Source organism: Ochotona princeps, chromosome 1, assembly GCF_030435755.1.
Source record: "Ochotona princeps isolate mOchPri1 chromosome 1, mOchPri1.hap1, whole genome shotgun sequence".
Classification (NCBI taxonomy): domain Eukaryota; kingdom Metazoa; phylum Chordata; class Mammalia; order Lagomorpha; family Ochotonidae; genus Ochotona; species Ochotona princeps.
In genome coordinates this window covers 33,196,483-33,484,840 of record NC_080832.1, presented here as the reverse complement: position 1 = coordinate 33,484,840, position 288,358 = coordinate 33,196,483, and the positions used below count along the sequence as shown (strand labels likewise).

Below are 288,358 nucleotides of genomic sequence, written 5' to 3'. Positions count from 1 at the left end.
CTGCATTGGTTTTGGTTTTTTCTACCCAGCCTCATTCACCTACTGGAGCCTTAGCACAACTTTTTGGTCTCCTAGAGTGAAATTATTTGCATCATAAACACACTAAAACTCTGTTTTCTTATTAATATGATTGCCTCCCTCAGTACCCTGGGACATCTGAGAGCCCTCTCTCTGATAGGATATGACCCAGCTTCAATTGTATTGCCTTTAACAGCCAAACTACTTCAACAGGCCTTTTACACTTTTCTACATGTAGTAGCTATGGCTGATTACTATGGAGAAATAGGAAACCACTACCCAGCAGGTAAGACGTGGCCATGGGACACCATATCCGCATGAGCTAGATGGATATGTAAGTAAGTGCTCAATAAGTCTGAACTCAGGGAATATTAAAATTCCCCAACAATGGGAAGCAGCTCTTACAGCAGATTCATAGACTGGCAATTTTGAGAAGCACTCAGTGGCCTCAGGATCAGCCTAAGAGATATTCTGGTCTGACAGGAGAGCCGGCAAGAGAGCAAGCATATCAGGTTGGAAAGCCCAGGACACTGCTGTGGAGTGTCCCTCCTTGAAGGACCTCAGTGGTCCACACACCAGTGCAAAGAAGCAGCCATCAAAAGCAGCCTCTATATGTGACACATCTTAGGGGCCACCAAAACATCCCTAGCTTTCTTTCATGAGGAAACTCTATAGCTGATCCATTAGCCCCTCAAAGAGTCCTTATTAATTCATTACAAGATGAGCAAGATCTACATGATCATACCCATGTGAATTGGGAGGCCTCTGTAATCAGTTTCCAAATATGCCAATTAAAGATCTCAAAAGGATTGTCTATACCTGTAAGTCATGCATGTCTTTTATCCAGGTGCTACTCCTACAATCTCCTGGGGTAAACACCCAAGGACTAAGGGCTAATGCCTTGGGGTAGACAGATGTTACTCACTACACACCATTTTGTAGATTAAACTACGTTTTTGTAACTGTAGACACTTATTCTCATGTAGCCTGGGCTACAGCTCATGCTAAAGCATGAGCCAGACATGCTCGAAGTCATTTTTTACAGTGCTTTGCTATCTTAGGCCGGCCACAACAGATTAAGACTGACAGTGGGCCATGCTTTCTTGGTAAAAATTTAACAGAATTTTTCTTCAAATGTTGGAAGATGAGCCATATTAGTGGAGTCCCTTATAACCATCAAGGACAAGCCATATAGAGATTCAATCAAGATCCAAAAGCTCAATTACAAAAACAAAAAGGAAGAGTTAGTCCCCAACAGCATTTAGCCCTGGCATTATTTACATTAAATATATTAAGATTTTTTTTTAAAATAAACTTATAACCCATTTTAAGGGTATTGGTCCAGTCAAGAAGTTAAACCTGAAGTTATGTAAGATGGAAGGACCCAATGACCAGAAAATGCAGAGGCCCAGATCCATTATTACCAATGGGCAGAGGATGTGGGTGTGTCTTCCCAATAGGAGAAAACAACCCATTATGGAAACCAGCTAGAAGCCTCAAATTTTATATAAATAGTCCTAAGAATCCAATGTGTGATGCCTAAGAACCAGAGGTTCCAGAGGCTGATCCCTCTTCAAAGCCATGGGGATTAGGCTGTACAGGAAAGGATATGATTCGGGTGTCATTTTTTTCTCTTCAATTAATCATTGAGAGTTACTCCTTGGCAGTTGGACCCAATAGGATTATAGCAGAAGATCTCTCCAAATCCATACCTGCCCTCCACCAGCTCAACTTCCCCTTCACTCACAAGTCCGACATCTCCTTGGTTGACAACAGGTGAGTTATATAGTTAAGATCCTCTCTGGACCCTAATACAAGCAGCATGGGGGGCCCTAAATATGTCTGGGTTTAATTTCACTCATCCGTGTTGATTATGTTATAGTGCTCGACATCGTTTGTATGAGGGTGTTGCAGTAATGAGTAATTTTTTAAATCAGCCAATGCCTTGTCAGTGCCACTGGCAACAAGTGGGCACAGCAAGACTCACTATTCCATCTGTGTCTGGACATGGACTTTGTGTGTTGGCAAAGTCCCCCCACAATGCTGGCCTTTGCAACCAAATTAGAACGGACACCTCCAACTATCATTATGTGGTCCCTGCCAATGGGACCTGGTGGGCTTGCCAAACCAGACTGACCCCTCGCACCTATGGAAAAGTCTTGAATGGTAGCAGCAATGATTTTTGTATTTTAATCATTGCTTCCAAAAATAATACATTGGGAAGAGATACATCCCCCAGAGCCCAAAGAATCAAGGGAGAACTGGTGACTGCCGTCCTCCTGGTTGCCCTAATGGGCATGAGTCTTGCGGTGGCAGGTACGGGCATCTTCACCTTGGTGTCAGGACCAGGCAGGGGTGGTTCCACCCTTGCTGGACCTTTAATTATCTTATTACTTCTACTAACTCTTGGTCCCTACATTTTTAATAAACTTTTTCAGCTTATTCAGCAGCACTTTAGGACCATGACCCTAATTGGCTGAAGTGGTTGAAGACTTGGCTGCCGATCACTGCCTGCCTGATGCCTGGGTTCATGTGGCCCTTCAAGAAATTGCCAAAATGGCCTAGCACCCCATAAGCCCCTTAAACCCATCGCATCAGCTTGGCTGCCTAGCCAATGACGGGTAAGACTCACAGAGAGGGGCAACCTAAGCCAGGCACAGTCACCCAGGGTCCTGTGATGGCTGGATAGTCAATGATGTGTAAGACCCTCAGAGGAGGGTGACCTAAGACAGGCACAGCAGCTATGGATCCCTGCCCCATTTAACAAAGAAAGGAGGAGATGTGAGGCTCAGGGGCAAAGGGGTCACTAAGTCAACAAGATGGCGACTAACAGTCAAGGTCACTCGGTTACACGTGGCAGGCAAGATGGCGGCCAAGGACAAAGCCCTCGGCGTGAACCAGGATAGGGGTCACGTTGCTTCAAAGAAAGACTGATTAGCCAAGATCATTTCACTCACCTATCCCTGGTCTATGGGAGGTGGCTTCTGCAGTTCAGCTCCTAGTACTTGCTTCCTAGTTTCTCCCTCATGGAATTCCTGAAATTCTTGGCCCTGAGGTTTTCCCTTACCCTGTATAAGAACCTGTACTTCCCAAATAAACCAGAAATGCTTAGCCAGAACCCCTGTCTGTTTCTCGTGGGCCAGGATGCTGGGTGGTGGGCGGCAGGTTCACCCCCTCTGGCAACGGGGGTACTAGAGTAATTTTGAGGGAGACTCGGCAGAATGTATAGAAACAGTTGATGGGTTTGGTTGATAAGCTCAATACTTCCTCCCTTATCCTATATGACCCTCAGTGTATAAAGTCTGATGCCCCTAATAAACTTTGGCTTTCAACCATCAGTCAGAGTCCACGTGTGTTATTTAAAGATTACATCAAGAAGTATAGAAAACATGAGCTGACTCAAAAAATGAGCTTGAAGCAGTAATTCAAATTTTCCCAAGAAAAGAAAGTGAAGGATTTGATGGATTTACTAGTGAATCCTCCAAAACATTAAATAGGAAACACCTCCAATAATTTCCAAGCTGTTGGGCTCAGCATGATAGTGTAGTGGTTAAAGTCCTCACCTTGAATGTGCTTCAGGGATCTCATATGGGTGCTGTTTCTAATTCCAGTGGCCCTGATTTCCATCCAACTACCTGCTTGTGGCCTAGGAAAGCATTGGAGGATGGCCTAGGCTTTGGGACCCTGCACCCATGTGGGAAACCTGGAAGAAGCTCCTGGCTCCTGGCCCCTGGCTTTGAATTGGCTTAGCTCCAGTCATTGAGGCCACTTGGGGAGTGAACCATTGGATGGAAGATCTTCACCTCCTTTCTGTATATCCGCCTTTCCAATAAAAATAACTAAATCTTTAAAAAAATTTTTTCCAAGCTATTCCAGAATATTGAAAAGAACATAACTCTGCCACATTTGTTCTACAAGGCCAGGGTCCTCTGATGTCAATGCCAAACAGACACAACACAGAGAGAAGACTACAGACAGACCAATATCTTTGAAAAGCATAGGTGCAGAAATTTTCAACAAAGTACTAGTTAGCAAACTGATTCCAATACTCATAATGAAGACTGTATATTATAGTCAAAAGGGATTTATCCCAGAATTGGAAGGGTACTTCAACATTTGAAAATCAATAACAATCAAATTACATTGGTAGACTGAAGAAACAAAAACCATGTGGGCATCGCAACAGATGTAGAGACAGCATTTCTTTTTAAGATTTATTTTTATTGGAAAGTCAGATATACGGAGAGGAGAGACAGAGACGAATATCTGTTCAATGATTCACTCTCCAAGTGACCATAACCCCTGGTACCGCACCTATCCAAAGCCAAGAGCCAGGAACTTCTTCCAGCTTTCCCACGCTGGTGCAGGGTCCCAAGGCTTCGGGCCATCCTCAACTGCTTTCCCAGGCCACAAGCAGAGACATTATAATTTATTTTATTTTATTTTATTATAAACACTGTATATAGCAAACACTCAATATTATAGTGAAAGGGAAAAAGCTCAAAGTATTAATCATTAATCTAGAATAAGGCAAGTATGTACACTTTTCACTAATGCTATGTAGTATTGGAAGTAATAGGAAGAGCAACTGGGGAAAATAAAAAAGGGGGCATCAAAATCAAAAGTGAGGAAAATTATCCACATTTGCAGATTACATGGTGTTGTATGTGAAAAACTGCAAAAATTGTGCCAAAATCTAATAAACCAATGCACTGAAGTTGTACAAGACATTATCAACTTTCAAAAACATGACATTTTTATATAGGAGTAATGACCCAAGGGAAAAAGGTATCAGTCAAGGACCTACCATTCTCAAAAGAAGACATGAAATGGTCCACAGATGTATGAAAAATAGTCAACATCACTAGCCCTCAGGAACACGCGATGTAACAACACAATCAGAAAGTCTTACCTCACCCTACCTGAATGTGTATTATCAAAAAAAGACAATAACAAGTGCTGGAGAAGGTATAATGAGAGGGGAGCTCTTTTTAATAATTTATAAATTTTGGGCTCAGCGCCGTGGCCTAGAGACTTAAGTCCTCACCTTGAGTGCACTGGGATCCCATATGGGTGCCAGTTCTAGTCCCGGTAGCTCCACTTCCCATCCAGCTGCCTGCTTGTGGCCTGGGAAAGCAGTTGAGGATGGCCCGAAGCCTTGGGACCCTGCACCCGTGTGGGAGAGTCGAAAGAGCTCCTGGCTCCTGGCTTCAGATCAGCACAGCACCGGCCATTGAGATCATTTGGGGAGTGAATCATCAGACGAAAGATCTTCCTCTCTGTCTCTCCTCCTCTCTGTATATCTGACTTTGTAATGAAAATATAATAAAATGAAAAAATAATAATGTATGAATTTTTTATATTTAATAGTATAGGTTTAGGAGCAGAGTGATCCTTCTCATCTTTCATTTTACTTTTCAATCACAAGCTTAACACTCCATCAGGTATATGTTTCAATACATAACAAGTACAAAAAAAAAAACTACTATTCCTCAAAAGTATAAACAAAGACTAAACAATAATCACATCTCAAAATGTCAATCTTATTCATATAGATTATATGTATTTTGCACTATGTGTATATACACATAAAAGCATATTTGTCTTTGGGTTCTGGCTTATTTTACTAAGCAAAATAGTTTTCAGATGCATCCATTTTTTTTGCCAAGATCAAGCTTTCATTCAGTTTTATGACTGAGTAGTATTCCATGGTATATATGAAAATGTAACATATGTATCATATCTTTACCTATATATGTAATATATATTTTACAGTATTATGCAAAATAAGTATGCAATTGTGTAATTTATTATATAATTATGTATTATGCAAAATATATAATGTAACATATTGCATTATATATTATAAATGTGTATATATATTTAGATTACGTTTTCTTTACTCAGCTATCTGTTGATAGACATCAGGTTTGATTGTGTATCTTGACAATTGTATTTGCACTGCATTAAGCATGAATGTGCGTGTAACTCTCTTGTACGCTTATTTCATTTTGTTTGGGTAAATTTCAGGGGTGAGATACTGAATCATATGGTGTGTCTATTTTCAGATCTCTCAGGAACCTCTAAGCTGTCCTTTAAAATGGTTGTCCTAATTTACATTTCCATCAACAGATTACAATACCTGTCTCCCTACATCCTTACCAGTATTTATTGTTTTTTGATTTTTGGTGATAACCATTCTAATTGGAGTAAGATGAAAGTTCATTATTGTTTTCATTTGCATTTCCCTTTTGGCTAGTGATTCTGTACTTTTAACATGAATTGGATGGACATTTCTATTTCACTCTTTGAAAACTGTATGCTCGTGTCCTTTGCTCATGCCCATTTCTTAACTGGATGGTTTGCTTTGTTATTGAATGTTTGGGTTCTTTACAGAACCTATATATTCATCTTTATCACTTACATAGTTTGTAAACATTTTCTCCCATTGTGTTGGTTGCCTCTTCACTTTGTTGATGGTCTCCTTTGCCATGCAGAAGCTTCCTAACTTGATGAAATCCCATTTGTTTGTTTTTGTTTTAATTGTCAATGCTTCTGATGTCTTTCCAAGAAGTCTTCTCCTACGTCTATGACTTGTAGAGCTTTTCTGGTGGTTTCCTCTAGTCATTTGGTGGTATCAGATAGTATATTTATATTCTTGACCCATTTAAAGTTGACTTTTTATTAGGTATAAGGTAGAGACCTTGTTTGTATGTCTGCACATGATTAAATTATTCAGTGGCTTATAGATCATGCAGTAGCATCATTTTCTTCAAAAAGGTTCTTGATTTTCTTTTTCATTTTTTTAAAAGATTTTATTATTATTGGAAAGCTGGATATACAGAGAGGAGGAGAGACAGAGAGGAATATCTTCCATCCGATGATTCACTCCCCAAGTGAGCCGCAACAGCTGGTGCTGCGCCAATCCGAAGCCAGGAACCTGGAACCTCTTCTGGGTCTCCCATGCAAGTGCAGGGTCCCAAAGCATTGGGCCGTCCTAGACTGCTCTCCCAGGCCACAAGCAGGGAGCTGGATGGGAAGCAGAGCTGCCAGGATTAGAACCGGTGCCCATATGGGATCCCGGGCGTTCAAGGCGAGGATTTTAGCCGCTAGGCAACGCTGCTGGGCCCTTCTTTTTCATTTTTAAGCCTCGCTTTAGTCATTCAGGAGCATGTTATTTAAGTTCATGGTGCTGTTAATTTCTTTTTTTTCCCTGCTGTTTATTTTGTATTGCGGTTTTTCATTTAGAAGAATGTATAGTTTTTGTGTAATGGACATTATCATATCCAGAAGGTTACTGTAGAAGGTTATTGTGATCCTAGAAGGTCAGCAAGCACAGGATTGCAATTGATTGGATGGATGCCATTTGTGTGACTAATTGGATATCCTTTGTATGAGAACTACTGAATGGATACCTTTTGTATCCATTGCTTGGATGGATGCCATTTGTATAACTGATTGGACATCATTTGTATGAGAACAACAGAGTGTGTACCATTCATATAACTAAATGGATATCATTTGTATGAGAACAGCTGAGTGGACAGCATGTGAATGAGAACCCTTGGTGGAGTATACAAGACAAAAGAGTTCCAAACAAAAGCATAGAAACAGATGATGGGTTTTGTTGATAAGCACAATACCCCGTCCCTTATCCTATAGGACTCTCGTTGAATAAGGTCTGGTGCCACTAATAAACTTTGGCTTTCCACCATCAGTCAGAGTCCACGGTTCTGTTCACCTAGTCCATGGCTGCAGGACAGCGACAGGATACAATGTAGTATGCATTTCTATTTCCACACAAAGATGGACCCTCAATGAAACTGTTTACTAGATCTTGACAATAGGATGCCTGACTATGTGCCATTGTCCATGCCAGCAATGACGGATATATGACTGTGTATGAAGTAATACTAAAGTAATGATATAGAATGAAGGCAGAAGAAGAATCTCAAAATTAGAAGATATTTCCTGTCATCAGGGGGAAACAAAAAGCTGAAAGCAGAACTGGATCAGGCCAAAAAAAAAATATTCAAGAATTGAAAGACACTATTAAAAGGCCAGATATAAGAGTTATGAGAGTCCCAGAAGGTGCGGAAACAGAAGTTGGGTTCACAACTGTATTGAATCAAATAATAAAGTAAAAGTTCCCAATACAGAGAAAGAATTATATATAAGAACTATACCATCGCAATGAAGGGGGGGGGATTGGGGAGGGGATAAGGAAATCCCAGGGCTTATGGAACTGTATCATAAAATTATAATAATAAAAAGAAGTAAATTTTTTTAAAGACTATTCCTCCATGAAATGACTGCCCCATCTATCTACTTCCTTTATCTGTCACATGGCCTTGCATCTCTTTTTTGTACTACAGAAAAAATGTCTAGGACTAGTGCCAAAAATAAGGCATAAAGTACAGATTATTTTTACTAAAGAGAAAAGAGGACTAACCCAACAGCCTATAAATAATTCAGAATGGATTTATAAATTATATTTATTACCCAAAGACAGAGAGGAAGGAACAAAACTGTGTACTTTTCCCCCAACTTAATGACTTTAAATCTAAATTGACTAAATAGTATTTTTTATTAGTTTATTCATTAATTACATTGTATTACGTGACACAGTTTCATAGCTACTGGGATTCTCCCTACCCCTCCCCTGCCCCTCCCCCCATGGTGGGTTCCTCCACCTTGTTGCATAACCACAGCTCAAGTTCATTTAGGTTTCCTTCATTGCAAGAATATACCAGAGTCCAGCATCATATTGTCCAGTCAAGTTCAACCGCTTCTTAGGGAGACCCCCTCTGGTCTGAAGGCAGAGCCAGCAGAGTATCATCCTGATCAATTAAAAGCTCCAACATACCATCAGCAACAATCCAGGTACGATGAGACTGGTGCAGAGTCCACTGATTGACATAGTCCATCATAGAGTCTCCCGTTGTCCAGTATTTCGCTGTCAACATATAGTTGAGGTGGTTGGTTGATCTACTCCATCTTCCATCTTTTCTTGGTTAATGTTCTGATTCCTCCATTTTGATTGAAGGGATCCCCAAAGAAACTTGAAGGTGTTCCCAGATCAGGTTCCTATATGTACTAGCAAGCACAGTGCCCACCTCAGTCCATCACCCAGATCAGCTGGTGGTTGCAACCACTGGGTTGGTTCTATTCTCAGCCCCGACCTCCACCGGAACCAATGAGTATTGCAGTCCATCCCGGCTCTGCCCATCACACACTGGACCCTCACCTAAACCAGTGGGAAGTGTGCTGGTTGGGTGCTGCGTTCCTAACAGGCACAGGCAGCCTCGCCTTGGCATTTTGTGTTGTGTACTGTTTTATCACAACCGATCCTGGCCCGCCCCCAACCCAGCTCCAGCGCTCGGACTTGCCAGTGGGTGACGCAAACTGACTCAACCTGGTCCGCCCTCAACCCGAGCCAGAGTATGCCAGTGGGACATTTTCCATAGCCTCTTCTGGGAGGACTAAATAGTATTAATCAAAGTTAAGATTTATAAAAAAAAGAAAGACTCAACTACTTGAGTATGCTTCCTGTAGCAGAAATAGTTTAAACATAGATTGAAAGTGCTTTTGGGACTGAAGTCATGTTGTGGCACAGTAAACTTAAACTGCCAGCTACAATGCTAGCATTCCATCTGGGTACTGGTTTGAGTTCTAACTGCTCTGCCTTAGATTCAGCACTTGCTAATACATCTGGGAAGAGAGCAGAAGACAGCCCGAGTACTTGACCTCTGTTGGCCACATGGGAGACCTTGAAGGAGTTCCAAGGTTCTGACTTCAGTCTGGCTCAGTCTCTGTTGTTTGGGCCAATCGGGGAATGAACCAGTAGATGAAGATCTTTCTCCTATACTCAACTCTTCCAATAAATAAAGAAGCCTTTAAAAAAAAAAGCTTAAAAGTGCTTTCTTGGACCCGGCGCAATCGCATAGTGGTTAAAGTCCTTGCCTTGCACGTACTGGGATCCCATATGGTCACAGTTCTAATCCCGGTGGCCCTGCTTCCCATCCAGCTCCCTGATTGTGGTCTGGGAAAGCAGTCAAGGAAGGCCCAAAGCCTTGGGACCCTGCACCTGCGTGGGAGAGCCGGAACAGCTCCTGCTGGCTCCAGGCTTCAGATTGGCTCAGTTCTAGTGGTTGCGGTCACTTGGGGAGTGGATCATTGGACAGAAGCTCTTCCTCTCCATCTCTGTATTTCTAACTTTGTAATAAAAATAAATCTTTTTTTAAAAGTGCTTTCTTAAGGAAATAAAATAGTCAAATCATTACATAAGAAGAATTCCTGAAACGGCCCAAAACTTTGGGACCCTGCACCCGTGTGGTAGACCTGGAAGAGGTTCCTGGTTCCCGGCTTCGGATTGGCGCGCACCAGCCCGTTGCGGCTCACTTGGGGAGTGAATCATTGGATGGAGGGCTTCCTCTCTGTCTCTCCTCCTCTCTGTATATCTGACTTTGTAATAAAAATAAATAAATCTTAAAAAAAAAAAAGAAGAAGTCCTGGAGAGTTGCTACCTAATTTAAAAGAAGAAGAAATCTTGGGATAGGGCCTTGATACAGAATTGCTGTCCATCTGACTTGACCAGATGAAGCTGTTCCCAGTTAATTTAATATGGTGGTGCACTTAAAAGTAAACATTGTTGACGATAGCCACTGATTTCTTTAAGATTTATTTTATTTTTATTACAGAGTCAGATATACAGAAAGGAGGAGAGATAGAGAGGAAGTGGAGCTGCCGGGATTAGAACCGGTGCCCTTATGGGATCCCGACACGTTCAAGGCGAGGACCTTAGCCACTGGGCCACGCCGCCAGGCCCAATAGCCACTGATTTCTAAGTTAAATACACATTGGCGATCCTGGTGCGATAGCGTTACAGTTAAGGTCCTCGCCCTGAATGCATCAGGATCCCATATGGGTGCCGGTTCTAATCCTGGGAGCTCCACTTCCCACCCAACTCCCTGCTTGTGGCCTGGGAAAGCAGTCGAGGACAGCCCAGAGCATTGGGATCCTGCACCTGCATGGGAGACCCGAATAGAAGTTCCTGGCTCCTGGCTTCGGATCAGCGCAGCACTGGCCATTGTGGTCACCTGGTCATTTCCTCTTTGACTCTCCTCCTCTCTGTATATCTGACTTTCCAATAAAAATAAACAAATCTTAAAAAAAAAATACACATTGGCAATGTAACACTCTTTTTTTCAGCTAAAAATCATAAATATCTTTTAGCCTTCTGAAATGCTTTTAGATAAGTAAACTGTGTGGGGATTTTCTTGTAGGGATATGGGAGTTGAGATCTGAAGTGTTTGGAAAGCAAATGTCAAGTTTTGGGAAGGTATTTTGATGTGAGTAGTCCAGCAAATAAGAAGTAAATGATAAAAATGGTTTGAGTAACAATGTTACAATTTCAGTTAATTAACATTAGAATGAGTAGCTTTTGATATATTTTTATTAGGTGGTTAACATTATAGCCATTGAATATAAAATCATTTCATTTTTGGGAAACCAATATTATTGGTTCTTTATGGAACATTTGTGTACTAAACAAAAAAAAAGTGAGAAAAGTATTGTCTTGCGAATTGTAGGTAAGATGACCAATATTAAGACTGGGGAAGCTCTATGGCCCAGCATGGTAGACTAGTGGCTAGAGTTCTAACCCTGCACGGGCGTACCCTGGCTACTCCATTTCCCTTTCCGCTCCCTGCTCATGGCCTGGGAGAGCAGTCAAGGATGGCCCAAGGCCTTGTGACCTTCTATCCATGAGGAGGACCCAGAGAAAGCTTCTGGCTCCTGGTTTCAGGCCGGCTCAGCTCCATCTGTTATGGTCATTTGGGGAATGAACCAGTGGATGGAAGATCTTTCTCTTTGTCTCTCCTTTTTCTGTAAATCTGCCTTTCCAATCAAAATAAAACTTAAAAAAAAAAAGATTGGGAAAGCTCTAAACATGCTTAATGGGTATTCAAAAAGATTGATCTTGAGAAATATGATGCAATCAAGTGCATGTTAAGATGAATGAAGAACTCTAGCCACTAGTCTACCATGCTGGGCCATAGAGCTTCCCCAGTCTTAATACTGGTCATCTTACCTACAATTCACAAGACAATACTTTCCTCACTTTTTTTGGTTTAGTACACAAATGTTCCATAAGGAACCAATAATATTGGTTTCCCCAAAATGAAAGGTATTTGGACCAGGGTGAAAACAGGGCTCTGGACACCTGAGGAATGCTGTCCATTTGGAAATCCCTTCAGTGCATGGCCTAATATTTTTGTATTGAGTCTAACTTAGACATTGAAAGTTTAATCTTAGTTTTATATTGTAACAAAAATGTAAATTAAAAATTTACAAATCTGTAAAAAAAAGAAAAAACAAAATCAATGAAGTAAAACGTTTTCTCCAAGATGTCACAATTCACAATTCAAAAAGATTGTAGTCACACTGATTTTTTTTAAGAGATATTATTAGTATCTGGAATTTAAAAATCGATGAAATTATGTTTCAGATGATATAAACATCAAGAATGATAAAAGATTTTATGAAAACTTCAGCTATCCAATGCAACAATTTAGATGAATGGATATCTATATTTACTAAAGAGAACAAAGAGTTATCTAGAATCCCATCAAAAAGTTTCCACAAAGGCCTAAAGTGTTTCACTCATGAATTCCATTGGGAATGATAACACTTAAAATAAACTATGCAAGAAAATAGAGGAAGAAGAAATATTTCTCAACTTTATGGGAACATCAAAACATTAATATCAATATCTGATAAAGATATATTTTTTAAAAATTTAAAAAAGAAAAGGCAAAGGGAAGAGGAAAAAAAGAGGTGAAAGGACAGGAAGACAGTCAAGAAAAAGAAAGTACAGATCAATATTCCTTATATGCCCGGGCACAAACTTTGGCAAAATCAAACCCTCGGTGCAGTAGCCAAGCAGCTGAAGTCCTCACCTTGCACACTCCAGGATCCCATAAGGGCACCAGTTCTAATCCCAGTGGTCCCACTTCCCTTTCAGCTCCTGATTGTGGCCTGGTATAACAGCCAAGGACAGCCTTGGGACCCTGTACCCACGTGGAAGACAATACGGATAATGGTCTCATTTTCTTCCTTATTTTAATCCATTGAATCAAGCAGTATTTTTAAAGCAGTTATTAGCTGGTCTTTAATCACTTTAAAATAGTCAGAGATATTACTTAATTAATTGACTTTCAAGTTACTAGAGAAATCTCAGTCAAATTACTGTAATTCATGGGCATAGTCCCTAGTTTCTCTTGAGAAGGACCTGGGAGTATGTTGTTCTTATAAGAGGATCTCAGGCTTAAGGTCTGTCCCTAAAATAACACATTTTAATATGACTTTAGTTCTTTGAATACTAGATCACCCCTAAAATTAATTGAAGCCCTAGGCCTCAAATATAAAGTGGGTGGCATACTCTCATTAAAATACTAAAGCTGAAGTGTTAATGCTGTCTTTGAAATAAACTGTATGAGTGCTATCTCTTTATTTTCATTTTCAATCTTATCTTTTCATTTATTTGTTTGGTACACCTTTGGAAGTTTGTTTAATGGCATTATGCATATGAGATATGCATAACTATTGGCAAAATTCACCTCTCCTGTTTCTGTCCCACAAATTGTAAAGGAAACCCATATTACCTAAACGACAGTACTAGACCATGTCTTTTTAATCCCATTTTTATTTTAGACAATGCTTACGTAATTGACCAGGCTGTCAGGGTGGGAAGGATTGAGGGTCAGGGATAGGTGGGTGTGATCGTTGTTTCCAAGTTTCCCAATTCTTTTTCCTGTTTCTAGGGCTGGGGGGGACCTGGGGAGGAAGCACACCCAGTCTCCTTGCCGTCACAGCACCCAGGGAAGGAGGAATGGCTACCCAGAACAGATCCAGGTCCTGAGGTGGATTCTGTCCAAGAGCTTTCAACAGTTTTGAAATATTGATGCCACCAATCCAAAAATGAGAGAATATTTTCAATGTCCATTGGCTGACACAGTCCACCTTAGAGTCTCCATTTGCCCAGATTTTGCTTCTCGGGGTTTAGGCCTGCCAGCAGGCCCCGAGGTCACTGAGGGTGAGGCAGGCAGTGGCCTTCGGCCACAACAACCACCAGAGAGAAGCTGGTGAGGAATGTCCGTTTTATTATGTACAGATCACAGGTTTTAAAGGGTAAGGAAGGGGAGGGCGAAGGGGTGGGGTGCCTTCCGGCTGATGCCACGCCCACTAAGGATGATGTAATTGGCTGTATGACACATCTATCTCCCTAAACCTTCCGGTCATGTCAGAGGTCATGTTCCAGGTGTATATCCCTTGACCTTTTAGCCATGTTGAAGGTCACACTCCCCATGTAGGCCTGAAGGCTGTATCTCAGGCCATGGGGAAGGTTAGGCTTAAGCAGGCAGGCAGCAGGGCAGGAGCCTGCGTGATCACCCACATCACCCCCCTCTGCTTTTGGAACAAATTATACCACAAAGACTTCTGCCATAAGGATAGTCATAAGGACCTGGCGTGATAGTGTAGTGCTTAAAGTCCTCGCCTTGAACGCCCTGGGATCCCATAGGGGCGCAGGTTCGAATCCCGGCTGCCCTGCTTCCCATCCAGCTCCCTGCTTGTGGCCTGGGAAAGCAGTCGAGGGTATCCCAAAGCCTTGGGACCCTGCACCTGTGAGGGAGACCCGGAAGAGCTCCTGTTGGATTGGCACAGCACTAGCAGTTGCAGCCACTTGGGGAGTGAATCATCGGATGGAAGATCTTCCTCTCTGTCTCTCCTCCTCTCTATATAGCCACCTTTCCAATACAAATAAATGAATCTTTAAAAAACAAGCAAACAAAACATAAGGGCGATCATAATTCCTGTGATTCTAGGATGTTGGTACAGACATCTGAGGGCAAAATTTAACATAAGAACATCATATGTTGTAGCATCACATTGCAGGTAGAATGCCTATCACAGCAATGTTGAATGTCCTTGATATTAAGTCCAATACACGATGGAAGTTAAAAGGCAACTTCACCAAGGACCAGATACCCTAACTGCCTATTACGCATCTCACTCCTCATATCCTCCCAGGAGAATGGACCCTACCTGCTGCCAGGGACATAGGACGACAACCACTCTGGCTTTTTCATGCTGAAAAGGGGGCATTGAAAGGCCAAGGGCAGCAGCAGGGCACTCCCCAGGGGTTCATTTCTAGAGGTCCCCGATAGAAGGTAAAAGTCATCTGGTGTCTGACATATTGATTCGAGCTTGGAGGCTTCTCTTGCTGACTTTTGAGCATTAAGATGTAAGGCCATTTTGCATCTAGGCAGGAAACAGGTAATATTACATCCTCTAAAGTAATTACACTATCCTAGAACAGTACAATAACAAAGCACTTGTTATAAAGACATGTATGAGTCATATAATAGCTTGCAAAGGATCCACACAACAATCCAGCAGTTATTAGTACTCTAGTAAGATTTTGCAGAATTTTATATATGTATGGCAGAGATGAGTGACTAAATGGTTCTAAGAGAATATGACAAGCATATAGAAATCCTCCTTAAGTTAACAGGCGAAGAAGACATGGACGCTACATCAGAACAATAAAGGTATCCTACACCTCCATGGGTCTAGCAAAAAATCTTAAAGGGCGGCTGGCAAATAGCCCTGTAGTTGCCTGGCCAATGGAACAGGCTGAGTAGTAACAGGCTAGCCAACTTTCCTCAATGTTCTAATCTTCTGTATTAGTTTCTATCTCCATTGTAAAATGAGAACAGAGGTCTTTATCTGAACTACTGGGTTCCTGAGAGACCCTCATGCTCTAAGAGGAAAGCTTACCAAGGCTAGAGCTAAGGAAAGAGAGAGCTGCTCCCCTGTGTCCAGATGGAAAACTTTGTTTCCCTTTACCACAAGGACCACCCGGGGCTCCTGGGTGTGGCACCAGAGTCTGTGGAGAATTCTGAGCTGCGTCAGTCTTGTGTGGGAGACTCAATGGGGAGTTGCTGACCCCAAAGTTCTTGCCTTCATGGGCAGTCCAACCTCCATTGATCTCTTTGGCAGTTGGGACACAGTCTTGGGTGTCCTTGCCAGCTCTTGGCGAAGAAGGCTGCTGCTTCTGCAACGAAAGCTCTTGGGAGGTCTCTGAGGGTCTCACTGGGACTGGGATTACAAACCTCCTCTTGTCCTTCTGCTCTGCTAAAGGATTCCTTCCTGGTATATAAGAGACCATGTAACCACCTTCAAGAGGTATTAAGGATGCTCAAAGGTCCCACTGTAAGTCTCTACAGCTTTTCTTAATGTCCAACTCAATTAAGAATCCGTCACTTATAAATCACCCGTTTCTCACAGAGTTAGAATCTAGTTGAGAATTTTTAAACCTTTTAAGTGGGAAGATGTCTCTGTGGCCCTAATCTATTTGGGGCTTGAATAATCATGAGGTCAGGGACAACTATTGTGCTTAATCTGCCAGTCTCTTAAAAATCCCCCATATCACCCAATGTTGAGGGGTCTGGCCTCCTCCTCCATTGTCTCCTCGATGGTGAAGGATCCTTCAGGATGAGGTTGTGAGGTTGTCTTGCTAGAGGGGCATCCTCCAATGGATGGGGTCCAGGGCTTGACATTACAAGCAGGCATCCACACAGGCTGTGGCTCAGTTTCTGGGAAAATACAAGCAAACATCTTCCTACAGTTAGAAAGGGGTCGGGACCTTTCCACTTTTAGGTGGCTGGGTCCCTCCATCAAACCAAATGCATCTGCGTTGGGCCTGCAAGCAGCTTCCAGTAACGTACAACTGGTGGCTCTCCAGACATGAAATATCAAGGATATTTAGGGAGAATAAGGCCAAGTTAAGACATTCACAAGGAGTAGTATATTCTCCCCTTTGCTTTTCAAGCTTGTTCTTGAGTTCTTGGTGTCTTCTAACTATGCCCTTGCCTTGAGGATATTAAGTGGGGGCCTTAGGTCTGAGCTAGTAGGTTGCTAACTCTTGTAAGGAACAGTATAAAGTGAAAAGTGCCAAATAGTAGCTTTACAAAACATGTATCACAAAGATCTATTGCTGTTATAAATGAGACAGGAGTATAGGTTAACAATAAACTTAAATAGTAATGTATCAATGATGTATTTTGAAAACAGCCTATTAGTAATTTAAATTACATAAAGAAATCTGTGTTAACTAGTAATCTTATTGCTGGACAAAGTAAATGAGTTTTTAGCAACAATTTAAAATCATTTAGATACTTTTATAATCCTATCAGAAATCTCTGGGAGTGGCTGCAGAATCCAGGTACTGCCACAGCTCCAAGGCAACCTACTCTTACTGTTGATACACAAATTATGTGCGCTGCATTTGAGCTGAGGATCCAGGTAGCTGATGAGGCAAACAGATGAATAAATTTGCCCGCTTTAAACTTAATTCACAAAAGCTAGAACATTTTCTGACCAATAGACAGTAACACATCACAGCAATGTTAAACAACTTGTACAAAAGACAAACATTAAGACACACATGCGAGCGTGCACACACACACACACACACACACACACACTTTTGGAGATAAAAAATTTATCCTCAGCCAAGCTTAGTAATAGTAGTGTTCACCAGAAACCAATAAGTGAAACACCATCAATTCAACAGTCTTGAACTACGACCCTGAGAGAAAAAAGTCACTGCTATGAAATTCCTCCATCAATGCAAAAATCTGAATTTCAGTCTCCTCAGTAATATAGCTATCCTAGGAATACATAGTGAACAACCAGATACAACTATAGTGCAAAATCAATAAAAGTGCAAACTAAAATTTAAACCCTTACACTCCATGGATGTACACAATATTGACATGACAAAATTGTACTCCATTTGGCAATAATCTTAATATAGTCCAATCAAGCTGATCTACTGTCTCCACAAAATAGGAGATTAATCTGTTGGCATTCTTGAGACCTTATAAGAATACCAAGGGAAGCCCCAGAATTTGAAATTTTTGAATTCTTGGATGCTTTTAAAAAGATGCCTAAAAACATCTGAAATGAGATTTTTTTGTTGTTGAAGTTAGCATAACACATTATAGATTAGACTCAGTTATTGACATGAAATCATCACTCAAATACTTTTAAAACAGATGCAAAACCTTTGCCAATTTAAAGCAGTGAGAAATTTGGTTGAAAGCAGAATTACTTTAATATATGAAAATACTCTTTAGACAATGAATAGCACAGTATTTTAGCTTATACCTTCAAATAATTCAATAATGCGTTAGAGTTGAATTGTATACCAAGTTATTTATGATATAAATTTCACATTTTTGAAAATGTCACAAATGAAACCTTAAGACTTACGAGAGACTAATATCTTCTTTGAATTCCAGATTTCCAAAAGTTGCCATGGATATACAGATGAAGTTAGCTTGCTAAACATTTATTACAACAAAACACCTTCCAAGGTAAAATTTACAGAACAAGTTCTGTAAAATTGTTCTTTTTTCCTTGACTTTTTCTTCTTTATCATTTTATAAAGATGCTTAAAAAGTGGGTGACCAGGCAACAGAAAACTTAGGGTCAGGTAATGAAGCTCTGGATGAATCAAAAGCAGCCAGCTGTCAGTGATAGAAGGCGGGGCTAACAAAATCAGCATCCCAAGAATTGCTATCAGAGCAAAGCATTCAGCCAAGCTACCAATGGGTAGGATCTCACCTTCCTCCCATTCAAATTCAAAATGGGTGGCTTGCCTCTGCACTTCTGATTCTAAGACTCTGGAATTCCTATGCCTCATGGCCACATACAAGCAAACTGTATCCATGCTAGGTGCTCCACAAAAAGGCAAACATGCTGGCCCAGACATCCACTACTCCATATTTTCCACTGGGATTGACCAATTCTCACACGTGAGCCTAAGGACCCAAGCCAGGTCCATGACCCAGGTCACAGACCCAGCACCCACAGTACAGACAGGCCCAAGGACCTAGGCCAAGTGACCCAGACCTCGCTGGACCCCCCAGCCCCAAGGGCTCTCAGACCTGAAACCCACTACTCAGGAGGGTCCAAGGACCCAGGCTAGGTGGCCCATAGACCAATGTCTTTTTTTATCTGTTTATTTCTTCGTTTTTAATATTTTTCCTAGGCACTATTCCATATCAGCTTATAGGGTAGATACTGAATCTTTTTCCATAACATCTGTTGCATGGATAAACCACATTTGATCTAAGTAGCCTCCTCTAAAGTTTCTTTCAGGTTATTTGTCATCACAAACAATGCTACCATGCATAGCCTTCCTATGCTTTTGTGGATATGCTAGAGTATACCTAAAGAATAAACTGTTAATACAAACATCAACTCTAAACTGATTAAGGCTCTAAACTTAAGATCTGAAACCATTAAACTACTAAAGAAGAAGAGGGGAAGTGCTGACCTATGCAAAGATCTCTTGAGTAAGGCACTAAAAGCACAGGCCATAAAAGTAAAAATAGGTAAATAAGATTACATCAAGCTAAGAAGCATCCTGATTGCCAAGGACACACACTACAAAGTGAAGCAGCAACTTAAAGAAATATTTGCAAACCAAACATTTGGTAAAGGATTAATACCCAGAATATACAAGGCACTCAGGAGACTCAACAATAACAAAACAATCAGTTATGAAATGGCTGAAGGTTATGAACAAGTACTTTTCTAGAATGAAATGCAAATGCCCAACAGACACATGAAAAAATATTCAGGATCACCAGCTTTCAGGGAAACACAAACACCACAACCAGATAACATGTCACTTCCAGTTAAAATGGCTATTATCCAAAAACAAAAAAATCAACAAATGCTGGTGAATTTGTGGAGAAAGTAGCCTAATATATAATTGCTAGAAATAAAAATTGGCAAACCACTATGGAAAGCAATATGGAAATGTCTCATAAAAATAAAAATAAATCTATCAAATCACCTAGCTATCCTATTCCTGGGCATATACCCCACCCCCCCAAAAATGTAACCAGTATATGAAAGAGTTATCTCTCATGTTTATAGCACCTCAAATTATGATAGCAAAAATAAGGATTCTAACTAGATGTCCACCAACTATTGCTGGGATAAAGAAAATGTGGTGTATATTGATGATGAAATACTGCTCAACCATAAAAAATAATGAAATCCTGATGTTTGTGATAAAATGGAAAAACTTTGAAATTATGATGTTAAGTGAAATAAATTTGGTATATTTTCTCCCATTTATGATTGTGTAGAATATGGAAATTGTGTGGATATAATGTCACTGGGCATATTGTTATAAATATTGCTTCACTGAATCATGCCATCTTAATGACAATACACTTTTCCCTCATGCCATCATCGGTGTCATGAATCCCTCACTTTGGGATACTAATCTCTCTCTTTGAGGGAAAAGTAACATAATAAAATATACAGAAGAAAAGTAAAAATTCTTGAAAGTGAATCAGGTAGATCAAATGGAATGTATGTGCATTTAATTTGGATAAATATTTTCACATCATCCCATAAGTAGAAATTACATAAATGCAATCTTCCAAAAAATCATCCTAAGTGTTTTCGCCTCTTACCCTTGCACATTGCAACAAAAGAAACTGTTTCTACCCTCCACAAATCTAATCTGTTTCTTTCTTTCAGAAATATTTACAATCCTGAACTTAATAGTTATTATTTTAGGTATCAACTGTACCTTATAATACATGTATGAATTTCCAAATTGCATGTATCTTTATGTATATCATGCATATAATTGGTTTAAGTGCTTTAATCATTAGTGCATTATACATCTATTTACACACAGTATGATTTCTAATTCTTGTATTTATTTGAAAGACACAGGGGCAGATAGGGATCTCCAATCCATTGGCTCATCCCCTTAGATTTGCAACAGCCATGGAAAGACCAGGCTGAATCAGGAGACTGGAACACAACCAGGTATCCCACTTAGGTGGCAGGGTTCCAAACTCAGGATATGACCCGCTACCTTCTAGAGTATGCGTTAACAAGAGGCTGAAATCCAAGGCAGAAGTAGGACTTAAACCCAGATACCCAGGCATGGACTACTGTGTCCAGCACAGTAATTATTCCACCCAAGACACAGCCCTGTAGCATGCTTCTTCCCTACATATTATTCTATCAGATTTCATTCATAATTCTTGCATAGCTCAAAAGTATTCATCTACTGTACTGTTCAGTAACCCATTGAATAAATGTTCAACATTTATCTACTTTATTATTGATGTCCACAAAGATTATTTGCAATCTTTTCTCTCTCAGGGATTGCTACCATGAGTATTGTAAATTTCTCTTCGTTAATCAATACATGAATGAGCTCATACCTTGGAACTGGCCTACTGGGTCTTAGAGTTCCTCAACTCTCTACATATGGCCAAATGGCTTTCAAAAGTATTGGTCCCAATTTCTATTCTCATCAGCATATAGAAGAGTCTTTCCTATTTTCATGTCCTCTCCAATACTTGCCATTAGGACCCATTAATTATGATGAATTTGAGACAAAATTTTATTGTGATTTTAATTTGCATTTCCCCAATTATAGATAGAATCACTACTTTCACACGTGTGCAAAAGCCTTCACATTTCTCTTTTACGTAATCGCCCTGCTTGTGGTCTTGATCCACTTTTCCTATTGGGTTAGTGCTTTTATTTTATTTTTAATTGTTTCATAGGAAAATTTTCTTTATTTAAGATACTGGCTACCAGCTACTTTACTAGTTTTTGGCATTTATATGTATTTCAATTTTTTTGAATTTTGAATTTTATGGTACAAATCCATAGGGGCAGGGATTTCCCTACCCCTTCCTCAAATTCCCAAACTCCAACTGATTTTCCTTATATTATTACAGTAGTATAGTCCTTCATAAACAGTCATAAGTCCATCAATCTGCTATTTAAGTGTTCCCTGACGTCGCTGGTGCAGACAATGTCAGACAGTCCAGCATCCTATTGTCTAGATATGTCCCGCAGCTTCCTTGGGAGTCCATCTTCAATTTGGAAGTAGAGATGTACACCGTGTTGTATCCTCACATCTGAATATGACAGTCTCCATTATGCCATCACTATACTTTCCCTCAAACAAGAAGCCATGAAACTCATTCAACAACATGCATGAAGTAAACAAATTTACAGCACTATGAAGTCAAAAAACGAGCCACTGAGTAACCAATGCATGGGTGAAAAAATGAAAAAGACAAGACAAAAGCCTTTTGGGTAAAATGATGCCACTGTGTGATCCATGAGCCAGCGATGAATTCAACAAGAGAAAAGAAACTATTTGGAAGCAATGAAAACAAAAAGAAAAACTGGGCCCTGCCGCGTGGCCTAGCGGCTAAAGTCCTCGCCTTGAACGTGCCGGGATCCTATATGGGCGCCGGTTCTAATCCAGGAAGCACCACTTCCCATCCAGCTCCCTGCTTGTGGCCTGGGAAAGCAGTGGAGGACGGCCCAATGCTTTGGGACCCTGCACCCGCGTGGGAGACCCGGAAGAGGTTCCAGGTTCCCGGCTTCGGATCGGCGCGCACCGGCCCGTTGCAGCTCACTTGGGGAGTGAATCATCGGACGGAAGATCTTCCTCTCTGTCTCTCCTCCTCTCTGTATATCTGACTTTGTAATAAAAATAAATCTTTCAATAAATAAATAAATAAATAAAAATAAAAACATCAAAACACATGGGATGCAGCAAAAGCAGAGTGGAAGGGCTATTGATGCTACGCTTCGCATGAAGGCTGCCTTACGTCACAGAGAACATGTGGCATTTACTCTTTCGGGACTTTGCTATTTTTGACCACAACTAGTTTCCCAAAGTTTTTATTTTTCCTTTATTCCCATCTATAACGCCTTTGAAACCAAAACATACATAGGTGGGCAGAAATATAGTTTTATAATTTTATGGGCACACAAACATTTCCTGTTTCTGTTCCCCTTTTCCCTTATTCTCTTCTGCCCCTCCCCTCCTCACCTGTCAAGGGGAATAATGTTAAAAACTTGATACAACATCTCAACTAATGGCATTCAAGTATAGATAGATAGCTACTCAAACACACACACACACACACACACGTGCAGTACATGTACTGTACCATATTATGCAGGATATTTTAATATTATCATCATTGAATTAATAAACGTGGCATTATGCTATTATAAGCTTTGTGTTGTTGTTTTCTGTGTTATCACTCAAAAATAAAATAAGTATTGCCCAGAAAACTGACAGGACATACATCTGTTCCTGGCTCAGTAGCAGACCCCTGTGTGTACTAGGGGAATAACTTCACTGTGATTTTCAGTCATCTCATCCATAAAATGGAAAATAGACTCGGAGCACACACTGCATTGCTGGAGGTCAAACAGCTTGTCAGTTCCAGATTTGCATTCACTAGCTGACATGGCGCCACCATGTGGTCCTAGTGGGAATAGGCAAAGATCTATTTGCTCAATCCACTTTCTCACTCTACATTGGGTTTTAATTTGGTTAACATAATTTTTATTTTTTCTTTAATTCATAATTTACTAACATGTTCATTTCTACATATTTTAAAGCATATTTTAAACAATAATATTGCAGCAGCTTTAGAAGCTTTTGGCTAGGAAACACTATGAAAATATCTGAAGTCCCCCAAAGTAGCAGGTGGTAGAGTGAAATAGTGAAGAGGCACAAGGCAGTATGTTAGTATTATTGCTCAGTTTCCAAATATGCTTGAGACAGGTACTAAGCGGAAGTATATCACAATACGGCAGTAAGATGATGACTGCAGAGCGTAATGTCAATTTTTAGCATTCATTACAACATTTACGGATCTGCTCTAGTTTACCGAAAATACTTGAATTGATTCTCACTGGTTTTAGATACTTTTTATTTTAAAATGAATTCCTTAGCATAGTTTCAGCTTCACAGGAAATGTGAAACGGTAGAATTCCCAGATACCCTGTAGCGAGTTTCCTATGTTACCATCCAACACTACGGTGATCCATTTGTCACACCTGAACACAAACAGCAGTACATGATTATTAACTAAATTTCTTCCATTGCTCGTATTTCCTCTGTTTTTACTTAATGTCCTTTTCCTCTTCCAGAACTGCATCCAGGAAACCATATTGCATTTAATCATCTTTCTTGGGTCCTCTTGGCTGGGACAGTTTCTTAGACTTTCCTTAGCTTTGCACACTTTGGCAGTTTCGAAGAGTACTGGCTGGGTATTTTTTCGACTCTTCCTCAATTCGACTTTGATGTTTTTCTCGTGGTTAGTCTCGGTCTCTTGTTGATGTGTGCACCATCCACAAAACCTAGCCCTGCTGATAACCACAATCACTGCCAGCCTCCATCGCCCTCCTGCGGCAAGGCTGGACAACTTCTGCACGGGACAGCCCCTTTCCTATCCCTTTCCATTCAGTTCTCCTGGGAAAGAAGTCACTAGGCAAAACCCACATGGAAGCGCTAAGAAGTTATACTCATCTCTTTGAAAAGAGGTTATGGAATTATGCAAACTATTGGAATTTTTCTTTTTTCCCTATGTGTTCATTTATTCAGTCAGCCTTTGTATCAGAGCGTTTCGTGGATATACATGAATCTTATAACATTGGTTATCACCTCCACAATGTTATTTGGGGGCTCAGATGGTTCTAGCGTGATCATGGGGAGCTCCTTCAGGTTGGCTCCTGGACTCTGAGACATGTGCTCATATTTTTTTGTAATGGGAGCCTCTCTTTGAGTTTCTGACACCGCAACATTCTCCAAGCATATCTTGGATATTTCCTGTCCAGAGGTTAGCATCATTGCATTTTCCCAGGAGCTCTGAATCCTTTTACTGGAGAACCAAAACCAGGATGTCTGCCGTGACTTTTGGTTGCTTCAACTCCTTCCACGCGTATTCACGTAAATATTTTCCTCTTCTGTGTTAATACCTTTCAATGCAGATCTTTTAAAAAGAACTTTGGACATTGAAGAAATAGTTTGATTAACAAGGCTTGTTTCACTCTCATTAAGAGTGAATTATTACGGCTACTGTTAGCACTGCTACAACACTATTTGTAAATTTGTCACACTCGTATATGAATCCAGGATAAAAAGCTTTCTATGTGGAAAATTATAAATTATTTATACATTTTCCTCACTGCATTCCTTTTCACTAAATCAGCAGCCAACAAGCATAGTTCTGTAAGTGAATAAACAGAACTCTGTGTCTATAGGCGTACAGGTGTTTCCCTTTAGGCTTCTTAATGTGCCAAAATTGCTAGACTGTGATTTGCACCTGTGGGTTCTCTTCAACGTCCATTTCCAGGGCTTAGCTCAGTGCTTGATACAACCCAGGGGTTTCCTAAACATTTGCAGAATAAATTGCAGAGCCTCCTGGAACGTGGTCAAACTTGCCATCAATAATTTACATGTGTCTGGGCTTTTTGTCTTCTATGTTTCTGTGTTTGAAGGTGGTTTGTGTTTTGGAGGAAGTCTTTGGTGCCAATCATTGAAAATTAAGTTGTCCCTATTGTAGAATTTTGCTGAAAATCGTGTCTCTGGTAATGTTTTATCATGAACCATCATAAATTAAACATAGTTTTATGCTTTTTTTTTTCCATTGATGAAATAAGGCCCAAACTGTTCATTGAGGAGAAAATACTTGCCCAAAAGAAGCCCATTCAACCAGAATGTGTATTTTTGTTTTTGACTCACAGTAAAATATGAATTCTTTATTGGAACTTTTTATTACCTGGGAATGCATTTCTACATATTGTGTTGAATAAATTCTTCTTCCACTGGATGGTATTGAATTTAGTTAGTGCAACATATCTTCATGAAAATAAGGCTTTAATAATATTGGGCTTCACTTGAAGACCCTAAGTCATCAGATTCTCCAAGTGGTGTGGTGATAATGCTGAAACAAAGCATTCTATAAAGGAAAAGCAATTCATTTGGCAGTTGGACCTGCTGTTAAGAATGCATGCTTTTTGACTCTTTATCTTCCTTATAGTCTTATTTCCAATTGCTCAGGAAAAAGAGGAGTCTGTTATATTCTCTCCTGTAGTTCTAGAGTCACTACAATTTTGGGGAGTGAATCAGTGTACAGAGATCTTTCTCTCTTCTCCTCTCTGTATATCTGACCTTCCAACAAGAAATAGATCTTGAAAACACACACACACACACATACACACACACACACACTTCATGGGGATACTTCAGGAACCTGGACATCTTGGGCTATTTGGAAGGAGGGAGCCTTTGGTAAACCTAGCAAAAGTGTAAGGTTTTGTCCTACATGTTGTTTTGCTTTCCCAAGCAGTACATATGATATTATGAAACCTTTCTCTGCTCCACAGGCACAAAGGTAAGTGATTGATGCTGTCATTTATGATTGGAATGTTTCTGTGTTTGGATGACTAATAGGAACTGAAAAACAAAGTCTCATAATTTCAGGGGTTGGGATAATGTCTAAGGAAATATTAGGTTGTTCTCCAAATCCCAATTTCATTAGTATGATATTCTGCCAGCTCTACTTTCATACCAATGATGGTCTTCCAATGAAACTGTTGAATTTATCTGGAAAATAAGATGCTGGTCTCTCTGCATGGTCCATGTCCTCAATGAAGGAATCATGACTGGACAGGAACTGTATTACTGTAACAATATGGAGGAATCCAATATGAGGCGATAGCTTTTTGGAGGGGTTCAGGGAATCCCAGAGCCTATGAAACTGTGCCATAAAATCAATTTTTTTTAATCCATCAGTAGTAGTAGAGTTTTCAAATAGGACTCTTACTTTGTTAATATTACCAAGCAAAAGAGGTATGTCTGAAATCCAATTGTGTATCATTGTGTGGCTGGACCTAGAACAAGGATCTTGTGTGTGCAGACCCAATATTCTCCTCCCCAGTGTCTTTAACTTTAATAGAAAGATGAGGAAATTGTTTTTGGCTCATTTGAGATGCAAGCAAATCCTCCGAGATGAGCAGATGTATTGCTGGGAATGATTGATGGTCTTTTCCAAGATGAGGGAGTGTGGTGAGCCTCAGAGTCTGCGCCTGAGCTTCTGCCCGAGGCAGCGGCCCAAATCCCCTCGTCGCCCCTGTTCCAGATACACTACTACCAGATCAGTAGAAGCTAAAAAAAAACAAAGGCCATGACTTGTGCTATGGTGGGAGCAGGGAATAAAGTAGCTCACTTTTCCCCATTACCTAATAACACACATTATTTAAAAAGAAAACATTGGATAAGACTTCACCCACATGTCTCCTCGGAAGGTTCCTGTCTTGGAGGGTGCTGGGCCACAGTGACTATCTCAAAGTCTCAGAGATCCAAACAGCCGAGTCCTGTGGCTGCCTCCAAGTGGAGGCAGCAAGATGATCATCAACGAACCCCTGAAAATGTCATGCACCTGCAGTCCATGTGAGACGCTCTTTAGATACTGCCAGGAATAACAGGATCAGGATCTCATCACAGATCCCACTTTGTATCCACAACGGAGACCCTCGAAGCTTAGAAATATCTATATAAAAAAGATCAGACAACTCAAGTGCCAGGCAGAAGGCTGAGACGTTCAGAGGAAGGAAGCTCCTAGAGCCAGAATTTTCCTACGGGGCAAAAATAGTCAAGGGGAATGGAAAAAATGAGTTTCTTGGAGAAAGGAGCAAGGAAGAGAAGGAAGATGTTCCAGGTGTTAAAGAAAATACGAACACAGACACAGGGTTGGGAGACTGAATGGGTGAAGCCGCACCTGGTTCGAGTCCTGGTTATCTCATCAACCTTTAGTGAATACCTGCTCTGGGCTTGGCCACACTTTTTCATCCTTTTAACAACCACAAAATATTCCTGGTCCCTGAATCAATTTCAAAATTCAAGCTTAATTTTAGTACCTTCTGGGCTTTCCTCAAGTATTTTCTTTTTATCTTTAAGTCACCTTGTTCTGAATAATTTGGAGAAGGAATCAATTTTTATATTTGAAATCACCAAATACAGATAATTACATTAAGAATACAAGCACAAAAGAATCGCTGATCAATTAAGTATTAAGCATTCACTTAGTACGCTGTAACTTTCTGAAAAGAAAATATCTGTAATCATTCCATTTAATAATAATACTTTGTGCTCTGTAGAATTGAAAAGTGTTCCAAAGCCTTTGAAATGTTATATGTCAATCTTCTTACAAAATGAATCTTGTGGACAAGTACAGACGATTTTTCTGTAATGTTTCTACTAACCTTTACGTTCCCATGGTAACAAGACATCTAATGGAATTTAAAGCAGATAACTTTCAATATTTAAATTGTAAGTCATAAATAAAAACATATTTATTGTTGCCACATTCATTACACATTCGTTCTACCCATGAGGAATGTGAAATCTGCTTCAAAATCATTTAAAATCTCTTATGCTACTTTTTAGATTTAATATTATAAAACCCATTAAAGAAGCAAAAATAACCTGAGATGATAACCACTAATTTCTGTTTTATTCATTTTTGTCTGTTGCTTTTATTTCCAAGTTCTTTAAAAGCTTGTTTTTACACATTTGTAAACAAAATGACAGAGAGGTAGTGAAGATCAGTCTGCTGGTTCCTTCTCCAGACACCCACGCTGGGCCAGGCTGAGGCAGGTACACGCCAGGACCCGACCAGGAACTCCACCCAGCTCTCATGGGGGCAGCGGGGGGAGGGGAGGGATGTCACCTGTTGCCTGCTGAGGTACACCAAATTGAGTGGGAAGTTGAGGCAGGACTCAATCCCCGGCACTCAGAAGCAAAACACACACATCCCAGATAGGGGTAACTTAATCTATTATGTCACAATATCCACCATGTATATTTTTAAAAATAAACTTTGTGTCAAAATAGAAAGTTGGCTGTGTATACTTTATTTTTTCGCTTTGCACACTATTTTTAAAATGCCTTTTATATGCAGTTTTGAAATGGTATTGAAAATGTAACCACATACTTCCTCTTTAATTCTTTTTCCCTGCCCACATTAAATCTGATACTTACAGTCGTAAAGTTCTACTCCAAGGAGTTAGATTTTGTTATGTCTTTTTTTTTTTTTTTAACTGATTTTATCAAGTTATCTGTATAAAGTCTGCACGGAACTGACTGAGGATGTTGGAGACTAATCAGCCCTTATGAATAATGGCTCTGTATATGTGTCTAAATCAGAGTAATTAAGAACTCTTGTAGAAATGCAATCCTAAAATGTCTAGCTTCTGAAAAAGAACAGGAAGGGAAAGTGCTAGCCTTCTATTTGGGCAAGCATGTAGTGATTTCCGAGGAAGGCCATTGAGTGAAAACATAAATGTCGTTTACTACTTTTACACAAAAGGAAAAAAATTATATTGCTAAAAATAGCCCTACACATGGATTTTTAAATATCTATATATACATTGATTTTTATATCTACATTTGTGTATCTTTACATGGATTTTATATCTATGTTTATATAGATATTTATTATATATCCATATTTATACTAGCTTAAAATAGTGTTACATTATCAGATAGCTGCAGAAAATAAGTATCCTGTTTAATAACATAGTACCCTTAACATCTGATAAATCCAATTTACTGGAATCTACCCTCATGGTCAAACTGGGAGATGCTGATGTTGTCTTTTTTGTTGTCAATTGCAGCAAGAGACATTCACAATGGGTTGGAATAAGTCTCCCCTCAAGGCAAGTATAGTTAGAACCAGAAAGTGGGGGAAGTAGGAAAGGGAAGAATTGGGGGAACAGGAAGTCTTCCATTTGCCAGAAGTCTCCTCCCACTGGTTCCCTACGGCTGGATAGGTGGGTGCTTCTCTGCCTCTAGAGCGATGGCCTCCTCTGCTCACTGCAAAGCCCAGCTCCTTGTAGCCCTGACATGGGAAGATACAACATTGCCCCATCATTATGGAGGATGGGGGCCAGTTGATGATTCGGATTTGGGCTAGTAGGATCGGGTGTCCAAGCAGTATCTTCAGAATTCATATAAAGTATGCTTTTCTTCTTATTATTTTTGTTTTTGCAGTTCTATTGGTTTTATAGGAATACATTTCCATGTGCTCAGTGTGAAAATTTTCAGATCGTTTTCCATGGAGGATCATGCATTGTTCTGCCATTTGGTTTGGTTTTGCAATATAATATATTCATGAGAAAGATAAAGGGCAGGACAGAGAATCTCATTCCACAAATATCACATCAGGAACCAAAGTCAGAAGGCAGTCACCAAATCCAGGTCTCCTATGTGGGTGGCAGGAATCAACTCCCTTGAACCATTATTATTGCTTTCCAGGATCTGCAATACCCAGACACTGGAGCTAGGTGCTAGAGTCAAGAATTGAATCCAATTCAGCCGTGGGGTTGGGGCAAAAGCAGCTCCCTGCAGTATGGCAGTTGTGGGGGGTGCCCCAGCCAGGCTGGACCCAATGCTGGGGATTCAAGCCAACAGGTAGTGATCGAGTCCTAGGCTTTGGGCGGCCAGTGCGCTTGTTAGGCACTAGGCTCTGCCTGCTGCCTCCCCAGCAGTGAGCTCTCGGGTTTTCAGGATACGTAATTGCTGCCTAGGGACTTCCATGGATAAGCTCAGTGTGAGTGTAGGTGAGGGATGAATCCTGGCTGCTTCCCAGAAACAGGGTCATGGAACTTTCTGGCAAGCGTGGAGACTGAGACCTGGCAGTTTAGAGGTGAGAGTTCATAAGATCTATTTGGGCCAACCTGATTCACCAGCCCAAATGGAAATCCTGAGATGGGCTGTTTGTTAGCTTAGAGAATCACTGACTGACACACCAGTCCACATGAAAGCTATGCTGGAGGCCTGTCTGGCAGGGCTAGGTACCAGTACCTGACTGAGTGTTGGAACAGTGGATGTGTCGCACTTGGAAGGGTCAAGATACTAACCAGCACACAAGAGAACCAGGTCCGAGGGTAGATTCTGTGGGGGAAGTGTGGGCCGAACCCTGTGGAAATACAAATCCCATTGGTTAACTTGTAAGCTTTGCCTGTCATGGGCTGAGCTAGGTGTGACCATGGAACTTACCATCTCTTATGGGTAAAGGAACTGACAAGTCTGGGCAGATCAAGGCAGTAGCACCCGAATTTGCATCCTAAAATAGGATGTGGGGTGGGCCCAGCTGCAACTGGAAGGGATGGACTGGGCAGGGCTGAGCTAACCTTAACTCACAAGCAAGAACAGAAATCAGGATGGAGCACAGGTCATGCCAAGCTAGGCTCTTACACCAACTGGTCTGCATGAGCCAGGGATACGGGGCCACAGCATCAAAGGCAAAGGCTGAGACAGGTAAGGGGCTAAGCCAACTGGGTCAGAGCAACCACTGACATGTGAGCAAGTTAGGCCTGGAAATAGGCTCTGTTGGGGAGAGGTGAAAGTACACCCTTGCTTGGTTGGGGTTCCCCCTGGTGAGTGTGGGGACCGGAGTGGGGCTGAGTTCTGGTCTGGATATGGCTACAATCTCCCTTGGCACAAGTGTGAACTGGGGCTGGGTACGCCTAATTGGGCTAAACACCAACACCATCTGGTGCTCTGGAGAACCTGGGTAGATGTAGGACTTAGTAAGCTGGGTCTCTGCCCCTTCTGAGCCATGTGTGAGCAGTGTCTGAGTATGGACGAGCCTTGGCTGGGTTGAAACATCCAACAGTAAGAACTGGAATGGATTGAAGGCCAGCAAGGAAAGGCCACTGTTCCTGTCAGGACAGGAGGTGGACTAAGTAAGGCTGGCCCATGGATCCACTGGTATGCACAAGATCTGGCATAGGGAGAGGTTCTGATGGAGGAGCTTGGGAAACTCCTCTGTCTGGACAGTCCCTGCAGGTGAGCACAAGAACCATGACAGGGAGCAACCCAGACCAGGCCAGAGAAAGATACCCACTGGCATACATTTGGCATAGGTTAGGGGCAGTCCAGTCTGAACCAGTTCACATCACCTACTGGCTAATCCGAGCACCAGAATAGAATGTGGGTTGGACCAAGTTCGATTGCAACACAAACCAGTGCACATTACGGAAAGCCAAGGTGAGGTGAGCCGGACCAGATGTGGTCACAGAGCCCAACTTTCACACATGAGAACCAAGGAAGGAGGGGGCAATTACGGTAGGGGAATGTGGGCTGCCCTGCTGGTCAGCCACTCTCACTGGAGAGCGTGAGTCGGGATGGGGCAGAACAGACCAGGCAGGGCTACAACACCTGTAAGAGGCAGGGCCTCATGTGAGCTAGATCAGGGAAAATCTAGGTTGAGCAAAAATTAGAGTGGGTGAGGGTTGGTTGAGGCTTTGCAGCAGCATCAGCTGGCAGAGGTTGGCACTGGAGGTTAAACCTGCCAAGTTAAACTCCAGAACCACCTGGAGAGTGCATAATCAGGGAGTGGGAGTGGCCTAGTAGGGAAATAGTGGGCACCTCCCTCTTGGATTACCACTCCACTGTAGAGCAGGAAACCAGGACAGGGGCAGGGGTGGCTAGCCAGAAAGGTACACGCCAGTATGTGTGTGGACTAGATACTAGGGCTGGTTGGGTTGAACTAGGCTTCAATGTCCACTGACATGTGTGAGAACTAAATGGGATGTGGGACAGACTGAACCAGTCTGAGGTACATACTGGCAAGCATGGGAACCAAGGTAAGGGACAGGTCTGGTGGGGGTTATGGGGAGTCGCCCCAACTAGACTGCAGCTCCCATTGGTTTGCGTGAGGGACGAGTATGAAGTGGGCAGGATCGTGTTGGACTGCAACAACCATTTGTTCATGTGGAAGACAGGGCTGGAAACAGAACTGACCCATCAATTACAATGACCAGCATGTGCATAAGCTGATTAGGGTGATGGACTTGCCACACCTTGTACAGGCAAGCACACACAAGAATCAAGTCTGGGATCACCTCAGACGAAGTCAATTGGAGATCCCTCCAAATGAACTGCTAATCTCAGAACCCCAAGCATGAAGAGACTATGTCAGCCAGTGGATTCTGAATACATTTCATCATGCTTGGAATGGCGAGAGTGGCAGCAATTCAGAACTGTTGACATATCAAAACTGCTTGAGCAGGACTCTCAGAGCATGCCCCACGTTGGGGAACTGGGGTGGGTGGGAGACTGGGTAGGGCTTCTGCTTTTGTTTCTTCCCTGACCTCAGATACAGAAAAAAAAAAATTAGTGTGGAAACGATGGTCTTACCCACTTTCCTGTAACCCTTGACCCTTTGTACCCTAATCAACTATCTAAGATTATTAATTAATTAAGTAAGTAATTTTAAAAAGAATCAGGACCCAGCGTGATAGCGTAGTGATTAATGTCCTCAGCTTGCACGCGCCAGGATAAAATATGGTTACCGGTTCTAATCCCAGCAGCTCCACTTCCCATCCAGCTCCCTGCTTGTGGCAGTTGAGGATGGCTCAAAGCCTTGGGACTCTGCACCTGTGTGGGAGAACCGGAAGAGCTCCTGGCTCCTGGCTTCGGATTGGCTGAGCTCCAGCCATTGCGTTCACTTGGGGAGTGAACCATCAGACAGAAGATCTTCTTCTCAGTCTCTGCTCCTCTGTATATCTGCCTTTCCAATAAAAATAAATAGATCTTAAAAAAAAAAAGAATCAAATCCAGGTACTTTACCATGAAGGTGTCTCAAACAGCACCTTTGCTACAAGGCCAAATACCTGCTCAAGAGCTAATTATTTTTAGTGAATCTATTTTGAAAGACATAAAAGCAACATTCTAATGCATTTACTGTAAGAAAAATCTAACAATATAGATTATATTGATTTGAAAAGTCAAAGATCAGGTTTACCAAATTTCAAAAATTAATTTTCTTACCCTTCTAGGATCATGGGTTTTTTTTTATATATTGTTCTAGAACTTGAATCAATACATTAACATATATTCAGTTTAAAATGTATTTCTGGGGTCAGGCTATGCTTAGCACATTAAGCTTCCAATGCAGTGCTAGCAACCCACATGGCAGTGAGTTGAAGTCCTTGTTGCTTCAGTTATAATTTACCTAATGCATCTGGATTAGCAGCAGAAGAAATCCCAATTACTTGGGGCACTGCACCCATTTGGAAGACATTGGAGAAGCGGCTGGAATCTGGCTTGTACCTAGCCAAGCCCTGGCAATGGGAGCCATCTGGAGAGTGAACGTAGGATGAAAGGTTCTCTCTTGCTCTCCCACTCTCTCTCCCTTTAAAAAAAATTTAGAAATACTAAGCTCATTGATTTAAGTGTACTAATTCTACAGCGGGTAAGCTTACCAAACTTTCTTATGCATGTCAATATCCCTTACGAGCCATTTGGTTACCCCGTATGAAGAATCATGTCATCTGTAAACACGGAATAATTTGACTTACTCTTTTCCAATCTTTATTGATTTCTTTTTCTTTCCTGATAGCTCTGGTTAGAAATTCCAGTACTACACTGAGTATCAGTGGTGAGAGTGGGATTTCTTGTTTGGTTCCACGTCTGAACAGAAATTCTTCCAACTTGTCCTCATACAATATGATGCTGGCATTGGGTTTTTCATACATTTCCTCGATTGTGTTGAGGAGTGGTCCTTCTATGCCTGTTTTGCTTGAGGTTTTTAGCATGAACTGGTGTTAAATCTTATTGAATGCTTTCTCTGTATCTATTGAGATACTCTTGTGGTTTTTATTCTTAGATTGTTGATGTGGTATATCACACTTATTGATTTGTATAAGTCGAACCATCTCTAAACACGAGGGATAAATAGCTTTCTGATGTGTTGGTGCATTCGATTGGCTAACATTTTGTTGAGGAATTTTTCAGCTGTATTCATCAGGAATATTATTCTGTAGCTCTCTTTCTCTGTTGCATCTTCTCCTGGTTTAGTAATTAAAGTTATGTTGACCTCATAGAAAGAATTTGGGATGATTGCCTCCCTCCCCATTGATTTTAATACTATGTGAAGGATTAGAGATCATTCTTGAAAGATTCGGTAGTATTGAACAGTGAATCTGTCAAGTCCTGGACTTTTCTTTCTTGGGCTTCTTTATTATTGATTCAATTTCTGTCCTAGTTATGGGCCTATTTGGGTTTTTTATGTCCTCATGATTTTGTTTTAGTAAATTAAATGTGCTCAGAAATCTGTACATTTCTTCTAGCTTTTCCAATTATTGGTGTAGAGTTGTTTGTAGTCATTCCTAATGAGTTTTTGTTTCCATGGTATTCACTGTTACATTTCCCTTTCCTCTCTGATTTTATTCCAGGGTTGAGAAAGAACTTACAAGATCAGTGCAATTCACATTGATGCTAAAATTCTCAAAGACTTTGCAATTACCCTAACCAAGGATGTGAGGAATCTCCATGATGAAAATTGATTGCGAAATGTTGGGCTCAGCGGCATGGCCTAGCGGTTAAAGTCCTCTCCTTCAATGCGCTGGAATCCCATATGGACACCAGTTCTAATCCTGGCAGCCCCGTTTTCCATCCAGCTCCCTGCTTGTGGCCTGGGAAAGCAATTGAGGATGGCCCAAAGCCTTGGGACCCTACACCCGCATGGGAGACCTGGAGGAGATTCCTGACTCCTGGCTTCGGAACGGCACAGCACCGGCCGTTGCGGTCACTTGGGGAGTGAATCATCAGACAGAAGATCTTCCTCTCTGTCTCTCCTCTCTGTATATCCACCTTTCCAATAAAAATAAATAAATCTTAAAAAAAAATAAAATTACAAAATGTCAATGAAAGAAATAGGAGAAGACATCAAGGCATGAAAAACATCTGCCATGGTATGGATTGGCAGAATCAATATCAAAATTTCCATATTACTGAAAGTAACTACAAATTCAATGTGATCCCTATTAAAATTCCAACAACATTTGCACAGCTAGAAAAATTGATGGTAAAATTCTTATGGAAACACAAGAGACCATGAATAGCTAATGCAGCCTTAAATAATAACAACAAAGTTGGAGGCAACACAATACCAGATTTCAAGATGTACTATATGGCAGTGATAACTTAAAAAGCCTGGTTCTGATACAAAAACAGACAAAAAGATCAATAGAACAGAACAGATATCCTAGAAGTGAACCCACACAACCATAGTCAACTAATGTTTGAGAAGCAAATCAAGCCAGAGAAATAAAATAGTATCTTTAGCAAATGGTGCTGGAAAAATCAGATCTATGTATGCAGAAATAAGACACAAGACCTCTACCCTTCACTTTATAGAAAAGTCAACTCTATATGGATCGAGGATCTAAACCTATGACTGAAACTGTCAAATTACTAGAAGTAAACACCAGGAAAACACTGCAACACATAGGCATAGGCAAAGGCTTCTTAGAAAAGATTCCAAAAGTACAGACAATTCAAGCAACAATAAAGAAATGGGATTACATCAAGCTAAGAAGCTTCTGTATTGCAAAGGAAATAGTCAATAAAATGAATAGCTCATCAACAGAATGGGAGAAAATATTTACAAACTATACAACAGATAGATGACAAATTTCCAGGATTTACAAAGAACTCCAGAAACTCGAAAGCAAAACAAACAAGCCAGTTAAGAAATGGACAAAGGACTTGAACATGTATTTTTCAAAAGATGAAATTCACAGAGCTAATAAACACATGAAAAAATGCACAGGTTCTCTAGCAATCAGGAAATCCAAATAAGAAACGCAATGAGGTTCGCATACATTCAGTCATCAATGCACAAAAATTTCTAGTGGGCCCAGCGTGATAGCATAGTGGTTAAAGTCCTCAACTTGTATGCACCAGGATCCCATATGGGAGCCAACTCATGTCCCAGATGCTTCATTTCCCATCATGCTCCCTGTTGTGACCTGGGAAAGCAGTCGAGGACAGCCCAAAGTCTTGAGTGCCTGGATCCATGTGGGAGACCCAGAAGCTCCTGGCTCCTGGCTTTGGATTGACTCAACTCTGGTTGTTGTGGTTAATTAGGGAGTGAATCAGCAAACAGAAGATTTTTCTCTCTGTATCTCTTTCCTTTTGTATATCTACCTTTCCAATTAAAAAATAAATAGATCTTTAAAAAAAGTTTAGTGAGGATATTAACTATGCAACAACTATAAAGTCCATAAGGAGATTCCACAGACAAATGAAAATAGATCTGTTATATGACCCAACCATTCCACTGCTGGGTATACATCTCAACAAAAGGAAATCTGAATATGAGAGAGGTACGTGTAACCTCGTGTTTATAGCAGTGCAATTCACAATACCTAAGACACAGAAATAACCCACATTCCTATCAACAATGAATGGATAAAGAAAATGTGGTACATTTACTCCATGGAATACTACTCAGCAAAAAAAAAAATCTTATCGTTTGCAACAAAACGGACCCAGCTTGAAACCATTATGCTTATTGGAATAAGCCAGTCCCAAAAACATAGCTATCATATGTTCTCCCTTATATGTGGCAATTAGTACACAGAAGACAACCAAAGAACATTATAGACTCCACAAGGAAGGTTAGCATACCCGCAGACAATGGAAGTATATAGCATGTGTTCCTACTCCCAAATAATACCAGGATTCTCATTATTATTTTTAATTATACTTTTACGTTATGTTATTTTATTCCTTTTCCTATAATTACCATGCTACGATATGTTTATATATCAGAAATTTAAGCTTATCACAGTGAAATGAGTTGTTCTGTGATTGCAATAACTTTGGCACAAGTAATGGGAGGGGCTCAAGAGAAGGAGGAGGGAGAGAGGAGGGAAGAATCTCTATGTTTATAAATGTGTATCGTGGAATATAAATGCAAATAACTTTTAAAAATTAAAATGTATTCCTAAAAACTGTTTAAAATACATGTCAAGAATACACATGGAATTATTTTTCAACATTCTCTACCTGCAAAAATTCAACTTGCTTTCCCTAGATTAACATCTTGTTTTATATGATTCTGCATTTTTTCTATGTATTTATATAAAGAGTCACCTGTTGTTTTTTTTTTCTGTGAACTTACTTGGGATTAAAGTGTAAACAGTAAACAGAATTTTGCTTTTCAAACATTTACATTTATATGGAGTAGGCATTTATGGTTCAAAGATTAAGCTACCACTTGTGACACCCACATCCAATATTACGGTGTTTCTTTGAGCCCCAACGCATCTGCCAGTGCTTCCCAGGAGGCGGGAAGTGCTGGTTGAGATGTTTTGTGTCCTGTAACCCATGTGAGAGACTAGGATGGGGTTGCCAGCCTGTCTTCTCGCTGGACCAAACCTGTAGACTTGCAGACATACAGACCAGGCTATTGCACCCATTTGAGGAGTAAATCAGTAGATGGAATACCCTCCCTCCTCTCTCTCTCTCTGCCTCCCTTCTCTTACTCAGCCTTTCAAATAAAGAGAAAATAAGTACAGACATGTCTTGTTGATGGTTCCATGTCAATTATTAAATTTTATGTATGTGATTTTTATATCATACATACAGCCTAATTTAACTGTTTATCCATTGGTGGATATTTGCTGCTTCACCTTGAAGTATTAAAACACTTGATAGGGATCTGGTATTTAGCCTAGCAGTTGCGATGCTTCCGTGCCACATCAGAGTGCCTGGATTCAGTACCCAACTCTGGTTCCTGACTGTCCTCCTGCCAACAAAGGCCCTGAGAAGCAGTGAGGATGTCTTAATAGCTGAGTTATCGTCATTTATATGCAAACCTTGACCCTGTACCTGGCTCCTTGTTTCAGCTGGGGCTCCAGCTGGCATTTGGGGAAGGAACCAGATGCTGGAATTACTCTCACACATAACAGTTGCTCCCTCTCTCTCTCTCTCAAACACACACACACACCCTTTCCTTTCTTCTTTCAGTCTCTGTCTTCCTGCCTCTCAAATGAATGATAGATATTCTGAAGAATAATTTGTATATATATATATATATATATATATATATATATACATATGTTCATATGCAAATATTTGTTTATTAAAGAAACACAAATATAATGAAAATTCTGCAGAAAAAGTTGCAATTTTTTTCATTGCTTCCAATAGTGTATAAGAATGCCAATTCCCACAAAACTTCGCCAGTCCTGAACATCAGCATCCTTTATAATTTTTGCCAATTTAAAAGGGAAAAAATTCTCTTCTTATTAAATTTGTGTTGCATGGTCATTGATGACAGCGGGCACCCCGTATATGCTCACTGGTCATATAGATCTCGTCTCATTTGAATTGTCCTTTCCCTTTTTTTTCTTTAACATTTTTTACCCCACTTTTAAGAATCAATTGATAGAAACAATTTGTCAACATATCATTATATATTTTACAAATATTTCCCATTTTTTATTTTGTTGTTTTATTGTAAGAATTTTCAACCAAGCAATATTTTACTGTATCTCTTTTTGTTATATCCATCTTGTGTAATTTTTAGGAACTTTTTTCACTTTTCCAAGATTAGAGATATTTAAGTTGCAAATATGCAGATATATCTTTAAACTTTTAGCTTTTCAAAGAATTTGCAGTTATCTGTGTATGTCTGTGTGGTAAGCAGGGGGCTGTTTTTTTTTTTCTAAATGAATTACCAACTGTCCTATTTACACAATTAACATTTACCCGCCAACTTAAAGTCTACCCTTTTGACAAATCTGTTTCCAGATATTATTTTCTAGCCTTTCTTTTCTACTCTTATAAAAATAATATACTATCTCAGTTACCATAACCATATTATTATGATGCACAGTTGTTCTTCATTTTTTTTTACATTCTTACATGTTTTTGTACAAGAAAAACTTAAAGTTTTCCAATCAAGTTTTGCAGGATAATTGCATTTGGATTCCTTCTTAGTTTTCTTTCAGTTGCAGCAAAAATTTCCCTAGAAGGGTTGGCCAACACATCTTGAACATTACCTGGAACCGGTACCTTTCTTATCCTGTCTTCCATCTATTTTTCTGTCCTCTCATCAGGGGTCTCCTCAGTTTTCAATGTCCTCTTCAATCAAAACAATCATCTGTACGTTCTAGACATCCTTTCATTTAGATGTTCACTCTTCTTTGTATAAAACAGTTTTTATTATGCATGTCTTGGCAACCTCACCTTTTCGCTTTTGCCTTACGTGGACATAATAAAGATTTGTTGGTTTAGAGGCAGCTGGTTGCTTGTGGATTGTTGCTGTTCCTTACCAACCCTTATCCAAAGTGAGACTTCACTGTGTGCTAGGTGAGGGTGCAGGACCTTCAGTCTGCCCTGGTTTTACTTAGGCGGGAGGAAGTTGGGAAAGCTGGTCACCCCACTCAGCCAGTTGCCAAAACCAGCAGGGCAATTCCTTGAGGTAGTTTCCAGGCATATCATTAGCCACATGACCTCCTTATCTCTTCCTGCATCTGTGATGGAGTTCCAGAGGGGTCACCTTCAGTCCACTCTGCTTCTGCAAGCCAGGGTAACTCCCTGAGGAGCCTTTAGCCCCAGGAACAAGTTATTCACCATCCATAGCAAATTTTTCTAACTTTATCCAGTGGCAAACATTGCTAATCCCCACCACTCAGAGTAAGTGGGAAGGGAGAGAGGAATAAGGAGCCCAACTGGCCTAGCTATTTCAAGAATGTGTTGACTCTGAGCTAGGATAATCACCGAAATCCCTTCAACACTGTACAGTTTTTTCTTTCTTTTTTTTTTTTTTAAAGATTTTATTATTATTGGAAAGTCAGATATACAGAGAGGAGGAGAGACAGAGAGGAAGATCATCCATCCGATGTTTCACTCCCCAAGTGAGCCGCAATGGGCCGGTACGTGCCAATCCGATGCCGGGACCTGGAACCTCTTCCGGGTCTCCTACGCAGGTGCAGGGTCCCAAAGCTTTGGGCCGTCCTCGACTGCTTTCCCAGGCCACAAGCAGGGAGCTGTATGGAAAGTGGAGCTGCCGGGACTGGAACTGGTGCCCATATGGGATCCCGGGGCTTTCAAGGCGAGAACTTTAGCCACTAGGCCATGCGGCGGGGCCCTGTATAGTTTTTCTTACTCGTGTTTTAGCCTGAGATTTTCTCTAACCTTGTTTCTTCATCAACCTGATTCCATTTTATTTCCGTTTATCTTCCAAGCAACTTTCATTTTCTGGGCACCCTTTCTCATTTTCTAGCACTGATATAGATTTATTCTTGAGAAACAAATAAACAAAGCTGTTTCTATCATTTCCTTGAGGGACTGAAAGTGAGAAAGAATGTATTTGTGGGCACTGTTATACCATTTTTAGCTCATCTCTTTTTAAAAACCTGTTTACAGTGAACTAAAGGGAAGAGTTGAAATAAGTAAATAACTTGATGAAGAAAATTAAAACTGAGTAAGGAATCCTTAGGCCTGGCACGATGGCCTAATGGCTAAAGTCCTTGTCTTGCATCTGCTGGGACTCCATATGGGTGCCAGTTTGGTCTTTGCTGTTCCACTTCTAATCCAGTTTCTGGCTGTGGCCTGGGTAAGCAGAAGAGGCTGGTCCAAGCTTTGGGACCCTACATCCGCGTAGGAGACCAGGAGGAGGTTTCTGCTTCCTTGCTTCGGACTGGCTAAGCTTCAGCCTTTGCAATCACTTGGGGAGTGAATCAGCAGATGGAAGATCTTTTTATCCATATCTCCTTCTCTCTGTATATCTGCCTTTCCACTAAAAATAAATACACTTTTTAAAAAAGGAATCCTTGCTTTGATCTTATTTCTCTGTATACTTCCTCTATTGTTTCAATACTTAGAACTGTGATTCCAAGGTACTTCAAAAGAGTTTGTGGAATAATGGAATTAAAAACATGAGTTTTAAATTTGTACTATTTGTTTAATCTGAAAAGCAGACACAAAGGGAGACATTTAGTTATATAGACATGCAGATTCTCATCCACTGATTTCTTCCCAAAATGCTCGTGACAGCCCAGGCTGGGATAAGCTAAAACCATCAAGCAGAAACTGCATCCCAGTCTCCCATGTGGGTGACAAGGACCCAATCACTTTTCTCATCACTGCTGCCTCTCTGGGAACAGAAAATCGGCAAGAACCAAGACTAAACCCAGGCACTCCAACATGAAATATGCGCATTTCTGATGGAATGATAACCATGATAACCAGAGTCCAAAAGGATACAGGAAAAGATTTTGAATATCATGAATAGATTTTAAGACTTATATTTTCCGGGTCCAGCACGGTAGCCTATAGACTAAAGTTTGTGCCTTGTATGCACTGGGATCCCATATTGGCACCAGTTCTAATCTCAATGGCAGCCCTGTTTTCCATCCAGCTCCCTGCTTGTGGCCTGGGAAAGCAGTCAAAGGCAGCCCAAAGCCTTGGGTCCCTGCACCCACATGGGAGACCCAGAAGAAGCTCTGGGCTCCTGGCTTTGGATTGGCTCAGCTCTGCCTGTTGCAGCCACGTGGGGAGTAAATAAGTGGATGGAAAATCTTCCTCTCTGTCTCTCCTCCTTTCTGTATGTCTGACCTTCCAGTTAAGAAAAAAAATTAAGTAAATCTTCAAAAAAGATGCATGATTTCCATCTATTATAAAAAATGGCACCAAAATACATTCATAGCTTTAATTCCATTTTTCACTATTTTTTTCCCTTTGCAAGAATATGGACTGTGTCCCTCTTGTGTGCAGTTGTTACTCTGGTATACAACATGACCTCAAACACAGCCAGCATTTTCATACAATGGTTAAGCAGATAACTAATCTATGATTTCATACACAAAGCAACACAGTGGAGAGAAATCATCACAAGATGACACAACTTTATAGAGTTAGTGATACTGCTAGTGGGAGGATTGTGTTTGATTCTGCCTCCTGCTTTTTCAGGCTATTCACTTTGTTAATGCCTTTTACAACATCATTACTTAGACAAAGACATGAGAAAACAAATCTAATCTTAGTTGAGGATGGCAGAAATCATCACCTTGACTAAGCACTAACATAAACATTACACCCTCCATTAGCACCTCGGTACAGCACCTTGGATAGCTCCAGCCCCTCTTCCTCTGCTACTGTGGCCCTGATTAAAGCAATAAACCAGCTCAGATTACCTCACTGACAATTTCACACATTCTGTTAGTATTTCTGATCTTTAGTGTCTTTACAAAGGAAAAAATGGCAGCAAGACCCTGCATGGGTTGGGTGTGTAGAGCTTACTTGTTATTTTAAAATTTAACATTTGTGTTGGGAGAACAGTAAATAGGTGAGCCGTGGGTTTCCTGGAATAAGATGTTCGCTTTCCAGGGAAGAGTTACTGGTCCTTTGCTATTTTGTTCAGGCAACATAATAGCCATGGGTCTTGGAACCTAATAGCTAAATTCTGGTATCAGTCAGGACTTCCTAAAATACATTTTGATGATAACCCATGTATTAGCCATATCTCAGCACAGCTAAATCAATGTTATATTTATTGCAAGTGATTAGAATGCTTATGTCCAAAATGTGTGATAGGCTGGGCTTAAGAAAAATATATTTCTTTGCTTTCATTGTAAGTTTTGTTTCCTGACTTTCATGTAAAATAGGACCATAATTTTATGAGGTAGAATTTTGTGCTAAAATCTGTTTTTGTGTGAAAACCAAGGTGATTAACATTATCGAATTATTTACTAAAACATGCCACATGATGTTGATAAAATCTTCATGAGATTGTCCATGGAAAGGTTATCATCCATTGTAGATTCTGATGAAACTGAATATATCTGCCTTACACTACATTAAGAAAATAATTGACAGTAAAAGATTATTTTAAGGGACCTGGCTCAGTAGCATAGCAGTTAAAGTCCTCACCTTGAACACGTCAGGATCTCATATGGTCACCGGTTCTAATCCTGGCAGCACCACTTCCCATCCAGCTCCCTGCTTGTGCCCTGGGAAAGCAGTTGAGGACGGCTCAAAGCCTTGGGACCCTGTACCCTCATAGGAGACCCAGAAAGAAGCTTCTGGCTCCTGGCTTCAGATCAGCACAGCACCAGCTGCTGTGGTTACATGGGGAGTGAATCATCGGACAGAAGATCTTCCTCTTTGTCTCTTCTCATCTATGTACATCTGCCTTAAAAAAAAAAAAAAAGATTATTTTAAGAACTGTTTTTCAATTGTTTCTATTTTCAATGATGGTTTTGAGTCATATGAAAATTTAGGGCCATATACAGCCCACCTGTATCTGTGAAAGAATGAACAAGCTTTGGTTTTTTTCAAATAGGATACATAATTCCAATTTCATAAGAAAAAAAAAAACGCCAAAAAACAGCACGATCTACCACAATATTTCAAATCAGCCTTATAAGAGCAACACAATTGTACTAATGGAACTTACCTAGCACCATTTCATATGTAAAAGTGTGTGAATTTTCCCTGTGACTCTGAGCATAGGAAAAAAATAATATTTCTTAACCTTTCCAAGCCAAATCCAACCTTGTTAGGGTCACATCTGCTAAGGTTGTTAAAAATCCATTCTTTATCATTTGGAGCAGCAAATGACAAAGACCTATGTAAAAACTCCTTTCCTTGATCTATGTAAAAATTCAGGGTCATACGCAGACCATACTGGGTATGGTCCTCTGGCCTACCATCAAGATTCCTGATATCCTTAATTTAGCACTTTGACTGGGCTAGGCATATATCTGTTCTGCAAAGTATCACTCTGAAAGTTGCTGTGCATCCAGCATTGAGCTATGCCTACCATTTACATCAATAGATTTTAGTTATCGCAGGTGGCACTTTGCAATGTGGGAGACCTTTGTCTAACCACTTGCAGGTCTTAGGAGCAAAGACTAACACTGCCACCTAAAAGAACCAGTTCTGCCTTAGACAGCAATGCACATATCTTGCCTAGATTTCCAGCCTGCTGGGTTTAGACTTGAGATTGCAACAGGACTCTTGTCTGAACTTACGGACTGTTGGCCTGATCTACAAATTTCAGACTCATCAGCCTCCTACAATCACATGAGTTAATTTCTCAAAGTATATTTATATTGGTTCTGTTTCTTTGGAGAACCCTGATTTATGCATTGCCCAGGAGATAAGCACGGCATTTGACAGTTCTCAACACCCCTCTCTAGGGACAGCCCACTTCTTGATGCTCACAAATGGCAGTCACTCTCCCACAACTTCACATGCTAGATTAGGTAGAGGCCCTTCGACCTTATGGAGACCTGTGTGGGTAGATTGTGAGTCTATGTTTCTCCAGGACCTTTCTCCTACCTTCTCAGATTCTGAGCCCAACAGTACCACAGATTGTGTTATCACCTCCCAGCTGCCACCTGCATATATAAACATTCAAACCTATTTCTTCTCTCTTAGTCCAATTTCCACCTTCTGAACAAAACTAGCCATCTAGATATGAGTAGCAAGATACTGGAGAGGCTTTAAAAACAAAGAAAATAAATGGGTAAGTATTGGCCCAAACAGTTAAGATCATATCATGCCCACCAGGAAGTGGCTATGATCGAATCTCAGCTCTGCTCCTGACGCCAGCTTCTGGTAAATGCAGACCCTGGGGAGAAGCAGGTGATGGCTCAAGAAATTGCATTCCTAATACACACACAGGACACCCGGATGAAGTTCCAGGTTCTCTACCTCCATACTGGACATTTGGGAGTGAACCAATCAACACAAGTTCTAACTCTGTCTCTGCATCTCAAGTAAATATCGATTTTAATGTTTTTAAAGATTTATTTACTTTTTTGGAAAGGCAGATGTATAGAAAAAAAGAGAGACAGAGAGAAAGATCTTTCACCTACTGGTTCACTTCCCAAATGCCATAATGGCCTTAGCTAAGCCAATCCAAAGCCAGGAGCCAGGAGCTTCTTCCAGTCTTCCAAATGGGTGCAGGATCCTAAGGCTTTTGGCCATTTTCTTCTGCTTTCTGAGGGTATAATGAGGGAGCTGGATGGCAAATGGAGCAGCTGGGACATTAACCAGTGCCCATATGAGATGTCTGTGTTGCAAGGCAGAGTATTAGCACTGATCCTTTTTACTTGTTTCTTTAATACTTTTTTAAAAAAGAGAGATAAAAGCTATTTCTCATTGGACATTAAACCCAGTATACAAAGCTTAGTGTTAAATACTAAAAAATTACCTCTCCCTTCCTTGATTCCTGCATTAATGAGAATAGGTGTGGAATAATTATGTCCCTTTAAATTATTCTGCAATATATGGAAAAAGACAAAGTTCAGGGAAGTTCATTGCCTTCCTCAATGTTCCCGTAATACTTTGATAAAAAGATTATGATGGCTTCTAATATCATATCCTTGGTGCTCTTCATCCTTCACCTTCCATCTGGCAGCACACTACTGCATATTTGTGTGTGAAGATGTCAGAGCCACAGTGTGGAAACCACTTTGCTACCTCAATATGCAATGGCAGGTTGGAATTTGATGCCTAAATGGATCACAGTCTCTGTGGCTTTTGGCAACTCCAAATTCCTCCAAATAGCTCAGCCACAGGCTTGGGAGGAAAGGGAGTTCTAAGTTAAAAACTCAGTGGGCATTACCTGGCATCAGTGACTAGGAAGTGCTTCAGAGTGCTGCTGTATTTATCTCTCGTCTTGGTTATCAATCTCCATTCAGTGTTTGGTTAAGTTTGGCAGCTCATTGGAAGGTTGATGCACAATGGACTTCTGGCCATTACATTGTAGCTCTAGCTTTTCCTATCGATCTCGTAGGCACATTATATAGTTTATTTCTTCTGCTGACACAGGGACAATAAAAGGTTGACTTGTGACATTTTTTCTGGTTGCACAAAGTTGTCTAAACATACTAACATTCAACAGTACATGAGTGGCCAGCCATTTGTGTTTTGTTTTTGTTCTTTGTTGTTGTTGTTTTCCCAGTCAAGAGGCTGTAGCAAGGGATTGCTTCAAAAAATATCCGCTTTTAATCAAAATAAAATTCAAGCTGTAAGCCAATACAGTTCATCACCTATGGTAAGCTATGCCCCTTAGGGTCACAATAAACCTTTTTGTGTGAGTCTCTAGCTCTTTCCTGCCTGTTTCTGCACCATTTTCACTCTGGCTCGCACTATTTATCTGCTTTTGTAGCTAGTAGCTTCTAGGCTAAAGTTGTTTTCTTTAGGGATCTGCTTTCTATGGAGGTTATCATGTTGCATCCTGGAATTTTATTTTGTTAATATCTAATTCTAAGAAAGAAGCATGTGTGTATAGTTAAGCAGGAGGGTATAGATTTGTTTGAAATCAGAGTATGCCGCACTGGCCTGGAACCACAAAGTGCACCTGCCAAGCCTAGAGAGCTCGATGTTTCTCCAAAATCTATTTCTTCCAGATTACCACCTGTGCCATGGCCTTGGGGCAGCACATAGCAATTACTCTAAGAAGCAGGTTGTGCAGACTCTAAAACCAGGCCACCAATGTTGAAATCCTGGATCTGCTGATTACAATCTGTTTGTAAATCATGCATTAGCCATGTGGAGTCTGTGCCTCAGTTTCCTCACTGTCAATTAGAGATTTAAAATTAGAAAAAAAACCCTGTAACTTAAAGGTTCTGAGAGGTATCAATGGATCAGTACCCATCAAGGCCACAGAAAAACATTAAAAGCACTCATAATTAGTTATTAGTATCCAGAGAGTTGAGAGATTTTTGCTGTTTCATACAAAATTAAAGTAGAAATTAGTTTGTAGAAAACAGAATGAAAACAAAACCTCATATGGATATACACACAAAAAGCCTGAAATCCATTCAAACTTTTTTCACCTTATGCACTCCCATGAAATTCATGAAAACTCCCACTTTATACAGGAAAAAAATACAGTCATTGCTCTGTCTCTTTGGGGTATTGATTCTGGCCACCCCTTCCTGAACCAAAATGTAAGATGCTTGAGTCCTTTAAATAAAATGTCAGGTCTGCACAGAATGTCTGCACACCCTGTCATATATGTTAAGCCACTTCCAGGTTATTTTGCATATCTGATATAATATGCATGCTGTGGAAATAGTTGTTATTCTGTGTTATCTAGGGATTAATGATGAGGAAAAAGGATCTGCACAAGCAATTGTTTTCCAAATATTTTCAATTTGTGATTGATAGAAAATGCACATGTGGAGCCAGCACAATGGAAGGCCCATGGTACACGTTTTATATTCATATCTGTTAGGAACATTCTTGCAGAACACAGTAATATTACTTTGGTTTCCCAGACGCAAACCTGATGCTTGTTCTAAAAAAGCTGCCCCTCCTTTTCATCCACAGTAACCCTAAAGAAGCAGATTTGGGGGTCGCTGTAATTTTAAAAATTGTGTAGAATATCTTGTTAGAAAAAGAAGTGGGTGGGAAGAAGAGGAATTAATTTGCCTTATGTGGTAGAAAGGTAAGTTCTAAGCTTTATTTGTGCAAAAAGACCTCCTCTGACACTCACGTTCCTCATCTGAAAACTGAGGGTGTCAATGCCAATAAGCATTCGGGAATATTTCCACTGGAACCTAATTCATAGCATAGTTAATTGTTACATGAGAGTAAAACGTAAAAACAAAACTATTGGGGGTTCAATCCAAAGCATAGATGAATGTCTGACAGTAGCTATGCGAGATCTTGCCAAAAAACATCTCAGAACAGAAGAAATTAATCAACAAATTATGAAAATGACGTCTATAAAATGACATCTATAAGGGCTGGTACAGTGGCTTGGCTCACTAATCATCCACCTGCAGTACAGTATCTCATATGGTCTCCTGTTCAAGTCCCAGCTACTCCACTTCTGATCCAGCTCCCTGCTTATGCACTGGGAAAGCAGTGGAAGATCACTCAAATCCTTTTACCTCAGCACCCACATGGGAGACCCCGAAGAGACCCCTGGCTTCTGACATAAGCTTGGGTCTGGTCCTTACAGCCTTTTGAGGACTGACCCAGTGGAGGGAAGATCTCATTTTCTCTCCTTCCATCTCTGTAAATCTGCTTCTCCAATAAAAATGAATAAATCTTTTGAAAAGTGACATCTGTATGAATTAAGAAAATGTAAAGGCAAGAAACATATATAAGTATTAAAAATTGTATTTTGACAGTGTAACAGAAAAAATACCTATTTTCTAAGATTTATTTATTTTTATTGGAAAGGCAGATACAGATAGGAGGAGAGACTAAGAGGAGGATCTGCCCTCCAATGATTCACTCCCCAAGTGACGGCAACAGCAGGAGCTGCACCAACCCAAAGCTAGGAGCCCAGAACCTCTTCTGGATCTCTCATAGGGGTACAAAATCCCAAAGCTTTGGACCATTCTTGACAGCTTTCCCAGACCACAAACAGGGAGCTGGATGGGAAGCAGGGCCACTGCAATTAGAACTGGCACCCATATGCGTTGCTGGCGCGTGCAAGGCAAGGACTTTAGTTGCTAGGCCACCACACAGGGTCCAGAAAAAAAAAAAAAAAAAAAAAATATATATATATATATATATATATATACACACATTTTGTAGACAATTCTTTAAAACCAGGAATGAGGACCAACATTATGGCAAAGTGGAAAAAGCCAATGCCTGTGATGGGCTGGCATCCCCAAACGGATGGCAAATCACTCCCTGGCTGTTCTACTCTATCCCAGTACCAGGTAATGTGGTTGAGTAAACAGCAGAAGATGGACCAAGTGCTTTAGCCCATACACTCACATGGGAGACCTGAAAGCAATTACTCTTTCCTGGTTTGGGCTTGGCTTAGCCCTGGCAGTTACGACTATCTGGAGAGTGAATCAATGCATAGACAATATCTCCCTCTGTGGCTATTTCAGAATAAATACATCCTAAAAAATTAAAATATAAAAAGAGGTTAATCTTCTGATTTGTTGCAGTTATCTCCACTTAAAAAAACATATACATCCTGGGTTCAGCAAGGTAGCCTAGTGGCTGAAGTCCTTGCCTTGGATGCACCAGGATCTCATCTGGGCATCGGTTCATATCTTAGTTGCTCCACTTCCCTTCCAGCTCTCTGCTTGTGGCCTGGGAAAGCAGTGGAGGATGGGACGCTGCACCCATTTGGGAGACTTGGAAGAAGCTCCTGGCTCCTGGCTTCAGATCAGCTCAACTCTAGTGTGGCCACTTGGGGAGTAAATCAATACATGGAAAACCTTTCTGTCTCTCCTTCTCTGTATAAATCTGACTTTCCAATAAAAATAAATATTTTTAAAAAAATGTATCCTAAGAAATTTGCATGTTTCAGATGAAAAGATATAAAATTAAATGGTCAAAGTCTGTGATTGTTCTTGGAATAAGGAATAGACTTTGGTATTATAATTGAAAGAAGATTGATTGCCCATGAGTCAATAATTGTTGAAGCTACAGGATGGGCTCATTATGCTGTCAGAGTTATCTTATGCTTGAGATTTTTCCATAGTAAGGATCCATAAGCTGGACTGTTTAGAAGTATAAATACAAAATTAAAAGCAATTTATGCATACAGATATGTATGTGTGTGTGTATAGCACACTTCCTGTGAGGGACAGAAAAAGAATATGACCAGGGAAGATCTGTGATGACATTAATTCTGCTGTAATGTTTTATTTCTTAGCCTGGGTAAACATGAAGCTGTGATTGCTGCATGATCGTTCATTTAATTTTTACATCCTTGTGATTTGTACCTATTAAAAATAACTTGCAAATAGTTCTGTCTCTAATGTCTTGTAAACGAAGTACAAAATATATCGTTATCAACAAAAAAACTAAACATTAGCTGTAAGGAAAAATATTGAAACATGTTCTTTCTAAAAGAAATAGAAATTTAAATAAGACATCATGTCAGTTTGTTTTTTCCCCCAGCAAGTTGGAAAAGATCAAAATATTACAATAATGCAATGGCTAAGCCATAGGGAATTAGACTTGCTTAACCACTGCTAGAAACAAAAATTATTTCAAAGTTTGTAGAAAGCAACTTGATGTACAAATCTAGACAAAGCAATTCCACTCCTAGGCATTTCCTCTGTAAAACAAACAGAAACATACAAGATTTTTATTATTGAAAGATGTTCTTCACAATTTTGTTTTACAGAAAAATTGGAAATTTCCATGTCTAGTTACAGAAATCTAGTTAAGTATATGATGACACACTCATAAGATAGAAGTCTATGTAGTAAGATAAAATCATATTTTCAATTACATGGAAAATATGCATGACACAGCACTGAATTATAAGAAGCAATATAAGGACTCTGCATACAGCATGATCCCACTTTTATAATCCCCAAACATCAATAGAGTGTGGATGTGGGCATCTCAGCTTGCACGTGTGTCACCTGGGACAGCCTTAGGAGCAGGTGGTTAGCCTTCTGGGCTTCTTTCCGTTTGGTTGGGGAAATGAAGGAACCGCCTAGAAAATAACAGACTGAGCAGTCGGAGGATTACGGAAAACAAATCTGACTAAACTAGGGTAAGTAAGGTTGCAATTCTAAGTCAAGGCAGGGGTAGGGTGTCTGAAGTCTACATCTGCCATGGGCTCAAGGAGCTAGAGAGCCGTGTGCTAGGGTGGGGAGAGGTGCTGAACACAGAGCACCATGCTGTGCATAACAGAATGCCACACAACTGTGAAGGGCTGCTTTCTTTGCTGCTTTCCTGTTGGCCCGTGCCCAGCCGAGAGCCTTGAAGGCATCAGTGTGTCAGAGTGCTCCTTGATGGTCGCAAGCAGGCAGGCCATGCAGTCAGCGACTGGTGCCTGGGCACCTGTGTGACACTCTCTAGAAACCACAGAGATGCTAAAAGCAGACTAAGATTTTCCAGGGGACTGAGGTTTTGCATATTAACGAGGCATCAGAACAGAGTCAACACTGTTGAAGTGATCCTATACTTAACTCCAGACTGGGGTGGCTTAAGAAAACTCAGCTTATGTATATACAAATACATGAAGGGTCTTCACAAAGCTCACAGGAAATATATGTAATGAAAAACTTCAGGATTTCTATTTTTTTTTAATACTTAGATCAACATGTCTTTTAATTTCATGAACTTTTGAAGCCCCCTCAGATTTCCTATTATGTGTTCAACACAGGGTAGACATGGTACCAACTCATAAGAAGCTAAGCCAGGGAGAGCTTTGTTAGTCACACAGTGGTCAGAGACATAATCATGATGCTTTCAGAAGTACAAAAGGAAGTAGAGGGGCTTAAAGTCCTGCAACAGGGAGATCTGGTGTAGCCTGGAGGGCAGACCAAGTGGGAGCGAGGGGAGCAGTGGTGGTGAGAATCTCCACTGGTTTTACTGCAAGCTTCAGTTTGATCACTGTTTGTTCACATATATATTTTGGAGAAATTTCCATAAATACAAGGGTACTTCAAGAGGTTCATGTACAATCAAATTAAACAGGTTGTTTATTTTGATGTAGAAAAAGTTTAAGGTGCTGGCATTCTAGTGCTGGGGATTAACACTCCACACAGGGTATGTGCAGCCGAATGAACTTCCACCTGTGCTTTCAAGCAAACTTTCTGCTGATGTATATTCTGGAAGACAATAGGTGATGGCTCAAGTGCCACTCTCTGCCACCCATGTGGGAGATCCAGATGGAGTTGGCTGGTTCCTGGCTTCGGTCTAGAACAGCACTGTCTATTGCTGTCCGTTGGTAGTGTAACAGCACATGGAAAATCAATATCTATCTATCATCATTTTTCACTGCCTCTCCCTCCCTTCCCCCATTTATTATTCGGCTTTTCAAACAAATCCTTAAAATGTGAAATCCATGTGTGTGGTTTCATAAAATGCATTTTCACTCTTTTAGAAAATCCTTGATATGTCTAGAAAAACAGTGATGGATAAAACGAAACAACTTTTCATTCTTTGGGTAATTTCAATCCTCCTCTTTTGTATGTGAATAATGATGGCATTGCTTTAAAATGAATAGTTTTGGCCTGGTGCAATGGCTCAGTGGCTAAATCCTCACCTTACGTGTGTCAATATTTCCATAAAGCCACTGGTTCATGTCCCAGCTGCTCCACTTTCCATCCAGCTCCCTGCTTGTGCCCTGAGAAAGCAGTACAGGATGGTTCAAGGTCTTGGGACCCTGCATCTGTGTGGGAGACCTGGAAGAACTTGCGGGAGATGTGTCTCCTGGTTTTGGATCGGCTCAGCTCCAGCCATTGAGGCCACTTGGGGAGTGAACCAGTGGATGGAAGATTTTTCTCTCTGTGTTTCCTTCTCTCTGTACATCTGCTTTTCCAATTAAAAAAAATGTAAATCTTAAAAAGAAAAAATAAAGTGGCTGAATAGTGTCTACCACTGGGACCTAAGTTTGATTGAACTTGGCTGAAGGACATTGTGGTGAATGTTCTATGGTGACGATGGAGAAAAATGCTGGTTTCTTGAAGGATCTATAAGGGTCTGAGGGTTATGCTAGCAAGTTTCACTCTAAACAGAGAGAAAACATGTTTTGTTTTCCTACTGCTATCATGAAAATATTAAATATTATATCTATTTTTTTCAGATCAAGTGCGCTGTATAATTTTATAAGTCTGTGAAAATTGCTATAGGTCCATAATTAAATACTTTTGACTCATCTAGGAATATGAATATATAATAAAAAAACTTCTGTTGTATAGGTTGTGCTTCACTCACAAAATTTTGTTTTTTTTTTCCTGGTGGAACTTATAAAAATAGCCTTGGAGAGCATTGGTTCAAATGCATTTACATAAGCAATCCAAAAGCTAAAAATGTCTATAGCAATAAAAAACCGTAAGACAGCTTACTTAAATTGTATTTCTATTTTTGTCAATCTTTTCCATTCCTTGTTTATATATAGAAAATTTTCTCCATCTTTAGTTATTTTTTAAAGATTTATTTATTTTCATTGGAAAGTCAGATATACAGAGAGGAGGAGAGACAGAGAAGAAGATCTTCCATCCGATGATTCACTCCCCAAGTGAGCCGCAACGGCCGGTGCTGCACCGATCCAAACCCGGGAACCAGAAACCTCTTCTGGGTCTCCCACCCGGGTGCAGGGTCCCAAGGCTTTGGGCCATCCTCGACTGCTTTCCCAGGCCACAAGCAGGGAGCTGGATGGGAAGTGGAGCCGCCGGGATTAGAACCAGCGCCCATATGGGATCCTGGTGCATTCAAGGCAAGGACTTCAGTCGCTAGGTCACGCCGCCGGGCCCAGTCTTTAGTTATTAATAGATTAAACTGATTTTGATGTTTAAAATCAAACTGAAATATGAAAATGATGAATTTGTATGTATCAGGAACCTTGTTTGATTCAACAAGCAATTTCATGTGATAACATGGTGAATGAATAAATGTCTCAAAGAGTGAAAGATGGACTTGCAAGTTACAAAATTTGACAAACACAATTTGAAACTCATAACATTTGAAAGCTGACAAAGCAATACATCTAGGATATATAAAATACTCATGGGAGAGTCTGCACTAAGAACATTTACTACTGAGATTTTTAACTTCTACTTTACCTATTGATATGAAAGAACTGGCCTGTAACTCAGACCAATTCTCAGGGCTAGTGTTGTGGCACAGCGCTTTGTTAAGCTGCCACCTGCAGTACCAGCATCCCATATGTAGGCCAGTTCAAGTTCTGACAGCTCCATTTCCATCTGACTCCATGCTGACATGCCAAGAACATCAGCAGAAGATGGCTCAAATGCGTAGGTCCCTGCACCTTTGTGGGTGAACAAGGTGGACTTTGGGTTCCTGGCTTCAGCCTGGCCCAGAGCTGGCCACTGCAACCCTCCAGGGAATGAGCCAGTGCATGACAGACCTCTCTGTCTCTTTTACTCTTGCTCTGTAGATCTCCCTCTCTGTAATAAATATTTTTTTAAAAAGTATTATTCTCAACATTTTCAACTGAAACAAATGTTATTAATAACATGACAATCGTGTTTGTTTTGGTAAATAGCCATTATTCTATTTCCTCTGATTTCTATTTTGGATTCAGTATGAGAAGGCTCTTGGTCAACAAGCTTTTACTTTTATGACAGATATTTATAGCTTTTGTCCCTTACCTTATGATATAGTGATGATATTGAAAGGTTTTCTAGTTCTGAATCAATAATGCTTAAAGCTACCAAAATGGGGGCCCAGCGGCGTGGCCTAGTGGCTAAAGTCCTCGCCTTGAATGCCCCAGGATCCCATATGGGCACCGGTTCTAATCCTGGGAGCTCCATTTCCCATCCAGCTCCCTCCTTGTGGCCTGGAAGGCAGTTGAGGATGGCCCAAGGCTTTGGGGACTCTGCACGTGTGTGGGAGACCTAGAACAGGTTCCTGGTTCCTGGCTCCAGATTGGCACAGTACTGGCTGTTGCAGTCACTTAGGGAGTGAATCATTGGACGGAAGATCTTCCTCTCTGTCTCTCCTCTTCCTCTCTGTATATCTGACTTTGTAATAAAAATAAATAAATCTTAAAAAAAACCCTACTAGTAAATAGCATTTCTTTTATTCAATGTGTTTCACTTGTTAATAATTTATCTAGAAAATATTCATCTATATCCTTCGTAAACCTGGCCTACATGAGTTCTTCCAGCTTTAAAATCATTTTAATTATATTTCTATTTTTAATCATGCCTTTGTCATCTTGAATTTTTTGGCCCCAATCTGGCTTACCTATATTCATGTATCAGTTTGATTAAAAGGTAAGATTTTACTTTTCACCTCAATTTTTGTCTTTATTTGAATATCACAAAGTATTGATCATTTTTCTTTTCTTTTCTTTTCTTCCCCCAGATTCATTTTGCACACTGGCAGAGACAGAGGGAGAGAAAACGGATTTCCATTTGCTAGCTCACTCTGCAGATGGCCACCATGGCCTAGCCTGGGGCAGGCCAAACCAGACCAAAGCTAGGTCTTCCACACAGGTGCAATGGCCCTTCCACTTGGGTGAGCGGCTGCTGCTTTCACAGGTTGGGAGCCGGATAGGAAGTGGAGCAGGCAACTTTGGAATCAGCCCTAGGCATAACTCTAAATAAGTGAATACTTGCTGGCAATAAGCACAAAAAAAAAGAAAGAAAAAGGAAAAAAAAATCTGTGCTCCTAGTTTGCAATTCTTTGCCTTTCTTTGCAGCTATTTTTTATTATTATAAATTGAATGGTGTTTTCACTAGCTTAATCTTTTTTTAATACTTGATAAAAGCATCTAAGTTTATAAAATTTCTTCCAGCTTTAATATGTTTCACAGATTTTAATATTTACAGTCTTCATTTTCTTTCTAGATCAGTTTTTCCTCTGGTTTTGATTTCCTCTTTGGCTTAGTGTTTTTTTAAAGTATTTCCTTTTTGATGATCATGCCTTTTTTATTGCTATGTTGAATGATGATCAGAAACTGTGGTCTGTAAGATATATATATATTTAGAGTTCATTATCGTATTCTTTGTGACTAAAAACATAATAGATTTTTTAAAATGTTCCATGGATCAAAGCAGAAAATATATGTTCTCAGATGTAAGACAGTTTTATAGTTTGTTGATTGTATTATTAAACTAATCTATGTCTTTACCTGCTTGAGCTATCAAGTTCTGAAAAAGATATTAAATCCTTCTATAGTTGCTTATAAATTTGTCTGTACTTACAGAACTTCGCAACATTGCTGATGGTAATGGGAGTATGTGCAAAAACTGTCATGTATATATTACAAGAGAAGATTTTCCTGAATGTAATTGAATTGTGTCATTTAGAGCTCAGTAATCTCTCTATACTTCTATTTGATGCTTTTGTGCCTGTTGCTTGAAAGCTGAACACCTAAAATCTATTTGGTTGTATTTACTAATATAGCTTCACTTTTAACATTTTTTAATGATTTCTTTTAGATGAGTTTCATTTTAATTTGATTTTGTAAATGCATTTTATAATCTAAGCAAAATAATTTAGTGAGAACTGTTTTGTTTTTCGTTAAGATTCATTTTGTTTTTTTATTGGAAAGACAGATTTACAGAGATAAGAGGAGAGAAAAAAAGATCTTTCATCGCTGCTTCTCTCCCCAAGTTGCCACAATGGCCTGAGTTGAACTGATCTGAAGCCAGAAGCCAGGACCAAGAGATTCTTCTGGGTCTCCTATATGATTACAGCATCCCAAGGCTTTGGGCCATCCTCTACTGCTTTCCCACGCCATAAGCAGGGAGCTGGATGGGAAGTGGGACCACTAAGATTCAATCCAGCACCCATATGGGATCCCGGCATGTGCAAGGCGAGGACCTTGGCCACTAGGCCATGCCGCCGGGCCTGATATGATACTTTTATCCAGTAGAATTTCTGTTCTACTGATTTACTTCTCAATAGTGAATATGGCCTTAGGTATGTTCCTTGCTTGATAATGATTTTGGTTCCCCTCTTCAGGCTGCAGGTTGGGATGCATTATCTAGGAAGCAATAACAAATCAAATGATGTGAGACAGAGCAAAACACTTCTGCCATGGAGAAGGAGCAAGCAACTCCTTTCCCGACCATGGAAAATAAAGGCAAAGGCTGTATGGCTGTCATTTTGCAGGTGTCAACTGCTTTCTGAAACCCCACGATATACAGGGATGACATTAAATTCCACACATATGACTACCTAGCCTGCTTTTCATTAGATTTACATTCTGCTTCTGAACAATTCAAGATCAGTTTCTCATTCATCAAGTATCCATTGAGTACCTGCTATTTGCCAACTATCATTTCAGTTACAGGGAAACATCAATGAAATCTAAATGGGAGAGACAGAAAAGGAAGACATCAACACATACTTTCAGGTGTTGTAACTTCCAAGAAGACAAATAATGGTAAAGGGAAGGGCTATTACAGATTTACTTGGCTATCTAATTTAGGAAGGTCAATGGAAAGTTTCCTTTAGTAAGGTGCTGAAAGAATGAAAGAAGTGAGGAAGGAGAATCATATGATTATCAGAGTCCGAGGCAGCATCAGATTATATAACAAGCTGGTAGGAACAGGACTGGCAAGGCTGAAAGTGGCAATGGTGACAAAAGAAAAGTATCTTAGGATTGAGAATGCAAGGCAAGCTCAACCCCAGCACAGATTAGATTCATCTTTGGAGCTTTACCCAGAGCATCTGATTTAATTAGTTCAGGCTGGGTCATGGTCATGGATATCTTTTTTTAAATTATTATTTTATCTCTGAAGACTTATCAGGGGCAACGCCATGTTGTTGCAGGTAAAGCTGTTACCTTTGGTGTCAGCATCAATATAAGCGCTGGTCCAAGTCCTGGCTGCTCCTCTTCTAATCCAGCTTTGTGTTCATGCGCCTGTGAAAGCCACAGAGGATGCGAGGATGACCCAAAGTACTTGGCCTCTATGCCACATGAGAGACCCAGAGAAGCTCCTGGCTTCAGACAAGCCCAGTCCCAACCACTGCAACTATGTGGGAAATAAACCCATGAAAGGAAACCCTCTCATTTCTCTCTCCCCCTCATTCTCTGTAAATTTGCTTTTATTTGAAAGGCAGAGGATAGAAAGAGGGAACAAGAGAGAGGTATACATGAAGGGAGAGAGAGAGACTTCTCATCTCCTGATACACATTCCCAATGGCTACAATGGACAGGGTTGGTCCAGGCAGAAGTCAGCAACCCAGAACTCCATCTGGGTGCCCCATGAGTAGCAGCTAACCAAATACTTGGGCCATTCTCCACCACTTTCCCAGGTATTTTGGTAAGGAGCTACATCAGAAGTGGAACAGGTGGGACTTGAACCAGTTCCCCATTGGGGATGCTGACATTGTAGGGAGCAACTGAGCTCACTGTACCACAACGCTGGTTACAAATTGTATATATTTATAAAAGCTGCTGTGTGATGTTTTGTTACATGTATATATTATATTTCTTTACAGAGAAAGCACCTAAAAACCTCTTTTCTTTTATAGAAAAATACACAGAAAATTAACATAATCTAGCTTCTTCCTACTTTTCTTACTCTTATCTAGCTATAATCTAATACTCCCTCCTTCCTCAACTAACTTTCTCTTTTTAACTTTTTAACTTTTTAACTTCTATGAGGTCACCTAGTTTTATAGATTTTACATATGAATGAAACTGTGGGATACTTATCTTTCCTGTGTTTGGATTCTTTCATTTAACACAGTGACCTCCAGCTCCATCTTGGTTATCACAAATATATTGTAAGATTTCATCCTTTTAAGTGACTGAGTAATAGTTTGTTATGCATATGCCACATTTTCTATGTACATTCATCAGTGCTTGGACATTTATTGTTTCCATTTATTGGATATTATAAATAGTGCTACAATAAACATGGAAGTGAAGGTGTCTCTTCAAAAGTTGAGTTTCATTGCTCTTGAATATCTACCCAGAAGTGGGACTGCTGGATCAAATGGCAGTACTACTTTTTTGAGGCATCTCATTCTGTTTTTCACAAAGATGTAGTTAATTGTTTGAAAGACAAAGTGACAGAAACAAGAAAAGACAGAAGCAAAAAACCTTCCATCCTCTGGTTAATTCCCCAAATAACCACAATGGCCAGGGCTGAATCAGGCCAAAGCCAGGAGCCTGAAATTCCAGTGTTGGGTCTCCCACATGGGCAGGGGCCCAAGGACTTGAACAATCTTCTATTATTTTCCCAGGTCCATTAGAAGGGAGTTGGACCAGAAGCAGAGCACCAGGGACTTGAGTTGGTGCTCTGAAAGGTAATGATCAGAGCACAGATGAAGAATTAAACTGTTGCACTACAAAACAACCCCATAAAGAATACAGTTTTAAAAAAAGAAATTAATCTAAACTTCAGATTATTGATGGCAAAAGGCATTCAGAGAATGCCTTACATGGAACAGAAATACATGTAGAAAGAAGCCTGGGATTTCTAAAGTAATTAACTTGGCAGGTGTGAAAAATAAAAACAAAGTATGCAGTTACACATTCAAGGCTATTTGACATTGTTTAGAGAAGATACTATCGGATCTATAAATGAGGAAGGCAAGTGGGATTAGAGCCTGCTTTTTCTTGGCTTACAGAGTTTCTTCTTGAATATTAGGCCTTCATATAATTAAGTCTCACAGTCCCAGGCACTGATGACATTTTTAACATGACTAGCAGCACTCTAGTAGGTGGCAACAGAAAACAGGGTTATCACTCCCAATTTTTAAACAAGTCTTGGTGTTTTGGAAATCCCTTGGCTCACTCCCCAAATACCTGTAACAGCTAAGGTTGGACTAGGCTGAAGCTAGAAGCATCAGAACTCCAAGCAGAGATCCTGATGCTTGAGCCATTACCTGATGCCTCCTGGATGCACATTAATAGGAAGCTGGATCAGAACCAGAGTCCTGACTCCAACCCAGATACAATATGGGAAGCAAGTCCCAAGTGACATCTCAACCACGGAACCAATGGCACACCTCTGACCTTGGCTTTCTCTGTTGCTCAAGTCACATCTAGTTAGCCCACACACATACACACAAATCCTATTAACATACCTCTACCCACTGTTGATAAAACATAATAGCTACATTGTTCTAAAATGATTGACCTGGGTAGTATGTTTTTAAACCATATTAATGTATCATTGATGGTCTCCCCTACTCCCCTCTGTTCTCATAGTCTTTCTGATTTAGTAAATAAATAAAAAAATTATAATAATAAAAAAGGGAATTCTAATTATATGCTGCAAAAAGAGCAAAAACAATAGCCCCTTTCTCTCTAGCTTGACAAATCATTCAAGAACTCTCCCTTTATGTGTAAGAACAAAATGTTGGATTAGTAAATGCAAACCCGGAGCATAATTAAATCTTGCTTAAGTGAAGTATTTTGAGTGAACAACTCCAGCTAAATTGAATTTTCAGGTTAAGCAGCAACCCCTTTATGTTTCAATCTGCATTATTAAATATCTTCCTTCAATTCCTTAGCTGCCTTAAATTCCTTTTGGAATCAGGCAGTATATAAATTAAATAAAATTAAAATATGCCATTTTTCTGCCTCAGTAGGGATTGTAGGAAACTAAGTTTAATATTTGAGAATTACACGTTATTTCAGGTAGCCCATAACCAACTGATTTCTTCCTCTGCTTTATTATTTACCTGTGAACCTGCCTAGGAAAGTGAACAAGACAGAGGGAGACAAGAGGCCTGAGCAAACAGGGGCCAAGTCCAGCGTTCAGCCTCTGCCCAGGTGCATCTTGTACATGGGAGTACGGACAGCCCTATTTTGAACAAGAAACTGGGTCCCACCCTCCTTAGAGACAATTGGACAGGGAAGCTGTGTAGAATATTACACTGCAATTATTTGTTTGTTCTATATTCTTCTCTCGCTAAAGGAAGGACTTAGCAGAAGATTCCAGAAGGCCCCCCCCCCTTTTTTTTTTTTTTTTTTTTGCTAATATCCTTGATAGATTTTTGAGACGACGTCACAGGAGTGAGGATGGTGACTCTGAGACTGACAGGATGGGCAGGAAATCCTATGAATTGAAAAGGAATAAGGAGTTCCAGGGAGTTGAGTGCTTGACGTACGTGGCCACAAGGTTTACTTTTTGAGGAAGGGTTCAAGGCATGGATTCCCCGCTTAGGCAATGATGCTTGCACTCTCTCCAAAATAGAAGTAAGATTCTGAGACAGGAATGATGAGCATCATGAGCACACTCTAATAACTCAAATTGTTTTGTACGCCTTGTATCACTTAAGACCCAAGAGCCATAAAGGTTGATAAGCCTGGTAGAAGAGATGCTTGGAGTAAAAATTAAGTAGATTTTGAGAAGCATAACATATGCTGTACACTGAGTATGGGAGGTAAATTCCTTAATCAATGTCACTATGTTCAAGAAGTTTAAGATCACTGATTGATGACTTTCATTCACCACTGAATCTCCTGGTTCAGGGCTTTACAGCTGGAAGATGCACAGTAAAGCAGAAATGCACAAGATTGGAGTTGTTGTGATGACTCAATTGGTGAGTCCTCTACCTTCAGGTTCCAGTATCCCACATTGGTGCCAGTTCATGTCCCAGCAGTTTCATTTCCCATACAGCTACCTGCTCATGGCCTGGGAAAGCAGTAGAGAATGGCCCAAAGCCTTAGGACCCTGCACCCACATGAGAGATCCGGAAGAAGCTACAGATGGGCTCAGCTCCAGCCGATATGGCCAGTGAATGGAAGGTCTTTCTCTCTATCTCTCCTCTCTGTAAATCTGCCTTTCTTTCTAATAAAAATATTTTTTTAAAAAGAAATACATAAGGTCACCCCTAAAAATCTATTGTTGATTAACACTGAAAAACAGGCTATTTGTTATCTTGATTTCAATTTACCTTAAAATTCCTGTCAACAGTCTAGAATCTCAGAATTCTGAGTATTGCTAAGACTCAAGGAAAGACAAGTATTAAGCAGGCTGGCAAAGTTTCACTGGAAACCTTGAAGGGTTGTGTTTTGTCCATGGTCCCCATGAAAGTACCATGGTTATAACAAAATACCACAAATTTCTGAGAACTGAGTTTTTCTGTCTTTTCCCAGGTTTCCCCCTAAAAGGCATGAGTACTTCAGTCAAGACTAAAGGTGTGTGCAGTAACAAAAATGACCCTTTGCCCATAGTATCAGTCATCATTCTATGAGGTGCCTGCAATAATCTCTCTCACTCCACAGGGGCATCTTATGCTGGAGGGTAACTGGTTTAACTAATCGTACCTTGTGTCTTAAAGAGTTTAAATGCAACATTCTAGTGAGTCAGCAATTAGTATTAGGTATAGGAATTCATCTATCTAGCCAGTTATTTAATAAATGCTTTTGAACTGTTCTTTTTCCAAACGCTCTTCCAGATGATGAAAAACAGCCAATAAACAAAACAAACTAATTTTCTGCCCCCCTACTGCTAACATCCTGGCGAGAGATGCATTTAATAAACCCGCACTATATTTAACTAATCTGAAGACTTTTTTTTGACATTTTTAGATTTTTCAAAAAGGGAATGCATGTTAAAATTACTGGCATCTTCCAAACACATTTGGTCAGGCAGCAGTCATAAAGTACTTCTCCAATGTGAACTTAGTTATAGTTGTTTATGACTAGAAACTCAATCAAATTATGTGCATTGTTGGTATTATACATGTAGAGTAAATATTGCCTAAATGTCTTCAGAAGATGGTATTTTTTATATGGCTAAAAAAGATATTATGTGTCCAGGCTCAGGAATAGAACAATATTATCTAAGTTTGATATTAAGAAAATAAGAATTATGTTGCACTATCAAAACCACTTGAGCAAGACGCTTGGAGCATGCCCCACATCAGGGACCTGGGGTGGGTGAGAGACTGGGTGGGACTTGCTCCAAGGGTGGGAGACTGGGTGGGGCTTCTCCCTTAAAATCCCCCTTTACCTCAGATATATGAAGGAGACAATATGGAAATAATAATCTTTACCATTTTCCTGTATCCCTTGAACCTTTTTACCCTAATTAACTATGTAAAGATTGTCAAAAATATAATTAAAAAAAGAAAATAAGAATTACCATTTGGAAAGAATTCTAACTCCACATTTCTTGTTTTATTTGTCTTTAGAAAGGAGGTCCAACTATGTTGCATTTTACTACTGAAATATTATCTGTAAAATACGGACATTGTCAAGGATAAGTTTTAGAGTGAGACAGAATAAATTCAATGTAAAGATGCTTTTTAGATATAGCTTAGTTGTCTTATTTTTCTTGATTTGCTTTTTGAATGTGGAAGATATATGATTTTCAATCTTTATCTAAATAACTCTAAAAGACCTCTTTCAGCACATATAAAATAAAATTTTAAGCGACAAGAAAGATGATGTCAACTCTATTTGCCAGAGTTTCTTTTTCTTAATGGTTCTAAATAACAATGATTCATGGTCCCAATGATAACATACTAAAGTTGATGAAATTAGATAGCTATGTAACATCAGTGCCAAGTGCATCAAGCAAAATAAAGCAGGTGACAAGATAGACTACTGGGCAGCCTGTGTGATGCCTGAGTATTGTGATCAGGGAAGACTTTCCTACTCAATCAGCTTTTAAAAAAACAGATCTATCTGAAAGGAGAAGTGACAGAGAGAGTGGGAAAGAGTGAGAGAGAAAGGGATATCCTTCATCTACCAGCTCATTCCCCAAATGCCCATAACATATTGGGGTATGACAGGCTGAAGCCAGGACAGGAACTCCATTCTGGTTTCCCACATGGGTGGCAAGAATCCAAGCACTTAGGGCATCATATGCCACTTTCTTGGCACATTAGCTGGGATTCAAATCAGACATTCTAATTTGATGTGCAGGAATCTCAAACAGCAACTTAAGCCAAATCTGTGTACCACTGCAGACACTTCAGCAGAAAAAAGAAACGTGAAAGTGAGGAAGCAGCTACCTATGGAGTGCTCTTTCATGTGGAAGAAATTGTATAAGCAAAGGGTCTGTAGAGAGAACATATATGAAGTGTTTGAGGACTAAACATGGATTTTTATGGCTGGAAGTAAAAAAGGAGTAATGTGGGAACTAACAGCAGAAGCTACAATGGTAAGAGGAGGTAGGGTACTTGATGGAAGACCTTGGATTTTACGCCTTAAAAATAATTTTAATTTTTCATTGATACTAAATTGTACTTGCATACATATATTGGATACAACATGGCGTTTTAATGCTGCGTTGTCAAACTAGGGTAATAGCGTATTCAGCATCTCAAACATTTATCATTTCTTGGTGATGAGACCAGTAAGATTCCTCTTGGGAAGAAGGCATTTGATACAGTAGTTAAGCCACCTCTTAGAATGCCTATATCCTAGACAAGAATGCCTGGGTTTGAGGCAAAATTCCTGTCTTATGTCCAACTTCCTGACAGTGCATTCTGGAGGCAACAGACGATAATTCCAGTAACTGAGCTCTTGACTCGTGGACATTCAGGGAGTAAACCAGCAGTTAAAAGTTATGTCTGTCTTTCAGCCTTTTAAATAAACTGCTTCAAATTTTAAATGTTGATTTTTTTCAAAACTAAAAAGAGTATCTTTCAGCTATTTTGATAGCCAGTAGATAGAAATCTGGCATTTCCTTGAGCAATTAGGAGGCCCATGTCCCACCTCAAGTGCCTAGGTTCAATTCCAAACTCTGGCTTCTGATCCATTTTCTTGTTCATTTACACACAGGTAGATCTCCCTTTGGGTTCCTGCCACCCACGTGGGAGACCTACATTGCATCCCCAGGTCCTGGCTCTGGTGTCAGCCCAGCCCCAGTCACCGTGGTCATTCAGAGAATGTATTACCAGACTGGAGTTTTTCTTTTACCATGGAGAAGATTTTGAAATAAGTTTATCAGACAAAAATAAGGAAAAAATTCTATGCAAAACATGAGATGTAATTAAATGTGCTGTGCCAAAACAGGTTAAATCACTATCTTCAATGTCAGCATCCTACATAGGCACTGGCTCAAGTTCTGGCTACTCACTTAACATCAAGAACCCTACATATGGGTCTGGGAACACAGTCAAGGATGGCTCAGTCTTTGGACCCCTGATTCCATGTGGAAGAACCAGCTAAAGCTCATGGTTTCTGGCTTCGACCTGGTCTGGCCACAGCCACTGTGGTAGTCTAAGGAGTGAACCAGCAGATGCAAGATCTCCCTCTGTAACTCTGCCTTTTAAATAAAAAATGAATAAATAAATAAATAAAAGCAATAAACATCTAGCAAAATTAATCTTTTTAAATGGTCTTGTGAGAAAATGTGAAGGGAATCTTGTATTAGAGGTAACCCAGGAAAACACATGGTATCACCAAATCCACTAAAAAAACAGATAAAGGACATTATATTTTGATAAAAGGTTCAATTCAGCAAGATGATAGAAATCATAAATATATTTGTATTCAACACAACACCACCTTGATATATAGAGCAAATACTATTGTGGATCTTGTGCTAGGCTTCTACCATGGTCTCTACAGCCTCAGCTCCTGGCTGACTACTCTTCACCCACTGGTATCCCACACAGCCTTTCTCCCACTCTACACATACTGTAGTTCATGTATATCATTAATTTTCCTTACAGCTATCCTTTTGGACTCTGACAAATTCATCCTTCTCTACTTCCTTATAGTCTGTGGCTAGAAAGTTACTGTGTTTCTGTGGGTGCATCATGTCATTGTTTTCCCACACTTCTTCCCTTTCCATCTGATAGGGCACCACGCCATTTATTTTTAAGATTTATACATTTTCAATGGAAAAAAGACAGATTCATAGACAGAAAGACAGACAGAAAAATCTTATACCCACTGGTTCCCTCACAAAATAGCTACAATGGCTGGAGTTGAGCCAATCTGAAGGAGCCAGGAACTTTTTCCTGGTCTCCCATGAAGGTACAGGTTTCCAAGGCTTTGGGCCAACCTATGTTGCTTTGCCAGGCCATAAGCAGGGAGCTGGATCAGAAGTAGAGCAACTGGTGCCCATATGAGACACCAGTGCTAGGCAAGTGGAGGACTGTTGAGCCATCACATAGGCCCCAGGGGCAACTGCTGCTACAAATTGTATCACTTTCATAATAAAAGAGTTTATGCTGGTAACATGTCTTAGAATGTTGGGTGGATGCGCTGTGTTAAATTTTTTCACATCGGAGTATAGTGTTTATGTGTAGATCATTCAGTTCTAAATAACATTGGTGAAGTCTACAGGGGATTCCATGGCCAAAGCTGTAGGGATTTTGAAATTATACCAATTGTAATGCAGCTCCCATAGGCAGACTGGCTTCAGAGTCAGCTCTGTGTACACTAAATCTGGGTATAGGTATTGAGCTCACATAAATTTGTGCAGGTTGGGCCTGGCATGGTAGCTTAGCAGCTAAGGATCCCGTATTGGTGCCAGTTCTAATCCCGGTAGCCCCGCTTCCCATCCAGCTCCCTGATTGTGGCCTGGAAAAGCAGTAGAGCATGGCCCAAAGCCTTGGGACACTGCACCTACATAGCAGATCCAGAAGAGGCTCCTGGCTCTTAGCTTCGGATCGGCTCAGCTCCAGCCATTGCGGTCGATTGGAGAGTGAATCAGCAAACTGAAGATCTTCCTGTCTCTCCTCTTCTATGTATATCTGACTTTACAATAAAATAAAATAAATCTTTAAAAAAATATCCTGCAGGTTGTGTAAAGGCTTAAGCTATCCTTATTGGTCCACATGGGTTTTGTGCAGTATGTTAAGCAGGGCAGTGGAGTGACTGTCAGTGGGCGAGAGTCACACAAGGGCCAGGTCACACACATGCCCAGATAAGGGTCCCAACTGTTGCAGTGATCATGTCCCAGGTCCTCCGGCTTGATCTTGGGAGAGTCAGCCCCCCTGCTTCCTGAGGCTAGCAGGAGTTGAGAGAGCTAAGCTTCTGCTCCTCAGGCTGAGAACACGCTGCTCAACGGATTCTTGAAGCCACAGAGGGGGCTGGGTAAGACCATGCCATCACTTCTTAGGGCCCTTTAGTAAGCCACGCCATCCAGAAAAGACTGTTCAGTTGTTCCCCCGGCTGTGGGTCTGTGGAAGTGCTGCTTGTCTGCTTCTGTGGACCTCCACAGGCCGCCCGTCTCGGGGCTGAAGGTGTGAACAGAGGCTTCCAGCTCCTTCTTCAGGCCAAGTCAGCATGTGTACACTCATCAGAATGCTCCCAGGTCACTGGAAGAGTGGGCAATGCCTCCTACTTGGCTCACAGGGCCAGCTCTGTGGAACTGCTTTTGAAGATTCATGCTGTCAGTGTACGCCTGTGTGGGAGCTGGTGCGTTATGTGCTAGGCCCTTTCTCAGGGGCAGTGCAGCCGTGTGGTAACCCATGGCAACCCCAGCCTGGCTCAGGCTCTGCGTGGACTCTGAAGTTCTTCAGGCGTAAATCCTTCAGGTGTCTGTGGTAGAGCAGTAACCACTAAGGGGACTTCCTGTTAACCCTTTCCTGACTAGAGCCAAGTTCTCTTGGTTCAGGGTTGATCTCGAGAGACTAGCAAATGCTGTGTGCCTAGTTCCCATCTTTATAAGCATAACTCTGTGTTTCTCTCTGCATCATGTAGCCCTGTGCCCACATTCCTACCCCATCCACCAGTAGGTGGGATCTTATTCCATGATACACTGCCTTGGTGTTTATAGAGGCACCTGAAGTCTTCCCATGGCTACTTGGTTCATGCCGTCTCAAAGCCTCAAAGGTACCAGCTTGGAGGAAGGGACTGAGGGTTCTGTTTGTCACTGGGATTTGTCACAGCAGGCCTGGTTAAGGCCCAGACTTCATTCCCACTCCCTCCACAAAGCAAGAGGTATCTTTCCCCAGGCTAGACTCTGATAGGACAATTCTTTCTTATCTGCCTCCCAGAATCTCATTATTAACTTCAATGCTAGCACTCAGTCCCTTTCACCTGGCTTCCCTAAATCCTGTCAAAGTAAACTGTCCTTCAATATCTGTTCAAATCACTGTCTTAGAAAATACAGATTTTATTATTAATATGATATAAAGTGATTGAGAAATTTTAATGCTGAATATGGCATGTGGAACAGAACTAGGGGAAAGTTAGGAGACTATTGCAGTGCTCCACAGAACACATGATGGCAGCTTGTGATAGTAGTGATTGGATTTCAAATACATTTTAGAGGAAGAATCCACAGCCTTGCTGTGCTTTGTCCACAGGAGTGTGAGAAGAAGAGCCAGGAAAGGCTCCACGGTTAAACGCTTACAACGTCTACTGAAATTCCTAAGGCTCTGGGAGGACTGTGATCTGCAGGGAGTGTCAGGAAGAAGGCAAGCAGATCAGGTGTTTGATTTTGGACCTGTGATGCGTCAGCATCTGAAAGGAAGCGGTGAATACACAGCTGTGTGTAGGTCTCTGACAAAATGAAGGGTTGAGGTTGCAAACAGCCATGGAAATGTCGTGAATGTCAACCATACTGACTGACTGAGAGCTGCAAGAATGTGAGTGAAGGAAGCTGAGAAGGGGAAGGCAGCCACAGATAGGATGCTGTGTTCTTCCCTAGACCTTATGTCATAAGGTACATGATGTCCATTTACTTCAATGTTGGCTTTGAGCTTAGGGTATATACTGCCAGTTTCTTAAGTTATCATTTCCTCTTTTTGTGATCAATAAAAAGCCTGTGGAACAATACGTAGACAATGTTGTTATCCTGCTCCTCCTCTCCCCCGATATTCTTCCATCTCCTTTCTTCCAAATGAAAATAGTGATTTCCAAAAATATCAACATATTGGCTCATCTGTTCTGTAAACACAGCAATACTGTTTTTAGAATCAACACATTAACAATACCAGTAGCAACTAGCTACTGAGCTAAGTTCAAGAATTGTTTATAGGGGCCAGCACTGCGCCAGGGTAAGCTACCGCTTTTAATATCATCCACCTTCACTGAAGCACCAGGCTCAGCTATTCTGCTTCCTCTTCAGCTCCCTGCTAAGGATGGTGGAAAAGCAGATGATAGCCCAAGTGTTGGGGTCCCTGCCACTCTGCAAAAGACCAAGATGGAGCTCTGGGCTGATGGCTTTGGCCTGGCCCAGCCCCAGGTCCATGTGGAAAGTGAAATATCTCTCTCCTTCTCCCTACCCTTCTACTTCTCTGTCACTCTTTCCAATAAATAAAATATTCAAATTTAAGGGTTTTTTTATTTCTTTTTCCCCTTAGGGCTTATCCTGTTATGACTATAGTTTAATATACATTTAGGTCTAGTTGTTCATTTTATACTGGTTAATGGTTGGCTTTTTTAATCCTTTTAGTATCATATTTTGTATATTTAGAATAGCAAGTTGGTTTTCCTCTTCCCACCAACCTCTAAAGGAAATCAATTTTATAAGTTTGTGTTTATTCTGTGTAATCTGTTAGCAGAAATAAAAAGGCACATGTATATGTTGTTCATAACTTCACATACAAAAGTCAGCAAATGAGGACCATAAAAATGTCATGGAAAATATACTTGAGAGAAACCAATTTTGATGAAAAATTGAAGTCTATATACATAATTATTTCACAAATAAGCATTTTCTGTGAGCTTTTTAAGATAGCTTCATACTATACCAATTCTTTTAGACTGTACATTTTGCTTATCTCAACGTTCATCTTTATAAACATGCATACATTTTTCTCGAACTTTTCTGTCCTTTTCTAGTCCTCCAGAGTGTGGAAGTTGTGTAGTTAACTCAACCTGTTTTCCCATTAATGGTATTAGATTTTTTTTTTTTTTTTGCTTATTTATAATGACAGGCAATGCTAAAATAAGTAATATTGTACAACTGCATTTGATTGAGGTATAACATTAGGATAATTTCCTAGAAGTAGTATTTAAACATGAAAGCATAAAATAGGAAAGTAGTTTTTAGAGGTAGCTGAATTCTCTGCTGTAGAACTTGTTCTATTTTACGTTCCTACAAACGATATCTAACAGTGTCCTAGGGCAATGTTTGAGCAAATACTTTCCCATCATCAAGAAGGCCAAGAAAATAAGAAAGGCAAGTAGAAATGTGATGGTGGTCTTAAGCACTCATATCAGCAGGAAATAATGAGATTTGATCAAAAGAGAGAAAATTGTTATAAACTGTGGAGTAAAACACAAATGTGATATTTTGAAACCTGTGGTGAAAAGATTATATATATATATATATATATATATATATATATATTAATTTGAAAGACACAATTACAAAGAGAAAGAGAAGCAGAGAGGTCTTCCATCAGCTTGCTCACTCCTAAATGGCTGCAACAGCCAGAGCTGAGCTGATCTGAAGCCAGGAGCCAGTGCCCCAAATGGAATGCTCGTATCACATAGTGGCTTTACTCTACACCTTAGCCCCTAGCTCTTCTCTTCTAATCCCACTGACCAGTAATGCTTCTGGAAAGCAATGGATAATGCATGACCCCAGCACTGTTGCCTACACAGGAGAAAGTGATGAAGATCTTGGCTCCTGGCTTTGGTGTAGCCCAGCCCTTGCTATCGCGATGTTTGTGGAGCAAACAAGCAGATGGATGACCTCTGTCTCTTCCCCTTTCTTTGTCTCCTCCTCCCAAATAGATTAAAATATAAGTAATCTCTTTTTAAAAAGAAAATTTAAATAGATAGGCAAATCTCAAAGTTCAAGAAAGTATTTCCAAAACATGTAAAAGATTGGAATTCAGTATCTACAGATAAGAAGATAGTAAAATGGGGCCCGGGGCCTTGTGGCTGAAGTCCTCGCCTTGAATGCCCCAGGATCCCATATGGGTGCTGGTTCTAATCCCCGGCAGCTCCACTTCCCATCCAGCTCCCTGCCTGTGGTCTGAGAAAGCAGTCGAGGATGCCCAAAGTTTTGGGACCCTACACCTGCATGGGAGACCTGGAAGAGGCTCTGGGCTCCTGGCTTCAGATCGGCACAGCAGCAGCTGTTGTGGTCACTTGGGGAGTGAATCATCGGACGGAAGAGCTTCCTCTCTGTCTCTGTCTCTCTATATATCTGACTTTGCAATAAAAATAAATAAATGTTTAAAAAATAAGAAGAAGATAGTAAAACGGACAGGAAGTTTTTGTTTGTTTTGTCTTTTAAGGCAGCTAACAGGACAGAAGACTGATGTATGGCTAACAACTTAGAATTCTTCAGGAAGAAAAAGATACCCATACCAAACACACACACTCATATCTATACAAATAAATGACAAATTACAGAAACAGTAACTGTCAGTATGCATAAAGCTTGTTTTGATTTGTTAAAGCTCTTAAAAAATATGAAGTTAAAGCAAAAATAACAGCAACATAGTACTCCTGCACCCAGGTGGGAGACCCCGAAGAAGTTCCTGGCTCTTGGTTTTGGATCTGCTCAGCTCTGGCTGTTGCGGCCACTCAGGGAGTGAACGGACAGATATTTCTCTTTGTCCTTCTCTCTTCAAATCTGCCTTTCCAATAAAAATAAATAACAAAAAAGTATAAAGAGAATTGTATCTATAAGTCACATTGAATGTACTAAAAATTAAATTAAAATTTAAGAATTAAAAATGTATTCATTTAAAACAAAAAGGGGCCGGCGTTGCGGCATAGTAAATAAGCTTCTGTTTGCAACAATGATATTCCAGAGAGATGCAGGTTCAGTTTCTAGTTGCTCTGCTTCCATCCAGCTCCCTGCGTTGTACCTGTGACAGCAGCTAAGATGACCTAAGGGCTCAAGCCACTGCACCAACATGGAGGCCCAGAAGAAGCTCCTGGCTCCTGGCTTCATCTATGCCAGCCCCAGACTTTGTGGCTACTTTGTGAGTGAACCAGTGGATGGAAGATCTCTTTCTCTGTCTCTCTCCTCTCTCTCTGTAACTCTGTCTTTCGAATAAATAAAATGAAATATTTAAAATAGTTACATGTGAGGCACTATAAAATTATTTGAAAGGAGATTTAAAATATACAGGTGCATATAATCATTTCTAGAATAAGTGCCTAAAAAATAAAGACATGCAGCTAATATGAAAATGTAATAGGGGTGATAAAATTAATTTTGAAAACACACATAAGGCAGGACAAGAAGAAAGAGGTAAATACACAATTGAAACCAAGAAAAATGAAATAGAATTTAACCCAATCACTATGATAGTCATTTTAAATGTCTGTGGCCCAAGACCTCCCACTGAAAAGCAGAAACTGTTTAACTGGACAGACAACAGGACCCAAATTTGTTATATCTGTAGAAGACATATTTAAGTATAAAAACAGGCAAGTGTTTGGCCTGGTGTTGAATTTTGTTTCCCCCACCTTTTTTTTCATGATACAATTTTAAAAGCATGTGAGATCCTTCCTCCTTAAATCTCTCTCTTATTTGTTCCCAAGGTATTGCAATAGTATAGTCATTCATTTAACTAATTTAGACCTATCTTCCTGATATATAAATGTATTGTTACATGGCAAGTACAGAAAAAGGTAGAAAATTCAGTAACATAATTACAATTAAATATAAAAATGACAATCCTGTTACTTGGAAGTAAAGACACATGCTCCATACATTCGGTATTTCCTAGTATGCTAATCCCCCATGAAGTTTATATTGTTTTGTGATCTGTTAGTAGTTATCACATATCAGAAAAAGTATGTAATATTCGTCTTCTTGGGATTAGCTTATTTCACTATCACAATGCTTTCTACATGGGTCCACTGGGTTGCAATTGGTCATGTTTTTGTGATAAATTTGCCACATTTTCATTATCTATTCATCTGATTTTTTTGTACATCTGTGACATCCATTGTTCTCTTTTTTCTCTGATTTCATTAATTTAAGTCTTTCGAAATTAATTAAGTCAATGGCATGTAAATTTTGTGAATTTTTTCAAGGAACAAACTTTGATCTCAAGCATCATCTTTTGGTTCCAATTTTGTGCATTTCTTCTCTAATCTTCAGTATTTGTTTCCTTCTGCTTATTTTGGATTGGTTGCTATTATTTTTCTAGATCCTTCAGATGCTATGATAGCTCATTTATTTAATGCGTTTGCATTTTCTTGATTTAGGCATTGATTGTAATAAACTCCCCTGTTAGCACTGCTCTGGCTATATCCCACAGGTTTGGTATGTTGTGATGACATTTTCTTTTGTTTCCTGGAGTTTTTAGCTCCCTGATTATTCCCTCTGTGACCACTGTTCATTCTGAAGCGTGGTATTCGCTGTCCAAGTATTTGCGTATTTTCAGGATTCTCTTGAGCTTTTGGTTTCCAAATTCATTTCCTGGTTGTATGAAAAGATACATTTACAATTTTCATTCTTTTAAATTTGCTGTGGGTTGTTTTATGGGCTATCATGTGTTTATTTTGTAGAACATTCCATCTTGTATCTGAGGTAAAGGAGGATATTGAGGGAGAAGCCCCACACGGTTTCCCGCCCACTCTGAGTCCCGGATGTGGGGCATGCTCTGAGATATGTGCTCGAGTGGTGTTAATAGTTCTCCAGTTATGAATCGCTGCCAGTTTCGCTCGATGAGGTCGTCCACTGATTGATATGGTCCATCATAAAGTCTCCGTTTGCCCCATTTTTCGCTGCTAACATGTAGATGAGATGAATGATTGATCTGCTCTGTCTTCTGTCTTTTCTTGATTAAAGTTCTGAGTCCAGCAGTTCGATTGGGGAGATCTCCAAAGAAACTTTGAGGTATTCCCAGACTAGTTTCTTGCATGTTCTAGCAAGCACAGGGCCCGGCACAGTCCATCACCACGATCAGCTGGTGGTTGCAATTGCTGGGTTGGTTCTGTTTTCAGTCCCGAGTTGCACTGGAACCAATGGGTGTTGCAGTCCAGCCTGGTTCTGCCCAGCACGTACTCGGCCCTCACACTAACCAGTGGGAGCTGCAGCCTAGTTGGGGCTAAGAAGCCGTTGAACTTGACTGGACAATAAGATGCTGGACTCTATGTTTGGTATACGCTTGCAATGGGGGAATCTCAACTGAACTTGAGCTGTGGTTATGCAACAAGGTGGAGGAATCCACCATGGTGGGAGGGTTTGGGGAGAGGTGGGAGAACCCAAGTATCTATGTAACTGTGTCACATAATACAATGTAATTAATGAAGTTAAATAATAAATAATTAAAAAAAAAGAACATTCCATGCACTGATGAAAAGATTGTTTTATGCATCTATAGGGTAAAATATTTTGTAGATATCAATTAATTCCTTTGATCCATGGTATAAATTAGCTCTATTGTGTCTTTGTGGAGTTTCTGTCAATTCAACATGTCCATTGTTAATATTAGAGTATTGAAATCCCCTACTATCATTGTAGTGGAGTCCATGCCTCCCTTTACATTCTTTATTAATTGTTTTAAGCAGCCAGGTGCTCTGGTGTTGGGTGCATATTCACTTAACTTTGTTATCTTTTCTTGGTGAATGGATTCCTTGATCATTATGTGGTGCCCTTGTTCATTTCTTTAAATGGTTTTTGTGATAAATTCTATTTTTTTTAAAGATTGATGTTATTTTTATTACAAAGTCAGATATACTGAGAGGAGGAGAGACAGAGAGGAAGTGGAGCTGCCGGGATTAGAACCAGCGGCCATATGGGATCAAAGCGAGGACCTTAGCCACCAGGCCACGCCGCCGAGCCCAATAAATTCTATTTTGTCTGATATTAAAGTGGCTCATTTTTCCATCTTTCATTTTTAGTCTGTATGTATTTTTGTTGGTGAGATGTATTTCTTTTTTTTTTTTTTAAAGATTTTATTATTATTGGAAAGCCGGATATACAGAGAGGAGAGACAGAGAGGAAGATCTTCCATCTAATGATTCACTCCCCAAGTGAGCCGCAATGGGCCGGTGTGTGCCAATCCGATGCTGGGAACCAGGAACCTCTTCCGGGTCTCCCACGCGGGTGCAGGGTCCCATCCTCGACTGCTTTCCCAGGCCACAAGCAGGGAGCTGGATGGGAAGTGGAGCTGCCGGGATTAGAACCGGCACCCATATGGGATCCCGGGGCATTCAAGGCGAGGACTTTAGCCGCTAGGCCACGCCGCCGGGCCCTCTTTGTATTTCTTATAGGCAGCAGAAAGATGGATGTTGATTTTTTTCTTTTGCTGCAGTCTGTTAGTTTATGTCATTTGATTGGGAAGTTAGGCAATTTGCATTTAGGGTTATTATTGAAAGGTAGCAATTTTGTCCTATCATTTTAACTTTTTTTCCAGGGTTTTTTTTTATTGCTGTTGTTTTGTTTTGTTTTGTTTGCTTGCTTTTGTAGTTTCATTGGGATGTTCTTTACTTCTGTCTTCTTTCATTATAGTGGAGGCCACGCTTGGTTTCTGTGTGTAGTACATCTTTAAGCATCATTGTAGGGCCGTTCAGCTAGAAGCAAATGATTCACTTTATTATTATCTTCATTTAAAAATGAAAGCTTTGCTGGGTTTGGTATTCTCTGTTGGCAGTTTCTTTCCTTGAGGGCCTGGATTATGTCTCTCCACTCTCTCTTAGCTTACAGGGATTCTGATGTTCTCAGCTGTGAATCTGACAGCCAATCCTCTATAGGTTGTCTGTTGTTTCTCATGGGCACATTTAAGTATCCTTCCTCTTTTTCAACTGTGGAAAGCTTAACTATGATGATGAGGATCACTTCTGATAATGTCCATTCAGGATTCTCTGTGCTTCCTGGGCTTGGATACCACTTCTTTCTTCATATTGCTGAAGTCAGCAGTTATTTTATTTAATATGCCTTCCAATCCAGTCTCTTTCCATGCCTTCAGGAATTTTAAGACGCATATACTTGGTCATTTGAAGGCATCACAAAAATCTTGAACAGTTTTTGATTTGTTTTGTTTTTGTTTTACTCCCCATGGATCACTGCCACCCATGTGGGAGATGTGGAAAGAGCTCTTGGTTTTTCTCTGGCGCAGCAACAGCTGGTGCAGTTGTTTTGGGGAGTGAACCAGTAAATGGAACTCTGTCTGTGTCACCATCCCCCCTGTTCAACTCTGTTTTTCAAATACATAAATCTGATTTTAAAAAGAAAAAAAAATTGTAAGCAACTAGAAAAATATGAAGCATTTTAAGTAAAAGCAAATGACCAGGGATGCAACATAAAAGGTAAGAACACGCTATTGAAGTAGAAAACCATCAGAGAATAAAGAAAATGAATGAATCCAAAAGATGGTCATATAAAAACATAAATAAAATTTGTAAACCACAGAGTTAGCTAAGAAAAGAGAAATTAAAATTGCTAATATCTGCAATATCAGGAATAAAAGAGGAAAACTCGCTACAGAATCTATAAATCTTAAAAGAATTGTAAGTATTATAATGAGCAATTTTATGAATAAATGTGCTAATTATATAAAATTAACAACTTCTTTTGAAAGATAATTACAAAATTCTCAACAAGTAAAAACTCTAATACTATGGTAAGAAGATGAATATACAATTTTCAATGTAAGCTATAACACACAAAATTCAGCCCAAATGCTTCACTGATAAATTCTATCAAACTGAAAAGAAAGAATCCGAGCAGGTTTTACAGTGCAGTAACGGATCAAACCGCTGCTCTAGAATGCCTGTGTCCCACATAGAAATGCCTAGGATTGAAACCCATCTCATGGATTGGGATTTATTTTCATTCAGTTTCAATTCACTTTGCTGCTAATGTGTCTGGCAGGCAGTAAATGAGAACGCAAGAGCTTGGATACCTGCCACAAACACAGGAGACTCACATGGAGTTTCTACAGCCAGTTGTTGCAGCATTTAGGGAATGAACCAGCAGATAGAAGATGGAAGATTTTTCAACCTCTCTCTTCCTCCCTCTCTCAAATAAACTAAACTGAATATTTTCACATAAATAAAATTCTAAACAAACTCATAAAATACTATTACAAAGACATTATTCTGATAGCAAAGATATTAGCAGAGGAGTAAAGCATAAATAAATTAGAAAAATAAATATCATTAATAAAATATTAGCAAAACACAGGATGGGCATTTGGCAAATTATTTAAGACACTGCTTAGCACATCCATATTCCATATCAGAGTGAGTTCTAACTCTGGGTTTGAGTTCTAACTTTGCCACCAGTTCCAGCTTCCTGCCAGCATGCATCATGGTAAGCTACAGCTAACAGCCAAGGTAACTGAATCCTTAATACCCATAAGAGACCGGAATTGAGTTCCTAGGTTTCAGCTTTCACCTATTCAGCTCCAGTTATAGTAGGTTTTTAGAGAATAAGCTATTAGATGGGGGTTTTATCTGGCTTTTTGTCTCTTCCTTACAAATGAGTTTTAAATTTTAGCAAGTCAAAATAATGATACATAAAATAATAGTACATCATGGCAAATCCAGATTTATCTCAGGAATGTAAAACAGGTTTAGCATTCAAAATGTAATTATGATAATTCAATGTACTAACACAATAAACAAGAGGAAGTTAGACTGTTATTATGGCATAGCAAGTTAAAAGCTACAACCTGAAATACCAGTATTCCAAATAGGTGTCAGTCCATATCCTGACAGTTTCACTTCCTATCCGACTCTCTGCTAATACATACAGGAAAGCAATGGAAGATAACCAAACTACTCGGGCCCCTGCCACCCATGTGGGAGACCTGTCTGAAACCCTTGGTTTTGGTCTAGCCCTGGAGACTGCAGCCATTTGGGGAGTGAACCAGAGGATAGAAGATTCTCTATGCTTTCGTTCTCTCTCAGTAACTCTAGTTTCAAAAACCAAATAAGAATAAAAACGGGAGGAAGTCATATGGTGATCTCAGTAGATGCAGAAAAAACATTTGACATAATTCAACTACCTTATTAAGGGAAAAATCGTGGCAATTAGAAATAAGAGGGAATTTATTTAAACTAATATAGAATTCCTACGAAAGCCCTTCAGTAAAGCATCATGTATAGTGCTGAGAGATGTTTTTTCTAAGATTATGAACAAGGTGAGGCTGTGTATTTTCATCATTGCGATGCAAATGTTGTTCAATATTATATTAATTCCAGCCAACATAATAAGGGAAAAGAAAAGCATACAGATTAAAAAAATAAAACTATCAACCCACAGACTATATGACCATACTTTTACATATGTGGAAAAATCTGAAGGAACTTACAATTTGATTTAAGAAAATGTACTGGAGAGATACCCCCAATGACAATTAGAGATCACCTGTCAGTGATCAAAGCTCCACTGGGGAAGGGTGCTTGACTGGCAGCTAGGTGGGAAGGGATGCTCACAGGGAACTCAGGAAGTGAATCCAACCACAACACTGCAGGTCCTGCTGATTTGAGCCTACCAACCACAGAAACAGAATGGCAGAGTCCAGGAAGTTGGATGTGGAAACAGGGTGGATTTCACCACTCAGACCCTACCAGTATTGCATCAGGCACCATTTTGTGACCTGGAGCAAAGGCTTTAGGGGAAGGACAATAGTAAGCTGTGCGTGTGCTGAGCCTGGGAAGAACTCACTCCCAGCTCAATGCATTGCACTGGCCCCACAAGGAAAATAATACCAACTCAACATCTTACAGGCTCAATCCAAAATATGTCCAGGCGGCACCCAGACCTAATTGCAACAGGTTTTAAAAATTCATATAATATTTACCACTGACAATCCCATAACCTAGGACAGTTTGTGTCTCCCTAATCCCAGGTACTGCTGGAACCAGGAGCAGGAGAAAGGCTGAGCAGGAAATGATGCATTCACAGAACAGGATTACAGAGGGTGGAGAGTGATGCACTGGGAGCATGGCGTGGGAACCTGGGACTACATCTCACTGGAGGGAATGGTACAAGCAACAGCAAACAAAGGCACTGAACAGGGTCAGTAAAGTCAACTAGCAGACCTGCAGACAACACAGCTTTAAATCCAGCCCCAGATAGAAGAATTGCTTATCAAAGTTAAAATGACCAAGAACAAAAGAAGAAACAAAGGCACAATGAATAATGTTACTGACACCTCCCCTGCAAAGGAGCAAAATCCTTTTTCAGCCTCAGAATTAACTGAGGAAGATATGGAGGAACTGCCAGAGAAAGATTTAAAAAAAAATTGTTACAAAGCTTAAAAATAATGACAATCACATGCAGATGTTGCAGGAACATGTTATAAAGGAAATAACAATGTTAAAACAAAATCAAGCTGCATTATTAGAAATGAAGCACACAAAGCAGAAAATTAGAAACTGAGTGGAAAGCCTCAATAATGGAATAAGTAAGGCAGAAGAAAGAATTTCAGAATTGGAAGATACCTTTTGCAATAACTCTGAAGCAGTAAAAAACTGGAAAGAGAACTGAGTAAAGCTAAGAAAAATAGTCAGGAGTTAAGGGACACTGCTAAAAGGCTGAATATAATATTTATGGGAGGATCTGAAAGGGCCAAAAAAAGAAAAAGCTGGATTCAAAAATACATACAGTGAGATAATAAATAAGAATTTTCCCCAACATGGGGAAAGAACTGGGTAACAAAATAGAGCAGCGCCACATAACTCCGAATAGAATTGACCAAAAATGATCCTTGCCTTGACAAATAGTAATTAAGCTCTCGTTGGTGGAACATAACGAAAAGATACTGAAATATGCACATAAAAATAAATCAGTTCACTTATAGAGGAGTCCCCAAAAGACTCATAGTTGACCTCTCAGAGAACACTCTACAGGCTACAAGAAAATGGAATGACATATTCCAGATCCTGAAGGAAAAAACTGTCATCCCAGAATATCTTGCCCAGCAAAGTTTTCCTTTGTCTTTGAAAATGAAAAAATTTTTCCACAGCAAAACTGCAAGTATTTACCTCTATTAGGTCCACCCTAAAAACATTACTTACAGATGTCCTACTGGCAGAGAAAAGGAGCATCACCTACCAAAACCAAAGGTAAATGTGGAGAAAGTCCAAATAAAACAAAAAGGAAGACTAGACAAAGAATGAACAACCCAATACTAAAATGACAGGACCAAATTACTACCCATTCATATTAACCCTGAATGTAAAAGGCTTAAACTCACCAATCGAACATCAGATTAGTAGACTGGATTAGAAAAGTCAACAAAAGCACAGGCAGTCAAAGTGACAATAAACAAATGGGACTACACCAAACTAAGACGTTTCTTCACAGCAAAGGAAATAAACAACAAAGTAAAGAAGCAACCAATAGCACGAGAGAAAATTTGCACACTGCACAACTGATAGGGGACTAATCTCTAGGCTTTACAAAGAGCTTCAGAAATTCAATGACAACGAAATAAACAACCCTGTGAAGAAATGGGTAAAGGAGATGAACAGACATTTTTTTAAAAGAGCAAATTCAAATGGCTAGTAGATATATATTAAAAAATACTCAAGCTTCCTAGAGGAATACAAATAAAAACCACATTAAAATTCCACCTAACTCCAGTGAGGTTGACCTATGTTCAGAACTCCACTAACACCTGTTAGTGGAACGGAAGTGAGGAGAAAAGTAGCCTACTTCATTATTGATGAGAATGTAGGCTAGTAAAACCACTATGAAAGTCAGTGTAGAGAGTGTCAAGAGAAACGAAAATAAACCTGCTGTATGACCCAGCTATCCTACTGCTGGGAATATATCCAAAGGAAGTGAAACCTGTATATGATAATCTGCAATCCTGTATTTATAGCTGCAAAATCTATAATAGTAAAGACATGGAAACAATCCAGATGCCTGGCAAAAGAGGAGTAGATAAACAAACAGTGGTACACTACTCTGTGGAATGCTATTCAGCCATTAAAAAGAATGAAATTCTACTATTAACAACAGAATAGTCCCAACTACAGACTGTTATGTTCAGTGAAATAACCTAATCCAGGGCCCGGCGGTGTGGCCTAACAGCTGAAGTCCCTGCCTTGAACGCCCCGGGATCCCATATGGGCGCCGGTTCTAATCCCGGCAGCTCCACTTCCAATCCAGCTCCCTGCTTGTGGCCTGGGAAAGCAGTTGAAGACGGCCCAAAGCTTTGGGATCCTGTACCCGCGTGGGAGACCCGGAAGAGGTTCCTGGTTCCCGGCATCGGATCGGCACACACCGGCCCGTTGCGGCTCACTTGGGGAGTGAAACATCGGATAGAAGATCTTCCTCTCTGTTTCTCCTCCTCTCTGTATATCCGGCTTTCCAATAATAATAAAATCTTAAAAAAAAAAAAAAAAAAGAAAAAAAAAAGAAATAACCTAATCCAAAAATGGCAAATATCATATCTTGTGATATAATGCTACCTTCACACAAAATGCAAGAGTAAAATATATATTTATATTTATCTATTCAATATTTAATTCAATATATAATTTAATATTAATATATATATATTAATTTAAGATCTGTATAAGAGAGGCAAGTATACCATGAAGTGGAGATACACTGCAGTATGTATGTCTACTTATGAATAAAAGATGGACTCCTAATTAAACTCTCATTGATGGAACATAAGGAAAAGATACTGAAATTTGCACATAAAAATGAACCAGTTAACTTACTACCTTGATACTAGAATGCTGAATTTCATACCATTCTCTATACCTACAATGTCAGGGTACACTTAAATGGAAAAGTGATGGACTTATGACAGTTGTTGAGGGATTAAACTATTGTTACAATATAGGAGAAATTTAATACGATATATTGTTACAATATAGGGGAAAGCAGTGGGTAGGGGAGGGAGTGGGTTGAAAGGGAAATCCCTGAACTTACAGAACTGCATGATGAAAAACAAATAATTTTTAAAAGTGATGTTCTAGAACAGCAATTTAACTTAGCAATGTTATATGATACCAGATCAACATGCAAACATCAATATGGCTGATACCAGCAGGATTATGTGCAAAGTAAGTTTTTAGAAATGCCACCAGAAATGAGAAATGATTGGGATAAATTTATATTTCAAAATTATTATTTTATTTTGGTAATCTATACATAGTTCTTTATGGCACAAAGGGTCAAGGGCTACAGGAAAGTAAGTAAGACCATTGTTTCCTTTTTTTTTTTTTTTCTGTATCTGGGGTAAGGAGGGAGATAAAGGGAGAAGCCCTACCCATCCTCCCACCCATCCCAGGGTCCTCAATGTGGGGCATATCACAACAGCCCTGCCCAAGTGCTTTTGATAGTTCAGCAGTTCTGAATCCTGCCAATCTTGCCAATTCCCAGCATGATGAAATTTCCCCAAAATCTACTGGTTGGCATAGCCCACGTTAGATTCTCCTCCGTTTGCCCAGATTTTCACTGCCAACACATGGCTGTGGTAGATGAGCAATTTGTTCTGTCCTCAGTCCTCTGTTGTGATACCAGGTGTCCTCTATGTACATCTGGATATGCTGTCCACTGCTCCATCTGAGCCTCTGAGGAGGCTCAGCTTTGACAAATATACTCCATGGTCAGACCACGGAATCTGCACTTCTCTTCATGGTTGGGGTTGTAAGTCCAGCAGTTCAGTTGGAGGTATCCCCAAGCAAACTTCTTCTGAGGTGATCCCAGACCTGATTCTTGTGTGTGCATGCCAGTGCAGGGTCCAGCACAGTCCATTGCCCCAGTCAGCTTATGCATATGCTGGTGGTTGCAATTGCTGAGTCAGTTCTGTTTCCAGCTCTTTCACACAAACCAATGGATGTTGCAGTTCAGTCTGATTCTGCCCACCACACTTGGCCTTCATGTACACAAGTGGGAGCTGCAGTCTAGTCGGAGTGACCTGCAATAACTCCCATCAGGCCTGCACCCTGACCTGGCTCCCATGCTTGCCAGTATGTACAGCAGACTGGTTCAGCCTGTCCCACATTCCATTCAACTCTCATACATGTCAATGGGCATTGAAGCCTAGTTCAACCCATTGGGGAAAAAATTAATAAAAAATGCAAAACCTATACACTAATATCTCTATAACACTGTAGAAAAGTGGAAAAGCCTTAAATATACAGAAAAATAGCCCATTTTAGTGAGTTTGAAAATCAAATATTAGTATCATGGGAATACTCTCCAAATTAGCTAAGCCAAAAGTTTAAGTTTTTATGATTTAGTTAAGTACCAGGAAACATTTCAGCAGGTTTTAAAGATAAAATTTGGTAAACTTATTCTAAAATTTAGATAAAAATAAGAAGGACAAAAAAATAACCAAAATAAATTTTAAATAGAAAAATAAAATTGGAGAGGGGCCACCTCCTGCTTCAATTTAGTAAATGGCTAAATGAATTGTAGATAAATGAGTGCTAAAATGGACATCACGTAGGTTAATGGAATATATAGGCAAGTCCAGAAGGAGACTCAGATAAACTCATATATAATCAGTGAATCCTCAATCAAGAAGTATTGTGGAAAGATTGAGTATCCATGGAGAAGAAATTCAAATTTCGATGTTTAAATGTTGCACAACACACAGAGGTTAACTTGAAGCATAACAACTCTGAAAGGAAACTTAAGTGACAGTTTTCATAATTTTTCAATAGCCAAAGACATTTACAAGACATAAATCTGCTTCACAAAAATATGGAAAGTTCAGACCTTATTCATGTCAAAGCCTCTGGATGAATAGAAGTTTACACATGTATATAATGGAAACTAATATGCCAAGAAGTGAAGATACAGTGCAGTATGCATTTCTACGCCTGAACCAAAGATGGACTCTCAATGAAACTGTTAAACAGTTGAAGGACCATACTATTGTAATAACATAGGTTAAGTCAGTGGGGGAGAGGGAGAATGGGAGGGTGGAAGGAGGAATTCCTGAGCCTATGGAAGTGCTCATGAAAAAATCATAAAAAATAAAAATTAAAAAATTAAACCCTCTGCTACACACACACACACACACACACACACACACACATTAAAACTGACTCCAACTGGGACAAGACAAAATAAATTCCCTACAAATTCATTTCTTCCATGGATTCCACTGATAAAATATTAACAAATGTTACATATAACAACCCAAGAAACTTGGAGAGTAAAAGAAAAGCAGGTAGATCAAGAGAGGAATTAAATTTAGTGAAGTGCCAATTACCTTTGCTTTTGATTATTGTGAAAACTTCATTGTTTTGAAGTTCTTCTAAAGACAGAGCGTAAGTCATGCAGCAGAGTGAGCAGCTAAATCTCTCACAGCAACCCTGACATACGCCTCTTAGGAGAAAAAACAAAAACTTATCTAGGCAGGCTAGAGAATGAAGCGTAATCTTGAAAAAGACAGACAGAGATGATCACTTGATTCTGTTTACAAATGCACACATACACACAAAATATGTGACTAATCCCCAGAACTATGTGTGCATAGAGCAAACCAAAAGCAGTTAGCGGGAGCTCACAGAAATGAACTGAGATAAGACCATCGATAGAGACAGCAAAAAGATGTTGCCATCTGAACCAAGCAGATTAGCTATCTATTAAAACAAAAAGATCAATATTCTTCAGTGGTTGTACAGAATCCCAGATCCACACATCTTGAGGGATCCCATGTCTAGAACACTATCCAATGTTTTTGCTATAACAATGGTTATCAAAGTGGGATCCATATTCAGGAGACAAAAATGGACATCAACTGTGAACATATCAGATTTTTAGTTATCAGATAATTACCTTACAGCAGCTGCCACCACATCCAATGAGGTAAACATGAACATACGTGAATTGAAGGATATGAGACACTCTCATTAGAGAAATGTTTCATATAAACAATAATCCAACGGAAAGTTTTAGAAATATAATAACGCTAAAATATTAAAATAATATAAATAAAAGTTTTACTGAGTGAGCTCAATATTAATTGAGGTTATAAATGACAGTGAAAAAATGGGTAGTAGACCTTAAATTAGATCAGTTGAAGTTTCCCAAACTGAATGGCAGAGAGAAAAAAAAATATAAAAACAGAGATCTGAGGGAAATACCAAATGATCTAATGCATGTGATTAGAAACACAAGGAGCTTGAGAACAAAAATTGGAACACAAAAAGAAAGAATTGAAATGATGATGATCAAAACTTTCTGAAGCTCAAATGACAGTAAATACAACAAATTCCCATAAGCTAAGAAACCAGATTTTTTTATTTTAAGATTTGTTTATTTTAATTAAAAGGGCAGATTAGATTGATTAAGAGAATGACAGACAGAAAGATCTTCCACCCACTGGTTCACTTGCCAAGCAGCAGCAACAGCCTGAACTGAGCAAAAGCCATGAGCCAGGAGTTTTTTCTGGGTCTGCTATGTAGGTACAGGGTCCCAAGGCTTTGGGCCATCCTTCTCTGCCTACCCAGGTCCCAAGTAGGGAACTCAATGGAAATTGGGGCAGCCAGGACATAAACCGGTGCCCATACAGGATCCCTTGCAAGGTGAGGATTTATCCACCAAGCTATTATACCAGGCCCCAGAAACCATATGTTTAAAAAATCAGTAAGAGTAGTAATAAACAGAGGCGAGTACCATGGCACATCAGGCTAATCCTCAGCCAGTGGACATAGCATCCCATTCCAGCTCCAGTTCTTGTCTCAGCTGCTCCTTCTCCAATCCAGTTCCTTGGTAATGTGCCTGGGAAAGCAGCAGAGAACGACCCAAAGCCTTGGACCCCTGGACCCATGTGAGAGACTCAGAAGAAGCTCCTGGCTCCCAGCTTTGGACATGCTGAACTCTGGCCATCGCAGGCATTTGGGGAGTGAAACAACAGATGAAGATTCCTCTCTCTCTCTCACCCCTCATTCGTTCAAGTAAAATAAATAAATCATTATTTAAAACAGAAGAAGAGAAGTCGTGAAAAACAAATGGCACACTCACCAAGAGAAATAGTGATATGTACTTATAAGAAACCAAGGATATCAGATGACACGGAGGACTAATTCATGTACTGTGTCATTCAGCAGCTCTGGGTTGCTATCAAAGTGAAGAATTCTATATCCAATCAAGATACCTTTCAGGATTTAGAACAAGATAAAGACTCTCACATAAAGAAAAACTAAAGGGAAAGGCTGGCATTGTGGTATAGCATATTAACATTAGCTTCTCATATGGGTGCCCGTTCATGCAATTTCATTTCTGATCTAGATCTCTGTTAATGGCCTGGGAGAGCAGCATAAAATGGCTCAAGTGTATGGGCCCATTGTCACCCACATGGGAGAACCAGATGAGGCTCCTGGCTGGCCTGGCCCAGTGCAGGCTGTTGCTACTGTCTGGGATATTAACAAGCAATAGAAGACCTCTCATTCATTCATTCATTCTCTCTCTCTCTCTGTCTCTTGAATAAATACATTTTTTAAAATTAGAGAAGAAACAAAAAAATTGGTTGCCAACAGTACTGTACCATATAGCATACTAAAGGAAATTGTCTTCCAGGCTAAAGCAAGAATTTCATTATCAGATACAAGAACTCAGAAATAACATCTGAATATAAACACCAGCATTTTCCTCTTGAGTATTTTAAAGCAAAATTATAACTATATTTTCTTCAATGTGCATAGACAATACACAAAATATCTCTAACATAAACGAGAGTAGTAGGAATGGAAGCAATACAGAAAAGTTTCTGTATTTCACATGAAAGTATGAGTACAATATCTTCTTTAAATAGTAAAGAATAGTAGTACACTTTAATTATACATACAAACATATATATACACACACATATGTATACACACACAAACACATGAGGATTCTTCAGAAAATTTATCTAAAATACATTATGAAAACACTATGTCTTTATTTCAAAATTATTTTAGCCAAAGTAAGCTTTTATAATTCCAATTTTGGAAGTTACTTTTTGCGCTTAGATTTTTGGTTTTTGGTTTTTAGATACAAAAAGAAGAGTCCAACATAGTCAAAGAGAACGCCCATCTGCTGTTCACTCTGTACAGGCCTGCGACGGTTAGGACTGGGCTGGACCAGGAATGTGACCCTGGTCTCCCATCTAGGAGGTAGAGAACAAGCCAGTCAAAGCATCATCATATCCGGTTAGGATTTACATTGGCATGAAGTTGGAATTGGGCATTCTAACATGGAACAGAGACATCCTAACTGTACCCTTTCTGTTTTTAAGGTTTATTTATTTTAAATTGGAAAGGCAAATTAACAGAAGGAGAGACAGAAAGATCTTCCATCTGTGGATTCACTGCCTGAGGAGCTGCAAGGGCCAGAGCTGAGACAATCCAAAGCTAGGAGCCAGGAGCTTCTTCTTGGTCTCCCACATGGGTGCAGGGCCCCAAGGTTTTGAGCCATTCTCACTGCTTCCCCAGGCCACAAGCAGGTAGCTGGATGGGATGTTGGAACTGCTGGGACATGAACTGACACCCATATGGGATCCTGAAGCTTGAAGGGGGAGGGTTAGCCAATCGAATCACTACACCAGGCTCCCTAACTGGGAGTTTGCCTCATAGATTTTTTAAAATTTCATTTTCCCACAGCTTTTGAAACACCCTCTTACATCTTAAAAACTAATAGATGCTTAAAAAAAGATTTATCTGTTTAGGCATGTCAGTATGTATGTATGTATTTTGACAGTTATGGACAGGAAAAAATGAGATCTTACACCTGCTAATTCACTCCCCAGATGGCCTTACAGGCCAAACCAAAGCCAGGAGCAAGGAGTGTTTTTCAGGTTTTGCATGTCGGTGGTAAGGACTTAAGCACATGGACATTTTAAATTACACATGACTTCTTCCTCTGCTTTCTGCTAGCCATTAGCAAGTAGCTGGATCAGAAGTGGAAAAGCCAGGACACAGAACAGCATTGATATCAGATGCTGGCATCAAGAGCACTGTATTTACCCACTGTGCCATTATACTGGCCTCATTAATAAATACATTAAAACTGAACAGTAAAAGAATTTTGAAATAATCCAAAATTGAATCGAAGGAACAAAAAGGAATACGAAAAAACAGACAAATAATAAACTACCATACAAAATCTACTTATATCAATAATTATATTAAATATTACTTAGGACTTAACCATTCCAAAGAAATCGCCAACTGGATTAAAAAAAAAAGGATTCATTTATGTGTTGCTTATAAACCATACATTTTAAATATAGAAACTTAATTAAGTCAACTGTAAATAGATGGAAAAAGAATAAGCAAAAAGTGGCTGAAGTGTTTATATTTGGATTAGACAAACAGACCTGAAGACAAATTTATTACCAGAAATAAAGATATTTTATAATGATAAAAGAGGAAGAAACAAATGTGTGAGGATCTAGCAGCAAAACCTCAAATTATATTAAAAAAAAACCATATTTTCATGCAGTATAATACAACTGGCAATAAATATATAAAAATATCATTGTTAGTCAATAGGAAAATACAAATTATACCACAATCCAATATTACCACATACTCCCACTTGAGTTAAAATGATAGACTGATCACAACAAGCATTGGGGAGGATATAAAGCCATAGGAATTTACATAAAATGGTAGAGCACACTGAAAAACAGCTGGGCAGCTAAGTGATCCACCAGTTGTATTCATTGACAGTTACAGAGAAGAAATGACATCAAATGCCTATACCAAGATTATATATGAATGATCCTAACAGGGTTATTCATAACACACTGAACTTAGAGCTAACCCAAATGTTTGGAAAAGATATGTTTTATGGGCTTGGCAGCGTGGCCTACTGGCTAAGGTCCTTGCCTTGATCCCATATGGCCGCTGGTTCTAATCCCAGCAGCTCCACTTCCTCTCTATCTCTCCTCCTCTCAGTATATCTGACTTTGTATTAAAAATAAAATAAATCTTAAAAAAAAAAAGTTATGTTTTATAAAGTAGTGTATTTCTTAAAAGTAATCCAATCAAATAATAGAAGCTATGAACTACTTGATATCATGTGAATCTCAAAATCATGCTGAGAGGGAAAAAATGTACATACCATATGATGTTATTTGTATGGAATTTTATTTATTATTTATTAATTTGATTTATTTATTATTTACATAGAATTCTATCATAGGCATTTATATGGAATCTTAGCATAGGCAAAATTAGTTGAAATCACAAAAAGCATCTCGGTGATTGCTGGAGCCAGGGAGCAAGAAGTGATGGAACTTTCCAAGTGATACAAATATATTTCTGGATTGGGATGATAACTACACAGATGTGTACATTTGCCGAGATAGATTAAACTATAAACTTACAATGAATCTATGTATTTTCTATAAATCATCCTTTAAAAATGTTGATTCACACATATTTTATAGGAACGACAAAAATGTTGATTCACACAATTTTATAGGAACGACAAAAATGTCGTTCCTATAAAATTTAAGGCATTTTTGTTTTTAATCTTACTGGGATTTATTTCAGACTTATATTTTTAAAATTGAGTTTAACTTATCTGTGCTCTCTTCTGCCTTAGTTAAGACTCATTTGACTCAATAGTCTATTACCTGGACAGTAATACTTTTCTTCTTATTGGAAAGAGACGACCCATCAGAGGTTTGACTTCAGAGTTCCTGTCATTCAGATTTCCTCTAAAACTCTGGACAAATTACTGACTCTTCTGAAGTTTTTGGCTCATTTGGATAGAATGGCTGTAATATCTGGCCTACTTGAACTTCTAGAATTAAATGAGACAAAGAATGGGTGAAGGTGTTCAGCCAACTGGTTAAGATACCCATTCATGTTGCACTTCTGAGTGCCTGGCTTCAGTTTCCAGTCCAGCTGCGAATTCCAGCTTCCTCCAGACCCTGCAAAGAGCAGCAGTGCCCCCAGTGGTTGGATTTCTGCCATCCATCCGCACCTGAGACCTGGACCGTGCTCCTGGCTCCTGGCTTTGACCTGGCTGCACTTTGGTTTTGCGGATATTTAGAGAATAAATCAGAAGATGAGAGTTCACATTTTTCTCTCTCTCTCTCTGCCTCTCCAATGTAAACAAAAAATTTGAGAAAATATTCAGCCAAGAAAATATGTAAATAACAGCTACACAAAGGAAATTTGAAAATTATTTGCCTCCTTTTAGAGGAACAACAGTTCATATATATATATATCTAAATTTTTATTTATTATATATAATATGGATTTTATTAAAATTACATAATATTATATATAATATATAAATAAAAATAAATAAATCTTTATTATATAGTAAAGATAAATATTGGAAAGTCAAATATACAAAAAAGAGGAGAGAGAGGAAGATCTTCTGTCCGATGATTCACTCCCCAAGTGGTCCCAACAGCTGGAGCTGAGCCAATCTGAAGCCAGTAGCCTCCTCCAGGTCTGCACATGTGTGCAGGGTCCCAAGGCTTTGCGCCATCCTCTACTGGTTTCCCAGGCCACAAGCAGGGAGCTAGATGGGAAGTGGGACACCAGAACTCAGACTGGCGCCCATGTGAGATCCCAGTGCATGCAAGCACTAGGCTACCACGTCAGGCCCCAGTTTCTATGTTGTTGTTGTTATTAGAAAGTCAGACATACAGAGAGGAGAGAGAGAAAGAGAGGAAGATCTTCCATCCATTGATTTATTCTCCAAGTGGCCACAATGGCTGAAGCTGAGCCAATCTGAAGCCAGGAGCCCAGGGCCTCTTATGGGTCTCCCACGTGGTGCAGGGTGCCAAGGCTTTGGGCCCTCATCTGCTTTCCCAGGCCATAAACAAGGAGCTGGATGGGAAGCGGGGCTGCTGGGATTAGAACCGGTGCCCATATATGATCCCAGTGTGTTCAAGGTGAGGACTTTAGCTGCTAGGCCATTGCACTGGGCTCCTATATTTTTTAAAGTAAGCATGGCACTCACTTTGGCAGCATGGAGCCAGTGCTGTGGCTCAAAAGGCTAATCCCTCACCCATGCAGCCCATGTGGATGCCGATTCATGTCCTGACCGCCCCACTCCTGATCCAGGTACCTGCTTGTGGCCTGGGAAGGCAGTGGAGGATGGCTTTCAGCTCCAGATCAGCTCAGCTCTGGCTGTTGTGGCCATCTGGAGAGTGAACCAGTGGATGAAAGATACCATCTTTCCATCTATCATCTCTATTTCTTTATCCATTTAATAACTCTCCTTCTGTCTATGAATCTGCTTCTCAAATAAAAATAAATCTGGGGCCCGGCAGCGGCGTGGCCTAGCGGCTAAGGTCCTCGCCTTGAAAGCCCCGGGATCCCATATGGGCGCCAGTTCTAATCCCGGCAGCTCCACTTCCCATCCAGCTCCCTGTTTGTGGCCTGGGAAAGCAGTGGAGGACAGCCCAATGCATTGGGACCCTGCACCCGCGTGGGAGACCTGGAAGAGGTTCCTGGTTCCCGGCTTCGGATCTGCGCGCACCAGCCCGTTGCGGCTCACTTGGGGAGTGAATCATCGGACGGAAGATCTTCCTCTCTGTCTCTCCTCCTCTCTGTATATCTGACTTTGTAATAAAATAAATAAGTCTTTAAAAAATATATCAAATAAATCTGTATTTTAAAAAAGCAAGGTCAATTCCAAAGCTCCTGGCTCCCAGCTTTGGACCAGCCATGCTCTAGCCACAGTGGTCAGTTAGGGAGTGATCCAGTGGATGGAAGATTGCTCTGTCTCTTCCTCTTTCTCTCAGTAATTCCTTGAGGTACAACAACTTAAAATATTTTTTAAAAAATACCCAAGGAGGGCCCAGCTAAAGTCCTCATCTTGCACGCACCGGCATCCCATATGGATGCCAGTTCTAATCCTTGCAGCCCCACTTCCCATCCAGCCCTATGCTTGTGGCCTGGGAAAGCAGTTGAAGACAACCAAAAGTCTTGGGACCCTGCACCTGCATGGGAGACCAAGAAGAGGCTCCGGGCTCCTGGCTTTGGATCAGCATAGTGCCCTCTGTTGTGGCTACTTGGGGAGAGAACAAATAAACAGAAGATCTTCCTCTCTGTCTCTCCTTCTCTCTGTATATCTAACTTTGCAATAAAAATAAATAAATCTTTAAAAAAATACCCAAGGAAAAGAATAAATTATGATGTATAGTATAATGTAAAACTATTAAAATGTATTTTTGAAAGCCAAAATGAGGAAATTTTAGAGTATCTTTTAAAAATACACACTGAGATACAAACAGAACCAAAAGAGGGTAGGCCCTGATCTCCCATTCCATAATATTAAAAAACAAAACAAAACAAAACAAAACAAAACAAAACAAAACAAAACAAAACACAGGACTCAGGTATGGTTTAGCAGCCAGGATGCGGACTGAGATATCTCCATCGAATATCAGAGTGCCTGAACGCGGATCCTGGCTCTGAACAACTCCAGTCCTTTGCTAAGGCACACCTTGGGAAGCGGTGATGATGAGTCCAGAAGTTAGATCCTTGTCATCTAAGTGAGAAACCTGGCTTGTGTGCCAGGCCCTTTCTTTAGCCTGACCCAGTCCTGGCTCTTGTGTGAATATGGCAAGTAAACCGGCAAGGAAAATACTCGCTCTCTTTCTTTCTGACTGTCTCTGTCTGCCTGCCTCCAAGGGAAATATAAATAAAAATAGAAAAAAAAGTAATATAAATCCATAAAACTTAAACCACGCACAAAGTGAACAAATGCCAAGTAAAAGGCATCGCCTTCCTTCGTATTCTCTACTACCCTCTCCAAGCGAACAATTGCATTTTCTACTAAATTTAAAGCATAAATCTACATAATTCACCTCAATATTTAATTCTACACAAAAAGAAGTATACCATGTTACAATGTTTTATTCCATTTCTTGACACATCTGGTCTTTACGATCTTTCAATATCAGCCTATGCATGAACCTGTGGAATCTTCAATAAGTTCATGGAAAAAGCACATTATGAAAGGCTATGCGAGATTTCAATTTTTTGTCCCCAAATAAACTTATCTTTCATCTCCATTTTTCCATGAGTTTGTCATATTTCTATTGAATATCCCTTTGTTTAATATGGAACAGATGATATTCCATATGACATATTATCAATATACCATAATTTATTGAACTAGTCACCTTCATGTGCAGAGTCTGGTCACAATATTTTCTTCCAAAACATTGTTTCAATTTACACTCTAACCTACCCTTTTCCCACACTGTCATCACATTCATACGGAGTATTGTTGAAAATCAGAATATAAACATAAAGGAATAAAAAAAAAGTCTGGTATAAAAATGTCAGTGCAGTAATACTGCGACCAGCTAATGAGAGCCTCCTGCGTGGATTTCTAAGAATCATGCCATGTCTGTACACTGTATAAGAATTAAATTAATAAAATACAGGTGTTGGGCCTCAATTTAATAGTAAGGAGGGAGGATAAAAACATAACCAACAAACAACAACAGAGAAAAATAATAGCTGTAATAACCTAAATTGAAGAGCAGAGCATAGAATATGACTGATTCATTTGGACTGGGAATAGGAAAGCATTCATTCAGGACAGGTGTCTCTCTATCTGGGATTCAACAATTACAACCTCCCTTTGTTGATGCTTAATATGTATCCAGGACTAGGCTGATTGCTTAGGCGCATTTTCTAATTTAACCTCCATAACAACAAGAGGTTGATTTAGTTTTTCTATTTTGTAGAGAGGGAATCTGAATAATATTCATTGCTTAATATCATCTATCTCTTATCCAAACCCCTTCTATGCATAGCTTATTTTATTCTCATAATATTCCTATGAGGTAAGCATGCAGCCCTTTTCACGGATGATAAAAATAAGTAAAATGTTTTATGTTATTTGTTTAAGGTCACTTAACATGTAAGCAGCAAAGTTGGAACAAAAAGCCAGGCAATCTGACTCCCGAGCCTAAGCTGATCCTCCATTGCCTCATTGGGGAGGAGGGATGGAGAACGCACATTCTTAGCGGAAAGAGCTGTAGAAGCTCAGCCAACGTGAGGGAAGGACTGGGCTAGCCAGACTCAAACGCAGCAGGACCAGTATGAGCATTCACTGGAGAGCGGGCAAGGACAGCGAGAATGGAAGAGAATGAATCGAAATGAGATATGCGGCCAAGGTCGAATAAAGATGTGAAGAGTAACTCGATGCTTTACTCACTGCCCTCTCAGTCCTCAACTCTCTAAACTACAGCATTCACTCCGGCTAGTGAGAGCTCACAGCCAGCCTTCTGTTCCTTTCCTTTAGATTGTTCTAGAGGTTTGTATCAGGATGTTATGTTAGCAACATGATCACTCCTGCATGCGTGTGGAATCGGGAAAGAATGATGCTAATGAGCACTGCTGTTCAAATAGTACTTCTCCATCCCTCAGTAATGCAGCCATCAAATTAGATTAGGATATAGTTATCAAGCAGGTTACAAGAGAAAAGTATCTACCCTCCAATTGTTTCCTACATGAAGAGACGTCCGAATGGTGCTTTCTACACGACTTTTCTTCCACGACTTTCTGCAACATTCAACACTAGTTATTATTCTCTGCTTGAAATTCTGTGTGCTATTAACTTCTGCAATATCACCCTTACTGCTTTTCCTCCTACCTCTCTGGTGTGCCCTTGTGTTCTCCTTAAATAGTATCCAACACTTTGATGCCTCTTAAAGGACCCCATCCCAGGGTTTGCTCAGCCTTCTTCAATTCTCCCTTTGTTGGCTTCCAGGGAAATCTCAAATAAGTGTAGTTAGAATCTATCAACTGTCAGTGCACAGAAAAAAAAAAAAAAAAAGACTTGAACCTTTACACTCATTTCACTGTTTCTATGTTAAGAGAATAACATGAAGCTTATAATGTTCTTATAGCTTCAGGCCCTAACTCATTTGTGGAAAGGTCACTTGGGTGAACTTGACCTACCTCCTGGTCTCGGGAGATCTGAGGCTTGGTTCTGCCTCTTCAGCTCTGAGCTGGGCTCTGCTCCTCAGCCATGTTCATGTATAGGCCTCTGATTACATTGCTTACAGCTTCTACTTATAAATACTTCACGTGGCCCCCATCAAACACCAGTAATCAACATCAATAGTTCCCAAATTGGATTACACATTGGAATCACCTGAGAGTTTTCATAAAAGGCTGGCGTTTGGCCCCAGCCCCACCCAGTAGGCTGACTTATTGAGTAAGGAAAAGCACATGGGGTGCCAAACATTTTTTAGCATTGTGCATACAGCAACTTGGTTGTGCAGCAAATTGGGTCTTATACAGTGGGTCTCCATCTAGTTACTGAACAAAATTACTTAAGGACTATTTTTTAGGATACACATTTCTGGGCCTTACCTTAGACATCGGCCAAGGAAGCCCGGGAATCATCACCTCTTAAATCTCCAGGTCAATGAAAATGCAGAGATCCCTTGCCATGTTTACAGCTTCAAGCAGACTTTCTGCCTGGGTCACCAACACCTTCCTTCCAGTTCTTTGAGCAACACCGACGCAAATTGCACTTACAGCTGAAGACAATGATGGTCACTCTGTAGCTTCTCTCCAGGCTTGTGTTTTCAGCTCCGGTCTCATGTCTGTAAGATCCCCAAAGACTTGAGTGCCAGCCTACATGCACGTTAAGTTCTTTTGACCAAAACTGAAGTCACCGTTTTTTGTGTCAGTATATTGTTTTTCTCTTCTCTGCCTCATCCAGGTAAGCGTTGCACTTATCTGTAAAATTACAGAAGCCCCAAAAAGAGACATCACTTTGTAATTCTCTTCAACTCAGAGCCCACAGTTACCAAGGGCACTAATTTCCATCCTGTTGAAATTCTGTTTTTCAGATTCCAGCCCTGGTTCAGACACCTATTATCTAACCCAGAGTAATCTTAATAACCTAAATGGACTTCTTTTGCCAATGTCTTTTCTCTTGAATTCTTTGCTGCCACTAGACTGAACTTTCTAAAATGCAAATCTGATCTTGTCACTCTTTTTCTTTAAATCCTACAGCTCCACCTTGTCTGTAGGATAAAATTCAAGTTTCTTAGGGTAAAATGCCCTTCCTGAATTTTGCCTCCAGTCTCATTTTTTTCAGAATAAGGTTTCCCTTGTATGTGAGTCACCTGGGGCCTCACGTCTACCTACTGAATAATTTCTCTGGAGGTAGAGCCCTTAGCTAGTTAAAGATTAACAAGCTCTAGGTGATTCTACTGATCATCCAAGGCTGGCAAACAGCCCTCAGATGCCCATTGCCCTCATCATTTAGAAAGTCATCCTGGAAGAGGCTCCGGTCTGCACTGTTGGGTGCCTGCGCCCCTTCCTGGCACTCTCCACTCCTCCCTCAGGGACCCCCGGGGTGATGTTCTCCTGTGTGCTGCTTTCCTTTATCTGTATCACCTGGTGTCCATCTCTAGTTCTGTTTTTATCATGCTGTTCCTTTCCTCCTGTCTTTCTCTTTAGAATTTGAATTGTTTCATGTGGCTCTTTGTGTCTACCAGCTCAGTGAACTTCCTGCTTACCCTGTAATTTTGCTTCTCTCCAGGTTCAAGTCTCACAGAAGCTCAAGAAACCGGGCAGTTCCTGGGCAGTGACTTGATGTGGGTGGCGGGGTGTGATGCACACTTCTCAGCTCCTCAACAACCAAACACACAAGGAACAAATTTCAGAATTCGGTGAATTGCTCAAAGGCTACAGTTTGAATGATGTATTCATGCTGTATATATAAATAGACAATTTTAAGAAGGAAATGAAAGTCATTTTTGACTACATATGAGGTTATTTATTTTTAAAATATATGTATTTATCTGTTTATGTGAAATGTGGAGTTACAGAGAAAGACGGGAGACACTCCCCAGATGGCAGCAACAACCAGGAAGTGGGCCAGGCTGAAACCGGGAGTCCAGAGCTTCTTTTGGGTCTCCCATGTGGGTGCAAGGACATAATGACTTGGGTCATAATTTTGCACTGCATTCCTAGGTGCGTTAGCAGGAAGCTGGATCATAAGTGGAAGGGCCAACCCTCGAACAAGCAATCATATGGGATACCAGGATCTCAGATGGAGGCTTAACAAGCTTTGTCACATGATCAGCCCCCATCATATGAAGATGTTTCAAATACTTTATTAAAAACTTATTTATAATCTCAGAATAAAATCCCATGTATACATGTTTCACAATGTGCATTTTCACCAACTTTATTGGCTCAGTGTGATAGCACAGCATTTTGGGGTGTTCATTTCATGCCAAGATACAGATCTGGTGGTTCACTTAAGAACCCTCCATCCCCTTCCTGCAGCACACTATTGGCCCTAGAGACTAACCAAGCACTGAGCAGATGGGCATTGCTCAGCGTTCCTGGGACTGCCAACCTCAACCCTAAGGTTGAAATGACCCACAAATTTTTATTGAAATATCCCTTGTGATAGGCCAGTATTTTTCTCAATGAAGTAATGTGTCAGTATAGTTGTCTAAGAGACTAATGGAAAAATGTAGCTCACCTCAAATGCAGAGTTCTCAGCCTTGCCTGAGCCGCTCTAATTTAGTGTAATGCCAAGATGCCTTTAATTGCCAATGGGTCTTTTCTCCTCCCTGCGAGTTCTTTTGGGGTGGAATGAACAACCCTAATGAAGAGACAGAAGTCAGCTGTGATGAAATCCCCTGGAGGCTCAACTGGTATTCACTAAGATATTAGAAAGTTGGTTCAGATCAGAAAGGTCAAGCTATAAGCCGAAGGTCCAAACCCAGCCCACAGGCACATTTTCTTTTGCCAACACAGTGTTTGTTTGCAATAGAAAGACTGCATTATCATTAAAATAATTTTTTAATTAGCTGTTTGTTTCTAAAAGGTAGAAATAGCCTATAAAAATCCAAACTTCCATCTTTTCTTATAAAATAAAACTGACAGTCACACCACATGCACATTTGCAGGGGCAGCACCACATCCAGGGCTGTGCAAAGAGCTGAGAAGCAGGTGCCCTCTTGACACAGGGTTCTGCTCTGGGGCTCACCAGGGTCTCACCAGTTATAATTATCCTCCTGGCACAGAAGCCAGCTGTCAGGGCCTGTTTATTATCACACCTGAACTTTTTTTTCTTATGATGCTGTCAAGAGGAACATAATATTTCCTATACTCCACAGAACTATGGGGGACACACGGAAGAAACGCATAGTTTTTTTCTCTTGGTCTGTGCGGCTCAGTGGGAACTTGCATGGAAAACCTACTGGGAAACTAGGCTTCTGAGCTAATGACTGTTGCTTCAGATGGTAGAAGTGAAGGTGGGTTAGGAAGGCTCAGAGATCCAGGTACAGATGAATGTGTTACGTGATACTAAGATTATCCCTCCCAATTGATAATACTTGCGTTTGGGATATTTTTGTTTGGGGGGATGAGACTCTCGGGAGGAGAATAAATGCTAATCTGGGACTACTGGATGTCCTTAATCATCTTCAGTCACAAATAGCTTTCTCGTTTTCCTGCCTGGATTTAATTATTATAAAATTGTAGGATAATTATTGCAAGTCTCCTGGTCATTCTCCATACCTGAACTGTGCTGATCAGCAGTTTTTGGGTGAGTCTAACCGATGACTTGAGGCTCAGAATTCTTGCAGGTCAGGGTCCCAGATCACTGGGGTCCACTTCTAGCCAGCCGCTTTGCCACCGTGAAGCCATGTTGAGTGTTAGCTATGTGTAAATATAATTTGTCACCCTGCTTTGCTTTGGTCAAGCTTTCCAGTTTATTATATTCTTTAAAAACATTTTAAAATTAATATGGGAAATGACTGATACAGTCTCTTATTGAAATTTAAAAAGCAAAAAGGGCAAATCATGAAATGTCTTTTTTCTACTGCTTCACAATCATCCAGTGAATCACTGAAGGCAGATATTGTCACCAGTTTCTCCTCTACAAAGCTACTTTAAGTTGTCATAGAAAATGGCATTAAAAGTAAAGTTCTGTTGATGCAAAAAAAAAAAAAATTGAAATCCATGCAAGTTGGGATCTTCAAAAGGTTTGTGGAAAATGCAAATTATGAATGAAAACAAGAAGAGCTAATAATGTTATAAAGTTTCACCTCTGGAGTGTTTGTCTTCTGAATGCCTGATACGATGGGAAGGACATCTTTGCATGTGTCCAAAGGGTCACAGGTATGTTAAGCAAAAGCACTTGCACCGTTGTTTCAGTCACAAAGGGTAGAGCCATTTTAAATTAAGAAAATGATAAATTATTGGTGGATGAATTTGGCAAGTATTTGTTTTTGCAAATTGCTAAATAATCCTGTTAGTTTGTAAAAACCAAGAATATGAATCAGGACAAACATATGTTCTGTGGCTCAGCACAGTAGCCTAGTGGCTCAACTCCTTACCTTGCATGCTCTGGGATCCTATGTGCGTGCTGGCTCATCTTTCAGCTGCTCCACCTCCCATCCAGTTCCCTGCTTGTGGCCTGGGAGAGCAATGCAACTCCCTGATAGTAAGTCTGGGAACGCAGCAGCAGATCGCCCAAGTATTTGGGTCCCTGCCACTTGGGTAGAAGACCCAGATAGAGTTCCAGACTTCCAGTTTCAGCTTGGCCAAACCTCGGCCAGCATTTGTGACTGGGGAGTGAGCTAGTGAAGGAAAGACTGTCTATATCATTCTCTCCCTCTCTTTCTATTTCTCTCTCTCTCTCTCTCTCTCTCTATATATATATATATATACCTATTCAAATAAATATTTTTTAAAAAGAAAATACCATACCTTTTCAATAAGTATGATACTGTTGAAAGCGTTATTTTGTTCTCATAGACAATGCTACAGTAAATAACCTTGCCTGTGTTGTATTACAAATAAAGTCTGTAGGAAAAAAGTATAAATGCCCATCAAAGATTAACTGCATTTGCAATTTCTTTTTTTTTTAATGATTTTTTATTATTATTGGAAAGCTGGATATACAGAGAGGAGGAGAGACAGAAGGGAAGATCTTCCATCTAATGATTCACTCCCCAAGTGAGCCGCAACGGGCCGGTGTGTGCCGATCCGATGCCGGGAACCAGGAACCTCTTCCAGGTCTCCCACGCGGGTGCAGGATCCCAAAGCTTTGGGCCGTCCTCGACTGCTTTCCCAGGCCACAAGCAGGGAGCTGGATGGGAAGTGGAGCTGCCGGGATTAGAACCGTCGCCCATATGGGATCCTGGTGCTTTCAAGGCGAGGACTTTAGGCGCTAGGCCAAGCCGCCGGGCCCTGCAATTTCAATAAGTCATCAAATTTACAAACTCATGATCTTTTTAAAGTAGTACGACTCGTGAAAGCCAAAATATGGAATTAATGTAACTGTACATAAATGACTCAGTCAATCTGAGCAATTATGTATGTACACAAAATGAAATATCAGTCATAAAATTCAAAATGCTGCCACTTGCAGCAACATGGATAGAGTTAGGATTCATTACAGACAGTAAAATAAGTCAGTTGCAGAAAAACGTCCTAAATACATGTGGAAGCTAAAATGTTGATCTCCTGAAAGTGGAGAATTGGAAGAGTGGTTGTCAGAGAAAGCTATGGAGAAAGAAGGGACGAGGGGTGGATGGTAGTGGGTGGAGAAAGGCAGTTGCACAGAAGCAATAACTTCCATCGTTCTATCACGTAGTATAGTCACTACAGCTGGCAGCAGCTAATTGACTATTTCAAAATGACTAGTCGAGAGGTTTCTGAGTGTTTCCAACAGGAAGGTATGATGTGTGAGAGATAACCAACTCTCCTGATCTGATCACTCCATATTGTAACCTGTCTTGAAATATCTCACTGTACTCCACAAATATGGACCACTAGCACATATCAATTTTAAAAATGAAAGCTGCAAAAAAAGTAGGGAATCTATTACAGCTGTATAAAAACGGGCTGCAGTGTAGGGCATATGTAAGCTGTGGTCAGATGAATTCAATGGAATTGAGAAGTGAAACTGCATGCTTATATGCATTTTATATGCTTGAAGCAAAAATTAATCTTAAAAATCAAAATTAAACTGTAACTATTACAATATATATGCTATATTGTCAATTTTTTCTACATCATGAGTGCAATTTGGGGAACCCATGAATTTTGGCATTTAGTTGGCATATGATTTTAACAATTTGGCAAATTTTGGTAGAGGCCTTGAAGCAGTGGCTTTACATACACTGACGAACACATGGTCCTAGTCTCCTAGAACTCCACGTAAGCAGTGACTAGAGGAAGTGACGCTGCCTGTCATTAGAGTCAAGCTTTAGACTTGCTGCAGGTGGATTCCAGGCAAAGACTATTGTAGACATGCAACATACTCTTTTTTGGGGATCCTGGACAGCGGTGGCTTGTATGTTGTAGACATATAAGAAACATTCTTGAATTGTTTTCAGATGCTGGAGGGAAGCGACTGTGGCTCCTGACTGCAAGCTGGCCAGTAGCAGCATTAGGAAGCATCTATGTGTGGAGATTGATCATTTTCTTTTTTTTTAACATTTATTTATTTTTATTGGAAAGGCAGATATACAGAGAAGAGACAGAGAAGTAGATCATCCATCCAATGATTCACTGCCCAAGCGGCCACAATGGCTGGAGCTGAGCCAATCCGAAGCCAGGAGCCAAGACCCTCCTCCGGGTCTCCCATGCGGGTGTAGGGTCCCAAAGCTTTGGGCCGTCCTTGACTGCTTTCCCAGGCCACAGGCAGGGAGCTGGATGGGAAGTGGGGACACCCCCATTAGAACCAGCACCCATATAATATCCTGGCACATTCAAGGCGAGGACTTTAGCTGCTAGGCTACCACACCAAACCCAAGGTTGATCTTCTTAAAGATTTCAACATTTTCAAGTAATGGAAAAATTGAATGAGTCCCCGCAAAAGCTCGTGCATTGTTTAATCTCTGAATTTCTTTGTTGATGATATTTGGAGGTGGGCATTTAGGATTAGATGAGGCAAAACAGTTGCAGGCCCATGGTGGCATCTGAGGCCTCATACAGAGAGACATAAACTGGCATGTTTGTTCTATGTGCTGTGTTATGAGGTGCCCGGAGGGAGCTCAGCGAATACCAGTACCCTGATTTAGAACTTTCTGATTCCTAGAACCGTGAGCTGAATGTGCCAGGATAAAGTGAGGGGCAATTCACTGAAGAATGTAACTCGGGGAAACTTCTTCCTTCAGATTTCCTACCAACACCTTACTTTTCTGTAAGGAGTTACATTTCTATTCATTTCTTGTGAGAAGACTGCTTCTGCCTCATGTTGGGAGGAACATTGGGTTTTTTTTTTCATGTCCTGCTGCGTGGTAACTTATGCATGTTGATGTTTAACAGGTATTTGTTGAATTCTGAGAATCTCTTATACTGTCTTTTGCTTATTGTCAATCTGAAAATGTGATGTACTCAGATACACTAGAGAACCAGGGTATGCAGAACAGGTGAAAGAAGGAAGCCGGACAATCTTAAAAATTCTGGAAAAGTTCAGCAAGGATGACGATATTTAGATGAAGAGGATGAAAATAATTCCAGAAGTATCATGACTTAGGGATTTGGTATGAAGTGCTGTTGGCAGATCTGGTTCAACTCTTGATATGAGCACTAAAAACAAAATTATAATCTAGGGAAGATGATGCGACTTCTCTAAGCTTGAGCATCCTTATCTGTGCTAATGATATCAGCTATTCCGTCAGGCAGAATTTTATAAAATAGCACCCCAAATCCCCCCAAGTGACACATATTCTTCGTGTATCCCTTCTGTGTTGCTTCTGTGTCTAGGTTATGTTCTGTTGCAAGTTGAAGAGCTGTGATTAAGCCCCTAACCCCCTAATTATTTGACTTTCAGTGAATACAGGAGATTATCCTGGGTGAGCCTGATCTATTCAAGTGAGTACTTGAAAGGCAGATCCAGGGTTTCCCTAAAGGAAAATCCTCAGTGAGAGAATCTTCTGCCAATTTTTGAGCAGGTAAATTGGTATATTGTGAGAGGCGCAGGATGAAGATCATGTGGCAAGAACTGCAGGATGAGCTGAGAGCAGGGTGCCACAGCTGTCAGCCGTACGCACAAAGGACTTCTGTGCTTTAAGCACAAGGAATGGAGTTCAAGGTGAAGTTAAACAAGGCTCCAAATCTCAGCACAGACAACCCAGTAACTTGACTGTAACACTGTGAGACCCTGAGTAGCTTTGTCCACAGATCAGGCCCATGGAAGCCATGAGATAATCCACGGGCCTTGTTTATGTGGTGGCATTTATGTTAGTTTGTACTATGCAAGTGAAAACAAAAATACTACCTTACAGGGAGATTTTTAGCTTATAAGTAACTGATTCTAGCTAACCTTTGATAGAAGAAAGCTGAATTTTTAAAAAGATTTATTTTTATTCAAAAGGCAGATTTACAGAGAGGAGAGATAGAAAGGTCTTCCATCTGCTAGTTCACTCTCCAAACGGCCACAATGGCTAGAGTTGAGCAAATCCAAACTTAGGAGCCAGGAGCTTCTTCTGGGTCTTCCTCATGGATGCAGGGTCCCAAGGTTTTAGGTCACCCCCCACCCCAACCGCTTTCCCAGGCTACAAACAGGGAGCTTGATGGGGAATGGAGCAGCCTAGAAACAAACTGGATGCTTGGAAGCGAGGATTAGCCAATTGAGCCACAAGGGTAACTGTAAGCAGATCATTAAGTATTTGTGCACTTTGCAATAATCAGCACCTACCCTTCTGCCCCCCAGCTTCTGTCACCTGTTCCATAAGTTCCATGCTCCTAGTGCAGTCTGATTGGCTTTATTTCCTCACTATTCCTGGACGTCAGGAAGTTTAAAAGCAGAAAACCTCAAGACCATCTGGAATAAGAAAGTTCACTTTTTTTTTTTTTTTTTTTTGGCATCTTCACAGGAACTTTATTCATTCCCCCAGCACCTCCATGGCAACTGCTGTCACCAGGAGGGCCGTGGTCATGGGTTCTGCTGGCCGGGCGTGAACTCCCGGCTGCCAGGGTCCTTGAGCTCTGAGTCATCTTTGGATCTGGACATGGGCTGGAACTTGAGCAGGACAGGTGGAGTGAAGATGGATGCCCCCACGGTGGACGGACGGCGAGGTCTGTTCATTTCTAGGCGAGCCATTACAGGCTGAGGAACAGGGAAAGCCGAGGCAGTGGAGTTTGTGAGTGTTGTTTCCGGCCATGTAGGAGAAATGGAAGCCTCCAGGGTTGAGGACCAAGGGTGTCAGGTCAACCATGTGGCTTTTAGGGTTTGCTGACAGATTGCTCCAGTTCATCCTCACTTCAGACTTGGAGGTATCCAACTTCTCCACTGGCTTGCTGGGCAGCGGTGGGAAGGGGCCAAAGACTCTGGGCATAGTGTAAACGGGGTGTGATGGGGCCACCACGGAGGTCATGTTGGTGGCAGGTGGCAACAGTGGTGGAAGAAGTGGCGGAGGTGGCGGCAGCAGGTTCGGTGGCTGGCAAGGGGATGTTGATGGGTCCGGAAAGAGGATGCGCTCTAGCTTCTTTGGTTTGTTTTCTTTTCCTCTTCTTGGCATCCCGGGAGTAAGTTCACTTGAGATCCTGCACCTGTGCTGGGGATCTGGGAGAATCTCCTGGCTTCGGATCACCTCTTCTCTGAATGTTGAGGCCATTTGAGGAGTGAACGACACGTGGAAGATCTTTCTTTGTGTTTCTGCTTTCCTCTGTAAATCTGCCTTGCCAATAAAAATAAATCTTTTTTTTTTTTTTTTAAGAAACAGTCTGCTCCAGACTACATTGGTTAAATTGGTAAAGAGATTAAGGATTGTAATGGTTGGCCCCGCAGCTCTAATTGTAAATATGCTGAATTTTGCCTAACCACATCCATGAATGTTCACATCATAACCTGAAATTTTTGAAAATTAATTCAGTTATGAGTTGACAGCTATATTTACCAAGGAACATAAAATGGAATACATAATGTCTGTAAATTCCTGGAAATGTATGTTTAAAGAAGGCTTTTTTTTTTTTTTTGCTTTTGTTGTTGTCATTGAAGAAGTCCCTTGGTTAGCAGACTCAGTATGAGGAAAGCTTGCCTATCAGGTGGCCCAGATCCTCACTGATGGATAAAGTTAACTTCATTCCAGTCTGCTCTATTCCGCAAGTATTTATTGAGCTCCCATTATGTGCAATGAACTGTATTAAGTGCTTTGATAGATTTAAAAATGAATAGATAAGACAGGGCTCTTGACCTTAGGCTATTTTATTATCTCAAAAGAGAGACTAATGTTACAAGGAGCAGATACAATACAGAACAGGATATGACAAGTGCTAAAATAGATAGACAGAAGAAAGCTTTAAATTTCTAGTGTGGAAACCTGGAGTTTTCTTCAGAAAGGTAGACTTTGGACGCTTCTTAATCATTTGTCCCTCCAGGGAAAGAATCATTTAATTTGCTTTTGCTCTTCCAAAATGACATAGTCATTTGTCCTTAGTATATACAACTAAAGAGCAGTTAAAAATGGATTTAAATTGTAATAAAATCAGCAAAACATAAACTTGTCATTTCAATCATTTTTAGGTGTATGGTATAGATGTAATAGGTGCAAGCATTGTGTAAGCACTATCACCATTATGGAGCTTTCTTCATCTTAAGAAACAAAGTCTTCATAATTCTCCATTCCTCCTTATTCCAAACTCCTGACCATCACTTTTATACATTCTGTCCCTTAGCATTTGACTATTTCCGGTACCTCATGTAAGCAGAATCCTATTAAGTGGATTCATACAGTATTTCTTCTTTTACAATTGGCCTGTCTCACTTAGAATAATGTCTACAGGGTGTATTTATACTATGATAGCTGTCAAAATTCCTTTCCTTTTTTTTTTTTTTAATAAATAATAGTCTCCCGTTACCTGTATAGGCCACATTTTATTTATCCATTCATCTGTTGATGGACGTTTGAATTCTTCATAGCTTTTGATAAGTGTGTGTACTATTATATGAATATACACATATCAAATTTTGAGTGAATTAGACATTTTGATAAGTCAAGAGGGGGCAGAGAGAAGTCATTTTAAGCTTAGAAAACAGCATAAATCAAAGCAAAGATAAATGGAGAGCCCGGAGGCGTGGCCTAGTGGCTAAAGTCCTCACCTTGAACGCGCCAGGATCCCGTATGGGCGCCGGTTCTAATCCTGGCAGCTCCACTTCCCATTCAGCTCCCTGCTTGTGGCCTGGGAAAGCAGTGGAGGATGGCCCAAAGCTTTGGGTTTCGGATTGGCACAGCACCGGCCCGTTGCGGTCACTTGGGGAGTGAATCATTGGACGGAAGATCTTCCTCTCTGCCTCTCCTCCTCTCTGTATATCTGACTTTGTAATAAAAGTAAATAAATCTTTAAAAAAAAAAAAAACTAATCCCGGCAGCTCCACTTCCCATCCAGCTCCCTGCTTGTGGCCTGGGAAAGCAGTAGAGGACGGCCCAATGCCTTGGGACCCTGCACCTGTGTGGGAGACCTGGAGGAAGTTTCTGGCTCCTGGCTTCAGATCTGTGCAGCCCTGGCCGTTGCAGTCACTTGGGGAGTGAATCATCAGACGGAAGATCTTCCTCACTGTCTCTCCTCTCTGTATATCTGACTTTGTAATAAAAATTAAAACAAATCTTAAAAAAAATAAAAGATAAATGGAAACACACAGGGTTTGCCTGGTGTGGTCTCCTTGTGGGCTTATGGGGTATACTGGCTGAAAATAAGAAGGTTAACCTCTTCTGTTCCAGTATTTGAAAGGCACTAACTACAATTCCAAAAAGAAAAACATTTCTAAAGCCGTGAGAAATATTTAGGACTTGGAGCATATGATTATCAATGCTATAAATATAATTGTGGTGGAAAAGACATGCTTATTAACATAGAATAACAATCCTGGCAGGAAACTAAGTAGAGCAGTGGCAGAGGAAACAGTAGGGTTGGGATGAGCGAGAGTGGAGAGATAGGAAGTTGAGATTTTATCGAGGGAGGAACAATCAATAGGATCTGTTGACCAACTGCATGTCGGTGGCAGGAAGAGGAAGTTGTTAAAGCAGTGCTTGACAGCACAGTGATATTATAAAACTAGGTGAACATAAAAAGAATAAGCAAAAATGATAGCAACTATTTATAGAGCAATTATGTATTAGGTCTCTCACACACATTATTTCATTAAAATTTTTTCTAAAGATTTATTTATTTGTATTGGAAAGTCAGATGTACAAAGAGGAGAAACAGAGAGGAAGATCTTCTGTCCGATGGTTCACTCCCCAAGTGGCCACAATGGCTGGAGCTGAGCCAACCCGAAGCCAGGAGCCAGGAGCTTCGTGGGTGCAGGGTCCCAAAGCTTTGGGCCATTCTTGACTGCTATCCCAGGCCACAGTCCGGGAGCTGGATGGGAAGTGGGGTTGCTGGGATCAGAACTGGTGCCCACATGGGATCCTGGCGTGTTCAAGGCGAGGACTTTAACCACTACGCTATCGCACCGGTCCTCATTTAAATTTGATAATGGCCCAATAAGGAGGTGATTATTGTACATGAAAAGAAACTCATTTTAATCAGATTAATTTATTGTCCAATAACAAAGTAAATAGTGAAACAGAAACACCAATCCTGTGTCAATTTCTTTTCCTTAAATTTACCCCCACTTTCCCATTTGTTTGAATACACATATTATTCTTAGGGATTTATTTCTTCAGAAATTGAAAATGTAAGCATGTATTTTTGTGGTATTCAAATGGGCAAAAATATACTCCATTAAAATTTAGTAATTTAATCTTGTTCCATTTGAAAGGCACAGAGACACACATACGCAGGGATCTTCCATCCGCCTGTATCACCAATGCCCACAGTAACCAGAGCTGAGCCGGACTCTAACCAGGAGCTCAGAACGCAGTGTGGACATGCAGCCTCCCTGGGTGTGCAATCAGAAGTGGAGCATGGGTCTCCTAAATAGCATATTAACTGCTGTAACAAATGCTTTTTCCATACAGTCCCTTTTATCAAACAAAGATGGATCAAGTGATGCTGAAGAAACAAATGAGTTCACTCTAGAGGCAAAATAGAGGAAGGAGTCAGAACTTCAATACAGAAGGACAAACATTCATCCAAAACAAAGAAAGAACTAAAACAATGATCTGAGAAAGAGGTTGCATGAAAAGACCGTTTCTGAGAAGAGATTAGTCAAGACCATCAATTGCCTCTTACACCCCAAATAGGAAGTAGGCTGTGATCACTGAATTTGACATGTAGGAAGCCACTGGGGACTTCCCAAGGGAGAAAGTAGATGGAACAGGACTAAAAAATGAACAGGAAGTTAAGGACATGAACAAAGTGAATGTAAACTATTTACTCAAGTTTAGCAGCAAAAGGAAGAAGAAAAGGTTATGATACAGAGTTTGATGGGATCTAGACCTGAGGGACAGCTTTCTTTTGGAAGACTGGGAAGGGAAAAATGTGTTCTTTGTGTCTGTGGAAAACACTTCAGGAAGATTACCGACTGAAAATGTTGGGAAAATGATGACAATTCACAATGGCTGGGTAGAGAGCAAGAGCACTTTTGGAAGGTTCAGTGGGAGAGGGAGCCAGGGATAGTCTCTCCTAGACGTGGGGGAAAGGAGAGTTGGGAAGTTGGCAGGAAGAGTTGAAGGAGTTTGTGTGGGGGACAGAGACAAAGCAACTATGCTAGGCTGGGCAAACCTCAACTCTATCTTGGCCTCAATACCCATAGATTGTTAGTTGTGTTGAGGAAGACAGCATTAACTCAGGTCAAAAATCTGATATTCTGGAGCATGCCTTTGAGTAAGAATTGTTTCATACCTTATTGGAACCAATCAGCAGGTACATTGACCAAAACGCAGCATCTTTTCCAGATTCAGCTGAAAGACCACAGAGCTATCTGAATGGTTCTGAGTATTTCCTAATCTCCTTAGCCTAGTTATGGACCATGAAGTTAGATAACTCGTGGGTGATTTCACAAATGCTGCACTGAATTTTTTTTTTTTACCACTTTCATTTCCCACTGTCAACAAAAACTAAGAACAGGTGTAGACACCCTGAAAATACTGACACTATGACACTTGAGAGTGTTACAGAAAAATATTAGGAATTACTGTGGTATGGTGAAATGCTTCAATACTGAATTTCCAAATTTTATGTTTGAAAGACTTAAACCCATTGAGAAACCTCGCTTTAAAAGCCTTGCTATTGATTGTCCCTTCCCCAAAAGAACCCTGTGCAAGGCATGGCAAGTATACTATAAAGTAACAGATTGTCTTCTTCTCTTACACTGGCATTCCATTCTGCATTCTATGTGAACAAAGTATTGTTACAGATTTTTTTTTTACATACGGTTACATTTACTATATTCATGTGACAAATTCAATTCAAGATATAGGCATTAACTACTGGGGGCCATGCCTTAGTTAACTCTTTTATGAAAGATAAGATAGGAATGTTTCCACAAATATTTAGTTTAAAAACTGAAGAAGGCTTTGAAAATGTAAAAGTGTAATATAAATGCTAAATAAAGATAATGTATTCTGAACAGCAGGCTCCTTTGAAATAAGGCCTATGAATTCCATTAGCACTCTCTGTTTACATGCTTTTAGGAACTTTTAGGAGGATGTTGCCTGTGAACATGCCTACAACATGATAGCCATGGCCTTGCAACCAGCTGGGGAAAGGAGAAGTGGAAAGAAAAACCCAACATAATAAAATAATATTTCCTAAAGTCAATCGATCAATATGAATTGCACAGTTAATATGTGCAAGAATGGTTTAGGGTGTTGGAATACCACAGAGAACAAAACAAGCAAGAGTCTGGCAAAAGCTCCGAATAGAAATGTTTCAAAAGGAGGGCCTGGCAGCGTGGCCTAGTAGCTAAAGTCCTCGCCTTGAACGCACCAGGATCCCATATGGGTGTCGGTTCTAATCCCGGCAGCTCCACTTCCCATCCAGCTCCCTGCTTGTGACCTGGGAAAGCAGTCAAGGATGGCCCAAAGCTTTGGAACCCTGCACCCATGTGGGAGACCTGCAGGAAGTTTCTGGCTCCTGGCTTCAGATAGGCGCAGTACTGGCTGTTGCGCTCACTTGAGGAGTGAATCATCAGATGGAAGATCTACCTCTCTGTATATCTGACTTTGTAGTAAGAATAAATAAATCTTTTTTTTTTTTAAAGAAATGTTTCAAGAGGAGATGTTCACGTGGACAACAAGTACATGGTGGAGTACTGAGCATCACTGTTCATCAGGGAATTGCAAATAAAAAGTACAATGAGGTGCTGCCTCTCACTTGACAGAATGGCTATGAAGATGTTAGAAAAGACCAGTTATTGATGAGAATGTGAACAAAAAAACAACCGTGCACACTGTTGGTGGGAGTGTGTATTAATTCAGCCATTGCAAAAACAGTATGAAGGTTCCTCCAAACCCTAAAAGTAGAGTTACCATAGGATTCAGCAATCACACTTCTAGCAACACAAACATATCCTATTTTCACTCCCTTGGATATTAAAGCATTATTTATAATAGCCAAATTATGAAACCAACCTAAGTGCCCACCAACAGATGAATGGACAGCAAAAATGTAACATATGAAAACCATAGAATACTGTTTAGTTATAAAGAGGAAAAAATGTATCATTTCAACAACATATATGGACCTGAAGGACATGGTGCTAAGAGAAACAATCCAAGGCATTGTAAAAGAAATACTGAATGTGTGGAAGGTAAAATAAAAAAAAAAAAAAAAGTTGGATACCTAGGTGCAGAAAGTAGAGTGGTGGCTACCAGACCCTGGGGAGAGGAGCCAAATGTAAAGGTGGCCCCCGGGTACCATGTTGCAGTTAGACAGGAGGAATGCATGATGAGAACCTGAAGTGATGGATATGTTAGTTTGATACAATCATTCCACATTGCAAGTACAGCACAGCATCATTCTGTACTTCCTAAATATATATAATTGCACTTTGTTAATATACAATAAAAACGAAATGGTAACTCAAGCAACAGGCAGAAACTCTTACCTAGAAGTTAATGCTTACTTGTTACTAACCAAGTTCCAAACGCCGTTTTTAAAGAATTAACTTTATTAACTTGAAAGGCATAGTAAGAAAGACAAAGACTTTTCAACTGCTGGTATACTCATCAATTAGCTGTGGTTCCAAGAGCCAGGGCTGGACTAGAACAAAGTCAGGAACCAAGAGCCTCAAATGAATTTCTTATGCAACTGCAGGAGTGCAAGTACTTGGTTTATCTTCCAGGGCTTTCCCAAGTACATTAACATGAATCTGGGTCAGAAGTAGACCATCCAGGGCTAGAACGAGTGCCTATATGTGATGCCAGCATTACAGGTGGCAACTTGACCCACTACACCACAGCACTAGACCCCCATCAAATAGAACTTTTGCATTTATCCATTAAACCTCATCTCAATCATAAGAGCTAGGTGTTGTCAGTATTCCCATTTTAAGTATATAGAAACTGAGGCAATAGAACTTTACAACTTGCTCGAGATCACTCACTAGCAAATAATCATAATGGTTTTAAATATTTTATTTCTCATTTGATTTATTCATAAAGACAGGAGAGAGAGAGAGAGAGGAGAGAGAGAGAGAGAGAGAGAGAGAGAGAGAGAGAGAGAGAGGTATCTTCCATCTACTGGCTCATTCTTCCAGTGTATGCAGCAGCAAGGCTGGGCCAGGCTGAAGAGAGGGATGAAAAACTGAAGCTGCCATATGATAGCAGGAACTCTACTTGAGCCATCACCTGCTATCTCCCAGATCATGTATGATAAGGAATACAGAATGGGGAGTAGAGGCAGGCAGGACTTGAATTCGGAAATTCCAAAATAATATGGGTACTCCAATTGTTATCTCAACTATTATGCCAAATGCACACAGCTGGGGTTGGAATTAGAACCTTAGTGTCTGGCCTGCATATTTCACTAATGATAAGAACATGGGTACGGATGGACTCAAAGACTGTCAAACTTGGGTCCTCTTTCATTTTTAAAGCCAATAGGAATGATTCATACATGTTACTTGAGGGTTTTTTTCTATCTAATTAAAAAACATCTTTTTAACTTTCCAGCATTGATGGAGAATTTATTGTGGGAATATAAGCAAAGACAGGGATTCAACTACGCAGTTGGCCTCCGTGTTGACCAGTCTGGCCAGGCCTCTCAATGACTAGAACGTGTAATAGGTCATGCGCTGTTGTCCTACCTCTTTCTCCCTATCAATCATTTTGTTTTTGCCTGCCAACTAACTTTATCTTGAGTATTTCCAGTTCATATGGCCAAGTATGAGAATAGCATTGGCTCTTCACACGGTGAAGCACTTCCTGCTGGTTCAGGCTATCCCCTGCTACCCTTTGGATTAACTACTCACACTCAGACCAATCAAGCTGTGGCCGGGAGACCAAGTCAAATGGAAAGATCATTCCAGAACTGTGGTCTAAGGGTATCAAGGGCTATTGTAACAGACATGTTTTGAAGTCTGGCTTGTCCCCTTCAAAAATGTTTAGTTACAAGACTTCAGATTTTATGTTTTCAATGAATTTGCTATGTGAAAACCATATATTGCTCATTTCTTCTTAATTTAGAAAATCAGTTTGCAGCGCCATATTATCCCACTCTTTTGAATATTTCTGTAATAGTTTTGTCTCTACATCCTAAATGAAATGGTAATATCCACATCTATTCAGAAGCTCTTTATTTTTAATTTCCTTGCGATGTTTAGAATGTGATACGTATTATAATCCTCTCCTTACCTGATGAATAATACACCCTTTTTCTTTCACTCCCAGCATTTTAATTACATCGCACTCTCACCAGTTCTGTTACAAATGCATGCAGATGTGTCACAAGGAAAAGAATTAGATCCCACACTAAAGCACCTATATGAATACTTCTGTGTTACCTAGAACACCATAACAAGGTTTTAGCCAAATCCATTTTAATGTCTTTTTTTTTGGTACAGATTTTATTATTATTGGAAAGCTGGATATACACAGAGGAGGAGAGACAGAGAGAAATATCTTCCATCCGATGATTCATTCCCCAAGTGAGCCGCAACAGGCCGGTGTGCGCCGATCCGATGCCCGGAACCAGGAACCTCTTCCAGGTCTCCCACGCGGGTGCAGGGTCCCAATGCCTTGGGCTGTCCTCCACTGCTTTCCCAGGCCACAAGCAGGGAGCTGGATGGCAAGTGGAGCTGCCGGGATTAGAACTGGCGCCCATATGGGATCCCGGGGCACGTTCAAGGCGAGGACTTAAGCCGCTAGGCCATGCTGCCGGGCCCTTAATGTCATTTTTATACTTAGAAAAACATGGCACGAGCAATTATACAGGATAAAAAATGAATAATTTGGTTCATGCATAAAAGTAAGATAATATATTAAAGAAATTATTTCAAATGTTGTCCATTTAGACAATTTCAATAGACAGATTCAATTTTACCTTGAGACATGTGACCAACAATAGAATGCATTGTAGCAAGGGGGATTGGGGGGATTAGCAAAGTAGTTTGTGGCTTTGAAACAAACTAAAACTATGCAGTCATTAGGGAAAGAAGCCCATGAGCTTCATCTCATACTACCAGGCTTAAACCAATTGAATGAGCTATTCATTGATAATATTCTGATACTTAACATAGAGATGAGTCTTCATTATTAGTTAGAATTCCTTTCCTAATTCCAGATTATTTGTACTAAAATATCGGCAGTGTTCTCATTACACAGAGAGGGATCCATAGTTCTCAAATAGATCTCTGTCAAACTAACAAGGGGACTGAAGCCCTGGTGGCTCCCAGCTGTGGTGGCTGAGTGGATTAGAATACATGTCCCATAGACTCTACTGCTAGGCATTTTCCATTTGCGAGGGCCTGGGCCATGGAAAAGGTCATCCATGAATGCACCCAGATACAGCAGAGGATCCTGAAACTTAGTGTGAGAAACTGAGGAGGTAAGTTTCCCAGGTGAAGTTCAGAGTGACATTTTGGCAAGAGGTACAGAGAGCGCTGTAAGACCTTTACCTTTACCATGAGAAGTCCTCTAAAAATGTCTGAGAGAGGCTCGTCATTTGTTTAGAACAGCTTCCATGCAAAATGCAGAATGCTTAGAAATAGAAGGACCTAAAATCATTTTGCGGGGTGGACATTTTTCTACACATAAATATATAGAGAGAAAAATCAGGGTGTGAGCAAATACTTTAGTGTGGGTTGTCAGGGAAATGACAGAACTGGACGAGAAGGTACCTGTGGTTGGGTGGCACAGGACACATAAGGGAAGCGGATGGGGGTAAGAAATGAAGAAACACATGATGCTGGAAGGGGGTTACATCATGCATTGTTATAGGAGCCGACTGGCAGAAGGTTGCAGGAATAAGACCAAAGCACTCGCAGGTATGCAGCACCACCACACAGAAAACAGAGCAGCATGTCATGTAAACAGTATTCACTCATTAGAAAAATAAAACGTATTATCAGGGTCCCAAATTCTATTCAGACGGTGGTCCATTAGGACATCTGTACTGTCCTGAAGCGCACGCACTGTGCAGCCACTGGGACTGGGTTTAGTGGTGGCTTCTGGAGGTGGCAGATGGTGCACTGTGGAGAGCTCAAGTCATCCTATTTTACTTAGTAGTGGACTTTGGCTGGGGGGGGGGGGGGCTGGGGCAGCTTCCAGGCAAGTCTCGCTCTCCAAACCCTGGGGTATACACTCAGGCTTCAGCTGAAGGGTTCTCTGTGCCAGCTTACTTGAATAAAGGGTGATAGGACACACCATGGTTCTCGGCCTTCAGCTAGCAGCTTGAGTATCACTGGTTCTGGCAGATTTTCCTTATCGACATGGATGTTCCTTCATTGTGCTTGCTTTGTCTACCTCTAGGGAAATACCATGCTGTCCAATCATGCTGAACAGACTTTCTTACTAGCCAGAACCAGTTTGGGCCATTAGTTTATCCCAGCACTTTGCTTATCACTTAGCACAAGGTAGGCCGCCAATATCAATGTAAGACCATTGAATCAATAACTCTGATTATGTGTGTCCAGAAATCATCTAGAGAAAATGAAATCCAAAATGAATATTTAGAATGAGTAAACTCAAATTATTTTTAACTTCTTTTGGGGCCAAGTTTTAGTTTTGCACATAGGTCATGGACTTTCCCCCTAACTCACCTGTAGTCTGCCGCTGGTCATTTCACTGCTTATTATTCAAGGGTGAGATGGGGTGGGGGAGGGGAGAGAGACAGAGAGAGAGAGAGGGAGAGAGGGAGAAATTCAAACAGGTTAATAGAGCTGTTGGCAAGAGCAGCTGTGACAAAGCTTGGACATGGTGGGTAAATGGATAATGGAGGGTCGATTCTTGCTAACCCAGCCTGGACTGTTTCAGCTGCCTGAACTGCTGGGTCCAACATCAGGCATCCTTGAGTCTGAAACGCACAGTTAACCTTCACAGGATCTGTCCCTTTTTACTGGAACACACCATACCCTGGTTTTCGGTTTCCAGAATTTGCTCAGGGTACCAAGGAACAGAAGGAGTGGAACAGTCCTAACTCCTGGGTCGTTTCATGGTCCTAAGACTTTCACAGTTTATTTTCAAAACTGGTTCAAGGAACATTCCTTATGTAAAAAAATCAATCAAAAATAATATTACTTGCATTTTGGAGAATTTGTTAATACCAAATTTCCACCTGTGACATATTTAAATTGAGGCCTTGGGCAACAAATTCAGTAAAGTGCCTCCCATACCTTTATTAAATGCAAAGCAAATAGTCCTCCGGGGAATGGGAGGGGAGGGGAGGCTCTCCAGGACCTCACTGTCCCCAGGCCTGCAAAACAGTACACCACACTGCGACCTTCGGCCATCTAAACGTTTAGCGCAACTTTTAATTACTTGGAGGATTTCTGGAGGGCCTCTTGTCTAGAAGAATAGGAATGGTCAGCTGTCCAGCAGGCGATCTGCTCTTGGAACCGGAAAACAACCGCCTCTCCTTGCAGTTTTGACGCCTTCAGAGACTGATTTTGAGGCGAGGATGGCTCAGCCATCTTGACTTTAGGAGGGGAGACCTCGACCTGTTTACTGCCAAGGTACTAGATCCCTGATTTCCAAGAGGATGTGCGAATCCCAGCCATCCTGGCCACAGAGACCTAAGCAGGTAAGCTGTCGGTGAAGAACCACACTTAGGCAGCCCCCAGAAGGCGCGAGTTTCACTCGCAATGCTTTATTATACCTTCTTCCAATCCTAAAAGCAAGGCAGGGGGTAAGGTGGGTGGGGGGGTCTGGCCTCCGTCAAACTTTTTTTCTGATTTTTCGTGACCTATAGCCTGGCTGCAGCCTCTGGGTAGTGTTTTTTTGTTAAGTCCTCAGGCCCACTCTTGAATGGCTGAAGGCATGCGTTTCCCAGCACATGGTGGATCTGGCTGCTCTGCGAATTGCCTTGCAAAAAAAAAAAAAAAAAAAAGTAAAGTGCAAAATAGACAAAGAAATCTGTAACCTTGGCAGTGTTTTCCTGGGTATTTGCATTGCTCTCGGGGCCAGCGCAGAGCCGGGGCCCAAGGATCTGGGCGCGATGCACCTGAAACGGGGTCTGCGGGCAGCCGCATTCGCTGAGCGGCTCGATCGCTGCCTTCCAGCGGCGAGGGCGCAGCAGCAGCAGCAGCAGCAGCAGCAGCAGCAGCAGGGAAGCCAGCGCGAGCCTCCCCGGCACGGCGGCGGCGGCGGCGGCGGCGGCGGCGGCAGCGGCACCAGCGCAGTTTCCCCTCTCCCCAGCCCTGACTCTACGCGCACATGCGCACTGCGCCCGCAGCCCTGGACCATTTGTCAGGACTACTCGTGAGACGGAGAAAAAAAAAAAGAGAAAATTTGGGGGTAAGAAGCGGTTGATCGGATCTAATCTCTAATTAATCCGAAGATTCGCCCGCGCCCAAGCCATGCGTTTATTTTGCTGGGTGAGGATGAAAGTTGAGCGACCTGGCGAGGGGAGGGAGCGCACCCTCGTCTTGTGAAACAGCTCAGGGGAGGGGAAGGACAGAAGGGGTTTCTCCCCCACTTCTCTGCGCCTCTGGGAAAGAGGAGAAAACTTAATCCCTGGGAAAAAAAGTGGGCAAGTGACTCGGAGAGGGCTGGGGGGGGGCGAGTCTCCGGGCATCTCCCTCTGAAGTAGTGAGTGCGAGTGCGAAAGAGGAACAAAAGAGAGAGAAAAGAGAAAGGAAAAAATGGGGGGAGGAGAGACTTGTATTTTTTCCTTTGCGCGCACACGGGGAAGGGTGTGGGGGCCGTGCGGAAGGGAGCCGGGCGCGGCGGCCGCTCAGGCTCTCGCCCGCGCGCAGGCGGCGGGATGCGTGTGGCCCCCTCCCCTGCGCCCCCCGGAGCCTGTCACTTGGGTCGCTTTCATGACACCGGGCGCGGGGTGGGGGAGCGCGGCGGCGGCGGCGCCGGGCTCCGCCGGGGTGCGTGTCCGGGTGGGCGCCGCGGAGCCGCCGCAGCCCGGGCGGGCCAAGCGCGGCCGCCGGGGGAGCCTTGGGGTGGGGGTGGGGGACCCGGGGGCACCGGCGGGGGAGGGGGGGCGTCGGCGCGGGGGCGGCAGGGGCGCCGCGGATCGGTGCGGCGGGAGGCGCGAGCCCCGCGCGCCGCCCCTGCGGGCCCCTCCGCCCGTGTGGCCTTTGTGCCGGGCGCGCACCGGGGAGCGAGCGAGCGGGCGGGCGAGCGCGAGAAGTACAAGTCCGGGCGGCCGAGGCAGTGGGAAAAGAGGCCGGGCCACTTTCCGCCCGCTCGGGCTGCGGAGAACGGACCGGTTGAATGTGCAGGCGCGCCTGGCGGCGTGTGCCGGTGCGCGGCCGACAGGCCTCCGCGGCTCCCACCGCGCACACGCGCACCCACACGCACGCACACCCGCGCCGAGTCGCGCGGGGGGCTCGGCGGCCGAGAGTTTGCGTTCGCGTCCTCGCCCGCCTCTTCCCTTTTCCTCCCCTCAGCGAGTGTGTGAGAATTTCATAGAGATCAGCTCCAATTTCCGCCATTTTGGGAAAGTTGCACAAAAATAAACCCTCCGGTTTATTTCTGCCCGTGGCAGGAAAGTGCTTCGCGAGGCGAGGCGGCGGCGCGGGCCCGCGGCGGCCGTCCGCGCGGAGTGGGGGGCGGGGAGGGCGCGGGGCCGGGAGCCGGGAGCCCGCGCCGTCGCGGCGTTCGCCCCGCGCCGGGCCGGGTGCGGGCGCAAGGCGAAGGCGGCGGCGGCGGGCTGAGGAGGGGAGTGGTGGTTGGCGGGGTCGGGGCCCTGGGGCTGTGTGTGGGGGGGGGGTGGGGGGAGCTCGGGGCTGCTTTTCCTGCAACTTGTTTACGCCTGCCCGTTCCTGGGAAGGAGCGGAGGGTCGGGGCGTCGCGTGCGGGCGCCGTTCCGGAATAATGGGCTCCGCACCCTCGCGTCCTGGGCCCGGCGGGCCGTCCTCTCGCCGCGGCGGCGGCGGGCGGGGGAAGTAGAGGCCGGCGGGGGTGGGGATCGGGAAGCGCAGGAGCCGAGGCATCCGCCGCGCGCCCCGCGAGCTGAGCTAGGGGTGGGGGGAGCGCCGGGGGAGAAAGGGAGGCAAAACTTGAGAGCCCCGCCGGGGGAGGGGGCGCGGGCGGGGGAGGGCGCAACTTTGGGACGGGTGGTAAAACTTTAATTACCTTTAGAGGGGGGGAAAAAAAAACAAACACCAAACAAAAAAACACCCTCCCTTGACCACCCCTCTCTCCCTACCCCACCCAACCCTGCTTACTCCAGCCCCAGCCCCCACCCCCACTGCAGCCCCGGGCTCCGAGCACGGCCCACTGCGCGACCGTGAGAGAAAGTTTAAAGGCGGGCGGTTTCCTGCCCGGCGGCCCCGCGCGGGGTGGTGGCGGGGGGACGTCGGTCTGTCGGTCCGCGCTCACGGACGCGGGTGACGGCCGCTGTCCTGGCGCGCGTGGACCCGCGGCTCTGGCCCCACCCTGCCACGGGCAGGCGAAGGTAAACGTCGCCTTGGCGTCCCCCTCGGTGTCGGTGCCGCCTCCACCTCGCTTCCTTTTCCTCCACCCCCTGCTCCCCGCCGATTTTTTGCGGAGGGGGACCCGAAAAACGGGAGTCTCTTTTCCTTATGCAACTTCCTTGGGCGCCCGAACTCGGTCCTTCCCTCGCCACCCCCTCGCCCCCGCCTGCATCCCTCTGCCCGCGCCGTCACCGCCGCGGGGCCGCCGCCAGAAAGATTGCACTCGAGCCCGTTCCAAGTGCACAGAAACCAAAATAGATGTTGAATTTGCCGTAAGTGAAGGGGAAACCGAGCTGAGAAATAAGAATTGGGGAGGGTGGCGAATGGGGGTGGGGGGCGCCGGCGCTGGCCGGGGCGGGTGCGTCGAAATTTTTTTTTCCTCATTTCGATTTTCCTGGATCGTTTTGTTTGCTGATGTCTCGAGGGGGTCCGGGCAGCCCGAGAGTCTCCGTCGTGGCCTTCTCGGTCGCGTGGATTTTTGCGCAAGTTGTTCAGAAAAACACTGACTCGAGTAGAGAGCATTTCTACGGAAAGTTTCAAGTGCAGCAAAATAGCGAACGTGCAAAACTGGCCAAGGGGAGACCTCTAGTGGTTACAGGCGTCCTAAGTTCGCGAGGCCGGGAGCAAAGTTTGGCCTTTACTTGTAGCTACGTAGTCCGTTCAGACGTGGACGTAATTAGAGGACCCGAGCGAGCAGCCAGATGTGCTGCGAAAGGATGCTGGTCGGGAGTGGCAAGCGGAGCGCTGCGCCCGTCCGCCGGGTCGTTCTGAGCGCTGGGACTCGCACCCTCCACCCGTACTGGTTGGAGAAACACCCTTTGCTTTTATTCTGGGACTGCAGATGGGGCGCTCTCCGCATGAGCGATGGTTGTTTGTATTTATGGTTGTGTGGGTCTTGGCTCCGATGTCAGTCACGACTTACGGCCGAGAGCTTAATTTTGAGTGTTAGCAAAAGCGCAGAGCGAAGTGTGCGTTTAAGAGTTTGAAAACATGCAGAAAGACCGCTGGTTAGTATGCTTTCTTTGACAAGAGCTGGCCCTTTTATGCCCTGGCACATAAGTTAATGCTGGTATTTGATACTTGGTTTCTGAGTTTACATCGTTACCTGTAAGTTGTTAAGCCAGCACTCCTTTTAAGGTCCAGGAGTGTAGTTTTGTTTCACTGGGTTATAAAGTGTTTCGGAATCCTTTAAGTGATTTGCGATTTAAAACACTTAAATGCAATCACAAGGACTGATTACAAAATTTCTTCCCTTTGGCCAATTGTGTCTTCTGTCGAATTTCCTTAATTTTAAAGATAAAAGCAGTGAGGGAAATGCTTGAGCCAGGTGCTCTCCTCACCCCGTTTCACCTGTCTGTGATACAGTGATGTTTAATTGGGTGGATTGAGGCATGAATGATTCATGTCCACTTAAGCCTCATCTACTTTATTTTTTTTTAAACATTTATTCATTTTATTACAGCCAGATATACACAGAGGAGGAGAGACAGAGAGGAAGATCTTCTGTCCAATGTTTCACTCCCCAAGTGAGCCGCAACGGGCCGGTGCGCGCCGATCCGAAGCCGGGAACCTGGAACCTCTTCCAGGTCTCCCACAGGGGTGCAGTGTCCCAATACATTGGGCCGTCCTCAACTGCTTTCCCAGGCCACAAGCAGGGAGCTGGATGGGAAGTGGAGCTGCCCGGATTAGAACTGGCGCCCTTATGGGATCCCGGGGCTTTCAAGGCGAGGACTTTAGCCGCTAGGCCACGCCGCTGGGCCCCCATTTACTTTATTTTAATGTTCAGAGTTGCATGGTGTGAAATTATGCGTGTCAGTGATTTAAAGATGTAAACTGACTAATTGGGGAGTTGAAAGTTGCTTTTTGATGAAAGTGTTTTGATTTTACCTTTCCTCTCTGTCGACCAGTGTTAGACCCTTAGAAGTCTTGGGTTGGACAACGGTTGTGGAAACCACCAGATAGTTCTGTTTTCCTTCACTATCTTGAGGTAAGATTTGCTTGTTAAAGAAATTGCTTGATACACTGGTAGATGTTAAGAGCTGTATTTGAAAATCATGAAGGAGAGTGTGGGACAGTGTGGGCAGAAACATTTTGTGGGGTTGTGTTGAATGCATGAATATATTAACGTTAAATGTGAGCATGAATGAAGCATTAGAAGAAGTTACGATTGCAACACAATCATTTTTTAACTGAATTATTTACCGGATTTCTGGTTAACATTTTGACACCTGTTTTCTACTGCAGCTAAAGCATTTTATTCTTTGGAATTGAAATAGTGCAAAACTGAAAGAAAACATTGTAAATCAATATAGCTACTTTATATGTAGGTATATGATAATATGGAAGATTCTAGAGTTTAGTATTTAGTCTGTGGCTTCACAAGCAAAATATGGATGAAATTTACAATTGGCATGGTGGAATACTTAGGTAATTTCAATTCTTACGGATTAAATCCAAGGTGGGCTTACTTGTGCTCAATATCTAGTGTTGTAGGGTTAGAGGGCTGTCCTGGTGTGCCAGCATAGACTTGTCAGCCTCGCAGGGATCCGCACAGGAGATGCAGCAGTCTTCCGGAGGCCTCTTGGGTGATTTTGGAGGGTACTGGCTTTTGTCTGGTAGCTCAGGGCACACTTGTAGTAGGAGAAATCTTTCTCAGGCAGAGGGTATTGCTTCCGTTGGCTAGGATGTCTAAGTGTGTGTGTGACAGTCTAATAGTTTCTTACTGGTTTTACTTTTTTTTTTTTTTTTTTTTTTTTTTTGCCTCTCCCCACTTTAATCTTCCTTTCTGCTTGAGTTTCTGCCTAATCTGACTTAATTACTGAAGAGTAATTACTAATTCTAGTTGAACAGAAATGAAAAATAAACACAAGTTTGCTTCCCCTTTCATGAGCAGGGCAAGTTGTTCTCATGGCCAGAAGTGGTCTAGAAGTAAAACTGAATAGTTACCAATATAAAAATGACCACTGCGGAAGTCCAGTATCATTTACTACCCGTGGGTCCTCTTGGCTACTGTGATTGGTCACCTAAATGGATCTGGCCCTTTTAGATGTTGTAGCAGAGAAAATGGGGCCAGCAAAGCTACAAGAAGATCATGCAGACAAAACTAGGATTCCAACAGAAAAATAGTATGTTCTGGATTTCATACTTCTGTAGGCTGAATTGAAGACAGTGCATAGTCATTGTTGCTGAGGGTAAAATGCTAGAATAGGAACAAGAAGACTGAATCCACTCCCTAAATAATATATTATGTTGAGCTATTTTACTTCTTGTGGCCTAGATTTGTGCATCTGGAAAATGGGGACAATGATACTTGCACTTGCTTTTTAAAATAAAATGGAATCAAATACAATTCTGAAAACTACAAAAAGTTAATCAGACTGCGGTGATCATATTGCCATTTTACTTTATGAAGGGTGGGAAGTGGATTGGCTCACGCAGAGCACAGTGGTTGAATTCCTGCTAAGAATTCTGGACTGTCCTCTGGGAGGTGTTTTATATGGACCATCAGAATACTTTCAGGGGCATTTCCTTTTCTGAGGGAAAGGCAGTTTGTCTTTGATATTTGTTGGCTCTGAGAGGGAAGGGACTGTATTCTAACGTGGCGCTGAATGCAAAGCCAAAATTGATTTGTCCTAGACCAGTCATTGAATAGAAGGGGCAAATGAAAGAAGTACTTAAAAAGGATGCCTGGTTGTGGAAATGGGAGGTGATAAAAGTAGAAGGGTTGGTGTGAGGGGAATTAATGGACTGTAATTAATATTTGAGTTGTATGAGTCTGCTGGGAAAAGAGGATAAGAAAATAGGTAACTAGGGTAATAATGACTTAATCTAATTGTAGGGTGAATCAGTCCTGTGAATGATGGGATTTAAGAGCAGCTTCCTGTAGGAATTTTTCTTCCTGTTTTCTGGCCATCTCCCCACCCCCCTGCAGTAATCCTGAGTTGATTCTTAAGTAGTTTTTACTAGTTTCTTTTGAAGAACTCTATGCCATGTCAACAAACATTACTTTCACAGATTCGGTCAGAATGGGAAACTGACAAGAAAAGTGAGTTTAGGTGGTGTGGGACAAAGGTAACCATGAGATACCAAGGATGAGATGATGATAAGAATGATCCCTCCAGCTGCGTTTCTAGAGTGACTTAGCCAGTTTTTATTGCGCTCTTCAGAATACATCTGCCCTTGAAGAGTTGGCTAGATCCTACCCTGGGAGTGGACTCCACTCTGAGCTCTGCTGACAATTGTGTAACAATTGCACATTGTATCAGTGGAAAGAAGTGAGGATTCCAGCGCCCTTGGCTCGGCGGCCAGGAAAGATGGATTTCTGTTAACCAGTGCAGGACCGTGGCATGCCATCTTAGACATGAGGCATGGTGCAGTTCAGACCTTTTTCCCTGTGTTGCCTTCAGAGATGAGTCAGCAGCTCTTCATCCATGGTCAAGGACTGTCTGGACTGTGTCTGTCTCCGAGACGACGGATGTGGGCTCATGCTGACTCCTCGTGACCGCCGTGTTCACAAGATGGCTCTCTGGGGAAGAGCTCCTCTAATACAGTCCCTGCTGGTGATCGTTGAGGACTGTTTCTTACATGGTGTTGAGGTTATTTCATGAAGATTCTGCATTTGTCATCTTTTAAAGATTGGTCTTATTTGTTTGAAAAACAGAATGATTCCAGAAGGAGGCACACAAAGATGTTGTCTGCTGCTTGACTCCCCAAGTGGCTGCTGCCAGGAACCTGGAATTTAAGCTGAGTCTCCTATGTGGGCGACAGGGGCCCACGTGCTTAGGCTGTCTTCCGCTGCTTTCCCAGGTACCTTACCAGTAAGCTGGATTGGAACTGGAACTGCTGGGACTTAGCAGGTGCTCATTGCAGACAGGAGTTTCACCCACTGCACCACAAGAAAGTCAGATATACAGAGAGGAGGAGAGATGCAGAAGATCTTCTGTTCAATGACTCACTCCCCAAGTGACCGCACCAGCCGGAGCTGAGCCGAGCCGAAGCCAGGAGCCTCTTCTGGGTCTCACACACAGGAGCAGGGTCCCAAGACTTTGGGCCATCCTCACCTGCTTTCCCAGGGAGCTGGATGGGAAGCAGAGCTGCTGGGATTAGAACCAGCACCCATATGGGATCCCAGTGCATTCAAGACAAGGACTTTAGCTGCTTAGGCCCCTTAGGGTACATTTTCTATGACACCCTTGGGAAGACCTTTCAGATTTTCCAGCTTTTTCCATCAAAATAAATAGCTTTAAATTTCATTTTCCAAAGACTTAAAAAATGTCTCTGTGTGTGTGTTAAATATGTATTTATGATATTAAGTTTTGGGTATCTGTAGAGGTTACATTTTGTAGTGAACTTCATTATCCAATGGCATAGTCTCAGACTACTTCTTTGTTACATTATGTCACTGAGGTGTGTGGCTTTACTCAATAGTGGTAAATTACGACATTGCTTGTATCAGTTGCAGCAGCAAGGGGATGGGTATGCTTGAAATGTAAGGTTGATTTATTGTGTCAAATTGGGAAAGACCTTTAGGGGATCTCCATGTAGGAAACAGGAGGTTCGGAAGAAAGACAGGACCTCTAAAAGAAAGTTGAATAGATTTGGGTGTCCTGGGCAGTGGGGCTTTGTGTCTTTTTTTTTTTTTTTAATTCACTCATTTATTTTGAAAGCCAGAAGGTCCAGGAGAGAAGGAGAGAGTATGTGCAAGAGAGTGTTCTCGCTGCTGGTTTGCAGGAGGCAGAGTTGGGCCTGTGGGAATCTGGGAACCAGGAACTTTCCCCCTGTTTTCCAGCTGGGTGGAAGTAGCCACCTGCTGCCTTCACAGGCGCCTCTGATATGGGGTGTCAGCGGCAGCTGAGTCCTTTGTGCCACAAAACTGGTCCTGGAATTGCTTGTGAGGAATTTCTGTTTCTTCAGAAGTGGACCAAGAATTAGCAAGTTGGATGGTGATTGTAAGTTGCATATGTTTTACATGTGATAGTAAAATACCCTTGTATTACTGTTCTTTCTGCTAAATGTACCATAGATTAATGATTTTGAGTTTCTATTTTCTGTAAGTGGCTGTTGGGGAGTACTGTTAGGAAGTAATTGGCACTAAGAACAGGGTTGAATGAATGTTTATTTTTTGGGACAGTGAAGAAATAGAATGTCAGTCATTGATCTCAGTGTGTTCCTAATTTGGTTGAAGAGATAACCCATCTGTACATAGTGGTAACTAGCAAAACTAAGCCGTGGCTATATGTGAATGAGAATAGAGGAGATGCTTAGGCACTATGGAAGTACGTCTGGGCATGGTGATAGATATGTCCCTGTGATAGGGACCTGGCAGGTGCCTTCCGCAGCACCTTCGGAAGTGTTGATGTGTTTGATGCAGTTGTATGTTGAGTGGCTTCTTAATGTTAAGCACTAAGGTAGGTACTGTGTATTTATTTATCCATCCTGAAGTTACTTACTGAGCACCCTCTGTGTGTTGCAGATGCTCCAATACTTTATCTCCAGGAACTTTGAACATGTGGTGTTATTTCTTTTTCAGATAAAACTGGTACTTAGAGCTGGTTGTCTTACTTTATACCATGCGGTTTGAAAAGGAACCTGAAAAAATGACAATGCTTTAGGATTGTTGTATCCTTACATTTCTGATTTTCAAAGTAGTAATTTCTAGAACAGGTCAAAGAAAGCACATTTCTAGATAAATATGTTTGCTTTTATCGTTGATGTGAGCTAAGTTGAATAGCGCTGAACTGGCATAAGAAAAATTAATGGAAAGAAAAACTCCTGCCTTTTATTTTTTTAACCAAGAATGGGGAAAAGATCAGCTATTCGGTTATACTCAGAGAGCACCTTGGCCTGGCCCGTGGCCTGACATGACCACAAGCTGTTCATACAGCATTACTTAGGCTTGGCAACTACTGGGTTTATTTATGTAAAATATTTCATTTGTTCTTTGTAAGAAGAGAGCCAATAAGGCAATAGATTTTGGTATTTTATATATATGAAACAATCAAGAATGGAGCCTGGATTTTTGGAGCTTGAAAGGTGATAGAGTTTACTCAGAAGTGAGAATTATAAAAGTGGTTACAGAAATGATAGCGGTAATGGTGAAGAGAAGCTGGAAGGAAAAGAGTATTTTACCCTAGAATCAAAATTAAAACAGTAAGGAACATGACTAAAAGAAAACCAAATCGCAATGCTGTAGATACTGATGTTAAGCACTCTAACTGGAAGGCTGTGCCCCATGTGCACACAGTGAGGTGAAGAGTCATCTTGTGCACTTCTAGGTGATGGGACTGAGCTGTCTCTGCTGTAGGAGTTGTGGTGCATGGAGCAGGCCTGTGGTTCATTGTGAGGAGGAGGGCCTTGTTCTGTTGTCGTGTGGCGCAGGGCCTTGGTCCGTTGTGTGGCGCAGGGCCTTGGTCCGTTATGTGGAGCAGGGCCTTGGTCCGTTGTGTGGAGCAGGGCCTTGGTCTGTTGTGTGGAGGAGGTCCGTGGTCCGTTGTGTGGAGCAGGGCCTTGGTCCGTTGTGTGGAGCAGGGCCTTGGTCCGTTGTGTGGAGCAGGGCCTTGGTCCGTTGTGTGGAGGAGGTCCATGGTCCGTTGTGTGGAGCAGGTCCGTGGTCCGTTGTGTGGAGCAGGTCCGTGGTCCGTTGTGTGGAGGAGGTCCGTGGTCCGTGTGTGGAGCAGGTCCGTGGTCTGTTGTGTGGAGGAGGGCCTTGGTCCGTTGTGTGGAGCAGGGCCTTGGTCCGTTGTGTGGAGGAAGGTCTTGGTTTGTTGTGTGGAGGAGGTCCGTGGTCTGTTGTGTGGAGGTGGGCCGTGGTCTGTTGTGTGGATCAGGGCCTTGGTCCATTGTGTTGTGCACACACTGATTGCAGGGAGGGGGCCTGTGCCTTCTTTGTTGAAGCTCTACTAGGGACTTGCAAAAGTTCGTGGAAAAATGGAATTAAAAACAAGTTTATTTTGATATAAAATTTTTGAAATTCATGGTTAGTGTTTTTCATAATGTACATTTTCAATGAATGTTGAAAAGTTTGAAGAACTCTTGTGTTTAGTCCATTTTTTGAACACCTGCTTGGGGCCAGGCCTTTTCAAGTTTGGATTGTGGCTTCATGTGATATGTAGTTTTATGAAATTGAAGTAGTCAGTTACATTTGAATAGGATTTTTCAGGTCCCAAAATCAATTGATTACTTTTCTCCACCGGTTACACTGTTGAACCCCAAACACAGCATTAAAATTCCTTTGTGGTCAATCTAGTCTGGTTGGTAAATGATCTAAGTAATATGCCATGTTGACTTGTGGTCTCATTTGGTGAACTTGAGACATAGATGCTCAAGCCATTGATAAGATCAGCTAGAAATGGTTAAAAAATAAGCCCCTAAACAGGACTTCTGTGAGATAAATAAGATCTGGTCAGATCTAGTTTATTCCATGCAAAACAGAAACAAGTGTAAATCTCAATTTTAGCTCTGTGTTCTATAAAAATATGAGTATGAAACAGAATTTTTAAGAAGACACTACTTTTAGTATTTTCAAGAAATTATGAAGTGAAATGAAAAAGAGCAAGATACTACTTTTAGATTTTCTTTTTAAATTTGAATTCATGCATATTTAGCATATGCATAGAAATATCTGTGTCAGACAAATTCTTGTTCTTTTTCTGGCCTTTGAATCTCTCTAATGGGTGTAAAATTTCTATTATTACCCTTCTAGTGTAGTATGTTGATGAGATGATAGCACTTTTAAGAACATTTCTGCCTCAAATTGAGTTATCTTATAGTCTGCACAGTGAATATACTTCAAATAAAAAAAATTTGATGAGAGACTGTTAAATATCCATTGGCCTGTTAATGTCAGCTAATGTAATTTCACTTTCTGTGTATACTTTTTTTCTTGAAAGGCATTCATTTTCTGTTCCTCCTTCAGAGGAAGTCAGTAAGTCAGGCCGCAGAATCTCAAACGATTCATCCTTCTTACAGTAAGTGGCAGAGGGGCAGGAAGTTGAGATTTTGTAAAGGCTGCCTCTGCGCACTGCCCCTTTGCCTGTGATCCCCGTGCGGAAAAGGCAGTACGTCAGATAAACCATTGTCGCGTTACAAACCACACGGTTCATGTTCAGGTGTGATCAGCAGGTGACGCATGGGGCTGGTTTGGACAAGATGTCAGCATGAGGGCACGTTCTCATGACGGACTCGTGTCTAGAAACAGCACGGATTCGTTGACACTGATACCCACCATGCTAAGATGGATTCAAGCTTGAGACACAGGTTCTCAAGGATTTTTTCCAGAGGGTGCTGAGTTTATTTCACGTGTTGAAATGACACTGAGTTTTACCATTCTAAAATATGTGAACCTGAGCACCAGAGCAAAATTTCACTTCTCTTTCCGCGGCAGATCCCAATTCCGGTATGCGCGTGACCCAGGTTTCTCTGAGCCACGGTGAATGGAATGTCACAGCTAGTGTCTGTCATGCTTGGGTTTGAAAGGAAACTTTTTCTTTGTGGCAGTGTGTGTTTGCTGAGAGATGCTTCAAGTGCAAGTTTAGATTTTTCTCTTATCCTCATTGAATAGGCCTATTTAAGACGCTTGAAATTAAGTCATTCTGATGTGTTCTCCACCGATGCTTTAAATAAGGAGTTTCCTGGAGCAGTAATGTCTGGCTTCTGCCAAAGAGGTAAATGCATGCTGAACAGCTGAGTTAGAATTATCAGTGAAGAATGTGAACTGGATGGACAGGCCAAGCAACTGATGAGCTTCCACTGATTTCCCTATCCTTCAGGGCTCGGCTCTACTAAGCTGTTAGGTTTTCCTCCTTTTCTTTCATTCCATTCATTTAGTACATTTTATTGATGATGCCTAATCATGAGTATTCCCTAGGGACAAGAACATCAGCAACTCATGGCCTCTTTCTCAAAACCCGCCATAAGTGGATGATGACACTGCTTTTGGAGGAGTATTGTCAGGGCATAGACTGTCTTCCCAGCCCTTCTTGACACCTTTGGTGCCTGTATGTGTTCACTGCCCCTACATTGACTGGCTCTGTTCCAGTCTACCCTAGGGACTTGAATTGGTACCTGTATGGGATGTCATGATTAACATGTTACAGATAGCATCTTAACATACTGCACCACCATAGCAGCCCGTTACTATATGTTCATGCTGCTTCCCACCATTTCTTTTCCACAGCTGGTGTTTGTGGAATTTTATGTACTGTGAGAACAGCCACAAGACTGAGTGACTGGACACTCAGTTGAGGATGACTGGTGCTACACAGGTGGCTGGCTGTTCTGTTCCTGATGTGTGTTGACTTGCAAAGCCCGGTAGGATGTTACATATCTCTTTCACTACAGAATCTTCCATCATGGGATCTGAATTAATGTCCTAGAGGTTGTGATTTGGGGAGCAGATCTAGGAAGCAAGGCCACCTTCAGGTTCATGGAGAGCAGTGGGGTGGTTGTTTGACTGTTGCTTACCCCTTTCTGGATAGGGCACACCCTGGGAAGAGGGCTTGAGCTTGAGGTTCATCATATCACCAAATATTTCTCCATCATTTCAAAAGGGTTGCTTTTTTAAAAAGTGCAAATATTTTACATATAAGCAATTCTTACGTAAAATAAAATGTGTATTTCCCAAGTAGTGAACTTGACATCTTGTGATGTTGATTTTAACATGGGTGGTCTACTACATTGCTTGCTATTTGAAATAAAATGAAAGTCATTGGTGGCTTCTGTGAACCTGAAGAGTTCTTACTAAATGACATAATTACAGAAAGAGGTGAATGTTTTCTTGACTTGTGTTAGGTACTGGACAAGATATTAGTTAGTTTATCTCTTCTAAGCTTACCGTTTTTCAGTGAAGAGAGGTTCTGTCTTCTCCATATTTTATTGATTAGAAACTAAGAGTTTTATGAAATTCACTTATCTGAAGTTATAGATGGAGCAATTGTTCATCTCAGAAAATAACATGAAGAGGAGAAAAGTTAGGACATAGTCTGGGATGGGAGGGTCGAACGGTGAGAGGGACTTCTTAAAGTGAGAGATACATTGCCAATTGAAGCAAAGATGGGTGACATTGGTATGCTGAAGGCGGGTCCTCTTTGTGGATCTCCTGTCTTGAGTTGCCAGCATTTTAGTTAGAGTCTCAGATGCTGTGTTTGAGGTGATGTCCACCTCCATTTGACAGCCGCTCTTAGCTGATAGTGTTAGTATGTCTCTAATGAAAACTTGGAAAATGCACCTGTTCGTTATAAAACTATAAAATACAATTCTCAGAAAAACAACTTTGGAATGATTAAAACTGTTCCTGATGAACATTGGCTAGCTATCTTCTAAGTACAGTATTTGGAGAACAGTGGTTTGAGCAGGAGGGGCCAGGCTACAGTTTGTACACTTTGTTGGCACTTTCTTGTATTTTTCCCATATCTGTTGGTCCAGGCTTTTGGGTGGTAGGTGAGACCTCTGTCTCCATATCTGGCATCCTGGACGGGGCTGCTTATCTTTTGGAGAACTATTATCTTTTCTTTTTCTGCCCCAGCTGAGCTCTTTGCTTGATGTAGCCTCAGCACTGCTGGATTTGGGGCCCCTTGCTCAGAGACTGTCTTTTATACACTCCAGTTAGATCTGAGCGAAAAAGTGTCTGAAGAAAGGGTTGTGAAGGACATGTAAACTTTTGTTTATCTGAAGTCAAACTCAAGTGCAGTAGATTCTTGACATTTCTGACTTCTTTGTCTCAAACCACTCAATTCTCAACTCTTAAAAAAAAAAATCCTTGTAACAGAATTCCTTACCTGAAATTACTGAAGTCTAACTGAAACGTTCAAGTGATCTCTCTAGACGCTGAACTACTTAGCTGACTTGATGAGTGATTCTTTTACTGTCTAGAGCACTTACTGAAACAAGTTCACACATCTTTTCTACTTACTGATGTCTTGAACATTTGGAAGTTTTGTTCACACAATATGTCTGAGTCATCTTCACATCTGACATTTCAGTCTAATATATCTGAAACTTCTCTTCTGTGACTGGGGCCTGTTACTTTCCTATACATTCCCAAATTCCCCTCCTTCACTCATCAGCACTAGACTCAATCAGCAATTAAGTTTCTTTTCGTTTCTTGAAAAGAAGCAGCATTATATCACTTTATTTCTAATACTCAACAGCGCTAAGACTGAGCACTGTGACTAATCGTGTCTGGACCTTGGCCAGGGCAGTGAGTTGCCCCTGCCCCTTAGCTTTATGGGGTGTATGATTCACACTGTCAAATGACAAATCAGTAAATGTCACAGGAACTCCAGGTATCTGGGAGGACAGAAACCACAAGTGCTTAGTCTGCGACTGTGTGTCGGAATCACAGAGAACTCATCATTCCCCTGCCTCTTTTTGAAGTATATCCGCACACAGTTAACACTTATCAGTTAGGCTACCCAGGCCATTGGGGAATTCAGTTTCTCTCACAAATTGCTAGTCAGTAACTTCACTGTTAGCATCAGTAGGAACTATTTCCATGGGAAGTCATACCTTTCATTGCCTAGATTATTTTGAATAGGCATGAAACATGATTTTGAAAGTTCTTTCCTTATTTTTTCCTTTTAGAAAATATTTAAATTGTCAGCAGGTACCAAAGAGTATATAGCAAGAGGACTTGTGGCTGTCATTTAGCAATCATGGCCTCCTGGACAGAGTCACTGTTAATAGCTTCTGACAGATCCTCCCAGAAGTGCAGTCTATGCATGTAGAAGCAGTAGAGTTATTTGTACATATCCCCCTTGTCTTCTGCAAAGAGGAACACCTTAAATTTTCACCTTGCTTGAAGTTAGTAGTATGTAAAGGACGTCCTCGTTTTATACAACCGTATTATGTTCCATTGTGTGGATATGTTAGAATTGTGTTTATTTGTGTGAGTTTTTGGGTTATTGCCATTTATTTGTTTTTGGCTCTGGTTCATGAATAAGCTTTTACTTGTTTCCTATCATATACATGTGCAAAAATCTATAAAAAAGTCTAGGAATGGAACTATTGACTTAGAGGATATAATCTTGAATATTGATCTCCCAAGTGGTTGTTTCCACTTTAAGTATAACCATCAGTGTATGAAAGGGTCTGCTTCTCTGAAGTCTTAAAACATTCAACATTTTGAAGTGTGAGGTATTATTAACTAGTTTCCTCACCATGCAATGTAAGTGGTACGTGTTATACTGGGACATGACAGACGAGGATGTTCATCTAGTAGATGGAGCATCTCAAGGGAGTCCAGTTGCACATCTTTAGTTTGGAGACAAGGAAGAGGATAACAAGGAGATGTAGGTAGGAGGTAATTTTGAGGGTAGTAGCATACATTATTTAGTGTGTTCTGCGGCCTTTCTTTTGAAGGTCTAGGTCATAAGGATTGCAATAAAAGTGAGTAAAGTGTAAAGCAAATTATTTCATTGAAGGGAGATCATGGGACTGAAATCCATTTGTGCTGGTGCCGGTAGCAGTCGTCTCTGTCTTACAGTAAAATCCTCATTTCCTGGGGGAGATATTTGCAGGAGCAATGGTAGGAGTGTGCTGAGCTTTACAACTTGGTGTTAGCCACTGTCTACTGTAACATGGTAAAGGGGATCAAATGTTGCCTGCTGCATGTGGTGGACAGCTGAACCCAAATATTTAGCTTTATATATATATATATATTTTTAAAAGATTTATTTTTTTTTTATTACAAAGTTAGATATACAGAGAGGAGAAGAGACAGAGAGGAAGATCTTCCGTCCGCTGATTCACTCCCCAAGTGAGCCGTAACGGCCAGTGCTGTGCAGATCTGAAGCCGGGAACCGGGAACCTCTTCCAGGTCTCCCACGTGGGTGCAGGGTCCCAAAGCCTTGGGCCATCCTCGACTGCTTTCCCAGGCCACAAGCAGGGAGTTAGATGGGAAGTGGAGCTGCCGGGATTAGAACCCACACCCATATGGGATCCTGGTGCGTTCAAGGCAAGGACTTTAGCTGCTAGGCCATGCCGCCGGGCCCCCAAATATTTTGCTTTTAAAAACATACTTATTTTGTTTGAAAGTCATTCTTATATAGAGAGAAGGACACACAACACACACACATACAATCATGCATCTTCCGTCTGTTAATTCACTTGTCAAATGGTTGCAACAGCCAATGCTGGGCCAGATAGAAACCAGGCACTGGGAGCTGCTTCTGGGTCTCCCATGCAGATAGCAGGAGCCCCAATTACTTGGACCGTCCTCTGCTGCTTTGTCAAGGCCATTAGCAAGAGCTGGATCTGAAGTGGTATGCCAGTGCGGGTATTGTCACTGAAAGTGGTTTGGTCCCTGTGCCACAATGCTGGTCCCTGTTATGGTGCACTTTTAAGATGCATCTGTAGAAAATCTTAACATGATTAGCCAAAGAAAACTGAATGAGCTTTTTGAAATATGAGATTCCGGTCTGCTTTGTGACTTGGTCACCTGCTTGGTTTTTGTGGCCTGTGAAATACAGGTTATACTTGTGATTATGGAATTGCACCAGTGTATAAATATGTGGGAACTAAATAAAATAAAAACATTGGTAAGTCCTGAAAAAAATGTTTAAGCCTTAGGTGCTTACTTTGAAGTGCATGAACTTAGTATATTCCTGAATGCAAGTGGACAGTCTTGGGAAGGATGAAAATGACGGAGGCATGGGCTGGCACTCTGTGGTGGGTGAAGTCACCACTTGGGGCACCAGCCTCCAATCTGGGCACTGCTCCATCTCCAGGCCAGCTCCCTGTAGATGCCTGAAAAATGGCCCAGGTGTGCAGGAGAGCTGGATAAAGCTGCTGACTCCCGGGTCTGGCCTGGTCTGGGGAGTGAAGCAACAGATAGAAGATGTTTTTCCATCTCCCTCTCTCCCCTCTTTCTCAGTAATGTTGACTTTCAAATACAGAGATAAGTCTTAAAAATAAACACAAAACATTGAGATGGAGACTGGATGTCGTAGAAGCAGTGTCTGTTAAAATGCCATACTGGTTGCTAGTTGTTCTACTTGTTGTAACTTGTATAGTCATTCAGACTACTTTTACAGTTTCAAAATCAAATAATGTGAAAGATTATTGTCTTTTTATGCTATAGAGTTTTATACAAAATACTCATGAACAGTGAAAAATGCTTGTAAGCAGTTTATTACGCTGTTTAACATTCAAAATGTTTTCATTTTTTGAGCATTTCCTAAAATTTTGAGTGACCGTTAATTTTTAAAAAAATATTCAAAAAATATTGCAGCTTTTATGTACTGCTACCTTTACATTTCTCCAGTTGACTTGACATGGTCAGGATGTTGGTACAGTGAATTTTATTCAGGTATCATTTTCAAGTAGAAGAAAGACCACATGTTTTTTGTGTTTTTTTTATTTTTCGTGTGTGTGTGTGTGTGGAGGGGTGGGGTTCACCAGTATATGTTTTGGTAGTTTTTGTTAGTTTTGTTTTGTTGCTGTAAAGTTGGAAACATTAACTTTATTTTTGAAAATTTTAATTGACATATGAAAATGGCATCTGTGAATACAATCTGGTTTTGAAAGTTTCTTTTTAAAAAAAAATATCAGTTGCATGGATAAACAAGAACATTAGTCCTAGTAAACTGATTTAGCCAGATTCCAAGGTTTGCCATATCCTTAGGAAAGTAGGTTTTGCCTGGTTTTCAGAGGGGACCTGACTGTGTAAAGGTGAGATGGGGTTGGTAAGAAGCTCCTAGCTAGAATCAGGCTTGCTTAGGATCAAATGGCGGCCATGGCGTCAGCTGTGGTTTTGGGTGAGGTTTCTAACCTTTTTTTGTACCTCAGTGTCTTGGGTGTAGACTTGAAGGTTTGATAACACTAATCCGTAAGAAGGAAATAAATGAAAATAATGAATGTGAAGTTTCCATTGCTTTAAACCCTTTGCTGGGAGAGGGTAAGATGCAATTAGTGTATTATTAAAAACTATATATTGTGTGTTGTAATATCCGTTGAACTAACATGAATATAATTGTAGAGGATGCAGTGTCCAGGATAGTCATTGTTGAGAATTTCTATTCTATAAAATAATTTTGCAAATTCCCTGAAAGTACACTTTCCAACAGTATGTAAGATTGATCATCTACAGGTTTTGCCAGAGTAAAAGAAAAATTTTTAAGGGATCCCTCCGATTTTACACAGTTTATCCGTGAAGGGGGCGGATTACTCTATCCATACCATCTAGTTAGACAGGTGACCAGTCCTGTACCACCTGCTCGGAAGTCCTTTTACTCATCAATCTGTATCATGAGGGACAAGTCATATGGAACTTAAATAAAGGTCTTGATTCATTTCATGTTTTCACTAGTTATTAACTTAATTCTTACTCATTTCTTGGTTTGAGTTTATGCCTTCATCATAGTGGAATTTGATCTTTCATATTCATAATTCATACCTTTTGAAATGATTACAAATTGTTTTGATAATAATTCATGCCTACTATTTGGGTTTTTCCCATCTATAAGGAAAATAGTAGAGAATGTTGGCTTCAAGTAAATTCTAACAGAAGAAAACTACATCAGGGAAACAGAGTTTTCTATTTTTAATTTTAAAATCAGTGTATATGGTGTATGGAGAGATTGCACGTGGAAATCCTTGAAAGGATTTCTCAAGCATATGCAGGATTAGGAAGCAGTGTCAGGAACTGCTGTGGGCCCTGTGCCCGTCTGTGGTACTGTCTGTGGGCCCTGTGCCCGTCTGTGGTACTGTCAGTGGGCCCTGTGCCTGTCTGTGGTACTGTCAGTGGGCCCTGTGCCTGTGTGTGTTACTGTCAGTGGGCCCTGTGCCTGTGTGTGGTACTGTCAGTGGGCCCTGTGCCCGTATGTGGTCCTGTCTGTGGGCCCTGTGCCCTCGTGTGGTACTGTCAGTGGGCCCTGTGCCAATCTGTGGTACTGTCAGTGGGCCCTGTGCCCGTGTGTGATGCTGTCAGTGGGCCCTGTGCCCGTCTGTGGTACTGTCAGTGGGCCCTGTTCCCGTCTGTGGTACTGTCAGTGGACCCTGTGCCTGTGTGTGTTACTGTCAGTGGGCCCTGTGCCCGTGTGTGTTACTGTCAGTGGGCCCTGTGCCCGTCTGTGTTACTGTCAGTGGGCCCTGTGCCCGTGTGTGGTACTGTCAGTGGGCCCTGTGCCTGTGTGTGTTACTGTCAGTGGGCCCTGTGCCTGTGTGTGGTACTGTCAGTGGGCCCTGTGCCTGTCTGTGGTACTGTCAGTGGGCCCTGTGCCTGTGTGTGTTACTGTCAGTGGGCCCTGTGCCTGTGTGTGGTACTGTCAGTGGGCCCTGTGCCCGTGTGTGTTACTGTCAGTGGGCCCTGTGCCCGTGTGTGGTACTGTCAGTGGGCCCTGTGCCTGTGTGTGGTCCTGTCAGTGGACTCTGTGCCTGTCTGTGGTCCTGTCAGTGGGCCCTGTGCCTGTGTGTGGTACTGTCAGTGGGCCCTGTGCCTGTGTGTGGTACTGTCAGTGGGCCCTGTGCCCGTGTGTGGTACTGTCAGTGGGCCCTGTGCCTGTCTGTGGTACTGTCAGTCTTTTTTGATGGTTACTTTACAGCAGATTTCTCCTGTGGCATCCCTTTACGCCTTTCAGTTCGCATCTCAGAAGCCTAGAAGAACTACCTTTTAGAAGCCACGGTCCCTCCTTATGCCTCCAAAAAAGACATCCTTATTCTTCTAGTATCATCAAATAGCCAGTTAACATCTGTGCATCCATTTCATCTAATAGTCTGTATTTTTTTTGAATTGTCTTTTTTTTTTAATCTTACTTAGTTTATTAGGGTACAAAGGGTGTTTTTTTTTTTTAACAGCTTAAATAAGGGTCTAGACAATATCTATGAATTGCGGAGTTGTAATTAGTTAATATATGTTTTAAGTATTAATGTATCAAATATCCTCTTTTTATGTCTTTCAATTTCTTTTTCATGAAGGAGAAAACAAGCTTGCTTTTATCCCATGCAGAAGTGTGGCATTCAGATACTGTAGTTTTGAGTTTCCTTTGCACACTCAAAAATTGGTGAAAGTGCAGAGTTGTCTATATACATGTGTAATAGAACTTACCAGAATTGATAGTTTAAACTAATGAGTTTAAATAAGAGTCTAGTACGTGATAACTATATGTAAGCCCGGTAATCGTGGTTTCCAAAATAAAGATTGAGACGTGTCGTCTCTTGTAATACATTGTTCTGGCTGAGGTATGAACGAGATCTGGGGGCACCCAGCCATGGGCTTGGGGCAGAGAGGAATTATTTTCAATAGCAGTGTGCATTCTTGGGTATGCCACCCAGAATCTGACAGGCAGGTTTAGCTTTTAAAGGTGAGTTGTCTTATGCAGTCTGATACCTTATCAGTGAGCTTCTCATATTCTGGTCCTTTAAGTCTGTTTGCAATTTGGATGATTTCATATCGCTGGGCTTTGTAACACGCATGGTCATTTTGGGTTTGCTTCACTGAGTTAGGCACATCTTCCCAATGTGGACCTCTTTCATTACTTTAAAAGTCATGCACAGGGCCCGGCGGTATGGCCTAGCGGCTAAAGTCCTTGCCTCTAACGTGCTGGGATCCCATATAGGCGCCGGTTCTAATCCCGGCAGCTCCACTTCCCATCCAGCTCCCTGCTTGTGGCCTGGGAAAGCAGTTGAGGACGGCCCAAAGCTTTGGGACCCTGCACCCGCGTGGGAGACCTGGAAGAGGTTCCAGGTTCCCGGCATCGGATCTGCACAGCACCGGCCCGTTGCGGCTCACTTGGGGAGTGAAACATCGGATGAAAGATCTTCCTCTCTGTCTCTCCTCCTCTCTGTATATCTGGCTTTCCAATAATAATAAATCTTAAGAAAAAAAAAAGTCATACACAGTATTATCACCTCCCATCCATCTCCTTAAAATGCTGCGAAGCTGTCATGTTTATGGTTGCAGAAACAAGTTTTCCAAATCTCTGATTTTCCCTTATCAGATTTTATCATCAGAAAAAAAAAGTAATCTGTCTTTTCCTTGATATAACAGGTTTACTCAGTTTATTGCTGACAAAATATTTGTTGAATAGCCAAACCTGAATATATACTTTATTAAAAATTGGCAGTATATCACAGAATGCACTGTACAATGAATACTCTGGGTCAGGTTAGGTTTGACTATGTTCTTTGCTGGCCAGGCTGCTTCATAGGTGGTATATTGTGTTTGCATTCTTAGCAGCTGTTGGTGGTGGTTGCCTAGAATCATTAAATTTTTCAGGTTGCAAATGTTGTTATTCTAGTTGTTTCACTCCTGAGTTATTAGCTGGAATTCTTTGCATCACCAATACATTGCTTGCCCAGAGATACAGATTGTGTGAGTGAAAGATGTAGCCCTGTTTCTTCCTCCCAATAATGAATTGGTTTCCTTGTATCCTCCAAAGGTGGTCTTGGTCATTGCCTTTGTTTGTTTTGACAGTCATTATAAACTCATGAATGTAAATGTATTTGTTTTTCAATTCACTTGCAGCTAGTAAATATGCTACTTTGCCTCGATTTGTTTAGCAAGAGCCCCCTTGGGTTGTTTCCTGAGTTCTTTAGGTATGACTTCTTGCTTTCTTGTTGGTCAAGACATTCCAGCCTCATTGTGGTCTTTTCCGGAGTAGAAATTAGTTCCTTCTGGGGGGACACTTGGGAGAAATTGTTTTTAAGCACCACAGTCTGAGTACCAGCCTTCTTTTTAGTGTTGTTGGTGATTTTTTTTCTAGGCTTTTTTCCCCCCACTGGACAATGCTAGAAAATATATGTATCTTTACAGGCAAAATTACTGCATTAATTCATACTATTATTTTGATCAAATTTAAGGCTTCTATACATTTTTTGCAAGTTGTGTATGATACCAACATAGTTACTTTTTTTTTTTTTTAAGATTTATTTGTTTTTATTGCAAAGTCAGACAGAGAGGAGCAAAGATAGAGAGGAAGATCTTCCGTCTGATGATTCACTCCCCAAGTGAGTGCAACGGCCAGTGCTGTGCCGATCCAGAGCCAGGAGCCAGGAACTTCCTCCGGGTCTCCCACACGGGTGCAGGATCCCAAAGCTTTGGGCCATCCTTGACTGCTTTCCCAGGCCACAAGCAGGGAGCTGGATGGGAAGTGGAGCTGCCAGGATTAGAACCAGTGCCCATATGGGATCCTGGCACGTTTAAGGCGAGGACTTTAGCTGCTAGGCCACACCGCCGGGCCCAACTTTTTGTTTTTTTCAATCTTATAACACAGGCAGCAGTCTCAGAACAACATTGTCAGTGTCACCACTAATAATTTGGTTAGGGAAAAGTTTGTTTTGTAGTTTAAAAACTAATAAAAGTGATAAGTGCTGTCACAGCACAGCTAAATTGATTATTTTAGCAGAATCTTAATGACACTGGCTATGCATTTTGGTGTTTTTTTTTCCTGTTAGAATGACACATTGCCATATTTCAGTATTTAAACAGCACCGGATATGCTGTCAAATCAGTCACAACATGCGTTTGTTGTATTAATGGCAACATTTTCCTGTTCGCTTTATTACCAAACTGGGTCTCTTTTTTGTTTATTTCTGTCTTGTTTACATACAGTAGTTTCCATCTTTCACAGTTTTACCTCCCAAGGCTTCAGTTGTCTGCATCCACTAGAGACTGCAAATTCTAATTTCCACAAATATACAACTTCCAAGGTTTAAATTGCACACCCTTCTGAGTAGTGTAATGAAGTGTCAGGATGTGCTGCTGTGTGCAACCCGGAGCAAGGATCGGTAGTCCATTGGGTGTGTGTTGAGAGTTACCTGCCTGTTGGCCACTTAGCTGTCTTAGTTCAATTCCACCCCCTTGTTATTTTCGCTCCCCACACTTATTTCCGCTGTATTATTACAGTAGTATAGCACTTCGTAAGCAGTCATTAGTCCATCATTCTGTTATTTAAATGTGTCATGACAGTGCTGGCACAGACAGTGACAGACATTCCAATATCCTAGTATCAAGATATATGCAACAGTTTCATTGGGAGTCCATCTCTGATTTGGAAGTAGAGATGCCTGTTGCGTTGTATCTTCACATCTGCATATGATAGTCTCTATTACACAGTTACTATTAATTCCCTTAAGTGAGAAGTCATAAAACAAAATCAACAGCATGAATAAAGATAAAACAAAAGATTTACAGCACCATGGAGTTAAGTTACATGGTACTAAATAACCAGTGTGTCAAAGAAGAAACAAAAAAGAAAACGCAAAAGCTTCTTGAGAAAATGATGCTACTCTGTGAGAAGTAGTCAATGAGGAATTTAATAAGAGAAAAACTTCTGAAGAAATGAAATGAAAATAAACACAATATCAAAATCCATGAGTTGTAGCAAAAAGTATTGAATGGGTTATTGATCTTACAATTTATATTAAGGTTGCCTTATATCAATAAATGTGATATACCACATCAACAAATTGAAAAATAAACATCATATGATTATCTCAGTAGATGCAGAGAAGGCATTTGATAAAATCCAGAAACTTCATGCTGAAAGCCTAAAGCAAGCGAGGCACAGAAAGAACATTCTACAACCCAATCAAAACAATTTATGAAAAACCCAACACAAGCATCATACTAAATGGGGAAAAGCTGGAAGCTTTTCCACTAAGATCAGGAACTAGACAAGGATGTCCACTATCACCACTGCTGTTCAGTATAGTTTTGGAAGTCCTTGCCAGAGCTATTAGGCAAGAAAAAGATATTAAAGGAATCCACATTAGAAATGAGGAACTGAAATTATTCCTATTTGTAGATGACATGATTCTCCATATAGGAGAAACAAAAGACTCAGCCAAGTAACTGTTGGGACTCATAAGAGACTTTAGCAGAGTAGCAGGATACAAAATTAATGAACACAAATGTATGTGTACGCAAGTAATTCCATGGCTGAGAAGGAAATTGTAAGTACAGTCTCCTTTAAAATAGTGGAGAAGAATCTTAAATACTTAGGAATTAATCTAACCAAATATGTGGAATGCCTCTATGATGAAAACTATAAAACTTTGAAAAAGGAAATAGAAGAAGACATTAGAAGATGGAGAGAATTACCCTGGTCCTGGATTGGCAGGACTATAGTTTCATAATAACATAAGGGGGATCAGTGTGTGTGGGAGATTTGGGGAGAGGGTAAGGGCATATAGAATTCTGTCCTAAAATATTAATAATATTAAAATGTAATAAAATGATAAAATATTAATAATAAAAATATTTACTATGACACCTTGAACTCTTTCTCTTGTAGTCATAATTTGCTGAGGAATATACTAGGAAAATGTTGTAATGATTTTTCAATGTGGTTGATTTTGCATCTCTAGATATGTAATAACGTGCTCCTACTAAGTATTTAAAGAAAAGTGAATAAAAAACCCAGTTTACAGGTGGACTATTTAGAAATACAATTTTTTCCCCTTCCAGGTTAAAAGGTAAACCATGACTGAATCTGCCTCTAGCACAAGTGGTCAAGAGTTCGATGTATTTAGTGTTATGGACTGGAAGGATGGAGTGGGTACATTACCAGGAAGTGACTTAAAGGTATGCTGTTTTTATTATTTATATAAGTTGTGTGTTTTTGTGGGTGTTTATTTTAAAATGAATACATACCCGTGTGAACTTAAAGTATTAAACATAGTGCTGCATGTTTTATGTAATGCTTAGAGTTCTATAGTGCGCTCGCAAGATAGTGTGAAGTTGCTGATGGATTTGTGGGAGCTTTTGCCACTTGGGTTAAGGTTTGTTTTATTTTGCAGAAATTAACTTAATAGCTTCCAGGAGGATCATCTCAATTTTGAGTCTGACATGATGGCTAGGAAATGCAGAAATGGAAGACCTGGAAGTTGCAGCATCTTAGATTTTAGTAGTTTTAGGCTTTGCAACTTTGAATAAATAGATTCCCATTTCTTAGTGTCCTTTTTTGAAAAGTTGATAGTGTTAAAATATGGAATCAACAGGACTCTGAACCTTCTTACAGTTCTCTGTGTTGTTTCTTCAGGCAACGCTACTTCAGTGTGCCCTTTTAATGTGGGATCACCTTGTCCCCCATAGCAGCACCACTGCTGCCCGGGGCACCTGGTTATGCAAGCACCCATCTGAGAAGACAACTAACCCCAGCTCTCATTTCTAATTTGCTTTCTCTCTGATACTATCTCTGGGACCTTGAACCCGTCTATGGCCTTTTAGACTTTGTGTTTGTAGTTGGTTATTCAGGTGTTTGAATTTCCGATCTCCCTACCGGGCTGTCGCTTGCCTTGCCTCACCTCACCTCGCTAATGCTTGCCGTTCTGTTCTGTCTGGCATGTACATTCCTGTGTCCTGGTATAGGCTTCTTGGAATCTGATCCCTTTCAGTGTCTACTTGGCAAGTGTTTTACCAAGTCTGCCCTCACTCATCCTCAGTGTTGTCATTTGTACGATCTGCCTGTCACTGGGAAAATGCTCAAGGTTTTAGTTATGTAAGGTTTAACTAAGTGCAGTGTGGCAACATCTCTAAGTTTGTTGTAATAGTAATATTGCTATGAAGCTTAGAGAAATATGGAGGAAGAACTGGGTTTAAGTTCTGTGTCAGTTAATCTCTGTAGGTTGAAGTTCCTCTGCAGCTAAAATAAGGGGTTAACTGGGTACTGAGGGTTTTAGCTGCTCTGTGTTTCCCAAATATTCATCTGGATATGATATGATACGATGTGATATGGTGGAAGAAGAACTGACCCTTTTCTTGTTTGTTTTTTGCTGAAAATTTTTGAGGAAGCATAATTGTTTCTTAGCTTTGATAATGCCAAGCACATATTGGCTACCTGAGCTTTGTTTGAGTTTTCTAAGTTTAGGAATCCTTAACTATAGTGGGGATGTAAGAATCTCTACCCTAGGGTTGAAAAAATGGTACATGTTTATGTATGTGTCTGCACACACTATATATAGATACACATAAAAATTTAACAAATTTTGTCCTTTTCTGACTTTGTGATAGAATGTTATGTAAACTATATTTCTACTGCTTTGCTCCCATATTTTTCTTGTGCGTTTTTATCCCTTTGATTCTCAGTGGCTTTGAAGAAAATGTCAGTGGATGATGAAATGTTTAACTTTTGTTTAGTTAACTTTTGACAGTAGAGTGAAGTTTCCATTCCTAGGAAATCTGGATTGCATTAAGGCTTTCCGAGCAATGAATTCTAGAAATTATCCTGTTAGTTTTATTAAGGTAATCAGGTAATTAAGCCATGTAGTGGGCATTAAAATACAGTTTATTTTATGTAACTTTTAGAGTCATCTAAATTAGCAGGGTAAATGGCCATGGATCCAGCTCACTTTCAGTCCCATTGACAGTTTGACATGATACTTAAAAATCGTGTAAAAGTTATTTTCTGCCTTGTAACCTGTTTCATCTGAGTGATTTGATGACTGGCTAGCTGATTGTATTGCTCAGGTTTTCTAGTTCAGTTGTTCCTTATGTTTACATCTGAGTTGCTTAAGAGATCTGATCAAGAAATTGATTGTTCACTAAATCAGAGTAGTAGAAAGTTGATTAAATCATGAAATTTGCTCTCTCCCGTCAGATTTTGATATTTTGTAATACTCTGGCTTTTGGTTTTTAGCAAATATATGCTTATGGTGTTCGTGATGCGCTGTGACAGGCAACTTAAGTTAAATTGGTTAATAGGATTAGCCAATACCTGAAAGTCAGTTTGTTACCATGGGATAACAATTTTTATATTTTAATTATTGCTGTTTTAAAAGCCTATGGTTGACGGCAATTAAGTTTTGTCACTTCTCTGCTTGAAATTGTTTAGTAGTTATTAATCCACTTCCTGGGGAAGTTCAAACATTTTGAACTTATTGTAGGAGGTTGCTGGTGATCTAAACCCTACTTGCCTCTCCGGCTACATCCTATTTAACTGTTTAGTGCCACTGTTTTTTTTTTTTTTCCCTTACCTGACCTAGACCTTCGTTGAAGATTACACTTTTTGTTTTTGTGGTTGGAGACCCGCTTTTCTTCTTCGCCTTGGGCTAACTAACCCTTACACAAAACAGAACAAACATCTTAGGGTGAATGTGTGGGAAGAACAGAGAACTTACTCGCTGCTGGAAATGCCACCTACATCTTCCGAGTTCATTCTTTAACCCTTTCAAGGTGATTTCTGTGTCTTATCAGTGTGCAGATAGGGAAACAGGTCCGAAGTAGTTGATTGATTTGTTCATTTGATTAGTTACTGCTAGAACGGAGTCCTAAAATCAGTCAACTCTAATAAAATTTCCCTTTTGCCACTGTTTTATGACTGTTTAAAGAGGAGAACCTTTTTCATATTGAAAGAGGAGAAAAAAATGTTTACAGGACTAGAGGAGGTAAAAATTCATTTTTTTAGAAGGGATCAGGATGGCTTGGCAAGCAGCTGTCATTTCAGCTCAAGGTGCCTGAAGACAGGTGGTAGTGTGCACGGAGGCTGGTGCGAGGTGGGGGAAGCCAGGGGCAGGACGTGCAGAAGGGCTTCCAGGGAACTGAATAGCTTAAGTAGATGCATAGGCTGAGGGAATCGTGTCCACTGGTATTTTTGAAAGTATTTTCGTCATTGACAAGACGTTTTTTGTCTACCTAAGCTTTGGAAAGTTTTCCATTGTCTAAACTGTTTGCTTCTGGGCCTGCGAGCATGTGTAGCTGGATGGACCAGCCATGGGACAGGCTGATGACTGGGGTTGTCGTGGTGCTTGCTGGAGCTCCCCGCTCCCCGCTTGGGCAGCTTACCCACCTGAACATTTATTGGTATCTGAAATTTATCCACAGAGAATTAGTCCTCTGGGTCACAGGATTTGGTCTTTCAGAGTTCCTTGGCAAAACGCAGATCCACTGCTGAGAGCAATAGCCTCTTATCTAGCAAGAGGAGTTGCCACTTATCTAAGGGCAAGGCCCTGCAGCAGCCAGGCAGAAATCCAGCTATCAAATGGACTGCACTCCAATGCCTACTTCACCTTGTTGTGATGAATATTCGGAGCAGCTTGGTTATTGAACATTTGTCTTTAAAACATGTTGATATGTGTAACTCAGATTTTGAGAATACAAATAGTAACATAAAAATAATAACCTCCACTGTGTCTTTCAGTGTTCTGTTAGTAAAGATAGAGGTATGAATAGGCGAAAGATCATTGTCTTCTGCAGACAAAACTATAGAGTTGAATCTATTAAAAGTTTCACTCAAGTAAAGCCAAGCAAACTATTTGCAAACCTTTAAGTATTTCAAGCACATTTTTGATTGACCTGGATTTATCTGTATGCAAAAAAAGAGTTGCTGTGTCGGTTGGTAACATTTGGTTTGCTTAATTTACTTTGCAAAGTTTATATTTTTCATATTCTTGATTGTGAAATGGAGCCATTTCACAAAATGTTTATACTGCTTTTAGCTCTATCTAGGTTAAGAGGATTAGTGGTGTTTAGAAGGTAAAGGTGGGCATTTGGAGTTGAGATTGGCATTGCTTAGAACACGTGCAGCCCTTGCTAAAGTTCCTGGGCTGCTGTTGCATAGCCTGGGAAGCAGCAGGTGGGGTTGAAGAACTTGAATCTCTGCTGTCCACCAGAGATCTGGATTGAGTTCTGGGCTCCTGGCCTCAGCCTGGCCTAGCCTGGGCTGGTTGAAGGCATTTGGAGAGTGAATCATCAGATAGGAGACCCCTCTCTGTCTCTCTGTCTCTCTTTGTCTCTCAAATAAATGAGTTTTTTAGGATTAAAAAAAAGCACGGGAAGAGTTTTGAAGTTTCTGTCATCCCAAAGCCATTCATTAAAAGCATTATCAGTTTCAGAATGCACGTGTTTAATTGGAGAAAAAAGTTAGGAGCTGTATTAGGTATATTAGTCTTTCTGAATCATGAATTTGGAACTTTGCTGATGTTAGCAGCACCCAAGAGGCCCTGCTTTCCAGCATCTTCTATAGTGCTAATGTTGTGGAAACATAGTAAATGCAAATTTAGAAGCCAAAGGAATAAGATAGGATACTTTGAAAATGCTTCGAGGTTTTTTGAGTTTGAGGCTGGTGTAGAATATGCTGGAACCTGATGATGCTGGTGTCGGAGCCCTGTTCCCCTGAAGTATGTGTGAAGATATTTAAGAACGTTCGTGAGAAGTAGAATTAAGAGATGTTTGTTTTGGTGCAAAAAAAAAAAAAAAATGAAATCCATTTTCATTTTTTTCATACTATACATTTTCATGAACTTTTTGAAAAATGTAATACATTCCCATGTCATAATTGTGCATGTATTTCATGCTTCAGGCTTGGTAGTGCATCCCTGGATCTCTGACTCCCAAGATTTCCTGGGAACCCTATGTGGCACTGTATCTCCACGTTGAAATTAGATGATTGTTTAAGTACTGGCAGTTAATGTTGGGAGATGGAAAAGATGACCACCTGTTGTACTTAGCGAAAATTACCCTTTGACCTTGATAGTGGTTTCTCTGTATCTATGATGTTCTGTGGTCTGCCGGTCAGCAGCAGTCTGCAGGCTTTAGCCATGAGATATTCTCTGTGCGATGTACTGTTTGATGCTGTTTCTCACAGTTGGCATTTATCAAATTTATAAATTTGTCACACTGTGACCTGAATAACATGTAATAAAAATGAAATTACTTGAGGCAAATTACAAAGTTTGTTCTCATTTTAAAAAATTTATTTTCGGATTGATTTTCTAGCACATTATTATTAATTAACAATGATTAGGATAGCTTGTTTTTTCTACTCTTGCCAGTAGATGGTACTGTCAGCCTTTTTTTTGAACTGTTCTATTTTGAGAGTTGATCATTAAAACTGATTTTTTAAGATTTTTGTTTCCAGGAAGTAGAGTTATATTTAGCCCTTTTTCATGTAACTAGCCATTATTGCTTTCTAGATTACGCCAGGTGTCACACTAAGTGGACAGTACCCAGGTAACCTGGGAACTTGTATTTGGAGTATGCAATAGGCTGAAGATATTCTTAATTCCTTACGTTTTTTTTTTTTTTTTCTCAATGCCCCAGAAAACGTTGAATAGTTTTAAGTGATGATGAAAACTGCGAGTTTTCAGTTTTCACCTGGTGGAATACTTCTTGATATATTTTGCTTGAGATTGTTCTAATTTGCGATCTGAATGCAATTTGGTAAAAATAAATAATTCCATTGTTATACTGACCAAACAGATTTATTTTTTAAGATGGGGAAGTAAATGTTTTGCTTAAGTACTACATAGATAAATGCTCATATATACTTTCATGAAAGAACTCAACAATTTTATTATCCGTTTGAGCACTCTAGGTCTTCATGATCTGCTAAAGTTAGTGAATCCCTGCTGTCAGCCTATTGGGTAGCACAACAGAGGTACACAGAAAACTCTTTTGAATTCCTAAGTGCAGGAGTACACTCTACTGTGCCCTACAGTACACGGCTCTAGTTTCTAGGAAACGGTTAAGCCTACACACACATACATAGTGCAGCTAGGCTGTTGTAGAAACACACTGTGAAAGCTGGTCATGGGGTGACAGGAATTGTTCAATATTTAGAATTCCATGACATCAAAATGCTCTTATGGATGATAAAGTTGGCCTTTAGCCAGTACACTTGGCTCACTCTCGCAGAGATTTTTCACCGTTTTAAAGGACTGGAAGTGAGGATGCTGGAGGATTCTGAAGTGCAGTAAGTCAGGAGGGAAGGCCTGATGCTGAGGCGGGAGGGTGACCTGGCTCATGCATTCTCTTCTTGGAATATAAGGGAGAAGGCTGTGCAGGCTACCACTCCTCCTCTCTGAATTAGGTGATCTTGGGTAAGGTAACTTGATTTTTGGAAAAACAGTAATTTTTTATCAAGGTCAAGGGTGCTGGCAACTCTGTTGGACTAGGATCTCGCTTTGCTATATTCTCTTTAAAAATATTAAAATACAGAGATCTTAAAGTTGGTGGAAAGTTTATAATGTTATAATTGTGTAAATTAACATCTGATATAGTTGCCTAAAGACTATGTCCTGAACCTTTTCCTTAGTGTTTCCTCTTGCTTCCCTGTTGACCCTAGTTTCGGGTAAATGAGTTTGGAGCACTGGAAGTTATCACAGATGAGAGTGAAATGGAAAGTGTTAAAAAAGCAACTGCTACGACCACTTGGATGGTGCCAACTGCTCAAGAAGGTAAGAAAGGGTTGTCTTTTTCTCTGCTCCCCACCCCCATTTGGAAAGGTTTGAAGTGAAAGAATATCTAAGATTTTATAGTAGATTGGAAGGCTGAAAGTCCTGGGTGATTTTTGTATCGCGTGTTCTTAGGTAGATTTATGTAATGCAACTGAGAGGAGCCAGCATTTATATTTAAGGAATAACTGTAGACTGTCTTCTTTCCTAATGCCAGATCTGTATTAGCACAAGGTTAGTTAGGAATTGATCAAGTAAATCCATGTTGTAGCCTTCACAGGTGATTTAGCCAAAAGCCTGCCACTTTTTTCTCATCTACTCCAATGGTTGTAACTAACACCTATATGCTGATGACTCCTAAATCTATATCTCCAGCCCCGACCTCTCCCCCGAGCTCCAGGCCCGTATTTCCACCTGCCTACTGGACATCTCCACCTGGATGTCCCACAGGTACCTCAAACTCCACATGTCTGAAATGCAATTCATTTTCTATTTCTTTCTCCCCTCCCACACCTGCTCTTTCTTCCGTAACCCATATTTCAGTTGGTGGTAGAACCATCTACCCAGGGGACAAGCAGGGACTGTAGGAGTCATCCTGAATTTGTTCTTCCCATCCCCATATCCTGTTCCTTAATGCTGTTAGTTTTTGTCTCAGATCTGGCCTTTTCTGCTTGTTACCACTGCCACTGCCTTAACTTAGGCCGTTATCAATTCCTACCTGAACTATTGTAGAAGTCCTCTAAATAATCACTTTGCTTCTGATTTCACCCTTTTCCATTTGTTCTGCACTCTAAAGGGAGAGGAACTTGTGTAGATTACTTCTTTTTTATTTGACCCTTTGCTGATTTCTTCTTGCCTCTTTAGCAAAAACATATGACAAAGATCTGGGTGTCTTGCACCCAGACTGCTTGCTTTACCTGCTCACTCTCCTCCACTCCCTTCTTTGGATGTTGCTGCGGCACTGCCAGCGACATAGAATTACATGTAATGTTCCCAACATGTCATGTGGTTTCAAGCTCTTTTACCTTTCATGCTATCTTTTCTGGCTTGAATGCCATTTTGTCAAGTTGGTAAATCCCTCTTTGGCCTTCCAACCCCTGTTGAAGCTTTTTATCAGAAGATCTTTAATAGCTTTGAAATTCCTTGACCTCATCCCAGGCTGAGTGAATCACTTTTTCCTCTGTACTACTTCTGGAACTTGTTCATGCTTCCATTATTGCATGTATTGCGTTTTAGTCTAAAACTGGTTTTCTTGCCTCTCCTCTGTTCTAGACTGTGAGCTCTGTCGGGCAAGGTCTCTACTGTCATTACCAGTGTCTAGCTTAAATTGGTGCCTAATAAATGTTTGCTGAATGAATGATTTGTGTGAAATTCAGGCAGAAGCAAATCTAAGTTCCTGAATGATTTGGATAATGATGGTTCCCAGCATCTGCTATGTCAAACGCAATATAGACAGATGGTGATTAGCCAACTAAGTAGAACAAATGTCATTCATCATGGATATTTTATTAAAGGGATATCTATAGGATAGAATTTCTATAGATTAACAGGTTCATGAAAGATTTCCTGCCAAGCCGAATCTTCCTCTCCTTCCCAAATTTTCTACTGCCATAATTCATTCATTCAACAAACATTATTCTTTTATTATGTTTGCTAACAAAATTATTAGAAGAAAAAGTTTTAATGTATTTTGGAGTGTCATCTATCCTGTTTGTAATTCTTGTTTTCCTCTTTTAGTCTTTTCAGAGAAGTCTGGGGTACCTTTCAGGTTGAAGGATCCAGTGAAAGTAGAAGGGCTTCAATTATGTGAAAACTGTTGTCAATATGGCAACGTAGATGAATGTTTGTCTGGAGGAAACTATTGCAGCCAAAATTGTGCTCGGCATATCAAAGACAAGTAGGTTTTTTGTTTGTGTGTTTGCCTTATCCATCTATTAAACTGATTTTTGCATCCACAGTTACGGTGCCTGATGCCTGAAAACAGAAGTTTGTGTTCCCTGCCTTCAGTCACTCATTTCTGAAGCTTCAGGAGACTCTGTTGAACCAAAGAGTTCGGTCATGCTTGATCCAAGCTGTATTGTTAACATTCTGCTGGCAGTACAGCCTTTGCCTTCATCTTCAGCTTTTTGTTGACATTAATTTGTTCCCCATTGAGAGTATTTAGATTTTTCTGGGCTACATGCATATAATGATACTGATGTTTGTAGAAGCCTAGTTTTGTTAATATTTTGGGAATTCTTGAATAACGTAGCTAAACCTCCTTGTATAGAATAAAATTCCTGCTGATCGGTAATTGACTGAATGAATATGGCCATAGTGGACACAGTGGGAAGTTGTGTTACAGATTACCTCTGGGTGTGGACTGAGAATCATAAGACAGGGCACCAGCTGTGCCTGTCTACACTGCGTAATGCCCCCGATTGGGAACTCATCCAGCCAGGGGAACACTGGTGACCACAAAAAGGCTTTTTTTCCTTGCATATAAAATTGGATGGTATCAATAAATGCCTTCGCATTTGTGTATTAATAGCAGTTCTAATTTAGTTTAATTAGCAAGAGCTTTGGAAATATCTGTTATTGTTGGCCAGTGTTTCATAAAGTTACACATGGGCTATTCGGCTGGATGTGCCATTTTTTGAAAAAGACTTAATCATATAGTTGAAAGAGTTACAGAGGAAAAGAGCAAGGGGGTGGAGGAGAACGAGCGCTTTCATCTGCTGGTTCACTTCCCATATAGTCACACTGACTAGTGCTGTGCCAGGCCCAGGCCAGGACTTCTTCCAAGTCTCCCACAGGAGCAAGTGGAGCAGGTGGCCAAACACTGGGGCCATCTTTCACTACTCTTCCCAGGCCATTGACAGGGATCTGGATCATAAATGGAGCGACTGGGACACAAATCATTGCACTTACAGGGTGCTGACATCGCAAATGGCAACTTTACATGCTGTGTCACAATTCCAGCCCCTGAAAGTATCGTTTTTATTGGCTAGATACTTGCTTTTGAATTTCTTTGGAAACAGATGTTTTAAGTAATCAGTTCTTTGGCATGAACTGAATCCTTGCAGACAAATTATAAACCTCTTAGAATTTGTTTAACAGGTACAAGTATTATCTGTTCATGATGGGTGTTACATATGAGTCCTTTACAAATTCTATATAAATCATAATTAAAAGATAAGTTTATTTTAGTAAAGTTTTGAGGACCTGGCACGATAGCCTAGTGACTAAATCCTCGCCTTGCATGTGCTGGGATCCCAAATGGACAACTGCTCATATCCTGGCTGCTCCACTTCCCATACAGCTCTCTGCTTCTGGCTTTGGAAAGCAGTAGAAGATGGCCCAAAACCTTGGGACCCTGCACTCATGTGGGAGACCTGGAAGAGACTTCTGGTTTCTGGCTTTGGATTGGTTCAGCTTCAGCCATTGCGGCTGCTTGGGGAGTGAACCAGCAGGCAATTCTTTCTCTGTTTCGGAATCTACACATATGAAGACTTTAAAATATTCATGGAAATTGCATACTGTGAAAAATCTATGCATTGATTTCAAAAAACTTTTGCACAAAAATACATTTATCTTTTCATTTCATTTGCTGTGAACATTTTGAAGTACCTAAGTACATAATCTGATATATGATATTCTGTTCTTTATAGACAGTAGTTCTTTGGCTGGCTAAATATTTTTCCCTTGGAATGTGCCTTTTTTAAAGTACTTTTTACAATGATAATCAACATGTAGACGTTTGATAGGTATTGTTTCCTGTCACTATTTTGGGGTTATAAACACAACAGAGATCCAAAAGAAGAAAGGGACATAGGAGAAGACAACGAGGAGGAAGATCCTAAGTGTAGTCGGAAGAAAAAACCAAAATTGTCTCTGAAGGCTGATACCAAGGAGGATGGAGAAGACAGAGATGATGAAATGGTTAGTATGTCGTGGGGATGCTTGGAGCGTGGGTAGGATCCCTGGTCGTGAAGCCCTGCCCTGGAACCTGCTGGCTGCAGGACTATCCACGATACTGTCAGAAAATTACCCAGCTTCCTTGTACCTCACTGGCCTATTTTCCAGTTGGAAATAACCAATAATATGGTCCCTTTCCTCCAGACTGACAAGTAGGAAATTGTAGATTTTACTGCTGGCATGAAAGGTTTCCTTTTCTAGCTGAATCTTAAATTCTTCTTGACAGCAAAATGCAATCTCATTTTGGTAAATTGCAGGCAGACCTCATAAAATTATTTGAGTAGGTAGAAAAACGCATACAAATATCAGGTGTGTTTGGAGAAAAGTCATTTAAAATATGCTAATTTAAAACACAGACATCTTACCCCTGAAGTATATATTACTGATTCTCTGTGATAAGAGAAGTTTGAGATGTTGAAACATTTTGCTTAAGATCAATACTGAACAACTGTTTATGTGCGAGTCACTCTTAGGAACTGGGACTTACTGGATGAACAAGATGAGAGGACTGGATTACTCCTTGTAGGGACGTTATATTCTCATTAAGGACACATATAATAGCCACGCAGAAGGTAGAGGAGAAAGAGCTGCGAGGGATAAGTGCTGTAATGAGAATGAAAATGAAATATTGAGATTCTCTAGCTGATTAGAGTTGAGGTGTTTAGAAGCCTTCCACAGAAAGTGGTTTGGGCAGCATCTTCTGGACAATGTGGAGGAGCCAGCTCTGAGGGAAGATGAGGGGTGCTGATGAAGGAGAGGGTGGGACAAGTGGTGAACACTCCCTGCGCATGTTCCATGTGAGCAAATGAAAGAGAAAGAGACAACATAGCTGAGCATTGTGAGCTTAGGGGAGTGGAGTAGGATGGAGCTGCAGAGGCTGGTGTGGTCCAGAGTGATGGGTTGTCATTGTATTCTTTTTTTTTTTTTAAAGATTTATTGATTTTATTACAAAGTCAGATATACAGAGAGGAGGAGAGACAGAGAGGAAGATCTTCCGTCCGCTGATTCACTCCCCAAGTGAGCTGCAACGGCCGGTGCTGTGCAGATCTGATGCCGGGAACCTGGAACCTCTTCCAGGTCTCCCGCGTGGGTGCAGGGTCCCAAAGCCTTGGGCCGTCCTCAACTGCTTTCCCAGGCCACAAGCAGGGAGCTGGATGGGAAGTGGAGCTGCCAGGATTAGAACCGGCGCCCATATGGAATCCTGGGGCATTCAAGGCGAGGACTTTAGCCATTAGGCCACGCAGCCAGGCCCTGTCATTGTATTCTAAGTAAAAGGAGGTCTCAACGGAAGTGAAAACAGGTTGATGTTTTGAAATGGTGATAGAAAAGCAAGAGTGAGATCAGAGAGACCAGTGTGGAATGTGTTGCAATAGATGAGCCATGCAGGTTGCATTTGGAATGAATGTCAGGTAGGCTTGTCAGAGTGTGAGGAAAGAGAGCAAGTGGGGCCGCACCGATTTTTAAATTGAACTATTGGCAGGTCTTGGTACTTACTGGAACGGGAGGGAAGGAGGAAGTAGAGGATCAAGTTCCTTAGCTGTCTGAGATGTTTGTGATGTCAGTTCGTTAACTGAGTGAGGTTCCCATGGGCAGAGGGTTTGGGAGATGGTGTGCAGACGCGTGGAGTCTGGGAGGTAGAGCTGGAGATGCTGCTGGCGGGGAGTGTTTGGCATGCAGCTGACCCACGGCAGTGATCAGATAGAGGCAAGTGGCGACAGGCTGGAGGAGACTGACCAGCAGCAAAACCTGATCGAGCAGTCACAGAGAGTAGGGCAAAAGGCGGTTCCAGGAGGGGAGTGTCAGTCTTGGACATGTTTTCCACGGGTAGTGACCTCAGGCCAAAAGCAACACAGTTCTGACGTGTACTATATTCTTATTTCCTTAAAAGTCACAGAGTGAAATTGAAGCAAAGAGCAACAACCAGAAGTGCTTGCTGACAGCTCTTGAACTTTGCATTTGTGCCAGTGACATGAACTTTTTAAGGTCCTAATTTTCCTTTCTTGGCTGTAGGAGAACAAACAAGATGGAAGAATCCTGAGGGGTTCTCAGCGGGCCCGCAGGAAAAGACGAGGCGACCCGGCTGTCCTGAAGCAGGGTGAGCTCATGAGCGAGGGTTGCTGGCAGTTTGATGAAAGTGAAGTTGGTGCGTGTTGGGCTTGCTTGGTCTTCAGTGTCCGATACATACTGCGATGGTTAAAGTGTTGCTTTGAGTTTTTCTTTGGTTCATTTTTCCAGGGAAAAATAAGGTTTGTGAGGAAGTAAAAGACTAAAGATTATTTTGAAGTATGTTAGAGTAACACATCTTTTTTTTTTGTTTTGATCCATCAGGTCAGTGGTTCCTGCTTTTGTGTCTTTATAAAATCCCTATTCTTGCTCATTTTCCAATATTTTGTTCTTTTTTTTTTTTTTTAATATTTATTTACGTGAAAGGCAGAGTGAGAGAAAAGGAGAAAGAGAGAGAGACAGAGAGAGTAATGCTTCTCCCATCTACTGGTTTACTCCCCAAAATGACTGCAGCATCCAGGCATAGGTCAGGCTGAAGCAGGAACTCAATCCTGGCTTGCCGTGTGCCTGGCAAGGCCCCAGATATTTGGACCATTGTCTGCTGCCTTAGCAGGTGTCTTAGCAGGAGGCCAGATCAGCAATGGAGTAGCCAGGACTGAACCTTGTGCTGTCGTACAGGGTACTGATGTCATAGGATACTGTGACATTGGCCCCGCTTTAGGTCAAAGCACCGCTTCCTGACATGGTACCTTCTTTTTCCTTTCAGTGTTACCCAGAAAGCATTTTATTCTCAGGAGGAATCTTGTGCTTATGCTTCTCCTTGAATATTTGGCTGGGTGGATTTGTTTCCCTGTTCAGAATGGCCTTGGGCCGTTTGCATCGATGTCTCAGTGTCCTACCCTTGGCTTTATGCTATGGTTTGCAATATCTGTCCTGCCAGTCCATCATTTTATATCTGTTTACTTTGCTCTGCACAGCCCTCAACACAAATAGTCATATTTTCTATGCAGATCAGTCCCATGAGCCAAGTACTCCTCTGTTCATTCTTCAGCAGGAGCTAGAAATACACATTGTGCCCCCTTAATCCGAAATGCCAGAATCCAAAACTCTGAGTGCTAGGGTAGAGTCTGTGCAGTTATTCCAAAATTTGAAATGCTCTGAAATCTGAAACCCTCTGGCTCCCTCTGGCAGTTTGGGTAATTCCACCTGCCATAAGCCTGCAGCCTTGTTTTTATGTCTTTTTGGAGGTGGCCCGTACTCTGCCTCAAAACATTTTGCTTCTCCAAACTGTTCTATGTGTTCCATTTGATGTCTCCTCTGGGTGAAATCCCATATCCCTGGCTCTTTCAGGATCTCACTCTCTCAGTCCCCCTCCCCTTGTCCACTGACTACTTAGTATTATTTTTTCTCTTTCTGGACTTTAACAGCCTATGCCAATCTCATCTTCAAAATAACCTTTCCCCTTGTGATCCTACTGTAGCCATTATAGTCTTTCCTTCATAGCCAGTTTTTTGTTGTTGTTGTTTTGTTTTTTGTCACATTAATCCAGAATAAAATTGGAATGAACTGCCTGCCACCCTATTTTTGTCATGCAGGCATGCCTTTTACATCTGAGAATTTGGCTTGCTGTGTTGTCTCTTTTTGCTCCTCTCTGCCACTAGTAACTGTTCCCTGAGCATTCAGTGCTTGGTCCATTTCTTCATCTCTAGAAGCTTGTACTTCCTGGAGCTTCTATGATACTAGTCTTTATGGCTTCTGCTTATCTTCTGTGTTCCTTCTTCTGCCCTTTTTCTTTTACTTTCTTCTTCTTCTTCTTCTTCTTTTTTAATTGCAAAGGCAGATACACACAGAGAAGGAGATACAGAGAGGAAGATCTTCTTATCTGCTGGGTTAACTCCCCAGGTGGCCGCAATGGCTGGAGCTGAGCCGATCTGAAGCCAGGAGCCCGGAGCATCTTTCTGGTTTCCCACATGTGTGCGGGGTCCCAAGGCTTTGTGCCATCCTCAACTGCTTTCCCAGGCCACAAGCAGGGAGCTGGATGGGAAGCAGGGCCACATGGATTAAAGGCGCCCATTTGGGATCCCGGCACATGCAAGGCGAGGACTCAGTCACTAGGCTGTCGTGCTGGGCCTCCTCTGCCCCTATAATTGTGGTTGTATATCATAGTTCACATCTTAGTTTTGCTTTTTTGGAGGAGGAGCCAGGCGAGAAGATAGAGATCCCAGCCACAGGAGTGAGAAAGAGCCAGGCATTGTTGTCAGCGAAGCACGAGAGCTCACTAACTCCACTATTGATTTGGAATTCTTTCACTGAGTTCCGTTTGCCTCGCAGGTTTGCCTCCTAAAGGAAAGAAAGCCTGGTGCTGGGCGTCCTACCTGGAGGAGGAGAAAGCTGTGGCAGTGCCAGCGAAGCTATTCAAGGAGGTACGGGCATTTGAGAAACTTGAGATGACTGTGGAGCTGGGGTACTGATGGAAACTAGCGTTGTCATATTCACAGGAAATGTGACTTAGGATAATTTCACAGACCTGGTTTTCACATGGTATGAGGGCACCTCCAGGAGCAGTGGGCACTGTGGTTCTCCTCCCGCCATGCTACACTCAGGGCACTCGCTTGCACACAGACTCTTCTCTGAATGTTTGCCGAGCGTTCACTCGGAATTTTCAGTACAGACAGAGGATGGTTACAGAGAAACTAATCAGACAGCAAAGCTGGAGTGAAATGTCATGTCAGCATCATGACCCTGGAAAGTTTGTGTACCTTTGCAACAAAACACTCAACAATGAATGCCTGTATTACATCCCTGTTGGTGAAATAAAAACATTTTATTGTAAGTGACTTAAAACCAGTGAAAATTAGGTGTGCGTAGGAGTTGCTGCTCTTGCACTAAGAGGGGTCAGTTAGTGTTTGTGGCTGAAGGAGTCGGCAGAGCTGCAGTGTCTGCCGCCAAGTCCCCTCAGTTGTTGTGATGGGGAATAAGAACACCGACCAAATGTAAGTGAATGGACGTGGCTGTGTCCAGTAAAACACCAGGAGCAGGCTGCATTTGATGCACAAGGGGTAGCTTGCCAACCTTTGGTTTAGACTATTTAATTTAGGTTATGTAGTCATGATATGCCATGAATCTGCTGTGGATAACTTATCTGTGTATGGACATAGTAGTTTTTACAAAGTGATGAGCAGTGAATATTAGATTGAAATATTTACATGAAGAATATTTAACATAAACTTATGTATCTGTTAATTACATAATAGCTTGTTCTATATAGTTATTTTCCATGACTTTTGGTCTGAGTTCTAAAAGAATATGTACCTCATAGCCCTGTCTTCCACAGTACTAAGTTTATGTCTGAGGAGGGGATAATTGTACTTGCTGATAAGCAACATACTTGTATATGTACATGTTCTCCCATCTCCGTGTTAAATCAGATGGCGCACAGATTGTCATTTTTTGGACATTGCATTATTATTTAACTTTATAGCTTAGAGATTACCTCGTCACAGTTGATTAGTCCATTCATCATTCTTTTAGACTAATACATAGTATTTCATTTAGTCTGTTTTATAGTACTTTAAATTCTTCCCCACTGATTGACATACACACAAGTATTTTTCCCAATCTCGTACTATGCACTTTAGTGAAATACCCTTCCACGCTGCCGTTTTGCATGTGTGTGATTACTTGTGTTAGCTGATTTCTTAGAATTGGAATTGTTGAGTTGAAGAGAATGTTTTTTATATAGATGTCATAACATTGCTAGAGGTTGTACCAGTTTTTCATTCCTGTTAGTGATGCCTGCATTTGTCTGTTTTCATAGAGCCTTGCCAACAGTGTAATCAAACTTTCAGATCATTACTGCTTGGCAGGTGAAATGTATTTTCACCTGTTAATATTAGTTTGTATGACCTGTCATAGGTAAGGTTGAGCATCTTTTCATAACAAAGGGGTCGGGTCTGGAAAGCAGCGGATTCCTGTTCCTGTGACCCGTGTGTAATCTTTGTCCATTCTCCAGTGGAGCTGTGAATTAAAGATTTTGTTTTGAATTTGGAGAAGTTAATATATGTGTTTGCTTAAACTGGTCTGTATCTTACAGACAGTGGCTATTCACACTTTTGACAAGGTCTCCTGGATACTTACTAAAGTGGCTGTCATTTTGCATTTTAGTATCAGTCATTCCCATATAACAAGAATGGCTTCAAGGTCGGCATGAAGTTGGAGGGTGTGGATCCAGAGCACCAGTCCGTGTACTGTGTCCTCACTGTGGCTGAGGTAAGCGTTGCCTGTTGGTTATCTTCAAAATGCAGTGGGAATACGTAGCTGCAAGAGTGAGCACGTGGCCTTTGCTTGAGTGCTGCTGGCAGTCGGGGCGCTCAGTGTTGTTAGAACCCTCTCGCATCATCTTTGTAAAAATGTGTCCTGTGCAGGTCATAGTTTTTCACCCGTGACGGTTTCAATCCCACACCGCTTCAAAGCACTAGATTAAACCCAGTCTGTGAGACTCCATAGCCTGTGCCATACTGTACTGCTTAAACACAGGCTGGCAGAAAGCTACGTTTTCATTTTTGTTTTTTTTTAATTATTTGGAATTATCTCTCAAGGATTTCACAAAAAACAAACCCTGTCAGTTCCATATGACTTAGTTAATGTGTTGCCGAGAACTCTTCTATTTTAGTTTCCATCCTCCTTTACCAGTCTTGCTTCCTTTTCTTCCTCCTTGAGCCAGGGGTTTGTATCTTTTTAAAGCTTCCCCAAACAGCATGGGGTGGTCTTATGAGCTACTTTTCATTATCAGCATCTTTCAGTGTCATAGTGGGCTTGGAAGAAGCTCGGCTCTTGTTAAATAATGTAATAGCCAGACAATGACAATGACAGATAATGGGAAGAAACGATAAAGTGTTGGATTTTAACTAGCCACTAGGGGGTCAAGTACTGACAGATTGATGAGAGAGCAGTTAATTGACACAGAGGGAGTGCCAGAAGATGAGAGCTGGGTAATTGAGGATGCGTTCGTCTTGGTGGCGGCTGAGAGCAAGGCAGTTCTATAGAAAGGTCCAGGAAAGGTTTAGGGTTTGGGATACTGCAAGCTTATCTGTGTGGAGGCAGACACTTAAGGAAACATCTTTGACATGGAAGGGAAGTCATTGGCCCAGGGTAAGGAATGGAGGCAGTGAAGTAGGAGGATTTGAACAGGCTGCTGATTGAGCAGCAGGGGGTAGCAGTGTTCAGGCACAGTGAATCTGCTTAGTCTACACTTTGTCCTTTGTGGTCATTATGTTCCCTGGGGAGATGCAGTGTTTGGACCCCAGGAGCCTTTGCTCACAATGTGTTTGCTGGTCAGTGAGTGTATAACCTCATTCTATGTGACCCTTGTTTAGATATTCCTCATTGAGTATGTGATTATTTTGTTAGCACCAAGCTGACAACCAGCAGCACTGTGGCTCAGGCCTGAGCAATGGTTGTCTAATGCACACATCTGGCTTGATAGACACGTCACAACCTGCTAGTGCTGACCTGCACAAGGCGGCACCTCAGCACTGTGCTTGAGGGCCATTTTAAGTAGCAGATCTCTTAAGGAAAAGCTCAAAATTGTTAGACAACATGGCATTAAATACACAGCCTAGAAGACACTTATTCTCAACTTGAGAGTTGAAGCAAGAAGGCTAGGTGACATCTTGTCAACCTCAGCTGGGAACATGTGCTGTGGACAGCTCAAGTATTTTGCCACTCTGTGTGCGTGTTTACAAACGCCCAGAATATTATTTGCGATTAGAAATACATTTCAGTAAGCAATTGACTTTGTGAATATAAAGTTTGTGGATAATGAAGATCACTTCCATTCATCTATCTATCTACCTATATCTATATATCTATGTCTCCATTTTTTTGTTAGCACCACTCATTAGGTCAGGTACATGGCACCTTACAGTGTTTGTGAAAAATGGAAATAGCAGTCTATTTTGGCACAGAAAATTTTATTTCCACTGCTACATAAAAAGGTCTCCAAAAAGTTCATGGAAATGCATTTTGTAGAAAAGCAATCCTGGATTTCAAATTTTTTTTTCACACCAGAATAAAATTCTTTTGATTCTGCTTTCTACTAATGTTTAATAAAAAGATTTGTTGAATTATTTGAAACGCAGGGTGACAGATATGGGGAAGATAGAGAGATCCTCAGGTCTCTGGTTCACTTCTAAAAGGCTGCAGAAGACTATAAACATCTGGCCTCCCCATCGGTGACAGGGCCCCAAGTAGTTGGCCATCTTCTGTTACCTTCCCAGGCACATTAGCTGGAAACAGGACTGGAAGTGGAGCAGCCAGTTTTCCCTTATAGAGTTGGACACTCTAAAATGGGAAGCCAGTGTTGAAGGTGATAACTTAACCCACTGCACCCAATGCCGGCCTCTCTCTGAATATTTCTAGTCCCCTCGTCTAGGTGTAGGTGAGATGGATCGTTGGAACGATGGGCATTTTCCAGGAGTATGTTATAGGAGAGTGGAGCAAACATTTCAAAATGTTGGCAAAAAAATGTTTCAGGTGACATCAGCCAAGGAAGGGTTAGGTTGATGTGGCTGCTAGAGACAAAATCCAAGTGTGAGATCCTGGAGTTCTCATTGAGATTGGGAAGAGGTGTATAATTAGGTATGTATTAGATAAATGGAAGAACAGGAGATGTCTTCCCAAGATTGGACACTAACTATTGAAAGCTGCTTAATGAACATGGATATCTGGGGTACAGAGCAGCATTTTATCATAAGCATCTTCTAATTTAACAGTTGAGGGAAATAAGTTAAAATATTAAAAATGTGAAATTTGTTCACTCTATAGAAATAAAGTGAAAAGAAAAAAACAACCCTGTGAGAATCTGTTTCTGATGGGCATTAGATCTGTGGGACTAGGTGCCTGAGGAGTGGAGATGAAGAGAGTCAAGAGGCCAGGGAAGGTTGGAGAAATTCACCCTCCACTGCCCTGGAATGAATGCAGGAAGAGGGCAAGGCAGCAGGTGGCATGGGGGAGTAGAATGGAGAACTGCAGGGTGGTGTGAGGCTGTAACCCCTTCCCCAGGGGTCAGAGATGGAGAGTTTAGGAAAGACAAGAGAGGAACAAGCAAATGAGGTCCTCGTGTGGGGAGGGTAAAAGTTTGGAAGACTAGGGAGAGTAGAGAGAGGCTCTGACCCGGTATGAGTCACTCAGGGCACTGAGCTTGTAGGCCTCACCTAGACCCTGCTGGGTACAAGAAGGGTGCGGGGTGAGGAAGTCCTTGAGTTCTCCTGACTACGCAGTGGTTGTGCAGGGGGTGGCTACAGTTTCTGCCCTTCCTAAGAGATGATCTTTCCCAGGGGTCCCAGTATCAGCAATGTTGGGGATGGGAGATGGAAAGTCCAACTTAGGTGTTTTATATATGTATTGTACCAGTACACTCTGGTTTTAAAAAGTCACTAATCGAAGAAATCACTGTAAATATTTTGGCAGATGTTCTTCCAGACTTTGCTTTCTACTGTGCATTTGCATATGTATGTGCATGTTTAAGTGTGTACATAAAGGTATGCATTTAAATGTGTATACTTTTTTTTTTTAAGATTCATTTATTTTACTTCAAAGTCAGAGTTACAGAAAAAGAGAGGGAGAGACAGAGATCTTCCATCCACTGGTTTACTCCTCAAATACCCACCATGCCCATAGTTGGGCTGATCCAAAGCTGATAGCTAGAAGGTTCTTCTGGGTCACTCATGTGGGTGCAGGGTCCCACGTCCTCTGCTGTTTTCTCAGGCCACAAGTGGGGAGTTGGATCTGAAGTGGAGCAGCCAGGACTAAAACTGGTGACCATATGGGAAACGGGTACCACAGGGCAGAGAATGAACTACATATCTGCACCAGCCTCTCAAAGTGTATACTCATATATTTTTTGTGTATACAGTCATATATAGAGAAAAAAACAAGTGGATCCCTACAGATTCGGTTTTCTCATCAAGTGACTTTTGACTCATCCTAATGTGTTCTACCACTTTAACAGGGTTTTGGAGATCTTTACATGGCAGCCGCTGTACGGCTACCTTGTTACTTTGGGATGAATTGATCTGGCTCTGCACTCATGCCTCAAGCTTGTGGTACAGGCATCTGCCAGACAGGTGCTCCAGGGGTGGTCTGACATCAGATGTGTGCGGTTCTGCTAGACACATCTGCCTGTGCCAATGGGAAGAAGGCTGAGAAGTTGAACCCTAATGGGAAGAAGGCTGAGAAGTTGAACCTTAGGATCCCGGGGCAGATTATGACCAACTCAAAACCTTCTGTCTTAGAATGTTCCAAAGTGGAACACTGGAAACAGTTGTACTCATGGGTGATGCAGTGCGAGTTCTGAACCAGCATTCCAGGCAGTTTGTCTCATCTAAGTATGGACTGAAAGAGATTTTGCTTTCTTCCAGCCTAGCTACAGAGGAGATTGTCTGAGTCTGCACCTGCTGTGATCTGCAGCATTCAGTGTAGGGCCGAACATCCACCCTGGACCCTTCTGGGGCTGGGTGCTTCCCCACAGCTCGCCTTGGTGTCATGTGCTGGACAGTACAGGAAAGGCAGAGTAGATACATATTCATGGGAAGCTGCTCTTAACTCTGTCATGTGCTCCCTGTGCAGCTGGAGCTGTTGTGAGACCATGGCTCAGCTCTTTTCTTGCAGGATGACCGTCTTGCCTTTGGGTTTTGTCATTCGCCTATTTTTGTTATCATGAAGGAGGGAGGTTTGATTTACACTGGCTATATTGTACCTGATGTCCACATCATCTGCTTTGGCGTCATGTACACAAATACTCAGTTTTTGTTGTTTTGCTTTGTTTAATTGCTCACTCGGCCTTATCTGTTTCAGGTTTGTGGGTACCGGATAAAGCTTCACTTTGATGGCTACTCTGACTGTTATGACTTCTGGGTAAATGCAGATGCTCTAGATCTCCACCCGGTTGGCTGGTGTGAGAAAACTGGCCATAAACTCCATCCTCCAAAAGGTGTGCTCTTTCTGTGGCGTATTTTATGTTCATTAAGATCTTTCTGTTTTAAACATGCGAATTTGAACACTGTAAGAGTATAGACGTCAGGATAATTTTGCAGAGCCCAAAATCAAGCTTATTTTTCAGGTTGAAATGCACATTTATGAAAGTGAAAAAAAGGAAAGTCATATTCAGTTTGAGAATAACTGTGTGTGTATATATATATATATATATATATGTCCTGATTTGCATACAAAATTACACTGTGGCACTTTGAGTACAGCTTTTACCTACAGATTTCTGTTATGTGTATATGTACATTTATTTGCATAGCTACATTCTTGAAGAAACTAACTTGAATGAGTTTTAATCAGTATAAACAACTACCCGTGATAGCAATTGGCTTGGGTAAAATCTGTAGTATCAGCAATTACTTTCCTCTAGACTGAGCTCTGTATGTTACTTGTGATTTTTGCATGTTTCACATTCACAGCAAGTTCTAAGAACAGCCCTCATCTTTGTCAGTTTCCAGTGTGTTTTTGGTCTCAGGACTATTTCAGCAAACAAGTTAGTCCTTGGTTGTAAGGGGGAAAAATAATGGAGAGAGCTAAAAATACTAGCTAAAAATAAGATAGAAAAGACGAGGGTTAAAAAGAAACTCTTTAGATATCTGCATAAACTTATGTTGAATTTATAATTAATATATTCTCTGTTCTTTTCATGTTGCTTTTGACTTTATTGAAGAGAAAAGAGACCACAGTAACAGATAAAGTGTTCATATTTTAAGGAAAGGTTGTCTTTAATGTGATTGTGAACATTGAGGCAAGGGTGTTGCCTTTTGTAAAACTTACTAATTATACTTATTTCCTGAACCTTAAGTAGTCATTTTTGTGTTGCTAAGCCAAAACAGTTACACCTGTTTTAGTACTATTCTTTCCGCCTTCCTGCTTGTTCATTCCTGTATGCTAGTCTCTCCAAGTAGCATAGCTTATCAAAAATCAAGAAATCAGCTACCCCAGGCCAAAAGTTTATAACTGTGAAGGAAATACCCTGATTATTAAAAACATAAAAAATATAAAGAATTGTGGATTAAACTGCATTTGTTTAAAAATCATTGATTGCTTGATCTTAGTATGTAAGAATTACAGACAGAAGTGGAACTAGGAAACATATGTTTAAGACATCTTGATATTTTACTGAGTCTGTTTATATTTGCTCATCCTAGGATATAAAGAAGAAGAATTTAACTGGCAAACCTATCTTAAGACATGTAAAGCTCAAGCTGCACCCAAGTCCTTATTTGAAAATCAGAATATAGTAAGTACATCCTAACCAAAGGAGTTATTTCTTAACTTTTCATTTTAAATTTACTTCTTAAACCATTAAAGATGGTTTCACACATTTGGGGGGGACAGTGTGATGTTTCAGTGCATGTATACAACACACTAATCACACTAATTTCTCCTGCCTTGTCACTGCCTGCTGATTAGCTGCTTGGAGCTCTTCTCTTTGCTCAGAAACCATATGCCACCTTTTCTTGATTCGTTTATCTGGTGATATGAACACCTCAGTTGATTGCATAGTTTATATGTTGTGAATAAGCAGACAGTAAGCATGGTGATGAGGCACGGCTTTGATACAATGATTTCTGTAATAAACATGGTGATACAGGTATCATTTTAATATAGTGTTTTCATTTCTTTTGGATATATACCCAATCATGAGATTGCTGGATCATGTGGCAGTTCTATTTCTGGTGTCCTTAGGGCTCTTTACAGTTTTCCAAAGTGGCTGCACTAATTTACGTTCCTGCCAAAGATGGTGTCTGAGAATTCTTTCTTTACATACTCACCATCAGTCCAAAAAGTAAACTTTGTTTACTTGATGATAACCATTCTAACATGTGAGATGGTAATCTCATTATGGCTTTAATTTCTTTGGTGGCCAGTGGTATTGAACATTTTTTCATGTAGTTGTATTCCTTGTTTTGTGAAATACCAATTGATGCCAATTGATGTCCATTTCCTAATTAGATTTTTGTTTTTTTAGTTCCTTTTATTCTGGTTTTTAATCCTTTGCCAGATAGTTTATAAATATGTTCTTGCTGTGTTGATTGTTCCGTCATCTTGTTGACTGTTTCTTTTACTGTACAAAAGCTTCTTGGTATGATATAATCCTTTTGTCTAGTTTTTCGTGCCTGTGTTTTTGGGGTCTTACTCAAAAATTGTTGGGTATATGGGGTCTTGAAATTTTTGTCCTCTAGTAGTTTCATAGTATCAGGTCTTTCATCATTTTGTGTTGATTTTTGTGTATGATTAGATGGATCTAATTTTATGTTTTTTTTATTTTTGAGTGTTACGTAGTATAAATTCCTAGTGATAGCAAAGAACTATCATAAATTTTATTGCCTTGGTAAATAGAATGTTTTTACTTTAATTAAACTTTAAGATTAGCTTAAAATCATTATGAATAAAAATTATTCAATGGCCAAATTGTGGTTGCTGTTTTATTGAATAGTTCAAAGCAACATAGTACCACAGTCACATGTAACTTACAACTAAAATGCACAAAATCTTTATCGGGCTCTTTTATTCTCACCCCTTCCTTAGGAGAGTTCTTCAGATGGCATTCCCAGTGTGAGATGAAAGCACCCTCTTTTCCTTTATATGCAGGGAATTATTTAGCTGCAGTCCACCTCATAGATCAAGTTGCAGTGTAATAGAGGCGAAGTCTGGATGTGTGTGCGTTTTCTACTTCGTTACCTGCATTGCTGCCTTCCATTATGTGTCCCTCTGTTAGCATCTCTGAAAGGACCTTGATACATGTTAGACCCCTCTTCTATTCAAGCTCTGACCTAATGGAAGGAAGTAGAGGACAAGCTGGGAAAGCAGAGTATCCTGCTTGGTTCTGGGCTCTAAAATTCCCTGTTGCAAAGGAGTACTGGCCCCTGTTTGACGCACCTGCTGGTCCAGAGACCTCTCGAGAGTTAACTGTTTCTTTGTGTGATTGACCAAGCAGGTGATGGTGGGAGGGTGTAAAGAGGCAGTGATGCTTCACTAAGAGGGCTCTCTCTAGATGGAAATTAACACCAAGAATGTGGGAAAACCTTCTCACCTTGCTCCAGAATTCTTCCCTTTGGGAAACAGTATTAACTAGTTGTTAATATCAGTCAAAGAGCTGATACATCTTCTGCTTAGATTGAACACAAACCCGGTTGAATGAAAAGGAGGAGTATACTGTGTGTGTAAAACTAATGGAGGTAATGAGAGGTTTTTATTTGAAAACATCGTAATGGAAAGGATGCTTAATTGCCAGGTTGGAAATACTACCTGTCAGTAGATCAGTAGATGTTCAGTGGTAGGGCTTACTCCTAGGAACAAGTTCAGAGAGGTGAGAACTCGGCAGTTGGCTGCACCTGCTGACTTCCACTTCTCTGCAGGTGGCCTCAGTCTGCAACTGGACTACCTTGAACAGGCTTGTTAAGTTCTGCTCTATTGCTAGCATAAAACTTTACTTTGGTCTCTGGGTGGTAGTTTTTTTCTTTCTAGCTTTCCCCACCTCAGAATAATCAAGTGTTTATGGTCTTACCACTGGAAGTAAATTTTTGGATTTAAATATACACTGAGAATTGCTACCTAGCATTAATACCTGTTCTTTCACTTCATACAAGGCTTACTCTAACGTAGTTAGATAAATGACCACCTCCATTTTCACAGTGATGGCTGTGTAATTACATACAGTAAAATGACAGAGAACATTGATTTTGCTGAAAGTATTTAATGCTTGTGTATGTCATTATGAATAGAAGTATTTCTAGAATGCTAGACATGACTACATGTTTTGTGAGTTGCATAATTGAAAACCAAGCACACTAATGTGAGATTTAGGTATTTTTTTTCTCACAGAAGAATGTAGGGAAGTTCATATATTACCGTATCTCCAACCTGTGCTCTTATTGAGCTTCTGCTGTCTTTGTTCATATCCCAGATGGCTGGTAATCTGTGGATCTCCTTACATTAGGAGCTATTTTGAATGGCTGTGTATTTGTCTATTTTCAGCCAATTCTGTGGTTGTGAATCTCGAAACTATGTGCAGTGTGAAGTTAAAGTTATAGTGCTTTGCAGCCTGCTCCGCATGAAGATGACCTACTTTCAGTACTCTTTTGAGAGAGCTTTTCAGAGCAGGGAGTGGATTTGTGTTGACTGATGTACATCCTTAACTTGATTAACTGCATCTTTTCAGTGTTGTAACATTTACGGTTGAATCCATAATCAAAGAAAAGGCCAAAATGTGACATTAATGGTGAGCAACGCTCTAACTAAGGTACCAAGCCACACAGTAAAATTATTTTAACATCTGTCCATGTGTGGATATTTTGGTTTTGAGCCTCAAATAGTTAATGGAGTGTAGAAGTAGGGCTTTATTTTTCTGCTGCTTGTAGAAAAGTGTGCAGTGAAACTGGGGCATAATTTTTAATTTACATAAATATGGCAATAGATGCTGGGTCTTTGTGCAGAAGGGACAGTGTGTATACAGTTGTTGCTGTCAGCAAATGTGTACTTGTCTCTAATTAAATCTCTGTTTCCATAGACAGTGATCCCGTCAGGCTTCCGGGTTGGAATGAAGCTTGAAGCTGTAGACAAAAAGAATCCTGCGTTCATTTGCGTTGCCACGGTAACAGATATGGTGGACAACCGTTTCCTGGTACATTTTGACAACTGGGATGAGAGCTATGACTACTGGTGAGACATTTTCCAGTGCTGTGTGCTTTTTCCAATGTAACATCTGTGTAGATGAACCGTGTCTGTGATTTAAAAACCGTGATAATGCCAAACTTTTTTCTGTTGCAAATTCTTAATATTTTTGTCTATTCCATAGTCCCATGTATTCCTTCAGAACAGCTTTTAACACTAGTCTGTGGTTTGTATTCTGATTGATTTCTTTGTGGAAGTGAAATTTACACATTCCTCCTCCTCAGTGTCACACATGTAACTGTACAAATCTCACACGTTCCTCTTTGTCTAAGGGTCTGTGTCATTTCTGTAGGGACATTTTCATCTTTCTTTTGCATGTACTTTCCCAGTAGCTAATTTAACGACTCATAGTAGTTGAATGCAAAGGTAGTATTTAAGGAGTATTGCTTTTAAACCTTGGGTTTTCTTTGCATATGATGTTGCCAAACCGGTGTAGGCAAGCTGTAGAATTATTTAACTAAAATAACTAAAATAAAGCCTTCACATTTGTATTAAGCTATTCAACTAAGAATTTTCCCAACCTAATTCATGTTCATTAATTACTACAATTCAGTGTTTTTTGGTGAAACACAGTATTCACTTCTAGAGAACATCTGAAATGAAGCTACCTTACAGAAATAACAATGCTGTATTTATAAAATATGGCTAATGTTATGGTATTATTAGTTTCTATAAATAGGACTAAATTTTAGGAAAGCTTGATTGTACTTTTTAGTATACTTATGTTTAAGTATTCATATGTACTAAATAACAATTATTTCTGTTACTCATTCAATAGGATTCTTAGATATTTAGTAGTTTTCTTTGCATAGTTTAAAAAGAAAGAACACATGAAACATTTAAAATTTGTTTGCTATTTAGATTTATTTTTGGTGATGTGATTATGTGAATCCAGGGTCTTTTTTCTTATTTTTAATATTGTTTACAACTATGAGAGGAAGGCATGCCCCTCCGGGCCTCCAGTAAGGGTGGGGAGAATGCTATTCAGACTTAAATGCTTTCTGTTACAGACTTAAATTCTCCCAGTCTGTGCTTTTAAAAGAGTGAAGAATTTAGGTAAACCATTCTGTGATTACATTTCAGAGACTTATTACTTTTGAAAGTTTTGTTTTCTCCAGATTTTTGTTCTGGAAATCTTAATTTTTTCTTCAAAGCACATCTTTGTATTCATTTGTTACAGGGATTTCTGTTTAAATAAAATTCCAAGCTGATAAGAAAGTGTAATAATACAGTGGTAATCTGTAGCCTTTAGTTAGCTTCAGCAGTTATCAACCTAAATCCAATATTGTTTCTTCTGTATTCTTAATTCTTAATCTCCTAAGAATGTTTTTGAAAACATTTCTAAGTCACAGCTCTTTGAATATTGTGAATGCTATCTTCTAAAACTGGGGATTGTTTTTTGTTCTTTAAATACAGCTCTTAATATTTAACTAGCATACTTAAACACTTCTCCCAGTTGTCTCAGCATTTTGTCTGCAGGTCTAAATAAGGTGCATACTTTGTGATTGTTTTGATGTTTCCTTGATCTCTGTTAATTTACAGTCCCTGTTTTGCTTCCCTGCGGAGCCAGAGCATTGGGCCTGTTGAGTCTGGACTGGCTGATTGAATCCTTGCCATATTACTTATCATATTCTTTTCTTGTAGTTCAGATTCATTGGTGTTTTATTTAAAATTGCCTATGCTTATTTGAATAGCTGGGTAGAGGAGGAAATTTTAAATTTTAAAATAGTCTGTATCTGTCCCAGGGTAAAGCAGTTTCCCTCTTCCTGGTTCCTGGCCTGTGATGGTGGCAGTGCCGGTGAGAGCACCTGGATCCTGTCCTTTCATTCATAAATAATCGCAAAGCAATTATTAGCATGTACTGAAATGAGAATCTTGCTGTTAAAGTTCTGTTTTATTTGGGCAAAATTTTTAAGTTTATATGAATTGAACAAAGTGGGTGAATATTAGTTTATAGTCTCATAGGGGTATGATGTTGTAAAGGTGTAAGATACTTGGCTCAAGATTTATTACCATTCAGAATACTCTGGGGGGGGAGTGGAAGTAGTCTAGAAGAATTTGTTGCATTCACTTTTTTTTTTTTAATGCCAGAAGTCTAGGAGACGATTAGGAAGAACAGTGGGAAAATAATTATTTTTAAAAAGTTTGATTTGGCACTTTTGTGGCACAAGCTACTATAATTATGTCTAGGTTGGAATGAACTTTGAGGATTGCTTATACTGCTAACTGTTGGATTAAATCTTACTGTTAATTGTCAGAAAAAGAGTACAGTGCATTCTCATCTCAGTATGCAATTAAGGAATGCTGAAAATTGCTTAAATGTGCTAGAATTTCGCTGGTTTTACTAAATGCAATATTCTTTGATTATTGAGTTCTGGAATGGTTTTATCATAAATGAATTAGGCACATAATGGTAGTTATAGATTGGGTTCCCCTTCTTAAAGCAATTTGAAAATGAGATTTGTTTTTTCTATTGAATGAAATAGTGAACCTATATCTCTTTCTTCCTTGGTAGGAATTTGACAACACATATATGTTTCTTTACAGTTCAGATGCCGTAGGTTTAGCTGCAGTAAAACATTTCTTCTGGCCAGAGAGAAGTGTGATGAAAATATGGGCAACTTTTAAACAGTAGTTTCATGGAAGGAAAAAAGGGATATATTTTAGAAAATTTGCTTCTGTGTTTCTTCTGTATTCTTATTACTGATAGTAACTGTTTTGTCCCCTTGACAGTCATTGTACCTAGGAGTATTCCTAAGTATCAGGGTATACTTAGCAGGGAAGTGAGCACCGTGGGGTCGGGCGTTCTCTTGCTCTGCATTCACAGCCATTCGCTCTTTATTTTCCCTCTGCCTGAGCCAGGGTCTCTGGGAAGAAGACTTTGTTTTAAGAATGTTGTTTCTTGTCTTTTGGCCTCCAGGAGGTGTGATATGACAGCAGGATGTTGCGTAATGCTAAATAGAAAGGCTTAAATGAGTAAGATTGCAACTTTAGACACCTTTGGTTCCGTTTCAGTATAAGAGTTTAGGTATAAATCAGCAACAAGTGCTATGAAAAACAGAAGCATTAAATTAGTGAATTAGAACAGACCTGGACTGGGGCCTTTTCTTGATTATGTAATATTCAAAAGTCTCCATAAAATGGTACTGATAGGTTTGTATTATGTTGGCAATTTCCTTGCGTGGTGTCACAGTTAGTAGGCTTGTCATCATTTGACCACATTTTGGAAGCACTGGTAATAGGAGAATTTAGACATGGGCAGTTCTGAACTTCAGCTCTAGGAGGCTCTATGATCTGCAGGTGGAGAGAAGCAGACGCCACTGTCCTGGCTGCATGGTGGATGCTGGTACATGATATACGTTATCAGAAGCAACCACTTGCTGTCTGCAGTGGCTCACCAAGAGGAGGCCTAGGTCAGACTCATGGGAGGGTCCTGATGGGTGGTGAGAAGAAGGGATTTGAGCAGAACCACGAAGGGCAAGAAAAGTGAGAACTTAGATGGTAAGTTGAAAAATTGCTTATTCAAGGATAGCACTAGCGTATGTTTTGGTCAGAGGATAGGGAATGACAAGGTAATTTATTCTTTTTTTTTAAGATTTATTTATTTTTATTGGTCAGTCAGATACACAGAGAGGAGGAGAGACAGAGAGGAAGATCTTCCGTCCGATGATTCACTCCCCAAGTGAGCGCAATGGCCGATGCTATGCCGACCCAAAGCCAGGAGCCAGGAAATTCTTCCAGGTCTCCAACACGGGTGCAGAGTCCCAAAGCTTTGGGCCGTCCTCGACTGCTTTCCCAGGCCACAAGCAGGGAGCTGGATGGGAAGTGGAGCTGCCGGGATTAGAACCAGTGCCCATATGGGATCCCGGGGCGTTCAAGGCGAGGACTTTAGCCGCTAGGCCACGCCGCCGGGCCCAAGGTAATTTATCCTTAAGCTCTTCTAAGCCTCAGCTGTGTCCCTTGGCAAAAGGAGATGTTAATAATGCCTACCTTGTCAGATGTAAAGAGTAAAATAAGTTTTAGGGACAGAAATCATTTTACAGAAGTTGATGAGATAGGAGGGACATCCAAGCCAAGCATGCCCTTTCTTGAGAGGGGGTGGACTTGAGGGAGGGTTCTCTCAGCCGGAGGGAGGCCTCTGCAGAGGAAGAGGGTAGAGGGTATCAGAACCTGGATTTTGATGGCACCAGGTGTCTTAGGATGGGCTCCCCTTGCTAAGGCATTAACTCTTACATGTCTCAGCCTGGAGAAAAAGAAGCAGGAAGAGGAATATGTGACAGCAGGGTGCTGAAATGGTAGCACCTTGCTCTTTGCTAAGTAGTCCCTGAGTTGATGGCAGGTTTCAAACAGAAAGTAAATGAATACCGTTTACCACAGCTACCGGGGAATGGGAGATGGGACATCCGTGAGGGGTGCGGAGTGTACCTAGCTGACTCACCCAGAGGAGGTCTGGCACAGAGCAGGAGGGGCCATGAAGTGCTAGCAGGTGGCAAGGGACAACGGTACTGGTTTTAAATCAGTAGAGCAGTGCTCTGAATTTAGGGAGTAGGAGAAGCCAAATGTCCTGTATTTCCTCAAAGAATCTAAAGCATTAGTGCTTGAAATGATGGGACTTCAATGTTTCCTTTAAGGCCGCAGCTTGAAATGTACTCCTTGACTCTCTGCCTGGATATGCGGAGCCTGGCCTGTGTGTATTACTTTGTTTAGCTTTTTAGCTGTGACTGATAGTATTAGGATTCTGTGTCTTCATTCCAAAGGTTCGGGAAAATCACTTAACCTCTTTGTGTTTCCGTGAAATGGTCTTCAGATCTGTACACTTTATCCATCTGTCATAAACAGAGTTTTCACTATTTCTTTGGCTTCTGATCCTTTCATGACTTCTTAGTTTTGGTCTGATTTGGCTCTTAGCAGCTTTCATGAGTAATGTGCACTTTTGTGAAATGAACTCTTAAACAGTTTTTGAAAAAGTGGCGGCTTCTATGACATAAACAGAAACCAAGAACAGTAATCAGTGATTTGCCAAGCTTTTTTTTTGTTTTGTTTAATTGGTTGGTCTTCATTCTATTTCTTTGCAGTTACATTTCTGGTTTTGAACACTAGATGGGACTAAGAGATGACTTGTTTCACAGTGGGAGCAGGAAGATTTCACAGCTTTCCACTTTCTGAATGAAGTGTAGTTTGCTTATTGAGAACATATGAGAGTATTTCAAAAAGATGGATTTAAAGATATGGTTTTTATTTTGGTGCAGAAATATTCTCTTATAGTACATGCATGGAAATGTGTATTGTGAAAAAAGTTCTGCAAGAATTTCAAAACATTAAAAAGAATTTCAAAGCATTATGTAAATTATAAACTCAGACTTTTAATTCAACTTTTCATGAGCTTTTTGTGGTAACCTCTTCATGTAAAGCAGGCGAAAGTGGGGGTATTTTTATCTTCTCTGTGGTGATAGTTTTCATATTTATGCCACATGATGATTTTGATCATATTTAGGTATTAATAGAAGTGCTATTAGTTTAAATAGTGTAGGAATAAAAATAATTTTCCTTAATTACAGATAGAGAAATCAGAATTAGTAATATTTAAAGTTCTTACCTGGAAATAATATATAAGCCTGCAAATAACTATAAAAACTAATCTGTATTAGAGTAAGAATGGGAAAATCAAACTCATGTCACTTTTTTTTCCATGACACTGTATAAATACCCTTCTCTAAAATAAAGGCCATTAAGAATAGTCCATAACAAGGATTATTGCTGAAGGAAAAAAGAATACTGGACATAGGTTTTCTAAAGGTTTGTTTTCACAATTTACAACAAAGTTCATCTTAAGGTATTATATGTTAAAATATTGTCTATGGAATAAAGTGAGGGATGTAGTTATTACTGGGAGAGTTTAACCTGGTGTGTTTTCCTCTCCTGTGACCCCCTCCTGCCATCCCCCTCAGCAGGTAACTCAGGGGAGAAACCATCACTGTGAAGATGAAGGTGTTTTCTACTGCAATGAGTTCTGGGAAAAACCAACACTGTGGGCAACACTCACTGTACGTGACTGCCGGCCCCGCCCTTCAAAGGGCTGGTTTGGGAGGAGGCGGCAGCATGCTGATCTCATCATTTCTAAGAAAGGCCATTGTGTTTCATTGCTCCTGTGTTCCCTGTCTTGTTGTAGAGTTTCAACTCTGCTGATGATTCTAGATTTGTATTTTTACCAGGAACTTGTCCTTAAGCTAAAGATTTTGTGTTCTTTCTCTTTTTGACGTCTTAACTTGTTTGTGATCAGGGTTGTTCATTCACGTGAAATGTCAAACTGTGTTTGCTGTCTGTGCCATCCCAGAAGATGGCAGCCATGATCTTCTGCCACGTGCCGCAGCCCATTTAACTGCTCGACAGCTTCACTTCAGTTACACCTCATGTAAATCTGTGAGCCAATTTTCTGGATTTGAGTGTCTGATCAGGTACTCATAAAATATATTCCTAAAATATAGTCATGGGGTGGTCACTGTGGCATTTTGTATTAAACTGTCAGCTGCAGTTTTAGCAGCCCACATGGGCACCAGTTTGAAACCTGGCCATTCCAGTTCCAATCCAAATCTGCTGATGCACCTGGGAAAGCAGTGGAGGATGGCTCAAGTGTGTGCATCCCTGCATCCTCATGGGAGACCCAGTAGAGTTCCTGGTTCTTGGCTTTGGCTTACCCAGCCCCAGTTGTGGCAGCCATTTGGGTAGTGAACCAGCAGGTGGAAGACTGACCTCTCTCTGTTATTCTGCCTTTCAACTTATTGGAGAATATCAGTAACAACAATAATAATAATAAACATAGTCACTTGTTATCTTCAGCCCCCACAATGCCAGCCATCATCATCAGCTCTTGCCAGAGCCTCTGAACATCTCTTATCTCACTTCTGAGGTCACATGTCTGCATCACGTAGAATTTACTTTAAAGCATAAAACTGGAGTATGCCGCTGCTGTGCCTGAAAGCTCCATAGTGATGTTGTCCTTCACCTCCTCTGAAAGTCCAAGACTCACTGTGGCCTGAAGGCCCTTTCCGACAACATTTCTTGTCCTCCTGCGTTTCCCTATCTCTTCCCACTCCGCCATAGTTCTCCAAGGCTCATAACTCATAGTCCTTGTGTTTGCTGCCCCCTCTGCCAGGAGTAGTTGATTTCTATGTGTTTGAGTGACTAGGTTCCCTCTTCAGTTCTTTCAGGTCTTTGCTCCAGTGTTGCCTTATCTTCAGGTTGATGTGAAGAGGCTGCATACAGCCATGCCTTGACCCTGTTCCACTTGGGCCTTTTTTTCCCTTCCTCTGTCTGCGTAGCATTGCCCACCAGAGTCTGCTCTTCAGGGCCAGGAAGGGAGGAACTTATTTGCTGCTGTGTTGACAGGGACTGTCCTAGAACCAGAAACATTAAAAACACTCAGTGATTGGATGAAGCATGTCCCATAAAGCAAGCATGCATATTAGGAACAAAGAATCAGATATTGCATATTGATTAAGACCTTTGAAAACATACATGTCAGACTTTGATAAAAATGACAGAGAGGAGGAAAAGAAGGACTTCGTCTGGTACTTGCTTTGTGTCATTGTAATGGGTAACAGGAATCACATTGATTTTAAGTAAAGGAGTTTCTTTCCTTTCCATGTTTGCATTCGGAGATGCTGAAGTAATTTAACTTACTGTTTACCCTTAGTCTGTTCTTTCACAGGATTTTTATCTGTAAATATTCTGAATTGTAATGATGCTGTCTTTGAACATGTACTGTATTTGAAATTACAGAGCACAACAGACTTTGTCAAGTGAATATGATATTTGTCTAAAACTAATAGAGATCTACTTGGTATGAACACATTGGAAGAGTGAAATATCCTTTGGTATAGCAATTTTTTTTCCTCCAAAATAAATAGTAGTAAATGGAGCTTTGTGGAAACTGTTCATGGTCTCCAATTAACTTGCTTTTGCAAGTTTTCCTACTAACTGTTTATGCTGATGCTTACAGTGTTGAATTTGCTTTCCCTACAGGTGTGAAGCGTCCAGTCCACACATTCATCCAGTTGGTTGGTGCAAAGAACACAGACGAACCCTCATTACTCCCCCAGGTTTGTGTTCATTTGGTATCTCATATTGTTTGTGTATTTCGGCAGTCTGCACACTTTATCTGTAATGGACCCACTAGTCTGTATTTTAGGTTTTGCTGGCTATTCATTCTATGCCATAGCCATTCTATGTCCTAGTCATCTTACTCAGGTGTGATGTAGCAGCAGCCATGGACAGTACCTAACAAGTGAATGTGGTAATGTGGCAGGAAGGCCAGCTGATCCGAACTTTCCTGACCCTTTTTGTACCTTCAAACTTATAAACTTTGGCTTATTCCCTAGCAGAGTCTCATATTTTTTTCTCATTTCTCAACTTGAAATTCAATTCTAGACCTTGAGTATTCATGCAATTATAGTATTTATTTAAACATATCACCTAATGTAGAAGTGAATTCCTGTAATTGGATAAATACAGAAACATGGATATGGGAAACAGAGCAGTTGGGGATGGAGCGTAACTGCAGGTGTCAAGGTCAGTTCTAGCAGAAGCATGATGTTCAAATTTAAGTGAGAGCTTTGTTTGTTTATCTTAGAGCTTGCTCATTTGCATTTCCTCTTTGTTTTGAGGCCCTTAGTACCCAAATAGATTTTGCTTGTGTGTATCAGTGGTACCTTTCTGTTCTCTGCTGTTTTCCAAAGGTCCTTCTGCTGTCTGACTCGGGCTGTAGAGGCTTCATGACTCATGAATTTGCTCTCTGCCAGGAGGCAGTATAACTGCTGACAAATAGTGACCTTGCTTCATGTCATTTTGAGCTTTTTTTCATATACTAAGGAATTTTGTGGCAGGATAGTAATGATTCTGTAGTCCATAGTGGAAACCACTGAAGTATTTTTGTTTTAGCTCTCATAGGTCCTGTGACTGACTAAACCATAGCGATTGGTGATTGCAAAGCTCCCTGTCTGCTACCACTACCATCTAAATGGCAACAGTTCCTCCACTTTTTTTTTTTTTTTAAGATTGTTTATTTGAAAGGCTGAGTTAGAATGGGGAAGAGGCAGAGTAAGGGATTTTCCATCCACTGGTTCATTCTCCAAATTGCAACAGTGGTTAGAACTGGCCCAGTCTCCAGCCAGGAGTCAAGAGATTCTTCTGCTTCTCCCATGAGGGTAGAGGGGCCCAAGCACTTTGCCATGCCCTTCTGCTTTTCCAGACCATTAGCAGGGACCTACATCAGAAGTAGGAACAGTTGAGAGTTGAACTGATGCCCTTATGGGATACTGGTCTTGTGGACTGCAGGTTTGTCCTTCACACCACAGGGCTGATGTCATCAATGATTATTTTACCCAATTTGGTATCAGTCGTTTTTTTCCATGTGATTCTTTTTGGTTCCTTGAAGAGATCTGATAAGTAAATAATGAAGCAGAGAAAAAAACAGGATTGTATACCTCAAAGTGATTAGAATGATGAAATCTATATCACATATGGTTGATACAATAAAGACATGTACATGTAGACTTTAAAAAACTGCCAAATAAAGAGACAGTTTTTGGGCACATGCTGATGTTACTCTTTGTTTATGAGAAATAGTGTTTCTCAAGTCCCTCTTCTTCAAGGCAGGTTTCCGACTCTGCCTCTGGCCTGTGGAGAGGAGGGTCCTCACCACGTGTACCCATTTTCTCGGGGTGCCTGCTCTTCATCAGTGCTATTTCATGGATGACCCCATCCCACTAGCAGCACCAGTGGCTTGTCTGTAATTGTTCTCTTTCAGAGAGTAGAACCTTTGCCTGTTAACAGTATTTGTATTTTAAATTATCAAAGTTATACCTTAATATTCACTTTTTTTTAAAGTTTAAAGTAAAAGTGAAGCCAGAGCTAATTGTTTTACTTTAAGCCTTATTTATTTGTTTGTTTGAAAGGCAGAGTTACAGAGTAAGAGAGAGAGAGAGAAGGCAGGAGCATGCTCTTCCTTCCACTTTTCACTCCCTACTGGCTGTAACAGCCAGGGCTGAGCTAGGATGAGAGCAGGAGCCAGAAGCTTCATCCGGATCCAGCTCAAGCTCCTGCTGCATTTCTGGCTGCTTCTCCCAGGCCCTGAGCAGTGAGCTGCATTGAGTATGGAACAGCAGTGACTTGAAGCAGCACCTGTATGGGATGCTAGTATTGTGGACAGCAGGCTTACCCACTATGCCACAACACCAGCCCGTCGTGACAGCTTAACACTTTGTCATTATATTTCCCCAGAAAAACTTTATTGCCCATCTGCAACAGTATATATGTACAGACTTCAGTTTTGTGTAGCAGAATGTTTTGTTTAAAATTTGTTAATTTATGCAAGATAGGCATCTTAAAAATAACATTGTAGAGTGAACATGCAGAAATACCTTTGAAAATTCACTTTTCAGCATTTTGCTTTGAAACCATTTCAGCAGTCCATGAAAGGTACAAAAGAGTGCAAAACTTTCTACACCCTTGGCCCAGAGACATATTGGAGTTTGTTAGTTGTCTAAATGATGCTTTTTCTGATAAAAGCATCAGACGTTACATTTGACTGTCAGATCCCCTAGCCTCCTTCTGTTAGACCAACTTGACTTGTATGCCTTACTGTGTTTAGGGATGGGTTAGTTACTTCATAGGTCATGACTTGATTAGAGTGTGTTTGGCACTGCCTTGCGATTAGAACCAAGGTGTGCATTTTGGCAGGATTATCACGGACATAGCACTGTGTCCTCACTGCATCCTCTCAGCTGGTATGTGACGGCACTGGGTCTTTTAGTTGAGTAAGATGTTTGTGGGGTGTCTACTAATGCAGCTATTTTTTTCTCTGTCATAAGTGTTTTGGAAGAGATCTTTTGTGATACACATTCTCATAATGTGCTAGTTTTAGCATTTGCTGATATTTTCAGTATGAATTATAATTCTGGCAGTTGATAAATAGTTTTGCATATTTCATCATTCCCTACTCATAATTAGCTTGATACTCTTCTACAAAGATTAATTTTCTAAACTTCCTATTTAATTTATGTGAACACATAAATTGAAAGTCAGATTTACAGAGGGAGGCAGGGAGTTGAGTATGGGAGAAGCCTTCCAACCGCTGGTTCGTTCCTTTAATTGCTGCAACAGCTTGGGCTGGGCCAGGTAGAAGCCAGGAACTTCTGGGTCTCCCAGGTGGGTGTAGGGGTTCAGTCAGTTAAACCATCCTGGTAGAGAGCTGGATTAGAAGCTGAGTAGCTGGAACAAGAATCAGCACCCTTTGGGTGCCGCACCACGTGCAGCAACCTGCTCTGTAGCAACGCTGGCCCCAGGCGGCTGTGTTTTTTTTTTTTTTTTTTTAATCAGTGAGTTACAGTCTGTTTCACCCAGAATTCCTCAGATGTCAGCCAGTGGGGGCCCCTCCTGACCAATTCTGATGTCCTTTTGACATGAGCCCATTTCTTGAGACATCTTGTAGTGTGACTCAGGAAGGCTTGTGTTGCAGCTTCCTTGGCTAACCCACTGCACGTTGTTTCTCCAGGCATCCGTGGTTCCTGTTAGCTGGGAATGGCGTTGAGATGGGATGTGTGCTCATTCTGGGATGTTGCTGCTTGTGGACTTGTCTGTTTGTGTTGAATACAATGACAGTATCTCCAATTCACAGTTGACACATTTAGCTTTTTTCTAAGCTTTTCTCTGTCAGTGAGAAAAACTGGATTCCATTACTTTCAGGATATGTGCAGGTTTTCTTAGTGCTTTTAGGTAGCGAGTTTCCCACTCTGCTGGGCCACCCTAAGCCCTGTTCTTTCTTTCTTTTTTTTTTTTTTTTTTTATTTTATTATTATTGGAAAGCTGGAATATACAGAGAGGAGGAGAGACAGAGAGGAAGATCTTCCATCCGATGTTTCACTCCCCAAGTGAGCCGCAACGGGCCGATGCACGCCGATCCGAAGCCGGGAACCTGGAACCTCTTCCGGGTCTCCCACGCGGGTGCAGTGTCCCAATGCATTGGGCCGTCCTCGACTGCTTTCCCAGGCCACAAGCAGAGAGCTGGATGCTAAGCCCTGTTCTTTCTTACCTCGTTTATTTTGGGCTCTGCAAGAGAAAGGGGGAAATAGGTTCTTTTATGTGAATGTTCTCAATTCAAATGTGCTGCACTCTTTCTGTGTATTTCTGTGTTACGGGACAGTTAGCTTGTTTTTATATTTTTGCATTTATAATAACTGCATTTTGTGTGTATCTGAGAATATGATTATACAGTTATGTATATATGATTTTCTTGAATGAATCAAAATAAAATCTTAAAGGATATTTGTGTATACCTGTCTTGTGTTCAAGGCTGTCTTTACTTTCTGGTGTAAGTTATGCATACATACATACATACGTATATCAGTGTGTGTAAAATTTCTATCTAAAAATAAGTAAATCATGATTATGATGACAGATTGGTTATTGCAAACAGTTCTGGGTGAGTAGGTTAAAATTATGTGCATGTAAATATAGTTTCCTAGTTATTGATATCTCAGTGTAAGTGTTGATAGTATTTCACGGTGCTTACGTAATAATTTATGATTCTTCATTTGCATTTTTCTTCTCAGGTTATCCAAATGTAAAACATTTTTCTTGGGATAAGTATTTAGAAGAAACCAATTCTTTACCTGCTCCTGCAAGAGCTTTCAAAGTGGTAAGATAATTCACTGCTGTAAATACTGTAATTTATTCAATTTTTTAAAAATTTATTTATTTTTATTAGAAATCCAGATTTACAGAGAGAAGGAGAAATAGAAAGACCTTCCATATGCTGGTTCACTCCCCAAGTGGCCACAATGGCTGCAGCTGAGACACGCTAAAATGAGGAACCAGGAACAACTTCTGGGTCTCCCATGTGGGTGCATGGTCCCAGGGCTTTGGGCCATCCTCTTGCTTTCCTAGGCCAAAAGTAGAGAGCTGGATGGGAAGTGTAGCAGCTGGGACACAAACTGGCATCTTTATGGGATCCCAGCAATTCCAAGGCGAGGATTTAACTACTGGGTCATCATGCTGGGCCCCATTTATTCATTTAAATTGAATCACAGAAAATATTATATTGGCAAACCAGAAAGAAATAAGAAATCAAAAGCAAAATACAGTGTTTTATAATTTTGAAAGTCAAAATTGAAACTATGAATTTTGTTGCTGGCATCTAAAATGTTTTTACTTTGAATTTCAAAGTCTTCTTGTAAGACAATTAGATACTACGTACATATAAAGGAAAAATTACAGCTTTAAGAGCATAATAATACTTCCCACTCTGTCCTACTGTATCCCACCCTCTCTCCTCCTTTCATTTTTTGGCTTTCTTTAAATCTTCAATGACACATTTTGAACTTACTGTATAATTTGGAGCTTAAGCCTCCAGTAAAAATTAAACATGTGGTAAACTGGAAAACTGGTATTCCTGAAGAGTGTAGATAAGAGCTTTAAGTAATAACCAAATCTCAAAATGTCAATTTCACTGATATACATTCCTTTTTTTTGGTACTCTTTATATTAGTTACCACAAATCAGAGAAAATATATATCTGTCTTACAGTGGCTGACTAACTTTACTAAGCATAATGGTCCAGCTCCGTCTCTTTTATTGCATCTCTTTCTTTTTTATGGCTGTGTAGTAGTCCATGATGTTTATATATATGTATATATCACAGTTTCTTTGTGCAGTCCTGAGTTGATGGACTCAAGACTGTGGGAGAAATTGTTGAAATCTAACAATGGACATCTGCTTTTCAAGCTAGATGCTTGAAAGACAAAATATGAAAGTGTGCTCTAAAACCAGGAGCTTCTTCTGGGTCTCGCACACAGGTGCAGGGTCCCAAGGCTTTGAGCTGTCTTCTGCTCTCCGAAGCCACAAGCAGGGAGCTGGACAAGATGTGGAGCAGCCAGGACATGATCTGGCATCCATATGGGATCCCAGCACATGCAAGATAAGGGCTTTAGGTGCTAGGCTGCTGCGCCATATTTCACACTGAGATTTTTAAGTAACCCTCAGTTCTGTACAATGTACAAATATAATTAAGATTTTACTTTTTCATCTCAAGTGATTGGCTTTATTATTTATATTTTTCCCATGAATTGAAAAGAAAGATATAAAAGTGATTGGCTTTATCATTTATATTTTTTCCCATGAACTGAAAAGAAAGATATAATAAGTGCTTGAATTTTTAAAAAATTTGGCATGATTATTCCATCATAAATCATACCTGAAATTATTTTAGAGTTATGCCTGATTTTTGAATTTTTACCTGCAGGTTTATGACAAAGTGGAGCTGAAGTGCACTTTGCCTTAACTGGACAGCGTTAAATCAGGACAGTTCTACAAACTGTCAAAGCAAAGAAGAAACTGATTGCTCTAGTTGGGCCTTTTGGTGCCTTGCATTAAGACTGTTCGATATAATTTTTATGTAATATTCTCAATTTTCAGAGCACTTTGATTATGCCCACTTTAAAGACTAGGAAACTGAAGCTTTGACTGTGGCAAACAGCTTTCCAAAAGCAGGATATCAGATAATGGCCCTGCCTGGCACTGAACTGCCTGAGGGTCTAAGGGTTCTGCTGGAGTACTAAGGAGTAGATAGCTGTTGGTTCTGTGGCCTTTGTTCTTTGTTGTTGTTTTTTTTCCCCTCCCTGTCCCTTCTAATCCTGGTGTCTTATCTTAGGCCCCTTTAAAAAAAATGTCCCTCCTCCCTTCCATAACTTTCATACTTGTTGGTTTGGACCTGGACATGTCCCACAATTTAGAGTGTGTTCTTTCCTACAGGCCACCAAATATCTGTGTTGCTTGTGCCTTCATTTGTTCCTAGTCTAGGTACACAGGCTCTTTGACTTGCTTGAATGGGTGTGTTGCAATTGTGTCTCCAGGGGGAAGGTGAGCTCCAGGGCCCCGCTAGGAACTGGAGTTTACAGAGCTCATTCTCCAAAGAGCTCCTTTGTTGCTTGCCTCTCCTTTGTAACACCCGCGTCCACTTTTTTTTTCTAATTTCTAAATATCACTGTGAAAATTTTTTGTTGTAACAGAAACCTCCGCATGGATTCCAGAAAAAAATGAAACTTGAGGTTGTAGACAAAAGAAACCCCATGTTTGTTAGAGTAGCGACTGTGGCAGACACCGATGATCACCGGATAAAAGTAAGTATTCTGTGTTGTGGTTTGGGTTTGCCTTTTGTTACATGACCCAAGTGAGCAGCATTCTTCCGAGTTGTCCCTTTAATTTGCATAAGACATTTCTCTCTTTGTGACTTTTAGTATTTTGACTGGGTATTTGAATAAAGAAAGTAAATAGGGCATGTTCAGAAGTAGTATTTCATTTCCCAATACTGTGCTGAGTTTTAAAAGTTAAAAGATCATGGTTTTGTGGGATGTGTGAAATGCTTTTTGGAAGCAAATCCTTTATTTTGGCATAGATGAAAGATAAGTAATGAAGTGAGGATATACAGTAACTGGAGTTGAAGTTGTAGATGGGAGGAACTTCTCATAGAGTGAACAGTCTTCTCTGGAAGTTGGGTTCCGTGTTTGATGTTGCAGGTGACAAGAGAAATGGTAGGTCCAGAGTTCAGGATTCACCGTTAGTTTCACTCTCAAATCAGAGCGACAACCGCTCTGCTGACTTGGTGAGATGGTGGAGGGTTTATTAGTAATAGTAATAGTGGCACAGAAAGATGAGGTGGACTTAGGTTTATAAGGCAGCAGTGCCTTCACATTTTGGGAGGTTTTGTAGTAATTGTGGTATGGATGGTTTGTGATCTCACTGTTGTGTTGATGAGATAGAGGCTCAGGAAGGCTGTATGACTTCCTGTTTTTACTATGGGCAGTGGTGGGACTAAATCATAATCCTGAGCTGCAGATACCCAATTTTATGCTTAAAAACAAAAGCACAGCCTCATTTACCTCCTTATAGCCCTATCAAATAAATAAATTACAAAATAACATGAGAATTGTAGAAATGTGATATTTTCATAAAATAAAATTTCATTATTTTTAAGATTATATAATATTCTGGAAAATTTTGTGCATTATGACTTTATTCAAGTGCATGTTCTAGTTAATTGTATGTGGGGGTAATATATCATAAACTGGGATATTTTCTTTAGACTGATCATCAAAGATGTAGAATTAATAAAATATGACTTACAAATCAAATGTCTCAGAATTGAAAAAATTTTTGTTTGGGTGTATGAAGATTTGATTGTGTCGTGCAACTTGTAGGATTTTGTAAAATACCACCCTTTTCAAACAATGGTTTGGTATTTGGCATCAAAATTCTAGCTTGTTTATCCTTTTATTCAACAATTTCAGTCTTAGGAATTGATGCTAAAGGAATAATTGGAAGGAATTTGCAAAGAAAAAGGCTTCATGAAATAAAATAGTAATGCTGTTTATAGTATTTAATATTTGGAACAAGCATAACAGCTGATAGATTAAAAATTACTATGTCTACATGATGTTTAATGTAATTATTTTAGGAAAATATTAATATTGGCAGCTGCCAAAAAGAACTCAGGCTTAACATTGTATTCGACACCTACTATTATAATTTTCCGGAAGAGTGAATGTGTAAACAGTTCTGGAAAGAAGCATCCCAAAATAGTAATAATACTTCTGTCAGGCTGTATGGACTGTGAATAGTTAGGTTTTCTTTTCAATCACTGGTCTCAGGAACTTATATCACCTTTGTAATAATTGTGTGAAAAACTCGTTACCTATGAGAATTCTGGCCCAGAGAGGCCGGATGCTGTGAGGTGCTGATTCATTTAGTTAATTCAGCTCTTCACTACTGACCTCCCCAGAAAGAGAGGCTATGAGACTTGCAGTGGGCAATCTTCACGATTACTGGATGGATTATAGAGCTGAAGCCATAGCCCAGGTAGCCTTATATTGCAGAGTTTTCTGAAGGTCACAGAGAATATGTGTTCACTCTGTTTCAGAATTGAGGCGTCTGGGAATATCAACACTTCCAACAGCATTAGCTTTCTAATACGGGAAGTGATCCAACAAGAACACCCATTTGTTTTTGTTTTCAGACTAATGCAGACTAAGTTATTAGCATAGCTCAGTATTTTCAGTTCCTCAGGGATGAAATCAACTCATAAATAATAGTAATAATAATTTTAAAACGTGCTATCTGAGCCCGCTGTCTGATCTGTGTGTGAAGGAAGTGGAGTCAGCCTATGGGGGGGATGCCTGGACTCTCTTGTGAGCAGTAGCACTATTCACAACCCGTGGAGTTAATCTAGTTGTGCATCAGTGGTGAATCTATCAAAGAAGAGGTCATAGATATACGTACACAGTAAGATATTCAGACATAAAAAATTAGATTTTGACTTTTACAGCAAAATGGATGGAAGATTACTGCATGAAGTGAAATAAGCCAGGCATGGCCAACAGATTCTGCACTTTCTCATATGTAAAAATTTAAAAATTCAGCTAAGTATAGAATAGTGATTAGCATGGTAGGAAAGAGATAGAGGAAAGTTGAAAAATGAATATGTAAATATTTCCAGGAATAAGTTCTAGTGTTTCACAACACCATTGAGGAAACCATGATTCACAATAATGAGTTGCATGTTGGATAAAGAACTGGAGGATAGGGGCTTGCATTGTGATAGAGCCAGTTAATCCACAGCATGTGACATAACCTTCCCAAATGGGTGCTGGCTTTAAACCTAGCTGCTCTGTTTCTGATCCTGCTCCCTGCTAATGCACCTTGGAAAGCAGTGGAAGATGGCTTAAGTTCTTGGGCTCTGCCATCCATGTAGGGAGACACAGGTAGAGTTTTGGGTTCTTGGCTTTAGCCTAATCCATCCTGGGACCTTTGGAATGAACCAGTGAGAAGAATGTATGTTTATCCTACGCTGCCTCTGTCACTCTGCCTTTCAAAGAGTGACCAAGGCAGAGAAAGAGGAAAGGAAGGCAGAGAAGACAGATAGTGGTGCACTCTCCTGACACCTGCAGCAGCTGGGTGTCAGCTAAACAGGAAGCCGGAACTCCATCCCAGTCTCAGCGTGGATGTTGGAACCCACGTCTCTAAGTAACCTTTGCTGCCTTCGCAGGAAACATTAGCAGGAAGCCAGTCAAAAGTGGAACAGCTTCATATTCTTATGTTTACCTATCTTCTTCCCTTATGTTATTCCTTAAATATTTATTTCATTTTGAAATAGTACTCAGCAAAAGAAAAACTAGTACTTTGTGCTACTGAGAATGACTTTTATGTTTGTTTAAAAAAAACCTGTTTTTTATTTTTTTTTAAGATTTATTCATTTTTATTGAAAAGGCAGATTTACAGAGTGAGGAGAGACTGAGGTAAAAAGATCTTCCTTCTGCTGGTTTACTCCCCTAGTGGCCAAGTGCTTGGTGCAGAGCTGATCTGAAGCCAGGAGCCAGGAGCCTCTCCAGGTCTCCCATACAGGAGAAATAAAGCCATACAAACCTCAAAATATGACTTAATCTGAGGTTTCACACTAAGAATTTTAGCTAGAATCAATGTTGCAGATATTTATGTAAATTTAGGTAGCATATTTTAAATGCATTCAATGCTTTTGTTCTTTCTTTGTTTATAATATCTAGACTAAATTTTGTATCAAAATTACACTTTGAAATTCTCCAGATCTTATAAGCCTAAATTTTTAGTGGAGTGTAAGAGATGGCATATTAGATTTGGCGGTAGTGTCCAAGGTGTATAAATGTCAGATAGATGGCTTTTAATTTGCCAGACTGAGTTATCAGTTTAGGAGCATTGCAAGAATGGCTGTGATAACATAACATTTTCAGTTAAACATTGTTTGTAGTTGAGATCTTGGAAAAATTAAACTAATCCTTTTATCTATGATGATAACAAGTTTGTTGGAGACTGTATTGTTGTTACAATAATGCCCTACTCAGTATGAATGGGTCTCACTCAGTTCAGGTAGCACAGCCGAGTTGCTTGGAAATTTTGTGAATGACATGAAGTGCACAGACCCGAATCTGTGGAGTAAGGATTTTCTGGGCAGACTCAGTGCTGTGATTTTTTTTAATTCCTTCGGTAATTTTGGGTAATTGGTGTTGACTGTATGTGGATGCTGCAGTGCAGTTCCTGTACTCAGGTTGTTCAGTGTGGAGCAGTATGCTTGCTGTTTGTGGAATTTTGGTATTTGGTCATGGTTACGTGTTCTGTTGAAGCTAGCTTGAAATATACCTTTTTCCTAACACTGAACCACATATTTTAAATAACGGAAATGATTTGCTGGGTATTCATTTATGCATAAATAGTTGTAGAATATATGGAGTTGGATGACTATGTGTACTGTTTCCTTTCATGACGCAGGTTCACTTTGATGGCTGGAATAGTTGCTATGACTACTGGATAGATGCAGACTCTCCCGATATCCACCCTGTTGGCTGGTGTTCAAAAACTGGACATCCTCTTCAGCCTCCTCTAAGTACGATGCACAGGATGGCTTCAGGGACTGTCTCCATGTGCTCACGTGGCGTGCTTAATGTTGATTATACTCTGCCTCTCTCTTCATTTCTCTGTTTTACAGGTTTCTTCTCTGTGTAATCCTTTATTTCTTATTACATTTTTAATTGTCACAGTCACGGAAATATAGTTCTTTTTATTTATTTATTTTTTTACAGTCATAGAAGTATAAAAGAAACTTAATGCCTCCCCAAATAATGTATATAAACTTTTCTTACTTTTGTATGAAATTAAACACTATCTTTCAAAATTAATATTGAACTTTTCTAAGATAGTGTGTCAGACTTTTAGAATTTAATCTGTCAATATTAGCATCATGTAAAGAGCTGATGTGATGTTATAGCTTTGGAAAATATTGCCATTGGTAGAGATTGGGCAAAGTGCGAAAGACTCTCCTTTTGTATTTAAACTACATGTGACTGTAATTATTTCCATAAATTTTTTCATTTACATATGATTTTTAAAAGAACACATGAAGAAATTAATGTATATGCAATTATCAATTCTGATGAAAATACATACACTGTCAAAAAAGATGTAGGAATTACAGTATTTATCATACAATTTTCTTAAAAAAGGAACAGTGTGCTTCCTTATCTGTGATTCAGGATGCTGTATACCCACTGCATAAGTGCATAAAAATAGATCCATGTGATATTAATTGAGGCATGTTTGAAATAATAAAACTTGGTACAATTATTCATTAAGGTATGAGTGTTGCCCAATTTTAGAATGGAAGCTATATTCTTAGAACGGTATCTACTAATTACATAGAATCTGTTAAAAACTGAGAATTTTTTTTTTTGTTTTTAAAAATCAACCAATTCACCACACATTAAGGAAAGTCATAGGGGAAAACCTGTAAAAGTAGAGTTTTAAAGTTACTTTTAGTTTTTATAGGATATAATTCTTTTTCTGTTTATATTTGATAATTCAGAATTAAATGTCTAGGGATTTTTTTTCTTCCCTGCTTGGATCCGTCCAGTGGACCCTTATATCCACTTGCTTATAAGATTTTTGTCCTTTATTATTCACAGGCCCCTTAGAATTAATGGAAGCTTCCGAACATGGTGGATGCTCCACTCCAGGATGTAAGGGGGTTGGCCATTTTAAGAGAGCGAGGCACCTGGGTCCTCACAGGTATGTGGTTGCCACCACTTAGTGCTGTGGAGGGGCACCTGTCCCAAATATGAGTTCATGTGTAATAACGGTTTCCTTGGGTACTAAAGAGATGTGAACTAATTTAAATTCAGATTCATAAGCAGTGTGGTTACCATGGAGATTATGTAAAAGTGAACGGTATGTGTGTAGTTAAATCTTCCTGGGAGAAAATGCATTCATGGTTTAAAATAGATTTACTCTCACTCTTCAGATTTTCTGGGTAACCTGACTAGTTTTTAGAAATTCTTAGTTTTTAAAGTAGTTATTTTGGGCTGACAATTCATAATTAAAAGAGGGTAGACCCTTTTGAAGTCAATGGAATAGTATTTTATGATTGTCTGACATAATTTGAACAATGAGAGTTGAGATTACTGTGTATTTGTAGCAAAGATCACGAAAAGCACAATATAAATTGTGAGAATGCATCGGTAAGATCAGTTTTCAGTATTTTTCTCTTATCTCTTAATAACTGTTTTAAAACCCCATTTTTATATTTTAATTTGTTTGGGATATGTTTGATTGTTGGTAAATGTTTAAAAATATTACTGGAACAGGAAGAAATTCTTGTGAAGAGTCACAATCTTTTTAAGTAGATTTTAAAGCAGTGATTTCTCAAAACAGTGGATTATCTAGTAAGCATAATGATTCCGCCCCTAGCTTGTGCGGATTGTGAATCTGGGTCAGTACCTTTTATTCCACTTAGATTGTACTCCTCCGAAGGAAGAATCCATCAGAACTGCAAAATTGATGTAATTATATCCTGGACAGTTTTTCTCTTTCATCTCTGCAACCTCAAATCCTGCTTATCTTCCTTCTCCAACATACGTCCTGTTTTTAAACAAAAAGTATGTTTTTATGAGGTTTCCTATGTTCCAGAACTAAAAAGAGCATAAAGAGGATGATGCTATTTGCAAATAGCCATTTTAAACTGTTTTTGCGTGTATGATTATAAACTGAAAGTTTTGTAGTTAATTTAAGCAGAATTAAATATATTACATTTTAGAACGTTTTCAATATTCCTTGTGAAGGCAGACGGATTATTTTTTAGACATTGTATGATGTTGGAAATAGTTCATAAGCATGCTAAATTTCCATTATCTTCAGAAATTGTTTCATTTATCAAGTATTTTTAGAAGTTTTCCTCAATAAGAATAGCTTACATTTATTGAACACTTAGTTACTCTTGGAGTAAAGCCCTAGTTGCCTTAAGCTTGTTAAATAACTTTTAAGCAACTTTAGGAACTTTATTTCCTTCCAGTTTTTACTGAGCTCACTGTACAACTAAAAAGGATGAGTAACTTACCTTAACAGCTGGTAAAGGGAGCACACGTATGCTTCAAGATTCTGTGATTGTGGGGGTCACTCATGTTAACTGCCTGTCCAGGCACCCCTCCACAAATTAGTCACAGGACCCAGCCTTCAGGGAACTGACACATGGAGCTACAAAAGTTACAGATACAAAATAGTAACTAATACTTCAGCTTCGGCCCCACATGCCTGTACAATCCAAATAAATTCATTGAGCTCAAAGAAATTTGCTGCAGTTGTGAAAGAAAAGAAATTTTAAGAATAGGTAAATACTGGTGATAGATATGTTTTTGGATACACGTAGAGATTCAGAAATTTTATTTCCTTTTCTGGAGAAAGATACTAACCTTGCAGCAAGGCTCACAGTCTCCCTAGGAGTGCTTTGAAATCTGAGGGGTGTGTGTGTGTGTGTGTGTGTGTGTGTGTATGTGTGTGCGCGCTCCAGGTGACAGCTCTGGCTGCTTACTGTGGCTCTGCCTTCACTGAGCCTGCTTCTGTCCAGCTGTACAGATGAGACCCCTGAGCTTTCCTCAGTGGGCCACACCAATTCACCATGTTCATGGTGGCTGCCTTTACGGTGTTTTTTGTTTTTGTTTTTTTTTTGTTTGTTTGTTTTTTGTTTTTTCTAGATGAAGCATTGAGCTTATTAAGAGTAGGGAGAAATTGGGAGATTTAGAACAGGTTAATGAAGAAAGGTTACAAAGAAGCTCTTGCAGGATACTTGGAACTGTAATAGAGAATCTGTCATTTTCTTGAAAGGAGAGAGACACACACTTAACGTAAGGTTATGGCTTAGCACACCATCACTGATATGAGTGGTTGATTAGCTCTGGCCTCCAGGCAAGTGGATCCAAGTCATAGAACTAGTGAGAGGTTCCAGCTCCTGACCAAGTACTGTCTGCTCCTAAGCCTTTCAGCTCATTTTGCAAAGGTTCCCTGACTATGCGAGCCAGAGCAGAACCCTCAAGAGTTCTTTGACTAGCATGGTGCTAGATCAGAACAGGCACATGCTGTTGTCCATTTCAGTGTATACTTGCATGCTGGATCATAGTATCATGGGTATTTGAAAGGTTCATTTCACCAGCACTTATTTTGGTCCTTGCTGAGAATGCTGCGTTTAGAAAAACATAATGAGGAAATTCTCTTCGGATTAATTTACTGAGAAACTGCATAAATCAAAGCATGCATCCTTTGCTTAGATAACAAGGAAAGTTGCTCTCTTAGCAAGAATAATCAGTTTTATGAACCCATAAACCAAAGATTGTTTTGAGTAGCGTTTCTTGCTACTTTCCTGGAAGATTACAAATTGAAACTTATCTAGACTCTGTCTCTGCAGTGACATTTGAAAAGGTAACTTGTATGTTTTTAATGCTGAAACACAAATGACCACTGAGATGTGGATATGGTATTCTCATCTCTAGGGATATTTAGTAGCCAAATTGCTCTCACCTCCTCATCTCTAGCAGTCATCATCAATATTGGTTGTAGCATGGTGTTTCCATTCACAATTTATTTGGCCTCCTGAAAGATGAGAGAATGGGAGGGAATTAAAGGAGAACTAAAGTTACACATTAGTAGATACTCTGTGTAATAATCTAATGCTTTCAGAGGTAAAGTGTTCTGTGTGAAATTTGATCTTGTACAAATTAAGCAAGAGAGCAAAAATGGGGTCATTCCAATAATAGCTGAATATTTGTAAAGTCCATGGAAAGTTTTTAGAAATATAGTGACTCTGGATATATATTCCCACACCTTCAGGAACCCCTAAAATATATGGTCATTTCATTGTATCCCATCAATTTGGACACTATTTTGGGTTCTTTTATTCCCCCCTCCACTCCGGTTCCATACTTCTGGGGTTTTTTTGTTCTTCTTTTCTTCCTTCCATTTTTTTTTTTTTTTTGTCTGACTGAAATATTCCGAAAGATTTGTGTCACTACTCAAAGATTGTTTGTTCTGCCTCACCAAGTAGTTTTTAATATGGCGTATTGAGTTTTTCATTCTATGAACAATTTTTTCTTTCTCTTCAGTGTATCAGTTTCATGAGGAAACTTTTCATCTGTGTGTGATTTTTACAACGTAATTCAGACACTTGCACCTTGATTCTGAGTAATCTTACCATTTTTTAATTATAAGGCGTCTCATCAATCTCTTCATTTTTGAATTCTATTATTGAGATGTTCTTGAGTTCCTTCGAGGGAGTCATATTGTGTACCTTGTTCATGCTTTTTCATTAATTTTTATTTTTTGTGGAACTGTTAGTTGATTTTCCTCTCTGATGAATTTTAATTTCTTCATTGAATAGACAGAGATGTGCTTGGTTAGACCGGGGAGCTCTGCTCAGTGCTCTCGTATGGTATAGGGAAAGCATTAATGAATCCTGTCAATTACCATATTGAACGGCCAGGGTGACAGCACATTGCATGTGGTAGGTTTCCTCTCTTGTCAGCCCTGGGAGGCTGTGAACTCACCCATTGGTGTGATCACTGCCTCACCTTTCCAGGCAGCATGATCAGTCAGTCCTCAGGGAGAGCCCCATGAAGAGTCTGTGAGTTCTCTGTGTGAACCCAGAATCCTCTGTAATAACCACCCCACCCCCAGGCCCTCAGGAAGCTCTGGGCTTCTGAAGCCAGACACAGCCACAGTGATAACCCAGAGAGCTAGCTACACTCTGTGCTGTGTGATACAATTGCAGAATTCCCACTGTCTTAGAGTATGGGGCTCCTACAGTCATGGGGAGCAGGGTATCCACTGTAGGCTCTGTCCCTGGTCATCTTTACCCACCTTTCCCCATCCTTGCAACATATACACAGGAGATTCTTAGACGATAAGTGTGTTCTGGCCACTGGTCTTGCCCTCTCTGAGGTATCCATGAGGAACTAGTGAGACACTGTTCCTTCATTTACTCAGCAGATAGATGAATGTGCTGCCGTTACACAGCTTAAGAGTAAAATTTTCCACACGTTACCTGTAACTGAGGTAGCTTAAGGATCCCACAAATCTTCTCAGTGTTGGAGAAGGATGGAGTTACATACAGAACCTCTCATTGCCTTTGCTTCCTATGTATTCAGTAAGATTCCCAAGTAAATGTACATACAGTCCTTCTTTAGTTGTGAAGCTGCCACAGCTTAATGATGAGTGAAACAGAATGGGGGTGTGATGGTCTGCAAAGAGCAGTGTGCTGTTCATCTGAGGAAACCTAAATATCGTCTTTGGAATTTATTGTCTGCTGTGATAAAATATAGTAGACAGATCTGTAGCAAAACAAACACAAAACACAAAATGAAGAGTAAAGAACCGAATAAGGTGAAAATGACTAATACCTGAGACTGAATTGGTGTTATTTCCTTTGTCAAACAGAATCTAAAGTAGAGGGCGGCACCAGTTGTGCTTTTTATGGTTATGAAGGTAGAGGAGATTGGACATGAAAAATTTGGTTTTCATCATGTTTCTCGTGAATTGACCTGAGCTATATGGGTAAAAGCATTCATCAGACATTTGCACTCTGCCCAAAGCCAGGATCCAAGTTTAGCAGGTGTCTCTTCTGAGGGGTCCTGCAGGGAACGGGGCCTCTTCCCCTTCTGAGACGTTTGGTGGTTACTATGGGAGTAGAAGACTGAAGCATACCTTGATAGGTCACTGCCATCAGTGCTTTCTGTCTGCAGAAAGATGGGGAGGCCAACTTCTGGCTCACAGCTCCTTGTGAGGAGTAGATTAAGGCCTGAGGCCTGAGGGCAGCATCCTCAGCAGGTGCCTGTCTCGCAGACCTCATTTTACCGAAGTGTGCTGATGGCACTCCTCCCGACTGATTTTGCAGCCTTCACACAGGCTATTAGATAGCGTCTCTTTTTACTGGAAAGAGATGCAGATTTATGGAGAGAAGCAGAGATAGAGACAAAGATCTTCCATCCACTGGTTCACTCCCCAAGTGGCCTCAACGACCAAAGCGAAGTCAGTCCAAAGCCAGGAGCCAGGGGCTTCTTCTGGGTCTTTCATGCAGGTACAGGAACGCAAGGCTTTGGGCCATCGTTCACTGCTTTCCCAGGCTACAAGCAGGGAGCCGGATAGGAAGTGGAGCAGCTGGGGCAGGAACCAGTGAGTATGTGGGTGCCGGTACTTGAAGGCAAAGGAGGATCAGCCAGCTGAGCCATCACACCAGCCTCTCATAAGCTTTTTGTTGAATGAACTGGGGAAGAAACATCTTGGCTTGGATGCCCAAATCTGCACGTACTAGTCATTTTCACTCGGAGCAGAGGCACCGCCTGTGCTCCAGCAGTTCTTCAAGCCAGAAACGTGAAGCAGATTTGAAGCCTGCCTTGGTGTTCTGCCTCCTTCTCTTCTGTCCATCTGTAGTTCCTGTTGTCATCATGAAAGTTGCCGTGGCCATCCTTTGAACTCCTTTATCTCAGCCACCTATTTCTTAGTCACTCTCCTATCATTATTTCTAAATAACTTTTCTCTCCTCAGTGGACTTTTAAAAAAAAAATTCAGTAGATTATTTTGTAGTCAAATGTTAAACTACTCAAAAATTAAGATTATTTATTCATTTGAAAGGAAGAGTTACAGAGTGAGAGAGGAAGAGAGACATCTTTCATCTGGTTCACTCCCGAAATGACCACAAAGGTCAGAGCTGAGTCAGTCTGAAGCCAGGGGCTGGGAGCGTCTTCCAAATTGCCCACATGGGTGCAGGGACCAAGGATTTGGGCCATCGTCTGCTGCTTTCCCAGGCCATTACCAGGGAGGGAGCTGAATCTGAAGTGTAGTAGCTGGGACTTGAACTGGTGCTTATAGAGGATTCCAGCACCACAGACTGAGGCTTAGCTTGCTGTATCACAACACCAGCCCCAATTGCCTTTGTGTTTTGCTCAGATCCCAATATAGAGTAGAATGAACAAAAAGAAAGAAAAGACAGCATTTTTACTTATAGAATGTCTGATACATTTTACAGTGCCTCTTCAGAATCACCTTGTAATCATTTCAAGCTGTTCTTTCTTGTAGGAGGGTATATGAGATCCTCTTGATAGAATATAGATTTTCATTTCTTTAAAATTTTCTTTCTGTGATTAATAGCACTCATACTATCCTCTAAACCAGAAATGGCCGTTCGAGTATTTATAGTGTCATTCACTGGCAATGCAAATTATCAAGTCAAATTTAGCCTGCTGCAGATTTAGTCAATGTGGAGTGTCATGTACAGCAGTCCTGGCAGGGCCAGGTCAGGTTTCACAAGCCTGGTATGGTCCACAGGTCACATCTTGCCCACTCTAAAACTAAAGAAAAGAACATAAAAGACAAAAATGTAATTGATTTAAGGTTCAAGTCATTTGCATATTTAATGTATCCTGACTAGGGGGGAACAAGGTAGACCCTTGGTTGGGGAAGTTGCTGGATGTGAGGATCCTGAGATACAAGGATCGTCTGTGCTGGTGACAGGAGCGCTGCGGCCTCGTACAGCAGCAAGCACACTAACACTGAATGCGCTGTCGGGAATGTTGATTTCCTTTGCGTGGTTCACAGGAATGCTGACGTCGTAAGATGTGAAGGACCATCTAGGAGCTCAGATGGAAGGAAAGTGAACTAGATGGGTCATTGTCCCAGCTGGCGTCTGGTCCCTCTTCTATTTAGAGACAGATCGATGTGTGTATTTTCTATGACATCAGGTGCAGGTGTGCACTTGGAGGCGGGTGTTCCCTGGGAGTCCTCCTTCCTTGGGGAGGAAATGCAGTAGCACTTGGAAGATGCCTGTGGGAAGCAGATCCACCGCATTAGTCAGTCTCTCTCCCAGTTCTCTCATCAACCCTCCTGAGGCAGCCAAGGCCCTGCGTTGGGGTGCTGGAGGGAATACTCTCTCTCTTTTTGTGAAAAATGTTTGTGTTGGAAAGGCAGATTTACAGAGATAAGGAGACACAGACAGAGAGATCTTCCATTCAGTGATTCACTCCCCAAATGACCACAATAGCTGGAGCTGAGCTGATCCAAAATTAGGAGCCTCTTCCAGGTGTCCCATACAAGCACAGGGTCCTGAGGATTTGGGCCATCCTTAATTGATTTCTCAAGCCACAAAGACGAAGCTGAATGGGAAGTGGAGCAGCTAGCTGTAAGGAGTCCTTTGTAGTTCAGTATGCGTAGGCCTAGGAATTAGATAGACCAGGGCAAGCCGTGAGCAGATATGTGACTGCTGCTTATCTTCTCAAGCTTAGGCACTCCAGCCTTATTGCATGCATAGGAACTCCCAAGCTCTTAGCTTGCCAACTGCCTGTGAAACATGTGAAGACCTGAGTTTTGGCCGAGCTGTCAGGTGAACCTTTGTAGTTTTCAAGTGCTAATCTGAGGATAAGCAGAAAGTCAGCCATCTGTAAGCTAACTGCCCCAATTCATTAGGATAAACAATAAGACTGTTAATTATGTTACTGCATCTCTGATCCGTTCCTGTTTTTACAAGACCCTCAGACGTATGTAATAATGTATTGGAAGAAACCTGTTAAAACCAGTGTCTGCGTTTTAATAGTCATTTACCCGCTCACTTTAGAGTGCATCAAGTCCCCTGGTCCTGTTATTAGTCTTAAATCTTGTATTTCTCAGTCTTTCAGCGCATGTCTTTCAGTCTTGTTTTTTGCAGGATTGTTGAGCGTTAGAACACAACAGCTAGCCAGTGGAGCTGTCATGCCGGCTTCCCTAGATGTCTTCTTAAAACTTAGTGCACTGGCTTGTTTTTCTATTAGAATAATCTCTATTTGAGGGATAGAAAGAGTCGTGTTATATGGTTAATCATTATATACACATATATACTTGTTTATCATATTCTGTAGCTTGTCTTTGAACTGAAAGAGGTATGTTGTAATGGAATTGTTCTGTTCTTTTTCTCTTGATCTATTAGTGCTGCCAACTGTCCTTATTCAGAAATCAATTTGAATAAAGACCGTATTTTCCCAGACCGTTTAAGTGGTGAGATGCCTCCAGCTAGTCCATCATTTCCAAGAAATAAAAGGACAGACACAAATGAAAGCTCTTCATCTCCTGAGATCAGGTAACTCAAGTGGTACTGTTAGTGTTGTTTAGAAGCACTCTAATTGAAGGGGGGTTCCTGTTTTAGATATTTTATGTTTTAATAGCAATATTTTCTTATGGGTTCTTAATAGACCAAGTATTTTCATATGCACTATTTTCATTAATTATAAATATGTTAGTTGTACTGTAAGCTTGGTCATTTAGTTGGAATTGCTTCACTGCAGCACATGGGTAAAAATCCAGGTTTGTTTGAGGAACCTTTAAGGCAGTGTTGTGTGCCCTTTTTTCTGAGAATGTGATTGCAAGGAAGAGCAGATCTATGAAAAGATGCTCCTGGATGCTTAGGTTTCCTAAGTTTCTTTTAGAATGTATTTTGAAGCCTGAGGCAGCATCACTCTTCTTTTTTTATCTGAATAGGTTTTAAGTTTAATTATTATGGATGAATCAGGTAGACCTTTGAATCAGTACCTGTGATTTTGAGGCCACAGTGATGTTTTTGGAGTAATGGCGTTTAGTTAGCATCATCCTTATAGAAAAGCAGTTATGTTCTATGAATTATGGGGAGAACTGTAATTTCTTCAGTTGCTAACAGTGATGGTTTTCTTGTTATATGTAATACTTCGATTATGAACTATGTAACAAACTCATTTATCAAATTCCTAAAATGAGGGTCATTTGAAGAAACATAACTTACAAGTGAAAGTTTTCCATTCGGATCATTATAATTGCGGATAAAGAGTTATAAACAAATACCCACAATTTACAATTTGTTTTTTTTTTTTTTTTTTAAAGATTTTATTGTTATTGGAAAGCCGGATATACAGAGAGGAGGAGAGACAGAGAGGAAAATCTTCCATCCGATGTTTCACTCCCCAAGTGAGCCGCAATGGGCCGGTACGCGCCGATCCGATGCCGGGAACCTGAAACCTCTTCCAGGTCTCCCACGCGGGTGCAGGGTCCCAAAGCCTTGGGCCGTCCTCGACTGCTTCCCAGGCCACAAGCAGGGAGCTGGATGGGAAGTGGAGCTGCCGGGATTAGAACCGGCGCCCTTATGGGATCCCGGGGCTTTCAAGGCGAGGACTTTAGCCGCTAGGCCATGCCGCCGGGCCCTAGAATTTGTTATTTTTTTTTCTTTTTTTTTCATTGGGAAGTCAGATTTACAGAGATAAGGAGAAACAGAGAAAAAGATCTTCCATCTGCTGGTTTACTCCCCAAGTAGCCACAAGGGCTGTTGCTGAGCTCTAAGGTCAGGAGCCAGGAGCTTCTTCCGGGTCTCCCACACAGGTGCAGTGTCATGAGGCTGTGGGCCGTCCTTGACTGCTTTCCCAGGCCACCAGCAGGAAGCTGAAAGGGAAGCAGCCCGGATATGAACCTGTACCTACATGGGATCCTGGCATGTGCAAGTCGAGGACTTTAGTCACTAGGCTACTGTGCTGGGCCCAGTTTAGCATTTGAAAAGTTGGGATGTCACTCCAAGGTACCAGTGAACTCTTGAGGGCTGGCACTGGCCCGCTGTCAACTTTTTGGTTAAGTGGGTCCAGTGCCTAGGGCCATAGACTTCTCACAGCAGACAGCGGTGACTCACTCATTCCAGTGAGTCTTACTCTGATAGAAGTATGTTCATGGTTTGTGTGTGTGTGTGTGTGTATCATTAGCTGTGATTAAGGAGACAATCTCAGACATTTTAAGTTTTCTGTAGTAACTGCACATATTTCATGTTGAAATATTTTTTAAATTATGTATGTTTTTATCTTATATTATTTATAAGACAGTGAATTCTGATTTGCTGTCACTTCTGTCCATTTTTTCCCACTTTCTTTGTAGAACTTTTGTTAAATGAATGGGCTCAAAAGCACCTACCTTTTTTTCTAGGGTTTCCACCGAAGCCTTTGTTCAGTGGGTGGGAAGTGACCCAGGCAGGACTCAGTCACCTACATGTGATGTTGACATTGTGTGTGACTACTCAACCTACCATGCCACAGTGCCAGCCCAAGCTTTCTCATTTTTTTAATCAAATACTGTTTCCATTTTAATGAGCACTCGAAGTGATCCTTAAAGCTGGCCTTGAGAAGCAGTACTGGGTATAAAAGTCCCCTTCTCTGGAGCAGTAATTCACGATGTGTTACCAAATGGGAAATGTTGGGCATCCATCACACATTGTCATTTTCTCATCAAGTCTCTGACAGCTGCTTGTAATTGCATCCTAAATTAGGAACTGTCTCTATTAAAATCCACTTATTGTGGTTAAGTTCCCTGCTAGGCATAACCTCAGAGACACAATAAAGCATTTTTGTAAATGCCTGCTAGTTGTTCATTATACTTGATAAGGCAAATGCCCACTTATTAATTAGGCTAGTGAAAAAATTCAGTCTTTTATAGGCCATTAAAATGACTGCTCAAGTAGTAAGACCAGTGTTTCCACTCTTAGAATTCATAGAGCACTTGCAGGAAGTGCTATCATCAATCTGATTTCTGTTTTTCACACAAATCCAGTTTTGTCGGTGACTCCAGAGCGGCCAGTCTGTACCCTACTAAACAGATGGGAAAACTAATTAAGATAAAATATGAAACAGTAAACATCCATGTATGTATTTACTTTGTACATCTGTCACATCACATTAAGTAGAATAAAATTGATAGAGATCCAAAAGTCCTTAAATATTACACAAGTTCATCGGTAATCTTGATGACTTTGGCCTTGCTACCCAGGCTTGTTGGCCTGAGAGCTTGGTGTTGAAGCCAAGGGTCATTTGGGGTGGCAAGTCTTTGGCAGAGCTGGTTCTTCCTTCTTGTTGATAGACTGCCAGGCATGAATCAGGAGTTGTAAGAATTTTTCAGTATTCCAGGCCTGTTGTGGTATAGTAGGTTAGGCAAAGTGGCCTGTTACAACACCTGCATTTTATACACACACACACACACACACACACACGAATATATATGTATGTATTTGCACAGTAATTCATATCCCAGCTGCTCCCTTTCTGATCTGGCTTCCTGATAATGGCCTGAGAAATACAGCAAAAGATGGCCGAGATATTTGAACTCCTGTGATCCAGGTGGGAGACCCAGATGAAACTTCTGGCTCCTGATTTTGGCCTGGCCCAGCCCTGGCCACTGTAGCCATCTGGGGAGTGAGCCAGAGGATGCAAGTCTCCCTCTGTCTTTCCCTGTAGCATTGATTTTTAAGTGAATGACAGATTGATGAAAGCCTTAAATAAATGAATGTTCCAGGCCTTAACAGTTTAATTCAGCTTTGTATAGTTATTTATGTGTACCGAAGAGAAGCTCAGTTCAGTTCAAACAGTTCTAACATCAGCCACTGTGACACCGAAGCTACCATTCAAAGGGTAGGGGTAGGTGACTGTGTTATTGTTATGTGCTTACAAAGTTGCAGCGGTGCCATACCTAAGAGGGTCTTATTTTATCTGCTTGAATGTCCCTAACTGCTGACTCCGTAGACTCTTGCATGTTGAGGAGGCAAACAGTGACATGGGTTCTTTTTCCTGCAACAAAATCGGCACCAAAAATAACTGTCTCATTCTTGTTCCGATTGATCTCTATTTTTCCACTGTCACCTTATTGACGAGGCCTTTTCAGTTCACAGGAGAATTGACTTACTAATTATTGAATGATTTTTTTCTGCAGAATTTTTCTTTGGTATCTTGATAAGCAAGTATTCCCTCAGATCCCTTCATTAACATATGCTGCTTGTGCTAAATTGAAACTTAATAGGTTTGTTAATCAAAATGTCTGAGGTATTAAGCCCTGTTTACCCCCTCTGGGCCGTGTTGGCAAACACATGATTAAATAATACTGTTGCTGCCATGACATCTCAAGGCATATGATTTTTAAAACCCTTTATTCTCATGTTAGCCATATTCGTAAGTTTGAATGATGCTGATTTTTTCAGCCATGTTTTCTGAATCCCATTCAAAGATGGTGACCTTGTCCTGAAGCTGTTCAGGATGCATTGGGGAGGCTCTTCAGGTACCCTTCTTAATGTCCCTCTGAAGGCTAACTCCTGAGAATCCTAGTCTTTGATCTTTAACCTGTGAGTCACCTAAACCCATAAATATTTTTAAGAAAGAACCCTGAAGACTTGCAAAGAGACATCTTTTTCACATTCAAACAGGAAGAATTATATTTTTCACCACTCTTCCTGGTACTGGCTGTGTCCCTGCTTGTTACTGGGCAGACTAGTCCTTTTTCTTCCCACCAGATATCCTGTGAGGTTAACATCAGCTGTTTGAGAGACAGAATTGAAAGCAAGACATACTACAGATTGGGCTTTTTGAACCTAATCTGTGACCAGAGCCATCCTCCTGAGTGTGAACTGACCGAGTCTGAGCTTCCTGCCTCACATGGAGTGTGGCTCTACCTGCATTTCTTGCACTGCGGCTTCCCTTTCTGGCTATGGGGTTTTAGAAAGGTGGCTGAGATCACAGCATACTCAGATTGGGACAGAATAATTTAACCTTTTCATGTGCTTCCAGTATTATTTTTAGTAGGCTCAAATTGGTTGAAACATTATTGGTCAGGGATTATTTTCATCTGAAATATAAACAGAGGGGAAAAATACAGCTATATGTATTCAAGTGCTATCTTACTGTCATGGGTTTGCTCTTATGTTCTGCTGATATTACTGCAAAGTCTAATTAGCATATGATAGCAAGACATGTAAAATGTGACGTGCAGTTAATTACAGACAAAAAGAATCTGCTGATTCAAAAATAATATCTTTCCATTTGAATGGGTCCATATCTTGATTAAAAGCCAAAAGAGTATTCTTAGTAAGATTTCACTGAATATATTTCAGTTGAAGCTAAATAAATGTTAATCAATGGGTTCTTTTTTTTGGGGGGGGGGCGGGGTGTGCAGGAAAATCCTCAACACCATGGTGAGGAGTGACTAATCTTTGTGTCCCACCCAGCAAGATATGAGCCAATCCACGCCAGCTCTTTCCTATCAGATTTCAAGCTCTACTTTCTGTTGTTTGTCTATTTATTTTAGGTTTGTTTTTTTTTTTTGTTTGTATGATTGTTTGTTTGCTGTGAGGGGTTTTCGAAGCAATCCCGATGGTCACTGCGAGGGAGGGCGGGGGTCCAGAGGTGGAGCCAGGCTCGGACCAGAGAAAGCTCTCCTCCCTGGTCCCGAAGGACATTTATTGTTCTTCTGTGTCTGCGGACCGCTCAGGGCTTCTGGTTGTCTTTCCGATGACGTTGGTTTCTGCACGGTAGTGTTTGGACTTCTTCCATCCCCTGGGGAAGCTCCGGTTGGGGGTGGGTGACCTCAGAGTACTCAGCCTTCGAGGGCATCCAATTCCCTGTGGCCTCCTTGGCAGTTGGGATATAGTCCTTGTTGCTCGTCTTAATAGTTTGTGGTGAAGGTCTGGGAGTCTTCGTGGTTGAGATCCAACCTTCCTCCTTACCACCTGCTCCACTCTGGAGTGCCCCCCAGCTCCACGCACATGACCTCCTGTTAAGAGGTTGTCAGGATCGCACCTGATTCCCCCCTCATGCATTGGTATAGTAGTTTTATTGTTGTTTAGTGCCGCCTTGAGTCTGTTGTCTATGAATTACCAGATTTGATCTTGACAGGCTATATTGTACTTTTTCTCACTCTTTTTATGCTCCTGAAAGATTTCCCTGCACTCCCTCCCCATTACCGGTTAACATAGCGTATTGAGGGTGTAGTGGGTTTTACAGTTTTACGATGTAGATGTTAAATATTCTGACATTAATTGTTGTTTTATAGATTATATCGCGTTATCTTATTGCATTGGATACAGGTTGTTAGAGATTGCACTAATATTACAATATACAGGTACTATCTTTCAAAAAAAAAAATGTTCTGCACCTTAAATGTCGACAAATATCTTGTTAGAGTTACAAGCCAGTCTAGATTATCCTAAAATCTGCCAAGATCAGCAAAATTATACTTCAACACAACAAATGGCTAAATACTAAAATGAAATAGACACGAGACAGCTGAATGGTACCTTATAGCCAATTTAAGGTATATAGCAGCGGGTCCTGTATATAAACTAAAATTGAAATGTCAATGAGCTAATCATAGGTTGTGGTTAAGAACTTGCTTTTTTTTTTTTTAACATACTGGTTACTCAAAACTATGTCAATTCCATAATGTTGCAAATTGCTGTTGATGTTATATTGGGACTCTTAATTGACTGTGATGATATTCTACCAGCTCTGACTTCGGACCAGAAATGGTCTCCCCAAGAAACTGTTCAACCCATCTGGACAATAAGTAGCTGGACTCTCTGCTTGGTATACGTTTGCAAGGAAAGAATCTTGATTGAATTTGAACTGTAATACTGCATCAAGGTGGAGGAATCCACCAGGGGGGAGGGGCGTGGGGAGGGGTGGGGAAATTCCCAGAGCCTATGAAACTGTCACATAATGCAAAATAATTAATAAAAAAAATCAATGGGTTCTTAAAAATGCGAAAGTCACAAGGAGAAATTAATATATTTTAGACGCTTTTGCAGCTGCTTTTAGGTATGTTAGCTCATTCCATCCTCATAATGCCTTAAATGGTATAGATACTGTTTTTATATCTGCATTCTGTAAGGGTAGAATCGCTCTAGGTTACACTATGTAGTAGCGGCAGTATATCCTGGCAGTTTGGCTGTTCTCTGAGCTGTTACTATAAAAACAGTGTTAAGTACAATACTAGAAGCTTGTAAAGACTGAACAGGACTGAACTTCCAGTCAGGTCAATCCATTTGCAAAGACCAGTGGTTGGCAGCTCCTTCGTGTAAGAATCAAACACCCACGCCTAGATAGTATGAGCCTCTTCATGACTGAAATTGTTGATAACGAAAGATGGTGAAGGAGAGCAAGACAGGATGTTTTATGTTGAACAATACTATAAGCTTAAATATAGAATAAGGTATTTCCAGTTGTCTTTAAAAATGGGTGTGTCAGGAAGCATATCTATTAATGTGTTTGGCAGAATTTTGGTGTTCTGATATAATCTGTAATTGGAAAACTATAGCTAGAAAACCCTTTTGCTTGCAAAGTTGAATTTATCAAAAAATACATTCATTTTTTCAGCTAGAATTATTATAATGGAATTTCTAACCTTATAAATAAAATAATAAATGCCCGATTGAGTAAACAGTTGTTATTTTCGATAAAATATATAGCAGATTAGAATATGGATTCAGAGTATCATTCAGGACCTTACTCATGAAATTGAATCATGACACAAAAAAGACATGTTTCTTTGACTTCATATAACCAAGATAAGTAGTTCATCATGGAGAAATTCAAGTATAAAAACCAAGGAGCTAGCATCTAATTGTGGACGTAGGTACCCCCTGTGGCCTGGTCCTGTAGTTGGCATGTGGATATTGGCTTAGCCTCTTTGTGTCTTTCTGGTGAGATACACTGCAAAGCTCAGTGCTAACTTTCCATAGTATGCTTAAGCACTTCTCATGCCTCTGTGCTGGGTCTGGATCCCGCTGCGCTTGGGGCCGCTGTGCTGCTAACCCCTCTTGGTCATGATGACTGTTGCTGCAGATGGCCCGGAGGGACAGCTTTCCCCTGCCCTCCAGTGAAAGCAGAGGGTGCAGGGACCGCAAAGGCCTGAAGCACCGCTAATTTGAAGGAATTTGCAGTCGCAGAATTAGTTCAACAATCTGAAATGAAATATGCAGTAAACATTTCTTGTAGAGTCTTCATTTAACTGTGTTTGGTAAAGGTAAGTAACTGTTTATAAATTCCCAGGTTTAAATGAGCCCACCTTATTGAAATGTGGTGAGTTAGAATTGGAAAGGTGAAAACGGATCGTGCTTCTGTAAATGCAGCGCCACAAACACAAAAGCACATGCTTCTATTTGCTTCTCTTTGCCATGAATTACGGCAGAGCAGGGACTAGAGGAGATTTTACGATCAAAGATTTTGTTTTCTCTCTGCTTCTTCATCAAAGTGGATTAGTTTCTTAAGTTTTAGGAAATAAGGATTGGTATTGGTATTATATTTAGGTATAATAGCTCAAGGAAATACTTCTCATGCTTACGTATTATTACAGCTTTATTTTAACATTTAAAGGGATGATATGTTTGTTAAAATGACAAAAAGGAAACTGTTGTCTCTGTTTTTTTAATTGATTACATTGTATTATGTGATACAGTTTTATAGGTACTGGGATTCCCCCCCCAGCCTCCCCCCCATGGTGGATTCCTCCACCTTTGTAGCATTACCACAGTTCAAATTCAGTTGACATTCTTTCATTGCAAGCATCAACCAAGCATAAAGTCCAGCATCTTATTGTCCAGATAAGTTCAATGGCTTCTTGGGGAGACCATCTCTGGTCTGAAGGTAGAGCTGGCAGAGTATCATCCCGTTCAATTAAAAGCCCCGACATTACATCAGTAACAATTTATAACGTTATGGAATTAGTTGACATGGTATTGAGTAACCAATATGTTAAAAGAGAAAAAAAAAGAATATAAGTTCTGAACCACATCCTGTGACTTCTACATTGACATTTCAATTATTAGTTTATATACAACTGGGTTCTATACACCTTAAAATGGCTATAGATTACTATTCAGCTGTTTCATGTCTATTTTAATTTTGGTATTTAGCAGTTTATAGCGTTGAAGCATGAATTTGCTGCACCTGGCTGTTTTTCGGGTAGTCTATAACTCTAGCAAGACATATGTCAACAGTTTAGGTGAACAGTTTTAGGAGGGGTGTGCAGAGAAATCTTCAGTACCCCAGTGAGGAGTAACTAATCTTTGTTGTCTCTTAAAATAATAAAAAAAAAAAACAGTCACCATCAGAGTTTCTAGAAAAGTCACTGATTGGGAATTCCTTCCTTCCTTCCTTTTTTTGACTCTGACAATTACTATACTGTTCTCATAGGGTATTATTTCCAATATAATATGAAACAAATGTGGAAGTACATATAAATTAATTGTTCCTGGAAGCCTGCCTTTAACATGGAAATGTAAAGTATTAACTGCAGCACAATTTTTACAGAGAAGACAACACTTTTAACAATTCAACTCATGTCCTTTTGATAATTATTAAGAATATTGTGCTATTTGTTATTGTCACAGCTCCGTCTTACCACTTTGTATGGAAGAAGAGCCTGTGTAGCTGTTTAATTTGCTTTTCTCAGATTAATACCATTGGTTCTTCCCCATTTTCAGAAGAGCAGATCTTCAAGAATTGTGACAGGTTGTTGTTAATATGAACAAAGCCAGGAGCTCACATGTAAATGAGATGCCACCATTATGTCACATTATTATCATTTCAAATGGAGTACAAAGTAATGCCTTTGCAGTTAGAACTATAGAGCTTTATGCTTCTTTGGGATGTTTTGTTTCAAATGTGTTTGCCCTGTTTCTGTAAAACAGAAAAATATGGTCTTAGTTTTTAGGTAACTGAAATAAGTAACACTTGGAACAATGAAATCTCATAAATACAAGCTAAAAATAAATGTGTGGCAATTAGATACCATTTCCTAGAAAGTCGTATAGTGGATTTATTTTGAACCCTAAGAATGAAATATACTGGGTTAACAGTTTTCAACTCCTTGAAACTTAGCTTTTAAGAAAAGTGTAAGTAGTTGTGTACGTGTGTGGTTCTTCTTCTCTCTCTCTCTCTCTCTCTCTCTCTTTTAAGAGCCATTTTGCCCCTAGCTTAAAAAGTAAAGACTCAGTTATGTTTTTAATAGAACCATTCCCTTTCAGAGAATCCTGGCATGTTTAGGTGAGCATCAGGTTGTTGCTGGTCAGAAGAGGTGAGGTCAGTTGAGTGGTGGGTTTGACTGGATCGATGCCAGGAGCGTCTCTGATCGAGACGCATTCGCCTGGCCAGTCTCAGCCTCAGAGCCCAGTACAGAGCAGTGTTGTCAAAGCAGTGATTAAAAAGTACCATTGGCTTTGCTGCCATCCCTCACCATCCCATCCCCCCCCACCACCCCTTTTTTTTGTTTTTGTTTTTGCTTGAGATTTACTTTGTTTATTTGAGAGGTGTTACAGGAGAGAGAGTGAGAGAGTGAAAAGAGATCTGTTCTTTGGTTCACTCTCCAAATATCTGCATCTACCAGGGCTGAGCCACGCAGATGCCAGGCTGGGAGAATGGGACTCCTTCCCAGTCTCCCATGTAGGTGGCAGGGAACGAAGAACTTGGGCCATGTTCTTCTGCTTTTGCCAGGCAGTATCAGTGGGCTAGAGCGAAATGGAGCAGGCAGAGTACCAACGTGAACTATTGTGGGATCCAGCGTTTCAGGTAGTAGCTTAACTCGCTAAGCCACAACACTGAAGTCGGATTTTCTTCCTTTAATTTGAAGTCTTACCAAAAAGTATGCTTAAAATTCTTCATAACTATGTGTCCCCAATTGTATTTGAATTTTTGAAATGGCTACATTTTCCAGAAAAGTTCATTTTAATATTCTTAGCTTTAAAAATCTTCTATCTGCACAGTCAATGAAAATTGTTAATGAAAAGGCACATTTATAGGTGATATTAGTATGAATGACTTTGAAGAACTGTGTATCATTTCTCACAATTTAGAACGCATTGATTTTAAATTTAACTATTGAAATGCAGTTATGAATCACTTTGTAAAATGCTTCTTTTACACAATTATCAAAACCCCTGTTTTTCTCAGAGACCAGCATGCTGATGATGTTCAAGAAGACTTTGAAGAAAGAACGGAAACTGACATGAGGACATCACATGAAGCCAGAGGTAGCCATAAGTTTTCATTGTATTAATGGATAATTCTTTTATAATTCAATAATCGATATATAATTGGCACGCAGTAGCTGTTATTTATTGAAGATAAACTTCATCGGATTGCTTTGTTGTGTATCAGGGTGAGTACGCTGTGGTTGTGAGAGGGATTCCGCTGTGGGGTTTACAGAGAGAGGGGTAACTGGGACAGTGGCTCCAAGTATTTGGTGATTTAAGACTAAGGTTCAGTGTTGTTTTGTCAGCAGAGGTGTGCTGGATAGGCTGAGGGATGGCGGTCATTCAGGTCTCCGCTCCCCCACATACTTGCTGTGTGGCTGGCTCTGGACAAAGTATGTTTCCTGTTCCTGCCTCAGTTTCCTCCTGTGTAAAATGGATGTACTGTGCACATCACTGGATTATCATTACTAATGAATGCGTCAGTTCCTGAAGAAATTGCTTTTGGCAGTAACTAATGAGTGCTTGCTTTGTCATTGAGAAGTGATCATTGGAAACTCAGATTCACAGTAAAACCTAGGCGCTGAACCTTTCAAGGCCGCAGCATGTGATAGCATTTTCTTTTCTTCTTTTTTTTTTTTTTTTAAGATTTATTTTTATCACAAAGTCAGACATACAGAGAGGAGGAGAGACAGAGAGGAAGATCTTCCATCTGATGATTCACTCCCCAAGTGACCGCAGCAGCTGGAGCTGAGTTCCAAGGCCAGAAGCCAGGAGCCCTGAACCTCTTCCGGGTCTCCCATGCGAATGCAGGGTCCCAATATTTTGGGCCATTCTTGACTGCTTTCCCAAACCGCAAGCATGGAGCTGGATGGGAAGTGAGGCCACTAGGATTAGAACTGGCACCCATATGGAATCCTGGCGCATGCAAGATGAGGACTTTAGCTGCTAGGCTACTGTGCCAGGCTCATATTTTCATTTTCTATGTGCTTTTTATGTGGTGGATTAAGGTGTGACTTTATTAATGGAGAATTTATTAACATGATAAGCAGGAAACCTGTTTTTCATCTGCTGCTTCTTTTGCTATCTTTAAACATTTTTGTTTGGTTGATAGTAAGTGTATATTTTATGGGATATATTGAAATATTTCAACACATTTATGCAGAAGAAAAATATCAAAATGAAAAACCAGCTTTTCCGTTTCTCTGTCTTTTCTTTGTGTCTGGAGCGTACCCCTTCTCTCTTCCGGCTCTTTATACAGTGTGTGCTCTGTCACTGGAGACACTCTGGTCGCTCTGCTGCTCTCTGGAGCACTAGAACTTGTTGCTCTTAATGACTGTTTTGACACTTGCCACCCAACTTCCTTTTATCCTTCCCCTCACTCTCTTTCCATCCTCCAGCAACCACTAGTATAAACTCAAATTGACTTTTCTTTAACTTCCTGTATGAGAGGCAGCATGTTGTATTTCCATGTCTGACACACTGTTGTTAACATGAGGACCTCGTGCCTCACTCGTTTTGCTGCATGTATAAGGATTTCATCTTTATGGTCAAATACTCTGTTGTGTTTGTATACCACATATTCATTATCTGCTGCCTGTCAGGACGCCTAGTTTGGGTCGCTGTGTTGGCTGTTGTGTCTAGCAGTGCTACAGAGGTGTGAGTGCAGCTGTGTCTGGAGTGCATGGTTTCATTTCCTTTGGGTGGTCACTCAGGACTGGTGCATCTGATTTCACTTTTTTTGAAGAACTTCTCTGCTTTTCCCCATAATGGTTGTAATAATCTGCATTCCTCCTAATAGTAAGGCTGGAGTCCCTTTCTCTTTTTTGGATTTATTTGAAGGTCAGAGCTGCAGAAAGAAAGAGAGAGATTCCATGTACTGGTTCACTACCCAGCTGACCACAGTAGCCAGGCTGAAGCCGGAAGTTAGGTTTCGTCTGTGCCTCCCTTGTGGGGAGCAGGGGCCCAAGCACTTGAGCAGCTTCTGCTGCTTTTCCCAGAGCATTAGCAGGGCACTGTGTGGGAACTGAATCAGCCCCTGTGTGGGATGGTGGCATCACAGGCAGGAGCTTCACCCACAATGCCAGCCCTTCTAATTATCTCTTCCACATCCTTGAATTTTATTTAAGTCTTCTTATTTCTTACCTGATCTGTAATTTTGCCTTACATTTTTTGCATAAGTAGTTTTGCTTACCTTTTCAAAAAGCCACTTCTTCGTTTCAGTGATAGTTTTGTTCTTAAACCGTTATTTTGTTCAAGCACTGCAGAGAAAGCTTGCACTAGACAAATGTACTTGGAAATAGTGTAGCAAGGGGCCAGAGGCAGAATTTCCAGAGCAAAACTTCAGCTCAGACTCTGTATACAGTGTGATCAAGCCTTTATTATTGAGTGTCAATAGAATATCAGAAATCAAGGGATTTTAGTAACCTGTTCAATGCCACTTCCTGGCATGATTTTGAAACTCTTCAGAAGGGCCTAGGAGTTCAGAAAGCAAAGCAGGGGCCTTCCTGGAGCGGGAGCGTGGCAGAGCTCCGTGTGAGGCAGCTCTGCAGGGGAAGGAACAGCATACTTTCCAAAAGGCGAACTATGTACTTTCTTGACTTTGTATTTACTGGAAAGTTGCACTTGTTCACCTGCCAGTGTTTACAAAGGGCTTCTTTTCTATAGTAAAATATTGTCGTTTGTGTGTTAACCTTTTAGTTGCTTTGGTTTTGTTTTCCTATTTTCATAGTTTCGCGAGAAGCACTTTTAGATTGTATATTTAGTATCTTTCACTTTTTTGATGTAGGTGCTATTACTATAAAATTCCTTTAGAAATATTTCATTTAAAGGTGCTTTAAATTTTCCTTTTGATCTTTAGTGATCACTACTGGTTCATTCAGAACTGTCGGTCCCCATTTGTGTAATTCCTAGAATTTTCTTTGTTGTTGATTTCTAGTTTCATTACATTGTGATCAGAAGAAAAAATACTTGATACGATTTCCATTCTTTTGTATTTGTTCAGATCTTTGTGAGTCTAACATACAGTCTGTCACAAAGAATGTTCCGTGTGCTAATGAAAACAGTGTACATTGTGCTGCTGGTAGTGGCAGGCTTGGGAAGTGTCTTAGGGCCACTTGTTACTGATGGAAGTGGGGGTGCCGAAGTGCAGAACTCAGTGCATATGCATTACAATCCTGGTGTCTTCTTCATTTCTGGATTGTAGTAGCTTTTTCTCTTTAATAACTTACCTTAAGGTTCATTTTTTTCTGTTCCCTTGATTTCCATTTGTTGAAATGTCTTTTTTCATTCTTTATTTTCAGTCTGTCTACCCAGCTTGTCTTTATTGGAAAAGTGAGACTTTTTTTTGTAATGACTAGAGCTGAGCCAATCGAAAGCCAGGAGCCTCTGCTGGGTTTCCCATGGGTGGGTGCAGGGTGCCAAGGATTCGAGTCTCCTCCATTGGTTTCCCAGGCCATAAGTTAGTTAGCTGGATGGGAAGTGGAGCAACTGGGATGTGAACTGACACCTATATGGGATCCCAGCTCTTGCAGAGGGAGGATTAGCCTGCTTAGCTGCAATGCTGACCCCTGCCTTGTTTCTCCATACTGCTTGGTTCCTTGCCTTGATATGTCTAGTGGGTCAACTGTCTCGTTCACCTTAGAAGGCTCACAGAGTATTGTCTTTGAGAGTCATTTGGTTATAGTTTACTTTGGCTCTAACTTATCTGTGCATCTCAGTATATTCTCTGTGTGTCCTCTTGTGTAATCAGTAGCAGCATCCAGGGGAATGAATGGAACCTCTCTCAATCTCAGTAAAGATTTATGGGTCCTGGGGATATTAGCTGGAGGCAGTTGCTGTTGCCTGTGCTCACCAAAGTTAGGGTGGTGACAGGAATGGCTGGGCCCAAGGACACAGGATTCTGTGGCACTGTGTGCTCACTTGTGAGGGTCTGGGAATAGCATCTGCCCTGCTTTACCAAGCCTTCTGTCCTAGGGCTCTTATTGCTGGGCTCCTGGCCTGTGATGGTTGTTCTTGCGCTTCATCCCTGGAAAAGGGAGCTGCTGGAGCTCTCCTATTTACCCATTGCCTTACAGTTGGGACTCTTCCCTGGGTGTGGGGCTGGGGTTGTAACTGCCGTATTGTTGTGTATTTTTCCCTGTCTCTTTATCCTGCCATCCCAGGTCTCTGTATCCTGTGGAATCTTGGATCTCCCTGACTGAGTTCCAGTGTCCTCCTTTGGACATTCACCTCCATGTGCAGTTATTTTCGTGATGTCTTGAAAACTGATTCTAGTTCTGAAAATCATTCTTCCTTCATGACTTTTGCCTGGAAAATCATGAACCTCCTTGCTTTTTTAGTTGTAGGTTTTCTGCAGATCCAGAAAGCTTCTTTAGTTAATTTTGGTTATCATTTCTATTTCATTAGTTTTTTTCTTGGTTGGTACCACCAATTATTCTTAAACTAGATCTCAGGGATGATATTCATTAAATCTAAGAGCTAGCCTGGCAGTCTGCTGCAGTGGTGTTTGCTGGAATAGTGTCTCACAGGCACCCTGTTGTACCTCTAGATCCCCTTAGCGGATAAACCAGTCCAGTGTAAGTCGTACGAGGACCCCACTGCACAACAGTAGGTAACTGATCATCAAACAGTATGGACCTATCTTAATATTTTCAGTAGTTTATACTTTTTCATTACTGTTACTTTAATTTTGTATTTGGGGGATACAGTGTGATACTCCAGCACAAATGTGATGTGTAATGATCAAACCAGGCTGTTAGCATTTCCATCTCCTTAAACTTCTTGAAAGATTGTGGTTAAAATATAGGAATTATACATATTTTGGGGGTAGAATATGATATTTCAGAACATACTTGTCCACTTTCTTATTTCTTTGGAGACTTCAAACTCCTCTCATCTGATTCCTGGTAAGATAGATAATAGGTTATTTATGAAGTATGATGTCCTTGCTGTGCCGTGGAACACTGGACCTTACTCTGTGTTTTGGTACCTGTTTTTCAACTCCATAAACTTGTTTGTCAAGTTGAAGTACCTCACTTAGCCACTTACTCTGTGAAATCTGCAATATACTGCCTTTACCATGGATTGTAACAACGTTGTATATTTTCCAACATTTTCTTATATTGGTTTGTTAAGCTTTTTTGTAGTCTGCTTTTGTTTTGTAGAGGATCCATTTTGCGTGCCTTGCTGAAATCCTGAAACTTCTGTATTAATAAACAAATGCTCCTCTCCCAGTGCTTCATGGAGCTTTGTGTCCAAGAGTCCATGGTGACTCTTTCCTTAAATTCAGGAAAGTTCCCATTGTCTTCATGGGGAAGGGTCTTGGGCCTAGAGATTGAGACTGTTGTTGAGGCAGCAGTAGCAGCAGCACCCCGCTTAGAGTGCCTGGGTTCAGTTCCCAGCTCTGGCTCCCCCCCACAAGCAGACTCTGGCAGGCAGCAGTGTGGCTGGAGTAGCTGGGATTCCGTCCCCCACACACAGAAGAGCTGGACTGTGTTCCCTGTTGGGATTGCAGCCTAGCCCAGCCCCACCCATCAGGAGTACTGGGGGACGCAGCTGGTGCGTGGAAGAGAACTCTCCCGCCCCCTGGGCATTGCTTCTCTCCCTGTCTGTCTGGTATGCATATGCAAGTGTGTACACACACGTACATCTTTCAATAAATTAAAAACAACCAAAATCCGTCTTTCAAGTGTAAGGTTTAAAATAAGTTTGCTATGTTCAGTTCTGGGCGGCTTTCTAGCAGGAGCTGGTGTAGCGTCTGTTGACAGTTCATTCTTCAGTAACAAAAGCACGCCTTCCACCCAGGGAGGGGTGGTCTTCCGGGTCTGAGATGAAGTTCCTGGCTGTAAGGGGAGCCATTATAGGGAAAGTTAAGATGCCAAGCTAAATGTCTTAATGTAGGTATTGAAGAAGTCCATGAGGACTGTTTTTTGTTTGTCTTTTTGGAGACTTGGAGAAAATATTTTTAAAATATACAAAGGATAAAAAGCTGTACAGAAGGATTCCATCTATACTTTTTCAGTGAATTCAGTTTGCTTCAGTACAGGGTGTATGATTATGAGCTATTCCTCGGGTGATTCCTCCTTTTGGAACTTCTGGTGAACAAGAGTGGCCATGTACCACTCCCCTTCCCCTCCTACCCCTTCCACTTTTCCACCCGCCACCTCCTCTTGTATTCTTGGGTATCGCTTTGCTTTCACTTCTACAAGCACTTATTTTGCACAACCATTTATTGTTCATCCTTTTATATTTCATCACCAGGTTGCAAGTCAGTTTTCTAAAATTGTTAGCAGATGCATGTTAGATCTTTGGGCTTTCCTTTTTTCCTTTCACATTACGAACATACTTTTTAGACTCAAGGGATATTAGCCCAGAAAGATTGTTGGCTCATTTTCATTTTTCCTTCACGACAAGGATAGTTTCTTTGATTTGCTGAGTGCTCACACTACGTGGAATGATGGGATAAGCATTTTAAAGGTACCATGTAACCTACACAATAGTCTTGTTAATTTGGTTTAGCTGTGATAAAGCTAGTCCATGACAGACTAGTCTGTGGCTGTGAAGCCAGGCTTGTTAGACCTTGAGACATGCCCTCGAGCCACAGCCCTCACTTTGTATTAGAGTCGTGTCCTAATACCGCGGCTGCTGTGTCCTGATGGGCCTTGCAGCGTGACATCCCTGACTCGCGTTTCTTCACCTTACGGATAATTCCCTCATAAGATGGCTTTGACCTAAAACCAGACAAGGCGTTTAGAGATTCTGATTTTCAATTTGTCATTTGCATAAAGGGCCAGAAAAGAATCAGAACAAAGCGGTCACTGACAGCCTTTCGCTTACTACTTAGTATCATTTCAGCTAGGAGAAGAGGGAGGTGGAGGGAGTCCAGTTGGAGCGCAGCAAGAGCCGCATGTGCTGCCTCCTTTGCTCCGGGACCTGTCTTGCTCGGCTGACCTGCTGCACACGGGCCCCCTTGCATTCTGTGGGAACAGCCCAGTGCGAAGCAGAGTCCACCCTGTACAGCAGCAGCAGACAGAGCTCCTTCTATCAGGAAACTTCATGTCTGCTTCTGATGGTGTCTACTGAGGATTTATTGCCTTGATGTTGTGAAACACTGTGCATGTTTCTGTCGGGATGATCTTTATCAGAACGATCTTATAAGCATTAATCATCTCTACCTCACTTCTGTCCTGAGCCAAGACAAGACTTTTAATACCTCTGTTATTAAACAGAATTAGCGTGCGTCTGGGCATATTTGTACTTATTTTGAATAACTGTATTGTTTATTTAATTTATTTATGTTTTAAGAATCTGCTTGCAGAAGAACGATATTATTCTATTTAAAACCAGGTGGTCCCAACTAGAAACCATTATGCTCAGCGAAATGAGTCCATCACAAAAGAATAAATACTATATATTCTCTCTCATAAGGAAGCCAACATGGAAAGGGTAACTCCAATAGTCCATTGAGTGTCTGTTGGCTGTTTTGGCTGTGTCTCAGCTGTTTTGATGTTTTTATGTCGGTTTATTTGCTTCCAAATAATTTCTTTTCTCTAGTGGAGTTCATCAAGTGCCCATGGAGTATGCAATGGCAGCATAGTTCCTAAGAGACTTCTGTGTTTCCTTTTAGTTAAGCATGTGCTGCCTACTCAGTGGCACATTACTTAATCAAGGTGCTACAATTTGTTGTTGACGTTGTTGCTGTTGTTATTCATGCTGTGATTGATGTGGCTGTTATGAAATGATGTCAATCCGAAAAATAGCTAAAAAAAATGTTCTAGATATGAGAAAAAATGTCTTTGGTATTTTGAGATTGCAATAAGCTTGTAAATTGCTTTAAGTACGATGGATATTTTGATGATATTAATACTTTCAATATATAGGAATTTGATTTTAACAGATAATTTTGTACTATGACTGTTTACTGTTAGTACCAGGTATGAAATATGGCTTTTTGTTATTGTTATACTTTTGTTTTCAAAAGATTAATTTTTCTGGCCGAAAGTCTTAATTATTTTAGAGGTAATCTGTGACTACTTTGCCATGTGTGTGTTTTTCCTTTCTTCCTGCGTGTTCCATGAGGAAGATATTCTGACTTTGTAGATGAAACATGCTTATGCTTTATTGTACAAGAAGTCTTATGTTTTTAAAGCAAATAAAGGTGTTTTAAAAAAAAAAGAATCTGCTTGCTTCTGCTGCATTTATAGAGCCTCCCCTAGTTTCTGATACAGTGTTAGGTATTGAATATATAGTTTCTGAATGAACATCTTCCATGCCATGTAATAGAGGCAAGCCTTTGCTGTCCATCCTCAAAGCATCAGCACAGGCAAATACACCTTTCTTTCTGTTTTTGCCTAAGAATCCAGTTAGTAGCAAAACTATCTGCAGATCCAGTTATAACTTAATACTACTGTTGTCTACCATGTTCATTAATATTAACGAAGCCCAGAAATTGATGATATTTTGGTAATATATTTTAGTAATATATGTTTTTAAAGTATTAAATAACTTTCCAAGTCAATAAAGTAAAATTTCCATTTTTTTGAAGGCTGAATTCTTTATTTGAAAGGCAGTGTTAGCGTTTTCCACCCACTGTTTCGCCCTCCAAGTTTCGTCAACAAGGGCTGGACCAGGCTGAAGTCAGAAGCCTGGCATTCTGCTGCCCCCTGTGCATGGCAGGGACACAGGCACTTGAGCTGTCTTCTGCTGCCACCAGGATGAGTCAGCAAATACAGGATTAGGAGCCAAGTTCCTTGGATTGAAATGGCACTCAGATGTAGGATGTGGGCATCCTGTTACTCATCTTAACTGCTAAGTAACAATGCCTATCCAAGAAATAGCATGGAAATGCAGTGATGGAGTGAAGAGTTCTAAATATTTATCAGATAGTTATTTAATCAGAAACAGAGGATGGAATATGGATTTGAAAAAGACTTATTAGGAGGAAAAAGAATACAAAGTGTACAGCAAACTATTGTTTCTAGTGTGGAAGTGGAAATTGTATCATTTTAATTTTATAAAATATGCACAGATTTCAGATAATTCTTGGGAACATCAGGGTTTAAGGGAATGTCTGTTAAGTGCTGCCATATTTTGCTAAGCAAAAATACCTCGATCTCTGGACACTTTTTAAAGAAGAAAACCTTACCAGTCCTGCTTTATCTGTTTGCTCACAGTTAACACTTGGTGAAGTAAGAGGAGGGACTGAAATCTTGGACTTGAGTAAATTAAATGTGGGAAGAATGATCATGTTGGGGTTTTGGGAAATATTTGCATATTTGAAATGTTTTCATGGGGAGAAGACTAGACTTTCTGTTTGTGAGCTCAAAGGTGAGGAGCGGGATCCATGGGTGGATTTTTGGTTCAGCAAAGTGACCTAGCATTCAGAGCACTTCAAACTTAGCTGAGGGGGAAAACAGTGATGACAGAACTGCAGTAGAGCAATGGGAAGCAAATGCTTATAAGTTGTACCATTTATAATAGCACTGAAAACATAATATGCATATAAAAAATTTAGTGAAAGATGTACAAGGTATCTTAAAAATAGCATCAATGAAAAATATTAAAGAAGATGAATAGAGATATTTGTCCATGTACTGGAAGACTTGATAATGTAAAGGTGTCATTTCTCAATTTATCTACAGTCTGTAGAAAGTTTAATTAGTGTATCTTGGTTTTTGTTTGTTTAATAGGCAGGTTCTGTAATTCATGTGGAAACATAAAGGAGTAGGAAAGACCAAAGCCGTCTTGAAGAAGACCCGACTCAGGTGCAGATGTCAGGCTACTGAGGAAGGGATTGATGTGAAAGCAAGCCAGTGGGACAAAATCGTCCTGTTTCCGTTTAAGCTGGCACCACAGCCAAGTGGGGAGAAAGATGGTTTAGTAAACCCTTACAGCAAAAACAGGAATGTGCAGTCTTACTTCATACACACTCAGAAAATCCAGGCATATCATATGAGCATGAAAGGTTGGAGAGCGGAAGGTACTCTTCACATCTTTTGGGTAAGCCTTAGTAGATATGTGGAACATTAGCCATCAGTGGAAGTAGCCCTAGTTTAAACATCATTATAATCAAGAACTTGTGGACCCTCTGAAGAGAGTGAAAAGAGAGACGTGTGGGAGGAGGCCATTCTAATTTGTATATTTAATGTAGAACTCTTAACCAGACTGTGTAGAGATCCCAATTATAATAATCAGTAAGGAAAAGGCAAGACAACTCGCTAGATAGAAAAGTGGCCTTAAAACATGAAGAACCCTTTAGAAAAGATGTCTACTATGTGGACAGAAAATGCAAGAAAAGTTTGTCACCTTCAGTAGCCATAAAATGTAGTTAAGATGTGCCATCATCGCTCACTTGCTGGTGCCAGCCGTTGGTGAGGATGTGCTAGTGTAGCCTGCAGGAGGCTAGGCTGGAGTGAAGAGCCAGGAGCTTCATCCACAGTGGGTGGAAGGGGCCTAAACACTTGAGTCATCTCTCCCTGCTTCCCGGGTGTGTTAGAGGGAGCTGAATCAGAACTGGAGCATCGTGGAGCGCAACCAGCACCCACACAGGAGGGCTATGCCACAGCGCCAGCACCCCCACGACTGTTACACACAGGAAGAAGGCGGAGACAACCATAGCTGCACATAGCAGCATGTATATATCTTACAAACATGCTAGCACGACAGGAGATAAGCGCCAGACAGCATGTTTTTTTTTTAAATACTATTCAAAACCAAGGTCCGTGAATCGCTGGTGTTGGTCGTCCGGAAGCGGGCTCACCCTGGTGGGTGTCACAGGAACAAGGTCTCAGCCATGTCCTGTATTGGGACCTGAGTGTAAATTTCGTGGGGACAGTTGTGGAAATTCAGTGAGATTGTACACTTTGTGTAAATCTGGCCGTCTAAGGCAAGAAACCTTACTTAAAAATACACATCCTTCGAGATCCTGAAGCCTACAGTAGGCAGTCCTTGGGTGAGGACGTGTGATGGAGTTCAAGTATTCCTGGAGAATAAAGAGGAAGCAGTGCCCTTCTGAGCTGGAGTGCCTTCATTAAGTACTTTCTAGAAAAACCGTTCTGTTCTAAGGGATCTTAGGGAGATAATTGTTGACATGCTCCAAGAGCCCAAGCACAGCAGTCATCTGCCAGAGTGGTTATTTTAGGAAATAACAGCGAGCCAGCTTTGGATTCAGAAGCTGCAGCGCATAAGCTGAAGCATGTAGATCTTGTTTTTATCTGCACAAATAAAGAACAACAGAAGCATTTGCATTCCTCCTGGTTTTTTGTTTGTTTCTTTTTGTTTACTCGTTTCATATCCTCTTTCATAGAAAATTGCATTAGCTACTTGACAAGCCAATATGATTAATTAATAAAAGGCTGAAAGAACCAACCACAGCGGAGACAAAAGGAGAGAAGAAGTATATTAACCTCTAAGTAGTAAATACTTTGGTCTGCTCCTTGGCTCTTTTCCTTTTATAACATTCTAAGCAGAAAGGGAAACAAATACAGTTTTCTAAGATGAGAATTATTGACTTTGCCATTAAAACTCTAGCACAGTAGCTCAGCTGCTAAAGCTCTTACCTTGTATGTGCCAGGATCCCATATGGACACCAGTTCAAATCCTGGTGGCCCCACTTCCCATCCAGTGCCCTGCTTGTGGCCTGGGAAAGCAGTCAAGGACAACCCAAAGCCTTGGGACCCTGCACCTGCATGGGAGACTCCAAAGAGGCTCCAGGCTCCTGGTTTCTGATCAGTGCAGCACCGGCCGTTGCAGCCACACACTTGGGGAATGAATCAACGGACAGAAGGTCTTTCTCTCTGTCTCTGGCTCTGGCTGTCTGTCTCTCCTCCTCTCTGTATATCTGACTTTCCAATCAAAATAAATAAATCTTAAAAAAGAATAAAAAACTCTAGCACATATTTCTTTTGTTTTTTTTTTTTTAAGATTTATTTATTTTATTACAAAGTCAGATAGAGAGGAGGAGAGACAGAGAGGAAGATCCCGTCCGATGATTCACTCCCCAAGTGAGCCGCAAAGGCCGGTGCGCGCCGATCCGAAGCCAGGAGCCAGGAGTTTCTTCCAGGTCTCCCACATGGGTGCAAGGTCCCAATGCATTGGGCTGTCCTCGATTGCTTTCCCAGGCCACAAGCAGGGAGCTGGATGGGAAGTGGAGCTGCTGGGATTAGAACTGGCGCCTATATGGGATCTCGGTGCGTTCAAGGCGAGGACTTTAGCCGCTAGGCCACGCCGCCGGGCCTCAAGCATATATTTCTTATCTGATGCATTAAGCAAGCAACATTAAAGGACATAATGGGGATCATTGTTATAGGATAGTAGGTAAAGCCACTGCCTGCAAGATTGAATGTATGGGCACCAGTTCAAGTCCCTGGTGCTCTGCTTCTGATCCAGCTCCCTGCTAATGCACCTAGGAAGGACTGGAAGATGGCTCTGGTCCTGGGGCCCCTGCACCCACATTCTGACTTCTGGCTTCTGACTTCAGACTCGCCCATCCTTGACCTTTGTGGGCATCTGAGTGAATCAGCAGATGGAAGATTCTCTCTCTCTTTCTCTTTCTCTTTCTCTTTCTCTTTCTCTTTCTCTTTCTCTTTCTCTTTCTCTTTCTCTTTCTCTTTCTCTTTCTCTTCCTCTCTCTCTCTCTCTCTCTCTCTCTCTCTCTCTCCTCTATATCTCTCTTTTTTCTCTGTAGCTCTTTCAAATAAATATTTTAAATTTTTATAAGGCATGTTTACATAGAGAAGGAGAGACAGAGAGAGGTCATCCACGCACTGGTTCACTCCCCAAATGGCCACAGTGGCTGGAGCTGAGCTGATGGGAAGCTTAGAGCCGGGAGGTTCTTTTGAGTCTCCCACGTGGATGATAGGGCCCAAAGCTTTGGTCCATCCTGGACCATTTTCTGCTGCTTTTACAGGCCATCAGTGGATTACAGGATCTGAAGTGGAGCAGCGCCCATATGGGATGCTGGTGCTGCAGGAAGAGGAAAGGATTAACCTGTAGAGCCACTTTGCTGCACTGGCCCTGATCTTTTCTTTTCAAAGACATGATGAAGTGTATGTTTAATGGTAGATGATGAAGCAAAAATGCAGATTGAATTTGCACCTTGTTTCTCATAGTGGCCTTTAGGAAAGACCAAGGGGAACATTGCTGTTCACGGGGTTTACTTAACTGGAAAGGAATCGGCGCTTTAAGTACCCCATCGCCACCCCTTCTATCTGTTTGGTGGAGATACCTAGAACTGGGGACTCTGGTGCTGCTTTGAGGAGACTAACTTCTCAACTGTGTTCACCTGCGCAGGTACCCGTGAGGACTCTGCCGTGCAGCAGGCACAGCGGCGCTCTGCTGTCTTTCTCTCCTTCAAGTCTCCGATTCCGTGTCTGCCCTTGCGCTGGGAGCAGCAAAGCAAGCTTCTTCCAACAGTCGCTGGGATTCCTGCCAGCAAGGTTTCCAAATGGAGCACAGATGAGGTACACATCCTTTCCTTTGTCAGCGCCACGTGCAGGAGCCGTGGCCCCTACAGAGGTAGACATAGCAATGTAGGGTTTAGTCTGTGTTTTGAGCCGGTAGCATTTAGATTCTGCCTTTCTTTCTCTTTTTGTTTTTCTTGTTTTAATGAAGAATTTTGATCTTTTGACAGGTGTCAGAATTCATACAGAGCTTACCTGGGTGTGAGGAGCATGGGAAGGTATTTAAAGATGAAGTAAGTGTACCACTAAATCATAGTATGTTCCTTCATGACATAAGAGTACAGAAATATCATGAATGGTGAAATGTGTTGAATTGGTAGTCAGGAAGAGATGGTTTTTGTTGAATGTGACAGATTGACTCATAGTTATCCAATAGGCAGCATTAGCATTTGTGTAAAATATCTTCTTATACATTGAAATGCAAAGGAATTTTTGTAACAATACAATTTTCTAATGCTTATGGTAAAAGTACTGTCATTTAAAACTCAAGCAGGGGAATAACTTTTTCTTTTAAGACCTAATTATTTTTATTGGGAAGTTAGATAAACAGAGAGGAAGATCTTCTATCCAATGATTCACTGCCCAAGTGTCCGCAACAGCTGGTACTGTGCCAATCCGAAGCCAGGAGCCAGGAAATTCTTCCAGGTCTCCCACGTGGGTGCAGGGTCCCAAGGATTTGGGCTGTCCTCGACTGCTTTCCCAGGCCACAAGCAGGGAGCTGGATGGGAAGCAAGGCCACTGGGATTAGATGGAACTGGCGCCCTTATGGGATCCCGGTGCGTGGTGTGTGCAAGGTTAGAACTTTGGCTGCTAGGCCACCGCCCCGGGCCCGGGAATCCCAGTCTCTACAAAATTGTACCACATATTCAAAAATTCAAAAGAAAAGAAAAAGTACACCATTGTCTAGAAGCATCGACTTTTCATATCTGAAAAGGCACACGGGCTCATGTTGTGGCTTGGTGGCTGAAGGCACAGGCGGTGACAGTGACATCCTGTATGCATGCTGGTTTGAGCTCAGGCTGCGCTATTTCCCATCCTGCTGCCTGCTAATGCACCTGGGCAAGTGGCAGAAGGTATCCCAAGTCTTGGGGTCCCTGCACGTACCTGGGAGACCCGGGTGAAGCTCCTGGCAGCTGGCTTTGATGGGCCCAGTCCTGGCCATTGCAGCCATTGGGGAAGGAACAGCAGGTGAGCTACCTCTCTGTCTCTTCCTTGCTCTCTACCTCTGCCTTTCAAATAAATAAATAAATCATGAGAGGAAAAAGAAAACAGAAAAGGAAGAGCCCACAAAAACGAGGGTGTTCATTACTTACGGAGCAGAAACAAGCACCGGCATAGTCAGTCTGACCGCCAGGGTCATGTTCTGGCTGCACAGGGTCAGGTGTTCTGCTTGACGACTGATACGGTCTTGCTAGCAATATACTGAGGACTTCACAAAATTCCTGGAAAATTCACTTTATCTCTTTGTTTGCATTAAATTTTTTTAACCTGCATTACCACATAGCTGATACATGTGCCTGAATTTGTTCATGTCTGCAATTGCTTGTCTGTGCGTTATCTTTCCCAGTTTGAAAGTCCATCATGATATGAGCTGGATTTAACGTATCCCAAATTTTTACATATTCTGACTGCCTCAGCACCTAATTAGGAATTTCAAATAAATGTGTTTTCCTTTCCTCCCTGCTCATATTTTCGGTGGGATTATAGATCAGGAAACGCCGTGTATGCCAGTGTCCATGTGTGCGTTTCAGCCTTGCCATGCAGGGCAGCCGGCTGGCAGCTGAAGCTGGAATACGCAGTCACCACGCACTGCCTCCAGTTAATCCGCTTTCTTTTGTCTTTTCCTCCGTTCCAGCAAATTGATGGGGAAGCATTTCTACTGATGACCCAGACGGACATTGTTAAAATCATGAGTATTAAGCTGGGCCCCGCTCTCAAAATTTTCAATTCCATCCTGATGTTCAAAGCAGCAGAGAAGAATTCTCACAACGAACTTTGAAGCTGGTGAGTTCGGAGGGCCCTCAGCTTCCCGCTTAGAGCTCATGTTTCATTCAAAGCACAAGGACGGTTCTAACTCCTAAGTGAGAGGTCTCCACAACTCCGAAGAGCAGCACTACCGGATTATTTATATTCCTCAAGAGACAATGTATAGGAATTCTTACGAAAGTGCTTGAGCTTTGAACCCGGTACTGTGGAACAGCAGTCATCTTTTAGTTCTGTTCACTGAGCTAAATTTATCTTTGTAAATCTTTTTGAGGCCAGGGCGGGTTGGGAACAAGGGGGATTCATTAATTATTTATGGATTAAGGGGAGGGGAGACAGAATAGAAATTTTGGCATTTTGTAAACATTGTTGAATTCTCTTTCACGGACAATGTTTCCTTTTCAGTACTTTCGGAAGCCTTTTTATATACTCAAATATCAACTTTAATCGAATTGGCCAAGACCTGGCTAACATTAGCCACTGGGACTGTTATCTGTATTGTTGCTTTCGTGCCATATTTTGAATTGCAACATTATGCGAAGAGTAACTTTTCAAGTCATGATACTGCTTATCCGCTTGTCATAATATTTGTTGGGGCTGAATAGTTGTAAAAAATACAATCAGTGGTTTTACTTTTGCACGCATTACAAAATGTTAAAGTACTTCTCACCAGCATCTTTACTATAACTACCAAAAACATGTATATAAAAGAATGAAATTAAAAATGAAATATATAAACATAATCAGCTAGGTAGCGTATTGGAGTGGCATCAGTCACAGGTGGTATTGGAGGAGTGTGCAGTTGCATTGGGGAGGCTGTATAGAGGGGTCTTGAACTATGTATGTCATTTGCATTGGGTTTTTCTCTGTTATTGAAGTAACTGTGGTGTTTTACGGAGATGAAAGCCTCATTCTGTCACAGAAACACTAACCAGAAAGACCTCTTGTCTGACCTTGTTGCATCCTCCAAGCCCAAATGTTTTCTTCAGGGTTGGCTGAAGAGAGTCTGTACAGGTGTTACTGAAGAAGCAAAGTATGAGGGGCAGCACCGTGAACACGAAATGCTCGAGGCCCGCAGAGTGGGGAAGTGATTTCCTGAAGTCATTATTCAGGAACCTCCTTTCTGGAAGGCTTCCTTTTTCTGTAGCACCTCAGTGTGTGTGAGCATACAAATGCACTTTAAATGAAACCCTTGATTGTCTATCAACCGATAGCTGGTAGTGTTTCTTTTGCAAGAATGCATTTCTAAAGCAAAAGGTAAATTATTTTGAAATTGTTTGGATGTACTTTCTAATTCCAGGATTAGATGCTTATCAAGGACTATTTTAAAAATAGTGAAGTAAGATTGTAGCATGCTGTCTGAATTCTAGGGAAGTTCCACCTCTTTCCTTATTTAGCTCCCAGTTTTCCTGGTGTTGGACTTCCCTGGGTGTCCGCAGTTGGAAATCTGTTAATAGCTATTTGCATTTGTCATGATTCAAGGTTGTAAAACAGGGTCGGTGACATCTGCAGTGTCCCATTCATTTCTTTGCATGAATCTACTCAAGTTTTCATTGTTGTTTTTCCTTCTTTTTTATATTCAGTTCAGAATTTGTACATTCAAGTTGCACATGTTATATCTAATATGAATGAAATAAAATCTTAATTGCAGATGCTTTTTTTTACATATGTGTGATTTCTCAGAGAGCTTGTCAAATAGGGGAGAAAGAACAAAAGCAAGAACATCACACATATGGGCTTTAAAGAGCTGTGAACTGTAGGATTCCAGATTCCCTGACTGTGTCCCAAGGAGATGCAAGCTGATGAGAGATTGAAAATTATAATCTTGGGTTAAGTAAGATTTATGCTCATTGAGAATTTGTCTTTTGTCATATAAAGCAAAGAGTGTATCAAGAAGAATTCTTAAATCTTAGTGGAAGCATCCGCTCATTCTAAGCAACACATTATTTGTTAAAGGTGAGGCACTAAGCTTCCTTAGGGAGGTACAGGATTTCACAAGAAAAGAAAAATTTGTCCCAACTCTATCAGGGGTAAAACAGAAGCAATAAGGAGCCGTGGTACAAAGAGACCCTTGAAATGAGAGCAAAAACAGAGGGTAGAAAATGTGGACCCTCTGACTATAGGGAGGTCCCCATAGGCTACCTTTCTTTTTAGGGAAAGAATTGGGAAGAAAAATGAGATAAGCTCACACCCTCTGGTGTTCACTCTCTAAATACCCAGGAGCCAAAACCTCAAGCCAAGTCTCCTACACATTTGGCCAGAACATAGTTTGCTCGAGCCGTCACTGCTGCCTCACAGCATCCGCATTAACAGTAAGCTGGAGTGGAGGATCAGCACCCAGGCCAGATATCTAACAAGAGCACTAGGATCTTAGTATCTCAACACTAGGATAAACACCTCCAAGACTTCAATATTCCATTAGGAAATGCGTTCAGTGAGTAGGTTCAGCCCTCAGAGAAAATATAGTCGAGCTAATGTGCAATATTTAGCAAGTGGCAGGTCCGTACATGTGCTAAGAATAGAGAAACCATTAAAAGACAATAAAATGCACATGAATCTGTGCTCAAAGTCAGCTCCTTTCTTGTTTGTCGCCAAACTTCATTGCACTTTCCCTACAGTTCTGCTCCCAGCTTAAGGGAGGCTTCCTTCAACTCCAGCCATGGAAACTGTGTGCCTTCTAAGGAAAGAAATTTAAGAATATCCTAAAGTCACTTGGGAGAAAATATTAAGACAATGTGGAACTGAAAAGGTAGGGGACAAATATGGGAAATAAAGAGGAAGTTTTTAAGGACTAAGTACATTCTAGAGAAAGGAAATAAATGAAAATTGTGGGCTAGGCACTAGTTTATAGAAAAATGGCATATTTTTAAAGGAAAGAAGCTAGCAAATTAGACGTTAATAAGCCTGGGATTTTCTAAAGATATAATCAGTTGGAACCTGGCACAATGGTTCAATGGCTAAATTCTCACATTGCAAATACCAGGATCCCATATGGGAACTGGTTTGTGTCCTAGCTACTCCACTTACCCAACCCAACTCCCTCTTTGTGGCCTGGGAAAGCAATAGAAGATGGCCCAGATCCGTGGGACCCTGTACCTACGTGGGGGACATGGAAGAGAAGCTCTTTGCCCCTGACTTCAAATCGGCTATTTGGAAAGTAAACCAGTGCATGCCTTTCCAAAACACACACACATATATATATATATATGTTTATATATATGTGTGTGTGTGTGTGTGTGTGTTTATATAGAGAGATAGGAAATAAAATTAGATATGGGAATTTTTGTTAAGAAAAATATATCAAATTGTTATTTCTTCTGCTTGTTCATTTAGTTAATGAATAGTCACGGTAGAATAGGTTCCTGATCTTTTTATCTTGCTGACAAGCATTTTAATGAACAATTCTTCCACAGAGAAAGACATACATCAGGCTGTCATTCAGTAACATTTTCAATGTTTATAGATATAATAAAAATATCTAGTCATTCAATAACTAATTTTTTTTATTATTATTTATTTTATTCCAAAGTCAGATATACAGAGAGAGGGAGAAACAGAGAGGAAGATCTTCCGTCCGATGTTTCACTCCCCAAGTGAGCCGCAACGGGCCGGTGCTGTGCCGATCCGAAGCTGGGAACCAGGAACCTCTTCCAGGTCTCCCACACGCGGGTGCAGGGTCCCAATGCATTGGGCTGTCCTCGATTGCTTTCCCAGGCCACAAGCAGGGAGCTGGATGGGAAGTGGAGCTTCCGGGATTAGAACCGGCGCCCATATGGGATCCCGGGGCGTTCAAGGCGAGGACTTTTAGCCGCTAGGCCACGCCGCCGGGCCCAATAACTAACTTTTTTAAAATGAATGTGATGAAGTAGCCTAGAAAATGCTTAACCCTTTGACATAGGTATTAATACACTGAAATTTCTTTTCAGTGCCCAGATGAACTTATCTTTCAGAATTAATAAATAACATTGATAACAGTATGCATGGGTACCTCAAAACTGTATTTTTTTTTAATGAAATACTTAGAAAAGTGTGAGAGTACACTGAGCCTTGTAGGATTGATTCTAAAAGAAAGGTGCAGCCATTGTTAGAACTTTAGCCTCTGGAAAACAGTGGTGATGCGGGGGACAGTGAGCACAGGTGACCCAGACAGAGTGCGTGGCCCAAGATCAGCAAGCAAGGCAAAGACCTCAGGCATTTGCCAGCGTTTGTTCTCAACATGTGACAGAAGGAAAGCAAAGGTAGGCAGGTCATCTAGGGAAAAAGGAACTAGGGAGTCCGTGATCTTTGTTAAAATGGTCAAGTTCACAGGGTTCCCAAGTAATTCTCAAGTCTAGAGCGGCGTGCTGAGGGAAGTGCAAGGTCATGCCCAATCCAAAGGATCTGAGTAAATCTTAAGTGTAGTGTTTACTAAAACAAACAAAAACTAAGGCACCCTGGGAAGTAAAAGTTGGGTCACAGATTTATAAGAACTCAAATCGCAAACAAGAACTCTTCAGGTAATATTTTATTGCATAATTCATGAACAACTAAAACATCTATTGATAAAAAGTGTTGAAACTTATTAGCATCTTTACAGGATGGTTTTCTGCTATCAACCTCTATTACAACACTAAATCAAAACAGCTTGTTACAAAGTTTCAACTGGCTCTGCAGGAAATTCTGAGACAGTATGCAGCGCACTCTGATGTGGATGTGGAAATCCTGCTTCCTTTTTCCTTTGTCTTTCAAAGAAGGAAAATGGGGGCCGTGTGTATCAAAACTCAGTGTCTAGGAAGGTTAGGCTTTGAGACAATCTTCCTGGATGCTTGATCCCAAATACATGAAAGGCAGCCATGAGGGCAGCTACGGCCACGACACAGTCATCAACCTTGGTGAGCCTCTTCGTCTAAATACAAAAACAATTCACAGGCATTGGTGCTGAAAGGGTTTTTCACTTCCAACACAGGTGTGGACACTTGCATTTGAAAAGAAGCATGGAATCACTGTCCCATGATACATAAAATGGTTAAATAATAAGACATCTCTAAACTTAACTATGATGTTACAATAAATGAACTAGTTGCAGTTTAGTATATTTGCAGAGGTGACAAAAAGACAATTCAAAATAGACCACCTTCTAGTTACCAACAAATGACGGTGTGAAGAAGGACAGTGTTAAGTGCTGATATTAATATAGTATATACCTTGTCATTCATAATGACAAAAAGGCTGGGATCATCCCTGAAAACATTTGGAAGGAGGAAACTCGTAGCCGTCATCTTCATATCTGTTAAGGCAAACATACTGAGAGTCCAAATATAGATAAGCTTTGAGCAGGTGTAGGCAACAAGGCTGGTGTAAGAAAATCTGGAACGGCAAGATCACTGCCATCTACAGAAAACAAGCACGCCGTCTTCACTCAGTGTTTCACAATGTTGTTGCTCCAACATCCCTTTCTATTAAGCTGTTTGAAACCTCATGTTTACCGTGCAGATCGCTGCCAGAATTCTGTATTCTGCCCATTGCCAGGGTGATGTTATCATGCTTCGCCATGTGTCTCATGTCATAAAATTGACAGGTTGCTAGCTTGCCAAAGAGGCTTTGTAATGTCAAGTGTACTTTGTAAATCTGTATCTCTGCTCCTTCCCTTACATCAGAAGGAATTTTTTTTCTGCCGCAGTAGTTGCTCCATTGAGCTGCACACACTGCCACAGGAGAGCTTCCCTAACTCTCCAGAATCCTACAGATAACAGATCGATTCATGCCACCCCCCAGGGTCCACTAACATTCCAGTATGTCTTCATCTGTGTGCTGCTTTATTCTTTCTTGGAAAGCAATATGAATTGGATTGTCCACCGCTGAAAAAGAAGTCAGTATGTTTTCTGAATAGGATTCCAAAATGTGCCTTGATTTCTTGTAAATATCTGTTCCTGTAAGAAGCTGGACTTCTTTGAACATCTGATTAAAGAAAAATCAATGGATATATTGGATTACAAGAAAATATATTACAATGTAAGGGAGTAAATTACTCCATATATTTGAGTTCTAGTTTAAAATAACATACTAAATATTTTTAGAAACTTGGAGGCAAAGGACAGAAGATTGAAATGAACAGCAAAGATAAAGACAAAGTGGAAGAATTCCGAATCTATACATTAAAAACTTTGAACACAGAACCAGCTGAATGAGGTCTCCAAGTAAATATGACTATTAACTGTATGGGTCACCCAGCCAAGATGCCAGGATGTTACATTTCTCTGATAAACTTCATGGGTATTTTTCTGCAATAGCACCAAAAAATCACTAGATTTCTGGAAAGTAACCCTTGAAAAAATACTTAATCGCTGTGGCATAGCAAGTTAGGTCACCACATGCCAGCATCCCACATGGGCACCAGTTTATATTCCAGCTATTCCACACCCAGTCCAGCTCCCTGCAAATGGCCTGGGAAAAGCAGTGGAAAATGGCCCAAGTGATTGGGCCCATGCTGCTTGTGTGGAGGAACTGAATGAAGATGGTGGCTCCTAGTTTCAGCCTGGCACCCAGCGCTGGCAGATGCAAACAGGTGAGAAGTAAACTAGCAGATGGATGATCCCTTTGTGTTTGTCTATCTCCCTCTCTGTGCCTCTGTTTCAACTAAATAAATAGTGGCTGGCATGGTGGTACATCAGGTCACTCTTCCACCTGTGCAGGCATCCCTTCTGGGCGCTGGTTAGTTCCCCTCCTGCTGCACTTTCTGCTCCAGCTCCCTGCTTATGGCCTGGGAAAGCAGTGGGGGATGGTTCAAGTTCTTGGGCCCCTGCATCCACATGGAAGACCCAGAAAAGGCTCCTGCTTCCTGGCTTGTGATTGGCTCAGCCCAGGCCATTAAAATTATTTGGGGAGTGAAGCAACAGATGAATGATTCCTCTCTCTCCTTTCTTGCACTCTTTTTTCCCTCTATATATCTATCTTTCAAATAAAAACACATTTTTTTTTTTTTAAAAATAAGGTGCAGGAGATTTGACTGCAAGCTTAAAGCAAAATCTTGACAGAAGCAGCTTTTCTCAAAACCACTCTTGACTTGCTCCGCCTTAACTACCCCAGAGAGAATGGTGCCACCCCAGGCCCTCGCCTCTTTGGGTCAGAGTGGCGTTATCAGCCTGTTAACCACCCACGTCAGCCTGAATTAATCATGACAGGCCCAAAAACTGTGAAGAACAGTCACCTCCTGGGCCTCACCTTGCTGGAATATTTTGGTCGAACATTAGTTGCCCTAAGATTAGGTCTGAAAGCTAGTTATCAGAAGGCTGCAATGCCATTCGTACAAAGGTGTCAAACTGATCAGGCAGCCCTGAGTGGACCCCTCTGGAGATTAATCCCCTTAGGAAATGCTTCTCTCAGCACACAGACATGAAGAAAGTGAATTGAATATTTGCTCCACTTTCCTTTGCCCGCAGCCTATTAATTTTTTCAACCATTTAGTTGGAAGTAATGTTTATTTCATAGTAAAGCTGCAGAAATATAGAGCTCAAAAAACACCCTTAGTGAGCTTTTCCCAATTTCTTTTCATTATTACTAATTTATTTGAGAGAGCACTCCCATTACTGATTCACTTCACATGTATCTGCGAGGGCCCTGGCTAGAGGCGGAGCCTTAGAATGAATCCAGGTCTCCCGCTTGGGTGGCAGGAATCCAATCACTTGATCAATCATCACAGCTTCCCAGGGTGTGTTTAGCAGGAACTTGGAGTCATAAGACAGTACCAGCTATCAAAACTTTAATACCAAGCCCGGCGCGATAACATAGCGACCAAAGTCCTCGCCTTGAGCAGGCCAGGATCCCATATGGGCACCAGTTCTAATCCTGGCGGCCCCACTTCTCATCCATGCCTGTGGCCTGAGAAAGCAGTCAAGAATGGCCCAAAGCCTTGGGACCCTGCAACTGGGTGGGAGACCTGGAAGAAGCTCCTGGCTCATGGCTTCAGATTGGCTTAACTCCAGCCATTGTGGCCGCTTGGGGAGTGAACCATCAGGCAGAAGATCTTCCTCTCTGCCTCTCCTCCTCTCTGTATATTCAACTTTCCAATAAAAATAAATAAATCTTTTTTAAAAAAGCTAAGAGGGAGAAAGACACATTAAAAAAAAAAAACCTTAATACGCCAACAGGAGATGTGGGCATGTTAATCACTAGACTAAATGCCCACCCCAGTCCCCAATTTCTGACCCATTTGAAAATGAGCTATAGACAGTAAGTCTCTTTACCCTAGTGTAGAAGGGCATTGTGACCCTAGAAGGTCAGCAAGCACAGGATTACAATTGATTGGATAACATTTGTATGGGAACAACTGAATGGATACCTTTTGTATGACTGATCGGACATCATTTGTGTGAGAACAACTGAGTGTGTACCATTTGTATAACTAAATGGATATTATTTGTATGAGAACAGCTGATTGGGCAGCATGTGAATGAGAATATGCAAAACAAGCAGTTCCAATCCAAAGTATAGAAACAGTTGATGGGTTTTGTTGATAAGCTCAATACCTCCTCCCTTATCCCATATGACCCTTGGAGTATAAAGTCTGATGCCTCTAATAAACTGCGGCTTTCGACCATCAGTCAGGGTGCACACGTGTTATTATCGGCTCTGTGCACCAAGTTGTTGCTGCAGGGCAGCAACACCCTAGTTATTCATTATGTATTTCCCAAGTATAAAGACACTCAAAATCAGGAAAACTGAAAATCCACTCAAAGTTGCCAGGTCTCGAATCTAATCAAAGATCTCATGTGACAATGAGCCCCCAGCCCAAAACCGTTTCTAAATATCCTTGACATTGTTGAAAAGCACAGATCAATCACTTTTCAGAGTGTCCCTCAGTCTAGGTTTGTACTGTATTTCTTCATGATTTGTACATTCTGGGCAACAATGCTGCCATTTTGCACTGTGTCAGGATATAAAAAATGACAAGAAGTCCCAGTGTCGAAGATCATGGAGTGGGGATGTCATACAGGTGCCACAGAGGGAAGACAGAGCCAGGGCTCTCAATCCTGTCTACCCCATCACACAGGCCTGCAGGGACCTCAGCCTTACCATGAAGGACCACAGCCGACTATAGTCCAGTGAAAACCCGTTAGACTCCAACTTCAGGATCAGGCAAGGTTTATCAATCATTAGTGGTTGAGTCATCCCATAATCACAAAACTCCATGGTATATTTCTGTGTCATGTACGGTATTCTGCTAGGCACTTTACGAACTACTGAGATTTCAGACTTCTTAATTAAGGGGCTTATAGTTTATCTGTTTGACATGGTTTTGCTCTAACACTATACTGTAGGGCTATCCAGTCACCATTGCTTTTCCAACAGCCAAAAAACTACCAGCTATATTATTCCTGGCGACTGCAAGATGAAGATGAAGCATAAACAAACAAAAACCAGGATGGGCTGTTGAGAGGATTAAATAAATTAACTCATGAGTACCTCAGAGAATGTGCTTGCACTCAAATGTTTGCAAAAGATATTGTTATTAAAAAACATGTAACAAATTCTCATTTCTTTTTTGTGGTGGGGGAATACGTAAAATGTTCATTTTCAGCTTGATCAATTGTACCTACAGAATTTTTCCATGAATTGTGCATGCATGTAAGAACTCTGATGAATCATTCTACGCTGCAACTAAAATCACATTACAATTGTGAGAAAACTTTTTGAATGTACCCTTTAAGTAAAATAAATAAAAGGGTATTTGAGTTACTCTTTAGGCTTCTATGTTTAAGACACGGCATGAAATGACTTGTGACCATAAAGAAAATATTTTGAGTCAAGTTACATTCTAACAATTTCTTAACGATCACAATTGTCGAAAAGTAAGCAAAGGAAAGTGGTTTACACTCTCAAAATACCCCTCTCACCAGCCGCGATATGTCCAATAGCAGGCAAGTCTTGGATTCTGAAAGCAATCCCTGACTGTCACTCAAAGTTACTTGCTGCAATCCACTGCCAATACCCTAGTAAGAATCTCACCCACTGCCTTACTGGACTATCCCATAACCACTCAAAGAGAGGAAAAAAGCACTGAGACCCTACAGAGAGTATTGTAAGGGCACTTCAGGAAAGGAAACATTTGAAAAACATCTCTGAGAGGTCTTGCGTTTCTGATCATCTTTCTTCTTAGTCCCAAAGTCTGGCTCATTCTCTTGTCAGTTTCTCTCCAGTCCTTTTCTGTTTTCATGTATTCTTGCTGGAATATGCTCATCTACCTCAGAATCTAAAGTCACACTTTCTTCCTGCAAAATATTTCCAAAATTAGTGTCCATGAATTTTATGTTTCAGTGGCAGTTGGAGACTTCCCAAAACGTGGAATCACGGGCTGTTATGGTGAATTCAGTAATGCACCAAAATGAGCATTATCCTATGTAGTGACACTTGAACTTGATTGTGGTTAACACTTTTTAGTGGAAACAAATGAGTTAATTACAAGCAGAGTTACAGTCTTTTCTCTGAAGAGATCAAAGAGTTACTATAGTTCCTACATCAGTTATTTATACAGAAACCCAGATTATCTGGGAGGTTCAGGTTTAATTGGATTGTTGGGCCTGTACTTTCATTTAAATTTTAGGGATGAAAGTGTTCAGAAGAGAGAGAGGTTCATAAAGTAAGGTCCTGTTACTGATCCTGTTTGTTGTTTCCTTTTACTGTGCTTTTTAATAGCTACACTACCCAGCCATCTAATGATGCAGATTCAAAAGTATTTGCCGCCTAGCCGCAGCATCAACTAGCGGAAGCTGGCACTGGGGACTAATTCTGTCAAGTCAAACCACAGAACCACCCGAAGAGTGCATAAACTGGGACTGAGAGAGACCTGGGAGGGAAATAGTGGGTTCCCCCCTCTTGGGTCACTACTCCCGCGGGAGGGCATGAAAACTAGGACGTGGGCTGGGGTGGCTAGACAGAGGGGTACTCAACAACATCCGTGAGGGCTGGAGAGTTGAGTTGGTTAGATGGAACTAAGCTTTAATACCCACTGAAAAGTACAAGAGCCAAATAGGATGTGGGACAGACTGGACTAGTCAGCTATACATACTGGCAAACCAGGGTAGGGGGCGGGCCTAGTGGGGGTTATTGTGGGTCGCCCTGACTAGGCTGCAGCTCTCACTGGTTGATGCGGGGGCCGAGTGTGTGCTGGGCAGAACCAGGCTGGACTGCAACACCCATTGGTTCCAGTGCAAGTCGGGACTGAAAACAGAACCGACCCAGCAATTGCAACCACCAGCTGATCATGATGATAGACTGTGCCGGGCCCTGTGCTTGCTAGAACATACAAGAATCTGGTCTGGGAATACCTCAAAGTTTCTTTGGAGATCTCCCCAATCGAACTGCTGGACTCAGTACCCTAGCCAAGAAAAGACAGAGGACAGAGCAAGTCAATCAACCATCTCAGCTATATGTTGGCAGCGAAATACTGGGCAAATGAAGACTCTATAATGGACTGTGTCAATCAGTGGATGACCTCACCGAGTGAAACTGGCAGCGATTCATAACTGGAGAACTATTAAAACCATTTGAACAAGGATCTCAGAGCATATCCCATATCCGGGACTTGGGGTGGGTGGGAAACTGGGTGGGGCTTCTCCGTCAATACCCCCCTTTACCTCAGATACATGATAGAAACAATATGAACATAATACTATTACCCACTTCCCTATACCCCCTGAACCTTTTTTTTTTACCGTAATTAACTATGTAAATATTGTCAACAAAAATACAATAAAAAACAATTAAAAAAAAAATATTTGCCACCCAACTGTCACTGGAGTTCACTACACATCCGGGTACATTGTGTGTGATGGGGTAGTGACCAAGTAATTTCTTACATATTCCTGTAGACAATCTAAGATATCAACTTTAAGGAAACAAGAAAAACTGTTTTTAGAAAAATGGGCTGAGTGAACACCTGGCTGAACTGTACTTGAATGAAAACTGATCCTCTGTCTAGCTGACCAATATGTAAATAGATATTACCCATAAAAAATGAATAAGATAAGCCTAAAATGCTCCTCTATTGGAATTTTAAAAAATGCATTGGGGGGCCCAGTGCGGTGGCCTAGTGGCTAAAGCCCTTGCCTTGAACATACCAGGATCCCATATGGGCGCCAGTTCTAATCCCGACAGTTCCACTTCCCATCCAGCTCCCTGCTTGTGGCCCAAAGCAGTTGAGGGTGGCCCAAAGCTTTGGGATCCTGCACTCACATGGGAGACCTGGAAGAGGTTCCTGGCTCCTGGCTTCAGATTGGAGCAGCACCGGCCGTTGCGGTCACTTGGGGAATGAATCATTGGACGAAAGATCTTCCTCTCTGTCTCTCCTCCTCTCTGTATATCTGACATTGCAATAAAAATAAATAAATCTTTAAAAAAAAAGAGAAAACTACATTAAAAAATGCCTTGGGAACGTTTCAGATAGACACAATGTCTGTGAACACAGGATTACAAACAAGACAGATTGGTCAGATAATTAATAGAAAAATATAATTTACCAATACTGATTAAAACCAAATTTCTATAATGTTAAGTAAAAGGTACAAGTCTTTCCACAAAGAAAATACAAAGACATGTGTTTTATGGGCACATTTTATTTAACTTTCAAAACAGAGTGTTCCAAATTTATGCAAATTATTTTGGGGGATCCAACATTAAAAGAAATACTCTCCAACCTATTCTCTGAGGCCTCTAGGACACGGTTCCCCAAACTCAGGGAGAATGGATGAGAGCAAGTGCGGGTCACCCTCCCTCATGAACATGTCTCAGACCAGGAACAATGAGTTTACATCATGTGAAACAATGGTCTCACATTAGTAAGGAAACTTAATTAAATTAAAGAAAACATGGGTGATTTGTCAATCACGTTTCTTATCATATTTAAAGGGCTAATCAGAGGGCCACTATTTTCGAGTGGTTTGGGCCATTTGAAAAAAGTTTTGAGAAATGTGCTTATTGGCAATTCTGAAAAGGCAGAACAGGAACTGGGAGAAGATATTTATAAGAGATATAATTGGCGAAGGATATTGCAGAATATATAAGACTCATAAATAAGAAAATGGCAACTTTACAGGGGAGAAAAGCAAAACACATGAACAGGCATTTTACAGACAAACATGAATATTTCATGAACCTATGACAAGGTCATGAATCTCACAAATAATCCAGCTGAAAATTAGATACTGTTCAAAATAAGATAGCATTTCACTTTATTTGTTATTTATTTGATACGCCAAAAGAGATAGGACAAGGCCAAAAACAGCAGCTCTATCCAGATCTCCAACATAGGTGAAGGGACCCAAAGAGTAGAGCCATCACTTGCTGCCTCCTGGGATGTCCTTTGGTTGGAAGCTGAAATCAGAAGCCGAGAGGTCAATACTCAGACCAGATCCTCTGTGATGGAGAGTACCAGTCTGAAGAAGCAAATAAGCCATCAAGCCAAATGTCCACCCAAGAGATCATTTTTTAATTATTTTTTTTATTTTTTTAATTGCAATGTCAGATATACATAGAGGAGAGACATAAAGACATCTTCCGTCCGATAGTTCACTCCCCAAGTGACCGCAACGGCTGGTGCTGCACCAATCCGAAGCCAGGAGTCAGGAGCTCTTCTGGGTCTCCCATGTGAGTGCAGGGTCCCAATGCCTTGGACTGTCCTCTACACAACCAGGGAGCAAGATGGGAAGTGCAGCTGCCGGGATTAGAACTGGCGCCCATATGGGATCCCAGAGCGTTCAGGCGAGGACTTTAGCCTCACGCCGGCTAGGACATCACGCCGGGCCCAAGGTATCGTTTTATTTTCAATAATTGGGGAGACAAATGTGATAATAACAAGTGAAACTCAGGGGACATCTACAACAATAATTTGGTACTGTTACGAAGTTGAATGTTTCCATGCCTCATGAGCCAGCAATAGGACTCTTAAGTGCAAATCTTTGAAAAAGATTACACACACGCACCACGATACACCAACAGGAATGATTATAATAAGCAGCATGGATCAGGACAGCCAAAACAAGAAACAAATCAAATGTCTGCTGACAGGATGCTAGCCAAATAAACTGGCTTCCTGTCACAGTGGGAGGAGGACGGTGCCACACAGTTCATTGCGACAGCCTAAATGAGTCCCAGAGAGGTTACATTGAGTGAGAAAAAAGGAAGTTGTCAGAGACAACAGATGGTTTGCCTATCAATTTGTATACCTTGAAAGCAAGCAAAACTAAGCTACATGCCTTGGGAATTCATGCTTAGGTGACAAAGTCATTTATTTAAAAAGCAGGTGAATTATACATAAATAAATTCAAAGTAGTGTTTTGTTTTTTAAAATATAATCCAGCGATTTTGCTTGTGAGGGTGGGGAGCAATGAGCAAATGGGAGGAAATCAGATGGACACAGTGGTACAGGCACTGTGCCCATTCTAAAGCTGGACTTTGGGCCCCTGCTGTTCATTTTGTATCATAATTTATGTGTGTACACATAGGCGATCTTTTCTCACAAACATATACAGTGGCAAGTTTTAAAATATAAAAGCCCTGGTTTTCTTAAAAAGTAAAGGAAAATGAGTCAAAACAGCTTCCACTATAGAAATGCAATGGAAACTCTAATTTCTGGCAGTGATGTTCATAGACTGTTATACACCTGATTGCTATTCTACCTTGCCAGTCATGAAACGCAAAGTTCATAAAGGAAACTCCCCTTAATGGCACTGATGGAACAAACATCATGGTAGGTTGTAGCCTAGACACAAGTGGCCTTTCTCAGTAGGAGGCTACATAGGACTTTAAGGGTCTTTATAAATGTATATCCTATTGATACATGGATACTTAGAGATTCATGCATATGCATAGTTAGATTTGGGAGAAACTTAGAAATCGGCTGATCCATACTTCTCACTTTACTCATAAGCACCTTGAGCTCCTCAAAGGGACAGAACTTTGTCAGACATGGAGATGACCAGGAGTGTATGTGTTTTGGGGGGGGGGCGGGAAGGAAGGGTTCCTGTTAATTCAGCTCCCACTACTTGAACAAGGATGGTCTTCCTGTTCATAGCGTATATTGAAATGAGGGGACTTGTGTATGAGACCTCTCTCGATCCTGTGGAACAGCAGGGTCAACTGCTTGGTACTTGTCTCAGTGGGCAAAGACAGGGCACGTGGTCAAAAAATAGTGGTTGGAAGAAGGAAGAAGGTGCAAAAGGTACGAAGCACGAGTTTGGTGCGATGGTGTAGCTCGCTAAACCTCTACCTGTGGAACAAGCATTCCATATGGATACCAGTTCTAGACCCAATTGCTCTATTTCCCATCCAGCTCCCTGGTAATGGCCTGGGAAAAAAGACGAGGGTAGCCCAAGGCCTTGGTCCCTGAACCCACATGGAAGACTCAGAAGAAGCACCTGGCTCCCAGCTTCAGACTGGCTCAGCTCTGGCCATTTAGGGAGTGAACTGGCAGATGTCTTTCTCTCTCTCTCTCTCTCTCTCTCTCTCTCTCTCTCTCTCTGTAACTCTACCTTTCAGGTAAAATAAATAAATCTATTAAAAAAATATTTTTTGAAGGAGGCAGGAATCAGTGAAGATGTCACTATGAGCCCAGGAATCCGTTATAGAGAAGTGGAAAAATCACCAGTGGGATTTTAACAGAAGATTGCAATGTGGTTTTTTTTTAAAAGATTTATTTATTTTTATTACAAAGTCAGATGTACAGGAAGGAGGAGAGACAGAGAGGAAGATCTTCCATCCAATGATTCACTCCTCAAGTGAGCCGCAACGGTGCTGCTCCAATCCGAAGCCAGGAACCAGGAACTTCTTCCGGGTCTCCCACGCGGGTGCAGGGTCCCAAAGCTTTGGGCTGTCCTCGACTGCTTTCCCAGGCCACAAGCAGGGAGCTGGATGGGAAGTGGAACTGTCGGGATTAGAACCGGTGCCCATATGGGATCCTGGTGTGTTCAAGGCGAGGACTTTGGCCACTAGGCCACACCGCACTGGGCCCGATTGCAATGGTTTTGAAGACACAGCCTGCTCAAAAATACTTTTTTTCTCAAAAAAATGAATAAAATGTCACCCTTTTACTTAGTATAAGTTTGCTGTATATGCTGAACAAGTTTGCAATGATTCTTAGGGAAAAGTTTGATTATTCTTATAAGTATTCCACTAGAAATCTCTATTTTAGGCCTTATGCAAATAAGGGTCCTAAAACTGAGGCTTGGGAGCTGGAACTGCCGAGCATCATCAGGCAGCATGTATCCCTGTTGGCTGTGGTGTTCTCTGTCCACTGGCATGTCACTCATCTCTCCTCAAATGGCAGACTGTCCAAGTCATCCAGTGTGGTAACTATTAGTCATGTGTGGCTTGTGGTCCCCTTACATGTGGTATGCCTAAATTGAAATGTGTGCTGGAAATACCAGAATTCAAAGATTTAAAATATTCCAAAAAAATGGAAAATATTTGTTTAGTAATTTTTATAATAATTACAGGTTGAAATGATAACATAGTAGATACAATGAGTTAAATAAAATATACTATTAAGATGAATTCTAATTTTTTTTTTTACTTTTTGATGTGGCTATTAGTAAACAAAAATTACGTGATTCACTTTATATACTATTTCTGTTGAACAGTGCTGTGATAGGTACTAGGGATTTCCTCACACCAAATCCCACCTGTGCTCATTTGTAATTCTTTCATTGTCAAGTTAACTTTAGAAATGATGTTTACCCTATGGAACTTGGCCAGTCTCCTAGCTTAGCATTCAGGCATGTATTCCACTCACTCGGCAGCAAAACTTCATCCAGGCACCTTGTCCCATATTTCCAAGTGCAGAACTGACTTGTACAATCGCACAGAATTAGTAAACTTGCCACCTGATGATGACTATAATCGTAATTAACTGTCAACATTTTTCTTCCAATTTTGCCGTCTTGTTCAGTCTTGTTCCATAACAGAAACATCTGCTGAAAGACCAGAAAATAATTAGCATTTATCTAATTAATCAGTGCTGTCTCTGAACAGCAACAAGAGAAAGCCAAAAAGCTTACCCCTAAGCTAGGAGAAATTTTCCCTCGGTTTTCAATTGTTTCATTTATAAGCCAAAGGAAGTCAACAAACAACACTACTGCAAAATTTCAAAGTAGAAACGTGTTTGAAAAAGAGAATATATGCTAAGAGGGATCAACTCTAAACTTTAGTTCTGATAACTTAATAGTTAGTGGCTGATTGGTTAATTGATGGATGGATTGATCTATTCAGCAAATGTCTGGAAGGGTTTGGGATATAAGCACACTCTACAAACACGGATCAAACCCCAGTGTCACCATCCCAACCATCTTGTATTTTAAAAGAAAAAAAGGAGGCAGAAGCATCTCTCTTGAAACAAACTACCGTGATGCTCCAGCACATGTCGGAGAGGACACTCGACATCAGGAGGGGGAAATGATGGCTTTGCTTCTTGTGTGTTTCAAGTCCTAGGAATTGTCCTCAAAATTCAGGTCATGGAGAACATCTATACCGACTATCAAGAGACTGGAAAGAATATTCAACCACATTTACTGGCACAACAAAAAATTAAATATTTTTTTACCTAATTCTAAATTGCCCTACAAGATAAGTATTTTTATTATAATATTGGACAATATTTTTGAGAACACCCATCTCTGCCAAAACACATGTATGTTACAAGGACGCACACTGTTGGTCCCCTGGGGAAGAAGGGCATTTAGCCAGATCCCCCATACATACCTCCATTGCTTCATGAAGCTGACACAGAGCAGCAGATGCCAAGCCTGATACTTGTGCCTGTCTGGATAGGCAAGATCATGCCATCATACCTAACACACCTTGTGTGCCCACTGAGGAACCCGGCTCCTTCCTCCCTACCCAAGGGCATGGCTTCATCGTCTAAAATGTTTTCAGCTATAGCTGAGAAAGAAAAGGGGCTGAGGAGAGAAACAGCCTGAATCTCCAAAGCATGTGTCCCTCCTGGTCACATTTCATTGGTCAAAGTCAGATTGATGACCACACCTAACCTTGAAGGAGTGGAGAGGTGCAATCCTGATGATTGTTGCAGGAAAGAACTAATTGGTGAGTGACAGTACTGTACCCAGTCATCTCTTTCTAGGTTTCTTGTAATGTACGAACACAGCTTTCTTCATGATTTTGGCCTGTGTGAGACAAGATTTTTCAAGAGGCTCTAGTTCAAACCATATAAATTAAGATGCCAGGATAGCCAATTCCCAAACCAGGGAAGAGGTTCCCGAAAGAATTTTATATCCAGCAAAACAACCCTTCAAAATTAAGGCAAATTTTTATTATTTTTTAGATTTACTTTTATTGAAAAGTCAGATATACAAAGAGGAGAAGAGACAGAAAGATCTGTCCTTTGATTCACTCCCCAAGCGGTTGCAACGGCCTGAGTTGAGCCGATCTGAAGCCAGGAGCCTGAAACCTCTTCCAGGCCTCCCACATGGGTGCAGGGTCCCAAGGCTTTGGGCTGTCCTCGACTGCTTTCCCAGGCCACAACCAGGAAGCTGGATGGGAAGCAGGGCCACTGCGATTAGAACTCACATGGGATCCTGGCACATTCAAGGCAAGGACTTTAGCTGCTAGGTTACTGCACTGGGCCCAAATTTTTTTTTTTCCTAACTTCCAGTTAAACAAAAATCAAAAGAGTTGGTTACTTTAGAACCTACTAGAAGTACTATCCATAGTCCTTCAGGGTGACTTGAAAGACTATTAGTGAGCCAAATTTGCATGAAAGCATGAACAGCCCCAGCTATAGGCCCCTGTCTAGGTTGCCTTGTACCTAGGCAGTGTTACACAGCTGGGAGAAAAGCAGCTCATAGCAGGTGGGATTCCTGTTTTAACTATAACAGGGTGCCAGCATAGTTACCCGTTTGATTTTTTCTTTTAAAGATGTGGGGGAGCAGATGCCGGCATGCCAGCAGACAGGGTCTAGATACCTGCACACAGCATGCGTGGGCTCTGGGTAGGCAGGCAGGGCCCTAGGCTGGCACTGCCAGAGGACTGGGCACGGGGTGCTGTGGATTGCTGAGGGAAGCAGGTCTGGAGATGTGTGGAGGGAGGACTGCTGGGGGAGAATGTAACAGGTGAGGAGTGACTTGTGGGAGACTTTCACCTACCTGTACTGCAGCTGTAGGTAAATGGAGGGGCTGAGACCAGGTGGTTTAGAGAAAGGAAACTGGATGTCCTTTTGAGGCTAAACTAATACACCACCCACGAGGGAAACCTGAACTGGGCTAGTTGGAATCAACTACCACCTACTGGTGCTCATGAATGCCATGGCTGGGGCGTCTGCTTGGCAGGGCTCAACCACAGTACCTGCAAGTGTCAGGGCAGTGCGGACTATCTCAGGCTGGGCCAGGACACTAACCAGCTCATGAGAGAGCCGAGTCTGGAGCAGATTCTGTGGGGGATCATGGCTCACCCCTGTGGGATTGCCATACCTACTGGTTTGCTCGAGGGCCAGGAGTGGTGAGCTGAGCTAAGCATGATCATAGAACCCCCCAAACTCATGGGTACTGGAGTTGGGAGCAGATCAGATTGATCCAGGCTGAGCACCCATAGGTGCACCCAAGAATTGCGTGTGCGCCAAGCCACTATATCCACCAGTACACACAAAGGCTGAGATTTGAGGGCAGACCATGCCAGGTAAGGGCCTAGCACCCACTGGCACACGTGAGTTCTGTGTCTGGGAGTGGGTCTAGTGGGGAAACTTGGAGCACGCCCCTGGTAGGCCATTGCTCCTGCTGGTGAGCTCATGAGTCAGGGCTGGTGTTGGTCAGGTGGGAAGGCCTGACAGATGTGTGTGTTGGCACTGTGGAGGCAGACTGGGCAGGGCTAGACCAAACAATAACACACTGGCATGTGTAGGAGCCAGCATGGGGTGAGAGCCATACTGCATTTGGGTAGGTTATTACATCTACTGGTTTCCATGAAAGCCAGGGATAGGGCCAGGCTGGCTATGGCTAGGCTACAGCACTCACCAGTGAGAGTTGATACTAGGAGTGGGCTGGGACAGGTTAGGTTGCAACAGCTGATGGCAAAGACCAAGAGGGATGATGGGTTATGCCAGACTTGGTCAGAGTAATTATTGGCACATGCAAGATCTGTGGCTGGGAAGCAGTTCTGATCAGAGAGTTAAGGGGATGCCCTAGCTGGGCTGTGGTTCCTATTGGTGAGTGCGAGAGCTGGAATGGGGGTGGTGAACTTAGCTGGACATGGCTATGGCATGGCTATGGCTTGGCATGGGTGTGGACTTGGTCTGGGTGTGCCAGACTGGCCTAGACTGCAGCACCCCCTGGTACTTGCAGGAACAAGAATGCGTGTAGGATAATCTGATCTACATTTCAGCATCTCTTGAACCATGCTAGAGCTAGGTCTGGGGGTGGACCAGGCATGGCTGGGCTATAGCACCCAACAGTAAGAGCTGGAATGGGTGGTAAGAGCTGGTCAGGCAAGGCCACTGTTTCTGCCATTACAGGAAGTGGGCAAAGGACCCACCAGTGTGCATGAGATCTGCCAGTTGGAGGTGAGCTGATAGAGGAGCTTTGGGAACTCCTCTGTCAGGACACAGTCTTCCAGGTGAGTGTAAGAACCAAGGTTGGGAGGAGCCCAGACCAGGCCAGGTTACACTATGTGCCAGCATATGGAAATATTTACATAATATGCAACTAAACATCATGAAAATAAAATGAATTATTATTTTTTTAGAAAAGAAAGAATAAAGAGATCATTGCATAGATAAACACAAGAGATACTACAAATATTTGTAACTTTTTTCCTACCTGATTTCAAAGATAAGTGTATACAGCAATAATTGCAAATCTGTGGTTATGTGAATACACTGTACAGAAATGTAACTTGTGCAACAATAATAGCAGGAAAGAGGAAAGGGCAGAGTTTTATAAAAGTTTTAAAGTCCAGCCTGTGAGTACTGTGAGTTAAAGACACTGCATGCTGGGGCCCGGCGGCGTGGCCTAGCAGCTAAAGTCCTCGCCTTGAACGCCCCGGGATCCCATATGGGTGCTGGTTCTAATCCCGGAAGCTCCACTTTCCATCCAGCTCCCTGCTTGTGGCCTGGGAAAGCAGTTGAGGACGGCCCAATGCATTGGGACCCTGCACCCGCGTGGGAGACCCGGAAGAGGTTCCAGGTTCCCAGCTTCGGATCGGCGCGCACCGGCTGTTGTGGCTCACTTGGGGAGTGAAACATCGGACGGAAGATCTTCCTCTCTGTCTCTCCTCCTCTCTGTATATCTGGCTGTAATAAAATGAATAAAATCTTAAAAAAAAAAAAGACACTGCATGCTGTCACAACATTCCATTTGAACTCCATTTCATATCAAGGCTGCTCCACTTCCTATCCAGCTCTCTGTGAATGTGTCTTGGAAAGCCAGTGAAGGCAGCCCACATGGTTAGGTCACTGTCATTCATGTAGAACACCAGGGTGGTGTTCTTGGTTTCTAGGTTGGCCTTGCCCAGCCCTGGCTGTTGTGCCCATTTGGGGAGAGAGCGATTGATGTCTCCATGGGAAAGATTGCTTCCTATAAAAAAATGAAGAAAGTGATGCCAACTCATTAAAGAATGGGCAATGGATCTAAGGTGGCAGTCTAGAAGAACTCATTAATTACTCATGGAAAGGCAAATCATGACAAGAAGGATATTGTACTTTCTACATTAGTGGACTTGGCAAAATAGGAAGGCTAGCTGACAGCAAGGGTAGGCGGAGGTGCAAAGATGTGTTCTGCTGCGGGCCTAGTCATTTGGAGTGTCATTGGTCAAATTAGGTACATGTATGTCATGCGCCCCATCAGATCTGCTTCTGGGCTACAACCCAAAGAATTGACTCACAGCTCCATAACCAACTATGTGTGTTTTTATTGTGGAGGCAGGGAACCCTCTGTATCTCTTCCTGTAACACACACTTAGTTCATTAATTCTAAATCTTATGCTTTTTTGTCAAAAAGATTCATTTATTTTTTTTTTGAAAGGCAGATTTTCACAGAGAGGAGAAACAGAGAAAAGTCTTCCACCTGCTAATCCACTCCCCATATGACCACAACAATCACAGCTGAGCTGACTGGAAGTAGGGAGCCCAGGAGCAACCTGCTGGGCTCCCAGGTGGGAGTAGAGGCTCTGAGCCAACCCCCATCTCCTTTCTCAGGCCATAGGCAAGGAGCTGGATCAGCAGTGGAATAGCCAGGACACAAGCTTACACTTATATAAGATGCTGGCACTGCAGGCAGAGGATCATCATGCTTTGCCACTGCACCAGCCCAATTCCTATAAGTTTCTAAAATCATCGCTTTCATCATTGAACTGGAGAAATTTCAGAAACTTATAAAATGAGTTGACTGTTGTTTTGATAATATAATTACATCTGTTTATAAATACAAAACAAAATGTAACAAATTAAGGAAAGGACATGCATTTATCAATTTGTGGGGCTGCAAATGATTTAAAGCTTTAAGTCTGATGCATACAATGTTATCCCACCAAACTGCATGATTGCACTACAACACAAGCAGTGAGATAAGCTCTCATGGGGGAAGGGCACATGTTTTTATGTTTCATCTGTTTATTTAAACGGCAGAGTGACAGAGGGGGAGATATAGAAAAATTTTGCATCTGCTGGTTTACTCCCAGGATGCCTGCAACAGCTGACGCTGGATCACACTGGAGCCAGGAGCCAGGAACTCCACCCAGGTCTCAGTTACTTACATCATCATCTGCTGCCCTTTAGACGCACTAAGGTGCACTAGGCTGGGTCAAAAACAGGGGCAGGAGCCCAGCGCAGTAGCCTAGCGGCTAAAGTCCTTGCCTTGCACACATCTGGATCCCATATGGGCATTGGTTCTAATCCTGGCAGCCCTGCTTCCCATCCAGCTCCCTGCTTGTGGCCTGGGAAAGCAGTGGAGGATGGCCCAAAGCCTTGGGACACTGCACCCACATGGGAGACCCGAAAGAGGCTCCTGGCTTGGGATTGGCTCAGCTCCGGCTGTTGCGACCACTTGGGCAGTGAAGATCTTCCTCTCCGTCTCTCCTCTCTGTATATCTGACTTTCCAATTAAAAAAAAAAAAAAGAAAAAAAGTAGGGGCAGCACTTGATTTCAGACACTATGACATGAAATGTGGTCATCCCAAGAGGTGGCTTAACCCATTGTGCTACAATGCTTGTAGGAAATGTATTTTTTAAAATATTTGCTTATTTTTATTGGAAAGAGATTTACAGAGAGAGGAAGAGTCAGAGCAGGCACCCATATGAGATGCTGGAGTTTGTAGGCAGAAGATTAGCCAAGTGAGCCGTCACATTGCCCCCTCCCCCCAAAAATACATTTTTTGCACTGTGAGACAGCAGGATTCGCAGGATTGTTTCTGGGAACATAGTGTGCAATTCTGAGGGATGCAGTGACCCATGTAACATAATGACACATTTTTATATCCAAAGAACATGAAGAGTTCATATATACCAAGGTACAGGTGATCCCTGGACATAACAGTAGACAGCAAAAATGATACTGGAAAAGTAGTTAAACTGGTGTCAGAGGTTGTGGGAGACAGAGGACCAGGGATAAAAGCTCTGAGACTTCCAGTCAGACTTAAAAGTCTGCAGCTGTGTGGATTTTCAGAGGAAGCCCGTGTGTTAGCACCAAGAAATCCACCTTCCTTGCTTGAGGCATCTGCCTTCCCTTCTTCAGTAAATTCCACCTGATCATAAAATGAAAGCAACACCAGAGACAAAACAAAGCAGAACCATGAGCATCTCTGTCCCTCGCTTCTTCCTTCCCACGTCCTTCCTCCAGTTAGCCAAACATACTTCCTCGCTTTCTTGTGCGTGGACGACTTCCGTTTCTTGCTGGTATCTACATTTTCCAACTCTGCAGCACAGAACAAAGTTTTTTTCTATGTAATGGAAATTTCGATCCAGTCAAGAAATTAAGGCTGTAAGAGATACGCAGGTGCATCATGTCTTTAATGAGATTTAATTTCCCAAAAAGCTTACAAGTGTTTTGAAGGAGATACCATGTTCAAAATAAAGGCTACAAAGATTTGCACAACCTGTCTTGTGAACACAACCTCATGAGATAAATCCAATGAATGGGAATTCCCAGTACCTATTCTTAGTGTTCTTTGAGCCTAATACCTAAGGAGGATAGAAAATAGAGAAACGCATGGTCTTCGTAATATTTCAATATAAATATTTCTCAGGTTTTAAGGCTTATAGTTTTATGAAAACTACGGTTTTAAAAGGAGACTATAACCTTTAAAGAATCAGCAGTTAACAGCTGAGAGAGGGAACAGTAAATGTTCACCAGTAAGATCTGTTTGCCAGGAAAAATGTTGCCTCCTCAGACTGAATAACAACGTCCATAATCTCTTCTGTAGCCCTAGGTGGAAGGAAGGTCAAACCCCAATGCTATGGAAACTTAGACTCCTAACACTGTCTCTCTCAATTTCCTGCTCTTTTTGCAACAGAGGCCCCTAGCTAGGCCTTAGCAGAATTCACCCTGGTAGTCACATACGTTAGTGGAATCAGGAGAGATAAGACGTGAAAAGTGCAGTTCCATGAAGAACTCAGATGGCTTGAGAAGGGCACAACATGTGAGTTTAGCAGTTGGTTCAGATACAGTGCGTCGACACAGAGAAACTTCTATTTGTCTTTCAGGCTGCTCTCTGACTCCGTAGCCTCACTCTGATGTCTAATGATGCGGATACATGTTCTCACCAGCCAAACTTCTCATTCATCAATTTCAATGAATGTACAAAGGACATGAATAATATATAAAAAAAGGAAAGCTGGATTTACAAAGTCAACTCCATTTTTAGCAAACTGACAATCAAATCTTTTGAGAAAATCAATTTATGCAAATTACAATTATGCTCTACAATGTGACTCTGTAAGAATATAAAATATATTTTGAAAAAAAAGAAAGGTATCTTGTTATAAATATTATTTTATCTTTTGATGAGTTTAACTTAGAATTGGAATTCTGCAGCCCGAACAACATCATATCAATGCTTCTGAAAAGTTACTTCACTAAATCTAGAGCACTTCTCAACTGTCTTCTCTTTTTGCCAAAGTAGACATACAGAATTTTATTTAACAACTGACTTATCATTTGAAAATGTCACTGACAATTATATTGCAAATATACGGTCTTCATACAAAATTTTGTGTAACACGTGGCACTGGAAAGAATGAAACATACAGTTTGTTATAAATATTCCTGTCTCACTTCACAAAGGAACAAACCCAAATGGCAAATAAACATATGAAAAAGTGTTCAAGTTCCCTGGCAATAAGGGAAATCCAAATTAAAACATCAATGAGGTACCACCTAAGGACAGTAAGACTGGCCCACATCAATAAAAGCACCAACAACACTTGCTGGCGAGGTTGCGGGGAAAAGGGAACCCTACTCCACTGCTGGTGGGGCTGCAGGCTGGTACAGCCTCTATGGAAATCAGTATGGAGAACATTCAAACAACTCAAAATCAACATACCGTATGATCCAGCAATAGCACTCCTAGGAATATATCCAGAACACTTGTTTTATGAGAAACCAACATGCACTCCTATGTTCATAGCAGTACAATCAGTAATTGCAAAAACATGGAAGCAGCCAAAATGCCCATCAGCAGAGGATTGGATAAGGAAGCTATGGTTCATCTACTCCATGGAATACTACTCAGCTATTAAAAAAAACAAAATGCAGTTCTTTGTGGCCAAATGGGCCAAACTGGAAACCATAATGCTAAGGGAAATGAGCCAATCCCAAAAGGTCAGATACCACATGTTTGCCTTAATTTAAGATGATATGATGTTATGTATAACATGTTATGTTATGTATGTTATATGTTGTGTATAAACTAAAATTGAAATGTTAATGAGGGGTCACAGAAGGTGGTTAAGAACTCACATTTACTTTTAACATATTGGTTACTCATTACTATGTCAATTAATTCCATAATGATGTAAATTTTTGCTGATGGTATGTTGGAGCTCTTAATTGATCGGGATGATACTCTGCTGGCTCTGTCTTCAGACCAGAAAGGGTATACCTAAGAAGCCGTTGAACTTGACTGGACAATAAGATGCTGGACTTTATGTTTGGTATATGCTTGCAATGGGGGAATCTCAACTGAACTTGAACTGTGGTTATGCAACAAGGTGGAGGAATCCGCCATGGTGGGAGGGTTTGGGGAGGGGTGGGGAGAACCCAAGTACCTATGAAACTGTGTCACATAATACAATGTAATTAATGAATTAAAAATAATAATAAAAAATAGATAAATAAAAAAATATTCCTGTCTCCTGGAGTTATCAATTAATACTAATAAAACCGAGTTGACAAATTGCTTCTTCTAGTGATATCAAATAAATATGCTAGATCAAAAAGAAATACTTTTCCACCTTCAGCACATGCAAACATGTTGTATTTGAGGTAATGAGCAAGGATCTTCATTTTATGTAGCATGTTAAGATAGAAATAGAATTGAGAGGACACTTGGCAGTTGGGATATCCTCCCCAAGCAATTTAATCCACTTTATAAATAAGAAGAATATTGTGTAAGCTTGTTCAAAGACCTCTGAAGTAGCTAAAGAATACTTACAGTGTCTCAAATAAAACCACTTTGCCCCTTTCAGGGAAGCATTTCCAAGCTTTGCCTTGTACACACATTGCAAAGCTCTCCTCAGTCCACTCTGGGTAGCAGTTGGAAGCCCTCTGCTCCAGCAGGTAGGGGAAGGCAAAGTTTTACATTCGTCGGTAAGGATTACTTCCTCCTACCTACCAGGTGAGTTTCAAAAGCTTCTAGAGGCACGTGCTGTGTCTTGCAATTCTGATGCTGATTGGGTAGCCTGTGTCTTGTGTTGGAGTGCCTGGGTTCAAACTGGATTCTGTTCTCAATTCCAGCCTCCTGCCTTTGTGTACCTAGAGGAAAAGCAGGTATAATTCCTGTAGCAGAGTCCATGCCCCCACTTAGGAGAGCTGGATTGGATCCTGACCCCTGGTTTCCACTGGCCCTGTCACCACAGGAGTTCATAGGTGCCCTCTGCTCACTCTGTCTCTGCTTCTCAAAATTAGACGAACTCCCAGTCAGTCACTTTCAAAGTTTCCATTCATGCATGCTGTATTAAAAAGCATAAACTTCTCACAGCACTGACTTCAAGAAGGATGTGGAAAAAATGAACTTGAGATGTTCAACGACACTCTTTGTTTTTGGAAGCGTTTTGGAACTCTTAGTCACATGATTAGCAATGTAAAACAGATTTCCTTGGTTGCTGATCAAATCTCAAATTTTAAAAGGCATCTTATTTTATACCAATGATTTAAATGCTATTATTTCTTATTCCCTAATTAATCCATCAGGTTTTCAAAACAGTTAAAGATCCAATCTTACCTCTATCTGTGCAATTTTAATTTCATCATGCCTTATATCAGCAAGAGATTTCCTTGTTTGTCCTCGTCGGTGTCCAAATTTACATTTATTTTTCATTACTTGTTCATCATCTTCTATGGGTCTTCGAACATACTTAAAACGATCTTTGAGAGCTCGTTTCCATAAAAGCTTAAAATAACAAAACAGGCTAGTTAATCTTCAAAAAGTTTGGAATAATCCCATATAATCAATAAAATCTCTATCATCCCTTGGTTTGCAATTCTCTTTACATTGCAGTAATAGAATAATATATCTATCTTTCCATTTATCATTACAAAAATCTGGTGATGGGCTAGGCAGTGTGGCCTAGTGGCTAAGGTCCTCGCCTTGATCCCATATGGCCGCTGGTTCTAATCCCGGCAGCTCCACTTCCTCTCTGTCTCTCCTCCTCTCAGTATATCTGACTTTGTAATAAAAATAAATAAATCTTAAAAAAAAATCTGGTGACACTGACATAAAAATTATAGTTCCTAAATTGTTTAAGGAAACAGAGTCAGAAAAAGGAAAATATTTGCATTGTAATATAATTGCTGCATAAATGAATTTAGCTCCTGATTTTTCTAATTCTCCAAAGTGGATATTGTCTCTCACACTATGGTGTCTTCACGATACATTGCACTATTCCAGTGAGTTCTGGGAAAATCTCATATTGACTCATTGACTGATGAATTTTCTTAAGAATTTGTTTCATCTATAACTCCTCAACATTCATTTTGGTGGATACCACTGACATTTACTTACCAAATATTTGTGGTGCATATACTATTTTGAGTCCTAAGACCAATTCCTGCCTTGGGAAGGAGGGAGGATGTAGATTAGCTAAGATTTCAGTTTGGAAGATGAATGAATAATTTCAATACAGAATGAAAGGTGTTAACAGTAAAAAAAAAAAAAAAAAAAGAGAGAGAGACAGTGTTGACATTGTGTTAGGAAATCGTAGAAGCCTTCTTACAGCAGGTGAGACCTGGGTGACAAGGTCAGATGACTAACTATATGAAGAGCGTGCAGACAGTGTTGAAGAGTGCCAGATGGTTGGGTAGGTAAAGCAACACATGCAGGGATGGAGAAGGGGAGCTGGTACCATTTGGAGAACTGTCAGCAGTTGCCCTTGGCTGCAGCACAGACTCAAGATGGGACATGACAGAAAATAGAGCAGGAAGTAATGTAGGAGAAAGAAGCTTGCCCTGCATGGAAGGACCATGGTTACCCACAAGGAAACCCTGTACCGGACCTCAAGTCCTCCTCTATGCACAGGCTGCAGCAGCATCTCCTGGGAAAGATCTGCCATGGGTTCTGACTCTCCAGCAACATTTATGTAAGTTGATGCCAAATCACAATGATTGGAGGACTTATCAGAACACAGCTTTCTGAGTCCTGCCCTCCAAGTCTCTAATTCACAGGTCAAGGATAGAACTTAGAATGTGAATTTGTCACATGTTCCCAGAAAGTGTGGATAAAGCTGGCTCAGAAGGAAAATGTTCCGTAAGTCTACATGGAGCCCAATATTTATATATTTTGAAATTTTATAGACAATTTGGCTGCAGAGTCATGTTTGGAAGTCTTCTGTGTCACGTTGAGGTAGGAAAGTAGATGGGCAGACTTGAGTTCTGGTAGAATCTGTTTGGCATGAGCGCAGCTTAGAGGATCAGAGAGGTGCTAAGCAGGTGGGGAGCACAAGTGGGCTCTTTCAACAATGTTCTTCTGGGCCTTTGTTTTGTTCTGGAAAGTTCTGTCTCTCTCTGTCCCCTCATCTTGGCTGGTATCTAGTTGAGTTCTGCTTTGTGTCCAGATCATGGCTCAACATCAGTGCTTCACAGACACCCTCTGCGGCCGCTCCAACAGCTTGCTGCTGCTGTTGGTTGGTGACACCCACCTTACCTTGCAGGCGCTCAGCTCACTGCCAACATCCCCCATCATTTTCCTTTTTAAAATGCTTTTATTTATTTAAATGTATTTCAAAGAGAGAGCGAGAGATGGATACTTCCATCTGTTGGCTTCCTGCCCAAACAATCAAAGACTAAATAAGACTAAAGCCAGGCAGGGACCCAAGTACTTGAATCATCACCAGCCATCTCCAAGGAGGCACATTAACAGGAAGCTGGACAAGAAACAGTGTAGCTCAGATTCAGACTCTGTGCTTCAACATGGGATGTGACCAGCCCAGGGCCATAAAGCCTACCTCTTTTTTTTTTTTTTGCTAATTATTTTATTTCGACAATCTTTACATCGCTCATTGGGGCACAAAGGGTCAAGGGCTACAGGAAAGTGGATAGGACCTTTGTTTTCACATTATTATTATTATTATTATTATTATTATTTTTCTGTGTCTGGGGTAAGGGAAAAGAAAAAGGGAGAAGCCCCACCCAACCTCACACCTATCCCAGGTCCCTGATGTAGGGCATGCTCTGAGGGTCCTGCTCAAGTGGTTTTGATAGTTCAGTTGTTCTGAATTGCTGCCAATCTCGTCAATCCAAACATAATGAACTGTCTCCAGAATCCACTGGCTGACATAGTCCACCTTAGAGTCTCCCTTTGCCCAGATTTTCACTGCCAGCACGTGGCTGGGGTAGATATTGATTGTTCTGTCCTTCATCCTCTGTTGTAGTACTGGGTGTCCTCTGCAGGTTCCTATGGTCTGCCATATCCTCCATGTGCACTTGGATATGCTGTCCACTGCGTATCATTCACTCCTTGGTCAGACCATGGAAGTCATAATTCTCTTCATGGTTAGGGTTTGGAGCCCAGTAGTTTGATTGAAGGGATCCCCAAAGAAACTTGGTCTGAAGTGATCCCAGACCTGATTCTTGTGTGTGCTTGCCTGTAAAGGGTCCAGCACAGTCTGTCACCCCAATCAGCTTATGTACATGCTGGTGGTTGCAATTGCTGGGTCAGTTCTGTTTCCAGCCCTGTCTTCCACATGAACCAATGGGTGTTGCAGTCCATCCTGATTCTTCTGCCCAGCACACACTTGGCCCTTACACAAACCAGTAGGAGCTGCAGCCTAGTCAGAGTAATCCCCAATAACCCCCACCAGGCCTGCCTCCTACCCTGGTTCCCATGCATGCCAGTATGTATCACAGACATGTTCAGTCTGTCCCACATCACATTCAGATCTCATACATGTCAATGGGCATTGAAACCTGGTTCAACCCAACCGGCCCCCTTATCCAGCCCACACACATGCTGGCGGGTACCGTTCTGTCCAGCCACCACTACCCCAGTCCTGGTTTTCATGCTCTCTAGTGGGAATGATAACTCGAAAGGGAGGTGCCCACTATTTCTCTACTGGGCCACTCCCACTCCTGGAACATTGTATTCTCCAGGTGGTTCTGCAGCCTAACTTGACAGAACTAGCCCCTAGTGCCAGCATCTGACAGCTGATGCTGCAGCAAAACTCAGCCAACCCTCACCCACTCTGATTTATGCTTGCATCAGTAGGAATAGTCAGCCCAGCCTTCCTTTTCCCTAATCCAGCACACATGAGGCCCACAGGTGTTGTAGCCCTGCCCGGTCTGGTCTGCTCCCATCCCAACTCACGCTTTCCAGTGGGAGTGGCGGTTCAGCAGAGGAGCCCTCCACATTCACTCTACTGGCTTTGCTCTCTCTCCCTCCCTGGTTCTCACGTGTGCTGGTTAGGCACTGTTCCCCAGTCTGGCATCGCCCCCACCCCCTCACCTCGGCATTTGCCGGTGGGTGCTGTAGCCTCGCCAGGCCTGGCCCCTCCCAATTCCAACTGGTGAGAGCTACAGCCTAACCCAGCCCAGGAGGCACCCAAAACCAGCGAAGCCTACCCCTTTTTTTCTGTTTGTTTTCTTTAATTCTTTCTCCCTCATTAAAAAATTTTTTTTTTTACTTGAGCATCAGAGAGATAGAAAGAACACATCTACCCACTGATAACTTACTGCCCAAATGCCCGAAACAGTTGGGCCTGGGCCAGGCTTGAAGCGAGGAGCCAGGAAAACAATCCAGGTCTCCCACAAGAGGAGCAAGAATCCACTACCTGAGCCATCCCTGTTGACCCTTAGAGTCAGCGATAGCAGGAGCCTGGAGTCAGGAGCCGGAGCAGCAATCAAAGGCAGGGATGGTGTGTCCCTCTTAATCACCAGGCCCGATGCCTGCTGTGCTCTTTTTCCTATTTGCTTTTCTTATCACTACCTCCCTACCCTCATGCAATACTTCCCTCTTCCATTTTTTCTTTTCTTTTCCTTTTTGTTCCTGTTTTCGCCTTGTTCCCTTCCTCCTGGCTGTATGTGCATATGGACAGGCTCATGGCTGCTTTAGTTACCAAGCCTAGCTCAGTGCTTGATGCTAACTGGAAACTGAAAACATTTAATGCCTTGCATCTGTGCAGCAGAAAGATACAGGTTTTGACACAACAGAGTCGGAGCAGATCCTTGGGTGTTGGCCTTGCCTGGTAAATAACTCACTATGTGAATAGTAGCCAAACCCGTAAAGCCTGAGCCTTAGGGCTGCCCATGGCCACTCATCTTCCCTGCAATGTCCTGTGCTTAAAAAGACTACTCTGGGTCTGAGGAAGGAGAAGAGCCTGTACCGCAGCACCTGGTCCCAGCCCTAGTCACTAGAGAGGGTGGTAAGTCACTCAATGTCTTTGGGTGTGCTTTCCTCACAGACAACTGCAATGCCACTGAGATAACTTTGGCCAAGTGTTTGCCACTTAGGGTTTGTTACACCTGGTTATATGGCTTCAGTGTCAATACAGCTGTTCTTTGTGGAGTCATTGTTATGCCATAGGTGGTTAAGCCACCACCTGCCATGCTGGAAGCCCACATGGGTATAAGTTCCAACTGTTTCACTTCCAAACTAGCTCTTTGCTGATATGCCTGAGAAAGCAGAAGAGGACAGCCCAAGTCCTCAGGCTCCTACACCTACATGGGAGACGTCAAAGAAGCTCCTGGCTCCTGGCTTCAACCTGGCCCAGCCTTGGCCATTGTGGCCATTTGGGGGGGTGAATCAGCAGAAAGAAAATTTCCCTAGCCCCACCTTTCTTCCTCTCTCTCTGCAATGCTGCCCTTCAAGTAAATCAAATATATATACATATATATATGTGTGTGTGTGTGTATATATATATATATATTTGTTAAAGGGTATTCCTTGCCCTCCAGGAAGCACCATGGTCTAGGTTGAACAGACCCAGTTCTAGCACTAGCCTCAGGATGAAGCAAGGAAGCTTCCATAGGCTAGCCTCTCCCCACTCCTAGGCCTTAGTACCTTCTAGCCTAAAACGGAACGACAGGATCTGCCCCCATCAACCACACTGGATTTTTCGATGACTCAAATGAGTAGCTTCTCCAAGAAAATATTTGTAAACAGCTGTGTTGCTCAGAGCACTCCTCCGCAGCCCTGGCAAGGAGCTCTGGGGCTGACTTTGCTGGGGTACATGTGAGTCAGAGATGGCTCACTACCACAGGCTGTGGGCCCGGACCCTGCCAGCATTGTTTTACAACAGCCCTGAAGGAGCAGAGGGCTGGTATTTTTCATTAGTCCAAAAACATGTGAAGTAGGAGAAGTTTGATGTTTTTCTAATGTTCCCTACAGCGCTCAGGGACCTCAGGCTGCTAAGTCTGCTGGGAAGTATTACAGCAATCAAGTGCTAGAATGCATCTGAATGCCCACTTTGGTCTTCCCAGACTCTGCAGTCTTTCCTTATGAACAATTTGATGGCATCAGAAAGAGCAGGAAGCAGACAGAGCCTTCCACAGGGCTGTTGCACCAGCGAGAGTTAACTGAGCATCTGCTATGTGCCTTGCCTGGGATAGACAGGTAAGAGTGCTAGAGGTACAGAATAGCTATCCCCCTTTTCTACATGTGAGGCATGGAAAATTCTACATGGATACGATGCCCTTCTGGTAACTGAAATTTAAAAAAAAAAAAAAAGAAAAAAAGCTCTTAAATTTAAGAATCTCTGGTGCATATCAATGTTGGGACTCCAACATCTGTTTTTGTTTTTCTTGCTTTGTTTTGTTACAGAATGAATCTGGTTTGTTGTGTAGGCTACTTTATATGCAGCAGCATATTTTTGAAAGGCTAAAATCCTATAAACAAGCATACTTGAATTTCATTCTTGGTTTAATGGTTACTAGCTCTAAGCCCAGGATTCAACTTCTTTCCTGATCTCAGTGATAGAAAAAAACAGAAATAATTTTGAAGGCCTGACCTACTCAAAAAATGCTGCAACGCTGCTCATATGTAATGAATCTTTTCTTAGGAACAGAGGAGGGATGAGAGTAACAGAGGCAGAAAACGGAGGCCTTAAATGTTTTCACATCCACACACATTGGCATCTAGCCTTTGTTGTTTAAATTGGACCAAATTTAAAAGCACAACAAATGTACATACATACATATATAGACATAGGCATTTTTGTCACGGATATCTGGTAGTAAGGTTTTAATTAGCTTTGACTACAAACTGCGAAAATAAGGAACAAACAGGGTACTTCAAAAAGTTTGTGGAATATGGAATTAAAATATTAGTGGAAAAATGATAATGGTTATATGGTAATAAAGGTTAAAATGTGGTTGAAGAGATAAACAGTTGCTTAAATATGCAAAGATTCTCTGGAAAGAATTTCTAATAAAATAATAAAATATATTTATTTATAAAATTCATGCATTTGAATTTTTTTGCACCAAAATAAATCTGTATTTTAATTCTATTTTCCACAATTTTTCAGCACTCTTGTACAGATGTAGAAAATAATAGACATAATATCTTTATGTACATATTACTATAACTCTTCATAATTTTTCCTTAAATCACATAACTATATTGTTACCACCTTAAGTGTTTTAAGGGTATAGTTCAATACTGTTAAGTACATTCACATTGCTATACAATGAAGATTCTACTTGTTTAAAGTTGAAGCAAACCCAAATGATAGTTTGCTTTAAAACTTTGCAAACCTTGACTGTACATTAGAATAATCGGGGGAAGTTTTCCAAATGTTACTGCCAAATCCTACCTATCCTGGGATCCGTTAAATCGGTTTGCTGAGGCTAATGTGCAACCAGAGATTAGAGCTGCTGCTCCGAACACCTTTTCAATCCATTTTTGTCAGGAGGACCAGGTGAGGCAGAAGGAGAAACCTTCACAGCCAGACAACCTCTTCATAGGTCCAGCGAGATGTCAAGGCGCTCTTGAGCAATGACAGCAGTGCAGGTGCAGTCATGGCTACTGACAAAGATGCTTCCTGGAGACTTACCGTTACACAAGTGTTCCCAGACAGCTTTGAGTGGGGACAAATGGTGCCAGAGACCAGGGATTCTGGCCAGAGAAAGCACTACAAAGGGGTGAGAAATGATGTTGTACGAGCAAAAACACAAAAGCAGACAGAAAGGTGGAGGCATTGCTAAAAGAAAAAAAAAAAAGCCAAAGACACCAACCATGATAAAGAATGAATCAGGAAAGTAGACAAAAAGAAAAATAGACCTAGATATACAGATAGATCAAGACAGAAACAAGAAGAAAACAGTTTAAGGAGTTTAGAAACATAAAATTACTGGGCAATACAAAACTGAAACATTAAGGCAGGGTGAGACTGATTGGATCACAAGTGACTTACAAAGCCACAGCCATCGTCATCCAGGAAAGGGTGAGCTTGCAGCAGGGCACTGACCACGTCATTGTACTGCTTGGTGGTGGGATACCTGGTCACCGAAACAAAGAAGGCACGTTTCACATACCTTGCTACTGCTCTGTTTTGCAAAGCTCCTCCCCAGAAGTAGCACATGTGCCCTAGAATCACTTACAGGGAGCCTTCCAGATACTTTGTCATGTCAGCCTGGAGAAACTCGATGATCCTTATTCTCATGCTGTGGTCAGGACACTTCTGCTCTGCCAACATGCACTTGACGTCGTAGGGAAACTCAGGTAAGATGTAGGACTTGGTCCAGTGCAGTGCTTTATTCCTGGCTGGAAGCAGCTTCCCATTTCTTCTGTTCAATGAAAATGTACAGAGTCAATTCTCAGTAAATATTGGTTCCCTATGTGGTGAGAAATTTGTATGTAAGTGACTTTCCTGGAAACCTAAGACATGAAAATCATCAATCTATTTTTTTATTTTTATTTTTTTATTGTATTGTTGTTGACAATCTTTACATAATTGCGGTAAAAAAAAAAAAAAAGGTTCAGGGGGTATAGGGAAGTGGGTAATAGTATTATGTCCATATTGTTTCCATCATGTATCTGAGGTAAAGGGGGATATTGAGGGAGAGGCCCCATCCATTTTCCCACCCACCCCAAGTCCCGGATGTGGGGCATGCTCTGAGATACTTGCTCAAGTGGTTTTAATAGTTCTCCAGTTATGAATCGCTGCCAGTTTCACTCGATGAGGTCATCCACTGGTTGACACAGTCCATCATAGGGTCTTCATTTGCCCAGTATTTCGCTGCCAACATATAGCTGAGGTGGTTGATTGACTTGTTCTGTCCTCTGTCTTTTCTTGGCTAGGGTTCTGAGTCCAGCAGTTCGATTGGGGAGATCTCCAAAGAAACTTTGAGGTATTCCCAGACCAGATTCTTGTATGTTCTAGCAAGCACAGGGCCCGGCACAGTCCATCACCCCGATCAGCTGGTGGTTGCAATTGCTGGGTTGTTTCTGTTTTCAGTCCCGAGTTGCACTGGAACCAATGGGTGTTGCAGTCCAGTCTGGTTCTGCCCAGCACGTACTCGGCCCTCACACAAACCAGTGGGAGCTGCAGCCTAGTCGGGGCGACCCACAATAACCCCCACCAGGCCCGCCCCCACCCTGGTTTGGCAGTATGTATAGCTGACTAGTCCAGTCTGACCCACATCCCATTTGGCTCTTGTACTTGTCAATGGGTATTAAAGCTTAAATCCATCTAACCAACTCAACTATCTAGCCCTCATGGATGTTGTTGAGTGCCCCTCTGTCTAGCCACCCCAGCCCACGTCCTAGTTTTCATGCCCTCCCGTGGGAGTAGTGACCCAAAAGGGGGGAACCTACTATTTCCCTCCCAGGTCTCTCTCAGTCCCAGTTTATGCACTCTTCGGGTGGTTCTGTGATTTGACTTGACAGAATTAGCCCCCAGTGCCAGCCCCTGCCAGCTGATGCTGTGGCTAAGCCAAACATCCCTCACCCACTCTAATTTATGCTTGCACCAGCAGGAATAATCAGCCCAGCCTGGCTTTTCCCTGATCTAGTCTACATGCAGCGCACAGGTATTGCAGCCTTGCATAGTCTGGTCTGTCCTCATCCCAGCCCAAGCTCTCCAGTGGGAGTAGCTGTCCGGCGAGGGGACCAGCCCCTTCATCAATCTATTTTTAAGAATATTTTTTCCTAATATTTATTACAAAAGTGAGGGACTTACAGAATCCTGTGGGTCTCTGATTCTGTTTAGAATGGAGGTAGGATAAATATTTGAGTTTTCCCTCTTGTGTCCTTGAGACTTGCCAGGGAGTGGGGAATAAAGTACACAACTACTTGCTGTCACAGAACATTAGCACCTGCCAGGGCACGGAGGCAGTCATTGGAGGTCTCCGGTAGGGAACAGTGTTCCAGATGTGTTACCTGCTTGATTGTTCTAAGAGGTTGTCCTTTGTTACACCACAGGCGCAAAATTCTTTCTAAGGCCTGTTGAATGTCCTAATTCAGTGTGCCCATATACTTAAGTGCTTGTGGTAGAGCCCGGCTTGGACTGTTGTTCAAACTGCCCTTCTTTCCATCTTTTGATGAGGTACTCAAAGTCTTCTTTGGCTTAGATGAGCAAGCTGTCCTGTCTTTCATGATCATTTGGGGTATGTGCTTCATTCTTGCACGAGAGTCAACAACTAGGGTGGCCCAGTGCCGCAACATGTGTTCCACAGCCAGACTGCATATCTGTGTGATTTTCCCTGAGGTCAGGGAGCAAGTGTGCGAATATAGCTGGGGAATACCCTTCAAAATTAACCTGGTGGTCTTCAGATTTTGTTCTTATGTGTGCCAGTTGGTGTAGGGTCAGGCTCAACCTGTGGCCCGTACCAGTCAAAGCATGAACCAGTGGGTGCAGCTGCCCAGTTAGACTCACCCCAGCCGTGACAAACAGGTGGTGCTGCAGTCGAGCCCAAGCCAGCCCTCTCCTAGTCTCAGTTCTCATGGTATATAGAAGGATGCTGGGATCTAGCTGGAATTACTCCTACAAACCCCTACTACGCCTGCTCCCAGTTCTGGTTCTCACACATGGTTGCAGTTAATGCAGCTCAGCCCAGCCCGGCCTGCCCCACATCCCACCCAGCTATTTTGGGTGTCAGTAGATGCAGCAGCCCAGGCCAGCATGGCCCACCCCCATCCCTGACACTCACTGGCAAGTGATGTGGCCTAGCTGTAGTGACCCCCAAATCCCTTACCAGACCCACCACAAATGTGGCTCCTGTGAGTACTGGTAGGCACTTTCACCTTATCTTGGCTCCCTGGATTTCCCCTTCAGATCCACCCTGTCTCAGCTCACTTGATTACCTGTGACCGCAGTGGCCGTATCTGTGGAAGCCCATTTTATAAATGTCAAACAAGCCCTCAGTGGCCCCATTCCAACCCTTCCCCGGTCTCCCCACCTCTAGCAATGCATGCCCCCTGCCACTCACTCATGATGATGGTGATGGTAATGGAGTGGCCATGGTGGCATGGTGGGCACTCTTGCCCTTTCCCCCAAGATCTTTAAACAAAATATTCAGCGATTCTGACACACTGTTATAGTTAATACAGAGTGGCAACTGCCACTCCTCACAGTGTGGCGGCTGTGGGGGGTGCCCCTGCCGGGTCGGACCCAATGCTGGGGGCTCACGCCAAAGACACTGCCGCCAGGCAGTGAACAAGTCCTCGGCCTCATCCAGGACCCAAGAGAGCTCATTCCTCGGGTAAGTGTGCCATGAGGGAACTTGGGAACTGGCTTAAAATTCCTAGCTCCACCCAGCTGCTAATATCTGGCAGCTAGGTGAGTTTGGGAGGGGTTCGGGCCTTGGGATTCGGGGGCAACTGCCGCTCCTCACAGTGTGGCGGCTGTGGGGGGTGCCCCTGCCGGGTCAGACCCAATGCTGGGGGCTCACACCAAAGACACTGCCGCAAGGCAGTGAACGAGTCCTCGGCCTCATCCAGGACCCAAGAGAGCTCATTCCTCGGGTAAGTGCGCCATGAGGGAACTTGGGAACTGGCTTAAAATTCCTAGCTCCACCCAGCTGCTAATATCTGGCAGCTAGGTGAGTTTGGGAGGGGTTCGGGCCTTGGGATTCGGGGGCAACTGCCGCTCCTCACAGTGTGGCGGCTGTGGGGGGTACCCCTGCCGGGTCGGACCCAATGCTGGGGGCTCACGCCAAAGACACTGCCGCAAGGCAGTGAACGAGTCCTCGGCCTCATCCAGGGCGGCCAGTGCATCATGTGGTGCCAGGCTTTGCCTGCTGGCCGCCCGGCGGGGAAGCTCTGGGGTAATGGATGTCCGAATTGCTGCTTAGATAGCTATAAGGTGACCCCACTATTTCTGGGTTCTGAGTCAATCCTAAAGATTCTCAACGCCAGTGGCCTTTCTTTTGGAGAACTTCTAATCACTCAATAATGCTGAGTTTTGAACACCTATAATGCAGAAGATAACCCCCAGATTGTCTAGCAGGATATTTTTTTGCCTGACATGATGTTGGTTCAGGAGACTGGTCACATTAGGCAGGTCCATAATTTTAACTAGCACTCTAGAACCTTATCCTGGGGTGGACTCTGTGCAGGATGTGTGGGCCACACCCTGTAGAAAGTTTGGCCCCACTGGTAAACCTAAATTTTAGGTGGTTATGAACTAAGCTAGGTGTGACCAAGGAGCCTGCCATCAATCACAGGTAAAGGGATCCGCCATAGACTGGACTGGGCAAGGCAGCAGCACCCAAATGTGCATCCTGAATAGGTTGTGGGGTGGGCTGGGCTGCAACATTCACCAGCTCATACAAGGCCAAATGGGAGGCCAGAGTACACCGGGTACTGGCCTAAAAACCAATGGCATGTATGTATACTGGGTTTGGGAGTGGATCAAGTGGAGGTACTTGGGAAGCTCCCCTGGCGAGTCATAGCTCTCGCTGGTGAACACGCCGTCCAGATCTGGGGGTCGGACAAGCAGGGCATAGTAGCTCCAAAATGTGTAAATTGGTAATGGAACGTAATGTACTGGGCAGGACTGAGCAAACCTTTGTTTACAAGCAAAACTAGAAACCAGCATGGAACACAGGTCATACCGAGCTAGGCTCTTGCATCTACTGGTCCTCACAGCAACCACGGGCAGGTGCATGATTTACAGCTAGGAACAAGCCCAATCGGGGAGGTAACGGGACACCCTAACTAGGTTGAGGTTCCCACCAAGGGGCGTATGTGCTAGAATTGGGGCTGTGTTCTATCTAGGAAACAGTTGCAGTCACCCGAGGCACTAGTGTGGGCTGGGATTGGATGCACCAGGCCAGTTCAGACCCCAACACCATCTGGTGTCATGGAGAACCAGGGGGTAGATGTGGGACTGACTAGGCTGGGTCTCAACCCCCTACTGAGCCATGCGTGAGCTGTATGTGGGTATGGACGAGCCATGGCCGGGCCGAAACATCCAACAACAAGAACCAGAATGGGGTGAAAGCCAGCCAGGAAAAGCCACTGTCCCTGCTAGGACAGGACGTGAACTGAGTTGGGTTGGCTCAAGGACCCCCTGGCATGCGCAAAACCTGCCATTGGGAGGGGTTCTGATGGAAGAGCCTGGGCAACTCCTCTGGCAGGACACAGTCCCTGCAGGTAAGCGCAAGAAGCATGATAGGAAACAGTCCAGAATAGGCCATGGAAAGTCTCCCACTGGCACACATTCAGCATGGGTCAGGAGCAGACCAGGCTCAATCAGTCCATATCACCCACTGGCAAATCCGATCACCAGATCAGAGTGTGGGATGAGCCGGGTTTGGTCGCGACAAAACCAGTACACATTATGGAATGCCAGGGCGTGGTTGCCTGTACTGGATTTGACTGCAGCACCCAACCAGCACACGTGAGATCCAGGAAGGAAGGGAGGGGCAGAACTGGCGGGGGGAATAAGGGGCTGGTTCCTTCGCTGGACAGCTACTCCCACTGGAGAGCTTGGGCTGGGATAGAGACAGACTAGACTATGCAAGGCTACAACACCTGTGCGCTGCATGTGGAATAGATCAGGGAAAAGCCAGGCTGGGCTGATTATTCCTGCTGGTGCAAGCATAAATTAGAGTGGGTGAGGGATGTTTGGGCATAGCCGCAGAAGCTGGCACTGGGGACTAATTCTGTCAAGTCAAATCACAGAACCACCTAAAGAGTGCATAAACCGGGACAGAGAGACCTGGGAGGGAAAAAGTGGGTTCCCCCTTCTTGGGTCACTATTTCCGTGGGAGGGCATGAAAACTAGGACAGGGGCTGGGATGGCTAGATAGAGAGGCACTCAACAACACCCGTGAGGGCTGGAGAGTTGAGTTGGTTAGACAGAACTAAGCTTTAATACCCACTGAAAAGTACAAGAGCCAAATGGGATGTGGGTCAGACTGGTCTTCTGCTGCACATACTGCCAAACCAGGGACAGGCCGGGTGAGGGTTATTGTGGGTCGCCCCGACTAGGCTGCAGCTCCCACTGGTTTGTGTGAGGGCCGAGTACGTGCTGGGCAGAACCAGACTGGACTGCAACACCCATTGGTTCCAGTGCAACTCGGGACTGAAAACAGAAACAACCCAGCAATTGCAACCACCAGCTGATCGGGGTGATGGACTGTGCCGGGCCCTGTGCTTGCTAGAACATGCAAGAAACTAGTCTGGGAATACCTCAAAGTTTCTTTGGAGATCTCCCCAATCGAACTGCTGGACTCAGAACTCTAATCAAGAAAAGACAGAAGACAGAGCAGATCACTCATTCATCTCAGCTACATGTTAGCAGCGAAAAATGGGGCAGACGGAGACTTTATGATGGACCATATCAATCAGTGGACGACCTCATCGAGCGAAACTGGCAGCGATTCATAACTGGAGAACTATTAAAACCACTTGAGCAAGTATCTCAGAGCATGCCCCACATCCGGGACTCGGGGTGGGCGGGAAACCGGTTGGGGCTTCTTCCTCAATATCCTCCTTTACCTCAGATACAAGATGGAAACAATATGGACATAATAGTATTGCCCACTTCCCTATCCCCCTGAACCTTTTTTTTTTTCTCTTTTTCTTTCTTTAACTGTAATTAACTATGAAAAGATTGTCAACAACAACACAATAAAATAGATTATAAAAAAAAAAGGGAAAGAATATCAATCCATGAATCCCAAATATCCTTTATATATATACACACATATGTATGTATATATATAATGTATATATAGAGCTCAAAATTGAAAAAATGTCTTACAAAGTCAAAATGATAAATTTCCATTTAACAGAGCAAATGAGGTATATATTAAAATCTTAACACCTGGTTAAGAAGATTCTAATTTATTCTGATGCTGCTGATAAAGAAACACAACATTCACACAATTTAGTTGACCTTCAGTTATTTTATCAAGGTGAACTTAATTTCTAAATTAAATGTTAAGGTATTGAATATTGTGATTTCGTTCAGATGAAGTTTCAACAAGATTACAGAAAACAACAGAGGGAGCAGGCAAAGTGGTTGCTAGGTTTGAGAGTGGCCAAAGTAGATGGTGATAAGTATGCAACCCTTTACATTTGGTAAAATTTACTAAATCACACAGTTTAAATAGATGAATTCTTTGTATTTTACATGTCAATAAAACTGTTTAAAAATTAGGTAGCATAATCATTGTAAAATCTTAATGACTCATCATTGAGTGTATAAAAAGAATCTATAGTAAATTTCAAAACAACAGTTAATTAAAGGATCTAGGTAGTTTTCAACCCATTTTACTAATTGAATTGCATGGGATGGAAGTAAGGAACAGACAAGCCAAGTAGAGACAATAGAAATATTTCCTAAATTAGTAAAAGTAGGCACAATCATGTACAGTAATGGTATTTTGTTGTTCCTCTCCCTACCCCCCCAAAATTTAGGTGAGGTAAAAAGCTATGCTTCCTTTGGAAATTGGGTCACATTTTGTAATAGGAATGCATGAGCTATAACAGAACACAAGGAATGAAGCAAGCAGGAAATAGCACACTTGTTTATTTACATGATGGGCTGTACTATAGTTTTGACTTTAGTTTAGGTGTCCCCAATGGTTCATGTGTTAATGACTTGGTCCCCAAACTTTTACATTATTGGTTAATGGACTGATGCTAATATTCATAAATTAATGGGAGAGGCTCAATCCAGTTATGGTATCTGAATGTAGAACCTTTGCGAAGGGCTTAGATTGGATGCAGCAGTGGTGACCCCATGGTTGAATGATCATGGCTACATAAGAAAAGACCACATGGTCACAGCATGAGGGTGCTTCCTGTTTCTCTTTGTTATTGGTCCACCCTTTGAGCCTCCCATATCAAGTGTTTCACCATCTGCCACCAGATGTTAAAATTATTCTAAGTATCTTTATTAAGCTGGAGGTCAGCAAATCATCTGTAGAAGTGTGGAAACCTGCAAAAACTCTGAAATTCTGAGTCATTCTCTGCTCTCACCTCTGACCTGGGGCTCTTCAGCAGTCACCACTGCAAAGCAACACATCTTCAGCTCAATGGATCTCAATTGCAGGTGCACACTGAGATCAGTCCAAAAGCTTGCAAAACATGTTAATGTGTACAATTGGCCCCAGCTTACTGAATCAGCATCCACTAGCAAATGAAACAGTCAGTTATTTGAGTAACAAAAAGGTCATAATGATAATAAAATAAATTTTGCAATAACACTAACCTGAAACGTGATAATAGGTATTATTGTCCTTTGATATTTAATATTTATTGAATATTGAACAATTACATATGTATGCAGTACATGCATAAAAACACTGACACTATACATACATATAAAATAATGAGATATTAAATCCAGCTAACATATCCATCAGCTCAAGTATTCACCATTTCTTTCTCTTAGCTAACATAATACTATTCCCTTTCAATTTTTGACAGTTTTGTTTGATCTTAATAAGAGCTAATGGTGATCCAATTATTCTGCTCCTAATTAGAAAACAGTATGATCTGAGGGGGCTTAAGAAAAAGAGCCTTGCTAAGAACAGGTCCATTGAATATTAAGGAAAAATCTGAACACCGAGAACAGGAGTGGAGTGTTGTACGACGCAGAGATACAGATGCTAATTGAGGGCAGGAATTTTCTGTATCTCCAGTACATACCGTATTGCTTGGTAGAGTTGATGGAAGAATGACTAGGGTCTACTGGAAAAAAATCAGTATGCGTTGATCGGGCTGAATTCAGTTTTCCTTGGAAAAGTTCTCGGTATTTCAGTGGCTTCTTAGTACACTCTAACTCTCCACTTACGCTATAAATACACCCTCACATTAATCCCATTCTGCGTTTCCTTAACCTCTTTCATTTGGATCTCTTTCCAGTCCCTTCACTGAAATTATATCCTTAAAAGTCAACCAAGGACATTTTGTCAAAGTTCTTTTTCAAGAACTTTCAAGTTCATTCAATTCCACTGACCGCTTCTTCACAAAATTGTTATTTTTAATTTCTTTTTTTGGCACTATTTCATTTTCCCATTTCTTTTTGCGTCTCTATGGCAACTTGGCATATTGGCTTATTTAACCCTTCTTCACCTTCTGTTTACATATGGCTTGCTCCCTATCTTTTACCTCCTCTGTGCAGATCTGTGCTTCTCTCTCAGAACTCATCCAACTCATCATGCTTAGGGAACTCATCCTTAGATACTGTCTCCAGAGAGGACACACCAGAGGACCATATGCAGCTGGAGAAGAAACTGACTTCATGGATGTTTGGCTCCTCCTGGCCTCCTAGATTTGCGCAACTCACAGAGCAAACTTTTTTCTGATTTGAGGAAGCGCTGTACTACCTTATAAATGGTCTCTTTTGAAGGAATTTGTTCTAAAGGACGTTTTCCTGATTGTCTTCCTTTCTTTACTCCTAAATTAAAGGCTATGCAGGCAGCTGGACAACCTGAGTGTTCACATGACGTTTTAGAATGAGAGAAAGAGGGAAGAGAGAGAGACAGACAGACACACACACACACACACACACACATGCACAAACACACATATGCACACAGGGAGAGGGAGAGAGAAGAGCTTTAATTTAGGTCCACTTCCTAAAGGGTTACAGCAGCAAGAGCTGGGTCAGGCTGAAACAGGGTGCCAGGAACTCCATGCAGGTCTCTCATGGTTGGCAGCGGCCTAATACTGGGACCATCTCTGCCACCTTCCCAGGCACATTAACAAAGAGCTGCATCAAAAGCAGAGCTGCTAGAACTTCAGCAAGCACTCTAGTATGGCAAAGCAGTGTCTCAAGTCAGTATCCCATTACAGCAAAATGTTAGTCCCAAGGCTCACATGATCATTTATATGCCTCAAAAACAAGGCATTTACAGCCCAAATATAAAAAAATAAAAAATGCAATTCCCGGTTCTACTAATGTTCTTCAAATGCTATTTCATGTGCTGAAAGAGTACTAAACATAGAAGAGGGTTTCAAACTTGAAACCCTAATGCCCAAGAAACGGAATATAGGAGATGGCTGAAACTTCACATTTATCATCTGACTACCCTTGATATCTGCCTTTTGTAATTTATACGCACAATTTTGTTCTTTACCAATGGTTTCGAGCATGATTATCTTCCTAGCAATGTAATTCATACATTTAGTGACACAGGTGATTGAAAATGGTTCTAGTCAATAGCAATCAGATACAATGTAGTGAACATGGTAGGTAGGCACAGCATCTGGAGCCAGTTTACTCTGCAAATCTCTTTGACCAAGATTATTTTTTGTACTTGGTCTCCATGAAAGTGATTATTGCTTTCTAATTCTGATTTAGGTCCATTCTTTGTTATCTCTGTATATTTCCTAGGAAAAAGAAAATAACCATGCTTTAAACATATTTTTTGGATGTGAAAAATGCATTTGGAAGGACATCCTGATTCTGTTCTCTGCATTCAGATTTCAGTTGGAGCTATCGAGGGTGGGAAAATATTTTATCCCTGGGTGTGTCATGATATTGCTATAAGGAAAAACTAAACTTTTGAACCTGGAAATGAGAAAGCTTTTTTTTCCTTTGAGATTTATTTATCTATTTGAATGACACAGGGAAGGATGGAGAGAGGGTGACTGTGTGAGGTTGGGGTGGTGGAGTACAGCAGAGGGATCACCCAACTGCTGGTTCATACCACAAAAGCTGGAACAGGCCAGGTGGGTGCCAGGTTTCCCACATACATGGAATGGGTCCAGACACATTGGGCCATTCTCTGTCACTTTTCTCAGGCCGTTAGCAGGGAGAGGGATGGGAAGCGGAGCAGCAGCCAGGATATAAACTATTACCCATGAAGATACTGACATCTCAGGTGGCAGCTTTGCCAGCTATGCGACAACACTGGCCCTAGCTTCTGTGTGTGTGTGTGTGTGTGTGTGTGAATGAATTAAAGGAGTCATAAGAGTTCATAACCATTGCTTCTTTTCTTCTTTTAATTTCTTTCTTTTGCAAGTTTTTACCAATTTAGTTAGCTTCCACATTCAAGGGTGTTTTATCATTCCCTCTTTACTAGTCTCCGTAATTAAACAGACAATGGGACTTCACATTCTATAAGAAAACAAACAATGTTGTATATTTTTTAATGTCTCAAATATGAGTTTGTTGTATTAAATGATCAGAGCAATTCATAATACGTTTCAGCTTGAGGAGGTGGGCATTTGATATAGTGGTTAAAATGTTTTGTTGGTTTGCCTCTGCTCTCCATTCCAGCTTTCTGAACAGCCTGGGAGCTATGGCTCAAAAATTTGGTTCCTGTATACACAATGGAAGACCCAGACTGTGTTCCCAGCTCCTGATTTAGCCTAGAGTACAGCCCTCATTCACGTACCTGAGAAGCGAAACAACAGATGAGAGATCTAGGACTCTGTGTCTGCTTTTTGAGTAAATTAAATTAAAAACTATGAAACTATATAATCCTGTTTTCTAAACCACCTTATTATCAATTCCTATACAAGGTGAATTTCTATAATCAGTTTAGATACAAACCTTGGGATGGCAGCTTGGTTTAACAGTCAAGATATCAGTTTGAATGTCCATACTCAATGCCTGAGTGTGAATCCAAAATCCTGTCCCGGGCCTGGTACAATGGCTCAGTGGCTAAATCCTTGCCTTGTACATGTTGGGACCCCATGTGGACACCTGCTGTGTCCTGGCTGCTCCACATCCCATCCAGCTCCCTGCTTGTGGCCTGGGAGAGCAGCAGAGGATGGCCCAAAGCCTTGAGACATTGCACCCACATGGGAGACCTGGATGAAGCTCTTGGCTCCTGGATTTGATTGATCTTGCTCTGGCTGAAGTGGACACTTGGGGATGGACCAGCAGATAAAGGATCTTTCTCTCTGTTTCTCCTTCTGTCTGTAAATCTGCTTTCCAATAAAAATAAATAATAAATCTTTTACAAAAAATCCAGTCCCAACTGTAGCTTCTTACTTATGCGCATCCGTGGAGGCAGCAGGTGATGGCTTCTAGTACCCTACCACTTATGTGGGTGGCCCAGACTGACTTCCAAGTTCCCAAATGTTGTCCAAAGCTGGCCAATTGTGGCATTTGGGGAGTAAAACAGAAGACTTGCAGTCTTTCTCTTCTTCACTCTGACCCTCTCCCTCTGACATCACTAATAAATAAAAAATTTATTTAAATTGTAAGTTGATAAAAAGTGACAAGCCTTCATAGATTTCCAGGGTATGTTCTGCATGTGTCAGCACTTGTTTCCCTCATAAGAGAATGCCCTAAGCTTCCATAGTTCTCCTAAGCCTACCTTAGCCCTTTCTTGGGTGGACTCCCCCACCTGACCACTCTGTGGGCTCTTAGTGGTCTTCCTCATCTGAATCTTACATAATGCCTATTCCAATGCAGGCCCCGTGGGCACTCAACTGTATCTCAGCTCCTCCTCTGTATTGAGTTTGCTCGTCCCTGTTGGGTGAAGCAATTTGTGCCATAGTGCTATAAAAACCTTTAGGAACATTTGAGAGAGAAAGATAAAGTATGAAATATAACATTCTATGCTAAATAAACAAAGACAGTCTCTGACTCTGTAAGCTTATGTTTTCATACATAAAGCTGACATCTTTGATAAACAAAGTTCTGTTATAGTTAAAAACCCAGTGACAAAAGGCACCAACAACTAGCTACATTTCAAGTTAACATGCCCATGAAGTAAAGTGCCAGCTCACTGTGCTTTGGTTTGAGATAGGAAAGCCAGTGAGATAGAAATGCCAAAGAATTAAAGCAGAGTCCACTGGAACACAAAATGTGGCTATAGCCATGGGGTGGTACTACTCCTAGAGAAAATCCTCTAAAAAGCACTTTCCCAGTATCGGAATCCCTGTGGTTTCTCTGTAGGACTGAGGGCAGAGTTCCATTGTCAACACAGCTCATACATCATTCCTATCTTTTCAAGCTGTAGGATATAAGCGATTCCTTTTCCTAAGAGCATCTGCTTGAAGATAATGTTACTTTAAGTATCTGAGATGCTTCTCCTGTGTTACCAAAATGTTTTCCTTTCTGGTCCTCCAGTGAGAAGTACAAGAGACAGGTGGAGCACTTTTCTGTTAAGAATCATCATTCTGACTACAAGGCTTGATCTTCACACTTAAATTAACACCAGGGATGGTGTAGTGGTACCACTATTGGAAAAGGAAACAGCAACCAATACCATGCTCCCCAGTGACTGAACTGAAAGATTGGATTCCACAAGTCGCTTTATTTTGGCATCACAATCCCATTTTATTCATCTCTATGGTTAACCTTTAGACTTCACACACTAAGAATGACCTGGATTGATCTGTCTAATTCTACATCATCAACTCTGAAATTTACTGACAGTTGAACTCTGTAATGTCTAAGATGTTTTCGCCACACAGAAGTGGAAGCTAAGAGAGTTTTAGATATCTGTTTATAGACTTTGTTATCTTATTCTGGGGCAGAAAAGGATGTTATGATATACCTTCTCAAACTAAGGAAAGAATGTTTTAATATCAGACATGTAGCATTTGTGTTAATTGTGGCAACCACCTGAGAATTACCTGCTTCACTTGAAATTGACAATGGTGTCTACTGCTAAGAAAATGAGACCAAAGGCTTTGAAAAGCCCATTGTTTTTATAATGTTTTCTGTTGCCAATAATATAATGGCATAGACGGGGTAAGTTATGAAGAACAGGTTTACTCTGGCTCGTGGATGTGGAGGTACGAGGTCTAGGGGTCACAAGGGTTGATAGCTTGCTGTTGGCAGAGCCCTGGGGTCATGCAGGGCATCACATGGCAAGAGACAGGGAATATATATTTTTATATATATATATATATATATATATATATATATATATATTCTTTCTGATCACTCTCCCTCTTCTACGACTACCAAAATTCAATCATGAGAACGGTACCCTAGGAGTTTCACCCAACCTTAGTTGCCACCCCAGAAGCCAACCCTCTAACCCTCTACTTGGATGAAGCTTCTGCCCTCCTCTTAATTCCGCACAGAGATGAAGTCTCAACACACGAAGCCTCACTGGACACACTTAAATTAGACCCAAAACATGATATTTTGCTCCTAGTCTATGGTTCATGTCTTATTTTTCATGCGAAATATAGTCATTTCATCCATGATCGTCCCAGAGTCTTAATTTGGTCTTGCATTAATTCAAGATTTCAAAGTCAAGGACTTCAGGGAAAACCCTTACAGTTGTGAGTCTTAATAATCAAAATAAACTATTTACTGTAGGAGTACAATGATATGACATGCACAGTGTAAACACTGTCATTCCCAGTGGGAAGAATAAGCAGGTAGAAAGGCATCATTAGCCAAAAACAAGATCAAAATCAGCAGAGCAGACAATCAATCTTGAAGCTCCATGTGCAGCATCTTGTGAACACTGTGGCAAATCACGGGCTCTCAAGGACTTCGGAAGTTGTGCACATATCACTGTGCTGGTCAGGCTTCCCTGGGTAGGGATGGGAAGTTGCTGGTCACCGCGTTCTCACTCCTAGAACTCCATTTGGGCCTCACCAGGCACTTTCTCCAGGGATGTTGAACCTGTCATGAAACTTTGGCTTGGTGTCCTAAGTTTTCTTCTGGAATCTTGTATTCCTGTAAATACTTACATAATTAGTTTCACATGAACATCAAGGCTGCCACTAGCTGCATCTCCGCCTATACCTACTTGAATCAGGACTAGGGTAGCTATGAAGCACTTTGAAAGCCATATGCTGAGGTGCCCTGGTGTTGGTGAGCAAGCCTGTTAACAACTGCCTCCCTCCCTGCATCTGCCCCAGTCCCCAGAGCTGCCTGAATCAAGTCTGTCTTGGAATGTATCTGGGCCTGTGATGGAAGGGGAGAAAACAAAGGTTTCTGAGATGCCATTGAGGTCTCCCAGTTACTCTGATACAAAGCAGTTGATTCCCTTTTACTTGCATTAATGTTTTAGCAAGCAGTTTCTCTGCTGCACCTCTATCCACTTTTTTTCCCTCATTCTCTGCCAGGCTTTGAAATTTTTAAATACTTTTACTCTGCTTTCTTTTGCCCTAAGTTGTCCCTGGAAATCTGACCTCAGCAGCCAATATCCATCCATGTTGTAGGTTAAATGACATGTAGTTTTGAAATTTCCCCAAGAGTGTAGACTGGTGCATCCACAGTTGGAAGGCAGTATGGAGAGGTCTCAGACACCTGAAAATTGACCTACCATTTAACCCAGCTATCCCGCTCCTGGGAATATAGCCAAAGGGAGTGAAATCTGCACACAAAAATACAACCTGCATGCCTGTGTTTATAACAGCACAATCCACAATAGCAAAGACATGAAAGCAAGTTAGAAGCTTGTCAAGAGAGGAATGGATAAAGACACTGTGGTACATCTACTCCATGGAATACTAGACACTCATTGAAAAGAAGGAAATGCTACCATTTGCAATAAAATGACCCCAATTGAAGACCATCACATTTAATAAAATATGCAAATCCCTAAAAGACAAATACAGTATGTTTCATCTGATAAAAGGTGATCTTCAAGAAAAACACAAAAACAATTAGCTATACAGCTGAACAAGCATATACATATATTCTCATAGATAAACTGTATAATGGAGTGTAACATACTGGGATGTGGAGATACATGGCAGTATGTACCTCTACTCATGAATAAAAGAAGGACTCCCAAGGAAACTGTTAACTATACCTTGACAATAAGATAATAGACTTTCTACATCTAAATGCCATGACACATTTAAATAACAGAATGTTGAATTTGCAATGGTTACAAAAAGACTATGCTAATGGTGGAAGGGAAAAATGGAAAGGGGAGAAAGGGAAGAGGAGGTAAAATCCCTATACCTAGAAACCTCTTATCATGGAAAATAATAATAATAATCCCAACAAATTAACTCATCCATTATTAATTTTGGTCTTCCATGAATCTTAGGAAACAAGGAAATGCAGCCAACTCTGTCAGTGTGTGATAAGGCTAGATTTAGTGCACTTCTCGGTCTCTTTTCCACCTGGGATTAGTTTCCTAGTCTTCTTGTTTTCGAGCCCTTGTCAGAATCACCTGCAATAATCCATGGCAGCATTCAGGGATTTTGTAGGCTGCTCCCCAAATTCTGCCAGCCTCTTCCAGTGTCTCATATTTTCAGATATGTATTACTAACAGCACCCTACTTCTGACATCAATTTCCTGCATTAGTCTTTTCTGTTGGTGTTAATAACACATTTCTACACTTTCGAAAGGGCAAGATCAAAGGTCATGGTGTTGGGCAACACATGGTAAGAGATAGGACATGTATATATGCACAAGGATACTTTTTAAAAAGTTTATGGAAAATGATATTAAAGGGTTTATCTTAGAGGCTAGTATGGTGGCACAGTATGCTAATCTTCTGCCCTCTGGTGTTGGTATCCCATATAGGAGTAGTTCATGTCCTGGCTGCTCCACTTACAATTCACCTCTCTGCTTATCAACTGGGAAAGAAGTGGAAGATGGTCCAAGTCCCTGGAACCCTAAACCCACATGGGAGACCTGGAGTAGGCTCCTGGTTCCCAGCTTCAAATCAAATCAGCTTTGACTGTTGTGGCTATATGGGGAGTTAACCAGGCTTCTTTCTGTTTCTTTTTTCTGTAAAATCTGCCTTTCAAATTAAAAAAATAAAGCTTTAAAAAGTTGTTTAGTGCATTTTGTATCTATGAGGAGTCTTCAATAAGGACATGAAAATATTATGAAAAAAACTGTATGGATATCAAAGATGTTTGTACCAAAATAAACCTTATCTTTAATTCTATTTAATCAACTTCACTTATTTATTTTAAATTTATTTGTTTGAAAGGCAGAGATAGAGAAAGAGAGAAACAGATAGCTTTATCCACTGACTCACTCTCTAAAAGGCAGTACTGCTAGGGTTGGGCCAGGTGGAAGTCTGCAGCTAAGAATTTCATCCAAGTCTTTGATGTGGATTCAGATACCAAAGTACTTGAGTACTTCTGCTGCTTTCTGAAAAGTGCTAACAAGAAACTGGATTGGAAATAGAGTAGGCAGGAATTGAACCACTGCCCATATGGAATGCCAGTACTGCAAGACATAGTTTAACCTACACTATGCCACGGTGTTGGTCCTTCCATCAACTTCATGAAGTTGCCTCATATATGTGTCTCCTGGTTTCCTTCCTTCTTCTTATAAAGCCACCAGGATTTAGTCAGGGGAGCTCCAGCAAAATGGCTTTATCCAATTCTAATGCCCTCCCAACCCACCACCCCACCACCTGCCAAACACCAGACATGGATTAAGTTTCCACCCTCTGAATATCTGGCAGTGGAAGTGAAATGTCCACATTTGAAGCTTAGAAAATGCATTCAAATCATATACACATCCTACCAACCATTAAAGAGATACGAACAGAGTTAAATTCCATCTCTGAGAGCCTTCAAGAACATACAGCAGCAACATCAAGGCTAGCACAGACTATGAAGGATATCCCACTTTGTTCATGACACTGTTATGCATTCAGAAACGTGTGCTTTGTCTTCAGAATTTGAATGCTTGCCTTTTACTTGTGTTTTACAGCTCTAGGCTTCCACATCTGCTCATCAATCCACTGAGGAGGAATTGAATGTCTGAAATGCACATGTGAATACAAAATCAAGCACCAAGGAAGAGATGTGAATGCAGCAGGCACTATGCTGGGGCCATCATACAGAGGTCCCTCAACCCAACACAGTATGGGCATGGGTGTATTAATTTTCACTCGAGGTTTTTGTCTCCTACAAACACAGTCATTGTAACTACAAACACATGTAAGGTGCACAAGGTGGCAACAAAATTTATGCAAAAGATCAAAGTGTATGCACATTTATGCATGATGGTTGGTTGCCCCACATGAAGAAATATTCATCATGATGCTTTTCCAAAAGGAAGAGGAGTAAGAGAAGGAAAGAAAATACCTGTTGTAGAACTTCCAGCCCTGACCTGTGCTGAAAGAGAGAGGGCCACTTCCCCCATGTTAACTCCTTTTATGAGGTTGGGGGTGGTACTTCTACAGGCATGAAGCCAACTGGCAATTTCAGGGTAACTTCACAAGTTCCATGTGGAGTTTAATATGCATATTTTCAAAGTGTCCTATCCTAGGTTCCAGATGAAGTGGGTGAATCCTAAAAAAGGGAGCAATTAATTGAGAGGTAGGAGGATAGGATTACATGTGGGTACATGTGGTAGACTTTCAGCCCACTCAGAGCCAATCTACTTCTTTAAACCAATCCATACCCTTTTAGAAATGTCATTGGGAGATCCCAGGCTCCAAGTGTCCTTGGGGAACTCACTAGTGAAGAAAAGAATCACAAAATAAATATATTTTGTATATTCCAATTTTCCAATTCCTCTTAGTATTGATAGAAATGTAAATGACTAGAAACTTGATTATAATTCTTAAGTTTCACATTTTCTACCATGACCTTCAAAAAATAGATCTCACAAAGATACCTCATACACAAAAAAACGTAGTTAGATTCTACTCATTCAGTTGTTGGGAAATGGCTCAATACTATTTTGTAGTTTAGAAATATCCAATCTGTTGGCGGAGGGTCTGGCAGACTTAGAAGAGTTTCCTTTTCAGGGACGATCATGCTACAGGCTTTAGAATCCTGCCTTTGCAGAGAACATCATTGTCCACATAGCTTCTTTTATGGCAGGGACATAATGGGTGGAGTATATTAGGGTGTGAAAACACGAGTTCAGAAACATTTATATTTGAAATCTATTGGCTGAAGGAGAGCTCTTGGGGAAGTGAAAGTGTTAGCCTGTTTTGTTTTCTGCTGTATCCTCCCTTGTTGCTTAAGGTAGTGTCTGACACAGAGTAAGTATTCAGGAAATATTTGTGTATTATGTGAATAAATGCTAATGAAAGTCTCAAACATCTATTTATTTATTTGCTTGAAAGGCACATAGACAGAAGGAGTCTCGGGGTTTAGACCTGCCAGCAGGCCCCAACATCACTGAGGCAGACGGTGGTCTTCGGCCACAAGAACCACCAGAGACAAGCTGGTGAAAGTCCGCGTCATTATATACAGGTTACAGGTTTTAAAGGGTAAGGAAGGGGAGGGCAGGAGGGAGCCTTCCTGCAGACCCCATGCCCACCAAAGACACTGCAATTGGCTGTATGACACATCTGTTTTCCTAGATCTTCCGGTCATGTCAGAGGTCATGTTCAGGTATACTCTCCTTGACCTCATAGCCATGTTGGAGGTCACACTCCACAGCAGGCCTGAAAGCTGTGCCTCAGGCCATGGGGAAGGTTAGGCTTAAGCCACGCCCTCCAGGCAGCAGGGCGGGGCCTAGGGCAATCGCCCACAAAGGAAGCTTTGCTATGTGACCACGTTGCATAACTCTAATCCAAGATGTTTAGGTACTAGCTTCCACACAGTCATGGGGTGGGTTGAGGTGGTCTTCTGCATCATATTCAGAGATTTCTGTCCCATTGCCTGGGACATACTGCTGGGGATACAGCATCTAGGTGTATTCTGCATGTCTCTTTGATGAGATGTCTACTACAGTAGTAGTAGCCGCTCTCAGTGGTAACTGGGTTTCTTTGCCCAGGTTCCTAAAGCGCCCTCATTGTATACACTGAGTCCTAGGACTGGTTTCTGTTTTGTTTTTCTGTGACAACACTCAGCCATTGTCTGGGCAAACTACATACCCATCTTCCTCTTCCCTGGAGCAATGAATCCAGGGAAGGCCCCCAGAGACTATTGCCTACCTGTATACTTTGGAACCACTTGTCAGAATTGAGAAAAGAATGTTTTGAGTCTCTTTGGAGTGCACACCTTAATGATTGGCAAAACAATAATAAATAATAGCTGAAATGTAAGACCTCCTGCTATAGGTCATGCATTTAACTCAGTAAAGGTAAGACCACAGAAGAGACTTGCTACGTTTGTTCCTTCATTGAGCATCTGTTGATTACCTACCTACTCTTTTAGGCAGTGCAATACTGTAAATGGAAGACTGGCAGCTGACACTCCTGCCTTTCTTCTGAGCTCCTTACCCGTGCAGGGCATGGACAGGTAGAAAATGAGAAGACTAATCATGCATCTAAGTGCAACTTGGACCAACTATAATTAGGCTGTCACACTTCCGTGAAACTTCCTTTTGTTACACCGTAGGATAAAATGCACAGCAATTATGTCACCCCTTTGAGCTACACTCATGACAGTTCCTGAAAATAATTCTTCTGAAGTATTGAGGAGTCACTGATACTGGCATTACTTATTGAGCACAGTACGAACAATCAGTTCATCCTACACCATCTCCCAAACCCATCTCCCCACCCGAAAAGTATTCATTATAATAATTTTAAACATGCAGGAAACCAATTAATGACAGGCAGAAGCAAAAATCTGCACACATGTTTAAAGGTCAAGTGACATGTCTTTTTTTGCTAAAGATTTATGTTATTTTTATTTGAAGGGTAGATTTTATAGAGAGAGAAGGAGAGACATAGAGGTCTTCCATCTGCTGGTTCACTTCCCAAATGGCTGCAATTGCCAGAGCTGAGCTGATCCGAAGCTGGGAGTCTGGATCCTCCATCAGTCTCCCATATGGGCTCAAGGGCTTGAGTACATGGGCCATGCTCTACTGCTTTCCCAGGTCGTAAGCAGGGAGCTGAATTTGGAAGGAGAGCAGCTGGGACACCAGGTGCCCGTCTGGGATGTCAGCACTAGCCTGCCTATCACCATGCTTGCCCCAAGTGCCATGTCTTTAAGGTCACATTTAGGTAACCTCTACCTATTTATCTGATTTCATGCCTTACTAAATATTAAAACAGAAGTACAAAAACAAGGCTTGTTTGGGACAAACAAAAAGTTTCAATCAAGGTGCATTAAAAAAAAACAGCAAAGAATAACATTGCAGAAAAGTTCTTCCAAGGGATTGCCATAATGAGAATGGAACCCAAGAATCCATTTGTCCACCAAAGGCATGGAAGCTATTCAGTGAAGGGTACAGAGCTGTCTGTCACTGAGGAGAGCAGAACTTGTACCACAGCACCCTACACTTTACTTAGAACACACAACTCATCCACTAGGGCACTCATACCCTGTTTCCACCGCACTACAGACTTTAAACAAAGGTAAATTTCAGGCTTCTAGAGCTTTCTTTTTATCCTTGTCTGTAAATAATCTAGATGGTAAACATACAAGGATACTGCTTAAAGTTTATGGAATAAAATAATGTTTGTTTGGAGGCTTTTTTTTTTGAAATGCTTGCATATGAGAGGTCTTCAAAAATTTCATGGGAAATGTGCATTATGGATAAACTGTGTGTGAATTTCTAAAGTTTGTTGCAGCAAAAAGACTTATCTTTAATTCCATTTTCCAAAAGTTATTGATGCCTTATAAGTAGAAGGGATCCTCCCTTGTAGTAGAATGTGTCAGGAGGCTTCTTATGGGGTGGGGAGTGAGTTTCAATGATTCTTAAAGGATGAGTGTGTTTTAGGTAGGTGAGGAAAAAAGCATAGCCTGATGCAGAAACACCACAGGAAGCTGTGTGTCAAGCATCAGGTAAAGAGTGCCCAAGGCAGAAGGGCAAGAGCAAAGGATTGACATTGGGTCCAGTGATTTTAATTTACCTGGCTGAATGCTCAAGCCACAGCCTGTGGCAGGACTTTGAAAGGACCAGCACCTTCTAACCCATCCCAATACATAGCTCTGACTAAGGGACAAAAACACAGGTGAAATACTAAAAGCAGGTCCATCTGCCCTGCTCTTACCTACCCTTTCTCTCATACAGGTGATTGTCAACGGGGCACCTGATCCCTCCTGGACATCTTAGTGTCTGCCAGCTATCTGGACAAAGCAACGACAATAACTTAGTCGGCAGGACCTGAATTGCTTCAAGTATTTCCTTGGACATAGTGCTATGGTCAAAAGGCCAGCTGATCTGAAGGGTATAGAGCAGCCCTGAGTAGTAGGATAATTCTGTACTCAGTAGGAGAAGAAAAGAAATCAGGCACAGTGAGAAGCTGACCAGAGACAGAGATGGTGAGAAAAGGGCACACAGTTTGATCTCCTGTATGTTAGTACCAGTTCCTTGGTAAATGTATGTGCTCTGCCACTGGAGGTGAAATGACTTGCTTATAGAAAATTTGTGTTTGCTTTGAACAGGGTTTGGTTTCTTTTTTAATTTTTTAAATTATTTATTATTATTTTAAAAATAATGATTACATGGTTGATCAGGATGGGAAGGATCAAGGTTTAGGAAAAATTGGGTGAACTCATTGCTTTAGGGCGTGGTTTCTCACATACAAACATACTCTGCAGTGCTTAAGGAATGGGATAGGCAGGGGTTCAAATGTCCAAGTTCATTGTTTAAAAGATACTTCATGGTTATTGATAAAGATATTGTTGTGGGGGCAATCAAACCCACCTGTTTTTTTTTTTTTTTTTCAGTTTCTAAGCCAGTCCTATTTTCTTCTTTGCTTTGCCAGGTGCTACGAGGAATGAGGCACCATCTAACCACAACAACCCTGCCCCACAGTATTGTGGCACTACCATGAGAATGCACTGTCAGTGGACTTGGGAAAGAAGACACTGAGTGTGGAAGATTGCACCCTCTTCTCCCACTCGCGGCAAGGAGGAGAGGAAAGCATTCCAAGGACAGTCAGAGCACTAGCCGGAGCAGAGCTGGATAAGCACTGCACACTAAGTGCTTGCCAGGAGCTTCCTTCTGTCCAGCACTCAGCAAGCATGACCTATTTTTAATGCTCACAGAGCATGATGAGAAGAGATTAGATTTCTCATTTTTCAGAAGAATGTCTACGACTCAGGGAGCAAAGTCCTCCCTGTCTCCACTGAGGTTCAACAGGGATAGGTTTCATGTCGCCATTGTGGAAGGGGTAGTTGATTGGCTGACTCCACATACCTGGCGTCACACCAAAGGAAGGTTCTAGATATGACTAAATACCCCTGAGAAGAAAGGAGAAGAACGAGGCACACATCAAAGCATGCTTACATTTTCTGAACCATAGCTCAAGCCAGGATGACCCAGAGGACCGATTTCCTTGCTAGTATATTCCTGTGCACCATCATACTCACCCTCCAAGAGGAGTCAGGGACATGGGGGCAGATGGAACCTACCATTTGTGGATGTAAAGGGCAGAGGTCTTTATCTGGAGTTGGAGGTCACAGAGAGGGAAACAGGATAGAGGTCAGCCCAGAGCCAACCCCGCCCCCCACCCCTCCACCTGCCTCTCTAACAGCTCCTCTTCAGAGGTGCTAAACCCCTGGGGCTGCTGGGGCCTCGGAGACATAAGCTTGAGGCTGCTACCTTTGCCCCAATAGTTGCAGACCCTGTGTCAAGGTGACACAGTCCACTCCAGAAAACTTCTTTAAATCTCAGTTTTATTCACTTACAAAAGAAACAAAATAATGCCTGTCCTGTGGGGCTGCTGTGTGCACTAAGTGAGATGATGATGTAAGTAAAGGGGTTGTGAGAATTCTAAAGAACCATGCCCTTGCTTGGTTCTACTCTGATGATTCTTGAGTGTTGACTGCGCCTTCTTCCATCAGCAGAGGAACTTGTCCACATCTTACCAACCGCTGCCCTCGGGACTTTGTCCGAGCCCCATACTCCCATATGTACTTCTCTGGGTGATACTTTTCCTTTGTTTCAATGTAGACCACATACTGAGATTGTATATAGTATCAAATCCAGTGTACAAATACAGAGGAATCATTTGCAAAACAGCCTCTGTCAAGAATAGTCAAGCTAATGTGACAACAACAAAATTCAAAGCAAACACAGTATATTACTCTGGACATTTTATAGCAGAAAAACTCCTTTTTTCTTATGTCTATGCACTTGAATGATATATATATATATATATATATCTGTATATACATATAATTTATAAACTTTGCTTTTCTAATTCAAATAAGATATAACCTTTATCTTTTACCAAATATTTTTTATAGTTTACAAAAAATTTCCCCTCCAGAATAGCAAAACACCTAAATTTAGAACTATATCAAAATATAAGAAACCTCATTTTAAAAATAATATCATTTGGCTTTAGTATATCTTAAAGTCAGAACTTTACCTCTGTTTCAATACTCTTTGGTCTATTAGTCCATTATCTAGGTCATCAGCAGGATAAAAAGATGGTGTCTGCTCCCCATGGCTGGCTAGACTGGAGGATTGTTCATCTCTGCAACCAAGAAAGAAGAGGTACATTGGAGGCCGTTCACAGGAGCTGTGATCACTGATCTAGTGGCAGTATGAGAGTTGAGGTCAGCTCACAGGAAACACTACGAGCACTGTCCATATCCACGCTCCCAACGAGGTTCCTAATGAACAGACTTCAAAGGTCAGCTCACACACTGGTTCCTGTAAGCTGGGAGCTAAGTGGTGCCAGTTCATGATGCTACTTTTACCTGTCTGGCGTATTTTTAAATGGCATCAAACTCTCCCCGCTTTCCTTTATGAAACCATGGGGATAGCAGAATGTATATTTTTGGGTTAATTTTCTTACTTGGTAAAATAACGCAGTAGGCTCTCTCAGGTCCTCTCTCTCCTTGCTGCCACTTGGGATGGGAGGGTGGCATTTTAGATGTTAGGAAATCTCATGTTCTTAGAATTATGCTCCACTAAAGTCTTCATTTTCAAATGAAGCAACTGAAATCCAGCAGGAATAACAATTTACTCCTGGCCACAGGTGACTTAGCAGCAGTGACAAGGTTAGAACTCAGTTTTTCTGGCATCCAGTCCAGAGATTTTTCAACCAGCTTTAAGAAGAGCAATGACCACAAAGCACCAGGAGATACTCCCACCTATTGTGTAGTTCTACCATTTGTTTAAAGAGGATGCCAAATGTTCCGTCCAGTTGTGGTCTATAAATCCTTTTTAAGATAACAAACTAGGCAGCATTATCAATGAAGTGGAATTACAGGCAAACTCATCTTCTCTATCTGATCCAGTATGCCAGTCCAGGCTCTTCAGCATCATTTATTCTATTCACTTGATTTTACAGTTGAAGCTACAGTTAGAAAAACCAAGCAAACCTCCAAGGTAGAGGAATAGCTAATATTGAAACAGGAGGTTGAAATTGAGTGTTTCTTCTTATTCCATCTCCCATCTTTATTAAGCACTTTCTGAAAGGGATTAATTAAATGGCATATGCTCAAGCCTTGTTCTACGATTATTCATTCTTGACACTACAACAATACACTTAGCAATAAGCAAATATCAATGGTTTTCAAAAAGGGCATCGAAAACACACATTATGAAAAGATTACATACGGAATTCAAAACTTTTTTTTTTTACACCAAAATACACTTTAGTTTTTCCACAAGGCTGCACTTTCATACAACCAATAGGCATTCTCTTCTCAGATGCAATCGTGACTATGTAACAGACAGGAGTATAGTCTGCACAGTGGGTAGAGTGAAAAGCCCCCATTCATAATCCCTGTTCAGCCAAGTCTTGGGCAACGTGACTATATGTGCAATCAACTTTCTTAACCTGGTTAGTAAAGCTTTATAACAAATGCAGGACTGTTTTGATGGAAAGATTTATATATGCCTGACATCAGTGTGAATTACAGGCATGCCAATATTGAAAATCATCAGTACGAGACAGCAGTTGAACTGGAGAAGAAGCCCAGACTCCTTGGCAATCGGACCAGTTCATAATGACAGCACCATCGACGCTGATCTGCAGTGCAAACAAACCTGCCAGCGTCTCCCCCAAGATTTACCTAAGATAGTATCAAGATTTCAGTAAACTTAAGGAACTTCCCACTCACAATCCTACCTATCCAAAAATACCCAGAAATTACTTTGAGCCTTTTTTGAGGTTCACACCCTCTCTTTTTTGGAAAGGAATAAAAGTTTGCAACAGGAACTTCACCAAAATTCCCAAGAGTATGCTTCCAAAGCGATATTTAGGTAAAATCCTTCAAGTAAATCAGTTGGTAGACTTCCAGTCCGGCTGTAACACAGGGCCACCTCTTTCTAGGTACAGAATATCCAACATTCTAAAAATGAAATTACTTACACAGGTTCTCACTAACACTGTAGTGCTTAGCAAAGGATAGGAAATACATATTATATATGCAATGTGAAAGATTTACAGTAAAAACACAGACTGGATTTTATAAAATAAGGCTTTTTTTTTTTTTTTACTGAGTATTTGCTGCAAATATTTAACCTTAAAAACTTGGTAAAACATCTTGCACATGAAAACATCACACTATTATGTAGGAAGATAGAAATTAGCCTAAGCGTGTGAGAGAGGTCTAGGGAAGGAATGTAGCAGTCATGTCTCCGCACTGCTAAGTCCTGCCCTATGTCAGTAACTTTCTGGCTGGTCTCAGCCTTCCTCCCAAGGGAGGCACCCCAGGAGATTCCTCTGCCCCTTGCTGATGACATTAAGAAATAAACTCTTGGGAGGAATTTCACTTGTTTCACATCCAGAAAACTCTTTGTCTGTAACTGGGGAAAGGAGTGGGGGAAAACTGGACTCTGTTCCCTCCTGAAGCCCTGGGCTGAATGTAGACAGGATCTCAGCTTTCAGCTCTGTTTTTTGCCCAGACTGGTCTGTCAGTTGCTTGCCCCATTAAGCTTTGTTACCCTGCTCACCCCAGTCTGCATGGATCTCATAAACATTTGGAGATATCCGTTTTCATTCTGATCGATGTCCAGGCAAGATGGATTTAAACCTTGCTGCCTTGCTTAGCTCTGCTCTCCGTCTTACGTCTGAAATTCTTTTCTTACAGTACAAGGATCTCACTTCCAGTCATCTCCTATAATAAAATCAGTATGTTTGAAATGATCCAGGAACACAGACTTACAAAACCTGATTTTTAATTTCATTATCGCTTTTATTCCTCGTCATTGCCAGAGTCAATAATAACATTCAGATATGAAACCTACCCCACATCTCAGAGCTTTTATCTTCTACCACAAATTGTTCTACATGATGTTTTGAGATGCTGTCATAGTTTTCATTACTTCAATGATACTCTTAAAAAAGTTAAAAACTCAGTGTGGTGTTTATGAAATCGTATCATTTTGAAGGCATCAGAAGAATATAAATTACCTATGCTGAGGAATCCTAGGAGAGTAAGTATCCAAATAAAACAGTGATTTGGGGGAAAGCAAAGGAGCAAAGGAGCAAAGGAGCAGCCTTTTCCAAACTGTGACTGTAAAACCTGAGTAGCAGGTGTCCGTTCTGTGTGCTCTGTATACATTTCACCTGCGGCAACCACAACATTTCACGTTAGAATTCTGGTGACAGGAGTTTGCTTGTCACTGGAGTCAGGGTTTGGAAAGCAATGGATTTAAAAATGAATCTTCAGTCATAATATTCCTCAAAGAGATTCCTTTGCTCAGATATTAGAAATGCTGTACACAATCCAGCTGAATATGGTGACAGTTTCCAAACAGCTTTAACTTCCTAAATCACTTACGCAGTTAGTATCATTGGGAAAGCACAGAACTCAAAAAAAAAAAAAAAAAAAAAAAAAGAAAAGAAAAAGAAAAGAAAAGAAAAACCCCAGTCATCATACTCACTGTAGGGCTGGTTCAGTGTGTGTGATCAGGGCTGTGTCTCTGGGGCTTCCAGGAGTCCGCAGTCCTTGACTGTTCTGCTTGTATTTTTTAATTAAATCCATCAGAACTGCCTGATGCCCAATTTTCTTTACCAGTTGCTGAATCATCCGGTCGTTAAGTGCTAGCAGAGCAGCCCCACTGACTTCTTCCTCTGGGAAAACAACAACAATAATTCCATTCTATGTTATATGCTGGAAAAATATTGGCAAATGAGCACTCTGAATGTACAAAATTATTCTCAACTCATCCTCTGTAGGTATGAATAAAATCACCCATACTTTTGCCAAAGACTCTGATGCTGCAGAATTTCAAGTTGATATCTGATCCTAAGAAAGTACCAGAATGTAGACTCTCAAGAAAAATCTTAATTATGTCCATGCTAATGCCCTCCCTCATTCTAATTCTCACAAGCATTGCTTTTACAAGGATAAGATCTCTTCCTGTGAAATTATCTATAGTAATTCCTAATCAATAGTAGCAAATACTCAATATTTCAAAATCTGACACTGCACAAAACACGTACTGCATTAAAAAAAGACAAACACAGCAGAAAACACAAACATTAAATAATATTTTAAGTATCTTTCAAAACGTGGAGACTCTCTGAAACAGAATATTCTGTGTGCATGCTAGGACAATTAGAATTTCAACAAAGAAAGGAAAAAATACTGCGTTGTAAGTGCTCCACTCCACACTCACACACACAGACATCGGGTAAGGAAAAGAATTTTCAATAATGGACAACACTCAGAAGTCTGGACTGTTCACATGAAACTTCTTGAAAGTACAAGCAACTCACCTTGAAATCTACGAACTAGCTCTCCTAAGTTTTTCTCCACCAGCCAATTGCAGACCTGTTCAACTGACCACGTTTCCATTGCTGTCTCTTGGAAATCCACCTGTAGAGTGAAAGATTAGAGAAGATTCTTCAGCCTTTCTTTTCCAGATTGTAGCTCTTTAGATCTTATTTTTAATAATCAGCTCATTGTTCTATTACAGTCCTTTGGACTATCAATATTAAGTTTTTAAGATAATTACTATTTTTGCAGTACACATTATGAATACAATCATAGACCACAGACTCATTTTAAAAGCAAGACTGATTTAAACCTATTGCCTTGCTTCTTTTCTCAAATTTCTTCACCTTCTCTTACTTTTTTTCCACAGGCATCACTCAGCTTTACAGAGAGCCAGAGCATATAATAGTACCCGATCCTGTACCATTAACACCCAGGTTTCTTCACAAAGAAAAGAAAGGTGTGAAATCATCAGGAAGTGGTTGACATTTACAAAAGGGGTGGGCAAGGGAGGAAAGATTGCTAAAAGCCTGACAGAGATACTTGGTAAACCAAGACTGGTTAACCCCTTGCTGTTCCCAGCTAAGGAAACAGCTTGTAACTGCCTCTCCTTGCTTTAGTTAGCAAGAGGATGTAGGAGCTATATTCTTGGAAGATTGGGAGTGTTTCTCTTTCATATAATACCCTGACTTATTCCACTCAGTTCCTGACCTTTACTGACTCTTATTATAATTGGTAAGATAATTAGGATAAAGTCAAACAATCATTGAAATTTTTAAAAAATTAGTTGGGAAGGTTGAGAATCAGATGATAATTAAATGTTAACAATTGTCTAAGGGAAACAAGCATGAATGGAGTATGAAAGACACATTCTCCAACTAATCTGTTAGTCTCACAGGCCTCTGTTGGACAATCACTTAGAAAACTTACAGCTAGTGGGTCAATGTCAATAATTTTTCCTACTTCTCTTATGCAGCTTGTTTCTTGTTTACAACTCACTCCAAATGATTTTTAATCAACTTTTAATCAGATTTACTTCCCGCAAGATACAACCATTTTATACATAAAGACAAGAAAGAACTACTTTCAGAAAAATGACAGTGTAAAGAAACAAATATTTACTCGCTTGTGTACTTAAATTTTATTGTTGCAAGTTTGGAAAATAAATACTAGTTTTTTCGTTTTTGTACATTTAACTAAGTTGCGATTGCCAACAGCTTGGAATGGTGGAAAGGGACATGAAGCTTATCTTTCATACTTAGCGTTCTGAAAAGGTAATAGCCTTCAAAAACCATTTCCAAGAAGACAAGTACACTTCAAAATAATGAGCCACACACTCATGAGGACTTGTAAGCAACCAAGTGGAAAAGCTGAAAACAAGGGTTAAATATAGAAAAGCCTCTTTCTGGATTACAGCAGTGGATTTAATTTGCTTCCACAAACAGTAGCCACAGAACTCCTCCCCTAGGCTAAGCAGCAATAGCAGGGTGTGAAAAGTCATTATTTGTGAGACTGTGGTGTAAATTAAAAATCACACCTTTCTGTCACACTTCTAGCTTCCTTGTGAAGAGTAGGACATAGAAAAAAATAGAAGAGAAAGAGAAAACATTTCTCTCTACTGCAAGATTAAAAGGTATTCAGGGCAGAGACTGCCTTGCAATGGATAAAAGGAAATTTGAAAATAAAATTAGTTACTTGGAACAGTTCACGTATTTCTCAATCTGTAAATTTTTATCCCAATTCTTCTGGGAAAAACAAAGCAATATATCAAATCAACTCATAAAAATATAATAAAATAAAAATAGCATATTTTTGCTCATTTGATTTTCTCAATATTTAATAAAATAAAATAATATTACTGCATATTGTAATGAGGACTCCCTGGTACGTGGAACATATGAGGCCTGCGCATTGCTTGGTCTGGCCCTGCCACTGCAACCATAGGCAGCAGGGGAAATACAATAAATTTGTGGCAGGTTTATTTTTAAGTTGATAATCTTATATGGCCCTTAAATAATGTTATAAATATCCCAATGGCCCTTGGCCAAGAAAATATTTTCAACATTTGCTAGGCAATGTAACATCTTGAAGTGGCAGCCTACAACTCACTCTGGTATAAATAGTGGCTACAATACTGAGGATTTTCACACTAGAATGGTTAACCAATGTTTCCGCAGAAAAAAT

The 288,358-nt window shown here is 41.3% G+C and overlaps 2 protein-coding genes and 1 pseudogene across 10 annotated transcripts; 1 reads left to right on the top strand and 2 right to left on the bottom strand.

Moving 5' to 3' along the window:
- Nucleotides 1-103,718: 103,718 nt before the first annotated feature.
- On the bottom strand, nt 103,719-115,863 carry LOC101524013 (uncharacterized; annotated as a pseudogene).
- A 721-nt stretch (nt 115,864-116,584) lies between these two features.
- Nucleotides 116,585-224,357, top strand: L3MBTL3 (L3MBTL histone methyl-lysine binding protein 3). 9 transcript variants are annotated; one of them, XM_058676041.1, is made up of 24 exons: nt 118,592-118,802; nt 119,038-119,093; nt 120,729-120,808; nt 141,224-141,340; nt 147,819-147,930; nt 148,303-148,377; nt 149,665-149,824; nt 151,674-151,848; nt 153,895-153,979; nt 156,220-156,311; nt 158,053-158,157; nt 162,745-162,880; nt 164,088-164,179; nt 167,453-167,604; nt 175,639-175,715; nt 180,225-180,310; nt 182,679-182,789; nt 186,964-187,078; nt 188,154-188,256; nt 196,463-196,612; nt 207,243-207,322; nt 220,553-220,722; nt 220,893-220,955; nt 222,578-224,357. In XM_058676041.1, exons 4-24 carry the CDS (start codon nt 141,239-141,241, stop codon nt 222,719-222,721), a joined length of 2,385 nt encoding a protein of 794 aa, XP_058532024.1. In that variant the 5' UTR covers nt 118,592-118,802; nt 119,038-119,093; nt 120,729-120,808; nt 141,224-141,238; the 3' UTR covers nt 222,722-224,357. The 9 variants fall into 9 exon arrangements, with proteins under 9 accessions (XP_058531966.1, XP_058532024.1, XP_058531920.1 ...); XM_058675937.1 differs by having other exon boundaries at nt 119,034-119,093; XM_058675983.1 differs by lacking the exons at nt 118,592-118,802; nt 119,038-119,093 and adding an exon at nt 116,585-116,686.
- Nucleotides 224,358-249,042: 24,685 nt separating this feature from the next.
- On the bottom strand, nt 249,043-286,532 carry SAMD3 (sterile alpha motif domain containing 3). Its single transcript, XM_058676383.1, has 7 exons — nt 286,177-286,532; nt 285,339-285,528; nt 281,866-281,973; nt 257,922-258,107; nt 257,735-257,819; nt 250,114-250,281; nt 249,043-249,644 (listed from the first exon to the last, which is right to left on the bottom strand). Exons 1-7 carry the CDS (start codon nt 286,253-286,255, stop codon nt 249,525-249,527), a joined length of 936 nt encoding a protein of 311 aa, XP_058532366.1. The 5' UTR covers nt 286,256-286,532; the 3' UTR covers nt 249,043-249,524.
- Between the last annotated feature and the right edge of the window lie 1,826 nt (nt 286,533-288,358).

What these genes read in the sequence shown, in the direction of transcription:
- SAMD3 (XM_058676383.1), bottom strand. Translation starts at nt 286,255, where the DNA reads ATGGAAACGTGGTCAGTTGAACAGGTCTGCAATTGGCTGGTGGAGAAA. An exon ending in CAAAGAGTATTGAAACAGAG is followed by an intron (nt 258,108 to 281,865) that starts GTAAAGTTCTGA and finishes TTCATTGAACAG; the next exon opens with AAGAAATGGGAAGCTGCTTC. An exon ending in TTAAAATTGCACAGATAGAG is followed by an intron (nt 249,645 to 250,113) that starts GTAAGATTGGAT and finishes CTTTTCCTCTAG; the next exon opens with GTACACAAAGGCAGGAGGCT.
- L3MBTL3 (XM_058675983.1), top strand. Translation starts at nt 141,239, where the DNA reads ATGACTGAATCTGCCTCTAGCACAAGTGGTCAAGAGTTCGATGTATTT. An exon ending in AAGACAGAGATGATGAAATG is followed by an intron (nt 151,849 to 153,894) that starts GTTAGTATGTCG and finishes TCTTGGCTGTAG; the next exon opens with GAGAACAAACAAGATGGAAG. An exon ending in GATGAGAGCTATGACTACTG is followed by an intron (nt 167,605 to 175,638) that starts GTGAGACATTTT and finishes CTTTCCCTACAG; the next exon opens with GTGTGAAGCGTCCAGTCCAC.